We start from the raw sequence: 288,358 nt of genomic DNA, 5'->3' as shown, positions 1-288,358 counted from the left end.
CAATAATTCATTCGTTCATTCATTCATTCATTCATTCATTCATTCATTCATTCATTCACTTGCTTCCTCCTTTTGATTTCCCCTGATTATTTAGGGAAAAAACTCTGTCGTTTTAGATACTCTAGCCTGATGTTACTCAGCTGTTCTGGCTTCTAAAATTTGGCCATTATAATTTGGTTTGCATGAAGCTGTAAGCATGGGACTACAAAGGGTTTGCATAATGACTGTTGACTAACATGAATAATCATAGCTAAAGTTAACAGAACTACACCACCTTGCACTAGCTGAAGAACTGGCCTCTGAAGTCTGAAATATGAAAAAGCGCTTTACCTGGTCTTGTACTAACATTGTATAAAAACCTATCAAAAACTGGAAAATGTTGCAGGTTTCTACTCCCATTCATTTCTGTTTGTCTCTCATAGCCTTTGAGTATTAAATTGCAGAATGAATGTCACAGTAGCCCAATTTAACTTCAGAACAAGGAAATATTTTGAATTCTGGAGCTTCTCTTGGTCATGTGAGACAGTTGCAACAAGCAGCATCTCTTTAATATTTCAGTCAATACCCTCTTCACAGCTGTTGCAAAGTACAAAATACATTGCATCTAGGCTCTGCCACCTGTTGTAGACAATTTGGAATAGAGTAAGTCAATGGAAGTTCAAGAACACATTTTGCCTTCTTTCAGTGATACTACCTGCATTTCATTTAGCAGCCACTTAAGCCACTGAAGTCTTTCCTTCATGCCCCTGTTTTGTGAGCTAGACCTGTGTTTTTGTAGTCTTGGGACTAGGTTAGTAAACTGAAAAGCTGTAGGTGTTTTTTCCGCAGTCCTTTTTCCCTTTATGTTTCTCAGTTGCATTAGGCCCAGCCCCAGATGAGCCTCTTTGTTTCTAAAGTAAAACTGAGTTTTGGCAGCATTCAAGAGCCATCCCTAGTTTCACCTCTGCAAGCACTCTCTTCTGGGAAATGGAGGGAAAAGGCCACTGATGATGACTGCTTTCTGTTCAGCTCTGCTTAGATAGGTGCAAGACAAATCTGTGTCACACAGAGAGAACACAAGAGAATTGCTTACATATGAGTACTAATACTCACCTGGAAAAAAAAAGTATATTCTTTCCTTTCTTGAAGGTCTTCTAACTTCTGGACAGTGTTTTCAGAGTCCAGAATATCACAGAATCACAGAATATTCTGAGTTGGAAGAGACCCACAAGGATTATCAAGTCCAACTCTTAAGAGAATGGCCCATATAGGGATTGAAACCACAGTCTTGGCATCTTTAGCACTGGGCTCTAACCAGCAGAGCTTCTGCCTTCACTTCTCTTTGTGGAGTCTGTTGTACCTGTAAGTGTCAAACCCTTTGTAGTACACACTTTCATTTAAATCAATTTACATATTTTTCTTACTTTTTCTGAGATGCTGTGAATTCTGACTCTTCAGAGTACTGCCAGGTGTTACCAGAAGTCAGTAACTAAAGCTGTGGCCTACTAGAGTAAGCCGTTTCAGCTGATGGCCCAGCTTTGTCCTCTCCACCATGGTCAAGTTTTCCCCACAAGTAGTTTTAATCCATATTGGTTTGCTGAGTATCAAAGTGAAAAAGATAATCAGAGCATTAAATAGAAGCTGTACATTGATGAGCAGATTAGTAAACTGTCCCAGTATTCCTAACGTTTTGTCACTGGAGCTTTTGTAGCCTGCAAATTGCCTCCAGCTCTTCCTTTTTTCTGTCCTTGCCATCTAGATTGGTTCTGAATTTTAATGTGTCTCCAGACTACTACCATGAGAATCAAGCTTTTTTCATGTTGTTCAGAGAACTGCAACTTTTGTTCAAGTCCTCCTCTTTACTCACCTTGATTAATGAAATACTGTCTTCTCTGACCTCCTTGACCTCTTCATTATATTTATTGGTTCTACAGGAAACACAACTACTAAAATCATCCTTCCCTCATAGCTGGATGTGATGGCAGTTAGAAAAAGTTGCTGTTCTCTTACCTATCTGATAGAAATCTACCTTGTATGCATTTTTTATCACCTCATCCCTTAAGTATTGCAGGAGATGCAGCAGGAAGATCAACGACACTAAAGTGCTCCCCCTCCTCATCCTCTCCAGCTCCCCTTTCATTCTCATTGTATGTTACTCACCTCTGAGTCTGAGGTACAGCTGTGACACTAAGTTCCAGCCTGTGAAAGTGAGTTTGAACTTATGAATTGCTTGTAACTTGTGTCAGCAGGTTACTGTTGGGGTTGGTTTTTCCTTTGCTCTCTGGCTGTGGAATTTTACCAACTGACATGCTAAGGAACACTAATGGCTAGGTCCTTGAGACCTTGAGATGGGGGGAGGGAGAGCCTCCCTGCTTTTTTTGGGAGTTTCTCTCGGAGGGCAGGGGGAAGAGGGGGTTAGAAGATTAGAAGCAGGTAAAGAAGGCTGGGAGGTTGTTGCTCACTCTCTCTCTTTTGGCTTCGGAGGAGAAAGGTTGTTGCTACACCCTCCGCCATTCCAATGCTGGGCAGCTCCCTCTTCTGTTGTTGGACCCCGCACTGCTGCCTTGCTTGGACACCTTCTCGCTTCAGAGTGCTATCTCCAAGCATCCTGTTGGACCGATGCTGTGAGCAAAGTCTCTCCTCCATCCCTTTTCCATCTGGGACACTGACGCCATACCACCCAGCACTCCTGCAGCTGCTCGGGACCTGCCCTTGTCCACCACCGGTAACAGCAGCACAGGGAAGGGTGCGTACGGCCGAGAAGGACTGGAACTGGGTTACTATTCTGTTTGTTGTTAATTTCATAGTTGTTGTTGTTGTTTTGCTTGTCTTGTTAGATATACTAGTAAAGAACTGCTATTCCTATCCCCATAACTTGCCTGAGAGCCCCTTAATTTCAAAATTATGCTAATTCAGAGGGAGGGATTTATTAGTTCCATTTCACGTGAAGGCTCTTCCCTATCACACCTGTCTTTTTGTGGATTACAGGTGATCGAGCAAGAGCCTGGATTAACTGTGTAGTGGAGGAAGGCTTACTATCTCCCAAAAAGGAGCAGTCCTTTCTTACTAACAGAAGGTTAGTAAGTAGTGTGGACTTTCAGGATCCATGCGGGTTTTTTGTTGCCCATACATCCTATAATTTACTGCAAAGGATTGCAGTGAGTTTGAGGTGAGATTTACTGAACTAATTTAGGGAGACACCAGGTATCCATGAGATGACAACAATTTTAGTATCTACCCAGGTACTCTGGGTTTGAGTTTGAAACCAACAAAAGAAAAGCTCACCTGGTTGTATTTTCTCTTTTAAGAGCTAATACTAAGTTCAGGAGTGAGAGGCTTTTTTTAAATTTGAAAGACAAGTTTACTAATTTAAGGTTTTGCCTTTCTGTAGTTTGTACCATCAAAATCTTTTACATGAAGAGCTTAAACAAATTCTAGTTATTTGGTTTGGTGACCTTTTTCCTCAAAGTTATCATCAATGTCCTAGCTGATTCTTAAGAGAACAACCTGAAGCAAAATGCTACAACTCTACACGCTAAAAAGACTAAAAATCAATCATTAATGCCAAATCTAAATCAAAGAATAAATAGCTCTACTTTATAAGAATGCTTCAATAATCATTCATTATTTTCACACTACTTTGTGCTCCAGCTGAATTTGGCTGCACTCAAATTTTTAATCAGAAAAAATTGATACAGAAAATATGATACAGACTGAAAAAACCATCTCGCTGTATTGGATTGTGCACCCTTTGTCCCCTACAAAGAGAACAATCTGTCTGTGCTCATGTTTTTATATCTGCTATACAATAACATTACTCTTGACATGTTCATAGCCTTGTAATTTATGGGGTGTATGTGTGGGAAGTTTTCTGGTAGGATCTGATTTATAAAGGTGGCTTGATATTACTTCCTGTACCTTGGACATCTCTGGCATAACAGGGAGTTTATTTGAGCACACTGCACTTAATGTGCATATGTGTAGGTGAGTAGGAATGCAGGATCAGCAGGCAGCATCTGGGCAACTGAACCCTTCCTATCTTGTTCTGGCAGACAAACATACCATAGATACTAGTTCAGAAACATGCATAAGTCATCCTGTAACACCAGATATCATAATTCTCAACCCTTAAGAGAAATTTAGAATTTTAGTGAAAATCTAGAACCTGCACCTGTACCACGTCACATGCAGAAATCAGGAGTGGAGGATATTTCTAGTCTTCCAGGTCTGTGCATTAACAAAATATTTATAAAATTAACTTCTGTGTGATCCCAAGAAGCTGATCATACTCTAAATTACTGTTCGGACAAATAAAATCCCTCTGATCCCTGCTAATCTGACTTGGAGAACAGATGTCCTCCTGATCCTAAATTGGATGAATAGCTTAATCCTTTGTGTATGAGCAGGACACCATTCATCTGAGAATTTTGCATCACTAGAAACACAGCTGTAGTCTGTTTACATCCTTTACATGGTTTTTGTGTCACCCAATTTCCAGAAGGAAATTATAGACTAAGGAACGAAAAGAAAATTCCTTTCTGGTCCACACAAGGACCAGAAACCATCCCTAAGTGTGGTGCACAAACACAGAAATCTTGTTTGCTCTCAAAACTCTTTCCATATGCTTGAGGACTGGATGCCATAGAGACCACACTGTGGAATTAATTTTCTGGGTTTAGGAGTTCTCTTAGTTTAATTTACAGACCTTTCTGTAACTTGGTCTTTCTTCCCACATTTCTTGCTGCCATGATCATATTTACAAGACTTTTCCAGAATTTATTCTTGAATAAATAAAACTTCCACTTTCTAGTCTAGATTTGTTTATGACCAGTTTATTGCAACAGATGAATCTGCCAGAACAAATGCTGAGGGCTTTTGAGCTGAGATGCTAGGACACCGAAACGGATCTTTTTCTGTAAGTACTTGCATCCGTGCTGAATGATTAGTTCAAATATGTAAAATTTTACAAATATTAAGGTCACCGTGATATCAAAACACCTGAAATTTTTAATTGGAAGATTTGGAGTGCAAAGCAAAAGAGCGGGCTTGCCAATCCAGCATATCTGTTCTTGCAGCTCTCACCAAGTTTGAGTTTCACTAGTCCCTTTCACCTCATTGTATTTTCCTCATTGTCATGTCGTGACTATTTCATATAATATCCTTAGACAATATCTGCTGGTGAATGCACTTACATTCTCTTCAACTGTTTTTAACAATTTTTAATGTATTTATTAGCATTTTACACTGTTGTAATAGCTCATTTTGACCCTAAATTGTCCACTCATTTTGATTAAACCCATGAGTTTAAAGAATTTGACAATTTAATTATTTTAAATGCAGCCTTATTGCCAAACACGCAGCCCTCATAGGTGTTGTTTTTAGAGGAAACAGTTTTGGGTCTCCTACCATAAACTGCATTCGGGTACTTTTCTTTAATGGGCAAGGCATTTAACAGTAATTGAAATTAACTAATTTAAATGACCCACTAGTGCAAAATAAACATGAACTAAACCAGGTCTAAATAAAAACACATTCTTTGTTGTTATTACTCTTTCAAAAAAACCTAATAATTGACCAAAGCCTGATGTATAAAAGCACATGAACTATACAGATTTTTATAATCTGTAAGTGCCGCACTTGAAAAGATAATATTGTATAATTTGGAATTTTTATTTTCTTTTTTCACAAAGGAGAAATATTGTAACTCAAGATCCAATTCCTTTATGTTTTCTGTCGAATACTTGAAGTGAAACAATGCATCTTTTACCACTAAAAACAGAATAAATATATCCCTGAAGGATTTATTTTAAGTCAGATGTATTTGTCATCCTATATTGATAATCTTTGCACTTCATTGTAGGAGTCAGTAAGTCAGGAGTCTTTCTGATTTCTTCAGAGAGAAATCAGAGTGCAGGGATTGAATTAAAACCTTTAGATGGAATGAGTAAGGGAATAGATGGAGTGAATAAGTAAGTAAGTAAATGGAATAAGTTTTAAGTGCTTTTAGTAAGTAAAAGGTCTTAGATGCCTGAGAAGTAGTACATGTTCTAGTGAAGGCTGAAAAACATACTAGTGTTTCTTTAGAGGCTCCAAGAACCTAGCTTCAGACATAATAGAGTTAAGAATATTGCTTCCATTTTTCAGTTAGAACAAGATAGGCCATGAATGTAGTCCATATGTAGCCTGGCATGCTAAGAAACCAGAATTCTAATAGGTTAAGGAGTAGTGGTCCGACTTCGTGTCTTAGCTAGTTGGAAAGTTTCTATAAATTAGGGAGAGCTGGTGCTCTATGCCATGGCTTTATGCCATGTGCATTTTGCCATTGCATTTTGCCACTGCAGTTTTGCCATTGCTTTATGCCATTGCTTTCATTTGTTTTTGCCTTTGAGACTGATGTGATTCTGTAATAAATAACTTTACAGCAACTATTAACTTGCTTGGCTTTTTAAAGAAGTATATAACCCGACAGTGTGGGTGCCCCAGAGGCACCTGGAGGTTTTTCTAAACCTCACAAGATTACCAGAAATTCAGGTCTAAAGAGAGAATTTATTCAGTGATGAGTTGGACAGTGAATGACAAATAGGACAGTCTAAAGTCCAGTTCATTATCTTATATGGTCTGTGCAGGAGCTGCTGAAATTACAGATGAAAGAGAAGAGGAGAGGGGAGAGTTTATCTTCCCTGCTGCAGACATTTGAGAAAAGTTGCTGGAATCTCTGTCAGACAATTGCAGGGAGGAGATTTCTGATTTCTTGATATATCTAAAGATATTTTCTAATTCAAAATTAGTATGTCACGTGATTCAAGTACAGATATCTTCCATAAAAGGTAATCGGGTAGACCTCTCTCAAAACAACCAGTAAATTGTTTTTAGAATTAGCCTTACAATGAATTTTTAAAACTAATTAATCAGGTTTATTATTTGAATTTCTTGATTATTCAACACCATTTTCCTAGTCCATCTAGGTGTCTCTTGGCAAGACACTTGAATCAATTTTCTTGTCCCCTTGTACTGCCAACTTTCTTAGAAAGAACGGGAGAATCTGAGGAAGGAGTTATGCTCTGAAAGTCAGTAAAAATCTTGTTCCACAATGTAATCACATCAGGAGAAGGTTCTTTTAAGCTTGTGCATTTTACCTAGTGATAATATAGGGTTCCTAGTGAATACAGACATTCTTCGGTGTGATTAATATTTCCATTATCACCTTTCTCAGTAGGTATGAACTAGGCCCATACTGCAGTCATAGGAGCTTGGGTGTGCTGCTGCAGGTTTGTTAATAAATGAGCTCTGACATTTATTGCTTGGTATTTGTCTTCACCATTGCTGCCAGATGGGTATGGGTTCTTTCCACTGGAGAGTGATGGCACTGCATTGCAACCCTGGCCTTTTTCTGCATTCCTAGAGATGCTTTTTCCTTCAGCATGTGAAGCAAAGCCCCTTTTGTGGGCAGGTTTTCTGTCTTGCCCCTCTCTGAGGACAGAAGAACATCTATTTTTTTTACTGAGGAGACTCTTTGCCTCCTGAGTCTGTTTTTAAAGACATGTTCCCTCCACCTCCCAGTGAAATTGAGGTCACTTTCAAACTACTTTTTTCTTTTGTCTGAGAAACCTTCCTCCATTATACCTTGCTCCAGTTAGAAGTTCATTGGTCTATTAGCCAGTCAGCTGTGCTGTCTTATGCCACTTTTACTCCAGTTTCACCTGTATAGGCCTTTCCATTATCTGAACTTCCCTACATCCATGTATTTTTATCTGTATTTCAAACTTTCCTACTTTTAATTTTATATATATATATATATATATATATATATCTATTTTACTTAACCCCTTTCATAATTCTTCCCCAAATGTTGCATTTGATTTCCTCACAGGAAGTACTAGGTCCAAGGCTTCCTAAAGCATCTACTTGCTATTTGCCTTCAGGGCTATTGCCCTAACCAGTCCGTGGACCAGAAAAGAGCACCCCACCCTGCATAGCCCAGCTCCTCACAGAGAAGTTGCACATCCTTCTTGCTTGTGTAACTGGGAAACCTCAGCTTTATCAGAAGGGGCAGCCTATGTCTGACCAGAGAGAGGACAAAACCAGCAGTCTGCACCTTGGAACTCAGCCTGGCTCACCACTGTGTATGAGAAGATGACCCCTCCACTGCCAGTCTCTTAACCTTTCTGTTCTGGGCTTTTAGAGTCAATATTGAATGAATATTGAATATTGAATATGAATCTGAAAATCAAAGGAACTCTTGAGGGAGAGGGGATGATAGAGAGTGAGTGGGCATCTGAATAGAGTTTTACTGGGCCTCACTAGTCTACTCGAGCCATACATTTTGACAGTGCCCTAATGCTGCTTTCAGTCCTTTCTTATGGAGCAAATGGAAACTTTTTTAGACTGAGATGCTTAAAATAGGCTCCTAAGTCTATGCTTAGGCGTATAAATAGAAACAGTTTGATATTCAGCAATGCCGAGTGCTCTGATGATGCCAGAAAGGAAAAAAATGCTTTGTGTATAGAAGTGCTTTATTAGAAAATGTGGATGTTCAAGAATTTCTATTTAGACAACAAGTTACAATTGGAGTAATCTTTTTCTTGGGTCAGTTGGACTTGACTCATCTCTGGCCTCCATCTTTCCTGGTTTTTTATTCATGATATGATTTTAAAGTAGTGTCTAATGCTATTGGATATTTATGTCCACTAATTGAATCTAATTTTATCATGGAATTGGAATGAGAAAGTGAATGTCTTTGCAAATTTCTTAGTATCACAGTCTCTATTGTGTGCTTTGTAGAGATTAAGTATCTGCTGCCATACCACATGTGCTTGTCTCCAGCTCTCACAGAAGCTGGGATGCACAGAGTTCCTAGTTTTTACAATAGAAGAACCTGCAATCCTTTCTAAGGGAATGCAAGAATGCAAGAGAAATGTAGGTGACATTGTTGCAACCTTAGCCTGCACAGAAGGCATCCAGAAGGACCTTTTGTGTGTTTGGTTTTGGTTTTCTTACATGGATTCTGAGCAAACTTCACAGTACAGCAGTTGTCTTCCCTCATTTTCTTCTATCTCCTCCCTGTCATCTATATGAACACTTTCTGTAGAAATTTTATGAAGTGTGCAAGCTGCTGGGAGGAACGCTGTATTTTTACAGGTACACTCCATGCAATAACATGGATGGTGAATTAATCAGGATGCCAGATCTAAGCACTGATGAATACAGTGAATGCACTCAGGCATACCTAGTGTTATTGACATATATACTTAAGTATAGGTTTTGGCCCCAAAGCTTAGTCACTGAAATGGATTTCTGAGGTGTCTGGGTGACGCTGCCCACCATAGGCCACTCGTGCGTTGCCCACCTGACTAGCTGGTGAGGCGGGAGAAGCGCCAAGAGTGGCCCTCTCCCAGAGTCTCTCGGAACCCAGGATGAAGGTAAGGCATCGAGCCTTAGTAGCAATTGATTGTCGGTGTCAGGATGAAGTAAAGAGTCGAGAGGGTCCTTTCAGAGTTCCAAGGGTTTATTGGAGGAATGGGTAGGGGGACAATTGGAGTCAAGAGGTGGATACTGAGAAAGGCAAAAAGAATAGCTCTGCACAATCTTAAATACAGTACCTTCCCTGGGGGAGAATACCATACATAGACCAATAGGGAGTACTTAGGGGTGTAACAATGGGAGGGACTTCAGATACTATAAACCAATGGGGGAAAAGACAGGCAGGGTTCAACATACAGCGTTCAATCATATAACAGAGAACTTGTAACTGACTTAGAACTTTCCAGAACAAAAATTCCCTGGTGTGGCCAGGGGGAATTGACAACCGAGTGGGCTTGGGCTAGGGTGATCGACAGGGAAGGTCTGGAAGAAGAGGCGGGGTTTAGGGGTAATTGACACAACTGACTCGGGAAGGGGCAACCTGGAACAGACCAACAAAAGGGGTGCAACACAGGGAGAAACCATTCTAACGAAAGGGGAGAGCAAGGCTATAACAAGGGAAAATAGCAAACCACAACATCTGGGAATGCTATAAAATGACTATTTATTCTTTCTTAAGTCAACACCACTAGAATTGTATCTATGAAATGCAGGAGAAAAATCAAACCACTCAGCAGAGTACTTTTTATCCTGTCTGTGTGAAAGACAACATAGTAAAATGAATATATTCCATAACAGCAATTAAAAATATGGTGGGGTTTTTCATTTCGTTTGGAAAATTAAGCAACCTGAGGTTGGTATTGGCAAGGATAAATCCTAAGCTGTTTCCCTCTGAAATTTGTGTTTGGCTCTTACTAATTTATCTTTTAGGATCATGAAGACTGTTTCCACTTGGTTTTCATTTCTTCTGGGAACAGATAATTTCATACTAAAGCCTTGACACTCATATGCAGTTGAATTCATGAGGTTATTTGCATTACTATGGCCTGCAGATAAGGGTCTTAAACCAGAATAGAATCAAATTAATCATAGTTTAAAAATTATGATTTTCATATGCTTAGCATATTCTTTGATAGAAAAATATTTCCTATTAAATTCTTAAAACATTTAAAAATATTTCCTATTTTCTATTTTCTAACAGAAAAATTTTCCTATTAATCCAAAACTTCAGTTAAATCAGCTGGCTCATACTCAGCATCTGAGGTTATTCTCTAGGAAAACATTCACATCAAATACAATGTCACAAGAACCTCATTTCTTGATCACATATTGTAAGCCGTAAGTATGTTCAAGTCCAGGTAACATTAGAAATAACAGATAACAGTTCTCTCGTTCTTCCTTCACGGGTTTAAAAAGGTTCTAACATGGTAGAATTCTGGCAGTATTTTGTGTTTCGAAGGGTATGGGTTGTTTGTTTCTTAAATGTTTAATGGTAGGTTAAAAATAACTTTTCAGTGTTTTAAAATTTGAAAAAATGACAAGAAAATAAACTTGAAAGTTCATAGGAGGCTGTAAAAAAGATAGAATGTGAAATGTTTTAATATGATTTACAGTTATGTGCTGAAAGCATTTAAATATATTGACTCTTATGTTAGTGTAGGCCTTTTATTATTAAGTTAATATATTCTTAATTTTAAATGCTTCTTGCCTGTAAGAGGGATTTTATAAACTTGAGCTAATAATTATTAATTTTCAAATCTAACATATCATGGGCAATTGTGATTAACTTAAATTTAGGTGAAAGAAAGGTAAAGCATCTGTGGTTCAAACAGAGACATAAAACAGATTATACTGATAATACCAATGGATATAGGACTAAGCTGTGTTTTTGTGAATGACACCACACAGATTGCAAGGCAGGATCGCTGGGAACTCAAACCAAATATTTACATCACTGAGTTCAAGAGGAATTGGCCAGCAGACCAATGGCCTCTCTTAATAGATTATTTGAAAAACATAAAGGGGACCATTGTGGAAGTGGTTAGATAGAGAAGTCCATCTCCCTGAATTCTGCACTTGGCTCCTTGCATATTATTGAATGTCTCAGTGCTTCTTATTTCCATTTATGAAATTAGATTAATATTTATTTATTTTTCAAACACTTTGAGATCCAAAAATTGCTCAATATTAATAAATTGTTTGCAAGCTACACTCTGGCAAATCCCTTTTGTGCTTCTGGCATAGGAGTTTCTCTGGCAAGGACATGAGTTTGGGGTGACCTGAGGTACTGTGGTAGTACTGAGGGAGCTCAGGGCTGCTGTACAGCTGAAACGTGTCTACCAGCACAGAGCCTTCAGTGCAGAGCAGCCCAGAGACAGATGTGGGCAACAGCGAGAGCCTTTAACACCCCAGGGGCAGAGTCTGTGTGCCCTCACCACAGCTGCAGGCACCCTACCCACCTGCTCTACTTGGGAAAAGGCACCTCCCCACACTAAGGGCTTGGAGAAGATGAAAGGTGAGAAATCTAGCCATTAAATGAAGGTGAAATGCCAGCAACTGCCCTGGCAGACTCTTTTGGAAAAGGCCATGCTGCATGCAGTTTGTTTGGAACAGACTGGGCTGCAGCTGAAGTAAAGCAAAAGTAAATGTCTGTCCCCCCACTAGAGCTGTCTGCTCCTTTTGAGAAGCTTTACATAACACCAGTGGCCAGAGATGCTGAATTGTGATTACTGTGCTAGACAGAGAGACAGAGAGAGAGAGAGAGAAAGCAAAGACAGCAACACACACGGGCCTCCTTAGGGAAAAGAAGACCATCTTTATTGAGCAGACGATCCATATTTAAAGCATGTTCCACAGAGCTAAGACAAGACAGTAGCTCATTGGATAATTGGGAAAACGCCCATGGGACAGTATTTCAGAATGGGTCCCATGGTCCACACCAGGTGCTAATCTCTATTATGAATTCCATTCTGTTTTGACCAGATTATCATTCTGGGAGAAATTCTCCCTACTGGAGCTGAACACATTATCAGCTTGGGAACACACCTGTGAGAGAACAGGAGAAATTCTAGCCTGAGAATGATTTTCCAGGCTGTAATTTTCCTAGATCTCTAACAGTGTGTCCACACTGAATGGCTCTCTGATGTTGGGATTTGCATTTTAAATCTCATGGCTCCTAGGTGATACGTTAAGCTATTTCTTGGCTGATGGTTTCCTAACCTCTTTCATGCCCTGTTTAGGCTTCTTCATGCATATCACCACTTAAAATCCAGTGAGACTCTCAGGGGCCTTACATTCCCTCGCACCTTGAGAAAAAGTGTGCAGACATCACGACAGCAGGTAGTATTTCTCTTCATGTGGTCCTCTCCCATCTCCTACTATTTCATGCTTCTGTACTGCTTGGACTATGGCTGCTGTTGAGTTTGAGCTCTCCATTCCATTTCAGTGTTTCTCAGTGGAGGCAGAGCAACTCAAGGAGCCACGATTGTAGAACCTCTGATATACAGCATTATAGAAATGCAAAATCTGGTACTGTTAACGTACTTAATATTAGTACTGCTCAAAGTCTCACATTGATAAATTAGTTGATTTGAATTTTTCTTTTCCACTAAAATAAGACTACTCTGTGTAGTAGAAATATTGGTTAAATTGCATCTATTGCTTAGCCCCGTTTTCTAATTCAAAACCTTAAATGGTGACATTAGGATCATTCTAAAGTAACAGGCCAATATGATGTCAAAGGGCATGTTACTTTTTCTGACTGTTGTTTAGTAGTGAAGAAAAACAGCAAGAACTTGTTTACATGCAAATGTCATCGATATGAAAAGCAGAGAAATGCTCTAAAGAGCAGATATTATTACAAATGCATAATTTTCTGGAGGCAGAAAAAGCAGAGGAAGCATTTCATAGTCATCAGAAGTTTCTCGATAAATCTGTACCATCAGGCATGCTGTGTGGTTGGCATGTGTATTGGCCTAAAAAAAGCCTGAAACCCTCAGCCTGGAGACTAAGAAGGAGAAATGCAAGAAATATGTCAAAGAATTTGCCATCTGCTGAGCAGAAACCAGATGTTTTTGTTTGTAATTATTATTATGATAATTCATTTAAGCAGGAATAAATAGGGCATGATTGTTTACTGCAGCATGTTTTCCCCGGACAGTCTAGGAAATGAGAAAAAAAATCTCAGAGGTTTTACTCCTGGTTAAATGAAAAATTTTTTCATATAACCAGGAATAAATATGACAACAAAAGTAGTTTTCATACGTATTGACCAGTAGCTGTGAATAGACATCAGACACTTTTTTATTTGAAGTCACTAGCGGTTGTTGAGGAATGTTAGGGAAGGTCACTTTCACTTTGAAATTTCCTGGTTTGATTTTTTTTTTTTTTAACATTTTACCTCCTGCTGAAATGGCAGATGAACAGTGGAATAACTGAAATATTGGCAAAAGACTAGGTGAATCTAGGTGGTTATAACAGATGAAAATCAGCTATTTCGAAGGGATAGTGAAGTGTGAGCCAAGCTTCTGTAGGTTTCTGCAGGATATCCATTGGAATTTGCCCTAGCATCTCTTACAAAAGTTGATTTCATATGTGTACAAAAGTTTAAATTATTAATCCTTCTCAGCTCCTGGTGTTTGATTAGAAACTCTTAGTAAGCAGAAAACTATTTTTTTCCTACTGCTAGCTCCCACAGCATATGAGTAGGTGTCAGTGGCTTTTTTAATATAGTTAGAGAATAGTGTCAAGGAAGTGCTCAGCAAGTATAAATCGTGTTGATCTATTTAGTCTGAGAAGAGAGAGAGAATGGTTTTTAGCTGCTATCCTTTCTGCAAGCATTAAGTTGGAAGTTTTGAGTGAGTTAAGTAAGTCCTATAGGAACTTAAAATCTAAACAGAATCTGGAAGAGTTTAATTGAGCAAGTGCATTATTGAGAGTCTCTCTGATCGTGAGGGTTAATTTATCACACCAAATCAAATCACTTTATAAAAAAACAGCATGGGTTTCATTTACTTTGATGAGGCTTATTGCAAGATTCCAGAAAATCAATTTTACTGTGAGCAGTATTAAACCCAGGGGAATAGAAACACTGTATGTACTATACATAACTTCTTGTTATTGCTTACTGGATCACTGGGGAAATTATGTGTCTACCATGAAGAAGGGCTATGGCTACATTCATTATCTTGGGTGACTCTCAGCCTGCCCATCACAGTGAAATAAAACAAAATGGTAGAATTTGGAATCAGCAAGATTTAACTTGTCTTCGTATTGCCTGAGGTATGGAAACACTCAGCAATGGTGATGTGATTTTCTAAAGGACTTTAAATAACTATTATGTTATGTGCTGTTGTTCATTGCCTGTGCAAATGGGTACTAAATGCAGGCAGTGTGGAGGCTGCTACTTCTGGACTGACCCCAACTAATTCTTGGTCCCAGAGCTTCTTGAGGTACAAAGGCAGCACTGACAAGCAGTTCCTTGGAAATGGTCAAGTTTGATCTGCTGTTTGGGGACTATGAAGAAAATGTTAAAGAATTTCTATTGTGTGTTTACTCTTTCTGTCTTCCCTTCCTATCTGATTTATATACTTGTTGAATTTTACATGAATTAAAAATGGTAGCAAAGTAATTTTGCATTAAAAGATTATGTTCCCTCTGGCAATAGCAGGGCAGAAGGTCATTTGGGGTTGTACTTAATAGATTGTTTCCTGTTTCACTGGTTTTTTTACACACCAGTAAAGTCAAAACATATTTCAATTATTGGTATTTTTTTCCTCCCCATCTGGCCTCACAGATTATGACATACTAGTTATGTTGAAACTGGTATAGTGGACAGAAGTAAGGAAATTTAGAATGCAAAAAAATATGTAGAAGTTATTTCCCATACAAAAAGTCATCAAAATTCAACAAACAGTCTTTCAAAATCAGATGCATGTAGCCTTTCTCATGAGGATTTTAATCTTTTCTTTTCCCAGTGTTGGGCTCTGTTGTGCTGTGACAGGGAAGAGCAGCTCCATGTGGCCTCCGTGGCTAATCGGTGCATAAAGTGAAAGAGCAGAGCAATACATTGGTCAGTCTGTATTTCATCTATATTTTTCCATGCGAGTTTCATAACTGAGATAGCTGAGAAGATCTACATGTAGTTAAATGTTCTGTTTGATCTATTTTTTTAGAGAAATGGAGAGCCTAGCTCCCTTATTAGCTTTTGAGACTTTTTGCTTAAGATGTAATTCATGTTACTGTTTGTAGTTTTATTTGCATGTCGTATTTAATAATGACCTGATCCAGAAGCTCTTGATTAGACCAAACTCCCAGTGTTTGGAGTAACAGAGGAAAGAAGAGAAATGTAACTGTTATTTCAAAGTATAAAGTCTGTTATGATTTATAGATAGTTGTAAAAGTATTCTAACAGTGGAAAATCAATCTCCCAAAATATTTATCTTAAAAGTCCCTCTAATAACTTTCTATCTAGATGTGTTTACTTAGGTGTTTCCAAGGGAGTGCATGTATATGTTGAAATAGCAATTAACAGACTGATTCACAGCAATGTTGTCTATAATATTTTTGACTCTGTATGTGGAAATAAATTACACTTTCTAATTAACTATTTAAAAGAATTAATTTTTTGAAAGAAAAACACACAAATTCAGTAAAAGAAAATTTAATATGGACTCTCATCAACTTGTTGCCACTCTTTCCCTTGCCTCCCCTCCCCTTGCTTTGCCTTGCCTTGCCTTGCCTTCCATCTGTTCTTTTTGTATTTTTAAGTGTGAGCGCTGGAAGTGTAGATCAGTTGGTTTTATTACATAACTGAGTAAAAATGTGAAAAAAAACCAAGAGTGGTTAGAGAGGAAGGAGCACCTGCTCCTATACTGTGATGCCCTTTTGAATCTAGTCGCTAGGACTGGGGTGCAGAGTCACTGTCAGAAAGAGGGTGTGGATTTATCATGGGCGCCTATGCATTTGAGCTCGATTTTGCAAATCCAGGGTAAAGTGTGTGGTTTGTGTTCTGAATTGCAGAGTTCATTTTGCATTAGATTTAGCTCAAAGGGAAATCAGGCTGATATACCAATACCTTTGAATATCCTATCCACAACATCACTTGAGTTCTTCACAGCTGTGTTTGTTCTTTGTACACAGAGCATTTGAGCAGGTAGGAAGTAGCCTAGAGCTGGAGAATATAGAAGATCCTTTCTGAATCTGAAGTTTGTCTATGCTCAGCTTAGATGTATTTCTGAGTACAGCATGTGACTGGGGGGAAGTCAGTGTCTTCAGTAAACAAACAAAAGCTTGAGAATCTAACACCAAACACATTAAAGATGGTTTGGTATTGATATCCCTACGCACATGTTTATTTGTAGTATCTGAAGACTAGTTTTGTGTGCATGTGGATGCTTTCATACACCACACAAGAGAATACTAACAGATCTTTAGTTTTGGTCAAATGTTTTGTTCTTTCCTTCATTCTTTTCTTTGTATCTGTGCACCAAAGAACTAAATCATGCTTCGGTAGCTAAACAAATTATGCAAAATTATACACCATGAATATTTTATACTCCAGAACCTTGAAGCAAGGACTTTCAATGGCTTTAAGTCTGCAGCAACCTGTGTCATACCCAGATGAATTCCACAACTTATAAGTCCCCTTATTCCTAAAACTTTACTCACGTCTTTATTTTATTATTTTTCTCTGCATTTGTCAGTGATTATTAATAGGAATATCTCAAGGGTTTTATAGTATGTAAGAAAAAAGAAGTTACTGCCATCAGCCTTCTTTCTACTACTGCATGAGGCTGGGAAGTTACTCCCTTTATAAGTCTTCGTTTATTTAAAATTTCATATGGAGCATGTAATGTGGCAAAAGCAAGACTAAGTTTAAAAAACTACCTAAAACGTACTTCGTCTGATGATGGCCCATACCTACTCTGATATATCTTTTTAAAATTATTTTTGATACATGAAAGTATATTTCCTTAGAAATATATTTCCCTTTTTTAAAAATAAAACTTTAAGTGCGAAACCACGTAGATGTTTTTTAGGGCAAACAGCAGGTATCGTGCACTGGGAAATAGAGCAGTTCATAGAAAATATATTTTAAATTGTTCATTATTTAACCAGTTTTAATTAGCAATTCCATCTACTACTAAAGAGCTGGCATGTTGAGATCACATGTGTCTGCCCCTGAAATGGATGGCAAAACAGAAATCTTGTAATTATAACTTAACAGGGATCCTTTGGCACTTGCTTGTTGGTTCCTTAGATGCACAGCCTGTGAGTTAATGCCATAATTTTGCTACTTCAGTGGCACTGAAACAGGCGAGGTAGGTACATTTCAGTGTGATCATTAATCTTCAGTGTACTCCAATAACTAAATATCACAGGCAGATTGTAAGTTTGTAATTTTGGGGGGTAAACTATGCTATTTACTATTCATTTAATACCACTAACTTTATAGGAGCTGTGACTAGTATAAAGTCTCAACTAACTCATCCGAAGAATCTCCTCTCACTCTTGGAAATAGGTTTACGGATAGTCTGTTTTCTCTCCATGTCATCCATTCCATGCACTTTGTTTATGTCAACATGGTTCAAGATAAAGTGAAAACTTTCACTTAAAAACATTCACTGTCACAGGTAATGGCTAACCACATATTAAAATGCATTTGGGTTTTTCATGCCTACTGCTGAAATATTTTAGTATTGATCTATTTGTCCTCTTTTACAGTTAAAATTGAATGTGCCAATACAGAGAAGACAGCTGATGAGAAAGGTGCCTGTTTTGAAAGATATTTGAGAGTTTATTTGGTTTAGTTATGTACCAGAACAGTTTCTTGAGCTGGAGCTGCTGAGAGCAGCTGTGTGCTGAAATGTCTATGGCTTTTACCTGTTTTTAGGGGTGTCCACTGCAGGGATGGTGCAGGTCAATTGGAGAACACTTCATGGCTCCATTTGCTCTCCTTATTTTGGCAGAATTTGCAAGGATTTTTGCTGAAGTGAAATGTCTGTTATTGTTACCGTCTGCTGGCCATGATGGATAGCACTATTCCAAAATTAGTTAGCCAGTAAACAATAAACACTGTATATAAGTGTATCTTACTGCCTGACAGATAGCGTACCTATATCAGTACAGATTGTGTAGAAAGGAGGAAGAACACACTTTGTTTCATCTTACAAAACTAATCTACGTTTATAACAATGTATGTAGCTCAACAGTAGTCTCTAAAAATTGTCTTATCATGCATCTTTCTTTGTTCATTGTAGAGATGTTTTGGCTTGACTATTCACTGCTTCAGTGAAACATAAAAATTAGAATTTATATTGGTCATTATTTTTACAGTGCGGGGAAAATATTGATGAAAATATTGATGGCCAGATAAAATTGTAAAATATTATTGAAGAATTAACCTGAGATATAGATCAGATGAATGCAATGTTTCCATTTGGCTACAGAATGTGAGTATAGGTTGAGAAAGCACAATGCTAGTATTACAATTTCCTGATGATTTTAGAGTATTTTACCTTTCAAAATGGATTTTACACTGAAATATGGAATGGTCACTAATGTTGTAACTGATCCCCTATACAGGATGCAAGATTGGAGAAATATTACCTCTAGATTCATATAGAATAAAAATCTTGATAAAGAAAAGTACTATTTAAGCAATTTAAGAGATGAGACCCTTTTGAAGACAGGAATGAAACACAATGTTTTTAAGAGAGAATCTCTGGCTTGGCCTGGATTTTAAAATGTGTAAGTATAGTGTGTATTTTTTATTTAAGTGAAAAATATTGAATATTTATTGGCTTCCTCAGAAAGGAAAATTATAATGCTCTGTCCACACATACTTCCAAATGCATTACTTTTTTTTTGTATTAAATAAATATTTCACAGGAGGGGGAAATGCACATAACTTTATTCAGAAGAATTTTACAACAGAAAAGTGTGATCTTAACAGCTTTTAATAAAATAGCACACATATTCTTCACTTTTTTGATGGGCTTTTTTAGTAACATTTAAGTTTGAACCAGTTGGAATAACATACACAGCTGCAGGAAAATAATGCAAATTTTGACATTTGAGGTTCAATAAACTGAAGATTTAACTTTAAAACAAAACTAGTATTTTGTTGTGAGCAAGCAGTGGAATTAAGACCATGCACTGAGTCCTAAAGTGAATCAAGTCAGGAGACGTTTGGTTTTGCTGAAGCTTGAGCCTTTAAGTTAACTGACAGTTATTTTAATCTTCTTCTGAGGAGAACCAGTGCTCCTGCGTTTTTCAAACCTTTTGCTTCCCTCTGTCTTTTCCACACTATGTATTTGGTATGTTAGACCTGAGGTATTCAGAGGCATATAAAACAAATAGAAGTCCAACTCCCATTGGAATTATCTTTCTTCTTTGAAAATTCCAGCCTTACATGACCACCAGTATTTTTTCTTTCTCTTTTCTTTTCCTTTTTTTTTTTTTAAAAATCTTTGGCAGTGTTATTGATTGTAACATAAAAACTTCAAGAAATACACAATCAGGAAGTGTAACTGAGATGAAGAGGAGTTGGATGTTTGAAGGAGGATGATAAAATCATCTGAACTAGGCTGTGAAGTACATTCAGGCTGTGGGAGGACAAAATTTGGCAAAAACATTTGGCAGAACAGAGTAGTCTGAAGCTTGATTCTGAATTCTGTGATTGAACTTCATACCAGTGGGGGGAAAATACTTGAAAAATGCCTGTGAGGATGAGGGAGGGATGAATACCTGCTCAAGGAAGAGGATTTCTGTTTGTCACTGTCACTCATCTTTTTGACCTCACATGAGAACAGGTGGAAGGATAGAATCTAGATGGATTTATTCACAGCTATAATATAGAGGTTCTTAAGAGAGAAACTTGCCAAGATATGCTTGTACTACAATTCTTCTATGTATTTTAAGGGAATTGAACATCTCATAAAGTCCTTCTGGATGTAGAACCGTTGGAACTTCAGTTCACTGATAAGTTAGTAAGTTCAAATCGAAATCAGTGTATTCACTAGTATTTATGTATCTATTATCAAGTACTCAAGTAGTTATTCAAAGACTCTTATTGTTCTTGGGATAGCAAAATGAGTTTATTTTTAGACTATATTCTGCATGTCAATTGAAATTTAAATGGCTTCAGAGCACCCTTCCAGCAAAATAAAAATTTGTATATATGCATATTGTGGTCGTTGTGACGTGCATAGAAAGAGAGAGAACAGACACACACCTGACTCAAAGTTGGATGAGCAGGAAAAGTGACTTTATTTGCATGACATGACTATTTATGGAAATCAAACAATGAGCACGGATTGGACAGTGATGAAAGGACCTCTGACTCCATTGGCTTATCACAATGTCCATCCATCCTCTGTTCCTCCAAAGAGGAATGCAAACATTCCTTATCTAGAAGAAGAGTATGGGAAAGTGTAACAAGAATGTATCAACATCAGAAGGTGAAAAATACCAGGGCAACACATATATGAAATATTAGATATTTTCTTGTCTTTTGAGGTGCTAATGTTTGGTTCTTGGAAATACATTTTCTAGCTCTTGTGTAAGGAATGTGTTTGAGATTTATTACTGGTACCACTTAACACTGATTCAGCGTTTAAAACTGGCCACCTCCAACATCTCAGGTTTAATATTCTTTTTATATGAGGTTTTCATTTTTAGTGAGAAATGAAAAAAAGTATTTACAGATGTGGAATGGTGATAAAGGTTTCCTCTTTTACCTTTTTCTTCAGAAGCTCTAATAAGAGATTGTTGAAGAGAGCAGGAGGAAGCATGGAAGAGCTGGAGGCTTCCCTTCGTCAGGCAGATCTTCTATTAGGAAGTTGCTAAACCATACGGTATACTTGGGATAGCTAAGTTCCAGCACCTAAATGTGTGGAATTGTAGAAATTATCTGATTTTCAGTCTTTAAACTCAAAGAAATCTCGAGAACTGTGACTCCCCGTAGGTCATCTATTCTCTGTATCAGCTTGCTATAGGAGGAAAGGTGTGAGCTAAAATTCCTAGCGAAGAGACCACAGGATAAGGTGCTTTCAGGTCATTTTAGATGGCTTTCTGATTCCAGCATCCACAGAAGTTCAGCTCTGCTACTAGGTTGAATATGTACTGATGTTCAGTGCAGGCAAGTTGGCAGGATTGGGTGTGACTGATAAAGGATGTTTCAGTGGAATGAAGCAGTTGTACTCTGGGAACTCTTTTAAATTTGGAATCCAGTAATAAGCTTACTATAGTGAGACTTTGCTGTCTGACATGTTGAAGGACAAGGTGTGTCTAGAAAGGTAGAAGCACTTAATTTCATTTCCTAATGTGTACTTCTATTTGTAAATGGCAAAAGAATTTTGCCTTTGAGGCACAAAGCTTGTACAGAATGTAAATTAACTTCAAATTGAAAAAATTCACGGTTCTGAGCAAAAATAATATAATAGTTGTTATAACCATGTTTATGAAATGCTAAATTTTAACACACAGTAATCAGCCAAAGCAATAAGGCAGTGTAAAAGACTGCACACTTAATAATTGTAAATGCTACATGAGTGCGAGTTGTTTGATTAAATTTATTGGAAATGTGTTACAAGCATTTTAAGAAATAAAGCATTTATCATAAAATGATGATTTCTTCATTTAAGCTCATTAGAAAATCACACATCAATTCATGCATAATTATAGGGGAATTTCTGCCACTCACTACAAATCATTACCATATTAACTAAAGTTGACTTAATTTATCTGTGATTTGGAAAAGGTAGTATGTAAATAGAAAAATTAGCTTATGCAGGGGATGAAACGATCAACATCACCACAAAGGACTTATCCTTCTCTTACTTGTTAGACAAATACACACCTTTAAAGTCTTTTGTATGTACACCTCATACTTTTGAATGAGCTCTAAAGCTTTTCTTTCCATGTCAGACTCCCATATTATGGATACAGTGCCAGGTACTTAATGAATCGTTGATAGTCAAGACACGTTTTCTTGCGCCAGACGTACTCATTGTTTTTAATGATCATTGCAGATTGAATTGAAAGGGTTTGGGGGAGGCTGGGAGATGGGAAAGAAACAAGTTTTGCAGTGCTGGCAAGCTGGTCCCCCAGCAGCAGAGCTCCATTCTGCCAACACTCACGGCATTTATGCTGCACTGTATTTACATTCCCGCAGTGTTGACAGTGGGCATAGCTCTTCTGTAGGCTGTTGTACCTTCTTTCTTTCCCAGACTTTGCATAATTTTGAGGATGGTTGCAACTGACAGTATCCAAGCTCATAGTGTGGCTGGTCACCTGGTGATCCTTTTACCTAATTTACATGCTTTATATTTGTTGGTTAACAAGAACCCTTGTGAAGGAGTAACTTAGGCTCAGAATAATTACACTGTGTGCTCATCTGTCCAGGAGGCATTTAGAAATATAGTCTTTGAAAGTTAGGACTGTACATTTAGAGAGAAATCACTCTCTAACATTGCAGCCTTTCATTATGCTATGCATGACTTAGTTTGAGCATTTCTCTATTCTGTATTCAAGTTCTGTATCATTCTTACTATTGGAAAGTATTTATGCCACAGTTATTGAATCTAATTAAAAGGGGGTTTTGTCTATTTTAATCTGGGACATTTCAGTCACATTGGCACATTGCAGGGAACAATGGGCTGCATGTGGAGACATGAAGGAAAGCAGATGAAGAACAGATCAGAGAAGTCAGATACTTTTGATATTGACTTTGCTGTCAGAAATAATGTACCTGGAAATACATGCTCAGTTTCATAGTGAACTACTTTTACTTTGTTTTCAGCAACCCTCCTAAGATGTTCTTGTGTGTCGTTTGTTTGGGGTCTTTTGTATAAGCTCAGAACCTGCAAGTTGAAAGTTATGCTCCTCCTTCCACATTAGTACCTCACATTTATAGACTGAAGCATGCTTTCCTGTTTCCCTCTGAATTTATCTCCCTGGCAACATGTAAGCCACTTGGGATTCTTTAGCTACTAACTTTTTACTTCTTCTGAGGGCTCAAAGAGAGTTCTAACGGCTGTTATTTTCTGAGTAAGATACAATGTTGAACAGAACATTGTAAATTCATTATATTTAGTGGTTTAGTGTATTTTCATGTAGTTTTTCACAGCCTTTAGTAAGGTAGGATGTGAGGGTTGCATGAGTTGGCTGTGCCAATGAAATTATTACCAATTGCCAAAAAGGGCAGTCCTGCTCCCTCCTCCGTTCTGGTTCCTGTCTGACCCTATGTTGAGCTGACTTGGCATACTAAACTGACAGAGGCAGGTTCACTTTTTTCAAAAAAGAAAAGGATTTGATACCAATGTTGCAAGTTGAAAAGTCTTGAGAAGGCCACCTATAGTGCCTTTGAATTAATAGATTGGTTCTGGTATCTTAAAACTCCTAATGTATATAGTCACAATGTCTCTTGAGTCTCTTTGGGTTCTTTTTACTATTGTTCCTTTTTCTATTATTATAAATGATATTTTAATGTAAGAATGATGATTGCAATTGAAATGGATGATTATTAGAAAAATAGATTTGACAATCTGAGACAGCTAATGGCATTTTCAGTTTTAAGGATTGTAAGGTATCCATTTATATCCTAAATTTATAGGGAAATAATTATATCTCAGTATCTTGGTAATACACACACTGTCTATCCATTTAAAAACAAAAGTTAGAGAAGGTATTCATTTTTGAAGTTATTACAGTTTTAGAGAATTTTCTTTCTTTAATCTTGGAATAGTAATTTTTAGCCAAATTAGTCATCTGATATATTGAATGAATCAGATTCTTAATCTTACTGTGCACAAAATTTATTCTATATACAGAATTAATATTTAAGCTTTTTTATTTAAATTGATTTTGATTAATCTTGAAGAGCGCATTGCATCCTAGGTAGGAGGCACTATATTCAGTAAAGAATGCCAACTTTGCCAATGGTTGAAGACATTGTAATGATAAAAAAGAAAAGTGGGGAAGAAATCCAAAACGGTCTGAGCAGCCATTCTACTGCAGTGACAGCAGCAGTTTAGAACATGTATCAAAATGAATGGGCTTTGCATAATTGATTTCAAGATACTGGTAGCCTGAGGTCTAAGCTGCTCTAACCCAGAACTTTTTAGCCATGCTACAAAGAAGGGAGAAAACTGCAATCTGCTACAGGGAAGGTAGAGAATAGCATTGCTGTTAGAGTAAAAGCATCAAAAGTAGGACAGAGCTACCCCTTTTGTATATTCATTGAGGTTATTCTGTTCATCTCATTCAAGTGTTGTAAAAAGCTATTTTAGAGTCTTTGTGCAATACCAAACACTGAGATTTAGAATCTTACTACTTAGTAGGTTTTATTACCTAATTTGAATGGCTTGCCTGTGCAAAATGTAATAGCTGTGCTGTGAGATCTCTTGTAACTGGGAAGCATTTTGAATAAACTCAGCAAAACTAGAGGTGCAAAAATATGCAAAATGCCCTTTTGGGATCCGTTTTACCTGCTTCTTGTTGCATATTCACACACAAATACTAGTTTTATAATGTTCTGCTTTGGTGTGAATCAACAAGTGTGTTTCCTGGACCTTCCTAAAAGGAAGAGGATTATGTGCATTACAGAAGAGCATATAACTATATTACAGGATGTGAAAACACTAATAGCTGGATTTAAAATTGCTGTGTTGAACAAATGAGAACATGTAATTTTAATGTCCTGTTTCCTTGCTGCATCGTGCAAATATTGTACTGCATATTGTCTGTTTTGCTTTGCCTCCTCTGGATACAAACTTGTGAATATATGAAGAATCTGTATCCATGCAACAGGCTCCTGAGAGTAGAATTATTATATATAGAGGAAAAAATAGATTAACTTTTTCTGAATAGAATCAAAGATGGGTAGGTGAGGTGAAGGACTGGAAAACAAGATTTGAATGAACAATGACAGGATTCCCAGGCTATTAGTCTGCATCTTTAGAAAACCATGACAAAGTTCTTCATTTGTGTTTGTTACGCTTCATCCAGCAATGTGAAATATTGACCATGACTTCTTTATACATGAGTATTCTGCATAGATCAGCATCAAGCACCTTAGTTATGCCCTAGCTCATATAAAGAGCTAAATTATATTAAGAAGAATATTGCACATTTATCAGTAGCATACTGTTTATTCTGAGAGGATCTAGAGCTGTGATTGACTGAATGAGGTTCAGTACTCTATAATTAGGAGACTTATAACCTATCTTTTAAAAGTTTGACTAAGGAAAGTTTGAGTAAAGCTAATTCTGTGTTACTGGAAATGCCTTATTAATTTATTTTTTTATTTGCTCTACTTTTACAGAATCTTCATAATCTCCACAGAACTGTTGCTGTTGTTGTTCAGAGGCTGCTGAAATATCCTATATTGTTTGAACAGAAACTGCCTCAGAAAGATAATGAGGTAAATCTTTGGTAATTTTTGTTTGGTCTTAGGCTATTTAGTTTCGTAATATTCTTTACAACAGAAAGTTATGAACAGGTTCTTGTGACCCATTCTAATGGATATGTTGATCTATGCAACCCATCTTTTCCGTTCCGGTAAAGTCATCAATTTGTTTCAGTGGTTGAATCATGGTTTTTGAGATTTATGCTGAAATTATTGAAGGAGAAGAATACTGGCCAGGTTGTAACATCTTTTACAATATTCCAGTGCTATTCTTGAGAATGTTTCGCAGAGCCCATAGGCAAAAAGTTGTGTGGTTGTTGGAGTCTGAAAAAACAGTTCAGAGAGACATCAGCAAGTTCTAGTGAAGATCGAAAAACATAGTCCTAGATACTAGAGTTTCTGTAGAGGCTCCAGGAACATGGTTTTAGACATAATAAAGCTATAGTAAGAATATTGCTTCCATTTTTCAGATAGAGCAAGATAGACCATATGCGTAGTTTATAGGTAAGCTGGAGTGCTAAGAAACTAGAATTCTAATAGGTTAAGAAGTGTTTCGAGTTCGTGTCTTTAGCTTGTTGGGAAATTTGTATATAAGAATCTATGTATAGGGGAGAGATTTGCTTCGCTTTGCCTTTTACTTTTGTTCCTGCTTTCTTGCTTCTCTCTTCACCGCCATCATCATCACCCAAGAAGATAGGAGCTGTGGCAGCAACATCAGCTTCCCAGGACCTTGACAGGAGCAGCTTCTACTGTTGGGAAGGATAAATAAAACAGTTTTTAGGATGTTTTTTGTGCATCAAGAAGGTGGGGATATTGGGAAGGATAAGGATTTGACAGGAAGATCCCACAGATATGTATGTGTAACACAAAGATCTTTGAATGTAGAATCTGAAGAAGGAATAGAAATGATAGCAAGTTTTGATATAGAAGAAAATAATTACTGAGCCAGTCTTGCTGGGTAACTAGAAGGCAAAGAACAAAGTGAGTTGGAAGGGGCTTTTATGGCTTAGAGCAAAGGATAAACCCACCTCAAACAAAAGATGTTTTTACCAAACAAAAGAATTTTCACAGGCAAACAAGAAAGCCAATGTTGCAAGAAGAGAAAAGATCTCAGAAATTTCCACAGCAAAACAAGTCCCAAAATTTAATATGTAACTACTAACTCGGATTATTGGCTAGTCACTAACATAATATAGTAATTTTAGCAGTTTGGATAGGTTGTATGTAAATGTAAAAGGTATTGTGTATGATGCTGATTGCTAGCCATGTATTAAGATGCTCTGTAATGAAAAGTATATAATGTATTTTAACCAGAACTAGAATGGGACATCAGGACACAGAGCTTGCCTACAGCCAGCAGCTATAAACTCACCCACGACCCACAACTGCTGTAACCTCGTCTATGCAATAAACAATATTTTTGAGAGTCGTCTGAAGCCTCCGTCTCTCTGTCAGACTCTTACATTCTACTTCTAATTGGAACTTTACTTCTATTTAGGGCTCTATAACAAACTTTATTTTTTTTAATATCTCAGAAGAGGAGACGGGCAAAATAATCAGGTTCTGCTTTGAAATGGAGAAGTCATTTGTGCAGTTTTGACCATCAAATCATACTAACATTAGTGGTGAGCCAAGAATCCTCAGAATGAATTGTCATGGAAACATTGAACAAGAAGGAAACACCCTTGTTTAATTCCTTACTCTTTCAAGTTGTTTGCTAAATTTGACCACACATAGCTATCTTTACATGCTTTATCTTCTAAATAACCCTTTTCAATATTTTGAAGAAACCTGGGAGAAGAAATGCAGAGGATCTTTGACAGGAATCACAGTCTGTGCCTTCTTGAAGAGCTGGTCACTGAATCTGTTTAAATACGTAGTGGGCTGGTCTGTTCCGCCAGTAGGACAAAAGAATGTTGACATAAACTGATGGCTGAATATTCAAGGGTGAGGTTTACAGTAGATATAATAGAAAGAAAGTGGGGAAAAGCAATTTAAAAGATGAGTATGTATGTTCTAATTATGAGTGAAGAGAGTGTAATCTGGTGCTTTCTGTTGTAGAGACCTGTCATGAATGGATTAATCCCAGCCATCAACTAAGCTCCACACAGCTTCTTGGAGAAAATCGGGAGGGTAAAAGCTAGAAAACTCATAGGTTGAGATAAAGAGAGTTTAATAGTGAAAGCAAATGCCACTGTGCTGCTTTTCAGCTAGGGTAGAGTTAATTTTCTTCTAATGGCTAGTACAGGGTTGTGTTGTGGATTTGTACTAAAAACAGATTTGATAATATAATATTTTAGTTATTGCTGAGCAGAACTTGGACAGAGTCAAGGTCTTTTCTGCTTTCTGTACAGACATGTTGATGTGAAAGATGGGAGTACATAGGAGGCTGGGAGGGTACACAGCCAGGAAAGGTGATCCAAACTGACCAAAGGGATATTCAAGGCCATGTGACATCATGCTCACTATATAAAGTGGGGGGAAGAAGGAGGAAGAGGGGTACACATTTGGAGTGATGGCATTTTTCTGACCAAGTCACCATTATGTGTGATGGGGCCCTGCTCTCCTGGAAGTGGCTGAACACCTGCCTGCCCATCGGAAGAAGTTAATTAATTCCTTCTTTTGATTTGCTTGTGTGTACGACCTCATTTAAAACTGTATACAAATTTTCAAATTATAAGCATTTGGGATTAATTTCTTCAAGCCAAGCATCTGTCTCATTTAGATGGCTTTGTGGGAGACTTTCAAGTAAGTTTGTAAGTTCTCATTTCTGAGAACAAGGTTAAGGAGTAAAGATGTTTTGCCTACCTTGAAATTAATGCATACCTGTTATGTTTTTGAAGCTCTAGACAGTTTTCAAGCAGAGACTTGAAATTTGTCAGGGCATCCATCCAAATCTACATAGAGCTATATTAAGCTCTCCATTTTTGGTCAGTTTGCAAGTCTTTGAAAATCTAAGCTAGCCTGCACAGCAAGGCTGACTTGTCAGAACCTAATGGCTGAGTACAAGATTCAGAAAAGTGTTCAATTTTCTGATCAGCTTTGGTTTGGGGGGCAGGGAAGAACATATTTAAGTAGGAGCTGTAAGCCTCAGTACGTTTGTGCACATTGCTCTGGGGTTGTAAAGGTTTTGTGTCCACTAAGTGAGCTCTATCCCGTCAGATGTTTTTGGTGCCTACTCAGCTGAATACACTTAGAACTTGGAGTCCGAGTTGTTTGCTCTGTTTGTAATCTCTTCCAATTCTGTCACTGTGCAATGCCCGGACTGATTTTCCCTTTGTCTTCTCAGAAGTCGTGCCATTGCAGCCTGAAAGAAAGTTGGCATGACTACATGCAGAGCTGGGGGGCTTGGGTGCAGAAACCCCAGGAGATGCCTGGGGAACTGGGTAGAACAAGGACAGAGGAGTAGGAACTGGAATGTGGAGGCAAAGTAGGTGGAAGAGAAAGTAGGGGAGGGTCTTTGCAGGAGGAAGGGGGACCAATGACCAGTGCATAGAAGAAGAGTTAGCAGGCAGAATGGGGGCAAGAAGAGCTGAGATTGAAACAAGGGTATTAGAGAGCAGGAACAAGCAAGATGGATGGAATTAAAAAGGGGGCAGAAACTGACATGGGTGGGCATGAATGGAAATAGAAGGAAACAACAGGAATTGTGTCCTGGGATACATTTTTTTCTCAGCAAGTAGAAATTCCAGAAAGAAAGAAAACCAAAGCTTACTTTGGTGACATCTCTCAAGTGCAGGTTAAATATTTGGTTTAATGATGCAGAATCTAGAATGTAGGATCTTTGGAGGTCTGGTTCTGCTTGATTGTGATTGCTGTAATATTGCGTATCCTTTTTGCAGACTAATGTTTTACTCCATGAGAATAAATACACTATCATTACCATTTCCTAGTTGTACCACAGTATCCACTGCAACAGTGGATTTTGATAGATGTTTTTGTTTCTACTAACAAAGACATATATATATATATATCCAGATTAAGTCTCTTTCTATTCCATGGTCAGCAACAAACTGTTCTATTTGCAATAAAACATGCCTCTGCCATGGGGCAGAGCTGAACTCAGAGGCAGGCTCATCCTCCACACCAGTGCCAGCATTGTTAATTAGATAATCTACCATGTCTGGGGAGGGGAGTTTGTGTGAGTAGGAGGAAAAATCTTCTTGCTAGCTGAATACAAAAGTAGATTGGGTATTCCCATCAGCTTGATCTTCAGCATTTTATATGTTTTTTTCAGTTATCAGAATTTTTCCTCTTATCCATAGCTGCCTCCCAGTAAATTCACCTTACCTCCAGCTAGTAAAGCAAGAGAGAACAAGTGTTGTGCTCTGAGAGCGATCTGGTAACGATTTGTTTAAAAGCCGTGCAACTGGTATTCCTGTCTCCCCTACTTAATTTTCTTGTGGTCTCTCTTAACAATATTTTCTTAGTCAGCAAGTGGCCTGGGACCTGGAATACTGAATTTACATCTGAAGAAGCAAAAGGTAATGGTGCAAATGCAGCTTATAGTCTACAATCCCCACTTGGACAAATCCTTGGGAAATCCTTGGCTTTCTAATTAGTTTCTTATTGACTCATCTCATTTCAGAAAGGAAAGAACCAGTCTACTTGAGGAATACCTGTGGCCTTCCATTGTCTTTGGCATGCTACAAATGGAATTATTTTCCCAGAAAATAGAACTACTTGTAACAGGCATAAATTAATTTTCCTTAGAATATTGGGGCTAATGTTTCCCCTGGATATTGGATTACTTTGTTCTTCAGGATTGTCATGAATTAAAGAGAAAGATTCCTCATCATGGCTGCTCCCAGCATAACAATGAGTTTGTTGATGCCATAGATGCTTTTTTTACTAGAAATTTTGGTCTGTTAGTGTCCTTTTATATATTCATGTAAAATACAAAAATTAATGCTTTCAGTTTGTTTCCTTTGAGCTGTCTTGCTGTGAGCCACATCTCAAGGCATCTCAGATGTGAAAGCAAAGTTATTATTCTCTGCTATGAGGATGAAGGGCAGGACAGGAATGCCATTGCTGCTGTAGGGAGAGGAGAAGCACTATATAAGAAATCCTTCCTTTCCCCTCCAGGTAACTGCTGCCTATATACTCCATCTCTTTTCTTGCTCAGTGGGGGAGGAGTAGTTGCCAGCACAGCTGTCTTTGCCAGAGGTGAGGTGAAGTAGGAGGTGGCCCCATATTGCGACTCCCAACAATATGGTAACCTATATAGTACAGCTTGCTTTCCCATGGATTCAAACAGCCATCCACGAGCAAAAGTGCAGTTATTAGGAAAAAAAGGATTTTTTTGTAAAGCAATAGCAAATCAGAGTAAGTGACCTGTAATTTTTAGTGCTGTATTTTGGCTTAGTTTTGCCTAAAAACTCTAAAAATTCAATCTAATGGAGTCCTTTAAAGCTCTTGTAGTAAAAGTTCAGAACAGCTAGTAATTGGTGAGTGACGAATTGCTTTTTTCCACCCAAATCTCCCTACTAAATGTTTGTTTCTGCCTGTTGTCTCTATGCTGTTCCAACAAGTAGTAATTGTGGGCTGACTAAACAATCATAGTCTGCTAGGGAAGGTAGTTTCCTTAGAAGATGAGAAAACTCCAGATGGCTCAACTGATACTTTTATTTTAAAATGTGCTGATCCAAGAGAAAACATTCTCATGGGCAACATTGAACATGTCTGATCAGTCAGAAATATTTCAGACATATTCACAGTCAGTGTACCTGTATTGGTTGGATGGTCTTGTGAGCACTGGTCATTCCTGAGTTCTGTGTTTGGCACCCAGTTTGTCCCTTGAGAAGCAGGAGAAGTTTTGGCTTAGTACAAGCAACCCACAAATCCCATCATACAACAGGAATGCCAGGGAGTTCTTAAGAGAACCCCCCTGAAGACTCTAAGTACCTATCTGATAGTGTATACAGAATAAGTGGAGCAGTGCAGAGTGACAGTGCCATTTGCGCATGTGGATGCACTTATGACCCAGTCAAAGGACAGAATGCACGTGACACTGTTGGGGATCCCAAAAGTGCTGTCCCACATTTACCCACCACCACCCCCCGCCAGCTGCTCACACTGGCAAGTAATATATAGCTAGGCAACTGTTCTGACTGAAAGGAAGCTCTCCAGGCTTTTCTACAAACCCTGCCTCCTTTTCTACAAACCCTGCATCTGACTCAGCTGAATAAATTTTTTTTTTAACCTATGTGCTAACATTGGCTACTGCTAAAGTGGTCATAAAGTTGTTGAGCAGAGAGTCTTGACACCAGCAGTACATTGGGAAAGGAATGGATATGCCTTTTGGTCAAACACGCTTTTTTGAAATTTTAGCAAAGAGTATTAGTAATAAAGACCTGAAAAAAAATTCCAGATTAGTGAAGTATGTCCTATGTCAATAACATACAGAGAACTTTTTTCTGTCCAGAATGGGACAATGAGGTATCTCCAAGGTTTTTTCTGTATCAGTTTGCTTCTGCACTGACAAGAATGTAACAGATGAACTTCATGCTAAGGCAAAATTTGCCTGTAATTGCAAGTTTGATTTTCCTTATCAATTAACAGTTTTTTTGTGTACTGTGAACATTTTTGGATTAATTCCTATGGGAGATTTCTGTTGATAAATGTTGGGAAGGACTTACCAACTATGCATTGCAGTTGTTTCAGGATTGGTTTTGATAAAACATAGGCTTGCTTATTGCCAGCATCATGTCTTATTTGGAAAGCTGTGTATAACAAGGAAGCCCGTGGGTAGTCTAGTAGATATTGTGTTAAAAGTAATATTGCTAATGCAAAAATTGAAGATGTTTTTATGTAGTTGCTATGGACCTACTGAGTCACTATGTACAGACATTGAACTTTTGCTGTCTTTAATGTTTTTTATATCCTGTAAAGATGGCATTCTAAGTGCTACCAAATCAAAGTGAAAGCATTTCACATTTGGGTTTGTTCGGGTGTGAAGCAATGCTGAAGGGAAGAGATCCTGGAGGATATAGCCATCAAATTCGGTCATTACCTCTGAGAAGAACAGACGCCGTAGTCCAGAGGCAGGCAGGAGTGTGAACTGATTAGGTTCACGTTCATCACAGTACGATGCTGATACTATTCAAATCCTGATTTACAGACACGCTACTCCTCAATGCTCCTAAACAGTGCAGTGCTGCTCAAACTGCGTGGTGGGGAAATGGCTTCAGGTGTAGACAAGCATACTCATACACTCAGGTCTCAAACCTGCAGGTTTTTTTTAGTGTAGTCTCTTACAGAAAAAAAAATTAGCCTTTTCACTAGTTACAGCACAAAGTAACAAACATTTCATGGCTATTAAAATCTTTGTAAAGTGTAGCTTTCTGGCTGTGTTCCAGTCTTTACTGGCAAACACTTCCTTCAAAACAGCTGTCTTTTAATGCACTTTCACAAGAACCTGGTGATGCAAAATTTCAGTTCAAAGGAATATATGTTGTTGGGTTTTACTTTTCTTTGCTGTGTATATCGAAAACATGAGCAACAGCCTTTTTAACTGGAAAGAGTTGGGGAAGTAATCAAACAAAATAAAATGTTTATTCTGATTGCTAAGTACTTTAGGCCAAAAAGAACTGAATACTCGTACATATTTTGTACAAAATTAGATGCTCATGCTGTGTTACTTTGTAGGCAACCATTGGGTTGTGGTACCCACCACAGTAGCTCCCACAAACAGCCTCAGGGATTGCCACCATCTTTATTTAGAAGAGGAGAGTTACATTGAGTTTCATTATTTTGTCTTTGCTCACAAGACATTCAAACCCTTCCAGAGTATCTCTGCGAGATTCAGAGTGGCACTTCTGATAGCAATCAGAGCTTATCTATTACACTGCTTATTTGAAGTAATTAAGCTGAAGTTGTGGTGAAGGCTGCCTACAACTAACTGCATCTTGATGCTGTCTTTCTCACAGAGACCATTGAGACATATGACAAATTCAAAATTATTAGAGCTGTACAAAATCATAGAACCATACAATGTCCTGACTTGGAACAAACTCACAAGCATCATCGAAGTCCAACTCCTGACCCTGCACAGGACAACTCCAATAATCACACCATTTTCCTGAGGATGTTGTCCAAATTTTTCTTGAACATGTGCTGTGACCACTTCCCTAGGTAGCCTGTTCCAGTGCCCAAACACTCTGTGGGTGAAAAAACCTTTTCCTAATATCCAGCCTAAACTTCCCTTGACACCACTTCTGGCCTTTCCCTTGGGTTCTGTCTCCCCTCAAGCTTCCTCTTCTCCAGGGATTGATACAGAATATGAGCAAAATAATTATCATAGCAGAATGGGAACATGGGTTCACCTTCCTATTTTGCTGTGTATTTCAGGAGCTTTGTTAAATACAGGCTTACACTTTCAGATGATGCATGTCATCCTTTCTGAAAAATCAAGGCCGCATAAATTTACCTCAGGTTAGACACCCAAATGAACACTTTCAGTCACCTATGTTCCTCTTATTTTTCAAGGCTGGGAGAGAGGGCATATGGTCTTCCTTTACTTACAACACTATCACATCAGACTCTTGGGCCTTTGCATTGATCAGAGATTTCTTGTATATCAGTCTGCCCTGGATATGTCACTTGCTTTCCTTAGTCTAGTCTTATGACTTTTTTTTATCAGCCTCTCACAAGACCCCTGCCTACCCAGAGACTTCGTTGCAGAGTATAATTCTCAATCCTTTTGATTTTAGGTAAGCATATTGGGGGACAAAATATCCTAAAGTAATACCGAATTATATTATTATTTTGATTATGCTCGTCTGTTTTCCTGCTTGGCAGAAATATGTTCTTGAAGTTAAGTGATTCTCACAACATGGAGTGGTTTGGGGATTGTTATTTGTACTTGGTATAACTAGACACATGTAAAATTGTCCAACTCTTAGAACTGTTCTCTAGTTAGCCAAGACTAATGTTATTAAAAGAAATGGTGGCTAAAATAGGAAATGAACATCCTGTTGCCAGGTCAACCACATTCCTTATTTGTAAGTATTAATATGCAAATGACACAGATAAGATGCAGTGAGGACAGACAAGAGCTGAAAGCTCTTCATAGCACCATAGGAGGGAAGGGTTATAAAAAATAATGCCTCTAGCAACAATGACCTAAACCCTTCATTCTCTTATTGCTCTGCGTACATGTCAGTGAGAAAGAGGGAGAATTATTAGAAGGATCAAAAGGCAAAAATCTGTTTCTTAATTAACTGTATTTCAGTTTCCTGAGGGGACATACAACATGTTTCTGTGTGTTTTCTCGGATTTCAATGGTGATGAGAGACAGTGGATCAAAGATGTTGCCTCTCTTAAATGGCCCTCAACTTCTTTGTGTTTACAGTAGATGATTTGGTACCTTTCCAGGTTTTGACTTTATTCCTGGAAATGTTATTTTTAGCGTTTCATTACTAACTTTCTTGTGAAATCTAATTGCTATGCAAGAAAAAAAGAGAAAGAGAGATAAAAAAGGTTCAGGGGTTTTTTTTCTATTTGTATCATCAAGCAAAATATTTGTTGTTATGAAAAAAATGTAGTGGTCAGAATCTTTCTACTTGCTAGGCTGATTGTATGGAAGTCTAAAGAACAGTGGTTCACTTGTGTGCGAAACAGATATTTTGAACAGAAGGTTTAATGTAAGTCTGTTGTGCCACTAAATCTTTAAAGTGCTTATTTGGGGGGATGTGCCCTGCATCTTACTGCCACTGATTTCGAGCAAAATTACTTATGATTCTAACTCTGGTCTTTTGTTCTCCATGTCCACAAGGGCTAGGAATTCTGTGGTGGGAAAAATGTGCTTACACTTGAAACAGGCAGTGCTTGCCTCTATTCAGCAGGTGTTTTTGCATCCTCTTGAGAGTTGTACAGATGGACTCCAAACAGTGCAATAATACAACCAAAAAGATAAGTGCTCTTGTGCTCTTTTTTTTCTTTTTTAATTATCTCTCTGGTTACCCAGGAGTTCCTATTTTAATCTGTAGAGAACTACTAGGTGCTCAGCATTGAAGAAAATCAGAGCATATAAGTACCTACATGCAGATGTAAGTCTGACAGACACCCAATTTTGAAAGTCTTGCTTAGTGGGTGCAGTGTGGGTGATCAAGAAATTTTAATTGGGTTCCTTGGAGATGAGAGATGGAACCATGGATATAAACCACTTTTTTCCTAGATGGAAATAATTTTATAAGAAGTGGCTAATGATTTCCTACTCCAGCGTGTTTCATTTTCCTTCCCTTGTTTTATAAGACATTCTTCATTTGACTGTGGAGAAATCAAACCTAAAGTATTGCTCTATCATGTGTTACAGCTGCTTCCAAATAATTTTCTCTTCTATTTGCTTAAGTCAGAACAGAACTGAAGTACTCTTCTTTCCAGAGAAGATTTCTGTTTTGGTCAGGAGGAAAAAAACCCAACAACTTGTGTTATAGCCTTAGACACCTGTAGTTTCATCTTTACAAAAACATGTTACTAAATAGAGGAAAACAGTGTCTTTTTCAGAGATTGTACGAGAGAGGGAAACAGTAGGAACCCAGGGTATTTTATTTAATTTTGAAATGCAAATTGCAGAGAAGAAGGAACTTTTTTTTGCATGAAACCTCTGTCATTTTTCCATTCAGCCAGCTCTGAATGTAACAATGCAGTATTTGTCTTCAGTTTAGAATAAGCATGTGATTGGCATTAGGTGTTTGAGCGTGTCTTTCTTTTATCCCATGCAAGTACTGTTTTCCATCTTTCTGTTCAGCTAAGTCATGTTGAGTATTTTATGCAACTAAGAAGAGTCTCTGTGTTCTTAATCTTGTTATCTGCTCTCTCAGCATTTATTCATTTTTCAGTTACCTATGGAAATGGAAAGGTTAAGATACAGTAGCTGGGCTCCCTGATGGCATAATCTTTCCTTGTAAAACTCCTGCTTGCATTTTGCCCTCCATTTGCCTTTTTGTTTTGTACAAAAAAACTTCAGCTCTAGGATAATCACATATTATGTTGCATACAAGTCTTCTGTTCTTCCATAGGTGCACACAGCATGTTCATGGAAACAAAATACTGATGTATATAGGCAAACTACAGCAGATATGCTAACTGATAAAATACATGGCATAATGTTATTAGTTGGAAAGCTGCTGTAAGTTATTCAACACAGAAAGTTTCCTGAAATTATCCGTATTCTCTTTACTGAGTTTGTTATGGCTGTGTATACAACAGCATGTTACTGACACATCAAATTCTTTGTTTTGATACCCAGAAGTGTTGTTTGGGCTTTGATTTTCTTCCCTGTGTTCTGTCACACCCTATTATAAAGCTTTGGGTAAAGAATGTTCCTTGTAAGGAAAGTTAGGTCTGCAGACTGCATGCTTTTACTAATTATTTTCTGTATTCTCTGTCAGATGGATACTCTTCAGGTTGGTCTTACTCTTATGCAAAATCGTCTTGATAGATGAGTAGCTCAAAGCAACATCTGTAATTTACAGATACAGAAAATACATACAGTCTCTCACTGTCATTACAGATGTGCTTTAGAGCAAGTGAAATGTTCAGATAATGGAAAGGCGGAGTGTTAATAAATCTCAGTCAGGAAGACAATACTTACTTCTTTTCTTTAAAATAAATTCAAAGCTGAATTCCAAATTACTTTTTAAAACATCATTAGTGCTTTTTTCTTCATACTATTGCTATTGTTGAATTCAATGCAAGATAATGTGCTTGATGTGTAATTCAAAAATACAAGTAATTAGATTGGGATATTTGTTTTCCAAAACAGAATTGGTAAATCACTCAGACTCTATAAAAATGTAGACTAGTGCTTTTGACTAGTTGTTGGAGTCATTTAAGTATCTATCAGTGTTTGTTTCAGAGAGTCTATTACCACATATTGGAAAATTACTGCTTCAGCATTAATAATATGATTGCAGTCTGTACAGACTGCGAAGAAAACAAACTACATAGAAATTGCTGCTTTGAAAAAGACCAGTACAGTCTTGTATCTTATCTCTGACAGTAACCAATATGTGATGATTCAGAGGAGGAAATACACACAGCCAATTGTGTCACAGTGTACTACAGAGGGAAATTTCTGGCCCCAGATGGTGTTCAGTTTATGCCTTAAAGCATGAAGATTGATAGCTACTGTAAATTTTAGCTTAGCTAGTGTAACCAAATTGGATTGCTGCTTGTTATCCATAACCTGCCCTTCACCTGGCCTTCAGAGAATTACAGTGCTCTTCCTTACTGCTGGATTCATAGCTTTTACCTTTACTGTTTTAAGCAGATGCAGTAATGCAACTCAAAGTCTTGTGCTGCCATTTTACATGTTACATACATTGTATTTTTTAACAATAACAGACCAGTTCAATGCTTTTAGTTAAACTGAAAGTACTATTTTTCAATAGGGCAGAGCAGATACTAGACTCACCACTAACTCACCACTGTGTCAATTCTCTGCTATTCTGAACACAGGAACCTTAGTCATGGAAATAGTTGAAGATTATGCCTAGAACTGACGCTGTAACACTTCTGTGTCATTGCAGTTGCCTTGAAAGGATCAAATCTGGGTTTGGAGCATTACCACATCCTGCAAATCTTGACCTCAGCAGCCTCTGAATACTCTTTGTAGTGTTCTTTCACTTCCTGCATTCCTACGCTGGAATGCAAGGTGTTGTTAGAGAAATGAATATTGTTCTATTACTGTGTATATGTGACATTTAGACCAAAACTTATGAAAGTACCCTGGGTTCAGCTGTAACAGAAGCAGAGACCAAATTTTTCGTAGTAAGCTTTGCTACATTTCATTTGTTGTGCACCCATCTAATAAAACCCTGTAGTCTTATAGGAGCTATCTGAGAGTCTGGTAAAATAGTTGTTGCAGACAAAAGCTGACCTCATTTTAGGCTGTCAATCATAATGCAAAAGAGCAGAGGCCTTTGAAACTGCTTGCATTGGTGCTGCTACCCTTCAAGACCTAAGGTACAAGCTAGTTGGATGGAGAACAGCCCTGCGTGCCTTACTGGTTTGTGCATTGACTTTTAGCAAGTCCCTCTCTGCATCCAGAGTAAGAAGAATCTGCAACGTTATGCAATTGCTGTCCTTGTCTTTGCCTCTGTGAGTGCAGATCAGTCTCTGACATCACAGATAATATTAAAAAAGCAGCAAGCAGTTATCACAGGAAGATTTTCCTCAGCAACTTGCAAACTTGTCATTAGGTCCTGCCTTTCTGCCTTCCAAATGCATGTTCCCCTTGCTCATTTTGCTTCTTCTTGAGAAATACTTAAACAACTCAGGTCTCCTTGCCAAATGACCAGTCAAAGCCAGGGAATCTGGGTATCCTGAATGACGGTGGAGCATCAAAACAATCTTGGGAGAACAAAATTTGCTTTCTTACGGAAGGAGAGTCAGATTTGTTTTATACTCCTTCAGTATTACTTATGATGAATCTTCTGGAGGGATCATTTAGGTTTTAAATCTGCATGAAAAAATAACGGTTTTGTTGGTTGGTGTCAGTTGTCATGTGGCCTATCTCTGAACCTCATTAGATCAAATCCAGCAAGAATTGCCCTTGAGTTGTCAGGCTTTATGAGCTAGAACATTGCCTCCTCCTTTACAGCAGATTCTAATTCTACCAGCACTGCAGCAGTTGAATACTCACCCAAAGTGATGACATTTTGCATGTTAGTGAGGAAGCTCTTCTTTTGTCCTATGAAGGAAGGTGCTTTTGTTGGTGGTAACCTGCTGCCTAAACTTTGGAAAAGGTTTCTGTCATCCTGGACTTCCAACAGCAGGGTTGGTCCTCATGGGCTTGCATGGTCATGTCCTCTCACCCCAACTTCCCATTCTGAGCTGAGAAACAGGATTGTAGCCCCTCAAGTGAAATGCCTTCTGAAGAAACCTTCAAGTTTTCTTCTCTAATACTCCTTTCTTCCAGCCCATATTGGTTGCACAATGGGGTATCTCACTTGGAGCCTTCTGGCAATGCAGCTGCAAATCTGGATACAGCAGTCTCTGCACTCAACAACTGCAGAGGTAGAGTGTTCATTTGCAGCCATGCTATGCAATAATTGGAAATCAGTGGATTTTTTCAGAATATAAATGAAGTGTTTTATGCTAGCAGATGAAATGAAAAATTCTGCTGGCTAAATCTCAAATCCCAGATTTCCTAACTCTTGATCTTCCATATAGGTTCACAAAACATTTTTAAATACTTCTTAGGTGTGATTCCAAGGCTTTGCAGACAGTGGACTGCATACTTTGGGGTAAAAAAACCAAAACAAAACAGTTTGGTGTGGTTCAAAGATAAGATACAGCATCATACAAACCACAAAAACCCTTTTAGGCCTTCAGTGTGCAAATTGTTTACTGAGTAAATCCAACATTTCTGCAAAGCTCTTGCTCTTCCACTTGTTCTCTGATACACTTTACCATACTTTTAACTGCTTCATATTTCTCCTCATTTAATTACTTTTTGTATGTTTGTATACAATTTGCAAAAATCATAGATCTCAAGGCCATAGTTTTAAGAATAAAGCATGTTTTTATATTGACTAACATAGATAAGTGTGAGAATGTTAATGTGAATCCAGGACCTTCTTCAAATCTCCCACTTCAAGTTTGTAGTAAGCCTGGGTACACTCTGGCTGGGCTTTTGTAAAATAGCCGAATGACAAAAAAATGTGTGTGGGGTAGTTGAACTCTCAGGGGGGCATGCCCTGCAGTGACACACAGCTACAAGAAGATATGCCTGCCCCTGCACCTGGTCATGCCATATTTCTTTCACTTTGATGGAGTACTACTCTGGGCTGTGGGAGCTTCCAGCACTGCATTCAAGGGACTAGAGAAAGTCTCTCAAACTGAGATCTCCTCAGTAAATCCTGGCCAACTTAAGGCAAATGAAGATGAATAAAAATCTTCCTTGCTTGGTCCCATGCAGTATTTTAGACCCTGTTGGCCTCAGCATGGTTGCTTTGACTCAATAGCCCCTCCTCAGCACAGAGGCTAATTCTTGTCTCTGGTGTTGGGAAGTCTCCTTGTTCCTGTTGATCTCAGGGTTCAGCTCTGCTGTGGAACTGAGATGCTGCAAATCAGCTGTGTGTTTGCATCTTTCAGCTGCCTGAAACAGTGGCCTTTTGGCCCACCTGTTCAGCAGAGCTGCAGGAATCCCAGGGCAACAGCAGCTCCCAGTACCTTTCAGAAAGCTGCGACCAATACCTCACATGGCTCTGCTTGCTTCAGAACAAATGGAATCATGGCATAATTTAGGCAGGACATAGAAAGGGGGCCTAGTGCAAGGGTGCTGAATGAGTTAACAAATACTCATAGAATGTTTTTTCAGAACGAGGTGGGGAAATTCTCAAGGCAGGATCAGAAAGTTGTTGTTTTGCATCATGTCCCAGCCAAAGCTGTGAGAAAGAAAAGAATATTCTTTCTCTCACTGATGTGTATTAACCTCCCTTTGCAGGGATGGGACTCATGCAGTGGTAATGTTGGGTTGCTGTAGGTTGCTCAGGAGAGGGTTTATTGTGCAAGCATCAAGTTTCAGCAGTGCTGGATTTTGTTTGGGTTTAGTTTTTTTAAAGCTGTGTAACAACCGTGTTAAATTGATTTGTGTGAGCTATGGAAGCTGTTCAATGAGAAGAAGGCCAATTGCTCATCAGTCTGTTTTTCTCTTGTCCCTCTGTGCATCCAGGGAATCTCAGACCTTCCAATAATCCCAGAAACACATTCACACAGTGTGGTATGATTTGTGTTTGATGAGCTGTCTTGGGTTGAAAGACAGTTGTCTCCTAGGGAAGGCAAAAGCCTCCCTTGGAGTGGAGAATGTAAACCCCCTCCCACTGAATTAGTATAAATTTGGAATTAAGGGGCTCTCAGGCAAAGATATGAGGATAGGAATTAACAGTTCTTTACTAGTATGTACAAAAAGGCAAACAAAACAACAACAACAACTATGGAATTAATAACAAACAGAACAGGAACCCAGTTCCAGTCCTCTCAGCCGCAGGCACTTTCCCCTCTGGTGCAGTTCCCGTCAGAGCCGGCAGGGAGCGCTGGTGGCTCCCGGTGGGCAGGGCAGGTGCGATGCTCCCCCCGTGGCTGCAGGGGGCGCTGTGGCGCGAGCTCGGGCAGCACGCGGCAATGGCGGCTGTGTCCGAGACGGGAAGGGATGGAAAAGAGAGACTTTGCTTCATGAACCCTGGGGCAGTGTCAGTCCTGGTGCTCCAGCAGGACACTCAGAAACAACAAGCTGAAATGGCAGCTGTTCTGTATAGTTGCAATCATGATGTCAGGCTCAAAGGAGCTGTACTAAACACACCTTGGGATTTGCTATCAATGTTGAGTGTCCTTCCTGGAAAATAGCTGACTTGTTTTCTTTTCCATCAAAGTTTCTTCACCTTTTTTCAGTCCCATATGGCAAATCTACATCTATGTGATAAATTTACTCACCACTATCAGGTAGGTCAATCAATAAGGCAATTTATTAATTCATTGATAAGGAACGGGCAAGCAGTACTGGGGACACAGGGAGTCCATGCTCTGCCAACATGTCTGTCCTACCCCTGGTCACTGAAATGAATAATGGCAAGGAGACCAGCTCCTGTTTTAATGCCTTTATGCTCCCAATGGATGATCCAGAGGAGGAGGAATTCAGCTTTGCTGAACTCAGCTTTGCTGAGCTGGGCCTTCTGTCCTCACAGGAGTCCCGCAGAAGACCCTGGTGGGCTCGTAGTCCAGTGGTGTCATGTCAATCGGGTGCTGTTCAAGTCATGGTGACAAGGCAGGTGGGTCCTGGTTGGTGATTTCATCTTCTTCACTGCTTTTCGGTGTACCGAAAAAGTGGACTACCATTTTTGGTTTTTGATGTTACATTGGCTCGTTGTTTTTAGGGTTTTTTTATTACTGAGTTGTGTCCCATAAGCACTTGTGGTCTTCTCATTTGCTAGGCATAATTTTTGGGAGCAACGAAGGCGTTACCAACAGGGAGGGAAAGGGCAAGATGGCAAGACAATTCCAGGAAGTGGGAATCAGAACAGAACAACAGCAACAATTAACATAAAAACAGTGTGTTTTCCACAGTTAACAGAACATTAACAGAACAAACAGGAGCTTGTTTGTAACAATTTCCCCCCTCTATCTCTTTGATGAGGCCTTAGCCTGGATCAACCTATGATTTTAGTTTCTTGGACAGATAATTTCTTTAGTTTTTGATATTGCTCATATATTTCTTTGGCACCTTTCGTTTTTGTTTTTGACTTCCTTGTTCTTGGCTCTCTATTAACATAATTTTGATTTGTTTTTTGTTAGTCAGTTCTGGGAGTTGTATACTGGCTTGGATAGTGGAGGTTACTACCCGGATTAGGCAGGGAAGTAGGCATGGCAAAAATAATAGTCCCGTGATTGTGCATATTATTATAAACGCAGCCTTCTTCCACCATGTTCCTTTGAAGGACCAAAAGTTGTCCCACCAGCTAGTATCCATTAGAGGTGTCCACTCTTGGGCACCCACATATGCTAATTTTTTAATTTCTTTGGAGATGTTTTTAATTACTGAACTTTTATCATCAATTTCCAGGCAGCACTCAGAGGAATTAAATTTCCCACATATCCATCCTTCATCTGCTAGTAGGTAGTCTACAGCTAATCTACTTTGGTCTATCACTGCTCTTGTTTGAGTTAATTTGTCACTGGTATGGTCAAGTGCAAGGGCTGTCTGGTTGGAGATTACCTCGAATACTGCTTGGAGCCTGATAATTCGGTTCAGCATATAAATTGAGGTACGCTATCCCCATGATCCATCTTGGGCCCAAGTAGCAGGCCCATAAATTTTAATAATTTCTTCTGGGGTCCATACTTTTCCATTCCACTTTTGGTTACCCCCTATCTCGATTATACTCCTTTTTTTTCTGCTTGTTTTCTTTAAATCGTGTCCTGGGGTACAATGCAAAAATGTGTATTCTATCACCATCTGTTAAAATGTAGGAGGGGTGGTGATCCTTATCTCTGTGGGAGATATCCTCTGCTGATGTGCCATCTGATAAGATCAGGGGGATGATCATCGTTATCTATTCACAACCCATCCTTCCTCCAGAAGATATATTCTGTTAATGGGCCATTAAGTCCTATTGTGTGACTGATAAGATTACATCATCCCATTGAGAGATGCCCCAACCAGGGGCAGGAGCCAAGCCTTTCCTACCTAGATAAAAAACTGGGGTTTGGGACCCGAAGACAGACCTTTCTACTGGATCCCAGAGGAAAGTCGGACCTTTTCCACATCATCGCTGGATCTTCGGAGGAAAACTGCACCTTCTACAGGAGCACTGCTTCAACAGAACCACATCCGTCATCCAGGAGGACTGCAGCCACCATTTATACAGACTGCTACCAACACCCTGACTGACAGGGTGTCAGGTTGTATTTCTGACTGTGTTGGTGGTTGTTTCTTTTATATTATTGCATGTATTTTATTTTTTCTCTTTTCTCCTATTAAATTGTATTACTGACTTGGAGTCTCGCACTGGTTTTACTTTCAAACCAACACAAATCGTCATACACTGGGACTCCTAAGTGTGCTCCTGACTCTTTTGGCAATAGGAAGAAGGCTGGTTTAATAATCCCTATAGTGCAACTACCTGCCCAATCTCCGGGAAGTTTGGTGTATGCTGTATTACCACAGATCCAAAATAAAGGTTGTGGAGCTTCCCAAAATGCATTCCCTATTTCGGCTGGGGATTCCCAAAACTTTCACAATTCCCTTATGCCCCAAAATGGGTTAACTCCTTTCTCTGTACATTCATGTAACTCATAGTTCTCATGATAAATGCACCCTCTTTCCTCTCTTTCAACAGACCAGTATCTATTTGGCTCTCTGGGGATCCACTTTGTGCCTAGATCTTTTATTATTAGGTATCTTTTACATGCCATTTTCCCTATGGGAGTATTATATCTCTTCCCTGTTCTCATGATGCATCCTTCCCCAATTACCCTGGACTTTAAATCCCATTGTTCTCGTCCCCTTGTTCCTACAACTTGTGGTTCTTGTGTAATTTGGGTCCATCTCAGTATTTCTAATGGGCTTAAACTTATTCCTTCCCATGGCCAGATTTCAGTCATTTGGGTACTTCCACAAATCCAGCAGTCTGTCAAGTTTAATTCTTTTCTGATTCTTTCTACTAGGTCTATAAATAAATTTTTCCCCACAGGAATATCTAAATCATTTTTTCTTGTGTTGTTAGTTGTTTTTCTTTTACCAGGTCTACCAATCCGTCTCGGTTTGTTTCATACTTGAAGCAAAGCCAGGTATCTCCTACAGGGCATTCCCCAAGTAGGCGTTGCTTATAAGAAGCAGTATTTTTTACAAGCCAATAGACTTTCCTGTCTTCTTGACAGGTGTTTAATGGGAGTTATTGAAGCATTTGCGATTTAGGTTGGTATGAACCCTTAAGAGAGACTTCAGATTTTCTCCATCTAGAGAAGGTGGTAGCATTTGGTACAAGCATCCTCTTCACTCCCTCTGGTGTTACCTATGAATAGGATTAACACTATTCTTCCCAAGAGTCTAGTATGAGCCATTTCTCTCTTGACCTCACCTGGTCTTGCCTCTTGGGGAACAAGGAGACTTCCTGGATGTGTATTAGAGTCTTTCTTAGCAGCCGGCTCCTTCTACTCCCCCTTTCCTACTAATTTAATCACCTTTGGAGAGTGCTCTGTAGGAGATTTATTGTGTTAATGTTGAAACCTTCCTGGGGGTGGAATTGTGGTTTGCAGGAAGTGCTCATTTGGAAGTTGAAGAAGAACCATGTGTAGTATGTAAGCTATACCTTAAAAGCTCAGAAGAGCATATGAAGCCTTCAACATTCTAGTCAATTATCAGGGGAAGCATACAAACAGTAACTTTTAACTTTGCCGACTCTTACTACTTTGACCTTCCAATTATCCAAGCAACAGCAACAGTATTGGAACAGGTAGAACATGAGTACAAACATGACTTCAGGTAACTTCTGAAAAATGTTACAGAACCCTTATTAGGACATAATATTAACTTGTACAAAAAAAGATGTATTGAGTTAATTTTTTTTTAGGAGTTCCTCAACTGTTTTTTGGGGTTTTTTTTAATGTCAATTTGAGGTTTTTTGGATCTCGGATAGCAGTCCACTCAGGGGCATCTGTCGATGGTGTGACTGGTCCTTTACCTCGAGAGATTTGTGTCCAGTGATGTTCCTATGTCCGCACTGCGATGTGTGTAGTGAGTAACACTTGGAATGGGCCTTCAGACCTAGGGGTTAATGGTATGTTATTCCAGGATTTTATTAGCACCCAATCTCCAGGACGGATCTGGTGTACATCCGCATCAAGGGGAGAAGTCTGGGGGAGGTACCCCTTTTTTCTAAGATTTCCCAGTGTCCTCCCAATTGCCTCTAGGTATTTTTGGGTTGCTGTTTCCCCTTCCAAGTAGTTCCCTGTACTGAAAGGAGTGATAAGGAAAGGAAGCCCAAACATCATTTCATAGGGGGAAACCCCTATGTCTGACCGGGGTCTGGTTCTTATCCGCAAAAGGGCAAGAGGTAGGCACTTAAGCCAATTCATTTGTGTTTCAGAAATTAATTTTGTTAACACGGTTTTGAGAGTTTTATTCATTCTCTCTACTCTCCCTGAACTCTGGGGACACCATGGGGTATGTAACCTCCATTTCATTCCCAGAGCCTTAATTACTTCATGTAAAGCTTGGGTGATGAAATGTGGACCTCGATCTGAATCAATATTATTTACTAGTCCATACCATAGAACTATTTCTTCTAAAATTATCCTTGCAACTACCTCTGCCATTTCCTTCCTGGTGGGGAATGCTCCCACCCAGTGGGTGAGATGGTCTACCATTACTAATAGATGTTATCCTTGTATGGGGGGCATTTCAGTGAAGTCCACTTGTATATTTTGAAATGATCTTAAAGTTAACTCTCTTCCTCCAGGTGTTATTTTTCTCATAACCTTTTGGTCTACTTTTTGGCAGATGACACACCCTTTTGTAACTGCTTTTGCTAGATTATATACCCCGATACATATGTTCTCTCTTAAGAAGTGGTCACATAACCCTTGGATTCCCCAATGGGTTAATTCATGCATTTCTGATAATATTTTTCGTGCTAAAGCCCTGTTTAGGAACTTACGCCCATCAGATGTCAACCATTCCCCTTGTTCCCCCTGATGTAATCCTAGTTCTTTTATTTCCTTTAACTCATTCTCACTAAATGTTGGTTCCTTTTCTTCTTCCCCTTTACTTGGTGTTTCCTCTAGTCTCAAGATTTTTATTGGCTCTTTCAGGTCTAAAGCTACTTCTTTAGCCATCTGGTCTGCTAATTGATTCCCTTTTATTTCTAAAGTTTCTCCCTTCTGATGTCCTTTAACATGCACTACTGCTATTTCTGCTGGTTTATATAGGGATTTGAGTATTAATTTTATCAACTCCTTATGTACCAAGTCCTTTCCTTTTGAATTTAAGTATCCCCATTCCCAAATTTTACCAACTGTATGAACAATCCCAAATGCATATTGTGAATCTGTGTAGATAGTTCCTTTATCTTTCTCTAACAAATCTAACCCTCTTTTCAGTGCGTAGATTTCACAACACTGAGCTGACCAGTTTGATGGCAACTTCCCCCTTTCTGCAACCTTCATGTCTGTCCCTTCTATAATTGCATATCCTGACACCCTTTTTCCCTCTATTACTCTTGAGGACCCATCAGTGAACAAAATCTTTCCATATGGCAAAGGTGTATCTTCTAGATCTTCTCTTATTTTAGTTTGTAGGTTTATTAATTCAATACAATTATGTTCCAAATCAGTTAGGGGTTCCCCAGATAGGAATTGTGTGGGGTTTAGACTTTTGGAGGTATTCAATTCTAAATTGTCATTGTTCATTAGGATAATTTCATATTTTAATATTCGGGAATCCATTAGCTACTGTTGGGCTCCGTGACTTAAGACTGTTTTAAGGTCATGTGGTGTGTGTATTCTGATTTTTCCTTGCAAGGTTAACTTTTGAGCTTCTTCTAATAGGATAGCTGTAGCAGCAATTGCTTGTAGGCAAGTTGGCCAACCTCTAGCTACTGGGTCTAGCAGTTTTGATAAAAATGCAACAGGCTTTTTACTTCCTCCCCATTCTTGGGTCAACACCCCATACACTATTCCTTTCTCTGTGTTTACAAATAGCTCAAAGCCCTTCTTAAGTTCAGGCAGGCTTAGCACGGGTGCTGAGGATAATTTGTTTTTTAAATCTTGTAATTGTTCTTCATCTTCTGCTGTCCACTTTACTGGCTCAGGGTTGACTAACTTGTCATAGAGAAATTTAACACTTTGGGTGTATTGATCTAACCACAATTTACAATACCCAAACAAGCCTAAGAGCTTCCTTATGTCCTTTTTAGTTTTAGGGGCAAGGATGGATAAAAGGCCTGCAATTCTCTCAGGACTTAATTTCTTACATCCTTTTCCAATAATGTGCCCAAGATATTTAACTTCAGTTTCTACAAACTGTAATTTGTCCTGGGACACCTTTAACCCCTTCTCCCCTAAGAAATTTAAAAGCTGGATACCGGCCACTTTAATTTTGCTCTGTTCTTCTCCAGGTATTAACAGATCATTTACGTACTGTAAAACCTGTACATTTTCTCCAGGGGGAAATTGTTCGAGTAGGCCTTCTAAAGCTTGTCCAAAAAGGTTTGGAGACTCCGTAAACCCCTGGGGTAAAGCTAGTTTTGTATTACTACCTTGGGGAACAGACTCATTTATTCCTCTGACTATGACGGACCGATAGTCTTTTATGTTCCTCCTCCCTTCCTCATGGTTTGGGTCCCACCCAGGATCTACTGGGGGCCCTAATCTATTTTCTCTCTCCCAAATTCTCATACCAGCTGCCCAAATCATCCTGACCTCTTCTGGGCAGAATAGGATATTAAGAATAGAATTTAACTCTGCCCAAGTATAGATATTAGGCCCTAAAAACTAGTCTACTTGATTTGATATTCTTACTGGATCTTCTACTAAATTCCCCAGATCTTTTTTAAATCCCTGAACCTCAGAGGCTGTCAAAGGAGTGTTTACAAATCCAACTCCTCCAGCCATACCACCCATAGGGACCTCTCTGAGGCGAAAGAGTCTTTCTGCCCTCGATGTTTTAGACCTGGTGTGGCACTAAGGTCCTTCTGCCAGGTCATCACCTTGGGAAGCGGATATATTGGATGTTGTAGTGATATTTGAAGATAACAAGTTTAATTCCCAATCTGGAGGAGGAGTAGGAAGGGTATTGGGCAGTGGAGAGGAGATTGGATCTACTACGGGGGACACTGAGGATGGGGTTAAGGAAATAGGTGAAGGGACAGAGGGGGCTGGAGGCACGGGCAGATTACAGGAAAGTGTTAGGGCGGTGGACTGGATAGGTAAAGGAGTCAGGTTTTGGGTAGGAACACTAAGACCAGGTGATGACTGAATCACTGGTGACTGAGGAATGGAGATTATGGGTTCTGAGGGAATCAAAGGTTTTGCAGTAGAGGTCAAAGGGGGGACTGAAGTTTTTGCAGAGTAAGTTCAGGGAGGAACTTGGGGCATAACTGGGGGGGCTAGAGGAGGGGCTTCAGGTACCGCTGGGTAGATAGGAGGGGGAGACGGTAGATATTCGAGGGGGTCCCATCCCTTGCTTGTTTCTTTTCCTTCCTCATTCCCCTTATCTTTTTCATTTATTTGTAATTTATGTATCTTTTCACTATCACAGCCTGTGGCAATTTCTTGCCAACAGGCGGCATAAGCTAGCTGTTCAAGGTCGGGACAACTTTGAACTCTCAGGTATTGGCTTAGTTGTGAGCATATCCATTGGTCTTGGGTCCCATACCAAGGCCAATCCCCTTGCAGTTGTAGTTTAGGCCAAATCTCTGTACAATAATGAACTAATTTAATTCTATCTAGACCTTTTGTGACTTCCAGAGTATCCCATTTGTCAAGCAGTTGCACAAGAGGGCTATTAGGTGGAATGTTCTTTATCTTTTTCTTGGAGGAGCTTGTTCTTTTACTACAGCACCCTCCCATCTCTTTAAACCTAAACTTTCACTAGCCTTTCTAGGCTCAAGGTCCAAACCTTCCTGTTGGGCCCTTGGGGCTTGTCCTAGTGACCAAACCCCCTACATACCCCTGCACCTCGCCCCAGAGGGACTCTGAGCATTCCTGTTGGACGCTGCCGGGGTCCCTAGCACTAGATCTACCTAAGGACCTCCCCTGCTTAGCCTCCCGCCGGGCTGGATATACTCACACCCTAGACTAAAAGCAGTCCTACATCTAGTGCTGTCTCCTTCCTGAGTTTTTTGTAGAGTCGGGAAAGATCAAAAAGACTCTCAGGGGTTACCTGGGGGTAACCTCTCTGTTACCAGGAGGCCACCCAAGCAGGGCCCGACCCCTTTGCCTTCCACCAGCCCGGCTTGGCCACTCTTCCCCAGAAGAATGACCTCGGCTAAAGGGATGTGTGGGTGTGGGGGGGTGTGTGTGTGTGTGTGTGTGTGTGATGCCTGCCTCACCTGTCCTCACGTGATTCCCAGACTCCCCACCCCTGTGCTCCGGGAAGAGGGTTTACAGCCTCCCTTCCCTGGAGCTGCAACAGCACACCACCTACAGCGCGTCTGGTCCTACCCTGGGGACTGGGGCCTTCCTGGACACTCAGTGCTGGCAGTCCCTGGGGGTACCCTGTAAAGATGCGCACCACTCACTCAACACCTAGGCTTCCCACCTAGGCTTCCGTGCGCCCAGAGTCACCTAGGTCGCCCTCCTTAAGCGGGGGGCCCACCCTAAATGCGTGTGACTCACACTATGGGTTTTCCTCCGCATGCCCGGAGGGGGAAACTTTCTCTATCCCCTAGGAGACGCCTCAAGCATTCACTAGGCCTTGATAGACCTCTCTCACTTCCCCCTGTTTCTGGCCAGCCCTCTCACGAGAGTCCAGAACAGCTCACCTCCTACTCCCGCCACCAGCTATACTTACCGGCCCTCCTCTGGTTCGTCTGTCCCAGGCTGGTCCTCTGGTCCAAGTTGCTGGCTGTCCTGGAGGTCCGAAGATGGGTGGAGGTCCCATCTCTGGTCCTTCCTCTTCAGGTGTGGCAATCCCGGACGAGCTCCCAAATTGAAATGAATAATGGCAAGGAGACCAGCTCCTGTTTTAATGCCTTTATTGAGAAATCAGCTCTGGGTGGGAGCCCAATGGATCATGTGCACCACCGCTGCTCCCGATGGACGATCCAGAGGAGGAGGAATTCAGCTTTGCTGAACTCAGCTTTGCTGAGCTGGGCCTTCTGTCCTCACAGGAGTCCCGCAGAAGACCCTGGTGGGCTCGTAGTCCAGGGGTGTCATGTCAATCGGGTGCTGTTCAAGTCATGGTGACAAGGCAGGTGGGTCCTAGTTGGTGATTTCATCTTCTTCACTGTTTTTCTTACTTGGGAGTACCATTTTTGGTTTTTGATGTTATATTGGCTCGTTATTTTTAGGGGTTTTTTTATTACTGAGTTGTGTCCCATAAGTACTTGCGATCTTCTCATTTGCTAGGCATAATTTTTGGGAGCAGCGAAGGTGTTACCGACAGGGAGGGAAAGGGCACAATGGCAAGACAATTCCAGGGAGTGGGGATCAGAACAGAACAACAGCAACAATTAACATAAAAACAGTGTGTTTTCCACAGTTAACAGAACATTAACAGAACAAACAGGAGCTTGTTAGTAACAGTCACTGCCTCTTTTATAGGCAGTTTTTGATGGGGCTATGTCATGCCTACTGTGCTGGGGTTCAACTCCGAGCAAGCCTGAACATGTTAGCACTTAAGCATCAGTGGCTACAAGCCCCCAACAGGTCTGGGCAAGGCTTGAACTTGTAGGTTACACTCCTAGCAAGCACGTAACAGCAGTAACAAGTCTGTTCATGTTCACACAAGCCCATGTTTTCTTTATACATAAAAAGTGGATACAGTTCATAGTTATAGTGGCAAAATAATAAAAAATACATAAAAACAAAAGCTAACAACTACAGCAAAGTGATTTAAACAAATATAATGAAATTATTATACTTTCCTTTGTCTCATGTTCATGTTTTACTTTGGATTCAGTATTTTATTTTATTTTATATTGATCCCATAGTGTATTTCCATGACACGAATCACTATGTAACATCTCACAACTAGAACCTGTACTAGCCAGTAATTCCCCTCCAGGAGAAACAAAGCAAACCCACCCATTCCCAGCACAGTCACTGTGTGCTATTAGAGTCAGCCCTAGATTTGATGCTAAAGAGGTGCTATATGACTCCTAAGTATTTCTTGATAACACTGAGGAGGGACAGACATGTTACTGCTAATATTTAGTATTGAAATATGGACAGCATGAAGCTACTTTCCTTAACAAAGTTAACTCATAAAAATATTTAATGTTAATAGACAAATATATGTTAAGAATCTGATAATTTAGGAATTTGTCTGCTGTAAGGTTTATAAGCCAGACATCCTAGCTAGACAGTGTTGTGGGTGCTGTGCTTAGTTAGCTGTACTCGTAGGGTACATCTGTTACATCTGTTCTCATTGGTGCCTTGGATTTTTTTCAGAATAAGCACACTATGAAAAAAAAACACTTCAGACATTGTACACAGAAGTAATTTGCTTCAGTACCCTGGAATTCTTCTAGAGAAGATCTGCATATCTTTTGATTCACTACTCTGTCTTTATTTATCAGTGTCATTTCCCAAGACACTCTGTCAGTATTACTGTGAAAACGTCCTCTTAGGCAGTAAGAAGCATTAGCACCCACTAATCTCTTCTAAATTGCTCCTTTCTGCTTTTGATTGCTGAAATGTGATAAAGTAAATAAAATTGCAGGCTATTCTTGCTTCTCTCATATGTGAGTTTTAGGAAAAACCTCTGGGTGCCTCTTGGGCACCCACACTGCTGGGTTATGTTCTTCTTTAAAAAGCCAAGCAAGTTAATAGTTGCTATAAAGTTATTTATTGCAGAAACACATCAGTCTCAAAGGCAAAACTAAGCAAAGCAATGGCATAAAAGCAATGCCCAAAACAATGGCCAAAGCAATGGTAAAACTGCAGTGGCAAAATGTAATGGCAAAATGCACATGGCATAAAGCCATGGCATAGAGCACCAGCTCTCCCTGATGCATGTTCTTTTATAGAAACTTTCCAACTAGCTAAGACACAAAGTCGGACCACTACTCCTTAACCTATTAGAATTCTGGTTTCTTAGCATGCCAGGCTACATATGGACTACATTCATGGCCTATCTTGTTCTAACTGAAAAATGGAAGCAATATTCTTAACTCTATTATGTCTGAAGCTAGGTTCTTGGAGCCTCTAAAGAAACACTAGTATGTTTTTCAACCTTCACTAGAACATGTACTACTTCTCAAGCATCTAAGACCTTTTACTCACTAAAAGCACTTAAAACTTATTCCATTTACTTACTTACTTATTCACTCCATCTATTCACTTACTCATTCCATTCAAAGACTTTTATTCAATCCCTGCACTCTGATTTCTCCCTGAAGAAATCAGAGACTCCTGACTTACTAACTCCAACAGTCATTGTTATTCTTTACAGGACATTGTTATTATTTACTTCATTTATAAATAAATTAAGGCCAGCACATTCACACACATACAATTGGAAGTGTCAGCTTGAGTCCCTTGCAAGCTATAACATATCAAGCACCACCACTATTGAGTCTGTTTTCTAATGGATAAGACATGAACAGTTTCTTCATTTGCTTTGTCACTTGCAGCAGAGATTGGCCCTTCTGCAACCAAATTGTCCTAATCTGACACTGCTGATGTTCAGCCCAATGGCCAGTTCATAATGTGTTTTACTCTTCTGTCACCTTGTCTTTTTCCTTTAGACAATATCCCAGTTTTTTATCAGTCTAAACATTTCATCTTCTCTGTCCTTCTCTTTTAAGATGTGCACTTCTGAATGGTTGTGGTAGCACTTCTCTGCCCTATTCTGCTTTGTGAATCTGTGTCTTAAATGTTGAAGACATTATTGCATGCAGTTTTTGAAGGAAAGCGCTTGTAGAATAGCATACATACTTTTCTATCTACAGAAAATACATTAATTGATGCTTCCTAGCATTACATTTGTCTCTTTCATAGCTGAATCTTACAGACCATTCATTCTACCCACCTTAGTAATTTCTTATTGATGAGCTCTCAGCTTCTTGCAGCAGTTTTTGCAGTTAGCTCCCACTTGCAGAATCACAATATTTTTTTGTTCATGTGGGACTCATGTAAAATGTCTATTGTTCTTTTCACCAAAGAAACCCACTTCTTTTGAGGTAGGTATTGCAATCCTCTTGTATTGGTACTGACACCCCACATCACTGACTCTCATTAGCCCAGTTGTTCATGCCAAGATTATTAAAGAAAATACTAAATTAGATTTATACTTGAAAAACTCCAGTAGCCAAGCTCCCTGTTGTCTGAAATTCTTCCCCTTAGTACTTCTTGTTGCTGTTTTTCCTTTGCATAGCTGCCTACCCACTAGCTTTCTAAATTGACATATGATTTCCTCTGGAAATGCTTTACTCAAACCTCCCTATATAAGACTGACTGAATTTCTTTGTCTAAAATATAGAGTATATTTCCATGTCAATGTGAAGAACTCTTTCAATGTTAGCCCATTTTGTGTTTAGGTCCATGTCACTCATTAACCATCCTTTCAAAATTTGTTCTAAATTCTCCCATACTCCTGAGGTCAATCTTACAGGACTGAATTAATTAATATAATTTTTCTATTCTTAATGCAGGCATTACATATACTGTTCTCCAGTCAAATGACATGGCTTCTAACTGGATAGAATATTATAAAAATACTTGCCACAAGGCTATAGCAGACAATTATTTCTATGATGTATCATTATAATGGAGCAGTGAAAATGAAAGGTGTATTTCTGTCTAGCTTTATTTTCTGAAAGAAACTTCTAATCATAGTAAGGTGAGAGAGCTTGGTCATGTGCAATATGGGTGAGAAATTCTTGTCCATTTATTTTTACTTAGCCTTTGGTCTTTTTAGTGTATACATGGGTTTTCATTTCAGTGGCTGTTTACAAAAATCTTACTGGAATAAGAATGGAAACAAAATGAATAATAGAGTGATTTCTGTTAAATAATAAAGAAGTCAATCTTTGTCATTTCATACAGAAAGGAAAATTACTTTGGTATCTCATTTCTCACCAACTGAGCTGGTAATAGCAATTGAGAATCGCTGAAATAATGTTCTTAAAGGGCTGTCCTCATTCTGATAAGGCTGTCTTTTCCTTGCATTTTACCAGTTTTTGAGCATTCATCAAGTATCTTAAATGTGACCTGACATGGCAGTATATGTTATAATCATTTTATGGTATTTTATTAACACAGGGAGTATGATGATAAATTATGCCAGTTGTGTGGCAAAATTCACAAATTGTAGTCAGCAGAAGGTAGTCCCCATATCAATCTAATTTAATGACTTTGATGGGAATTTTTTTTAACTCTCTTCTTCTTTGGTGATGATGGACTTAACCTTAGAAAAACAGAATATCATCTTTTGAATTGAGATTATGGACTGCATTTAGACAAGACCTGTTCTCTTTTTAAGAAAAAGCTGTGAATTCTCTTATAAACCTAGGCAGTGTTGGGGAGCACTGCATTACATTAATTTTTTCATAGTTGTCTTGGTTTGAAAGACAGGTATTTGCTAAGGAAAGGCAAGAACCCCTTTTCTGAGATGCAGAGTGCAACCCCCTCCCTTCTAATTACTATAGTTTCAAATCAGAGGCTTTCAGGCAGAAGATATAACAGCTCTTTACTGATATCTAACAAGGCTAAACATCAGAAACAACAACAGCTATAAAAATTGACAACAAAACAGAACAGTATAGCTCACTTCCAGTCCCTTTTGGCCACAGGTTCCCTCTCCCTGCGCTCAGTTACCGGTGCTGTGGGCAGGGCAGGTCCCGTGCAGTCGAAGAGGGCTGGGTGATGGCGGCAGCGGCCCAGGGGTGAGAGGGATGGGGAAGCGACTCCCCCCTCACGGTGTCGGTCGTGGTGCTTGGCAGAGTGCCCGGAGGTAGTAGGATGAAGTGGGAAAGCAGCACTGCGATGTCTGACAGCAGGGAACGTGGCTCTTGGTGCTGGGATGGCGAGGAGGATGCTAAATCGGAGCCCCGGCTGTCTTCCTTCCACTCCACCTTTCCTTTTCCGGTCTCCCCTATCCCCCACTGCCCTGTGAGAGAAAACTATTGTTACTAAGGTGTAGCCACAAATACTTAGCATAACAATGGGGGAAATTCCACAGAAAGAAAAGGGAACAATTCAACCCCCAACAATAGTGCTGCTATGTTGATTTCCCATGGTGTTACGTAGGGAATTGCTGTTCAGGAATAGACAAGTAACAGAGGAAGTGTAGTTCTGAGTCCCTGGGAGTCCATCCATGAAGGTGTTTAGTAATATGCTGACATTACAGAAGTTACTGCCAGATGGTCCAGCTATGGACCAAAGAATATTCTTTGATTTCACTTCATCTTCAATTTTAGTTTTCAGTTTGCTGCATATGGATTTCTCAGATGATGGGGTCTGTTTAAGGAGAAGTCAGACTTATTTCAGCTGAACTGTGCACACGGATATAGTAAGCAAAATTTGGCCCATTTTTTTTCACCTTATTGTGTCTTGTAGAAATGTCCTTGAGCCAGAAAATTTCCATATTTAAAAATGTTCAAATCAGCATTTGCATTTTTTTTCCTTTTTCAGAGCTTTGAAAAAGGGTAGGAAAAGAAAATCTAAGTATGGTTATCATCTAAATTGCATTGTGTGGTTGACTCTGTAATAATAAAAATTTCTAACAAAAATGCATAAACTTGTATAGGAGTTCAGTGAAAATATATGATTTATAATAACTTCTCAGACCCCAGTTTTGCATTGACGGCAAATAAAAAATAGTAGAAAAACGTTTCTTGGCTTTGTTGCTAGCTAATAATGCAGAATTCATGCCCATATTTAATACATTTTTAAACAGAAGGGACAGTTTGGTAAATGTGTGGCCCAGTAATCACACACAGAATGGACAGCTGTATTATCATTTCCCCATCTGTAATGCAGGGTTTACATTCATATCAGACACTAATGTAAATGTCTTTATGTTTTCCCTTTGCTTAGATACAAAATTATTTAGGTAACGTATTCTTTATTGCATTATGCCTTGTGGCTGTGCAGCTCGTTTAATTTGATACCTTACCTACCATTTTCTATAGTAGGTGAGAAGATCATATAGCCTAGAAAGCTGTAATTTAATAAAATTTTTGAAGCCTTGACAAGGTGTTTTGTCTTTCAGGGATCTCCATCTCAGGTTAAACATTTGCATGGCTTTGCAGCTATGTTTTCACATGGACATGTGGTTTCTCATCTGTTGGGGTCTCATATCTGAGGAAGATGATAATTTAAAAACTATGTAAAACATTTTAAAAATTACTTTTGAAACATTTCTAATTCTCTTAAGAGAGCCCCCAGATATTCATGATTTTATTGCCCCTCAGAGGTGACCAGCCATTACCTGTTTCTTGGCTGGATCTCATGCTTCATTTATGAATAGTCACAATATTATTATCTAATAGTAAGCAAAATGGAGATGACTTGCAGCCTTTGTGTAAACCTTTGAAAAGATTTTAATGTACAAAGAAGTGTTAGCACTAGGAACCCCAAAAATGTACTGTAATCTTGCAGTCTGGCAAGTACCTAGCAGTTCAGATAAGCTTCATAATGTGATGTTGAATTTTCCTTGCTTGCCTTGGGACCAAAAAGCTGACAATGGATTGCAATTCCTTTTGGTACTGTAATATATTGTTATAGAAATCTGCTAAGTATAATTGAGCTTTGTTGAATGCAGACGTGAACTTACCCTCCTATATTAATATTTCTCTGCAGGCCTTTTTTTATATTAGTTACAGGACAGTCAGATTTTCTAAATGACCTAAGTGACATAAGATCATAGATTTCATTCAGAATCAATTTTCAAGTCTCAATTTTTCTTAAAAGCAAACAAACAAACAACCCCCAACCAACAAAAAACCTCCAAACAAATTCCAGGTGTGCTTTAGAAAAACTCAGGAGAGTTGATTTCATGTCTGCTTAGCCTTTTAAAGGCAGTGTGGCAAGTTGCCATTTTCTCCAAATCCCAGCTTCTTTGGTTCTGCACCTTCTGATTGGCAGTTGAAACTTATGCTTTTCTGACTTGTGACACTTCATGAGCCTGAATTCCCAACTTCTCAGTGCTGCAGTTCCCACACTTCTCAACTATGAAGTAGTCTAGCAGCACTGATTTACTTGAAAGAAAATCCTGAAAATCCTGTTTGGTAGGAAACACAGATAATTTGAATTTTTATTCCTTTAGGGAACAAATGTTCCCTAGGTATGTTCTGAAGGTTGGTATTGTTTGTGTAGTAGAAACAGGAGAATTACTGCCCAGCTATGCTCTGAAGTCCTTTAGATGACTTTTAGAAATTCCATGCTGAAATCTCAGTTTTGTATAGGTAGATTTCTCTGGCTGTATTCAAGAAGGATCAAAAGCAGGAAGCAGTTATTGCCAAGTTTTCTGTGGCAAGGAGAAGATCATGTATTGATGAGCTAAATTTGAACTTTCACTTCGTTTTAACATTTGTGATCATTATTATTGCCTACACTAGAATAATTCTCAGTTTGGTCAATGCTGCAGCTATTAAGTTCCATCATTTGGAGAGATGTAAATATAAACAGGCAGAAAAATAGCATCTCAACTTAATCCATGTATTCTGACATCAAGGCAAAAATTGCCACTTTTCAGTATAAGAAACTTTACTTGGAAGAAATGTTCTCTCTCTCTCTGCTTATCTTAGGTGATTTCATGTCTACTCATAGTACGTCCATTCAGTGCTTCAGAAAAAGCAAGAGTGGTGGGTGGTGCAGTGCAGAGAAGGCCCTTGTGTCTACTGATGCATGAGGTGTATCAAACAAGCCTCCACTGATTTTACTAATGCAGTGGTGCAAACAGTAGAAACTGCCTAGGGCCTTCTCTGTTCCTTTGGAGTAATGTTGACATTTGGTGGAGTACGGGCAACAGTGGTGCTATTGATGGAATAGCAAAATACAGGAGGGAAATGACAGCCAGATAAGGTAGTGGCTGCTGCTTACGAGGTAAAATAGGGAAAGGCAGCAAGTGCCTTCTGTTCTGTTTTTCCAGTTTGGTAACTGCAGTACAAGTGTTGTGGCCATGTGAATAAAATGGTAGCACCAATCTGAAGGATGTTTTAGACCATACACTTTCAATGTTCAATATAAACACTGAAGGGACAAGTTCCACATCCCTTCACATCTATATGTCCCTCCTTCTTTCACTGTCCTTGCTAACAGTATCTCTAATTCCCCTGCTCTCCCTCTTTGAGCAAGGTATTCACTTGCATTGTGCCTTTCTGCAGAGAACATTGTGTTCTCTTTGGAGGATGTTGAGTTCACTTCCTGCGGCTGTTAGTGATGCGCCTTAAATCTTCTTTACAATGTTCCCCTGCCTGTTGGAAAGTCAAGCAAAGCATTGACTGTGGATACAATGCAGCCTTGTTTGCAGTGGTAATTGAATAAGGAGCAGTATATTGGAAGGCTGAGTTGCCAAGTGCCTAAGAAGGGAGTGGAAATTTTAATACTTTCATGGTCTTCTCCCATCTTTCTCTTAGGAAAATAGAAGGCATGGGAAATCTACTGTTTGGAAAGAAGTTCTAAATATTGGTTTACAGTGAAGCTCCTGTTTGCAGGCTCTTGCAAAAAGTAAACCCTCAAATGCTGCTGTCAGGTCAGTTTCCAGTGAAGCTCATATTGGATTATTTCTGGTTTCCAGTTTCTTTGACAGCTCATCATCAGTCCCACCTCCACCTCACACAATTTTAAGATCCTGTTCAATAAGTAGAAAAAGTATAAACATGGTTCTGTACTCCAGTTTTCCTGGCCCAGGGTGGGGGAGGAGGGGAGGAGAGGAGTGGATAAAAAAACATGGAAAGACAAAACTGCGTGTTCAGTGAGGAGTTTTAACAGGACAGATCTCTTTTTCCTTTAAATTTGGAGTGTTGCCCTAACTTTGAAATTCTTTACTCTCTGTCTCTTCTGGCTAGCTCTAGTCCTTTTCATTTGTCTCTTCCCAGCCTCTGTTCCCCTTCCTTCACAAGCACTGCTGACTCTGCTCCTTCCTGTTTCTCCCTTGCCTATGGTCTCAGAGTATCATTGCCTCACTCAGCCAGGATAGTGTCATGAATACTGCATACTGTTCAAATGTGCATGTCTGATATGCAAAGTTCTAAATTAAATGCTTCTGTAGATAGAAACTGTGGGGGGAATATCATGAATCAGAGTCAAGAAATTTGCTGTATTTTCTAGAGAGAGAAAACACATTGAAAATAGTAATTTGTAAATGACACATATGCCTAGTGAGTGAATGATATGTGATGTTCTAAAAACTAGGATTTATCATAAAAATAATTTTAAAATAGTGACCTCAAGTTTGTGTTTAATCTCTATCTACAGGGCAGTTCGACTGTACCTCAAGCTTTGCTACTTATGTTTACCTAACCTTTTCAGAGGGATTTCTGTTATGAAAATTAAGCAAGCATATTAAGTTTGCTGGTGGTTTGTTTTATACCTGAACAGAGAGGATATTTTACTTCTTCCTCTTTGCATCAGCACTTCATATACTTGTTATATATATATATATCAGCTGATTTCTCAGTATCTCTCTTCCTCAGATGGAACATCTCTCATACTTTCAGCATTTGCTCAAAGAGTTTTTTATCCGGACATAGTTCATCCTTGTTTTCTTACCTCTAAATTCTTAGTGGTGTACAGTAGGTGGATTTTTTTGGAATGTAAAATACTAAACTGACCAAACTACTTTAGAGAGGGTTTGTTAGCTCTGAATGCTGTAATGTTTAGGAGGTTTATTTTCTTGTCTTGACAGTGCAGCAGTGTTGACTGATATTTGATTTCTGAGCCATTCTAACCCCCCAGGTTGTCTTCTGTCTCCTCGCTGGCCATCCAGTATTTGTGCAGTTGATTGTGACCTTCATCTCACTGACAAGTAAAGTATAGCACTTAGTGTTTGTCTTTATTGAGGCACTCATATTTATTTCAGACCACTTTTCCATTTTCTTAGATTTGTTTGGGATTCTATACCTGATCTCCATTGGTTTTTGCCCTTTTCAACTTTCCTTGTCTGTACTCACAGCAAGTGTATTACATCACTCAAGACATTAATGAAATGACTGCTCACTGTGAGTTTTAGTAAGACAATGAGCTAGTGATTACCCTTCAAATGCAGTTTTTGAATTAGGAATGTGCATGCTTTATGTTACTCACATTCTCTTTGGCTCACTATGGAAGGACTGCATGACGTAGATCAGGGCAGCATTGATAGGTTCTAATAATGCCACAGGAGTTTGGATTGTCGTCATTTGTGTTGTCTGCTACTGATCACCTTGCTATCTTCTCCATGCCAGTAGAATAAAAAATCTTCATTATTCTCTATCCTTGCCAGAAATTACAGTTAGGTGCACTGAAATATGAATCTCTGTGTTCTCTTTTTCCTACTCTGTGTATCTGCCTTTTCCTTCTCTTTAAGTATCTCTTTGTCTTCCAAAGGTTCTTGAAGACTCTTCTTGGAAAACTGTCTCATCTACAAGGTTGTTGTCATTGCTTATATCAGGCTGACACTTTTTACTTATGCTTTCTTGAAATTATTTGTTTGTAGGTGTCAGATACTGTACAAGAAAATTTCAGCTTTTCAATTAATAGATTATTTTTAATTACTGTTACTGCCCCCTCACATTTAGCAAAGACACTCTTTAATAGCTTTTTGAGAAGAGACTGTTGTTATTTTTAGATGTTTGTGGTGTTTTCTATTTTTTTCTGGAGACTTGGGGCTAGGTTCAGACCTACCCTCAATGTCTCAGTTTCTTTGGATGTCAGGAGGTAAGATCCTCAGTTAGAATGAGGCAAGGGCATTTAAACTATTTTGAAGTAAATCATCCTAACTGTGCCCCAGGCCACATTCAGGAGGTTAAGCCATCTTTGCTTTTTGCCCTTCAAGTCAAGCTGAGCAGATATCTTGCTCATCTGGGAAATGAGCTTACTGATTTTACATGAAACACTTCATTAACTTAACTTTTCTCCCCTTTGAATGTAGTACTTCTTTAAAGTGCTTTTACAAAATTATCTTTCTTCCCTTTTACCACACATTTCTGGTGAAAAGCTTGTCTGACTGAAATAGGTATAATCTTCAGTTAGGTCAGAAATTTCACCCTAGAATTTAAAGCATAATTATACTGTGTAAGTCTTAAGTAATGTTCCCATTTTACTAAGCTCACTTCTTCTCTCTAATGACTCTTCAGTCAAAACTAAGTAGAGAATAAGGAAAGCAGCATTTATAATCTTGATTTTGTATAGACAAAACCAATGTTACAAGTTAATTTTTATGTTTTCAGAACTAGACCAAATTCTCTGCAACTATTTCATTGCATATTAAATAAATCTGGCTGAAGAATGGATCTGTGTCTCGGCAAACAGTCTCAGGAAATCTGAGCTGAATTGATGATCTTGACATTGGCATTACCTTCTCATGCTTTATGTTTTCCATCTGTAAAATGAGGATAACAATACTGGTATTTCTTTAAAGCCTTTAGACATCTTTGGCTGAGAACATTTTTGGGTATAGAAGTGACACTTCTTTACTTTCCAGAAATCCTTTCAAGCTTTAAAATAAATAAATAAATAAATAAATAAATAAATCAGCTTTTTGTGCTGGCAATTGCAGACTTCAGTGTTACTAGACTTGGGACATTTTTCCAAAAATGAGTCATGAGAAATGAGCTCTTTCTTTTGCAGCCTTTGGTCTTGCAGCTGAGCTACAGAAGGTTGGTATTTTTGCTTTGCAGCAGAAACAGCCACCAGTTTAGATGCTCTCAGGGAATAAGCATGACAGTTCTCTTGCAGTTGGAAAAGGAAGCCTGTGTAGGGGTCTCCTCTTAGAGCAGTTTTTTTTTGGTATCCCAGTAAAGAACTAAGTGTCTTTTAGAATATATTTAAATAATGAAGGGATTAAAGGACATTGATGCTTAAAAATAGAACAGAGCTGTTCTTAATGACATAGAATAATGGTTCAGAATGAAACAGTTCTGACTACACCCTTACATAAGAGGGAGAAAAGAAATCAACTTTGCTTGAGGACCAAAAGTCCTGAATTTGTGGGAGAGGAAAATAAAGAAACTGAGAGATCTTGTTACATTGTGACAGTTTCTGGTAGACAATGAAAGTGAAGATTTTCTAATTATCAGGAGGTTAGGGGGGGAAGGTTGTGTGGGTTTTTTTGTATTGTTAAACAATTGAGGACTTCAAATGAGAGAAGTAGCTGTTACATAATATTTAGCACAGAAAGATCTCAAGGTTTCTGTGCAATTCCTTTGATATGGAGTCAAGCAGGGGTAAAGCACTTATGTTTTTGTGTTTCTTAAAATTACTTTTTCAAGTCACTGAGTGGTTCTGGTATCTCAGGGAGCAGTCTAGGCCAGACTTGACGATGGAGTTGCATCATATGCTGCTGTCCCAATGGAGGTGGGAATAAGCAGACAGCTTCCATTAGAGACCACTGTTGAGATTACAGCAGCTTGTTGGAAGTACTGTTTGCATTCCAAAGAGTAATTGCACATCACTAGAAGACGTCCCTCTCTGTCGCATGGCAGAAAAAGTCGACATTGACTTGGCAGGGAAAGGAAAGAGAATTGCTTACTGCAAGTGGGGAAAGCTTTAGGCCCATATTTCTATCCCATGACATATTCTCTCTCCTTCCATACGGAAGCCTTTAAGAGCTTGTATGCTTCTATTCTCAATGATTTACAGCCTTATATGTTTTCCAAGTTTTGAATCTAAATGGCTATTCTGGTTTGTTGTGGGGTTTTTTTATGTTTTAATGTACTTTCAAAGCCAAGGTTCTCCAAACTTCAGCTGCTAGCTTGGGGAAAACCATTCCACTGCCCATTAAATTTTACTGTGAAGCAACTTTTCCCCAATGATCTGATTTTTTCTAAATTTCTTCCTGTAAATGTTTAGATTCTTCTCTTCATTTTAACCCACAGATTTCCTGGTTTCACATCTTCAAATATTTGTAGATTTTTTTTGTAAGCTATTCTTTTGTCCTTCTCATTTTAGGTCTGTTGGACTCTTTGGATGTCTGCCCTGTGAATCCTTCTATTTATTTTCCCACATTAAGGTGATTGTAAGTGAATGCATAGTCATAAAATGATCCTTTCCTATGTACATCTTCTGCTTACATCTCTGTGCAGCCTAATCTTTCAGTTGATAATTTGTTGCCAAAGCACTCGGCAAATTTGTCTTTCACATTTACCTTTTGCAGGTCTTTGCTAAAAGTTTCCTGCCTTGCTCTGGTGCCAAAATGCAAGTTGGCTAATTTAAACTCTTGAAATACATTAGCACAGTGAAATGATTGAAAAGTTTATTGGGTAGTGGAAAGCTTTCAGGTTAACAGTTTTGCATTCATAGGTGATTTCAAGGAAAGGAAGGTGGGAAGAGAAGAATATCTGGGTAGTATCTGTACCTAAGGAAAACCTATGGTAGCCTGTGACTGCTGTAATGAGCCTTGAGGCCACTGGCAGTTAGCATCTTTCAGGTCCTCTGCCTTACCCTGGAAGGCTGGACCACCATGAAGTAGCTACAAGATGAGAAGTAGAGTGCAAAAGCTAATTTAAAACTCCAGCTGCCTCGTCCTCCCCGTTTTTGCCAAATATTTTGTGATCAGCATTGTTGCCTCCCTGAGTGGTCACCTTTTGGAGGGCACAGGCCTCAGCTCAATGACAGCTCACACATCCTTTGTAACTGCACAGGCACTGCTTGCCTTTATTGCAGCTGGTGTTCACTTGGCCAGTTCTGTACAAGGGTGAACGATCCTGCACGATACAATATGTCCCTTTTCTCAATAGCTATCTCGTACATTTGCTTATGGTTTTCAAGATGGATCTTCTTCATATCTGTAGCTGAGACTGCTGCCTTCCCTACATCCTGGTGTGGGATTTTCTTTACTCTAAGGCATTTGGGGTGTTTTATGAGTCTGTTATTGTTGATGAGTCTATTATAATTAGCCTATTTCTCAAGGCATTTTCATTACTGTAAGAACAGTAGTGAGACAAAATATAAGAAAGTTTGAGAGAAGGTTTTTTACCAAGAGCTTCTAGTAACAAGACAAGGAGTAATGGTTTTAAACTAAAAAAGAGTAGAATTAGATTTGACATAAATAAGCAAATTTTTTTTATGATGAGAGTGATTAGACACTGAAACAGGTTGTTGTGGATGTAGTTTTGTTGGAAATGTTCAAAGTCAGGTTGAATGGAGCTTTGAAAAACCTGATCAGAGAGGCCCCTGCCTATCACAGATGGGTTGGACTAGGTGAAATTTAAAGGTCCTTTCCAACCCAAACCATATTATGATTCAGTTCTGAAAACGATTTGGCCTATTTGACAGGTATCTGGGTGTTGAAAGTCACGTCTGTTCATTGTTCAGAGGTGTAATGTTTAATATCTTGCTCAAGTCATCTTAATTCAGTTCTCTTTTTTTCTCAGTCCAGCAAGACTTGGGATAAAACTGTTTTCTTTCTGGGTACTAATGCTTGATTCAGCTGTGCAGGTTCTTACTGCCTCTTTTGTCAGCTTAGGAGGATTGTATATGGAAAGTGCTTGTTGCATCTTGGCTATTTTGTCATATGCTTCTGTTCAAATGAATGCTTTGTGCTGTTTGCTTAGCTAGAAAAAGCAAACATTTGAGTTTCAAGCCATTGGACAGACTGTGCTGCAATCCAAACCTCCTTTTACCACACTGCATTTCTCTCCTTGATTACTCAGTCGAGTTGGGCCAGGCCCAGCTTTCTGCCCAATTATGTGTCTCAATGTTTTTCAATTTCACAGCTTAAGCAGAGCTCAGACTTGTTCCTCCATGCTGGGATCAAGTTCTACCACTGCAGCTTCTTTCTGTGCATTTCATTTGGGTTTATAATGGGCAGACACGGTGCAGTTACCTCTGGAGGTGAAACAAGTCATGTCTCTCACAGATGTTGAACATCTTCTGAGCCAGGGTTTCTGCTCCTCCAGCAGACTCTTGCTTTTCCATGCAGCACCATGAAAATGAGCAGGGCTGAACACAGAGATGGATTTAAAAGCTTAGTTTGTAGGTTTTGTCTCTGCAGAAGATGGTGTTGAGGCGGCACAGTCCATGGTCTCTTAAGCATAGGTCTTTCTATTTCCTCCAGAAGTGTTCTTTCTTTCCCTACCAGCAGCACGTAGGTCAGTGTTCAGAGTGTTCTAATTGCCTAGACAACTAAGCTGGGGCAAAGATCTGATCACTTCTCAAAGGAAAGCAGTCCAGTCTGGTCCAGTGTTACATCCCAGATGTTTGCTGGGATGGTTAAACTGGTCATAGGATGTGGCTCATAAGCTGACCTGACTGATTACTGTTACTAGAGGGATTTAACCACCTGAATGGGGTCTGGGTGTCAGGTGAGCATGGGAATAAGTGAGACAGGAGATGTGGGAATGGCATGAGTTGAGATGAGTGCAGCACCTCTGCTTTCCCTGGAACCTTTTGAGATATCAGCCTAACTCAGTGTGTCCTGAGGTTTTAGCATCTCATCAAGATGCTGAGAGAGGCAGACTTCCTTGCTCCTGGCCACTTGCTTCCCCTGTGCTGGCAGCCGACTCCCTTGAGCCAGCTGAACTCCCTAAACCACCAGAAAATAAACTGTTTCTAAAAATGTGAGTTCTCCAGCTGTCTCAGCAGATCAACTCACCACTAGAGCCAGTTCCACAGGGCAGCAGGGAGTCTCTCGTAGGAGCAAGGCTCGGACTGACAACTATCCTGTGAAACAACCACCTTCCCTAGCTCCTTCCACCAGGCTGAGGTTTGGCGCTTGATCAATGCCTTTACTGATTTAGCTGCACCTGGTGAAGAAAACCTCCAGTGGAGTGTTACAAAAACTGCTTTGACATTCCTTCTATGTTTTTGACATAAAATAGTTACTGTATTTTTTAAGAAGCATCTTAGCATACACGTGGCTGTATAAATTGAGAATTGCATATATATAGCCCAGAACACCAAACCTTTTATTCAGACACCGTGATGCATTTTTGTACTACTTTGTTAGAGTATGAATTTTCAGTCCGAAAAATAATGTTATTATCCCAATTTCTGTTGCTGAAGGTTGGTTATACAGGACTGTCCTCAGCAGAAGACAATGCTGCAGTTCATACCAACAATTCAGCTTTTATGCAGTAATAATTAAAAGGGGAAAAATGCATTTATTTACTGGCCAATTATCAAATTTTAAAATTTTTTAAGATTGGTCTTCACTGAAAGATAAAATGAAGAGAATTGCAAAAGGAAAATTAGGTCATTAATGTACTTTTTGCTTCTAGCTTTCGCTTCATTTGATTGTAAATTGTTTGCAGTAAAATTGCAAATTAATAGCTTGCATAAAGCACTATGAATTCCTTCAACATCAGATAACTGTATAACTGTAGCTGGATGCATTCTTTGGGACTTATTGTCCATTCCTCTATATTATGTGCTTGAACTCTCAATTGCTCACTGTTCGATGCACATTGGGATGCTGGAAAATGCTAAGAAGATGTGAAATGGAAACCTAGGTGGTGGCATGCTCTTGCTACCAAACACAGACATCAGAAGATGCACCACATCCCACAGCAGGCTTCCAAACAGGAATGGCTCTCAGAAAACCATGTTGCCTTCCAAGAGTAGTGCAAAATTTACATCCTGAGCTGGCAGAGAGACAAGGGTTACACTGAAAATAGGTTTTTCACATTTTGTCAGAAGAGCAGTTTGAAATACCAAGGTTTCCAGCCCTCCTGGAAAAGAAAAAATACTGCATGAACTTCACAGTTAGTTGTCTTCAGTGTCTTACCAAGGAGAAATATCCTAAAATGTAGGCAACGTAAATTTTAGTTTAGCATAAAAGATACTTACTACTTCATTTATTTTCTGACTAGGTAATTTCTTTCTGTTTATCACATAGTTACTTATTGCCTGTGAAGAAGTGTCTTTTGTTTCACTTTTATTGCTTTTACCAAAAGCCAAAGTGATACCAAGAAGAATCTTTTTGGGCAACATCCTGATTTTTTAGAGAACATCCATGGAGAGAGAGAGATCAAGATCCTTTTATAGAGGGTCTATTGGGTGTGTGGTGGCTGTGGCCAGCCTGGCGGGAAAGGTTAGTGGCCGAAGGGATGACTGTGTGTGCCCCTGCTGGCCAAGTGTTTGGGAACTGGGTGTTTCTGTGCTGCAGATAAAGTAAGTTCTTGTTTGTGTGCATCAATAACTTGAATCAGGTACTAATCAAAGATAATTTGTCTGGAAAGTCAAAGATTAAAGGAACTCTTGTCTTCCTGTCATAACAATTTTGTCTGCATTGTGCTGTATGATAAATCAGATTGCATAATGGGGGTGTCACGTGGAATTTTGGATTTTCCAAGAGAAAATCAGAATATGCTGATATTTTTTCAAGTTACTTTTTTTCTGTGATGCACTCATTATGTCTATGGGAGAGCTTCTGCACCCTTTCCTGTTGGGTTTAGCTGCCTTTTTCTGCTATGTGGTGGCTCTTGTTAGGTATGCAAAGTATTCATCTGGTTGTTAGTAGGAAAGGCTTCTGCACCTCAGGCATTTCAGATACAGTGCTTGTCACATGTCCTGCTTTTTGAACTTTGAACCTCTGTCTAATTCTAACTTATTTTTTCTGATCCAGTGATCCTTCAGCCTGGAAAGGATAAGCAGGAAAACTCATCTATTGTCAGCCTGTTTCAAGCCATAGGAGAAGTACAGTGGCTGCTGTTCTGCTCTGTTTGTAAAACAATAAGCAAGAGCAAAATGCTTGGATAAAACAAACAAAGATTAAAAAAAAGAAAACAAACAACTCTGTAGCAAATAGTATTTAACTGTCTCACTGAGTAAATGCAACCATACAGTCTGTGAGTATGGTATGGACAATTTGGGCTGTGTATTGAGTGGGAATACATTTACAGGGTGAGGAGGTTACCTGCAATTGTTAACAGTATCATTAAGATGAAATGAAACAAGTAGATAAAAGATTCAGGGACTTGGGTTTGAGTTTTGTTGGTTTGGCCTGTTGTGTGGGTTTTGCTGCTTCTTGCTCTGCAAAGACAGGGATGTCTTATCCATTACTTTGTTGTTCTGGACACTGTGTCCTTCTTAATGGTTGCTTTTCCTTTTGAATGATGTTGTTTTAGGACAATGCAGAAGCCAAGTCTCAGATAAGTGCTGGATGTCTGGGGATTTTTTCAATGGGATATATGGTGTCACTGGAACAGTAAAATAGCAGCAGCGCCAGGATAGTGTACCTGGTCCACAGTCACATCCTACACTGGCTCCAGAGCTTTTATTGCTTACGCTGTCAGTGCATAATAAGACTTAGTGAGCAATGTGCACTAGATCGTTTTAGACATGGTTTCAGTATCATTCCTAACATACCCTGACAGACCATGCTATCCCAGCTGTGCTGTGTTGGTAGTAGCGGAAGGAATATCAGCCACTGTTGTGGAGTTTGGAATACAGGTTCATTTATTTATTATTATTAATTTATTTATTATTTATCCATTCTTATTTATTATACAGAGCTTTTAAAAATGGGTATCTGTCAGGATGATCAGTTTCTGTCAGAGGTGAATATTCTAGAAGTTTGTTAACCAAAGTAACTTCCAAATACTGCACCGATTTAGAAAATCATGTATTACCTATGTTTCATAATAAGGAGCATTTTCAAAATTACCTTTACACACTAGATTTCCTTAGATGCAAGAAAACATGATTTTAAAATAAAATATTATATTTTATCAGAAAGCAGAAGAAGGAATGCTTGACGAGTGTTGAATTAGACAATGCTCGTTGATCAGCTGTTTGTGAAATTGGCAGTAGACCAGTCTGTGCTAAAGATGGCCTGATCCTACTGCTGTTGGACCATTTGAGTTGTTTGTGGACCATGGATAGACAAACATTAGATGCAGAAAAATAAATTAATTTTTCTGAGTCCTCTATATTTGCTTATCATCTGGCTTATGTATCTCCTGTATAACTTGTACGTACAGAGGGGTGTGAAAAAAAACTCCAGCTTGCCCACTCAGATCTTGGAATGAGGGAAGAGAGGAGATCTGGCTCTGACAGTTCAAAGAAGAGATGTTCACAAAAGGAGAAAGATGAGGAAGATAAAAAATCTGTAAAACAGAGACATGAATGGTACAACATAAGGAACAGGACAAAGGAAGAAAGGAAACACAAGGAAATTGAAGTGTGAATGTCAAAGAAGATAGAAAATAAGAAGCATAAATAGAGGAACACGGAAAAATTATGTAGTTGTCAAGTTTTTTTTTAAATTATGTAAAGCTCTACATATTCCAAGATGAGAATGTGTATATATAGAAATGAATATGTAGTTTGAGCCTTTTTAAATTCAGGCTGAATACTTGAATTTTTCAAATCAAATTAAAGACTTATGAGCTTTGTGGAGCCACATCTCATTTACAAGATGAACACATTAGTGGTATCTCACACAAAGCATTCCTCCTCCTAATTGCTCCTCTGCCCTGGGTTGTCCTTATTATGCCATGTGGCAACAGCGACAAACAGTGAGGCCTCAAGAGCTGATTCTGCTCAGAAATGACTGTCCATGAGCAGATAAATCCACACATACCAAAATCTAAAACCGTGTGTGAGACTGAAGGACGGACACAAGGAACATCATGTTACTGTGTTGTTTTGCATGAAATTGGAGTATTTGAATTTATGCAGTAGTTAGCAGAATGGTCAAGAGCATCCAGTGCATGTGTAAGGTATGTGTTAAGTGGGCAATAGAAACACCAACAAAAAAGGTTTCTATAAAACTTGTTTATTTGGGAAAATGTGGATGTTAGTTAATTGAAAAGTTCACTTCTGTTTACTGAGAACTAACAAGAGGAACACCAAAGCAGACAAAAAGCACCAAATATCTGAAGGAATGTATTTTGAGCCCTATCTAGTCTGCAGGGTTTGAGTTCTTCCCTATTCCAAACTATAAACTATGTGAACATTTAAAATCACCTCTGAAACATATCAGGAAACTTAAAAGAAAATGGCAGCTGGAAAAGAGAGGGGAATGTAATACTCAGATTTTCTGTATATCAGGGTAAAGGAAACGAGTTCTATAATCTTTTTATATTTGTAAAGCTGTGGTACTGCTAGAAATTAATTTCAAACTGAGGAGCTCAAAAAAACCTCTAGTTTAGGAAGAGCAGTACTGCAGTGTTTACCACTGATATTTACAGCCACAGTCTGAATCCTTCTGTCCCTTAGAAATCATCAATCCTCTTGAAGGTGTGAGCATCTTCTCACACTGTCAGATTTGAATATTTAATCTAGAGAATGAGCTCGAATTTAAATGTGACTCCTTTGGCAATGGAAACTGCCTTTGAAGTTTTTGGGGTTTTTCTACATTCCATGTTTCCTGATTTAAATTAAAAGAACAAAGCTGTCTCAAATAATGCATTACAAGCGGCCTGCAAAACTTGCATCTCAGACATGAGGAACCAGAAACAAGGAGGAGGTCTGGGGGCATTTCATTTATCTTCCCATCAATCTGCCCCAGGTAAGAGCAGTTCAGGTAAGCCAGAGCTAACAGGGTTGATCATATCCTCAATTACAGGGCAGCCTGTAACTAACGGCTTCATTAAAGATCTTACTCCCGTGCTTTGTTGATGACGAAGAAATACTGCACAGTAGTAGGACGTAAAATTATGATCTTTGAAAAGCCTCCCCACCCCATCCTGCCCCCCAAAAGCCCCAAATTGTTGTCATCTGCCCATCTCTGAATTCCATAGGTCACTTCTGACACAGCTTACATAGACTTTCCATGTTTTTTCACGGTCCTTAGACCATGACCTCTCACAGCTTCCAGGAGACAACACTAACGATCCTGCTTTAACTGTGAAGCTTCTTAGTATGTGCCTATTTTTCAGGCATGACTGGAAGACTAAGGAGTTTAGAGACCAACTTGAAATTTACCTAATTGAACTAGGTCTAGAACACTTTTTTCAGTCTAGACTCAGGCTGGGGATCATTTTAGCAACACTGATGATGAATCTCTCACTCTGGGATGAATGATGTCTTCTCATCTCCATGCGCTGCACTTTGGAGCATTCAGTGTTAGACTCAAGGTTGTGCTGTCCCTGTGCATTAAGTGGCAAAATGTACAGAATAGATTCCAGAAGCACAGAGGACTAAAAGCTTACCTTATCTTTCACCAAAAGTATTGCTACTATGTAAGTTTGGACAAGATCAGCTTGTCAGCAGGGATCAGGGAGTTGAAGCTGTATCAAGGCGAGGCAGAGGTGAGGACAAAGGAGAGGAGAAGAATGCCTTTAGCCAAGTCTCAGTCTGTAATTTAGAACCACCGTTGAATGGGCAACTGCTCTGATTAATGATTTCTGCCATCTCTAGTTCTTGGGGAGATTCTGTCCTAGCTCAGTTATGATTTTATAGGACTCTCCTGTCCCATCTGGGCTAAGCAATGCAGTGTACATGGGCATAAAGATATTGGTTCTTAGTTCATAGGAACTGCAGTCTCACAGAGTGCTGCACCATTTGCTCTCGGCAGCTCTTGCTTCTTGTAGCACAGTGCACCATTTCTTCACCCTGAAGTAGCGCTGCAGCTGCTGGGCCAGTGGACAACTTGAACAGGGAGCAAGAACCTGGACTGGCTGCTTTTTGGTGACAACCGGTTTGTCAGGTTCTCTGTCTCAGAAGGAATCTGGAACAGATTCTTATGTAAAAGCATCTGTTGTATTTATAAACTTGCACTAATGCTTGAAGAGGTGTATGAAAAATTGTATATGCCATTTTTAGATGAAGTTTGAAAATCCTGGTATGTATCAAATAGATCCTATACTTCGTGTATAATCATAAACATAATACATCATTATAAAATGGCAAATGTCATTCCATGTGCATCTTTGCGCATTGACAGGGATCAAGGTATAGATAGAATGGCAGGAGATGGAAAGAAAATAATATTCCCACTTTTATTAAAGATTCAGTGGTCAGTATGGCTTGGACATTACCCTTTAAGTAATAAACAGTTTGTCAGAGTGACCAAAGCAATTACTGACAAGTTTTTCTTTATTATGATTACTGTTATTTTTATTTGGATCTTCTGTACAATTGTACAACTTCACTGTTTCTTTTCTGAATGATCAGGTGTTGTTTTACTGGTAGAAGATTTTGACCAGACTGATTGTAAGAGATTTGCATTTCTTTTTACTGGATTCCATAAGCTGATCAGAAGAACCTCTCCATAGGAATGCTGAAAGAGTTGAAGGCATCTGAGCTTTTTGCTTTTGCAAAATCTTGTAAGTGGTATCAGGTGGATTCTGTTGGCATGGGAGCTTGTTCTGATTACAAGTGAGGAGCCAGGGGTGCTGTGGGAGAGGAGCTGTTGATGGTTATGTCCATACCAGGAATTAGTGCCGGGCAGAAGGAGCAGAACTGTAATGCCAATTACAAAATGCTAGTCCTGAAGACCTATTGTCCACATAAATGTATTTTTGACGTTGGACTAGTTCTGGTTTGGTCCCACATACTCCTCCAGTGGCTTGAGTGCCTGGTGTGTGCTCCTGGAAAGCTGCTCCAGATTTAGGATTCCTGAAGGAATCCTGTTAGTGGTTTCCAAGGCAGCTCTGTGTTCTATTGGGAAAGCTGCTGATCTGAACTACAAATTGGCATAGACACAGCTGTTAAATGTCTGGTACTATCTCTTGAGTAAGTAAATTGAGACCAAAGGAATAGGCTCTTGGAGGAAGTGGCAATACTAATTCTGACTTACAGATGGATAAAATCAAGGTCCATTAAAAATTATTACATAAAAAACCCCTTAATGTTGTTGACTTGTTTTCACATACAGGAGAAAGTAAGGAAGCTCTTTCTAGGGCTAAAACTAAAAGAAAAAGGGGAATCAGCGTGTAAAGAAGAGAGCCGAAATGCCAGAAACACCACTGCAGTTGTCTCTTTAGGATAGCTGCAGTATTTTGACACAGCCTATGATGACTAAGCCACTGGATTCAAGAAGTGCTTGTGTATTGAGGACATAAAGATGTTATAGTCTTATACAAATATTCTTAAATGTTTTCATTTTAAAAAATCCCGAACACTCTACCCACCTTAAAATCAAAATCTAATTACACTAAATGAAGATGTTTCCTAAGCAGTCCTGCTTGAAGCACATTCTGCCAGAGTTCATATTACGAGCTATATTATGGCGAATACATCAAAAAAAGGGTGTAAAGGGTGCAAAGAGAAAATGCTCAAACAGTTTTTTACATGTAATGTGTTTACTACAGGCCTGTCTTTGAAATCCTGTCACTTAAATCACAAAATTTCTGCTTATTGACCTGTGTTGTTCAGATAGCTCATAAGCAACTCCTACAAACCTAAACAGACTTCACAGAATTAGAAGTCTTTAAAGCACTAATACAATTAACTTTGTAAAGTTGTTTTATTGAATGGGAAAAGATTTTCTAAAAATATTTTTAAGTACTCTGTTGGTTTTTGCATTTAATATGACAGTCAATCACATCTTGACTTTGCAGCCAATAGCTTATTTGAACCTAAATCTGTGATGAAGGAATCTAAAAATACAGTTTGCTTCAAGTTCAAGTTCTTCTGCATTAATTTGAACATTTAGATACTGCTGGAACCACACCGTCAACAGGAAAACTTCTCAATACTGGTTAAGCACATTTTCCTTCTGCTCATATAGGCTGCCTAAAATACCTTGATTTGTTAGTTTCCTTCCTCTGTCAGTACACTCTTCTGCCCATATTTCTATTCCTGCCCTCCAGCACAATATTACTCAGAAACCTCTCATCCTCCTGCACCATCAGGCCAGTGCCTTCAATCTTTGAAAACATGTTTCTACAAATCATGGAAGAAAATGATATAATCTTAAAAGCTATTGTTCTGCTCACTGTATTAAATATTCTTATTTCTACCCTTCTATTTCCATCCCCCCATCCCCTCTCACAAGTACTTCAGCCCACACTGGCAAACCTGCCATCAAGGGGCCCAGAGTCCTGGTCTGCACGCTCAGCAGAACCATGACACGTCCTGGCAGTCTTTCACTGCCATTTTAGAAAGGATTAATTCTTTAATTGTTTTTACATAAATAAGAGACAAACACAGCTTTTATATTGTCAGTGCTTGCTGCAAGCTTTTTTCCTTAAGCAACACCCCAAGGAACAGATTTTTACAATTTAGCTGCTCAGTCAGTTCGGATGGCTTTTTAATCTCTAGAGGCCAGATGGAAGCATGATCCTTCACCATTGCATGTTTTGCGTAATGTAAGAATTAGAATTAAATTTTGTTTGCATATAGTCTTACATGCGTAAGTATATAAATATTTTTCCTTTCTATCCATGCATTTTCTCTTCTACTGTTTCGTTTCAGTTTTTTTAATGACAGCTTTCTACAGGGGAAAACTGTCACAAGCAAATGCTATGCCCTGAAAGAAAAGCTTACACAGAAGAAAACAATTATTTTGGTCAAGGAGATTTGAGACAGAACTTAGAGAGTTCTAAGTTTCTCATGACTGATGACTACTTACCTTGGTTTCAGGACTCTGATAAAACTGATGTGGAATGATGTTATTTTATTATTTGTTCTGAAGCTTTATTTCAGGCTCTCCTACAATCCTAACTTTGATTTTAATTGTATTTATGGATTTATTATTTGCTGTCAACTGCAATCAACTGATTGCAATCCATAAATAATAAATATCAGGTTTCAATTTAAGATGCAGTAATGAGATGCTATCAGAAGAAGTTTTAGGTATTTTAGCTGCATTTTATAGCTGCCTCCCCCCCAGAGCAACTCCCCGCTCCTGACATGCTCCTCGTGAGAAGGAGCAAATGTCCTTCCTGCCTGTTTGTCCAGACCCACGTGACAAATCCTACATGGTAACTGAAGGAGAAGACACTCACACACCTGTAGAAGGATTATATAAGAAGACTCAAGACATATTTTAGCAGGTACCAGTAAGAAGAGCAACTTGACCTGCTTTACCCCTCACAGGATACATAATATTGAATTAACAACTAGAAAATAAAAATTTTTAAAAAAGACATACTAACATGAAAAAAACCACATTTTATTGCACTTAAGTTATAAGAAAATAAAATTTCTAAGTGAATCAAACCATAGACACAATCCCTTTAAAGGTTGTTTTCCTCCATCACGTCAGGTTGTTACATAACTAAAATTAACCAACTGGAATCTGATTGTTTTAAATCAGACTATAAATAAAACAAAAACAAAAAAGGAGGATAAAAGATCGCCTAGGATACAGTGTTAAACCACTTTCACAGTTCAGCTTGAGTTGTGGAGAGGCTCTTGGAGAATGAGGCAAACCATTTGACTCTTTCTTTTCTCATTTTGCTTGTGTGTGACATCTTTACAAAAACATAAGTTTTTGCTCTGTCAGCTCCTCCCAGAAATAACTGTAACAGTTGTTTTTTTCTCAAATACTGTAAAACACTAAGACTGACCAGCAACTTTAATTTTTGCATTTTATAATTTTTTTTTAAATTTTGTCAGGTTTTTTTTTAATATATGTTCATTCCATTCACCACAGCCCTCACAAAGAAAAATTTCCCCACAGAACAGGCTGCAACAGCGTTGTTCCAAGGAATGTGTTTTAATTTTTGCCCAGAAAATGAAAATAAGCTTTGCACACACACTCAATTCTTTATTTGCAGGCAAACTTCACTCTTAATCGTCTGAAACTCTTCCACTCTCAGCCTCTTAGAGGCACAGTTGGCTCAAGTTTCAGTGGCAAAAAGTATTTTTCTGTAACCAAACTAGAGCAAATTTGGAATTCAGTCTGGGACTAAAACGTCACAGCAGAAAAAAAAATAAAAAAAAAATAATTTGCTTTTCTTTCTTTCTTTCATTTAGCAGCATAAATAAGTTTGGCCACTGGGAATACAGTACAGGGGTGGGACAACAATCCCGTAATTGAAGACCTACTTCTAGCACCAGCATTATTAATTAAATCCATCAGAGGACTCTCAAAACCCAGGACAACTTGCCACCTCAGAGCAACTTATGCGTTGAAGACTGTAGATGGAAGCAACAGTAAATAGATTAAACAGAGGCTAATACTGTGACTGACATTGGCAATGGTTGGCAAAAAAAAAAAAAAAAAAAGAGGAATAAAGAAAAAAGAAGAAAAAGCTCTGATAAAACTGTACAAAACAATTCACAGTAATATTTTAGTTTTTCCACACCAGGAATGGATTCTTTGTTTTTGTTTGTTTTTCTCATTGTAGATGCTCTCTAGTTTTTGAAAGTCAGCCAGTGACTGCTGGTGGAGGTTGGAAGGGACCTTAGAGGGAGCCCCATCCAACCCCCTGCTCAGAGCAGGGCTAAGGGACAGCTCGTTGCTCAGAGGGGCTGCTGGGACTCAGGGTGACCCAGGGGTGCACAAGCAGGCTTGCCTGTGCAGCTTATTTCAAGATCTTTGTCGTAAAATAACTTGTTAACAACTGTAACATTTTTTTCACTCCAAATTGCTCAAGGAGCTTTTGGAGGAAAGTAAAGAAATTAATTGCACCTGGTTTCATTTCTAAAGTTGGATTTTTGCAAAGCTGCCCTGGTCAAAAGTGTAGCCTTTTTATGTGACGAGACAGCAAAAGCCTCTCATGTCAGTAATAATTTGTCATCTTTGTCTTTTCCTTTGTAGTCTGTAGGTCTTTAGGATCTGTTGCCCCAAGGCAACATCCTGCACCACCAAGGACAAGGGATTTTTTTCCTTTTACTATTTTTCTTTTTTTTTCACGGGGGAGGGAAAGGAGAACATTGTCTACACATTTGGAAAAATTCATCTTTCTGCCCTTCACTTCATATCGACGTCAAAGTCCAACACCAGCAGCTTTGTTTCCTCAGTCCCATTGCGACTCCCAACTGCACACACCAGCTTTGTGTTAGAAGCTCTGATTCGCCACACGACGCCTCCACTTCCTCCGCTCTCCAATGTAACTAGATTTCGGATAAATTCACCTGTTTTCAAGTCCCAAAGTTTTACAGTCCCATCATCTGAGCTGGTAATTACAAAGTTCTTGTTGAACTGTAAACAGGTCACAGCACTCTGGTGCTTGTTGGGACCTGTAAGAGTAAACAAAAACATTTCTACTTGTAATTAATTAGAAAGCAATGTCAGACAGTGCTGCATCTAGAATAAACACCTTGCCATTTGCACACAGCTCTTTCCATCTCTTAGAACTATTAGAGAACCATCTGTTGTAACTCCTGGGTTTGTGCATTAAAAGGTGCAGAAGCCTTGCCATGCTTTCAAAAAGTGAAGGCAGGTATAGAAAAATTCCCCAGTATTTTCTTCTTTGTTTCAGTGATCTCATTGTGCTTTATACCGGCAGTTGGGCAAACGTGCACTTGGACATCCATGAAAACGAACTTAACATCCACAATGAGGTGACTGCTGTAAGAGTTCGGCTCCAAGTCCTTTTGAAGTATTATTATGAGTTTACTCCATCAGTACATACTGACAGTTATATGCTGACATATAGCTTAAAGACTAAATGTCTGTTAAACTGTTAAAACAGCAGTTTGCTTTAGAGGGAAATTAAATTTTCTGCTCCAGCCAGCACTGCTGCATATATTATATGAGAATGATATAAGACCTTTTTCTGTGGGGAGAAACACAACCATGGGTTTGTGTACATGATGCCTGAGTGGCTACTGTCAACATAGAGTGAAAAAAAACCCCAAACCAACAACTTTCTCCTTACTGAAATAAAGAAAACATCTTCCACTTGCATCTCTTGATTTATTGCAACAGACAATGTACTTTGCCTCCTGATCAAATTAAACTGGAGGCTTTGAAACATTCAAGTGACCCCTACATAAATACATTGACTGTCTATTTTGAGATGTAATTTCCTACATATTTCTGTGGCTTATTAGGCTAATATACCCATAGCAAATTGCTATCAGTCCAGACCATCTGCTTTTCATAATAGGCAAATTATATGAATAGATTAGATTAAATACATTTTGTTCTTCTAGTTCAGAAAAAGATCACACAGCTGTCATCAGAAAAATATTCAAGTTTTAAGTGGTCAGTGCTTGTTTCTTTGTACATAATCATTTTAAAGCTTTTTTATGTAGAATCTGCAGCACAGAACACTGTAGGCTGCTTGATTTACATGAAGCTAGTTTAAACTTACCTTGCAATGTCTGTAAACATTGTCCTGTTTTAATGTCCCAGATTTTGACTGTAGAATCAGCATTCCCAGACACAAGTATATTGTCCTTGAGTTCCATTCCACTTGTGAGTGACTGGTGGCCTGTTAGAGTGTGAATGCAGTTGCCTGTCTCCACATCCCAAACTCGGATGGAAGTGTCAAGAGATCCGCTCACCACATGGATACCATCAAACTACAAGAAAGGTAAATCTATTACAAGCAATTATGTTAGGACCTTACAAAGAAGGCTATTAAGCATTTAAATCACTAAATGAAATATACAGAAACTATATATATTCAGTACAGTACAAAGTAAGAACTCAGTAGAGATGGCCATGTTTGATACTACAGCAGATGCTTCATGGTCAGTGCAATTTTCTGTTGAAGACGTGGGCTCTTGAGGGACATGGTTTGAAAAGAGACTCAGCTACTAGTCTTTGAAATGCAATACACCTCCGTTTAACACAGCAGATCCTGACTACCTTGCAGTGTGCAAAGGTAAGAGAGAGTACTTTTCCTAAAGGAGATGTTAAAAAGCCAACCTTGCTTTTTACAAGTCAGAGGGACTTTAGGCAGGAGAACTACAACAACATTAATCCAGAATCATCTACACAAAACTCACAACATAAGAAAATGGAAGGAAATGTAATTGAAAAATGTGAAATTTAGCTATTTTGTAACCCTAAATGTGTACAGTAAGGAAGTGCAACTTTCCAGTCATTGCAGGGAAGGCATACAGGCCTTCAGGCATGTAGGCATACAGATATGAGATTCTTTTGACCAAGAGGCCGTGTAGGGAACAGAAAGGTGGAAAATACCTTGAGCTATAGTTGATAGCATAGGGTTAAAATGTTTCTAAAATCATGGGAATTGCATACAATAGATTCAGGGGGTGGAAAGAAAGGTTGGGTCTGGTAGGCCTGGGAAAGGGAACTAGGCCCTGGGAACAAATATATAGCTTTGTCTTTTCTAGATCATGTGAAGCCACACCTGTGTAATCATCATATGATAAATGATATGATTGTTAAATGTAATTATTGTTTGGTAATTGAATATAATTATAATAAGAATCATGAGAAATGATGTAATTGTAACAAGAATCGTGAGAAAGGATATTTGGGGCGCCTAATGAAAATTACAAAAATTCATGCTTGGATAAGATCAATGTATACAATAGAACAATATGGGTTTAATAATATAGTTATATAACAAAAAGGGTATAAAAACATGTCCATCTCGAATCCATGTCAGAGTCAGATTTGGGTCTGCACCCCTGATTCCCAGAGCTCTTCAATAAAAGCACCTGCATATAATCATTCTGTGATTATGTGTTTCAATGCTAACATAGTGACAATGATCTAAGAGTCTAGAATTCTCAAAAAAGGGAAAAAGCAGTAGAATAAAAACAGTGGGCTTCAAGCAGGCATGCTTGAAAAAACAGAGACTTCCTTCCCATGAGACTTTTGTGTATCTATTCTCTGAGGGGAAGAAGAGTTCAGGACAGTTGTCAGTTTCTTAAAGACACAAACTATCCTGTGTAAAAGATAGTAAGTATTGTAAATTACTGTGACCCACTTATGGCTAAACCACAAGGAATTGTACAAAACGTAAGAAACTAGATCAATAGATGCGTACAAAAGAGCACACTGAGACAAAACTAGAAAGGCAGGGCACAACACAAGATAAAACTAGCAAGAGCCATTTCACTATTGTATAAAAAAGTCCCAACCAGAACCATAACAAAATAAACAAACAAATAAAAATAAAAACAAACAAAACCCAAACCAAACAAAAAACAAACAAAAAAAACCAAAAAAACCACACCAAGAGGAAGGCCAAAAGCCCCTCATTCATCCTCAGTGGGAAGGAAACACTTATTGAGGCCAGCTATTTAGCTTCTTTCTGTCTCAGTCGTCAGCCATGTGAGTATAGGCCATGTGGCATTACAGCAGTAATGCCAATGACAAATGAGTATAAGGTTTTCCTAGCATGGGGGATCAAAATCACATAAGGCAAGTTGTTTTAAGACAGTCTCAGAGACATCTGCTGCTATCTCTGAGAACCTATGGAAGATAGAAAAGTTTCAGATGGCAAATACAATTCCTTCCTTTATTGAAGGAGATGATGGGGTAGGGGAATTATGGATCAATCAGCCTAACTTCAATTTCCACAAGGAACTTTTAAGCCCTTTGTAATGTGGTAAGTAGCAGCAAACAGATTTGTGGGAAAATTATCTTAACCAATATGATTTTTTTTTGTGATGGAGTAAAAAGTCATGTGAAACAGAGAATGTCTTGGTTGTATTTTTACAAAGAGGGAGACAATTCGAGGCAGAGATACTATTACTTTGTTCAGAGTACTATTAGAGATACCAGAAAGAGTTTCAGAGAGGTCTGGCATTTACTAGTTTCATTAGGATTTGAGTGACATTTGAAACAGTAGAACTGACCAAAAGCAAGGAGTGTAGAAGTCAAGTAAAAAGTGTGAAGATCTGAACTTGGCAGGGAATGAATGAAGGTACAGCTACAGCCTGGGAGAAGAAAGGCTGGACAGGAATCTTGGTTATATTTAAAGCAATGTGAGATTACTTGTCCATGTGGACTGACTGGTACCTGACAATGGAAGAACAAACCCAGTTAAGGGAACTCAACTATCTGGGGCTGCCGCTTCTTATAAGACCGGCAGAAAATTAGTACCTTAGGTCTCTGCAGTCAGACATGGTTGGGCATGGCACCTAGATTCAAAAGAATGGAGAGTGACTGGCACATAGACTGATTATCTGCTGTATGTACTGCATTTCTGGTGAAAATACTCTAGAAAAGACCCTCTGGTATCTGAATAGAAGGAGTAACAAAAAATTTCACTTCTAGCAAGCATTGATAAGACTTTGACTGGACCCTGGTTTGTGTCTCCTGCTTTCAAAAGACGATGGGAAATAATCTGATTTCAGATAAAAAGACAAGGAGTGCCAAGTAGCCCAACAGACTTGAGAACACTAGAGAATATTTTTCTATCCTAAAAAGAACTAAACCTGACAGATGCAACAAATTTTAAATTCTTTTCCCTCTTTCCGCAAACTAATTGTATTCCCTGTTCATGAGGTATTCAGAGGTGTTCATGAGGTTTCAGGCTGGGCATCAAGAGAAACTGACGATGCTGCAATGAAACAAACAATGGTTTGGATCGGTGAGTTATCCATGAACCTTGAGAATCTGTGGGTTACTGCAAAGGCAGGTAAGAAAGATTAAGAAAACTCAGCATGGTTAGTGGTCTGCAGCTGCTGCATAAGGACCTCTGGAAAATATTAGGTCTACTCATGGGAAAATATCGAGATATAATAGAACCTGCCATAGGGGACTGGCTTATTCCATCTGGTTATCCTATTTATGGGAGTTCTGCTGTTTGGGGCTACTTCAGGCTGAAGGGCAGGAGCCACCAGGCAATTTTAAGTAATCTTTCTGTTCCAAATCTGTAAGCATCTCTAGCCTCCAGCTTGCCCTGCCCAACACACTTCGCATTTATTTCAGAACATATCAATGTGTAACACAACCCGGTTATTTGATCTGTTATTACTACAGTATCCGAGCAAGGCATAAATATTCATAAGCCAAAACAAGTGCCAGTGGTGAAGATAAGGTAGAATAACATCTGTTCCCAAACTGCCCCACATGAAATAAATCCTCAGAACATTTTTGAGAGGTAGGTAGTACAGCATTTTTAACTTGCTTGATGCTTCTCTAGAGAATACTCCTCAGCGTATGAATATAAGATAAGAGCTGGAGTTTTTGATAAATTTTGCTACATATTTTTGAGAAAGGAAACTAATTAGGAACTTTGTTCCTATTTAATATATTATGGGGAGATATGAAATACTTTATGAAAAATGTCTCTAGCACTGAGCTTCACCTTCTGGGTCACAAACCAGAGCAGTTACATGCTGAATGCCATTACCCAATTTCAAACTGTCTTTGTTGATTTCTTTTTCAAGTCCTGACAGATTGTGGTGTGAACAGGCACAAGTATGAAATTAATTTCTCATGCCTTTCAATGCCTGGAAGTGATGCTTTGACTCTATGAATGAACAAGATGATGTTTTGGGTTAGGAAAGGTAAGTAGACCCAAGACATGAGGTCTGTGTATCTTCACCAGCTTTGTGGGTAACTGGTGGGCAACAGAGAGATGCCACAAAGCAGTACCATAATAACCTGCACCTACATTAACATGTTGCTGTTGAAAAAGCCTCACACTTATATATCTGGCCTGCACTCAGAGAAGAGGAAGTAGAAGGCTAGAGATTTACATAGGATCATTAAAATTTTAGGTTAAGTCTTACTGTGAATTACAGTTTAGAATTAGAAGATGAGACTAAAAAATGAGAATAAACAGATCTCCATGAATCAGAACATTAATCAAAGAGGGTTTTTGGCACATTGTCAATTGCTATATTCTCTGATTTATTTAAAACAGTAAGTTTAGAATTTCTTGAAGAAAGCAAAAACATAGCTCCAAAATACATGCAAGATTTGAAAAAAAATCTCAACTAAACAGCACATCAATCCACAAAACAATGCAACTTGCTGGTATAGAGATTTGGGCTTTATTGTACTGGGTCCTTTAAAAAATGCTACTCTAAAAAAAATTTCAGTTTCTAAATTAAGACAACATATAAGGAGTGTAACAAAATGAAAGAGGGGTTTATCATAGATGCCTCTGTATTCTTGTGGTCTGTGTAATTCTGTACTAGGTACCCACAACTTAATAAACAAGATGAAAGAAACTGACTTTAAATGTTATTTAAGGAAACTAAAGCAGCAGATAAAAATCACATACCTGTAATGAGTAGACTCTGTTAGTATGCCCTTGCAGTGTGTGCAGACAGGTCTCTGTCTCTGGATCCCACACTTTGACCATAAAATCATATGCACCACTTACAACCCTTCTGCCATCATACTGAACGCACCGAACTGCAGCAACGTGGCCCATCAGAACGTGTAAACACTGGCCCGTCTCTATGTCCCAGACTCGCAGCGTAGCATCTCGAGACCCACTGACCACCCTGCAGCAATGAGAAAACCCCTCCTGTACTTAGCATTGGACATAAAAGTACTACAACAATCACACTTGGCTACAAATGGGTTCTGAATTTTAGTTTTTGACTTTTGACAGAGTTGGTGCACCAGCCATCAAAGTTCTGGCTTGGTATGACATTTTAACAGAGTCTCAAATGACTGGAGTATTCTTCTTCCTTGCTCTACACTCTACTAAGGATCTGTCTATTTGATATAATTAGCAATCAGTATCTTAAATGGCACTTCATTCCTGAACAGCAAAACAATGCCATGAGATGTTCAGTTGTTACCTATGAAAACTTATGAACATGGTGAGCTCAAGCTGGTGCTACGGGCATTCTGTTTTAATAACTGAGTTGACTAATTATAACGAATAAACAAAGATCTTTTGAAATTTCACTTTTAGTAGAGTAACAGTTATTCTGCTTGATTTTTTTTTTCAGTTTATACTTCTGAGGTTTTCTAGGCAATAACAGAAATGAGATGAAATGAGCATTAATGGAATTTATGTAGAAAAACCTCATTCTTCAAAAAAGAAGATACGCAACCAACAATCTCTCTGTCAACAGCTCCATACCACAGCCAAGTAACTGAGCTATGCCAATGTTTGTTGAATCAAGACATGGTTTACTGTTGTAAAAATTATGTTATAATCAGTTAAAATTTAAATAAAATATTGCAGTGACAATACTTAGAAAGTTATTTGGTAAAATGGGTACAAATTTGTAGCATTGACAAAAGAAGGTATTATTCAGTGTGGGAGACTGGATCATGGGAGAACAATTAGCTCTGAAATAATGCAGACTGTGACTTTTTGAAGTACATGACTCAATTTTCAGTTCTTCATTTAGTATTCTTATGCCTCTGCTCCTATTAATCATCTCCTCCCTTGTGTTGATTTATTTTTGCCTGGTTTGTGTTTCATTTGGTGCTGGATGAGGCCCCAAGCCCCAGGAGAACTTTCTGTGAGCACAATTGTATTAATGCCAGGCCGCGTGGTGGCTGTAGCTCTGCACAGAACTCTCACCTTTTCTCATGGAGATGCATGCAGCGCACAGTGGAGGTGTGTCCATACAAGGTGTGGATGCATTCCCCGGTCTCAGCATTCCAGACTTTCAACGTTCTGTCTGTAGAGCCACTGATGATGATATTGTCCCTCATCTGTGATGACCACACTCCGCCTGTGTGCCCAACCAGTGTTCTCAAACACTGAAAAGAAATGTTTTCATTAGGTACCCTTTTAACACAGGGGAATGGAAACTTTAAGAAAAAGTAGTCTTGGAGGTAAGAGTCGGCTTTCATAGCAAGAGTCAGAAGATCCCTGGAGACATTTTCCTGCTTGAACAAAAAATTTCCCCTTTTAAAAAATACTCACCAAATTTCCCTCTCAGTTGTTGATAGTTCAACTATAAGGAATTTTTCTTGCAATCTTTTCCTTTCCAAATTTCTCAATACAAGGGCATGTTTTGCAGCCTTGAGTCATTTTCCTGGCATTTTTCCGAGTCACTGCAGGATTTCCAATTGCTTTTTGGAGTGTGTTAGAAGTGGAGACCACACACTTGGTAGTTTTACCACCAATCTATAAACCATATATTTTTGTTGTATTTTTCTGTTTGTTTATCCAAGAAACACTGCACACAGCTACAGCATCACTCCTGCAAAATCATGTTTCAGACCTTTTTCAGACTTTACTGTTGCCCAGGAGAGAATCCCACACTAGATAAACACAGCCTCCCTTCTCTGATCCCAAATGTATAACATGATTTCTCACTATGTACAGACAGTGTTTGCTCTCACCTTCTTCTACAATACCCCTGTTGGCCTGGAACAATGGCTTGCCTCTGTCTCCCAGCCTGTTTTCCCTACAAGTAATGACTATATATGCTTTCCCACCAGGCAGCAATAAATGGTAATTAGCACAGACAAGGAAAGATCCTTGCAAGACTCCTCTAGAAAGATACTCCGTTAAGATTCTGCATTTACTTTAACAATATGATCTCTATAATTACCCATTTTCTAACCCATTTAAATATGTACCATGTTGACTTTTGCATTATTCTATTTTCTTCAGTTCTGTCATGGGGATAGAGTCTTTCAGTGCACACAGACATCTGCTTCTGCACTATTATTTATATCAGTCAAACCTGTAACTGCGTGAGAAAGAGGTCAAGGTAGTGTAAGGATCTCTTTTTCTGTAATCTAATGCTAAGTGGCATTAATTGCTGTGGTCTTCCTTTAACTGTCAGTTGACTCCTCTTGACACGGTCCAATATTCTTTATCTGAGATAGTGTATCTGAAATACCCAGCCTTTCGGTTTACTCTATTTAAACATTGATGCATTTTGGCTTTCTAACCGTCCTGTCCTGGATCTTCTCTTCATGATCATACTTCTTGAAAATGCAGTAATTTTAAGCCAAAGATTACTTTAGGAAAAAAATAAATCAAATACAGATTATCTGGATCAACTCTAATAAGACAAAAGATAACTTTGGTAGCTAGCATGAGTTTCTGCTGAAATGTTCTATTATCACTGCAGGCTGTATTTGCATCCACATGAATTTTCTTCCAAAGTATTTTTTCTGCATTAGTGACAGTATAGTAATTTCTGTTGTTAATAGCTTGTTCTTTCTAGCATCCTTGAAAATGGTTTGCTTTTTTGTTGAACATAGGTTTCCTGTTCTTTAAAAATTTTTAACTAGTCTTCTGCAATTACTGGCTCCTGGCTTAATTCACTGCTATCAAATCCATTTTTTTCAATTCATAACTGATGATCATTTCTACAGTTCTCTTTTTTTCTTATTTCATCCAACTTGCTCATATTTTAAGAAATCATCCCGTTAAAGCAGTAAGAACACAGAATCCTTATTTTGGGCTTTACATCTGTCAAGGGAATTATTTAGTCATGTTCATTTGCACAAACCAACCTTTAGGGCTTCTTCATTTTATTAATTCTTCAGCATCAGTAAGCATGAGGGCTGATACAGCAGACTTCCGTCTTTCAGACACAATTTCTGGCTCTCTTAAAGGTTTGGGGCAAATGGCAACACTAGGTTTTGCAATTACTTTTGAGAAATTACTGAACAGTAATTAAGTTATGCCACTGTGCCTAATTTGATATATTTAAGGCAATGTTTTGCTTTTGGGAGTGTGGTATGTACAAGGAAAGTATTTTTCATTTGTGTTTAGGTTGCCCTTTTCAATTAAAATAGATGCAAATTTCATTATGGAATCCTTCATTAGACAGTTTGTTGTAGAGAAGCCAATAGCAGCAGGGTAAGGCTGCCTATGGCTCTCAATTTTATTCTTACCCACAGTAGGATTAACAATCCCTTCAAGGATCTTCCGGGCATGAAATGACAAATGCTGAATACATTCAGCTTCCACATCATGAAGCAGATACCTTTTACATCCTAAACGTGTTATCTTCAGCAGCTGTTCCGTTTCTGTCTATACCATTAAAACCAAGCTAAGTGCACACGAGACCAGTCTAAAAGGAAAAGTATTGTTTCACCAAGGCCTTTTCTACATCCTTGGTTGATCAGTCACCTCAAAAATAAAACAACCTGTGATCTTCTAATATGACTGAAATGCTCAGTACTGTCTTTTTGATTGCACATATTGTTTTGCTCCTCTAAGCCAGAATTAAATTATTGAAGCTTATTAAATTCCTGCCTGAGTTGGATCTAATTTAATAGGAAATATTTAAATCTAAAGCAAGTTAATTTGGGGTTTTTTGTGGCTCAGCAATATAGTATGTTGGGAAAAAAACCCAAACTTTCTATTTGAAATCTGAGCCAATAAAATGAACACTCCATTGCAAAAACTTGAAAACAATTGAAAGAATGCTAGAAGATAAGTGAGAAAATGAGACCTGGAGGAGTAAATGTGGCCTAAGTTAAGCTTTAAGGAAGATAAAGTAATGTTTCTGTCCAAATTCTTTAAAATCCATGTCACAAACGACTCCATAAGAATAGCAGAATTGCCAAGAGAACAAAGATATATGCCAGTGGTAACATGAGTAGCATTGCAATTTCACATCAAGGTGACCTTTTTGAACTGGAGCAGTTTCTGTGTGGGAAAAGGCAACCCGGGACATTGTTTATCTGGTTTATCCAGTACATTGTCTGATTCTTGCCCCAGAGGCACCTAAGGCCACCCTGCAGCGTGGTCTGATGGCACAGCAGCATTTTTGCTGTGCCACTGCTATATATGTGGCTCATTTCCCAAGGAATCCAGCAGAGTAGCCACCTTACCTTGCCTGTCACTGCTGACCACACTTTGAGCGTGTTGTCATCAGAGCCGCTCACGATCCGGTTCCCACAGAATTGCAGGCACGTGATCACATGGTCATCATGGCCCTTGAGCACCTGGCAACCAAGAACACAAAAGCAACAGTCACAATTTAATTCAGGAGATTAAAGAGAAGTAGGAGAAACAAAGTGCTCTTCTGATTCATAAATTACAAAATGCTAGAGTTGCTTCAGTAATAATATCAATCCTGTGTGTCAAGTCTAATTTATGGCCAGCTGGGACCAAAGAAGGTGTTTCCCTCCTTCCATGGAGTGATGCTGCATTGTTTAGCAGGCACACTGCAGTTACTGCAAGCTTCCTAAAAGTACCAGGAAAAATCACTAACAAAAGTGGGCTGAATTAGTAACTGGACACTGCTCTATTCCTCTGCAGTTATTCCATCTCTTTATTTTTCAGTTGAGTCACTGTTACCTTTTGTTTCAATCTTGAATAAAAAGGATGGGCTGATTATTTGCTGAGTATTTTGTATGTCACTGGTCAAGGCTGACTACATCTATTTTTTCCCCTTACCAGCCAAGCATTGAAGTACCAGGCAGCACTGAAGTAAAAAACTAGAAAACCATCAACTCAAGTAAATACAAACAAAAGCAACAATTTCATGTGTTGGGAATGTGGACTGGAATGTTGCTTTATAGAGGTTGGATTTTCAATGCTTGATTTCGGAAAAACTGTAATTCTGTATATCTTACTGCAATGCAGCAAAACATCCCAAACTCCTTAGCAGAGTACATAGGATGAATATTTTTTTATTTTAGATATCCAAACAATTTTCAAGATGTTCATTGAAATGAAATGGAATCTGGATAATGCCAGAGCCTGTAATTTTAACAATAATTCCAAGATAACTTGATGTGGCATATCAAGGCAAGAAATACAGAACTGTTGCCAGAGATGTACATAAGTCATGGCCAAATAAACAGCAGGATATAGCCAAAGGTTTTCCATGGGAATTCTTTTGTTCCTATTTTATTTTGTTATTTTTAATTAAGAAAATAGGTAAATTGCCTTAAAACCTTAAAAAGACACAAATTTGGGTTTTCTTCACATTTCTGGCTGCTTGTTCATTACCAAGTTTGATTAGAGAGTTGTTATTTTATTTATAAAAGGTTTGAAATATTGAAGATATTCCATGTCTTCATATTGGAAAGGATGTAATGACAAATGTCAATGTCGTTAAAAAAATTTTAACACTTAGAAAACCCCACAAAAATCTTAACACAGAATGAAGTTACTGTCTTGTGCTGCTCAATTTAGAAGAATGTATTTAAAAATAAAGCATGAATTGATCACAGAACAGTTGTGGAGTATTTTTATGTTGCAACATGACCCAGCTCTACCAATACATACATATATATATAAAGATATATATATATACATGTCTGTATGTTTAAATATAAGTATTTCCAATCAAGTTTCCATGATTACCTGTCTCAAAAAGACTGGTATATTTATAAGAATTCACAAAATTGTACAGAACTTCTTAGAAGTACAGTGAAAGGATTCTGCAGTATGAAGCATAACACATTGCCAAAATATGGTCAGAATATAATTTAAAGCCAAGGTAAGCTAAAACACAAATTATTCTTTTCTATAGCAATTCACTGCTTTTTCTGCATGGATAGTCTTGTTTGTTGAAAGGAAAGAACCTGAGCCATGAGCTGATCCTGCTTCATTCACGGGCCCATGCACAGAGCTCAGAACCTCACCTTGGGCGATTTCAGTTCTCCTCGCCGCCAGTTGGTATCAATCCTGTGCTGTCTGATGTAGGCGCTTTTCCATGGACTGTGTATAAAGCCTGGTTTTATTACTTTCCTCCTCTTGATATGTAACGGTTCATCAATCCCTAAAATGGAATTTAAAAAAAGGAGGGGAGGAGAAGAGATGAGGCCACCCCACAGAAAACACCTTCCCCTCCCAAACCTTTACTGTGACTCCTGACATTAAAATATGGCAGAAACATAACAATCTCCTGCAGGCCAACATTTGTGTGTCAGTGACACTACCCAGCTCTTCAGAGATTTATACTCTGTCTGTCCTTGTCAGTTCAGCATAATCATTATCATAATCATGACTGAAAATGCTATAGTTAATCATTCCCTGTTGGCAACTTCCTAGTTTGGGTTTGGATCCCCCTTTCCAATGCAGCTTTTTTCAAGTGAGTATTGTTCAAAAATCTCCTTAAAAACTTATACACTTATTCTGCAACAGTTCAAGAAGCCAACCTTTCTGTCTCCACTCTGGTCACGCATCTTCATTACTTTTAAGTTCACTGTGACTCCTGGTATTAGTGAACTTTTAATTACTTTCTTGATCAGAAAGACTGAGTGTTTTTGGCATTGTCCTCTCTTGGCTGGAATTTATGTATAGTTACGCCCTTTCTAACTTGACACTCAAGCAGTAGCACTTTGTTTCAGCCTGCCACTACAAATACAGCTTTTTTTACAATTCTCTCACCCTGCTCTCTTTTCTATGCAGCTCTTTATCCACTGCATTTCATTACTGGCAGGAGTCTTGTCTCTCGCTAGTATGTGGATTTCACTCTTATGCCTTTAGCCCCGTCTCTGCCGGCAATCTTGAATTAAGGGCTCCTTCATGTTACTGAGCAGCTCACCGAGGCTGAGAAGGCTGCAATACTGGCCTGCTTACCTGTGCTCTCCTGCCTGGATGTATTTATTCTTACTTTAAGCTCACAAATGTAAGCTCACTCCCCTTTCAACCTTCTCCTTTTTTCTCACTCTGTCTTTTTAATGCATTTGCATTGAAATTTTTAAGAGGAGAATCTTTAGAGAAGATTTAGGAGGTCAGACACCTGCTTTCCATCACAAAAGAAAACAAATTAGTTTAGGTGCCCTCACAAATAGCCAGCTACAACTGACATTGTTATGTTTTTTGAAGCCTTTGCATCAACCCCTCACAAGTCCTTGCCTCCATACTTGAAGGCAGCCTGGACAGCGTCCTGTGTTGAAGATGAGACTGCTCTGGATCACATGTATGTGCTCTTCTACCCCCATCCTCCTCAGCCCAAACAGACTCCTTGTTCCTTAAAATTCTCCTTAAAAATAAAAGCTTACATTATCCATGTACACAAACACATGGCTACTTTCATGGGAGCCTTTTTTTGCCCATTCATATCCGTGCTGGAGCACCATATCTTCTTGAATTGGCATGAGCAGAATAATATGCATGTGGCTGATGGACTGTGTGTCCCTCTCCAAGCAAACCTTTTAGCACCTTCTCCCACTACCATGTGCCATCTCTGCTTTAATTACCATACATGTGATGTGAAATTACAGCAGCCTTTCTACCAACCACTGAAACAGTTTTTCTTCCACACTACAAATTGCCAGGCTATACTCTTATCATTTTTACACCTTAGCTGTTATTTCTTTTGATTGCATTTTGAATAAACATAATCCTCAAAAAGCAAACCCAACTGTATTCTAAAAACATGCATCTAGTATACTTTATAAATAAGATATTCAAGCCTAAACTCTAGCACTCCATGGATTATTTCTATTTCCTGCTTTCAAGAGAGATACATACATGTAGGTCAAAGCATAACTAGCACTAAATCTAAAGTCACACGAATTGACTTCATAAAACTTTAAGCTTATTATGTAAATGAACTGCACTTTTTATGATGGCAACACTTTGACCATTACATCCATCATTTTGCTCAGTCTTACCCTCCTCCTTGCATTTCTCTCTCCAGAGAAGATTATCTTCAGCCAGAATTCTCCAGTAACGACATGTCTGGGCTGCCTGCAGAAGGTCTCTGGGTTCCAGGAATGACAACACATACAGTGCCAGCTGTAAAAAGTTAGAAGAAAGTGTATTTTCTGCACTGCTTTTGAAGAGAAAAGTGAAAAAACTCTATTTACTATCACACATCAGGAGCTGAAATACAGAAAATTGGAACGATAAATTATTAAACAATCTCTGAAACTTAACAGACTCCAGTTTATTCCTGTGGGCATGTGGAAATATAACAATCATCACAAGTAACTAAATTCTTACAGATCATATCACAAAATGATTCTTGCATTTGCAATAAAATAAATGTCAGCTGAAATAATGATTATATTTTTGAAAAACTATAAGCCACATTACTTTGAATCATTAGAAGAATTATTACCAAAGTAATTATGTCTACGTTATTTTAGCTAACAATTGCACAAGAAGTTATTTTGAGAGTTGAACTGAAAAGTACAGTGCTCACCACGTGAATAAATAGGTGTACATTGTGATGAGTAACATCATTCAGTAAGCCCAAATACGGAACAAGTAAATGCTACGTTCCCCAGAGCTCAAAACGACTCTGCAGCCACAGAAAAGGCAATGTAGGTATTGCTCATTTTCTGATGAGAATTCAAACACACTCTTAGGTGGAGTTACAAGGAGCTTTATGGATTGGGATGCAGTAGGATCAAGAAATGTAACTTTAGCGCAGCTTGTTACCAAAACCACAGGGCAAATCCGAATGAGCACCAGAAAATAAATAGAAAATTATCTTTTCCACGTGACAAAACTAAAGTTTATTGGGAAAAATTCAGACCTTGTCTGACTGAGCTAAGTCATATAGTGACCACAATAAAGCCCCCAATATCTCCACATCTCCATGAAGCCTTAAACAGAGGTATATAAATCACAGTCCAAAACACAAGGACAGCTATCATTAAGGGTGTGATGACGAAGTACAGCTTTTCTACTTGACAGCAACAATGCAACTCCCTAATCATGGAAAATAAGTGTAAGATGCAGGAAAGTCACAGGAAATGCACAGTCCCTAAAAACTCTGCAGAAAGAACAATATTGATAAACATTGGTGCAGAGATCTACTAACATGTTCACACGATGGGGTTTTTGTCAATAATTAACTGGATGCAGAAGCTGTCAAGGAAATCAGATCACCCATTTTTACTCCTGCTTGCCATGTATTTTGTTTAGGACTTTCAATTAAAGTTTACCTGAAGTAGATAGATAGATAGATAGATAGATAGATAGATAGATAGATAGATACAGAATCTGCCCTTCAAAGCAGCAAAGACTGAAATTTACTGAGGAAGTCATAACTGTAGGCTGCTGACCTCAGCAGATTTTTGATTTCACTTTGTGAGAAATATTTACTTTTAGTAATCTAGACAAGCCAGTGACTGAGCAGGAAATAAAAATTCAGCATGTCACAACTCTTTGCATTTTAGTTGTACACACACCTTTTTTGCAAGTCATCACCTGCAGCTCATGGGGAGCACACAGGACTCCACATTAGAGGGAGGTACCTGTGCCTTGAATGATGTGTTAGATCCTGAAGGCATCCCAGGCCACAAACCGGAAGAACCTTCTTCTCTCCTTACTCAGCATTTGGGATCTGGTGTAAGGCTCTCTATTACAGGAGCAACAAGTGTACTTGTCCTTTTAGACTTTCTGTCTTCATTCTTTGGCATGTGAAATTATTGAAGAAATGTTTTTTCCTAACATACATTACATAGAACTGCACATGACAAAACTCAAACATGACACAGACCCTTTCCATTTTTTGCTGAATGTTCCTCAATTGACAGCAGTTTGTTTAAATATTACTTGTCCTGTGTATACAGACACATACATTTGCTAAGCTGGTGTTAATTAAACCTATGAGACAACTGATTCTAAACCAGGTTAAATACGGGTAACATTTATTTTAGACTACATTTATCTAAATAGTCATCAATGGTCAACACAGCCCACAGATGACTTTAGGATTAGCAGAGGATAAGAAAATTTCAGGTAGCAAAGATCTGACCTTTGACTGAACTGGATTTAGAACTACTCTCTGTTGAAGTGCTAATAATACCCAATACTAAGCAGTCCCTTGGCTTCTTCCTCACTTACACACACAGAACCAACAACATTTCTATGGCTGATTTCAGCAAAATTCTATCTATGACCTGACTGTCATAAATAAGTCATTTGAATAATTATTTCTGAAGTCTCAGCAAGAAAACAAGATATTTATTTCATATTAACTATTTGACTGCTGTTTTCTCAGGAGGAAAACAAACATTTCCATGGTTATTTGGCTTTAAGTTGCTGTCTTTGCATTGCAGACAATAGTTTTGAAGCAAAGCCCTCCTGTCCACATCATCTGCCTGTTCTGGTTTGGTAATAAAATCAGTGCATTGCATCCAACAGCACTGGAAATAACCACAGATGTTAATGCGGAGCGACAACCCAAGGCAGCGTGTTTTCAGAGGATGATGGCTTCACTAAGGAAGCCTCTTCATGGAACTACTGATTCCAACAACTCACTCATGCCCTCACAGCTCAGAGCATCACCTCCCCACTGCAGCCGGCACTCAGCAGCTGAGGACAGTCCTGCTGAGGAGATCTGGATGAGGGAACAGCAGAGGAGATGGTGGAGTCAGCTCAATGGCTTTTCTAAACTCAGTTAATTTTGGTGATAGTTGCTCGGGGTTAGGAAGCAAAAATTATTCAAGCTAACTTCAATGGTGAAGTCAGCCTGTCGTGAAGCTACACATTACAATATTCTGGTTTCAAGAGGCAGGAAATCCACTAGAAGTAAACAAATTAAACATTAGTAGTTTACAGGAGAGTGAATAAACTCAAGTGAGGAAGTTTCACTGCTAAGCACTGTATTTTTTCTGTGAAGAAATTGTGAAAACTGAAATTATAACATGATCTTTACTTACAGTGAAACTCGATCACTGGTTGTACTTCAATGAGTATTGCCACAAAATCATGCAAAGAAAACCAATATCTGAGTTACTGTAATCAATTCTCTGTTAGATTTCCAGACTGAATAGATACAGAAGTGGTCAAGTATCTTCTGTCTCTTCAAAGTCTTGTTGCCTTCCTCTGCCTCTGATGCTTTGGGCAGCCTCTCTGGAAACATGGCAACCATGCAGAGGTGCTGCTAAACTCTTCTACTCCCCCAGTGTCCTTTCTACTCCCTGAGAAGGCTGCTGCAGGAATTATTTCTCTAAATACTAATCTCATGTCCTGTGTACTAAGTTAATACTTGCTGCATAAATTATTCCAAACCTTACAAATGCCAGCCAGCAAGGGAAGGCTGTGACACTCCCAGACTTGTGAAGATATGACAGTGTAGTAAAGGAAAGAAGCGTTTTGTACATGCAAGTATTCAAAAATATGCCAGAAAAGAATGTCAAAGAACAGAGACATGAAAGTTTTCAGGTAATAAAACCACGTCAAACATAGTTACCAAATACAAACACCAGAACATTTTGCTTTGCAGAGTGTTAGGAACTGAGACTTAACTTGCTAAAATCAATCAAAATGAGAAGTACTATTTATAAGCCAATTAAAATACATTTATTCAGTAACTGCAGCAAACTGGGTTTATAACCTTGCATATCTACCCTCGTGTTCTAGTACTGATGACATCACAAATTACTTTTGTGTGTACAGCACTTAGTTACACACACTGAAATCTAAATCTCAGTTTCTCTTTAACTGGATACAACATTATCTGATTTTCAGTGAAGGATTTACTATAAAGGATCTGCTTAATTACTGTTTGGCTTGATCCTTAGTAAGAAGTGCTTTTCTGGGTTTATTTTTGGTTTATTTGGTAGAGATTTTAGGTTTCCGTTTGTCTAAAATAAATTCAAAAATAACATGAATAAACACTCACCACTTACAGCATTAAAAATAATGCTTACACTCAGAATAATGTGCAGAGAGGTCTTACATCCAGAGGAAATCGCTCTGTGTGTGTGCCCTAACAGAACTGGTTCCCCAAAAAAGCATAACTGGCCCAATTAAGATAAAGAGATATTTTTTAAGCTATTGGGATTTTGTTTAAAGGGGTCATCTGTATTTCCAAGTACTTAAATGCTACCAATAGATAGAGATATGTCAACCTGAAATTACAGTAGCCACGTTATGGCAGTGTTCCAAACTGTGAACCTCTAACATGAGTTTATATCACTATGTTGACAAAATTAGCACAGAACTTTTCTAAAGATGGCAGCTAATGCACTTCATAATCCAATATGATCTGTAATTCTCACCTCTTTTGGGAGTAAGGAAATGAAGTCTCTTTGAAACTGGGGCTCTATCACTTGCATCATGTGTTTTACTTGTGTTGGTTCACAACTATCAATGAGTTCATCTAAAGCAAGTAACTTCTCTGGTCCGCTCCAGCTCTGGAAGGGAAGAAGAAGAAAGAAACAGTGAGCTTAGTTTAAAAAACTGGTTTGGTTTATATTAGTAAGTGCCACTGCTGCGCCAATAAGGCAAATTAAGTTTCCTCACTGAACTACATACAAGCTTATAAAAAGCCAGGAGATAAATGCTCATGCTAATGATACAAAAATGAGGAGTTAATCAACACAATATATTCAAAATTACTACACTAATTCATACACTAAGAAAGGATTTGTTATATGCACACTTACAGATTGGCAATTAAATAGATAACAATATTTAGTAATAATAATTGAATTAATTAAGCTTCTTTTGAAGTTGATGAAATCTACACACATGCTACAGACAACAGAGGAGTTGCAACAGAATGAACTCCTTTTCTCTATTGTGCATTCAAGTGAGATGATAGCTTTTAGCCTTCATGTTTCATCTGGTAGACCAAAATCTTGAAATAAGAGGAAAGGAAAGGAAAAAACTTTCTTGAAAAGTACATTAGCTTACTGTCTGCTTATTACTACAGTGTGTCCCTAAGTGACAATGTTGTAATTTCAGAATCCTAGCTATAAACCAATGCATATTTTTTAAGTATCAATTCACACTTGAATAAACAGGGAATTTTGATTGGTAATTTTCTTACTCCACATTTTTACTAATGGGTGCTATAAAATTGGAAGATTTTAATAAGGCATTCAACTGGGAGTATAGCAGATTAGGAGCATAATTTGTAGGGAAAAAAAACTAGTAAGTTAATATACTCAGGAAGTAAAAATCCTGTCTTAAAACTCATCTATGTTCATGAAAACCTTTGAGCCATTATGTGAAAACAATTTGAAGGAAAAAATTTACAGGAAAAACCAAGAGCTACTGCTAGCTGATTTAGCAACAGAATTAGAACACAAAGTCTTAGACAGAAAATGAGACATCACAATTTTTGAGAGCAGATTCACCTTCCTACTCTTGAATATCTTCTAGAGTGACATTTACAAGTAAATTAGCACATACAAATCATATTATAGTTACCATACGAGGCTAAGTGAAACTTTAAAAAAAGGCAAGATACCTTACAATTTAGATTTCTGTATTAATCTGCCATGTATTTCAGGACCTTTACTGCTCAGGTTCTAAATTGCTGTTCCCTGGATTTGACTCTGACAATTCACTCTGGTCTCAACGATACTACAATGCTTGTGTACTGTGCAGTTTCTGCAGAACAATGAGGCAAGGGGAGAAGGTGGAATTTCTGAAAGTGAAAGCAAAGCAGATAAATATCCAGCTTTACTCGATGTAGAGAGGTAACTGTGTTGTATCACTTCTCCCTAATTACAACATCAAAATACTTGAAATGTCAGTAGAATTATCATTTACCCAAATGACGGCCTTGGGGACTTTCAGGTGACCCAAGTTCCTCAGAGTGGAGGTGGCTCTGTTATGGAGCAAGCACTCTCTGGGACTGCTATGGAGCAGCAGTTGCACAGCAGCTGCCTCACTGCACTGCAGCAAATATGTGCCAGGTACTAGACAGCCTACCCTAATGGAGGAGGAAGTTCCTGACCTGAGCTTTTCCACACACTGTGGGTAATTGGTAAAATGGTTTAAGTTGGTGAGAAAACATTCCCCATCCACCTGTGTGTATGCAGTGTCACCACAGGAAATGAGGGTTTCCATGTCTCATACCCAATACCTCAGAATATTAAAAAGAAACAAGACTGTCTTAGCCAAAGTTGAAGCAATGCTATTGTAAACACCTTTTATTATAAATCTCTTTCAACAGAAACATTTGTATCACAGAGCATTTCTCCATAAATCATGCACTGAAGAATTGTTTATTTCACCAACTTTCCAATTGCTGTTTGTTTCATTAACCGATTGCTTAGCTGCTGTTAGGCACAAATGTTTGCAGTCTTTAATCTCATCTGCCAGTTGTGTTTGAATTTAGAAGAATTAAAAAGAGGAAAAGTAATACTTGTGCTACTTCCTTATAATATAAATTTCTAAGTCATTCTACTCTTAATTTATAAGCAGCTACATTTACTAAATTGGAACAACTCTACCTGAAGAGCACTGGCTGCTGGGGCAAATGTTGCTAGCAGTTACCAACATGTTCTTGATTAATAATGTCACTGCATGCCATCTTAATCTGTAACTCTCTTATACTTAGTTGGGTTTTAAAACTTAATATAAATCTGGATGGAAAACGGGGAAGATTCAAGAATGGGAGAGATGCTAATGACTGAAAGCAGAACCCTCTTTTTATCTATCTGTCATCATTAGGGGGCGGGTACAGGCAGCTTCCTACAGATCTTCTTAAGCTATCAACTGCTACAAAATGTTGTCTCTAGGACATTGTCCGCTCAGTCTTTCACTTAAGCAAACAAACCTCCAGCTACAGTTGGTAAGAGGTCTCTGAGGGAAATGTCTGATATAGAAAACTGGGAGGAAGCCTTGCCAGATGAACAACTGTTTGCATTAATGAAGACAACACTAGTAAATTCTGTTTCTGGGCCCTGTAGCTTGATCCATTTGCTAGAAAACTGCATGTAGGTCATTAGACAGAAAGCAGTAACTTTGTAGCTTTGATGAGAAACAACAGTGAACAAACTTGCAGAAGAGAAAGAAAAAGTAACTGTGTGCCAAACAGTTTGCAAAGTTTCATACCTTGTAGATGACTAGAGACTTTTGAGACACGTGACATCCTGACCAGACACCTTGGATTTCTACCAGGCAATTCCCTTTCAAATTGAAGATCCTTGTAAAGAATATACTTTATCTTTAAAATACTTTTGCTTAATTGTCTTCCTTTGCCTTCCTTGTCTTCCAAACTGAAGTTTAATTTTAATGTAAAATTAAACTAAAGCTTTTATTATGGACAGGGTTTCCCTTAGAAAAGGTAACTCCAGGATTCATTCACATAGCCCTTGGGAAGCCAGCAGAATCCACCGATATTGCTCTTTGAATGACTTCAGAATCCTAAAGAAACATACCCCTTCTTTCCTCCCATTTCCTCGGGAAAGTGTTGATTTGTCAGCCAAAGCCTTTTGGCTGTTCATACCATTTCCACATCCAGTAAGGATCTGCTGCAACGATGGTACCACCTAACTGAAAATTATCCCTTCTTTTCCTCCTTAGCTACTCTGGGTAAATGTCTTCCCTTTCTTACAGTCAATATAAACAACGTCTTTGCTGCTTCTACAACTTCCACCTCATACCTTCTGTGCGACCTGTTTTTTTATCATCTCTTTCTGCATCTCTCTTCTCCCGTGACCTGCACTCTTCTACTGCTGTACCTCTCCCTTCCATGACCTGCACTCTTCTATTGCGCAGCTCTCATCTGCTACCTTCAATTTGTACAATTACAGCTTGGAACAATTACATCCTTTTGCTAAAATAGATATATTGACAATCTATTTTAAAGAGTTTAACTTCAGGGTGCTGTTCTCCATTACTAAGTTCTGTTAATGGAGATCTGTCATTACTGAGACCTGCAGAAGGGCACTTCTTGCTTCTGTCCAGCTCTTGGATCAATTATTGAAAAATCTCCCATCCCTCACCTTGAGGGCATCTCATCCTGGATAAAAATAGCACATAAGCACTGAAAGGAACACCATCTACAGCTATAGAGCTGTACAGCAAATAGTTTGTCACACCAGGAGGGATTCAGGAGCAGCTGGTGCTGAAGTCCCCTCATTAACCCATATCAGAGTCCCAGTCCCCAGTCTGGTCCCCTGGGCTGAACATTTGCAGCACATGTGATGGACCTTGTCTAGAGCAGCTGTGACCTGACATCCCTGCTAGAGGTTTGGTAACACAGAACTTCTCAGAAATTCAGTTTCTCTGAATTTCAATTCAGTTGAATCTGTATGTAACAAAACTTCCATGAGAGCCAAAACAAAGGGAAATAAGCAGGAACGGGTAGGAGACCTGCTGCAAGTCTGCAGGACTCCTCTGAAACAAACCAGTGATACAGCTAAGAGGGACATGAAGCTGTAGTGCAGATGCTCCAGAACTGCTTGTATGGGTTGCACAGAAATTCCAACCCTTGACCTAGTCCCACCACAAGACACAGAGCAGAAAATGTTGCAATGCTGGTTATGGTACAATCTTTACTGTCTGCTTCACATAAGAGGTGGACTATTCAGTTATACATGTATTCATTCCTGAGCATTTTTGGAATGGAGAATGAATAGCAATTTGAATTTAGGTGACTAAGCCAACTTTTATCTAAAAAAAAGGAATGGTGCTCTTGCCAGCAAGACATGGCAAAAACATTTTTGACACTATCTAAAATGCTGTGAAAAAAATGCTTCCAGTTGTAGGTAAAACGATAGCATTCACTAGTTATTCAAAGTGATATTAGTGTGTATGGAACAACTTTTCAAGATCATTTTTCCACGAAAATGCCATTTTAAAATAAATTACTTAAATTTTAAAAACCAACACCCTAAATACATGAAGTAGGAAGAAGGGAGAGCTTAGTAATTTTTAAAGTAAATACCAACTCTGACTGAACTTAGCATCCAGCTGACTTGTTCTTCCTTATGGCAAGCAATTTGGAGACTTAAAACTTCTTATAAAGAAATAAATTTTGTAAAGATACACTTGGGCACTGGGTTTTAAAAGCTCTTAGACTGAATTTTAAAAAGACCTGAAGTCAAGAGCCACTGCATACCAGAAAAATAAATAGGCCTTTAAGAAATTAACTGGCTTGAATCTAATAAAATGCCTGTCTATTCTTTGAAATCCATATACAACTTTATTTTTCAAGGGAAAGTACAACTACACAATCGTTTCTCCCTTCTGCATTATTTTTTTTACTTTCAAAATAAAAGGCTTAGATCAACTATAAAACATAACAGAAAGTACATACAAAAACCTCTTATAGATCATCTTAAGTTTTCTTAATATTTGCAGAGTCATCTTGATTTTATCTGAAAAGATAACACAGGAGAAGGACTGAAGGCCAGCATACAGATCAGAATTCTCAAAATAGCTAAGTATCACTGGTCACTGCCATCTTCTGTGCCAAAGAATAGGTCTACCTGAAACAGTGCATATGTCCCCCTAACATGCCCCTAGAAACTGAGCTTTAAAATTGATTGGAAATATATTTTCAGATAAAATAAGAGAGCTATTAAGCTTGACTAGCAAGTACACAGTACACAAAGCAAGTTCTCTCATTCCCGCTTCTTTACAGGCAAAACTTTGTATTGCAAGAATGATGCTGCATGTTCCATTTAATCCTGCTTTTTGGGCAGAGCTATCTCTCCTATGAATGTGCTTTTATCATTTGGCCGTTTAAGACCTTCCCCTTTCATGAAATTCACGGGGAAAAAAAAGCACATAGAAAATGAGGAGGCAAGCAGATGTAACATGAGATAGAGCTATGTGACTCTGAAAGCTTTTCATTCAAAAGTAAGGGACTCCCTTTTGTGAATACAATAAAAACTACCAGTGACAGACGTGATCAATAAGTCCTGCTCAATGATCTCCATTTAGGAGAGAGAGGCCTCCCTCTCTCTTTCAATAGTATGGATCAACATTTAGGCATTTAGCACTCCAACTAAGTATTTTGACAAGTTGAAAGTATCTAAATATATATGTATTAAAACATGTTTTCTACATTACACACTGTACACATTTCTCTACAAAATTTTCATGGGCTTATAGACTACTTATCCTAACAAAACAGCCAATAGCCTTGGTCTTACTGGCATGGGTGTTGGCACCACTCTCTAAAACACTTCAGCCTTTCATAATCTTTTTCAAAAATATGTAACTATCACTATCAATCTTAGATAAAAATATGTTACATATTGTCAGTAACAAAATAGCTTTTGCTAGTACAAATGTTTTAACATTACAAAAATATTAAAATACAATGTAGTATTACACTACCATATATTTATATATGTTGTGCCATCCAAATATGATTCTTAGGGGTTAAAAAGACATATTTCTGTGAACAGTCTCACAAAAGATACACCACAGTAATTAAACGTGAATATTTTTTTAAAACTGGATGATGTGTACAAAAATCTTAATTTCAAGCTTCCACTGGTTTAAGTAGATCATAAATGTGCAAAAATAAAGAGAAATGCGGTTCTACATTATTATTTTAATGTTCAGAACTGACAGTGACTGAGATCAATGGTATTATGTGGCAGCATGAATCAAGCCAATGCACACTTCTGCCTGCAAAATTGTATGATAGATACCTATATCTACAATATTGTTCTTTTATCTTTTCCTGTTACAGTAATTGAAACAAAGCCTGTATTTGTTAGTTGCTCCTTTTGAAAACACTTTTAGAAGGAATGGTTTATTAATCACGACAGGAAGACATAATATTTCCATTTTTCAAATAAATTACAAAGTTTCGTCTCTGCTTCTTAAAAATACAGAGCAAAATGTTAAGACCTCCATGGTACAGGTTCTGGATCAGAAGTAGAACCAGCCCCAAACTTTGCTTGTATTAACATACACAAAATTGGCTCAGGTGCTCCCTGACTGGTGTCCAGACAGATTTCAGTTTCAACCTCTGTAAATAGTCCATAGCATTGTCCTTCACATCTTTTCTTTTCTCCAGATAAGTAATTTTTAGGTGTTGCTGAAGGTATTTTAAAAGATACGAAAAAACCCTTTCCTTCCCTTCCTCCCTTCAGCTGTGTACACATGTGCTAGCTGACATGTTCAGCACACAGAGATCAGTAAAAATACACACGGAGTTTCCTTTTCATCTATTTTTGATAAACTTTTGTTTCTAATCTTAAAAGACACCAACTTGTGACAAAACTAGTGCTATAACTGCACTGAAGCAAACCATACACCAAAGCTTACTAGTCGCAAGTGAAAATACCTTGAGGCCATGCAGGTAGCCCTTACACGTTGGACAGACTTTGCAGAAAATATGAAAGCATTAAACAGAAAGGATTATATTATTAAGAAACAAGTTAAAGCTGTTATTTTTTGCTGAAACAGGGAACAAGTATTCCTTAAACTTGATGCCCATTTGTTATTGCAAGAGAATACTAAATCAATGGCAGACACATTCTGGGATGTATAAGAAGGACCAGCTCTACTGAAGCACTCCCTTACATAAACTATGGAGGCAGAGCTGCTTCAGATGCTTATTTCTGCAAGCATGGTTACCTGAAACATTTTCAGCCATTCCTGGAGGCCCGATGGTGGCTGCACAGATGTAATGCGGCGCCGCTGCTGTCCCTGGCCATTGGCTGCCCGCAGGTCCCCAAACGTCGTCGGTGTGGCAGAACATGGCACCAGCCCCGTGGTACTGCCATACAAATGAAGAGTGATAGCCATATATAAAACATCAAGGAAAATTCACAAGAGAACAAAAAATCTCGTATATAATTTGCAACTGTTACTTAAACTCTTAAGCTTAATGCAAAAGCATTAATGTGAAGAATTGTTCTGCTAGTCACTCAAGAGGTCAGTCCTTCACTCGGATAAATCTGCTTGCTTCTACAATGCAGTGCTAGCCCTTCAACTAGGGGAGAAACAGGGATCACATTTCAAGGCTGAAAAATTATCACTCTGTTACCTGGCCAGCAAGTTGTGTGTAAAGATACAGGTTTATACGTTCCTTTCCCTGTGAGAGTATTTCCTTTCCATTTGGGCTACACTGGTGCCTTCTGACGGGGAATGTAGGAAGCCAGAACTCAGAGTTCCACCTGTACGTGAAATGTGCTAGTGCTGCTTCATCTCCAAACAGAAAGGGAAAAAAAAAAAAGTATCTATTTTTAGGTTTTAATATATTTTGTTGACAAAGAGCTAGTAATATCAAACTGTTCTACTGGCTTCATGGTCTGGAATAGGGCTTTGAAATACTCTATATGTTGTTTTAAAGTTTCTGTGTTGATAGAATGACACAGGAATTAAGGGAGGGTGTGAAGTGAAAAGGGAAAAGGTGCCAAAGGTGGTCTCTGAATCACAGTTTGATTTTTTCACTCTGATATGTTAAAAACCAGCTCATTCATATGGAACTGAGCTTTTAAAAGAGCTGAGATTAAGCTACTATTGTGGGAGTCTAAAGAAATACAGCTGACAGTGTTTTCTGGTTTGGGTTTGTTTGGTTTGGTTGTTTTTTCTTTTTGTTGTTGTTGTTGTTTAGTTTTGTTTTACATAACGAAAAGTACTTTGTTCACAGAATATCAAAGCTGTATTCCCTAGAAGGATATGGAACCTCAGTAGTATTTGTACAAGCATGAACACTTTGAATATAGTGTGAGACTCCAAAAAGCCCGCTGCTTTTTTGCAGGATAAACCCAGCTTTTTAGTAGGAACGAGCTTAGAGGGTTTACTGATTTTTCAGCAGCTACAGGAATGGCTTTAAATGATGCAGGCCAAGTTCATTTTAATATTTCCCTCATTATGCTCTACAAATATTTCACTCTACTCTTCCTTATTCTGAAGGACAATCACAGCATGTCCTAACATTTACCTAAACAGGTTAAGAAAAGTAAAGATTGGTTTGAGCAGGCCTATTTTTAACTGTTCGTTTTGCTGAGTAATAACAGAAACAGAAGCTGGTATGTTCCAGAGATGAAATATCCTCTTAATGGCATTTGTTTACTGACTTTATCTGTTATATGCAGAAAAAATTCATCAGCTGTTCAATTTTTGAGTGCCTGATCCTAGGGAAAATGGAAACAAGCAGGCACAAGAACTGCATAATTTGCCTACATATTATTTAGATTAAACCAAATCAAAGAGTTTAAGACAGGAGGATCAAATGTTATTTAAGGATTCTCTTATGCCAGTAACTACTCAAAATCCAAGTAATGTCAGTTAAAAATATTTTTAAAATAAAAATGTGATTTTACAGCTTAGCCATTCTAATCATCTGCATAGAGATCCAGCACAAGGCCTATCATTCAAGGTCCAAAATAAGGCACTTGAAATTAGCTTTTATTGGTTTTGAGCACTATGTAGCCTTGAACCTGCCCCAGTAGAACAGTTACACTTTACTTTCTTCTGCTGTAAATTGGCTCTCAGTCAAAAATAGTTATTCAAAACAGGATCTAAAAGCTTCTTTCCTTTGACCTGAGGTTAAACCACAAGATACTTGTTCGTGCTTCATTTTTCCCGTTTTCATTCCCCTGAAACAAGTCAAGTCTCTGTTGAGGTTTGACAAGTCCAGCAGCTCCTCTGAATCTGACAGACACACTCGACAAAAAAGTGTGCTGAACTGTTTACTCTTCGGTGCTGAACTGTTTACTCTTCTGGGAGTGCAAAGAGCTCCCAGTGTGTCACCCGAATAAATGGTGGCCAACAAGAGAGTCCTTCCATTAGACTGACTCAGAAATCAGAAGATACCATCTGCAGGCTTGGGGGGATGTGGAAGCTGCAACAAGTGCCTCTCAACAACACATCACCTCCTTTGCTCTGCTGCAGTATTCACACATCTGAAAAGCAACCCTATGACCTGCAGCCTAACTTTTCATCCACCACCTGATAAACCTCTTAAAGGAAGAGAAATAAAATATAAACTACTTTGAAAGAGCCATCAGTGACTGAACACTACTGCAGGGTGTTCAAAAGAAGTGCCATTTCCAGAGAGCCTTGGTAGGCAAATGCAACACTCATGGGAGGGACGATCCTTATAGTGGGGAAAAGCGTTAAATAGTGTAAATTCAAACAGAACGGGAAGTAGTGTCACATCCAAGCATAATTGTTATGGCAACTACATAGTAAGAATGCAGTTGTAAGGCATACATCCACAGCCCTGCTCCACTACTGCTGCTCATGGTTAGGAGTGCTTTACCCCACGAAACATCTGATGGGAACAACAGCAGATATTTGTGCTTCCTGGTACCACACAGAAGTAGCAAGGAAGCGGACAAGAACCTGCAATACTTTCACATTGGATAGCAAGTATGCATATGTTCCTGCAGGTAGTCTGCTCTGCCTACATGAATCTCCGCTCTCTCATTCCTGTTACCATAGCAAAGTGATACATCTGATCACAATTTTAATACTCTCAGGGTTTATCGTTATGTCCCTTTTTGAAATCTGACTGACTTTCCCAAGAATGCTCCAGCCCTCAAAATGTCTCTTAAGTAAATGGGCATACTATATTTAGAATGAAACACAAACCTCAACTGAAGAAATGCAAGTCTGGCTACTTCATTAAAACTCATCTTCAGTTCACGTAATTTAAATTAGCAAAGCAATATAAAAATGCTGATACCACCTCTTCTTTGCTTTACAGTGTTTTAACATTAAGAGGAGCTTAATTAATCAGGCTCAGCAATTGGAAAGACAGGATATATGCAGGAATCAGGATCCAGTGATCTGTCATCACATTTAATTACCTTGTGTATTCTGAGACTTTGCAGGGTTTCTTTCCCAGAGAGAAAGAACGGACCTCGGAGCCATGGTCCAACTTTCTTTTCATCTGCAAGGTGAGAGAAAAAGAGTAACAACACAGATTTAGTTACACAGTCAACCTTACTTATGTGTACTTCTGTAAAATTAACACATTTTTACCTTCTACTTTTATATCAAATTTCAAAAAGTTGACACTCATAAAATGACTTAAAGTAGTATTCTATTTTCTAAATTCAACAATATTTGATACATGTTTTAGAGGGTGCATGTATATATTATGACTCTTTTAGGGTCCAAAATCCATTGGAATTACATTCTTTTAATTCCCAAATTGTGAAAAAGTATGCAGAACTGTGTTATTTTATTTTGTGTTGGTTTATTCACTAAACTGTTCTCTCTCTGTCCTCCAGGAAAGGAGGGAAGGAACTAAATCAAAGCCCTGGATTTTTTGTGTTCAGGTACATTGCTTAGTCTCTCATTGAAATGATTAAATTTTAGGTAGCCTGTCTGCATTATAAATATAATTATATTTATTTCAAGGCCTAAAAAAATTAAAATTACTGTATCTTTTCTTTTGTATATACTTTTATTTTAAAGCTGTACGTTTAAAACATTTATAAAACTGCAATAAAAGTGACTGACAGATTAACCAGCATTTTTCCAAGAAGGGTAAGAATGAAAAACACTACACTCCAGTCTCGAATGTCACCCACAATTAGATATGATCAAAACCAAATAATGAGCAGGGCAGCTGCTAAAAGGGGAAGCCAGACTGCAAAAATTACCAAAGAGATGGAAACCAATGAAAGCCATATTTATCCAGGCAGACAAATAGAGATTACTTTCTACATATTTGGGTAATCTTTAACCACAGACTTTTGGACTAAATGAGACATACGTGTGCCAAATGCAACTTCTGAGCTTTCTTCAGTTTTCCTTTATTTTTGAGATGTGATACACCACAACAGTTTAGTCAGCTGAAGAATATTTACTGCTGTTTACAACTGTGAGCAGCAAAATACATAAACCAGTATTACATTTCAGTCTCTAGTATAACAATTTTCTTCCTTTTTTCCAAATTTCATGCTTAAGAAACAGTTTAAAAGTTGGCATCTTTCTTACACAGTTGTGATTTGATCTTTTTAAATGTTGTATTATAACACTGTTATTTAACCATTTATTGTATCAGTCTACCTACCTAAAACAAAACACCCCAAACCTAACAGGATTCTCTAACATTTATGGTCCATATACTTTTGTTGTGATTTTGGTTATTTATACTTTTAAAATACCCTTATGGCTTTACCTAAAAACAGCCACTGAAGATTTTGTGTTCTGCTTTATTAGTGCTTACACAGGAAAGCTAATGGGAACAGCTAGAACACAACCAGAAGAGCTTGCCTTGTAGCTGTGTTTTCTTGCCCATGCCTCACATGGGACACTCCACGGCATTTCACCAGACAAGCACTGAGCCAGAGCCACCCTGCATGCTGCCGAATCACCAGCCTCACCCTCGCTGCTTCCCCACGCCCCAGGAGGAGCAGCTCCCCCTGCTCCCCCCAAGAAAACCAGTTGCAAAGATCACTGAAAAATAACGGATACCATCTTCTCTTGCTATGCTAGGTGGGTGAGCCATCAAAATTACCGGCAGCATAAGTAAGATGTTTGAGAACGAATTTCAGTATTTGATGATAGTCTTTTCAGAAAGGATTTTTCCTGTGTAAGGAAAATTTTTATTTCCAGCTTGCCTTTCTGAGAGGTTATCATCATCATACTCCTCCTCTGCTTCTCGTAAGAGGGAGATGCAGTTTTTCAAAAGCACACCTTAAAAATAAAAAACAGAAAGCTAACAGCAGAATAATTAGCTCTGGTGATTTATTATTTCACGTTAGCGAAGAAAACAATATGCATTATGTTGCCTAATAATGACTTCACGTGTTTCTTTTGGCTGGGTTTTTTTCAGACATTTTAGGCAACTTTCACATGGGGTCCACCACGCAGACTGACTTTCAGTATCTCAGAAGGTGCTAAACGCCGTTTATTATATAAAGAAGATAAAACTTTCTCTATAACAGAGAGGTCTCGTGACAAGATTCAGACATCAGTGTAACCAAAACACAGAAACCGTCGAGCAAACATGCTCTAAACATATAATTTGTCGTTAGGAAAACACAACTCCTTCAGACAACGTAAATTTATTAAACTAACCGAGACTGCAGTATATCAAAAAAATAAAACAAAAAATATTTTGAAAAATGAAAAGAAGGGGCCGCAAACTGCATACTGCATCACCGCCCGCTACCAAGCGCTGGCAGCGCTCCCCGGCAGCGCACTGACTGCAGCTACGGCCCGGCGGCAGCCCTCCGCTACCGGCACGTCTCCGCCCGCGGACCGCCGGCGCGGAGGACGCGCGGCCACCGCCCGCCCCTCCCTGTCCTCTGCGGCCGCGCACCTGCGGGAAGAGGATGAGGCGGCCACTCACTTTGTAGAAGATCATCTTAAGGGTGCCGTAGAAGCCCATGGTGTCGGCGCGCTTCCCCTTGCGCGGCGGCGGCGGCACCCCGCGGGCCCGGCGGCCGGGCAGGCGCTGGCAGTACAGCCCCTTCTCCGGCAGGTAGGTCACCGCCTCCCGCGCCGACATGCTCGGGCACGGCAGTCGGCGGCGGCGCTGCTGGCCCGGCTGGCCTGGCCTGGCCTGGCCTGGCCTGGCCCGGCCCGGCCCTACCCTGCCTGCGCTGAGCTCGACTCCCCCAGCCCGCCCGTCCCCCGCACCCGCCCCGTCCCTCCCTGTCCCTCCCTGTCCCTCCCTCTCCGCCCGCCTCCGCAGCGGCGGCGCGGCACTGCGGGAAGTACGTCCGGGAGGGACCTGCGGGCCCCGCCGGCGGGAAACCGCCCTCACTCCGCGCAGAGGCGAGGAAAAATTTTAAAAATAATTAAAAAAACAGTGCTGCCTGGGTTTGGGGCTATTTTCCCCTCTCACCTTTCTCCCTCCCTCCCCTCCCACTTCTCCCGCACCGCCTCCGAGGCAGGGGCTGCCACCAAGCCCTCGCTCTGTTCTCTCAGTGCCACCCTCTCCACGGTTTTCCAAGCGGGTGCAAAACAAGCTCATTTCTACTAACTATAATTATACCATCGCCCTCGGCGGGCCTGGCTGGACTCGTCCATGACTGCATTCCGTGGATAGACCCAAATTGGTCCTTTAAAAGTCCGGGTAATTTTAGAATCATTTGAAATACACTACAATTTTGCCAGGGAAAAAGATGCTGAAATACCCTCTATTGGCTAGACAATAGAATAATCGGTTTTTTAAGATTTAGGAACTGAAAGACCCGAATCCAGCAATTATTTAATATGCATTAAAATACTAATCCAGAGCAGAGCCGCGGCGGAGCTGACAGAGGCAGGAGCGGGATTTCCCCAGCAGGGAGGCAGGCAGCCTTCCCCGCGCACCTGGAACAGTCTGGACGCACATACACTCCCCTCTTCCGTACAAGGCAGCTCTTGGGCGGCACCAAGCCATCTTAGCTCGGGCTTCAAATCCTACGCAGGATTCTCACTTGTATTTCAGAGAAAGCACAAGAAAATCCCTTGGTAATTACTTGCTAAGAACGCTCCTTTTTTGGTCATTGTTCACATCAAAAAATCTGTCCAGTTCACCCTTACTGCTCGATTCAAGGGCACTGAAGTTCCTGACATATGTCTGGGCTCTCAGACAGATACCTGGAACCCGCACAGCAGCTGAGTAGCTTGTTGGTTTTTTTTCGTTTCTGTACAGACGACTCAAGGGACCTCCGCTTCCACATTTTTTTAATTGGTTGGTGGGTTTTTTTGTTTTTGTGGGTTTGTTTTTTTTTTTTGGGGGGGGGGGGGTGGTTTTTTGGTTGTTTTTTGTGGTTTTTTTCCCCTCCTGCAAAGTTTTCTGCTCTGTTCAGGACAGAGCATACCCTGAACATCATCGGAAGCTGCAGCATTCCCCTATTATTTTCCCCAAGTCCAGTGGAAACTGGAGATGCTCAGCAGCCCTCCAAACCGATGCACTCAAACAGAAGGAAGCATGCAGTCCGTTCCTACTGACCTGAGGGGAAACCATCTTCTTTATCATCCAAAGCAGTACAAAAAAGGTTTTACCTTTATAGAACACACATCCAAAGGAGTGGAACTGTGAAACCCATTAGCTTCCTCATTGGTACTTTGAAAAATCTCCTATGTATTATTACTTAGCAGTAGATAAGTGTGGCAGGTGTTAGCACACCCAGATAATGTGAAATCACTACCCCCACAGCACAGAGATTCTGCCTTTCTATGGTTTTATGTATCTCCCATCCAGCACTGACTCCTCACAGGGTTTTACATTTCCCAGTGAAAATGGTTCTGCCCATCAAATCTTGGCATTTATGCCATTATCCACTAAACTGCAGTGCTGTATATTTTATGAGAACAAAATGGTCTGGAGTTGACTTCATACCTCAGATATTAACAGAGCTGTACATATCCCAGGAGACTGTTATTGCTTTCCTTTGCTAGCACATCACATACAAAGGGGAAAGGAAAAAAACCACAGGCTGCACATATACATTAAATAATCACAGGAAGCAAATTAATACTCAGATCATCAGAGTAGGAAAGAATTTGAACATTATCACTCTGAGAACTTAGAAGTACTTTATATATGTGCCTGCCTAATGCCTTGTGATGCTTTCAGCTATCTCTGCCCCTTCTCCCATCAGTGAATGTACTTGATGCAGAGGGGGAATGATGGCTACTCTTGCTCCAGCATAGAAGCAGGAGCAGGAAGGAAATCCCCAGGAATTAGCCTCTCCCCCAGACCAAAGGCAAGTGTAATCTGACAGCATGGCTAGATTTATCTTTTGAACAAAGTGTGCTTCAGAATTAAGCAGTCAATGAGTTGAATAATAATTAGAAATTACAAATTTCCTCTCTTTTGAAGTACTACTATTGCAGATTACTTCTCTTTTGATCATGACTGGCAGATATTCTCTCATGGTAAAAAAACCCACTGACTTAACTACTAATCACTTTGCCACAGTCAGGACCCATGTAATAACCCCAACAATCATTTGCTAATGGTAGAAAACTTGGTATGTCAGGTATTTGTTCTGCACAAAAGATTAGGGTTTTTTCCTAATTTTAGATACAGATATCACAGATAGATGTGACATTTGAACAATGACCATCTGTCATCTAGCAATCTGCCTTTCTCAGAGAAAAAAGTTGCATATGGTTATGGCTCTGGATTTCACATTTTTAGCATTTTTCTCTGCAGTGGTTCCACTTTTGATTCTCCACAAATAAAGAAACATTCCCTCTATCTCAAACTAAGTTTGATAGTCTCTAGGTAATTGCAAAATTGCTCTAGTTGGATGTCTGTTCTTCCCCAAAATGCCTAACCACAGCCTAGGCCCTCCCTAGTTATTGGAGAAGAACATGCTCCACCAAAGGCTGAGGGCACCTACTGTTAGAATCCCACTTCTAAATTCTTGTCTAGAAAGGACTTTATATTTTCCCAGAAGATGCAGAGTGAAGTTGTGTGAACTCAGTCTTCCCAGGTTAGGAAGTTCCACATTACTTCTGCAAAACCTTAATTAATTTCCTACAAGGGAGAGTGTGGTGCATTCATTACACGATTTTTTTCTGAGGAGAGGGTGATTCTGAAAGTCAAGGGAGAGAGACAAAGGTGGAGGAATAAGACCTCAACCCTGCAGGTGCTTTTGAGAGCCTGACAGCAAGTAGCAAAAATGGTGCATTCACTTACATCTCTATCAACAATTTGAAATAATATTTACTACAGTAACTTAATGCCTGAAGAATACTTAATGGTATAAAGTAAACATTCATCACAAATCAAAGTACAATGAGGAAGACTACAGTTTAAAGCAATGTTAAGAGAAAAATCAAAAGTTACCATGTTTCTTTCCCTGTTTGGTATATATTTAATTTCAAAGGCTTGTCTTACCTTGTTTAAGCTGACAATAATTTTTCAAGTTCTTAAAACCACAAACAACTTACAATTCATGACATTTAGAAAAATGTCTACATCAAAATTACATAGTTTTCAGTGGACACAACTCCAATCTTATTTCCCATCAGTACTGCCAACTCTTAATTAAAAAAAGTTCACAACATCCAGTTCTTTTCCTGTTGGCAACACTTCTAGCACATTTACCAGTTTGTCATGTGGCATGCTGTAATTAAGACCATCTATTACTTCTAATGAAAGACTAGAATGAATTATAGAAATCACCTGCAGAGCTATATAATCCCCAGAAGAACAGAGATTACAGTGCAATAGACCAAAGAATCAACTTTTTTGGCTTTTTTTTTTTTTTTTTTTTTTTTTTTTTTTTTTTTTTTTTTAGTTGAAGAAACATTTTTACATTTTTGAGTGGAGAGACCAAAGGATGGTCTGGCTGTGTTAATGGCCAGTCAGCATTTTGAAAAAACACTGGCGCTTAAACCAGGGAATGCAAAAACCATAACTGGCATTTCACATACACACACATGTGTGAGGGGAGCATAATGTGTGCAGGAGGAACGTGGAACAACGTGGTTTGGTATCTCCATTAATATTGGTAAATGCATCATTCAAGACAGTGCCAGAAGGGATTCTGTGTACTCTGCACATTTAGCAGATGCTAAGCAGACTGACTCCTTTAGAAACATTTCAGAGGGATTTTTGTGTATTGTCTAATAGGATTGCAGGGCTTTTTCTATCCAGGAAATCAAACATCCTAATCGGGAGGAGCCAAATACTTAGCTGTGCAACATTTACCCAGGACATGGTCAAGATGACCTGAGAAGGACAGTAATGCTTAGTTGCTTTTCCCTTTCTCAAATTTGGACCCACTTAGGCTTTAAACACTCCCCTTTTGCTTGGTAATCTAGTTTGGGCAACTGCAGCAGCCAGCACTTTGTCTTCTATATTTGACCTATTCATCCAACTACATACTTCATTTAATTTGCCAAATGCTCCCATTCAGACAAGAATCTGGCCCCACGGAGGGATATTTCCACCATCTGCTTTAGACATTTAACTACAGCTTAGCAAGAGACACCTACATTTAAAAGCTGAAGTTCCCACTCACCCAGTGAGAAAGGCACATGCTAGAGCACAGCATGTATAAGATCTCAGAAAAGGAGAAAAATATTCCACATGATAGCAAGTGTTTAACATGTTTCAAAGTAATTCAGGGTGGGCCTTTCCACAAAAAGGCACTACTTTTATGGTCAGATCTTTTTCTTTTTGAACTATTATGAAATTACACAAGTGATCCACTGGGATCATAGAAATCCCATGTTCTCACAGTTTTTCCCAGTTCAGTTTGGGCTAGGCAGCAGCCTTACAGGCTACAGATTTGACATTTATTAGTGCGTATAGTAGTTGCTGAGCTGGAAGTATTTTATGGGTAAATTCCAGATCTGTGAGCAGGGTGAGATGAAGGTTTAGCACACTCGCCAGTTAAGGAAAATGGGTATTTGGCTAAGGAAGTTCAAGGGTACAGTGTAGGATACACCTGTCACGCAGGTGTAACTGTGTAGAATATACCATTAGTATTGATGGCACAAAACAGATCTGGAGAAATTATTTTAGGTGCACCAGTTTGTGACCAACAGCTGCTACATTATAGCTATGAGGAAAGAACAAAAGCAACTTAGCTCCCTGGAAGCTGTTCAGATAGAAGAATTTCTGCTCAATTTGTTTATAATGTGCGCAGCAAGCTTAGAAAGGTTCACTCCTGCATGTTTGCCTGAACACAGTTACAGGAAGAAATTTACACTTATGATCATGTGTAGTTCAAGTGTAATACAAGCAATTCGGGACACTGCAACGTGCACTAATCAACAGCTTAATGATAAATGATGTATTTTTATAATACTGATGAACTTAAGGTTCAGGAGGATGTAGTGAAAAAACAGTAACTCTATTGTGGGAGGAAGGAAACAGAGAGGCATTACACTACGTTGCATGAAGCCTTCCAAAGGCTTAAGTGGAGTGGAGAACATGTATTATGAAGTATGATGGGTAATACCAAACGTGTTTCACTAACCGTATAATGTTTCTTGGCAAAGCATTTTGAAGACTGCTTTCAAAATGAAATGCCCCACGCATGATTATCTGTGATTTCCATGCAAAGTAAGGTACTGTAGTCAAACAAAATCGTAACAAGACTTTCAGCTTTTTTTATGCAAGGGAGGAAATGGTATTGGTAGCAACTGAAAAAAATCAATTAATACTTATTTATAAATCCTGATCCTATTAGAATAGTGTGAACTTTGATTACAAATACCATTTTAAAGGTATATATAGCAGAGATTTCCTATAAACCCTTTTCTTAAAATATTTGCCTTTAAAAAAATAGAGTTCTAAATACATTGTGATAAAATTCAAAAGGTGTGCTAGTTAATGGCTGTAAAAAATAGCTTTGAAAAAGATTTAAACATGAAGTGTATATAACAGATTTCAGCATTGGATGTTTATAATAAACTTCAAATGATGCTTTAAGAGCAGGGAGATTTCACAGACAGGCTTGATGTAATATGGCATCACTGTGTCTCCAGCAGAGCAGAACTCCTCTCTGAAGGTCATATATCCTGTCATCTTTGCTGGTTCTCTGTAGCTGGGCACAGAATTTGCAACATATGCTTCGATGCTTAGGTTATTTTAAAGGAGTACCGCCAAAGCTGTCATACGCCCATCAAGGAAAGGAACAGATCCAGGCACTCTTCCTTGGTGATAACACCAGCTTAAAGATGTCCCAGTCTCACCTGCTCATTCCTGTACCCAAATGGCTCTTGCCCTTATTTCTGCAGGAACCAACATCTGTAGAAACACCCTGTGAACCAATTCATTAACTGATGCAAGGTGAAGAGAGATGGGTCTAAATTTTCTCTTGGGGTTTTCTTTTTTCTTTCTTTCAGAACTAGTTGCTAGTTTCAATTTCCACATGCTTTCACAAACAATTGAGCCAGCAGAAGCAAATGAGCAATTCACAGGCAGGGCACAAACTCCTTGAGCCAGCCACACCACTGAGAAAAAGGTATGAGAAACTATGATGCGAGTGTCCCATGCAGAGAGGATAAGCCTATTATTTACACCTAGAGGCATCACTCTCTCAGCTATAGCTTCATGTGCATTTAACCCAGCACAGCCACTGGGAAGAATGAAAGAAACAAACAGTTCCTGCACTTGTGGCTACCCTTGGCCATTCATTTCTATCCTTGAATCACTTTTCAGATGCCACCACAGCCTTCACTGTATGGCTCTGTGGTCAACTACAGTGGCAACTGACCTTGGGTCACCTTTTTGCTAGGCTATTTCCCAGCCAGGTCAGATTCCTCATTTTCCTCACTGCACAGGCACACACAAATCTGTGCCTGTATAGTGAGAGGTACAGCCCGTTCTCTCCTTTTTAAACTCCCCAAGCCCCCAGAAGAGCTACCTTACCTTGAACACTTGCAAAACTACAGCCCTAGGTGAAAAGGCAAGGAACTGTGGGGTTTGGGCTTTGTCCTCCCAACCCAGAGGAACTGTATTATCACTAGAACAACTTATTTGCTTGAAAAATATACTTCAGTCTGTGATAAATGGACATTCAAAGATTTACCACAAAACAACAACAAGGTGAACCACAGGCAGGGGGTACAATGCCAACCTTCTTTAAAAATGTCATGTTGTAACTCCAGGAAGCTTGTCTCATTAGAACTCTATATATTTCACTGAATAAAACCAACAAAAACAGAACATTTTTCTTCTGAAAGCATTTTTCTTCTTGTTAAAGAAAAAGATAAATTAAAATAAAATATCAGTGCAGCTAAGCTTCCTGTTGCTTTTAATTCCCTGTGACTGTAACCACATGCAAGTTTACTACACAGAAATATATGGTTTGTTTTAAAACTAGCAATATTAGCATATAATAAACATTTCTTTAATAGTGCATATTCATAAGGAGCACAATTAAGGTTGATAATGCAACCTGCACTTTCACATTCTTCTCTGCTTTCTGTGCAACAAGAACATTATGCGTTGCTTTTTTGAGTTTTGTACAAAATTGTAAGATTATTCATTTTTCAAAGGAAGAAGGTATTACATATAATACATCTTGCAAAACATTCTCTAATGGCAGCAGATCTTCATAAGAACTGCGTCTTCATTCATTGCACTCCTATTAAAGTTAACTGTAATCTATTTATTATATCATTAAACTTAACATATTGTAAGATTAATTCTATTTATAGATGCAGTAATAGCTGTGATAATCACTCAAGTTCTCCTGGAACCAGGCTGTGCTTCTGGGTCACAGTCAACAGCAGCAGCTGCTTCAGAGACCAAAGGACATTTCTAAATTTCTGGAAGTGATGGCCTTGCCTGTTACACACTGGACAAGCCTGAGTGGCCCTGCAGAGCAGCCCCTGCAAGCTGCTGGCTCCCACACTTGCAATGTGGAGGAAGCTGGCACCACACATCCAGTCCACTTTTCTCCCTTGGCCCACTCTTCTCCCAGATGTCCATACACACCACTGAAGTCAAGGGCAGTGGCTGCCACACCACACCAGCAACCAGAGGCCGCCTTGGCACAGGGTAGTCTGTTGGCACAATATGAAGATAGCAGTCACTGCCTGGGGTCTTTTTAAAATAATTTTACCTTAGATTCCTATCATAGTAATTTTACAGATTCTGCATTTGACAGTAGTCTATAAAGTTAGAAAACCATGCACTAGAGACTGTTCTCAGACACTGAAAGCACAAGCCCTTCTTGCTGATTAACAGATGACAAACACAATACAGAAAAAATTAATAGGGATCGGTTCCTTTTTCCAGTATTTCAAATAGAGAGCTGAGTTGTTTTGTTTATATTGACAAGAATGTTTCTAAATTGGAGAAGTGTGCATTTCTGCCTTTGAACACCAATGTTCAAACTGTTTTCACTGAATATAAACAGGTTGGTAAATCACCTTTGTACAGAAAAAGAAATGTGTGTTTGGACTTGGAAGGCTTACCAAAAATGTTTGTCCTTTGCACTGAATACAAATGCAGGACTGGTATCTACTGCTGTTTTCTGTTAAGTTTTCCTTTTTTTTTTTTAGAGATAGCTTAATTTTAATTACCAAGAGAAGTGCTTGTTTATCTGGCATAATCTATACAAATTTACTTACAAAATAGTTTCTGTTGTCATTTGTGGTACATGAGAATGAGAACGGGTTAGTTGTGAGTCTTTAGGCTACAGACAAGTATTCTGCAATTACACATTAAACAAGAAGGATTTAGGAAGAATGTAAAGAAAAATCTATAAAAAATGTCAAATCACTTTTCCTACCTGTTTTACCTAAAGGGGGTATAAAGGTTACAAAACCAAGCATTCAAAAGAATTTGAAATGACAGGAATAAGATGCTTTTACTACAAAAAAGCTGCTTAACAAGACAGCTGGTGCATGGTACTTACTAAATAAGAGAGATTCTGTGGAAACACACAAACAGTGTCTGAGCAGTGATTTATTATACATTGCATCTGTGTACGTGCATCAAGTTTACAAAGGCAAACATTCCAATGGTTTAGGCATGCCATCCTAGCATCCATCTTATGGCATCAAGGGAATTCACCCCATCATGTGGCAACACACTGACTCCCTGTACAGTGTGCCAAAGACATGGAACACAGCCTGAGCCTCCATGTGACAACCCACCACTGTGGGTAACCAGCAGTGAGGAAACACAGCAGGATGCCACCTTTGGTGCAAAAACTTTAGAGGAAGATGAAATGTGATGTGCCAGGGCAGTTTGCTGGTAACAGAAGTGTAGGATCCTTGAGTCTCAGCTTTGGAGAGGCAATTGTGCTGTTGAATGTGTATGAATTTCCCAGGCTCTCTCCATCTTTTTCTCCGTGTTTCTCTGCAAACACCATCCTCAAGGTCCTCCATTCTCTTGCCCTGTGCTTCCTGTAGCAATCTTCTGGCCTAGTATTTCCCCAGTAGCCTCCTCCCTTCTGCCTTCTCCACAGCATCACAGTCTAACAAGACTTATTGTCACCTTGTAACTTCCTTCCTTTCCTATCCTCAACCATGTTTTCTCCCTCTCTGGAATTCAGAGGAAGCATTTTTCAATACAATGTTCAAGCATCTACAAGGCAGGGGACATCTGGACTGCAGGACACAATCATATAAAGGCCTGGGTTAGAAGGGACCTTCAAGATCATTTAGTTCCAACCTCCCCCCCACCGTGGTCTTTGATGCCACCCACTAGATCAGGTTGCTCAGGGCCTCATCCAATCTGGCCTTGAACAATTTCAGGGATGGGGCATCCATAACTTCTCTGAGCAACCTACTCCAGTGCCTCTCTAGCTCCTGGGTAAAGAATTTCTTCCAAACATCTAACCTAAATCTCTCCTCTTTCAGTTTAAAACTGTACCCCCTTGTCCTGTCACTACCTACCTGCATAAAAAGTGACTTTCTCTCGTTTTTATAAGTCTTTTTGAGGAACTGAAAGACAACAGTGAAGTCTCCACGAAGCCTTCTCATCTCCAGGTTGAACAACCCCAGCTCTCTCAGCCTGTTTTCACAGAAGTGCTTTGGCCCCCTGATCATCTTCATGGCCTCCTCTGCACTTGCTCCAGCAGGCCCATGTCTTTCTTGTGCTGAAGACCCCAGAGGTGAACAAAGCACTGCAGGTGGAGTCTCAACAGAGTAGAGCAGAGAGGCAGAATCCCCTCCCTCGCCCTGCTGCCCACAATGCTTTAGATGAAGTTCAGGACACAACTGGCCTTCTGGGCTGCAAGCACGTTGCTGGCTCATATCCAGCCTTCTGTCCACCAGAATACCCATGTCCTCCTCTGTAGGGCTGCTCTCAATGAGATCTCCCAGTCTGTACTCACGTCTGGATTGCCTTTACTCAGGTGCAACACCTTGCACTTGGACTCCTGGCCTCCAGAGTTTTTCATGGGCCCACTTCCTAACCTTGTCCAGGTCCTGCTGGATGGTATCCCATCGTTCTGTTGCGTTGAGTTGCCAGATCTGGTCAGCTCCTCTGTACCTACAGTCAGTTTTCCTGGGGATCTAATCCACTAATTCTTTAAAGTACTCCAAGTTCACTTTTCTGGAGCTCACAGTCCTGACTTTGCTCTTTGTCAGGCCCATCTTCCTCAAGATCATAAACTCAACCAGAGCATGGTCGCTGTGGCCTAGGCTGCCTCCAGTCTTAACCTGTCTAATGAGCTCCTCTGCATTGGTAAGCACCAGGTCCAGTAATGCTTCTCCTTTGCTTTGTGTAATACCTGCACCAGCAAGTTATCTAGAGGATATTTGGTGTTTTCTCTGCCATTCTTGCCCGCATCTGCAGAGCAGTTGGAAGCAGCCACTACAGGGAAGATGCAGTTCAGCCTACATTGCCTTTGGCTACAGAATTGTCGGTGCATCCCAGATCAGTCAGGTCAGATCAGTCTGATCAGTACTATGACCTGGTAGGACACAGACTCCTTGCAGCCCAGAATGTGTCTGGTACATGGAAATGGTCATTTTTCTCATGCCCTAGCATTAAGTGGCAGTGGTGGTTATAAAATTGCACATTCTACCTGCTTGATCCAGCTTCCTTTTCTCACTGAACCCATGCCTATGCTCCATGGAAGAGCAGAGAGAAAGGAATTTACTTTTTTTTCCATGAACCCTCATGATTTATTGCCATGACAACTCTCCCCTCTCCAGAGGCGTGGGGGAGCCCTGTAAGCTTGTTTCTCCTGAGTACATTCTTCCTGCAGTAGAGGATGGATGCCAAACCTTTGCAGAGCAGAAAGGAATGCCAGGCATCCCAGGATCACACCAGATGCTTTGAAGGCTTGCTAACCCACTGTCATTCACTTTGTGCTGTGCAATTGCATGTCAAAATGGGCTACAGTCAGAGCACACAGGCCAGCAAACCTGCCCCATTTAAAATCACTCTTCCCCAAACAGGTGCTGCCAGTCTAGAAACCACACAGCATGTTTGCCTGCCTCTACAAGAGACACAGCACTGCACAACTTTGGGTAACGAGTCCCTCATCCATATGAGAGAGATGACAATTGGTAATAATTTTTTTTTTTTACACTGAATTTAGCTTTATCAGCACGACTCTTTGTAACAGATGTTTCATAGAATTCAAGAAGTACAAAATAGGTGACACATTTCACAGTGTTTCAGAGATATTTTCAAACAGTGCTACCTGTATAAAACCTAAGAACTATAGTATAAAAGAAGAAAATGACCATACCTGTCTACTGTTACGTCTAAGCTTCTTTTGGGAAAGCATTTTGTTCAATAAAAACTTACATATATATATCCGTTATAAAGCTATAACATTTCTACTTGAATTAAAAAAAGCTACAAGCCAAAATGCCGTTTCTACCCTCAAGGAAAACTGCATGTTGCAACCTTCACATAACCTCAGACATCACATATTTAATAATTTCTCTAAAAACTTCTATCAACTTGCCAGATCAGTGTAATGGAACTGATGTGCTCCCTAAACCAATCCATTCACTGTGGGTTAAACAGCAAGATAGTTAACTAAACTCCTGGGTTTTGAAGCTTACAATTTCTTTATTTATGGACAGGACGGAGTAAATGAAAGATTTCAAATTTTTTTGTTTGCTGTTCCATTCATTTGTAACCACAAAATTAGATGGCACCCACGGTTTTAAATCTGTGCATTTATGGAGACTCAGTATTCCACAAATCCAATTATTTAAGGAAATACAGTCCATTTAATGTTCCTGATTTACCAATGCTACAAAGTAAAATGCCAAGGAATAGTCTATGTCACCAATGTGGTTGGTTGTACAGGGAAGTATCTTAAAACTATTTTAAAATTAAGAGGGAAAAAATCAGACTATTGCAAACTATTATTTGAAATTAGTGCACTAGAAGAGAGATTTAAGATTCTGTAATAAAGCCTGTGCAAATATATGTCCTAGTTCCTATTCCTTTTATTTTGCTGAAAGCAACTACTAAAGCTTGTTATCAGCTATAACGTTGTTTAAGCAATGCCAGCAATGTTCTGAAAAATCTCTAGGGATTTTTTTACTCACTTTCCTTTTATTATCATACTCCATCTCTAATATTCAATCAGTGACAAACTGGTTTACGTATGCCAATCTTTCTTACAGAAATGGAAGAATATCCTGCTGTATGTCATAGGCCTGCTGATGTGACAGGGAGAGACTGAATGGAAGTGGGAAAGGGAAGCAGGAGGGAGGAGGATGAGAGCACCAGCCTGCAGTCTGGTATTTAACAGAATTCACATTTTTTTGATCAAAACGTTGGCAAAAAAATCGAAGTGCAGAGCGTCATTAGTTAGGTCCCTTTTAATTTAACCTTCGACACAAGCTTCACTTTAGTCTAGTTTCAGACACAAGAAACTTGTGGGTTGAAAACTGGCCAGACCTGAATAATCCCCATTTTACTACTACCTTCAACAAAATATGCTGCAAGCCATTGACCAGATAATTTGCTGATGAACCTAAATTTCAATTTCTATGCAGTTATTTAAACACAGCCCAGTTGTTAACTGAATTTCCCCATTAGGACAAGATTGTATAATGTACACTTTTGTCCCATGTAAAATCATAGACAGTGTTTAGGAATATTTGATTAAAACGAAAATTCTGGGAAGAACTCATTTGCTGCTTGTGTAAATATAGTTCCTCATTAAAATCTGGTAACACCAGTCTTAGTGGAATACTACAACCTCATTCATGCTTTTGAGTAAAGTGATTTAAATTGGCATGAACACATTTTAAAAGGCTTCTTCCCAGCTAACTGTTGGCAGCTTTTTAACGGCCTGCAGGGACAGGTATGACTCATGCCTGCTCTTCAAAAACTTTTTTAAAATGCAGATTTTTTTTTTCCAGTGGTCTATTGTGCTTTACAAGTAAACTGAAAGAGACTAAAATTAGAAAGCAGACCACTATCACCAGAGGGATTAGGAGCTCCTAGCTATGCTGATTCCAAAAACTGAATTGGTTGACCTGTACTAGGGACTCTTTTATTTTGGTTCCTACTAGATTTCTGGCAAACTTCATCCAAAGTCTCTCCTGGTTACAAATTATTTTAATTCCCTATGTTTAGGAACAGCAGGTAGCCTCCGGATTTGCATGCAACATTGCACTGAGCAACCCTCATTCTCTGCTATGCAAGACTGAAAAAAATTAAGGTGTTCCCCCTAAGTAAGTCAGCATGAGCATGCTACCTGGTCACAAGTCATATGGCAAAGCTCTGGGGTTTTTAAAACAACCACAGCAACAAGTCTTTTCATGTGCATTATGCACAGTACGCTAATATTTACTGATTCTGATTAATACAAAGAAAGTTTGGTGGACAGCTAGTTTAAGAAGGGAATCCAACAGCCTCAAGTTTAGACTGAGCAATCAATCTGTCAAGGAAAAGACAGCAGGAGATACTAACCTTCCCTGAAATTCTGGCATTTTAGATAATGCAGACAACTGGGTTAAAAGCTAAAACAATAAGGTACCTTTCAATTTAAGATAGGGATGTCAGCCTCCTTATCAGCACAGTCCTTCAAAGAGCCCTCTGAAATTCTCTTCCTTTAGGACAGATAAGCCTCACATCTGGGGCAAGATGTGTGGGCTACTCAGTCCTGAAGAGCACAATAGGTGCTCTCAAGGTAGCATCCTGTTAACCGGAAAACCCGAACAAGCTTTGTGCTTCTTTATGCAAAATACCTAGGGAAAAAAATGTTAAGTACTTAATTTGCCATATCACAGAGGAAAGTTATATGTGACTCAGCAGGTGTACATACTGAGAAGCAAGAACATTAACACTAACTGAGCTTTGTTCACTTTCCTGTTCATGATAGCTGGTTACATTACCATATTACATGCAACTACTTTAGGAATGGTGGGCTTTTGCTTTTACAGCAGTTAGACAGATGGCAGTTTTGTGTGGCTCTCTGAAAGGAGCTATAGAAATGTGACTAGTAAGCTGGGTTAGCTGTTCAATACTACAGGCTAAATGGGGAAAAGAAAAAAGAGGAAGATTCAGCCAGAGCCTGCATTGATCAAATGCATGGGTCAAAGTCCCAAGAGACAGAAAATCCAATTCATTTTGCATGTCCAATTTCCAGGGGACATTTATTACAATCTAAAAGGTATCTGTTTTGAAGAGTTGTGATACTAATACTGTTTTCTAAGCAGAGGTAGTGCACACTGAGGTTAAAGAGATGGCTGTACCAAAAGAAATCTCATCTCAGAATTTTAAAAAAGTTGTGGAGAAACAAAAACACCCCCTTCACCTCCACAAAACCTATACTTTTTTGTTGCAATAGAAAGTGGAACTCTTACGTTAAAAATTTAGCAGATGCCCAAGTATGGGGGTGGATATCAGACTAAGGAGCTGTCATGAAGGCTGTGAAAACAGCCAGCATATCATATCCAACCTTCTCGATATTTTGGAAGGGTATTTTCTATATCTGAAACTTGCAGTTAACATTTTTCTGGTTTTATATCTACCTAAATATATAAATAAGCAAAGTGTCTTCAGTCCTGAGAAGAATTTGTACTCAAGGATACGTGACACTTAGAGAGATCCCAAGGAGCAGTTCATATACCCTTCATCTTTTCTCAATACTGAGGTACTGACTTAACCCTCAATGAAACGGAATGTGTCTTGTAAACAAGACTCCACCATGCAACCAGCCAGCTGATGGTATCAACAAGAGAGTCAAAGGCTGCTGCAGTTTTGTCTAGCCGGGCCACTGTCACATATCCAGCTTACATTCTCCAACAAAAGTTTGAGCAATAACACCTAGAACTGGTCCTGTCCAACCACAACCTCAGTCTAAAAGAAATTATCAACTCATTTCTTCCAGATAACACAAGAATTTCAGGAAGGCAAATGAACCATTTTATGCCCCTGACAGGTTTTTCTAAACCTTCTACTAGTTCTTCCAACTTTTCATTTCCCTGAAACAAAACCAGAACAGTTCTCAGAAATATTCTGGAAGAATAGACAAGTAAAAAAAAATTTCCCAGTGCTCAGATATTAAGCCTCCCTCCCCGCAGCATTAGTATCTTCAAAATATTTTTAAACGAATGGGAAAAGAGGAGTAGCTTGCAGTAGTTTCCAAATAATGCAGTTATACTACATTTTATCTGTATGGATGCCATCATGGAATTGCACTATTCCTTTAGGAGCCTTTGGGAATGAGGTGAGAATATTATCTTGATCTAAATTAAACCAGTAACTGAATTGAACATATTTGCTTCTTCATGTTAAGCTAATTTCAATAAGCTCCTAATTTGTTAGCACTTTTCAGAGTGATCTTGAAGTTGGAAAGGAAGGGAACAGGCAGGTCAATGTGTACAACAAAGGTTTGTCAAATAACATCAATCTTCCTCATAAGAATATTGCCTTTTCAAAGTAAGAACTATTTAGAAATATGGTAAAGATCCTCAAAGGGACTAAATGGAGCAAGGGGCTTACAAGCTGAGGGCTTAACCTAGAGGTGAAACAGACCAAAAACTTGGCTAGGAATCAAGACTGCTTCTTCATGTTGCCATTCCCACCTTTTGGTTGCGAGCAAACTCTGAGGCCATGGCTGTGAACACCAAGACAGCAAGCACACACTCTCCACATCAATGCCTCTAAACAAAGCAGAGAGGATGACTGTAGACAGCATCATCAGAATACCGTAGTTGACAAGGAAATAAATCTTTAGGAACAGGAGGATACTATCCTTTTACTAGTTCAAATTCCATTTTCAAATAAATGTGAAGACTACCACTGACAACCAAACATGCTTTACACCAAGAACAGTTCTAGATCAGAGGCCTGTCTGCTCCAGAAGCATTCCTCATGCCTACTGCTATCTCCTCCTAAGAAAATGCCCACACCTTTCTACAGATGTTCTTCACTGTAAGACAACATACCTTTCATTAGCTTTTCTGAAACTTGTCAAAACCAGCTCTCAAAGTGGCAAGTCATGGGCATATTCTCTGCTGGATATAGCTGTACCAGAAGAGATTACTCTCCCCTCCTTAACAGATTTCAGTCAGTGAGGTAAATCAGCTTATACAACTATATACAGTAGAAGATCTTTGGCAATAAATGCACATTTTTCCCCTTAAACAGGCTAAGAATTGATGACATGAGCAGCTTAAATGGCAGATCTGAAACAGCAGAAGTCTGGTGGCTAACATGCATGACAAATACCTGCAAGTAACCCAAAGGGTGGCAGTTTATCCAACCAACTTCGCTGAACTGGAAGACAACATGTTCACAGTACCAACTGGTCACAATCACAGAAGCCAAAATACGTTGGATTCCCTATTGGTAGGATAAGTACACTGAATTCACTGGTGCCTCATGGTACTGCCAGGATTTGATCCAACATCTTATAATCCTATATTACTGCTGCTTTAATCATTAAAACCTCCCAAATGCAATTCCTGCAAAGAGTGGCACATCTGACTTCAAGAGTGCCTTTCTTTGAGAAATTCTAGAGGCAAGTGACTTAATCCAACATCAAGATATCTGTCGTGAAATTCAGTTGTGTTTGCTATCCACTGCTCCAGTTATAGGAGCTTCTCCTGTACTGGCAGTTCCAGCTCATTCACACATATACACACTAAAATCCCCTATTGTCAGATGGGACGTGCCAAGTCATCTGTTCCATATGTGTTTTCAATAAATAGATACACACACAGCATTGCTAAAACACATTTCACTTATTCAGTTCAAAAGACAAGTTAGTTGAAGAAACCAGCCTTTGGTCTAATTTATCTTTTTCTTTTTTAAAAGGAGTCCTGCATTCTGTTTTTACTGCTGCTAAATGTGACTTTGTGAAGGGAAAACTAGTAATCTACACAGAGGATAGATATGACAGAGGCCTAAGTTCTGCTGTGAATTACACGTTAGCAAATAGAGATGGGGTCAGCTTGCAGACAGCTAACAGCAGCTGTTTAAAGTGAAGGCTTGGATTCATGGCCCCTTGCTTTCTCAGTGTATGAGACAGGTTGGAGAAGCAGTGAGAAACAGCAGCAAGAGGTCTAATACTACTAGCAGATAAAACATAAACTTTTCAGAAACCCTTGATTACATGTGGTTACTGTGCTGCTAAGAGAGAGAAAGGACAGCAACACACACGGACCTCTTTAGGGAAAAAGGCCAACTTTATTGTACGGACAGCCCATATTTAAAGTGTGTTACGTGCAGCTAGGACAGGACAGTAGTTCATTGGACAATTGGGAAAAACATCCTTGGGACAGTACCTCAGGATGTATCCCATGGGAAAGACACCAGGTGTTAATCTTTATTATGAATTTCACTTTGTTTTTCACCATATTATCACCCTGGGAGACTTCCTCCCTAACTGAAGCTGTAGTCAGCTTGTCAGCCTGGGAATTGTCCTGAGAGTCAGGAGAAATCCAGGCCTGAGAAGGAATTTCCAAGCTGTAGTTCCCTAGCTCTCTAAATGTGTGTGTCCACAATTACATACTCTGAAGCTCACTCCACAATGATTCCCTTACTATCAGTCAGGACAACTAAATGAAACCACACTCTCATTCTGCAGGCATAAAATGATACATCAGCAAAATAAGTCTAATAACTTCTTACTGATGTATTTTGGAGGTGATTTTGGTTGCACCAGACAGAAAGGCCTTTCAGTGAAATCATTCTGCTTAGATATTATTCATAACGTGCATTTGCACTCAAAAGTTTTCATTTCAAAACCAAGTGATTTTATTAATGAGGGTGTGTTCTCCAAACCCACTGATGAAATACCTAAAATATCTTCAATTCACACATTTCTTTCACTTTCCACAGACTTCATACTGCCACACCAATTCACAAAACAATTTTATTACAGAGCCCTTGCTCCTGCTGTATTGATAACAACAGGACCTCCCTAGGACTGTGACTACCCTCCAGGCTGACATTTAGTTCTGGTGCACTAGTGGAAGCAGTGTCCACTGCCCCTCAGTGGGTAACAGGCTTTGCCTGTCATCTGTCATTCATCCTTTCCTCTGCAGCCCCCTGTACCCATCTGCAAATGTCCTCTTGTACAAACAGCCCAACCTAATACACTCCAACCAAACAAGTCGCGTTGGCAGAGCCTTACTATTTAAAATATTTTATTTTGACAAGCAACATTGCCAGCAGATTTGAGAGGGAATTTCCCTTAAACAGGAGGGTTGTTTACCTGAGCTTACCTGGGCAAACGATCTATAAGGATTCAACACATGTTTATCAGTGACTGCAGTAGTGTAAACTAAACTCCTGAATTTTGCAGACACGTGGCTGTGAATCACTAGCATATTCCTTCTACTGATTGTGCCATGGGAGCAGAGTACCCAGAAATAGCTGGATAAAAGAGTATCTTAAGTTGCCACAGCTTCTTGCTAAGACTGAGCTCTTTGCCAACAAAAGCGCTCTTTGCCCACCTTAGCTATGACCAAGTGAAAGGTTTGCTTAGCAGAGAAATAGCAGGTAAAATGAGAACTTTCCAAGTCATAAGACTTTAGGACATCATCACTTCTGTGAAAAGTACTCTGGCACACACAACAATGCTCACTTTTTTGTTGAACTAGAAAATCTCAGTGTTATCATTAAGGTATAGTCATCATCCATGTGATTTGCTCGTAAGAGTGTAAGCCATCAGAGATACAATAACCCCCTTACAAAAACACCCAAAACACTTTGACAAAGCCTAATCTGTTTATAGAAGTTGAGATAATCTACTAACCAACCTGAAGGACACCTTTAAAGGCTGTATCTACAAGCTCTTTGAGAAATCCATTCATGCACAGAAATCTGCAATATGAAAAAATCTTGTGACGGGAAAGTTCAAATATGAAAAAAGTACAAATACAGCACAAAGAGGTTACAATCTTCTCTCTCTCTGTGGCTTTTAAAAAAACCCTTCTGTTTGAATACCTGATTTTTTTTCATTTTTTTTCTGCTCACAGGTAAATAAACAGAACAGGCAATTCCTTTCCCACCTGTTTCAGCAAAGTCATGATAGTAAAATATTTTTTTGTTTGTTGCAGCAGTTGGCTGAGGTGAAAAAAGAGGTGAAAAGTTATTACTTAGTAAACCTAGTGGATTTATTTAATAATACTTTTATCAGTAAAACCATGTTTTTCTTTAAACACAATAGACTTCTCTTGAGATTAGAAAATTTCTCTCTCACCATAAACAATTTTCTTTCCATTTTAGCTTAGTTTCTTGTGCCAAGATGTTTGAAAAAGGCAACTCACACAAATATTTATATGCTAAATCTTCATGATAGAAATTACAAAAGTAACTTTATAAATGAAAGTGACTTTCTTTATAATCAAGAGTCCAGAATTTAATGCTAGTACTTAAAACATATATAAGAACTTTGCCACAGAGAAATATAACACAACATCTACCTCAACTGTCAGAGTTAACTTTTCTAGTATGTTTGGAAAAGAAATCAAAAGAAAACAGTAGGAAAATATATTAGCTTTGCTTTTGAGCATTGAGAGTAAAGAACTTCTATATTTTTGTTAACCCATGTCATATCAGAATTCAGCCATTATAATTTATGTCCTTTTAAAGTTCCAAAAATGAATGGGAACCTTACTCTCAGAACACCAGAAGTCATAAAGACAACACAACAAAGAACGGAGAATGTGATGGAGCACGTAATGAGAGCATAAATCTTAAGTCCAGTGCTTCTCTCCATTAGCAGTGCATGGTAATTTTATGCTATTTTCTGCTGAGGCTCCTTTGAACAGAACATTGAAGAGTGATTACATGTCCAAACTTTAATAAAATGTCAACATCCACTGCTTCATTGTATCTGCAATTGTGATGGATTCCTCCTACACGTGGGATAAAGAAAGCATAGAATTTTGTATTCATGGTGCTCCAAGCACTATGTTTTAAGTTCCTACATAGATTTGGGTGATTCTAACTTGTACCATAAATTTAATCATTTTGTATTTAATATGAAAAACTTATCTATGACTCTGACTTTTGCAGTAAAAGCTTAATTATTTACCATCCAAAACTGCCACTGAATTAGTTTTACACATGAACTTAATTCAAATTAACATTGAAGTTACATGATACTTAAAAACATTGACTTAGATGATAAAGTTCTGCATTACCACCTATCCACACATAAAAGTACCTAGTGCTTTCTGCTATGGAAGAACAAACTGCTCATTAATTTACAGTTGTCCTTCCTAATTTAGCTACAAGGACTTCTGAAATATACTCACACAGCCTTTTGTTCATCTCTACTAATCAAATAACCTCACAGGAAACCTAAACTGAACGCACAAAGTTGGGCACAGAGCTGGGTGGGGTCCTTACTCAAGGAGCTGCCCATTTGTCACACCTGGACACCACACAGCATTTGTACCATGGCTCCCCCACGTTTAGCTGTGCCACTAGAAGATGCTGCTGTCCCCACTGCAGAAGCAAAGGAACAATAAATCCACTTCGTGTGAAATTAGCTGGGTTAGTGCAAATCACCCATTTAAATTGGCTAAGCTTTTCTGGCTGATTGCTTCACAGCTAGTGTGGGAGCTATACTGGCTCCAGCGAGACCATAATTACCACCAAAGGGGCAATAGGAACCTGCCTGGGGGAGATGAAGGTTTCCAGTGGCATGGATTTTAGCCAAGTGAATGTCTGTCTACAACCTCCAGCATGTGATTTTTAATCAAAGTAGTGCTACTAGTACAGGCAGTTCCAGGAGGGCCTTTACAGTGACAGCAGCTCTTTCACCTGCTCTTCGTGCACCACAGATACAGGTTCATTTGGCCAGTTAAAGACATTTAACCCCGGGGTATTCTGCCATCTTTCTACAAGAGGTTACTGACCTTAGAGCTCTGCTGCTCTTTCATCTCCTTCATGCAAAACATTTTCCAGGTAGATTAAATCACTTTTGATAGCCTTTTAAACTTAACTAACTTTGCCTAAAGCAAGTTAGATCATTTACAGGATCCATTTGCCAGTACAGCTAAAGAAAGGAAATAACTTCTGGCAGACAACTAGACAGTACTGGAAAAAGAAGGAGAAAGCAGGAAGGTGGGCTGGAGGCAGAGGTGTGCAAATAAAGCCTCCAGAAGGCACCGCTGGATTTAGAAGATGGCAGTTGTTCATAACCTCTTCATGTACTTTCGTATAACTGCATTTGAAGACAGATGTGTGAAAGCAAAGTGCTAGAGTTTATAAATTCAGGGAGTGGAGGGGAACTATCCCTGCTGCAGCAGCTATCACTACAGGGTCTTACTTTCGCCATTACTTTTTTTCCCTGTACTTCAATACATATCAAAAACTCTAAAAAATTCTTCTTGATTTAAAAAGCTTGAACAAGTTGCAGTTAATGAATTTCCCCACTTCACTCTTGACAAACACAGATTGAATGTGCTTCAGATGTGGAAGCTAACCAGTGAACAGCATTTCACTTGAAACTCAAAACTCATACAAAGCTATGCTTAAATCTTCAATGTCCTCAATGTAATTTTGAATGCTATCACTGACATAGTCAAAGCAGAACTCTTCATATCACATTTTCCAAGCGTTAGCTCACATTATAGAGAAGCAAAGGAATTTTGCAGCTGAACAGTGCTGTTCTTTAGAATCTCTTTATGTTTTGTAACTATTCTTGAAATAAAACTCTGATCGATAGTTAAGTAGATAAGAAGCATCTTGATTTCTTCTCTCAAGAACATAAAAACATCACCTCAATTGTACATATATCTGTTATCTGGTTTGGAATGAGATCTCATCTTCTCACTGCCAGGCACTGGCTTTACACACTACAGTTGTTTGCTATGCTGCAGGAGCAGTATCTACAAACACATCACATCTCATTATTATCAGTAAAGGAAGGTTTATGGGTAGTAGCAGAATCTTTGACTATCCCAAATAATACAGCTGGGATGGCGGAAGGGGAGGAGATCGAAATGCTGAGCTGATAAGGTTCCAGGTATACCTGGTGTCGTATACATTTTAGGTATACATCTGAGACTTGCTACTTCCCACCAAACAGAAAGGGCAATGCTACTAATGAAGGAGGAGTTTGTCTTCAATGGGAAAGAAAGAGGTAACACAAGGGGAAAGAACCCCAAGATTACAGCATCCCATGAAACCAATAGCTCTGTTGACTCTATGGTTTTATTGTCCCAACTGGTTTTATATTTCCAAAGGCTCAACGCTTTGGAAAGTCCTTCTCCTCGAGGATTAGGACTGAGATGGTCAGAGACTGTGTGAGTACTCTGAGAAATGTTAACCCACCAGTATTTCCGTCCTTCATCAGCTGTCAGAGCACTCCATCTGTGCGAGGCTACTGCTTAGTCACCCCTAGGTATCCCAAGGGGCTCAGAGCAATGCCAAAATGCACCAAATTCCAGAAGGAAGCCAGGAATTTGATGATCCTGTTACAAGGGCCATGCACTAGACTACACAGAGCTATGTTAGCACATACCAATTACCTTGTATTTCAGACAGTAAATTATTAACTTACATGTCTAAATGCAGAACACCTGTTCCCAGCTTGCACTTAGCCTCATAATTTCTGGCTTCCATTGCATGTCTTGAAGAGCAGTCCCAGGCCCTAAAGCTTGCTCTCCCTTCTCAGCTACAACAATAGAGCCAGTAGAAGATGTACTGGTTCTAGACACAAACTTTCTTCAATTATCTCTTCAGATCACCTCGGCCAGTGCAGTGCTATCCATTCTGCTAGCAAGAGAATCAATTTCCATGTATATGTAAAGAGCTGGCTTCTGGCAAAGGTTTATATAATTGTACATAATGCAAAGTTCAGTCACAACATCAAAAGGAAAATTATTTTTCCTTTCATGAGTCTGGGATTTTACTGTTTGTTCTCTCATTTGTTTTGGCAACAGCCCTGATCATGAACACAGTATATATGATCATATGATTTTTTAAAAAAATCCACAAACAAATCAGGAGATGCTGAAGGAAATGAACTGTAAAGTGGGGGCAGCAGGATAGCATTTAACATTTTTGCAAACAAACCGTTTGTCACTTTCATGGACCTGGGTCAATTAATATTCTATAAAGGTCTTCCAAAATCTGAATGCCTCTCAAGTTCTGAATTCATGGGGCTGACCTTAGACTTTCTCAGAATGATTTTTAATGCTGTCTGGTACCAGCAAAACCCGTTTAAGCACATGCCCCATCTGCCAGTACCCCATTTGCAAAAGAGCTTCTTATACTTCCACATAGTAAAGCTTCTGCCTGCTTCCCTCTCTCCTCTAAATACCAGCTGTATGGTAATGAGCACAAACAGCTGAAAAATACTTCACAGTAACAAAGCTGGTACGAAGCAGGCAGAACAACGCATCCACTCAACAAGGCAGTTGTAGCACGAATTTAGCAGATTAACTATTGAACAAGGGTGGGGGAAGGCTTGGAAAAAAATGTAAACGGTCTACACAGATAGCAAGAAAATGAAAAGAGACCAAAGGGGCACAGGCTACCAAAGAAAAGCCCAAATTCTAAAGTACTTTTGTTTAAACTGCATGAACCAATTCTTCAAATTTTCTAAGGCTTACTCATCCTGTACTAATGATATGCCAAATGCTAGTCTGATCATTTGCGAGTTCAGTTAGTTTTTAAAGGAGGCAACTTGTTAATGAATGTCTTCCATTCATTAACAAATCTTTTCATTGGATGGGGGTGGGGGAAGTCCTTAAGAACAAGCTCCCTTACTTCAGTCTCTGGTACTTTCAGCATGTGTGAACAACAAGAACCATCTATCTATTAACTTTAGTTACTATCTATTTACTTTTTGCATAATAGCCCTCTCAGTCTATCCATTTTTAAAGACTTTTTAAAAATGCTGACAACATTCATGCTTACCCTCCAGACACTGACAGTGAACATAAAAGACACAAGCAGTGAACATAAAAGACACTTGCTTTTAAGAAAATTTGTGTGTAACTGCATTCAGCTGACGTGCATACAAGACATGCAGTTGAGTATTTGTTTATAAAAGTAGCTAATTTGATATACACTATTTGCATAAAGGCTTAAAAATGCACTTTTGCACTTGAAAATACACACATCTGTCTACCGGCAGATGTGACAGATGCAAGCAGTTTTGTTACATAAAGCTGATGTGAAAATACGGGACTTTTTTTTCTTGTTCACAATTTCCCAACAGCATCTAGCGTGTTACTGCTGCTTTTGAAGAACTGGAGCCTAACACTTTTGAAGAAAAACATGGGAAAAGATGGTGTATTGACACTGCCCAAGCAAGTGCTCTGTCAGAAGTTTGATATACATACGGTTAGGTGGTTTTAAATTCCTAATTAGAAAGCCTTACTGTTACAATCCCTCAGCATCCTAACATTTGTCTTTAGCGACAAGTAAGATGTTTTTCAAAGATTCATTCACTAAGACATACTGCAATAAAAATACTACATTGTTTCTAAAAGTAATGAAGAATGAAACCTATGTGGGAAAAAAGTATACTTACTTCTAAGATCATCACAATGAAGTTCCTAAGAAAGCAAACAATCTTTTAACCTTTATACATTGCAGAGAGAGTTATACATTACAGTGTTAAACAGAACAAATCATCTATGTTACTGGCTTCTTTTCACTGGTACCACAGAATAAACAAAAACAAAAAGAGAAAGCAATTTTCTCAGGGCATAAAAGAGCTTGTCATTTAGCTATACAATGATATTCACAGATGATATTTTTATTGCTCATGTCTATCATAACTCTGTAATAAATAGAAGAAAAACCCCCAGTATTGACATTTATGGGAAGTCCCTAACTAATTTAAAATTTTAATTTAAGTCAAATCTATTGAATTTAGGTTAAAGAACATGTACTTGACCTTTCCTGGAGAATTCTAGCACACATTAAAAATACTTTTCATCTTTTAAGCACCCTAAAGAACTCATAACAACTTTATCTAAAGAAAAAACAGGTAAATGACACATTCAACATACAGAGATGCATAAAATGTTAGCTAATGATGAATTAACGGTAAAAACGGTACAAAAGTGTTGATATTCAGTTTATATATTTATTATTAGTCATTATAATTATCAGTGATTCCCATAATTTTCTGTACTTAAAACTTAGCACAAATATAATTCAGTTCTTATTTTAATTCTGCTCTCTGAATTGTTTAATATGCACCAAGAAAAAAGCTCTTAGTTTAAAAGCACTAAGCAAATTAAAGTGGATTATTTTGAGAGAAGGTATAATATCTGAACCGATGGAAAACTAACTGCCAGAATTACTTTTGTTCTTTCCAGAAGCATGTATTTCTTCAGCTCATCAGCACTCCAAGAGGAAAGAAACTGATACTACAGAAGGGCTATTTGCTATGTCACCAATCTAGGTATGCCTTGGTATCTTCAAAGTTGCCTGAGCTGCTCAGTATCATTATTTGGCTTTTCAGATGATGGTCCTGGGGTACTAAAGCAGCAACAATGAACAAGGAAAGCCCCACTTATTCTAGAAGATTTAAACTGGAATGGTGAAAGATCTTTTCTTTCCATGAAATTTTCTGAAACGCTGTGTTTTATGACTTAGAAACAAAATTAAACATTCACAGAAACAAACACGAAGTTGTCTATGAAAAAAACCCAACAACCTTACATAAAATATTCAAAAGTATGCAAGAAAAAGTTTGTCACTGAGACTGGCAGAGCTACCCTTAGTTATTTTTAAAATTTAACCTCAAAATCTTCATTATTATAGCATTTGAACAGAACACCAGCTACAACAACAAAAAACCATAAGAGAAGACCGGAGTGAACGTTGGCTCTCTTGAGAAAACAGAGACATGAGAAATAATCACAGAATCACAGAAGGTTTGAGGTGGAAAGGACTTCCAAAATCATCTAGTTCCAATACCCTTGCCACAGACAGGGTGTGACCCACTAGATCAGGTTGTTCATAGCCCCATCCAGACCAGCCTGGAACACCTCTCAAAACTTCTTTGGAAAACCTACTTCAGTGTCCCACCACACTCAAGGTGAAGAATTTCTTCTTTTAATATTTTCTTCCTTACATCTGAGAGTTATACCTATACTCTTTGTTTTGGAGAATACATGCCAAGATTAGGAGCCTTCTCTTTGCAATGGTGGTATCAAGAGACACTGGCAGAATGCCTCCTTTGGATACCAGCTTATTCTACTGGGCAAAAAAGTATCAGGCATCCTCAATATTTCAGTTCTGCAGGATGTCAATTAATTCATATAGAATGTGCCATTCACAACGAATAAGTACTTCAAATGTACTTTAATACTCAAAGCGAAAAAAAACAACCAAGCAAAAATTGCATCAAAGTTGCTTTGTTGATACCCTTTTATATTTGAAGTCTAGCTGTGCTTTGCCAGCACTTGTCCATAATCTTCATGTGCTTTTACCATGTGGAAGCCTTTAAACACTAGCAGTCTTAAAAAATATTGAATAATATCTATATTCGTGACTACAAACAGTGTCAAGGAGAAAACAGTGACTCATTTCAAACAACGTTCTAAACTGTACTGATATTTCTAGAATATTTCTTTAACTTAAAAGAATTATCATACTTTTTACAAGTAATGCACATATATACAACCAATAAAGCAATCACATTTTAAACATGATATTCCACAAAAGATTGAAAAGATGAACACAGAGGAAGATTTATCGACAGCACTACACTGCCCCTTCACGTCCACTACAGAAACAACACCACAAGCTGCATGATGTAAGGAGAGAGGAAAAAAAATTGTGAATATTAACATAGCAATTATGTTAAACTACAGATTTCCTAAATATTTCTATAGGATAGCCCCTTGCTCTCCCAATAAAACATACATGCAATGGAGGAAAAGCAGAATAAAATCAAACTCTTACTTTAGTGGGAAAATCGCCTGTTTTTCCCTTGATATGCATACTTAGATCTTCCCATTTTAAAAAGGTATACATTTTTCACCTTGAATACACAGTGGATGAGAATTGATGAACAAGACCAATTCAGATAACATTCCTCTGGAATGAAAAAAAAATACTAAAATGGATATACTTAGCTATGACACAAAGTTTTATAAGAATGGGACAATAAAGCTTCGATCAGAATCAACTCTTAATGGCATGAGAAATTATTTATGAGCATCTAAGCTACTTCATACATCTTATAAATTCCCTCAACTTTTAAAATAATAAGTTTTCCCCCCAAGCATCCCGTTTCTTCTAATTTGAAATTCAATTGCTATTTTGCTTGTCATTTAATGCTAAATGTGTTGTTCTGGTGGATGTATAGGTTATTATTTTTGGTACCATTAACTAGAATGTGAGTCAGGAACTTCTAGCTGAACAAAAAAAAAAGGTATCCCATATCTCCATGAGGCAAATCTCTCAGTGTATCATTAGCACATGCATTCTGAAGCCTCTCTCAAGCCAAGAATTTGTTGTTCTTCCTACCCCTTCCTACAGTATGACAAATTAGCATAAATGAAATACAAGATAACAAGGACCTTACTCAACACCGCTGTGATCCAAAATTATACTTTTCTCTATTAAAGAAAAAGGGTACACAATGAGACCACAAAACAAACCATTACATTTCAGAGGCCAAATACTTTTTTTTAACAGAAGCAGAGTGGTAGAATTGGCAATTTAAAAAAAATATGCTCAAATTACTTTGTGTACTACAAATGTTCATATAGTACATATGATCAGCATTAAGTAGAAAAAGTGTCTTACAAAACTCTTTTGATTATAAAATATCCTAAATGTATTCTGTCCATTACATTGGTATGGTAACTTTAAATAAATGATATATCAGAGTTCTTGCTTCTAGGTTCTCTTTATTAAATCCATGGGACATTTTAGACATGCTATAGTTCACAAGAACGTCACAAATGTTTCTCTGGTTAAGGCTAAAAAACCCACCTACCTTAACAGAATCTGATTATAGTTTAATTTTCTCATGGACTAAGCCCATATCAACCAGACTATTCAAGTCACCTACATACAAGCACAATCTTTTCAAAGAGGAAGAGAAAAATTAAGTTGGCCTATCAACAGTTATGAAAAAGGGTGCAAAGCATTTCTCTGAATTATGTGTTTTGGAAAATTATGCAGAGAAACTTCAAACCTCAGTGCAATTTGCATGCTTCAAAAAATGTTAAAAAGGATGCTTCAAGACAGTTTCCTGTTTTTTGAACTTATAGCATCCCCCATCAGATTTTACTACGTTATTCTTGCTGTGTCTTTGTGACACAGAATGCTGTTTTACAAGGACTTCTTACACAGCTTCTTGACCAAGGTCAGGGTAGGGCATCCCCTTGCTAACAAACTGCTACAGGAAATAGTTCCTAATTTAATAAATAAATAAATAGTGGCATGCTAGGTATAGCAGAAAACCATTTTCCCACAGCCATAAAGATAATATCAAAATAATTCTCTAGTAACAATGGGAAAACGAAATTCAAGCTTTGTCTTCTGACTACATACAAGTAGAAATAAGGGCACTTAAAATACAGGCTTGAAGCTGTTTCATAATAAATCTTGAAAAGTAGTTATTACAGTTAGTGACAGTATGTGGGCCATTATGTATTTTATTTTCTCCTATGGCTACGATTTTTCTACACAAGTGTCTCTCACCAGAGTACCTTTCCCTTAAAACACACTCTGAGCTATGAAATTAAGCTGGATCTCAAGGGAACCACCATGACCTCTTCAACGTTTCTCCTCTATGAAAGAGGCTGTGACGAACTATTTCAGTATTGGGTTAATGGAAAGGTTTTTGATTAAGAATAAGAGTTGTATTGCTATCTAACAAATGGCACCTAGAGGTCAGATCCCTATAAGTGCAAATAATCCAGCTTTGACTCTACAAGCAAGGCATAAAACAAGATTTAAAAAAGGCGCTATGGCATAGTTTGCCTATCCAACACTTGGCGACAGGTCTTCTTTATACGAAATGAAGGTATTCTCAAATCATGATATATTCTTTCTCAAGAATATATTCCTGTTCAAGAAACTTCACTGTATAATGCACAGTGTCACTTTTAAAACTGATGTAAAGTTATTGTCAACTGGGACTATCACCCTGGGACTACTAAAAAAATACTTTGAAGAATACTTCAAAAATACTATGAAGATGTTCTCTTCTGCTGACATGCATATACAGAAACAGCCACATTTTTAGCCATACAGCTCTGGCTGCTTAGTACTATAGCAACTCATTTTTCTGTTCCACCTTTCGTCAGTCTCACTTTCTGTATATCTCACGTCATTTGTAGCCAATCAAGCAATGCTGCATCTATGACACAAGCCTGGGACCAGAGTGGCACTGCATGGCTTCCTCCAGCCTGTGATAACTACAATATTGCTAAACAGCCTCTGAAATTTGAAGCATCTACCAGAGAAGCAGAAAGTGACATTGCCTTGAAGCAACCACCGTAAAAAACTAAATCACTGCATTAAGACCACAGAAGTGCAGCTCAGGTTGCATCTATAGAAGACAAATCTCTCCAATTATTTAGGGTAATCTTATCAAATGCTCCTGACCACTTTCAGTTTTATTTTCAGGTAAGAGTCAGATTTAGAGATTTTTGTATTTTTATGAAAATAAACATGGCTGTAAATTTAAGCACAAACATTCATATTCATAAATGAAGAAAGAAAGCATGTTTACACTTTAAATGTAGTGGCAGTCTCTCATCTGCTTTTATCTTGATGCTAGATGCATTCTGGACCAGGAATGAGTCTGAACATCCCACGTGTCCAGTTCTTGAAATAGTTTGTATTACCTCAGAGACCTCCAACTTCTAACTTGCTGCAACCAGACACGTGGCCAGCATTCAACACAAGTATTTTTTCCATTTCAGTTTAACAGAAAAAAATCCACTCCTGTTTTCCAAGTCAAACAATGAAAGACAGGGTTTCTTAGCAGCAGCTGTTTCCAAGTTTGGAGACCATGACAGCAGCCACAAGGTGAAAGAAACAGGGAAAAGAAGGACATAAGGCAAATTACCTTAGTTTCCAGATTTGTTTATGAAGCTACTGCTTACAGCTATATCTTGGTTCTTGTCTCCCCTCTTGTGTATACAGAACAGAAAATGCACACAGAAGGTAAGTTGGGAGAATTTTTTATTTCATTATTTTCAAGACACGAGGGGCAAAGGACTGAAGAAGGAAAATTAAGCTTCCTTATTTATAATACATTATAATACACCCTTCAAAGTTTATTCCATTTAATATTTTTCCTATTAAAATGAGCTCTTGTCTATACAAAAAAATACCTGTTTACTTTAAAGTCAGAATATAAGAATATAAAAGGAAAGAAAAAAAATTTTAAAGACCAACTTAAGGTTTTTTCTGCTGGATAATAGTAGCAAATTTACCAATTTGTCTATTTGTGAAAACCATTAATGAAGGCACATCTAAAAGAGGCCAGATAAAACCTTTGTGTTTGATACGGTTTTTGATATGTCTGTGACAGATACACCTAGTCTAGGACAGAGTCTTATGAAGCAGCACTGATGCTACTTACTGGCAAGAAGCTAGAAGGAAATCTTGAAACTCTCCCTGAAAGAAGAGCATCTGTATCTGTGTATGCATTCTGAGGACTATTATTAAGTAGTATTAGATAACATGATGCTATGATTCCCCAGTTCTGAATGGAAGAAGAAAGGAAACAATTGCCTACCAGCTATAACATTGTGTGCTACAGAATAAAAACTATATATTGTTTTTTCTATTTTAAAAATAGACTTTGAAGTTTACAAGCACTGTCAAAGCAATTCAGAAGTTCAGAAAGGTTTTTAGTATATTTCCTAGTAGCAACTGACATCCTTTTAGAAATACAAAGATGGTTGCATATATTAGATTTTTAATAGGGCAACATCTTTGTGATCCATGTCATTACACGCTTTGGAATGCCATATCCAATATCTGGCACATTCATTCTTCAAAGACAACATATGTTTTATATCCTCTCTACTGGAATGCTCTCCTAGTAAGCTTAAAAAGGAAAAAAAAAAAGGCAATTCTTTAAGTTTTCAACAGTTTAGTCTCAAGACTCCAAATTCATTCCCTATATGTTCACATACCATTAAAATATGAACTATTTCTCAAAACCCTGTGCAGAAGTTAAAACTCCTAGTAAAGAGAGATAAAAGACGGACAAAAAAAGCGCATGTGTTCCATGTTGCCTCACAGCAAGGAACTGCTTATATGAAAAGGCACAAATAGGTGTCCTGACTTCATGGTTCTGGAGGAAAAGCAAAAAAAGAAGAAAAACTCAAAGATACAGGCAATCTGAAATTAAAATTGAAGTGGAAAATAGTTTAAACTACATTCAAAACTACTACATAATGTACTTATTTATTTTTCAATAATTGTCATACATTTCACCCCACTGAGGTTTAATTTTTGTCAGTATAAGTACCTTTGAAAAAAGGATTCTATTTACTTCTTCCAAATACATTAATATACAAAGACTACATTATGCACACAGTTGTTACACTAGCCTAAAAAAAAGGACATTTTTGTGTTGATAACACAAAGATTAGTTACTTCAGAGAGACAACAGTTAAATTTAAAGGTTTATTGCTCACTAACATTGTTCATGCTTAAGTAGTGCAAATTTGAATTACAAATCTTAGAATCACTGAGAAAATATGAGGCCTTAGGGCCAATTACTTAATAACATGTTTCAATTTTTCTATCAGCATACATACACAAAAGACAGAATATGCTGAGAGCAAAGAAACACATATGTCTCTTGAAAGATTAGTTTTATTAGACTTGCAGCACCTATTATGACTAGGTATGTATAACCTCGGGGGGGGGGCATTAATTGTCTACTGAAGCGCAAAGAAGAAGCTGAGAAGTTTCAGCAATTATGTATTCATATGATCTGTGTGTCCACTGCAAGGGGCTGCCAATGCTACCTGTTTCTATACATTAGGTCCCACAAGTCAGTAAGACACTCCAGAGGTGCAAATTATGGGTTTTAATATTTTTACACTTCAATGACTACTGAGAATTTTTACTGCAGGTTTGCCTCTGTGTCAGAAAGAGAGAAAGAGAAAAACTGAGGCAGCAGGCATGAAGGTTTACACACCTACCTCTCCTCATCGCCATGTCTTCAGGAATTAATTAATTCCCTGAGGATGTCTTGGACGACTTGAAGCATTTACTTTCTCCACACACCAGAAAGAACAGGTCACTTTTGATACAACCTCTTCCTAAATCAAGAAATGTAAGGCTGGACCTGCTAAACATGGCCACAAACACACAAATAGGCAGTATTTATGGATATTTAAAGCATTCCTTTTGTGCTCAAATTAAAATGGGCCAGTACTTCAGAACAGGAAACTATTTCCTCTTCACCCACTCAGAAGTTTGGATACCTTCCCAGAAATCTCAAGACTGGCGCAGGGCTTAGTGCTGCGCCTGCAAGACAGCTGCATCTGGATACAACCCTTCATGGGAATGCACAAAGCAAACCAAGGAAGACAGGTTGAGCAAATGTAATTAATGGAGGTGGTGCCAGAAAGTGATCCCTGTTAACCAGATGCTCCAAATAAATTCCTCTCAGTAAGGCAGCACAGGCCTTTTAGAAGGCTACTTGAGCTGTACCAACAGATCTCACAGGCACCCACAATTACTCACACAGCTTAGAACCAAGCAGCTCAAGCTGCCTCCTCTTTTTCTGGGAGGGAATGGCTGCAACTCATTGAAGTTTTCTCCCATGATGACCAGCTCTTTATGCATCAAGAAAAGGGAAGTGGACAAGAAGCTAAAGGAAATTTACATACAGCAAATTAAATTGAATAATCCTAACAAAATCCTTACATTCTCTAAACCATATAGGAGAAGCATGGTTAAACCATCTAGGAAAAGCATGGTGTGTCTTGAAAAATATCAAGAAATAGACTCCCAAAATGAATCTACTTTTGCAATTTTAATCCATGTAATATTCATACTAATAAGGCACCAACCAAATTAGCTGCTGCTATTCTAACTAATTTTCTTTCTAAAGTGAAGAAGCACTCCTATGTATGTGCCCTTAATATGTCTGGATATTAATTGCAATTGGTGTCAAATTTTCACAGTGCAAAGTGACCTCAACGCAGAATGACATTTCAAACATGATAAGAAAACTAACCATTTCTATGAGAAGCAATTTTGTACCATCAGCTGAATCTCAGAAATAGCACAGACACCAAAGATCCTGCCATAGGTTAAAGGGATGATGTAGTCTTGTTTCTGTAATTTGAATTATTAGGTTTTTTTGTCTGTTACCTATTTCTTGCATCACTGTGAATGGAAACTGCAAATAAGTGGCAAATAGTCTAATAAATTAAATGAACATAAGGTTATTATTGTTTAAAACAAAAACATTCCTCCCGAAGGAGAAAGCATTCAGAATAGATGCTTGTGCACCTATTTAAGAGAAGAGAATTAGTACCAACTATGAGAGTTTATCAACTGCCTGCAGATAATAGAGCAAGGGTAGATGGTAAAAATTGATTGACATGCAATATTTTAATTCTGAATTTATTTTAAAAAGCTAAACACGTGTATTTTGAAAATCAAGTGACAGATGTTGTAGATGTTGTAGATGTGATTTTTTTTTTAGCATGATGACTTATCTGGTTCTCTTAGGAAACACAGCTAATTACAGGTAATTTTTTGTTTTCTTAAAGATGGTGCATGGGCAGAAAGGACTTCCCAGAACTGTTTGCAGGATAAGCAGAGAGGTAAAGGACAGGACCATTTTGGGTGTAAAGAGAGCAGAAAGAAAAGAGAGATGATCTATAAAAACTATGTGGGCAGAATAGGCACCAGACAGTAGAGAACCTGTTCGACAGCTTGGTATGTAGACAGAATTTGGAGAAGGGAAGGCAAAGGAAGGGAAGACTGTGAGGCCATGAAGAAATTCATGGTAAGAATTTGGTCTGAAATTTCACTAACAACGTACCATAGGAGAAATGCAAGATGGAATGTAGCAATGCTGTAAATATGTTAAAATTGCAAACATTCTTGCCAGCTGCTGCTGTTATCATGAGAAGTAATCTTGTGTTAGGGTTTATTAATAGCAGCATGCTTTGGAAGAGACTGCCTTTTGTACTTATAAAACACTGCACCATTTAGATTGTCTTAGAGCAACAAAATCTTAACTGTTTAAATATAGTACTGAGTACCTAAATACAAGTACTCCAAATATACCTCTGTGTCACTTTCTATGCTGTTCTTTTCCAATTTTCAAAAAGTAAAATGCTGTTGGGAGAGTATCCTTACAAAGACACCAGAATGGTATCACCTACAGGTTCCCGGTCTATGAACCATGAACAGTTTTCTGCTGGTAGCAGCTAACAACATATCATGTCTCTTTTCCTATTTCATCTTCTTTCATCTCTACAAGCAGTAAACTCTCTATGCAGGGACAATTTTGCATATAGTATATCAGACTTATTATTATTACATATAACATAGTATGAATAATAATGTTTGCAAATAAAACTATGCTTTTTAAACCCATGTCTCTATACATAAATGGGGGCATCTAAATCATGAGGAAAAATTCCCACATGATACCATCTAGGATCAATATGCTACAACTGCTTACCAGCATTGTACACTACCTACATTATAAATTTAAAAATGCAATTTTAGAAATTCTACAGGAAGTTATGTATATTAAAGCATCTGGTCTCTAATTTCCTTGTGTTTACATATTACAGATAAATTTTAAAAGTTTTTTACCTACCTGCATCTTCTAAAGTTGCCTCTTTTTCACAATATATAAATAAAATTCTATTTACTACCTTGCATATGCAAAGCCATGCACCACATACAAACTTAATAAACTATCAGAAATAATGAGCCATCTGAAACAGGCATGAAAGAAGCATGTTTCACCAAATAAAACACCAAATTTTACCACCTTTGCTACATTATTACATTATTTCCTGAAAAAAAAAAAGTTTCCCTAGCTAACAAAGCTGAATACATTAGCACTTACCAAGTCTTATGAATGCCTTTGATACAACATAAACTACGCTGGGTTAAGGAAGTACTCCTAAACATAGAGAATTCATAAGGGAAGATTTATAGAAGAATGTATTTAGACTTCTAGCATCATTTATATATTTTAACTTATTCTCCTTCTTGCTTCGTCAATTAGTTTAGGGTCAGCAGAATTTTGGCTGTCCTTCAATTTATTAGAATATGATCTACAAAACAAATGAAAAACACCACACACGAATCTTACTTGCCTATTACTTCCAAGTGTTACAGCAGCAGCAGAATTTTTAAAAACAGGTTTACTGTATTGTTTTCTTGCACAGCATCACTGTTTTCATGTGGCATATATAACAAACACTTCTCTTTCACAAGCATAAATATTTGTAGTGTATCTAAAATGCACTACAGGTTGTAACTATTATCTGATCTTTACAGAAAAATCATTATCCTACTTCATAGACTGTATCTTTCAGTATTAAAATCACGTCCAAGTGAGGAGCAAGTAACTAGAGATATTTTTCTGAAATGTGATCAAACTACACATGACCACACAAATGATATGCAACGATCTCAAACCTCTTACCAAGAAACTTTGCAATCAAACAAGTTACTCAAAATATACTTTAAGGAACAGAACAAATTAAAAGTACAGGGTTCCTTGAATAAAAATAAATAAAAAAAGGGAAAAGTCATGTCAATTCCAGTGCTTTTTTTTCCTTGTCTTTTCAAAAAATTGAGTAACATTATAAAATACCCAAGCAGCATTTAGAAAGACACTGTTGTTCCTATGAAAAACTGTATTTTCAAACATGGCAAATAAAGAAGCCCATTTTTAGCAGAATATGAATATCAACGAGAAGCTATAGAGAGAAAGCAGAATTATCAGCCCAAAACTAGGTGAAGGGAGAGTGAGATAGAGTCGACCAGAGCCACAGACTGAGTTCGAAAGAAAAACATAGGCCGAGCAGTGAGTCTATGAATGAGATGGGATTGTTGCTCTGAGGAGTGGAGCTATTCAAACTGACAAAATCATCATTCACTGCCAGAAAGGGTTCATCACATAAGGAACGTCAGCCAATCGGTTGTGGTAAGTAGCAGAGATCCAAGAGCAAGATGCTAAGGCTACAACCCTGCCTACAGCCCTGTCTGAGTGTCATTTTAGTGCAGTTTGACTTCCACTCAAAATCTGGGGAACAAAAATCACCAGTTAAAAATAATTTGCCCTCTTTGTGTTTGTGTTTTGTGACTACGGATAGTCATGACACAGCAGAGCAATATTTTCATCACAAAGGATTCTTCCCCCATACCTGATACAGATCTGTTCAGGAAATTAAAGTGCCTTCATTTGCTACAGAAGGACAAAAAGCGTTTACCTAGTGATAGAAGGGACTGCAAAAAGAGAAAAGGGAGAATCACAAAGCAATTAGGTTTCAAAGCGATACATTAACTGTTTAATTATACATTTCATGAGTTCCCCCCTGGCATGATCAATCAGTAAAGAGGCAGCTGGGTCAGTTTATGGCATCATTGCTGTCTTCCATTCACTCTTCTGCTGGATGCTCTAGCCTCCACAGTTTGAGACAACAAAACAGATGGACTTTAAGCCAGTAAAGACCTTTTACAAAGTCAACCCTTTGCATGCTTGAATAGCTCAAAGAGCCTGACAATAAAAGCTTCTAAAGACATCTAAACAATTGAGCACACGGGAATAAAATCCCAGAGGAAACCTTTCTTCTACCACCTCCTGAAGGGAAGGGAATGGCTGCAGAACCATCATAGCATGCTCTTAACATCTGCACTCCTGCAGTCTGTAACAGACAGCACTGCTCATTGCAAGAGGAAAGGGAAGTTTCAAATGCATCAAAACCACAAAAAAATACTATTTCAGCTAGTGTTAAATATAAATGAGTTTCCGATTTGCTGCTTTTATCTTGGCCAGATAGGTAGAACAATTTAAATAACAGTGTTTCTCAAAGAGCCAGTATGGTGACAGAGGATCTCTGAATATTCTGAAAAAGCGGTCTTTGGGAGTGCTATGACGTGTTCCACTGCAAACTAACAGCCCCACCCCCAACCAAACAACAAAAACTCAAGCAAGCTGTCCAGCTGTTTTTTGACCCACTACACCAGGCTGGATTCGATGTGCACAGGTTAGCTACCAATTTTATTTTTCCCAGGGGATAGAGGGAACAGCTGTTTGAACTGCAAACAGCAAACTGAATGCTTTCTCATACAAATGGCTATCTTAAGCTCAGAGATTCTCTAACACCAGAGAAGGGCAGGGCTAGAGAGAAGCCTATTTCTGCCTGTGTCTCGTTCTACAAGGCCATAAAACCCGGCTACATCTGACTGTAGGCACAATTTAAAAGACAGATTTCATTAAGGCTTGGTTGAATTCTTGTGAGAATTGCCTGGGAGATCACGGGACACTTCAGCTATGCCAGGTTGAATCACCCCACCTTGAGCTGACCAGAGAATTGAGGATCTGTACACTTCTTACCACTTCTGTAAAACCTGTATTATTCCCTCTCAAGTGCAGTACAGGGTAAGTTTGTTTGCAAACAAAGTGCAAGAGAGAATTGCAGAAAGAAGCATAAAAAGGGTGTAGAAGATAGTTTTTAGACTCTCATATTGATAAAATATGTAACATATTGCTTTTTCTTCAAGACCACCATTTCACACACGAGAAACAGTTATTTCCCTCGTGAGAGTAGATGAAGGCATAGGAAAAGCAGATTCAGAGTGGAGATACTGCAGGTATGCAAAAAAGAAAAAAAAAAAAAGAAGACAAAGTTAATTATCCAAAACTTTTTATCTTCTAAAGGCCCTCTAGGCAGAATGTTACAGAAGATGTAGCCTTCCTCATTTCTGTAACTATTCAGTATTGTTTCCTTTCCACTCAAAACCATCTTCCTTTTCAGTTAACTTCCTTCTACTGAACTTTTGAAGTATTTCTGGTTTATTCCAAAGATTTTCCAAAACTGAAACACCAAAAATAATAAAAACAAGAAAAAAAGCCAATACGAATTAGGAATTTAACAATGAAACGCAAAATATCTAGTTGTATTTGGAAATCCAGAGCAATAGACACACCCCTTTATGAAAAATAAACATAGGTCAAGAACAAGCTTCCTTTCCTGTTAATTATCAAATGACCAGTCCATGATCTGTACTTCTCTGACAAATTTTCTAACAAAAATCAAGAGAAATTGAAGCAAAGGCTAAACTAGCTTTGAAAGAAAGCTATTTCTGACAGCCATTCAAAGACATATCTTAATACCAGAGGTAATAATGCAAGTTCCCGTCACAAAGTCCAGAAACAAAAATTCTCTTGTAGAAGACACAAGCATTTGGGACTGCTCTGATTTGTCCAGTGACAGACTCTGAAGATTACCTTTAGCTTTACATCAGAAAACTGTACACATATACATTATATATACACACACATGCACACTTTCAGGTATTTTTTTCTTTATGCTCTTCTGTCAGTCTCTTCTTACCAAATGGTGAGAAATTCCAAGGGAAATAACTTATTTTTTGTTTAAGGGGCAAATAGATTAGTGCTTTTCTACATTATCCAGAACTTTATCCAAAGTCATCTGCAGTACAGGGAAGTATAAAAGGGAGGAGATATAATTTCAGAGAAAGCTAAACAGTCTTTTGTTCATTAAGTAACTTCTTACTGTCATCCATTAAATCAAGTGCTATATTCAAGCAAGAAATATGATTTGTTGTGGAAAAATTCAGGACTACATTTCCTTGAAAAACTGAATGGATGGACAATGAATGGTTGAACGGCTGGCACAAACATACATAGATTTGACGGACAGTGAAAAGACTGCTTTAGTTGTTTTAACACAGAAATTAAGGGATAAAGAAACAAATCCAAATATGTAAAGCTCTTCATGCATAAGTCACATCAATGTTTTAAATACACTACTAGCATACCTGTCAACCAGAAGAAGGAAAAGGAACTGGAGTCTCCTTTCAAGTGCTCTACTCCACAAATGTGTAAGACCAGTGGATACTCTTTTATACGAAGAACCCAGGCTGGTAAAAAGTAATGCTTCAAATGCTTTACCGTGTGTTCACTTAATATAAAAACACATCCTACAGACAAAAGTACTTCATTGATGAACTAAGCTGATGAATTGCCAAAATTTGGTTGGATGTATTTTAAGGGTGAAATACACACACATACAGGAAAACTATTCTCATAAAATCATAGAGTACAAGAGAATCTTTGGTGTTTCTGAGATTAGAGGCACTGAAAATGAATACATTTATTACCTTGATTTTTCTAGCTTGGGTATACCAGGGTGCACACTGAAACACCTGTTTTATAACAATTCAGTGCTACCTTAATCCACTTCAAATGAAGGAACACTGCAAGTGAAAAAGTCACTCTCACAAATTATCCAGCTTATTAGCACTTCTTAAAAAGATCCATTCAATGTGATGAAATTCTTATACAGCAAACTTCAAGAGGATATTTCAAGACAATTCAAGAGAAATCTCAGGGGGAAAAAAACTTGGAAAAATAAAGAGGGAAGAAGCCTATTTAGTAAACATAGCTTTTCAAAGAGTTGAGAATTACAAGACTTCAGAAGGAAAAAATACTTCTGTTAGTGGCTTAAGAGCATTACAAAGGAAAAATTGCATACTTAATAAAGAGACCAATTTTTTGGTCTGGACCTATTTCTGGAAGTATTTACCACGGCAAACAAAATGTGGCACTTGATTTTGGAACATGCGTGACATATGTGACTATGCTGTATGTTCAATTATCAGCTACAGTTACATTGCACCAAAGAGCTAAATTATATCTAATGCTTGAAGTGTGTATCAGCTAAAAGGTATTCATTGCTTCTTTACTTTATACTGCAAAATCTACTCCAGTACCTACGAAAGATGTGTCAAAGGCAAAAGAGGACCACAGCTATGTCTGCGTTTGGTGATAGTGCATTTGTGTTTTCCTTGACAGTTTTGTAGGAATACATAGGTTTACCGTGTAAGTACAGTACTTTTGCACTAAAGTTATCCTCAAGTGCTACACAAAGAATGCTAAGTAATACTATTTTTAACTGGATTCAGATTAGTGGTAATGCAGACAGGTGTTTTAACTACTTGAGCAAACAGACAAAATGCAAAAGGGCAAACTGCTAAGTCCTGTGACCATTTATAGTGCACTTGAGAGAAGCCCAGCATAACCAATGCAGGAGATGCAGAAGCTATGAACTGTCAGCACTCATAACGGAAGTATTTTTACTCTCAAGGATCACACAACTCACAAGGATCACATTTTAAAGATGCTTTGTTAGGTCTGATACACAATTAAGGAGGGGAATAAATTAGTTCAAATAAGGATAGGGTCAATATTAAAGTCAGGTCAATGTCTAAATGGCCCAATCATACACTTGCCCAAAAACAGGTGACATTGATATATTACCAAATCAATAACCTGGAAGAAAATGGTAGCTCATGTTCTAAAGCACATCAAACTTAGCTCTGAAAATTAAGTACTAAGTAATTCAATGTATTACTTATTAAATGAAAAGTCGATTTTTAAAAAAAATAAAACTAGAGGTTGCATGAAGTAGACTTTGTGTCAAAACTCCTATTTTGTATGAAAATACTTTTCTGGTTGTTGTTATGTTTACTTAAAAAATAAATCTAGAAAACAGAAGTACTGACTCTCTCATCTGTTGATACGAAGAATTAGATTGGGTTTTACTAATGGATTTTTTCAACATACAGATCTTGTATGCAACCTCTGTGCGTTAGCATGGAAGGAACCCAATATGGTAATCAGTGGGAGTTACGTGCAGGCTTTGAGTGTCGAAAGGCAGAAAGGCATGAGACTAAAGGTGGAGGTCTCATATTTTTCACTATCAGCAGCCATCATAATGAGAATTATTAGTTTCAGAATACAAGATAAATAGATTGATGAAAGCTTAACTGGAAAAAAATACATTTACAGCATTTCTAAAATTTCTCCTTAGTCCTAATGCTAAAAGAAAAGTAGATGCTGAACAGCTTTCTCCTCCTAGAACTAAAACATTAAACTGTCTAATTGAGCAGGGTGTAGGACAGGACAAATGAGATAATTCTGGTCATTTTGGAACAGTACAAAATCTTGATAAAACTGCCTTAGATTTTGATAAGGTTGTTTTGGGGTTTTTTTAGACCGGTGATAAGTTAATGTATGATCATATTTCTCATTACAGAAAATACACATATCAGCATTCAAGTTCCAAAAGTACACCATACTTACATAGCCATGAAAATATTTCTGAAGTATATCTATTAAACTCATCTTCTACAGTATATACTATATTTTTTCCAAGACAAAGGAACTAAAACTATCCAAACATATTCCAAATGCTTATTTTCAAACAAATAGTTCCTAAATCATATTAAAAAAAAATCAAAACACTCTATTAAAATACAGAAACTTACTTTATCACTGTAAATATTATGAAATGTTCCTATTCTATGTTCAGCAAACACATATGCATAATATCTAATTTCAGAAAAAATACTTTTATGAAATGCATGTGATCCAATATTAAACAGTTGTCTGTGTATATATATATGTGTGTTCTGAATTTTTGCATTGTTGCAGACTGACATTAAGTCACTGCCTTCAATGCATGCCATGTACCTTTTACATATAAGAAACATTCTGAGATATTCCAAACACATTGTATGAAAAATCAAATCTTCCAGGGTGATCTTGTCAAATTTAACTTTTGTCTGTGATTTAACTAAGTTTGCTAAAATGTAGTAAGTTGACATTCAAAGAAAGTCAGCATATTTACAAAAGGTGAGCTAGATTTTAAAACTTGCATCAATAAACTGAAACAGTATTTATTCAGCAGCAAGAGAAAACTCACATAATGTATTTTAAGAGCCACTTAATTAATACAGTTCCTGAAGCTGTAGTATAAGACCCGTGATAATATGTCAGGCTAGGATTGTCTATATATAAACTATATCACAACCTCCACATAGTAACATGCTATTTTTATTTTATGTAACAGCAAAAAATATTATCTCCTTTACTGAGTTACAAAAGTATTAAAATCATATATGCATAATTCTTACTAAAAATGTTTAAATATTGATTAGTTTAACATTTCTAAATTCCCTAATTTAATATTCAACAAGTCACATACACTACTACAATTCAGAGCTGAGTTCAATCAATTATACCCCAAACTATCTTCATGACCTAAAAGACTGACTAACAGCAAAATACACATTTATGAGTGCACCCATTTTGTACAGCATGCTTCCACCTATACAGTTTGCAACTATAAGAGAATCACTGACATGTTCCTTTAAATGAGTAATAGCTTAGACAATATGTACGGATTTTAACTAAATTAAAGCACAAAACTGATTAAATAAATTACCAAAGAGCTCCTCTATGGCACTCTGAGTGCATAGATAATAACACACGTAAGTAATTCCTCATGGAATGAATGCACCATGACAAAGCATTGAGCTCCAAGCCAAGTGTTGAAAATCCAGGTTTTAAAAAGCCTTTTACACTTACCCGCCTATGGCAGAAGGGCAAGCCCTGTGCAATGATGCTGATGCTAAATATCTTCATCACAGTTTGGTGTGGCAGAGGCTCTTTGGCACTTTTAAGATCAACAGGAATCAAGCCATGGTTGATGGCAGATTTCCCAGGTTTGGACATTTTATCGTTCCTACTTTGTCAGGCCTACTAACACTGCAAGAACATTGCAAAAAACTTTGCTTTAAAGTTGCATGATCTTTTTTTTTTTTTTTTTTAAGTTTCAGACTGGTGAATCAGCTCCCCACAGCCTGCTGCCTTTGTCTCTCAACCTTCTCCTGCCAAGTGTCCTGACCTGTCTGCTGCTCAGTGAAGTGCAAGCTATCCTAGTATAGACAGGAATTAAACCACTAAGGGGCAGGCAGACTGCTCCTGTCAGTCAAACAGCTGGTGGACCTCCCCTGCAATGTCAGTAGAGCCCTTCTCCAAAAAGGGATCTGCAGATTGAAAAAGAAGAAAATCATGACTGCCTGGAGTTTTAGTAAGCACAGTCGCTTACACCTGCACTTTAAAGGAAGAATTTTCTTTTAATTTTTTTTGTTTTTAACAGTTGGTATTACTCTCACAGAAGGGGAATCCAAGGAGATTGCAGCCTTCAGAGGGTAACAGTGTTGCTGCAGGATCAATTCTATCACTCCTGGAGCAGATTTCTTCTGGACTGTCAATACAATTAAATAAAAAACTGATCTGGACTTAGCTGTTCCTCAACCATGGCCTCTAAAAACATAATATATTGTCCAAAAGTTTAAAAAGGAAATAAAAATTGATTTTAAAAATCTGAAAAAAATTAGTGTCTCCTAAAAATTAGTACAAAACTAGCTCATTTAATAAAAGTAGATGCTATATTGTGATTTTTAATTCCTTCCTCCTGGCCTTCCTTACTTCCTAATGTACAGGTACTCCAGTCTGCACCTCTTCCTCTCTCCCTGCAACTGTAGGGGAAGCGACATCTGAGTGGCTTTTGCTCTGAGGATGCAATGATATAGCAGTTTTCCCTCTTCTTTCCCATGAGTTTGGGTACCAGTTTGCTCAGGCCTAGCCATCACACCAGTGGAAAGTAGGAAGGCTCTTCCTCCAAAAACATAGCATCTCTTAAAGGATGTGGGGAGAGGTCTGCCTGCCCTTAGCAACAAATCCAAGGTCCATTTTTTCAGGAAAAAAGTTCTTACTCCACTGAACAAAGCTACAAAGCAATGTCTATTACTCAGATTTTCCACAATTAGTTTACTTCCATTTTAAATAATTTCTTGATCAGATTAGCTTTCCTAAAATGTCTCCATATGTTCTCACAATCCCCTTCTGGACATGTTTCTTAAAAACATATTCATATTTTTAAAATGTTTTTGAGCAAAACTAAGCAGCAAGGAACAAAAGTCTGTGAAAATATCTTAGGAAGCTGCTGACAAGAGCTGCAGAAAACCATCAAAGCTCTTGCACAGTCAGTACAGTCCAAAACACAGTGAATAAATGACCATTAAGAAATCTTACAAGTCTCTTTATGTACAAACCAGCAAAGATAATTAACTGTATAATTATGTGAGGGTAAAAGAGGGAGTGCAAAAATGCTTTAATGCTTGGAGCACAACAATGTAACTTGACAATACATAGCATAAGATATGACTGTATCAGCATTTCCACTTAACCCTTTGTTTCACCTTTAAAAAAAACCAAGCTGTAAGCGTGTCTCATTTGCGTATTGAGGGCCTCCCTGACCAAGCATTTGCACATGGAAAGTTTTTTATGAAAAGAAAAAAAAAGAATAAAGAAAAAAGCCTAAAATCCCTAACATTTCATTGAGAGTATAAATACATTACAGTAAGCACCTACTTAGAGTATTTTTCTCAGACAAACAAGACAATCCTTATTTCTTTACAGATGTTGCATACAGAAAAGCTGTGACAGAATGCCGGGTAGTATGGCATTTTCTTGCACAAATGACTGGATTGTTTTTTTACTTGCATCCCATTCAGATGTCATTTGAAAGCACATTTAGGCATCCATTTTCTTTTAAAAGACTCTTTACATTTCCTAGTTTACACTTCCTGCCAAAACTCCAAGGAACAGTTTACTGTTAGCCTGTACACAACAGTAATGGCATTACTTCATAACTTCATTCTGAATTACTTCATATTTTATACAAGTACTAGGCATTCACTTGACTGGAATGCTTCAGACTAAGTGTCTCAGAATCTCGGGTTTATTCAAATAAGGAAATTTCACTGAAGTACTCCAAAGAGGGTGAAGTGCAACCTTTTCTTTTTAATATGAATAACTGAAGTGAAGAACAGAATCAAAAGCTCAAAAGAGATCAACTCACCCTATTGATGTATCATTCAAAAAGAAGCAACAGATCAGTTTTTCATTTTTGATGAACTAGTCATCATCTCAGTTGTTCCAACAAAGTGTGAAGTTTACCAAAATGTAATAAATAATGGAATTATATAAACATAATTTAAGTTCAGATCAGGATCAGATAGAACATTCTGTATAAAGCAAGCCTTACTTTCTCCTTTAATAAATACTCAATATTTCGTTTAGTTGCAAACAGAATTATCTATGTTCACTAAGAGACACTGCTGAACTAAACTCAGTTTTAAGGGTATTTCATTGCACAACTGCTGAAAAAATTTAACAGTGTGCCAGACCACCAGCAATTATTAGTTGATACAAGAGTCTAGTGTCTTATTATTTTACAGGCTTACTCCCCACCTTTTAAAAAAAAGTACTAGCTGCTCTTAACATGAGTGCAAAATAGGAACATAACTTGGCCCATTTACAGATTTGCATACAACTGGGGAGTAAACAAGACTCTAGTATTGCATTCTCCAAAGACTGCTCACCACGCCAGTTCCAGTCACAGGTTATTCTCACACTGAAAATACAAAACTCGGGATTGTCAGCCCTTCTTCTTTTGTGGTTTGAGATAAAGTCCCAGTGGTACATTGTTTTTTCCCCAAGAACTCCAAACTATTCTAGAGTAATTCCAAAGGGACACAGTTCTAGCTGGAAAAAAAGGATCATGTTCAGAATTAGTGTAGTCCTCTTTTAGTGGATAAAGCCATGGCAAAATAAGGCTTTTTTTGTCCAATGTGAAATCACAGAGCTAGATTTCATACTTTACCATAGCAATAAGAAAAAACTTTAGTTTTTACTTGTGTCTTTTTCCCCGCTTTTTAATCACTGTTTCCCAGAAAAAAAAAAAAAAAAAAGACTTGCATTAGCAGATGAGAGCTTGTCCCAGTTTTACTTCCACTAATCATCACTCCAGTTTTTAGTCTTGTATTTGCTACACATTGCTGACTGTAAGTATCATTGTCTTACCGTAATGTTTAAAGGTCACAGGCTAATGCTGGAAAGCTATAAACTTTTAATAAGTGAAACCAGAAAATAAAATGTAGTCTAATTTAAGCAGTAAGAGAGAAGACAAAAACATGAAGGCTGACTATCCCAGAAGTGTCAGAAATACACTGCATATAGTAGATATCACTTATTTTTGTATCTGTACTATACATACATATTATAAACATAATTCTAATTTAAGCTTCAAATGTAAAGCTTAAACAGCCACTCTGTTGCTTTTATCTGTAAAAGTGTGTACTTTTCCATTATATGAGATGAGAACATGTATAAACGTGACAAATGTGATATTATGAAAATATGAGCTTTAATGCCTTGTAATACGTTTTTCTAACATTCTGTTTTTAAATATAGTTGGGGGGATTTCCAATGGTGCTGTTTTTAAGTGCCTGTCGGTCCTTTTATTCAGAAGATCATATTTGAAATGAAATAACATGAAAGTCCCTGCAAAACTAGTATTTTTAAATTCAAGTTAAGGTTGTCATGGATTTTAAACTGCAAACATAAGAATCTGAAGACTCCTGTTTCTTTTTGGTCAGTCCAGTGAAGAGATGGCTGTAAAGTGAAAGCATGTACAAAGCAGCAATAATCTTTATACCTTCCAGTTAGAGTAATTCAGAGTCAGCTTTTTCGGAGGTGTTTACCAGGAAGCAAATGTTATGAAATTAACTAGTTCATTCGGCATACTGAACTCAGGAAGGCCATAATTTTAAGATGTGTATCTATGAAATTATTCCAACACAAAAAAACAGTTCATACAAACTTTCCAGAGTTTTCTTCTAGAGTTGCTTTTCATACTAAAATTATTGGAAAAAAAAAAATCACAACATTTTAATACGGTGATGGAACAGTACAAGACCTAGAGAGACCTAAATGAAGAATTTGCAAGTATAGAAAAACTGAAATGCAGATAGCAGAACCCCAGACAGGTTCTCCACAATTCTTAACATCAGTGAACAGCTGCCCTCAAATGGATAAAGCAGAGAATTGCAACATTTCAAAAGTCACCTTCTCAAATTAATTGTAGTAACATAATCATCTTTTGAATATATTTGATAATTTATTTCCTAAAAAAATCTGTAGCAAGATCTGCATAGCTGTAGCACAGAGAATGCAGTATCATTTACATTGTACACACGACTTATTATTAATTTGATATCCATGCTGGTCGCTGCCCAGGTCTAGAAAGACCGAGAACCACTTTGTCAGAAAGCAGGGCAGCCTATATGACACTATTAACAACTTATCCAGTAACTGTGGTCCCAAGTTTATTTATGTGAGGGATTTCTAATACCAATATACAAGTAGTTCTCAAATAATAGATTGTATATTAGCCTGCTTTGTGCAGGTTAACAAATAAATTGTATAGATAAAAGGCACTGCTGAACAGATGTTAACTGCAACTGTATTACTGGTGCTAGATAGAAAAAAAACCCTACTGCTCTAAAATGACTGTTGTATCCAAGTTTACCCAATACATAAATCTGCACATGTAAGAAAACATAATTAAGACCTCTGAAGAGGTTATGAAGTAGACCAATGGGGAGGACAACTTTGATCTTTTGAGATCAAAATGTTCTAAAAAGTGTACACTTGAATAGTATGCAAAAGGGACAAAACAATTACTAAAACATGCAAAGTGATGGCTTTCTCCATAGTCCATGAAAAAACCTCAAGTTTAAACCTGTTGTAACACAAGCAACAGATAGAACAAAATCTGGCTCCAGGTTAGATTATCACACAAATTCAAATTGCACTTGAATTACACTTTAGCTTCTCTAGGGCCTTACAGTCCCACAGTGTAAGGGGACCTACATGAAAGCATCACTCTGAACAGTCCAGCCATAGCAAACCTTTATTTCAGGCTTATGTCTTACTATGAGTGTTGACTGATAAATGGCTTCTATAGTGTAAAGGAAGGAATAAATGTTGACTGAACCTGTATACGTGATCACAGCAAAACCCAATTCCACGAGGATTCAAAGATGCCTAAACAGGTGATGGTCACCTTGCAGACTTCCTCCTCAGTCTTTCCCTTTCCTACCTGCCTACCCTCTATTTATCTTGCAAACTTGTTTAATGTTAATCTCTTTTTGACAAATCATGTAAAAATTAGCCAAGAGATGCATAAGCTCTGGAAAAGATGACAACTGCACATAAAAGTCTCAACTGCACAAGCCTTGTTTTCTTTGACAACAAAATTTAAGAATACAGCGAAGAAAAATCCAGATTTTCTTAACTTAACTCAAATGATAATTCCTTGTTATAATTCTGGCTCTGATATATCAAGGCATGGTCATTATAAACTACAGTGTCTAATACAAAAGACCTACCTTACAATTTTTGCTGTGAAAGAGCAAGAAGGAGCTATGCCAGTAACTGCTGGTGGAAGATGGTACAACTTGTATAACATTCCTATATTGAAAAAAAATTATAAAGTTTTGAAAAAAATATAGATAAGGATGATGGTAAAGCTGCAGTCTGGCAAAAGACTTCAGACTACACTAGACAGCACTCCCCGAAGTCCACTAGTAGAGGTCAGGAAGATGAAATATCAAGTACATCAGCAAAGGGGAGATCATCAGATAAACATACCTACTACATATTTTTCATGCCTATGTGCATGCTAATAACTGTTTAAGCATCCTGGCATTTAAGTGTGAGTGCACAGAAAAAAAAAAAAGAGACTCAAATTTGACCTACTGGATTTAAATATGTGCGTATGGGGAGCCCCGCAGCAAATCAGACTAACCAATGGCAAGGATTCACTACTCTCAGTTTCTAATTGCAGCCACCAGTTCAAGCGAGTTTGAACGTCACTCTGTAACAAAATGAGATCTCTACTAGATCTGTTCAATCCCACAGCTGATCCTCTTTAAAGCTGAAAGGAAACAAAAACGTACAATGAAGATTCTGGAAGCAAAAAGGAGAAGACTAGCACTTCCCCCCTTCTATCTTTCGCCAGTTTTTCCTAACTCTTCAATAAACTGGCAGTAAAATTTCTCAGGCTTGTGAGCTCTGAAATAATTCCAGTAAGTAGGAAACCTGAAAATACTCAACTTCTGTTGTTGTTAAGTCATCTTTCCACTAGATTAGCAACTGTAAACAGCTTACAAAGCAGTCAGATGCATAAAGAGACTAACAGTGTTTAGAAGTGCAGAGCAGTCAAGGCCTCCACCTTTGGGTAAGAATGAGCTATTACATCACCTCTCTTTGTCCATGGGTCCATTAGCATCTGATACCGATCCCAAAAAGATGACAGCTTCCCAGGCATCTCAACAAGTGTAAAATTGCATCTCAAAAGAAAGGGAGAGGAACTTGCAGGTACGCGCGCGCGTTATAGGCATGGGATGTGCCCTCAATCATGACAGTACTACCACAACAGAGCACATTTGCATTCACAGAAGGTAATTTTTTGTAAGGTCTCATGAAGTGTTTATGAAAACAACATAGACTGTCTAGTAAAAGGCATATTGACGAGACTGTATAGTATCAATACTAATGATGCTACCATAACATTAAAAAATACTTAACTGTGAGCATCTAAAAAAAAAAATAATGCCTACCTTACATAACCATTTGAAACTGGAGGCCTCTATTATCTAGCTTTACTCTACAAGCAACTACAACTTTATCACTGTATTTACAATACTATGGTGTCATGTTGTCATTGTCCCTTTTTTTAAAACTATCTTTAAAGCATGCATCTTCATTTCTCCAGTAAATATTTCAGAAAACATTCCAGGTATGCAACAGAAATCCAGCTGCATCATCTTGCACTTAATAAATATTCCAGAAATGTCTGCCCAGTTCTCATTGACTACAACATGACTTGTTGGATAAGCAAGTTTAACTCTTTAGTCTAGTCAGCATTGCAACAGCTGTTAAAAAGAATTTCTACAGCTGCCTTGCAGGAATTTATTTGCTGACCACTTATTTATGCTGGTTTTGCACCTTTAAATAAAGTTGAGACAAGAATTAAGAACTACAATGGTAGAGAAGTCATGCAATATTTAACACTGGATTAAAATGCAAGTCAAATTCTCAGCTGAGGATAAGCTGGGAGAAGGGAAAGCAGGTGGTTTTTTAGTAATGAGGCTGCTTTTATGAAAAGGGAAGATAAGAAACTGAACAATTATATTCCATACTGCAAAATTAAGCTTTCTTATCACTATATCCCCCTTCCATGTAAAATGCAACACTTTAAATGAGAAATTCTCTACTTATATACCTACACACATAGAAATGCACAAAGCAGTACCAAAACACTTAAAATATGTTTATCAGTTTCTGAATAATTTACAAAAAGCACTGACAAAAATGAGGTTTGGACTTAGACCTTTCTTTCTACATATTAAATGGGAACAAGAAAAATCCCCAAAATATCAAAAAGGCATTAAAAATATTTCCACCACCTTACACTCTTAAACAATTTTTTTCTTCTGTAGTGGAATTCTGTCCTGACACTGTTTATTCAACATTTTTTTAAAAAATCCCAACAACATTCTATGGATTAGCTATGTTGACGACCGCCAAAATAAATGGCTGAACAGCGCGAAGTATTACAGTTTGTACGTTTGAAACAAAATGGTTTTCAAGGCCTCTATTGATACAAGACTATTTTTCTTACCAGCACTGTAAAATACACATAAAAACACATAAATCTAACAAATGCAACAACTGATTGCTACAATGGCATTCATTTGATAGCATCAAACTAAGCTACACAATACTTTTCAGCAGGTAACAGAATATTGCAAAGGGGTGTGAGGCTATTTATAAAGCTCATGATATGTGAAGTAAAGAATGCTTAGAGCACAGAAAAAAAGCAGGTAATATGTGGAAGGACTGGCATTCTTGATTGGTATGGTTGACTAAATCCAGCTTTGAACTTACTGGCATTCTGGTATTAAACCCCACCAAGAAAGACATGAAGTGCACCAGCACCAAATTCTGACTGGTACAGTGTGGGAAGAGTCATAGTCTATCAACAGCCTATCCTCCAAAACAAATATATGGGAATACCTGCACACACACTGTGCAGCATATTTGCTCTAGGGCATGGAATACTAGCAGTTTAAAACCAAAGCCAAAAATTGCGCAGAAGGGTAAGTGCCTCTGAGTACCAACAGAAGGTGACCTTGCTTTGCATGAAGTCCAGCTTAAAAGTCAAGGGACAACATTATTGCATTTGGCAAGAACTGATCCATATCGGTTTTTAGTCCGATTTCTTCCATTTAGCTGTGTCACTTCTACTTTATTTTATTTTTACATATTCATTTTAATTAAATCAATTATTTCCTGCGTGTTTTAGAAAATCTGACCAAGGTATCACAACTGAAGGAATTAGGACATTGGCAAAACGCGTGTTTATTATTTGTTGTCTTTTAATTTTTTTTAGTACTCATTATATTTGGGGCAACAACGATCATAGTAGCTGCCATCCTTAAGGGACATTGGCAAAACGCGTGTTTATTATTTGTTGTCTCTTAATTTTTTTTAGTACTCAATATATTTGGGGCAACAACGATCATAGTAGCTGCCATCCTTAAGGGACACTCCATAATTTAAATGAGAAGAACAAAGGGTCTCCTGCCCACTTTGAAACATCGACTAGGTAAGAATGAGATTTGCACTTAGAGGAAATGTTGCTAATACTTGAAAGTAGTGATGACTTCTGATGATGAATAAGGTGGAATTTATCCCTACTGGCAATCTGTGGTGGCAATAAGTACATTTTCCAGGGGGCCAGGGATTGAACAAATGTATTAAATTTTATAAGCCATAACTGAGTAATACATCATGACACAGCTGAAAAGTATAGCCATTCTCACAAGACTGAGTTACACTGAGTATTACTAAAATTCACAATTCACTCTTTTTATATTCTGAAATATATGGTCAGGTAGTAAAGTCAGTAGAAAACATCACCTTTTAGTAGAAAAAAAAGATTTTAGAAAGCAAGATTTTACAAATAAATAGTTAGTTTGGACCACCTTGATTTGGGATAGAAATCTCTGCACTTCTTTAGCAACTCTGTCCTTCTCAGATCCTCTCCCTCTTCCCAAATTCTTGTTACAAACTAAAGAAACAAAATTTGAAATTAGCAAGAGTAAAAAGGAGAAATAAGACAGAAGAAAAGATGCCCAACAGCAATGCTTTCCGCTTTCACTGATTTTCACTGATTATTAACAAGATACCTATCTATCCACAAGAACTCATGATTTTCTCCTTTAAAATCTCAATACTACTTAACTATATATAATATTACATCAAAAGTTGTACCCTACAGAGTCAAAGCACATGAAGTTTTTTTAACATAAAACATATTCTATAATAATTTGATGAATTCCTGAACTTGTTTGGCCAGGAGAGATGGGCAGAAGCTTCACAAATTTTGCATGAAGTTTAGACAGCATCTTCATTAACCACACTATGGAAAAAAAAGGAGAACATGCTTGTGATAAAAAGAACCATTTATAGAAACATCTGTTCTACAAGGATTTTTATAATCGAGATTTCACCAATAAACCAAACTGTAAAACATTCACATAAACAAAACATAATAGCTCATCAATAAGTCTACAAAATGCACAGTATATCATTACTACAAAAGTACAGCTGCAGATCAAGCACAGATCAGACACCATGCACTAGCAAAGAAGAACAGTTCATGTGTCGAAAATCGTCCTTTGTGAATGGATATTAGATGCTGTCTGCTCAAACATTTGCTGAGACAGCTTGGAAATTTTGTTTTTAAGCATTTTGCCTGTTCAGAAATCATTAAACTAGCACAGAAAGTGACATTGTCTAGTTTCTCTCCTTATACTCAAGAATTTATAAAGGTATGTAAATTCCTTCTCTGTGCACTGTTTGCTGAATAGCCACATGTTCTGCAGATAATGAATAGTCTCCTACAGAAATAAAGGACATACTATAACCTGCAAAAAAGCTCTGAGAAACATCAGGAAAAAATGTTAGTCGTGCAGCAGGTGTTAAACTTAGTTTTGGTCTTCAGATCAATTTCTAGTCCTCCAGCTCCCTCAGCTAATTTCAGAACCCATGATTTTATAAGTATCAACATCAGCAAATGCAAGAAGTTTACTAATCGTAACCTGTATTTTTTAAACATACACTTCAAATTCATAGCCAAAGGAATATAACAATCATTTGAGAAAGGATGTGTCAACAAAACAAAAAACTAACTTATCAGCAGAAGTTTTACTTTCTCCACACTTTGATTCATCATTTGCATTGTTTTATAACTTGTAATACCAACTTCAGTTAAGCTTCAAAAGGAGAACCAGCTTAAAACAGACAGGGGAACGGCATCTACTGATAAATGCTCAAGAAAATACAGCTGTATCACTACACACTGGAAATATTTGGGCTAACTATCACATCAGGCAATAGCATGTGCCACATTGTGAAGAACAGCAAAAGGAACAAATGGCATACTTAAGTGGGGCAGAGCTCTCAAGTGTATTTGTTAGACAAGTCACATATCCCATCAGAGTGAGTATACTGAAAGGATTCTGAAACACATTTGCATGATTTTTATTTCATAATATTGTTGTCATATAATTGGTTAGTTGAAATAGTACTACTGCACATTTTTTTCTTTCTTTCCTTTGGGAAAAAAAAGCTCATTTTCATTTTGACAACAAAGATGCAGAGCAAAAACCACATGGGCACTGAACTGGCATTAATTTCAAAGTCTATGAAAAAGTGTGGGACAACATGTTGCTGCTTCAGGTAGTTATCCTGCAGGCATCAATTTATTCAACATAAAATATATTGATAAGTTTGAGTAACATATGCAAGTACTTCCCCAATATTTACCTTTAGGGAGCAATGCCTAAGCAAGCAACCAAAGGACAATTCAAGTATTTACCCTATTTCTGCACCCTCCTTGCCCAAGGCAGCTGGCAACTTTATTACTTTAGGGAACTGAACAACCAATCAACATAGCTACAAAAGAATTACACGTATCTTCAGAAAATACTAGACATTCTTGTAAGAACCACCAGGAAGTGGAAGGCTTCACTGCAAAAAAAGAGCAATTGTATATTTCAGATGACTCTACAGAGAAAACTGGCACAATCCAAAGCTCTGTACATTTATTTTCCAGTATGGCTAGTTGAGGAAAAACCCTTGCCTGGAGTTTAAAGACTGACGTCAATTACTGGCATAGAAGTAGAAAATTGCTTCTCTCTTGCTCAGCTAGGACTTCAGTCTAGTAAACAATCTATGTAATGAGAAACTAAATCAGCACTACCTCTTTCCACATTGAACAAAAAACAAAAAAATTTTTTAAAAATTTTTAAAAGCCACCAAAAACCCCACAACTATCTGCAGTGAAGGGAGAAATCAGTTTAAATCTACTTATTAAATAGAATTTAGTAGTCCAAATTATGACCCAAATGTTAGAATCAATGATTTATATTAAACTACCTTTCTTTTTTCCCAGGCACAAAGATACTTCATTTTACTCTCTATACAGAATCACCTACTTCACAAATTATATATTAAAATGGTCCTTTAATTGTTGTAACATTTGAAAAAAAGCATACTGAAAAGTGGGAAGACACTCCACATAAAGGAAAAAAAACGTAGAATTTATTATAAATCCTTTTAATTTGACTGCAACACTTTAAAGTAACAGTCAAATTTAATTATTAAGTATTTCAACAACCTTACATGAGAAAGCTCAACTAGATAGCAAAGTTCTTAGATAAGCCACAAACCCTATTAGTGATAACCACTTTACACAAACATAGCCCACATATCTATAAGCAAACTTCAAGATTCACTTAGTGAGTAGGAAAAATTAGCAGACCAGCAATTATGTAACACATTAGTTTTATGTACAAGTGAACGTGTAGGAAAATTTACTTAGAAAATACAAAAGTATAGCTAAACCCCTGTAAGCCTTGAGCAGCAAATGAAACAATAAATTAACACAGCCAAATAAAAGGACAGGAAGTAAAAAGTACTTTTCAAACAAAACACTGGTATTTGGAGAAAAGCATGCTGCAGGTTAGTAAAGCTGGAGAAGTAACTTGCTACCTACAGAGAAACAAAGAATCTTCATTCCTTCCATGGATGCTTTAATATTTAACAAACTACATCTAATGACAGTTGTGTAACCTTTTGAAATGATCCTGCATACTTGGAATGATTAGCACTATGTTGTGGAGTATATAAATGAGAAAGAAATCCAAGGTTAGAAGTGCTGATTTATTTTAATCTCCAAGTATAAATATTTTAAAAGTTATTACCACCCAATACAAACCAAGGCTTTGTATCAGAAAAGTAAAAAAAAAAAAAAAAAAAAAAATTTAAACAACAAGACTTGCTTGAAAATAACTAAACTGTCATGGTAATACAAAAGTAATTCTGACTGGCAGTTATGAATGACAGATTAATTGGAAGGGACCTCTGGAGATCATCCAGTCCAATTCTCTGCTAAAGCAGGCTCACTTGGAGCAGTTTGCACGGGATCATGTCCAGGCAAGTTTTGAGTATTTCCATAGAAGACGACTCCACAGGCTCTCTGGACAGCCTGTTCCAGCGCTGTGACCTCAAAGGAAAGTTTTTCCTCATTTTCAGATGTAACTTCCTATGTTTTTGTCTGTGCTCATTGCCCCTTATCCTGTCACTGGGCACCACTGAAGAATCTGTCCCCAGTATCTAAACAGCTGCCCTTAAAGCTTTTGTATGCTTTGACAAGATCCCCCTCAATTAAAAAATAGAGTCATAGCAAGGAAAAAAAAAAAAAAAAAACAACCTCTCAATGCTTTTTTGCTGCCTTTTTTCAACAATCACAGCAATTTTTATGCGTAGATTTTCTGATACAGCTTTAGGCAAATTATTTCTTAGTTTAAAACCCTTGAACACATTAACTGAAAGGCATGAAGTATCTACACACCTTGCATGTGATCCTTGCAAAAAAATAGGTAATAAAATAATCTCTTTTCATAGTATGAAGTTTTTTTTCTTTCTCCTGTATACTCAGCAGAGAACTATATATTGCATTCTCATCACACAAGCCATCTGAAAATAAGTTTAGTACTTGTTCTTTTAAAGGAAATATTCCTACATCATTTCTTATACTGGAAACATATTTCTTGGCAAGTGAAAAATACGGAGTCCTTTCTGTTACAGTTGCATTTATTCCCTACACCTAAACAATATGCTTTAGGCTTTTAGCTGCAGGAGCAAGGAAAACCTTTGCAAAGGAACACCGCACAAGTCTACATAGGGCTGCAGCAAAGCAATAGCAGCCCCCTCTGCTGCTCAGAGGAGAAAAAATATTAATAAACACCAACCACCCTCCACCTACACACTGCAACTTTTGCTTAATTCCATGTGCTTCCTGAACACACAAAAAATAATCTGCTCCTAAGGATCAGCATTTCTGTAATCATCTTTGAGTCCCCCTTATTCCCCTATCCTGTTTTTAGTCCATCAGTAATTCTGACAATAACTAGACTTTCACACAGGAATCATTTTCACTTCACATTTGCATAAAGTGACCAGTGCAATCTTAGGTTCCCTCAGTTTAAAAAATTAATGCTGTCTTTCCACACAAACCCAAAATCACCTGAAAAAATAAATCCTTATGTCCTGAGGTGACTTTATGATGCTTGTATCCCCAGTCATCCATTCTGTTTGTGCTGGATGTTAGGGTCTTCAACTTTGAGACTGCTTCCAGGAGTGAAGGGAGAGAGAAGAGGTGCAGAGTTTGTTGTCAGAGACTGCACTGGCTCCCCGTATCCTTCACACAGACTGTTGTCTGCAATGGATAGCAGTAGAGAACCCTCCTTTGGTTTTAGTTAGTTTTCGACTAGCTGAGGCAGAGAAGTTCCCTGGACTGGTTTTTTCTCCTTTTTCTTGGAATTGTTTCAACCTGCTCTGGACTAAAAAACCAGAGGAGCACTGGGAGCCCACACCTGTGGTCTACTAGGGCCTGGCCTGGGCCATGGCATTTCCCAACACCGGAGGGACTGCGAACAGACTGAGTGAGCCAGGCTGCAACCCATGAAAGGGACTCTTCTGAATTTGTCATCTCTTTAGAGTGGCAAGAGGTTTTGTTATTTAGTATTGTTCATTTTTGCACTGGGAAGTGCTTTGTCTGTTAAATAAACAGGTTTTTCTCTCCGAGGAAATCTTTTCCTGAACCAGTTGGGGGAGGGGCCACTGGAATCTGTTTCCTAGAGGTTTCCTCCCAAATTTCCCTTAAACTAGGACACCTTATCTCTGTGGCTCTACATACAAGCTTAGACCAGGCACCTTGCAGCAAAAAACTCTGTCACAGCCTGCACTATTTAAGAGCTGAAAGCTCTGCATATGAACAGGGCTTTAGATTTGTTTCAGAATTGAAGAGATCGGTTTTTAAGCTCCAAGGGACAAGTTTTCCTATGGTACATCCTCTTCCAGCTCCACCAAGTCAATCCAGCTTATCTCTTCCATCTTCCCTCCCTCCACTCTCCTATGTGACTAAACAATCAAGAAGAGGCACTCCTGAACAGCATCATTACTTACACACACTCTCTCTTGTGACTTACAGCCAAATGGGTAGTATGGTATAAAGTATGGTAGAGAATGCTGCAATCAAAGAACACTGGTTTTACACAAAAACTGCTTCTCAGGCTTTACCACTGTTGTTTGTAATATACGTCATGTATTAAACGTATCTATTAAAAAAAAATCTTACTACCTTTAGTAACGAAGCAAATGCTAAAATATTACAACTTCTGAAAGAGTATCAAATTGTTTTTTGTGGTTGTAGATGCAACTATACAATAATTTTCATCTTAATTTTAGCTAATCTATTTTCTGTTTCCTTGGAAGCTCTGCTAACCAACAAAACAATCACAACCCACAATTCTGCAACAAGCAAATATGCATCTGAAGAGGAGACTAATTAGAGAAGTTATTGGAGGGTTCTACATGCAAGAATGCCTGACCCGATATGAGAAGTCACCATCACAATCCAAACAGTTAACACAGAAGTGACATTTCACATTCATATAACCTGATTTGCTAAGTTTTATGACAACCTCAATAAAAGAAAAGGAAATAAATGTTTAAGTAAGTGGGGGTTGTTGCAAAGATTCTTGTTGTGAACAACTGTGCCTTTTGTCCAGAAGGATAAAGCATCTTACCTAATGGGCTCAAACACTCCTTCAGAAAATCCTTCAGACAAGCAGAGCAGACAAAAGTGTTTTCTGAAACCCCAAGAAAGAAAAATGGCTACGTATCAGCTAACAGTCTTCTTGCTCCACCTGCTCACTTAGATTTTAAAATCCAGGTCCTTACATAATACATTTCACTCCTGTTAGTCTGATTTCAAGTAGCTATTTTGCCTACACCACAGAAATCTGTGACAACATTTGCTGGAAATAATGCAGCTAATGCCTTTAATGAATTCATGTGTTTCATTTTTTTTAAAAGTGGTTATTTCCTAACTGAGGTGGCTTCAACATAAGAGACATTCAATATTAGAAGTATTATGTATTGTTGAATTTTAGATAAATATAAACTAATTGAATAAAGTTAAATTCATAGGAGCTTGCATACAAGTGACCATGACTTTTTCCCCACAAAATCAATTCCCCATCAAACCCAAACCAGAGATGAATGAACCTGCAAATTACCATAATTGTTTAGAAACAATTTCTAAGATAATCAAGAAGCCAATGCTCCTCTAAATACGAAAAGCTTGCAGCAGTTCAAAAAAAACAACTCATCTTAATGGGAATCAAAAGCACCAATTAAAAACAAAATATTAACGTATATTGAAGTCATTAATATTTTAAAACTATGAAACCAGGAATTGCACAAACAGTTATGCAAACAAAGACAAAAAAACAGGAATAAGATTATATCAAAATATTTTTAAGAATTAGAACAATAAAAATATTTCAGAAATACCAAGAAAACCTAATGATTTACAGGAACAAACTTGGAAAAGTAAACAGAGTACAACCGAGATAACTTTATGTGAAACCCAGGTGTCAGTACAAGAGAAAATAAGGCACTGGTTGACATAAAATAGGATTATAGCATTGATGACATTTTCATCCACAAAAATCATGCTAGTATCACCTATGTCATAAACACCGATTTTGATAAACATAAAATATTGCTGGCATGATATATCTGCTAGCATTACAATTTCAAGAGTATGAGCGCAGGTAGACAAACAATTTAAATCTCCAGTAAGCAAGAATGATAATTTACATGAGCTATTTCACAGTGACAGCAACTGCCAGTAATACATTCTTGTCCTTACATTGCAGCAGAATCCTACATGTAGAGGGATAAAAGCATCCAAGTGCAGTTGAAATACGGGATGTAAGAGTATTTACTTATGTTGTGGTTGTTACCCAACAGAACTCAATTAATACAAAGTCATCACAGAGCACTGGAAATGGATGCCACAAATACAATGCAATCAGTGAAGAATCAGCATCAAGCACATATTTTTGTCAGACTGCTATATATATTTCCTTAGTCCTCTTGTGCTATTTAGTATTTTTAAAACAGATATGACAACATTTGACAAGACTCAGATCAGCTGGAGTAAATATTAACAAGCAGTAAAGGATCTGACATGTGAGAAAACTCTGGTCACTTTAATACAATTGACCATCAGTTCTATAGGTACAAAGGATGCAGGCCAACCTCACAGAACAGAAAGCTCTGAAAGAGGCTTGCATCATATTAGACAAATCAGTCAAAGATGAAATCCCAATGCATGGAGTTATTTGATATATAAATAGGTAAATACATTGCATAAACAAATTTTAACTGTCCTTGGCACAGTTGCTACTGAAGTTCTGATACAATAGAAATAATTTAGGTTGGAAAAGGTTTCTTAAGATCATCAAGTCCAACCATAACACTACTACAAGTCAAACACAAAACCATGTCCCTAAGTGCTACCTCTATATGTCTTTTAAATACACTCCTTGTGGGAAAAGGCTGTCAAACACTGGAACAGGCTCCTCAGGAGGTAGTTACCATTCTTGGAAGTATCTTAATATAAATCTTTCCTAGAGCAACTACAGACCAGTTCCTCTTGTTTTATCCCTTGTTACCTGGGAGAAGAAGCTAACCCCCACCTGGCTACAACCTCCCTTCAGATATTTGTAGGGAGTGATAAGGTCTCCCCTGAGTCTCCTATGGGCTAAACAGTACCAGCTCCCTCAGCTGCTCCTTACAGGACTTATGCTTCATGTCCTTCACCAGCCTCATTGCCCTTCTCTGTACTCTCTAGAGTACCTCAATGTCCTTCCTGTAGTGAGGGGTCCAAAACTGAACACAGGATTTGAGGTATGGCCTCACCAGTGATGAGTACAGGAGGATGATCACTGCCCTGGTCCTGCTGGCCACACTATTTGCTGATACAGACCAGGATACCATTGGCTTTCTTGGCCACCTGAGCACACACTGACTCATGTTCAGTTGCTCTTCAACAGCAGGCCCAGCTCCTTTTCTGCTGGGCAGCTTTTCAGCCACTCTGCCCAAACCTGTAGCACTGTATGTGGTTGATGTGAGCCAAGAGCAGGATCCAGCATTTGGCCTTGTTGAGCCTCATACAATTGGCCTTGGCCCATCAATCCAGCCTCTCTGTGGAGCCTTCCTACTCTCCACCAGATCAACACTCCCAACCAACTCGATGTCACCTGTAAACTGACTGTGGGTGCAGTTGATCCCCTCATCCAGACTGTTAATCAAGTTATAAAGACATCCACAACTCAAGACTAATGTTCCAACACCAGAGTGCTTAAAGAAGTATCATAACAAGAACAAAAAACAGAAATATATGTCCAGTGTCCCCATTGTCCTTATTATTCACATTTAAGAGATCTGTCAGGCAAAAACTTGATTGCGCAAAGTATGGGGAGAAAAAAAAAAACATTTGTTAAACAGCTCTTCAATACAACAAGAAAATAAAATTGTAATAGTCGGAAAAAGACGATAGGATGAAGGCAGAGTAAAGATGAAGTTTAAACACTGATGATAACTAACAAACTATTAAACGACGCTTGAGAGATTTGCCTTGCTGCACAGTTTCCTGTTTTCAGTGATATTTTTCTACATAAGCTTTAGCTCGCACAGAATTCAGTACAGAGCAGCCTAATATTTTATGCTGGAAATCATGAAAGATAACCACAAGGATCCTTCCAGATTCCTGTGTGGTGTTGGTGAATGCAATGAAGTCTCTCCTGAAACATTTGCCTTCCCATTTCAAGTGCCCATGCCTTTACTCAGAACATTTTCACAACATCACGGCAGCAATTATATCAGTTATTTGAACAGAGCAGTAGTATGAGGCAAATATTTTTATAAATTTTACATATTGTTATATCTATTATATAAACATTATATAAAACATGGGTTTCGATAAAAATTATTTTCATACAAATATAATGGGGTTTATGCTTCTGATGATGTTTATCAAGTAGAACATAGCATGCTTGCTGTTACTAAGGTGACAGGCAGCAAACCCAAGCAGGATACACTGTGATGTTATGGGCAAAATATGACATTTCCTACCTTAGCCACACAGGATTGCGCAGGTCAACAAAAAGCATCAGATAAGAGAAAGACTGTATAGTAGTTTATGAGGAAAGGAAGAAAAAGTAAAAGGACAAAGAACAGAGATATTAAAAAACTAAGATGAGCTGCACAACACCTACACTAGTAGCAGTTTCTATTTTGTTCAGTCTCACTATTATCTCTTGGTATTTGGTAGCGTAATGGTTTTGGTTCGCCAATTTGAGATTTCCTAGCCAACGCACCAATTTATGTGGTGGGTTTAGTGTTGGCCAAATGCCTGTGCACCCACCAGAAGATACTTACTTTCTGCTGCGAGATAGGATTAGGAGAAGAGCAAAACAGACTCAAACTTTAAAGAGTATAAAGAAAAACTTCATTAATAGAAACTAAAAGAAAAAATAATAAGAATAATCAATTCATTCATGCTTTCACAGATGTATTTCCACAACACTTCGTAACACAGAATGAGTTCCTCTGGTTAAATACTGGTCTATTAATGAATTGCATGTTGTCAGTTCTAATGTGTAACCATCGTGCTGAGCAGTGCCAGCTCAAGCAGCTTTCTAACCTGCCCTGATACTTCAGGTACACAGTTGAAACTTCCTAAAACAGAGCTGCACCGTGAAAAGATTTCCAGATATGGTTTGCTACCTGGCTGCCCAGCAATTCTTGCAGAAGCACAGCCTGGGAACAGAGCCAGCCCTGCATCGAATACGCAGAACAACTATCAGACCATACAGAAATTTTGCATCTGTACAAAGATCTTTCAGACATCTTCTTTCAGGCTAAATCAGCTTGTTTCAGTTCATATCAAATATGCCTCAAGAAAAGAAAGAAAAAGCTACATTCATTATTGAAGTAAATATAAAAAGTTTCAGAACTGGCCACCACTGAAAATTATGCTCTGCTACGTCTGTACATAATTTGGGTATAGTTACTTACAAAGCACTTCAACACGTTACCACTTCACACACTTAGAAACATATTTTTGAGTATAAGAATTTCCTACATTAAATATTGTCCATACTGGATGCAAGTTATGTGATACTCAGGAAAACATACTAAATCCAGGAAAACCAATGCGTGGAAATAAAACCAAGGATTCCAGTTGTAAAACCCAATTCAGTGACATGAAACATAACAGTATTTCACTCCAAATTAGAAAGCATATACTTCAATACCTTGAAGAGTAGAATTATAAATATAAAATTACAGAAAAAAGTCATGTGAACACATTATAACTTTTCAAAAATCAAAGATGTTATATGAGATACTTTAAAAATGTAAGTGAATTGCATACTATTGTTATTAACAAAAACATCACCGTAGATTCCAGAAGCAAATGGTCACCCTATTTACCTGTTCAGGTACATCTTCAAGACTGATTATCCATCTCTATACATTTATGCCCATACTCAACCTGTTAACTTACATTAACTGACTTTTTTGTGGTTTTGATTTATTTTACATCAGGTTTTAAGTATTTTTTAAAGTAAAATTTTAAAGTTTGAGGAGGTTTTATATTTTGAAAGGCGAGAGAAGGCTAAGTGTTCCATTAACAAATAATGAGCAAGAAAAAGGAATTAATCCATAGACTTAGGAAGAACATTATTCCAGAAGAACACTGGCCTGCTCCTCTTCCTTACTAGTCAATTTCACTACTTTCATTATTTTGCTGCTCCTACAAGTTAATGGAATTCCTCCTTCCCAAAGAACTTGGAAAATAAAGTTAACTACAAATGTACACTGCAGCCAATAATTTCTAAAATATTCGGTGGTATACGTAGAAATAAAAGTATGAAGATTAATTCCCAGATTCTTATTACAAATCTGAAGTTTTCAACAACCAGCACACAGGTTCAAGGTCCTCACAAGCAAGGTACTATGAGACATTATGTAATGACTTCCTAACTGAATGACTGGTTACCACACTTTTTTTAACCTGTATTTTGTCAAGGAACTCAGCAGGCCAGCAGGAGGAACTTAATGTTTCTGTAATATTCCACCCTACATTTTCATTACAATGTTTTCTCCTAAATGAACCAGATCTTGTCTGAGAAAACAACACGTCTTACCTTCCCTTCTAGCCCACTTGGAGACGACAAATATCATAAATAACACCAGGAGGGTCTTATGCAAAAATATTTATAAAGAAACATCTTGGTATTTTGGCCACAGTCATTAGAATGCTATTTTTTAAAATATATAGGAGTATTTGCTCATGTCAAATGCATGCAAATATTTTTATTATTAACAGCTAAAACAACATAGTTTTTGAGTGCTACATAAATTCTTCACTGTAATCTCTTTAGAAAATAAAATGTTTGCTTCATTGTAAAACTTTAGTTTATGCTAAATACGTAATTTTTTTCCAAAATCCAAAGTTAATGAGGATTAAAAGCACAAAAAAATGTAGCTTCTCACCTTTGTCTTCATGTAGAATGGCGATGACTGGTGAATGGGCAAGTCCATGAGGCTGTTGGAATTTGTGACAGTATTACAGTTAGCATGTTCATCTTCTCTACTGCTGTCATCAGACTGATCAAAATCATCACTGTCCTGGTCCATTTCCTCCTCCTCCTCCTCTTGATCACCAGCATGTTCATCATCTTCTTCCTCTTGGTTACAAGTGGAATCTTCATCCACTGCAATAAGTCTATTATTATTTTCTTCTAACTGTTCCTGCTGAGACTCATGTCTGTCATCAAACCCAGGTTCTTCTCCTCCTATCTCCCCATTCCTCCCAATGTGCTGCTCCTCTTGTTGTCTTTGCTGCTGCTCCTCCTCTTCTACGACCCGATTCATCTGCTCCTCATCTACTTGGCTTGAGGAAGCATTACCTCGAAGAGATCCACCAGTCCGTCGCCTCTTGCTGCCCACAGAGAGCAGCTCCTGATTCATTTCCAAAAGCCAGCTTGCTACTTCTTGGACCTTGGCTAGGCTATCTGAAGATGCAAATGCTTTCACATTCTAAGGAGATAAAGAAAAAGTGGAAAATTACAAATTTTACTCCTTTTTTATTAGACAAAGCAGTAAAAATCTATTCATGGTATTATTCCCAGCAAATAAAAACTTACAGGAAACAAGGAAGAATTTCTACTTGACACACAACTAGAAAAACAAAAAAAAAAACTACAGGCAACTTGCTAGCAAGAGAATTACTTGTTCAATCAAACAGTCTGATCATAGTCTCTTTAAGCACCAGATTCTGCAAAATTCAGAAGAACTAGCTGCCCATTTAGAGAATCGTTATGAACCATTAACATTCATGTTAGCAGAAGATACAAGTATGCGCTATTACTTGCAAAAAACAGTACACAGATCATTTCAAATTGCATTTATTTTCCCTCTCATTTGATTACAGACTTTGTATATTATTCAAAAAACAAACTGGTTTTGGTCTTATGCATTAAGAGCAGCATATTTTCAGATATAATTGAAAGCCTCATTTCTTGTTATTCTAATTTCCTTCTGGATTATTAAAGAAGATAACACTCATTAAAGAATACAGCCTTATCATTGCCAAGTCTTCAGCTGACCAGAGATGCCCAGTGGTCAAAAGCAGACATCACTAGGCAACCTGTATGGCCCCAGAAATGGCACATACCTCGCCTGGAAGAAAAAAAGATGGTTAGTAGTAAAGTTCTCCAAAGTCTAAGAAGCTACAATCATTGTTAAATGAGTCTCTGAGATATTAAAAAAGGCCAAAATTAGGTGCATTTTAATAGAAACTGAAAAATACTAATGCAATTTCCAAATTATTCATGCATTCAGTTACCCATGTGCCTCCAAGCAACATGTAAGAACGGAGGGCTATAACATAGACTAATTCATTATTACATTTGGTATCAGATTTCCAGCTATATAGCCTTTGAGGCTAGCACATCCAGATTCTGGTTTTCCTAGATTCAAGCAACGTATTGAGCAGATGAAGCCAGACACAACTCAACAAGTAGTCAGACTTAAAGGCTATGAAAGCAGTATATGAAAACGTGTGCAGAGAGAAATTAGCTTTGTCATTGTGTACAGAGTCACTGTTCTCGGGAGCCCACACTGTGAGAGATTCAGAAAGCACAACAACACAAATACTGGATGAGAGCACAAGTTCTGACTCTCCTTGGAGTAGGACCAGTAAAGGATGTTTCCACGAGTACTTCAGCACAGGATGATAATCTTTGAACCTCTGCCACCATCACTATCACCCTCTCCTTTTTCTTAAATCACCTATCTCATATAGTCGAATTTTCTTTCTTTTTAACAAAAAACCTAGGGCCTTGTATGATGGACAGGGAACAGATAAACCCCAACTTTGCTCCATGATATTTGCAAAAACATTCACCTTATTGGTTAGTAGGGAACAAAGCATCAGAAACCATAGCTTTACTGTCATTTTCAGTGTGTTGTACTGTAACAGGCACAGATACATACAGGTGTTTTTCCACTCCTTCTCTGAGGAGGATTCATAGCTGGGATTCTGCACTTCTCTGCACCTTTCTTCCTCTGGGAAACACTACTTACATCCCAAAGACAGGGTTCTCAAGTTTCCATGTATCTACCCAGGTGACAATTCCTCCAAATAAAACCTTCTAAGGTCAGTCACAGAAATAGATGTTCAAAGAAAGTATCCATTAAGTTCCAATCAGTGAATGATAAGGTAACACTAAAAGACAATTAAGTGCCACACATTCAATGGAAGGAAGCAGACACGGTGCTAACTCTTGATTTTTCCATGGAAAAAAAGCTTTAGGACACTCGGGTGCATGTGACCCAAACCAGAAGCTAATGTCCATGTTTTTATATTCAAGTGGTAGCAAGAGCAAATGTGTTTATTCTTCTGTGTACAGTAACTAGCACTTAAGAAAGATGCCATGAAGAGTGCACTCTAAGAGAAATGTTGTCATTTAACATCTTTCCCCAAAGCTCAGAATCCTTAGCATGTGGGAGTGATGTTTAATAACGATATATCATCAAAAGTCAAATTTAGTTGCATATATCATCTGATGGTAATACAACTTACGTATCAGGCTTGCTACATAGTTTGGGCAAACGAACGAACGAAACAATACTACACCTTATTTTCTCAACTTGGACATCTGAAGCACTAAATAATGTAAAAATCAGTAGTTAAAAATTTTTAAAAAGGCTGAACAAGAGGTTTACATCTTCTTAATCTAGAAATTCCAGTTTACACCACAAATGTTTCTCTAAGTAGCCATGGGTGTAGCTAAAAAGTTAAAATGCATTTTTTTCAGTATTAGCGGCACTACATATGCAATTTCTGGTTTTATATGTACTTGATAAAACTGCAAATATTGCATTTGTTTCAATAATTTAATGCATACTTCCAATTTGTATCTGTAAGCAACCAACATAAAAGGTCAGCTTTGAAAAATTAAAGTAATCAAATGCAAGAATAGGCTAAATGTTTAAGTGACAAAAATATCACTATTGTTACTGTTATTATACCCAAATGAAATTCCAGCCAATTAAAAATGTACATTAGTACTAATATATGTTTTTAATTATTCCTACGTTTTTGAGTGATCATCAGTTCATGAAATTAGCTTTAGTCATTAGTGGTTTCCATGTTACTCTGCATTTGCATGAATAAACTCGTTTTTTCAAGAAGCCTGTAAAATACATTATCCAAATTTAAGTACAAGCAGGGCTACATCAGAAATCATCAGTATGCAGAGAGGTGATGCATTTGCTAAAGAACAGATAGATGTACATTATCTGAGAGATTTGAAACATTACAGCTACTTTCTGTCATGTAAGTGCTTTCAGAATTAACTAGTCAGCTAATACACACGATACAAAAATTTCCATATATAAGGTAGATAAGGAATAAGAAAGGATTGTTATTTTGCTGGAAGAAGTGTATTTACGAATCAACTTCCAGAGAACTGAAATTATGTGTTTTCAGCTAATACAGTGTCTCTTTGACTTATACAGTCAGAGACCAAAATTACTCAAATCAACTAAAAACCAGAAGAAACACTGAGGAAAGATATTGTTTTTCCTACCTGTCTCAGACCACAAAGATTTTTTTTCAGACAGACATCAAAACATAGCAACACAAGTGGCAAGACTTTGCATAAACATACAAAATTCATTATACTTGGTCAACTTGGCCATTCCCAGGTAAGTTTCTTAACACTTGAATTGTATGGGAAAACAAAATGCAATAAACCCCTAAAAAAAATGGAAGTCTCCAGACTGATCCAACAGTAAACTCAGGGCTGATGAAGGCATCCCACATCTCTATTGGAAGACTGCATGCAACCCTCATATTGAATATGTGACTATGAAATGCTGTTTAAGCATAATTCTTCAGCTTTATCCATTACATAGTCACAGAAGATAGGTTATAAAAATTAATATGAACAACAGTCGCTCAAAACAAGAAATGCCAAGCAATACTAGAAGATTAAAGGGGAAACTACTCATTGTTATCTGTGACAACAGGTTGCATTCTGTACTGCAAGGATGACCACTTCACTTCCTGCTTTATTGCTGAAATATCTGTCCTGCAAATACAGATTTTAAAAGTTACTAAATATTTTTAACTTATAAACCCACATAACTATGGGAAAATGAAATTTCTGTCAGTGCTGTCTGTTTTCATTTTTCCATTTTTATCACTTAAAACTGTAAAGAAAAAAGGAAATCAGGTGGATGTAGAGAGGTGAAGGTTGGGGAGTGGTGGGGTTTGTTTTTCAACAAAATATAACAGACTGTGAAAAGGTTTTAAAAATAATTACCTTGGAAATTAATGCATTAGACTGACTTGGGTACTAACCTAAGTATTACGATAGCATTTAGTGATAGGACAGTATAGCTACAGACACAACGTGGTTTATGGCTAGTGGATGCTCCTAGAACAAATCTTTTGAGATTACAGATTTAGTGGACAAAGACAATTGAACTAACGCAAGAACTTCTGTAGATATTTGACGAAATCTTCACACTGTAATATATCTGAGCTTTTGATTGTGTTCTTTAACTGTGCAATTGAGGTAAATAGAAAGCAAAATCCAAACCTACCTTCTGAAAAAAAAAGTGTAAGACCCTTATAAACACACTGCCTAAGAACAACACTGGTGCATTGGTACTCACAAGCAAGCAATGTAGTGCTGCAGGGCAGAGGTGCAAAGCTGAGACACAGCACCCACAGGATACCAGCTCTGGGGAGAGGAAGTGATTTATTCCCATACCTGCCCAGACCTCCCCCACCCCCCTCAAGCTTAAAATGACCCTCACGGTTGGAGCACATCTTCTGCTTTAGTTTCACCTAGAAAGTGCTCTGGGACAGCTGTGCTCCAACTCATTCTACTGGGGAGCAGGTGTGGATAATCAGGAGTTAGGCTTTTAAAGATGCACTTGATCCAAGCCCAACTACCACACAAAGTGCAATACATCTAACAAGCGAGGCCATCTAAGGCCTGCTGAGGCCATTTGAAAAAATATGCATGAGAAGGGGATTTACATGCAGCATCAAGCAAGTATAAATAAATAACAGAGTTAACAGTGAGATTGTGAACCATGTTTTACCAAAGAAAAATATATATTTGAGTCATGGCCATAATACCTAACATTGCAAAACACTGCAAGCAAGACACATATGTGATGTGTTTAAAAAAACAGTAATATATTTGTCTGATTACTAGCTACACAGTTTGTATATGGGAAAGATTTTGAACAATAGCTAAGTAACAAACCAAAGCAGCCAACACGCAATAACTGAAATACAAAAATCAAATTAAGAATCTACCACCTTTTTTTACAGGTTATCGTAGCAGACAATTATTTTCATGCAAGGGCTTAACAAAGTTAAGACACGTCATGAGCTTTAAATGAAAGTTACAGAATAATTTTGCTGCACTATAAAGGACAGCGAACATGATCATAGTAATGGAGTCACAAAACAGTGTTGAATACATTGCACAGATGAAGAAAATAAAAAGCCTGAATTTCATCAGCACATATGTTGATTAGAGCAAGACTGAAATAGAGATTTAAAAAACTTTCAGTAGCTTTTCTTCAAAATAAAATACATTATTAACAACGTAACTCGTTCTACAAGACCACATACTTTTTATAAGAATGACAAACTACTTTTTCCAAACATATACACACCTCAAATCTCTCAAGTCATTATGTACAGCTTCAAGCTATAGAACAAAATAGCAACCAGAAAGATTCTCTGCTCCTGCTTTACTATTAACCTCCCAGCAAAGCCCTGTCAACACTTATTACAGCAGCACGTGCAATGTTTCTCTTGTATTAGAAATTATCCTGCTCTTTTTTCACAATCTCGTATATGTTAACAATCAATTAATGTAGTTTATTCGGTGCAAAGGGATCAAAGCAACAAACATTAAATAAAAGTGCACCTCTAATTACTTACTTATGTCAAACATAAATCTGACAGCAAACAAAAAAATAGATTTAGTATTCATTAAATTTTTTAAATACCACAATTAAAGTTTCCTGTTTAAATTTAGTTATGTCCAGCTGTATTTAATCTTCTTTTGCAGCCAGCTCCCTTTCTACTGAAATTCAGGCCCAACTTTCCATCTACCTACTGAAGCTTTTCACTGAGTCCTGGTGTCCTGACCTCTCCTCCTGAAAGTTTCTGAGCAAAGACACTTCCAGGTTTCCCACTATGCACGGTCTACTATAAGATGTCTTTGCTTCCTGTTCACCTCCTTCTATTTAACCCCACAATCCTATTTCAACAGACTTTACTCTCCCTATTTCACCATCCAACTTCCTTTTTTCTCCAGGACTGCCAGTGAATATGGCTTCCTCTCTAATTCCAGGCCTCAATTTCCCAATTCCCTTTAGCTTCTAGTGCTACTTGACAGTCTCAGACACTTTGCTTTATTCGGATCCATTCCCCACAGAAAAGAGATTTATTTAAAAGAGAGACACTATCTGACAATACATAGGTAGTGAGAGCATGACAGAGTCATGTCCATTGCTATCGGTTATGGGGACAAACACACAGAAACTATTAAAAGAAAACTTTGCTTTAACTGGGAATTAAAGGCCTTTCACATAATCCTACGCAAATTCTGACACAAATACATAAAGTATTTAACATGGGATAAAATATGAAATAGCCCACAAAACTTATCAGTGATGGAGAGATGGGGACATCTGAGTTCGGATCAGAAGCCAATTTTATGGAGTATACAAAGTGTTTATATAGGCACTTATATATAGGGTTCTATTGTTGGTAACAATTTCCTATTGGTTACACACTCTCCATGACATCACACCACCTAGTAACATTATCACAAAGTTTCACAACATGTTTCTTGGTCACTTCTTGCCCAGGGAGCACTTATATGTGTCTGTCTGTCCCATGGTTTCTGTTCGATCAGGCCTAAGATATCAGGCTCCTTTATCAGTTCCATTGTACTCTCTGTTTTATTCCCTATAAAAACATACTAGAGAATGAGAATACAACAAGCAGTTCAGAAAATGAGTAAATGCTACAAGAATTTATGTATATTTAGCAGTATTTAGGCTAAGTGGTTGATAAAGAAATAGCAGCGGTAGAAGAGAGACTAATAGACCTTTCATAAGGAAGAGTTTAGAAGAAACAGTCTGAACAAAAAGCAGTCCCATTCTTTAGATTATGATAATGTATGTATGATCATATAACCACCAACAAGGTTCAGACACACACAAACACAGAACCTGGATGTATTATAGCTCATACGGATTCCACAGATTCTCTTTCCAATAGCAAGAGCAGAGAAACAAGCATGCAGACGTGAGCCCAACAGAGAGACTACAGGTCATGCCTGACATTCTTTGTTCACCTGTGGAACCTGCAAATCTTGATTTTTATGCCAATGAAACAAGTGTAGAAATTGTTGGTTTCGTAGAGCTCTTTTGGTAAAAGCTTGGTATCCTTTGTGTTACTTTAGAGAGTTAAGAACACCCCCATAAAATTGGTAAAGGTAAAATTACCCCCTTTTTGCTACAACTGGCTAACTCCTGAATAAATCTGGGAGTTGATATTTATGGAGAAGTCTTTTGCCAGAAAAAAAAACCTTCACAAAAGATATGGAGCAAAATCTACTGCTCCATTGGTGCTTGATAGTTTTGCTTCCTTCATGCAGTATGGATTTGCCTGTAGGACAACCAAAGACCAATGTTTGGGTTACCTTAGCCAAGGCTGCAGGTTCAGATACCATATGCCTATCCAATTTGAACCCAGGGAAGCCTTTTTCAACCTGTCTAATAGGTGTGCCAGTAAAAGATTGGCCAATACCTACATACTACGATCCTTAGACTAAAAAGCAACTGAATAGTAAGCCAGGCAATGTTGCCAACAGGAGCAATCCTGTGAGTGATTGGGACATTTGGACTAAAGAACTTCCCAAGGCATTATCCGAACCCCAATAATTAGAGATCCTTGGCTCTTTAACAAAGGATTTCTGCCTTGTTTTCAGCTAGTGATTGACAAGAAAGTGATCCTTCAAAGTACAATGTTACTCCCCATTACTTTGCATACATAAATTCGAGTTTTTGGTGCAATTATTCAGACAGTTGGGATGAACTTTCCAGGGTTGACCAATATCCATGACAATTACCAAAAGGATAGAGATAGGGCTTAGCAAGGCATTCCATCACACCTTGTAGGAATGCTGGAATGCTCACTGTGACAGCACCTAGTCCTAAAGCAGTCATTAAGAAGAAACACAGGAGAAAAAGATTTGCCTATCAATATAATGAAAACTGTAGAAGTAATGTTAGGCCCTGGAAGGCTGCAGAAAGGGTTTTGGCATGTTTGTTTTTACCCCAACTTGCTTTAGCTATAGCCTTGAAACTATTATATCAAGCCAGTTGTTGGCTGAGTAAATAAACCAATGCTACATCCATTGCAATCAGTAATATGCTGACAGAAGTTAGCAGTGTTAGACATGACACCCTACAAAATAGAGCAGCAATTGATTTTCTCTTACTGGCACAAAGACATGGTTGTGAGGAATTTGAAGGATTGTGTTGTATGAACTTGTCTGACCATCCAGATCTATCCACAGAAGTATACAAAAATGGAAAAATTTAACATCTCAAATCAAAAGAGATGATAGATCATGGTTAGATGATTTGTTAGAGGGATGGAGCTTTGGACCTTGGTTAAGGGAGCTTTGAAAGAATTATATGTATTTATTGTTGTGGTGGTAATATTAGTAGTAGTGCCGTGTATACTTCAGTGTGTGCGACAAACGATGGACAGAAACATCAAGGGAGCTTTTGTCATCCAAAAAAGAGATGTAGGAAAGGATATTACACAGAATTCTCAAAATCTTACAGAAAAATCACCGGGTTTATACAGTTGTCTGCTGATCCCAAGTTAATGTATGAAAATGTAAAGGCTGACAAAGGCTTTGATTCAAGGCCTTAGAACAGATGAAAATTAAGAAATCAAGAGACAGCACTTACTACCAGATTTGACTTACTTCCTTAAAATCAACCAAACCTTTTGAAACCTTAGAACTGCTATAGTTTAAAATAAAAATACTTAAAACAAGCTTAAAAGTGCCTTAGACAAGCAAAAAGCAATATATTAAGTAAAGCTTATTAATATAGTCTTGTTTAAAAAGCTGGTAATGCTGTTTTGCTAAATAAGGAAAAATGCACTGTAGTAGAACTATGTAATGCAAGGTAGTTAATATTCAACAAAGTCATTAAAAGGATTTCTTTAGGGTTGAACCGAGAGGGGGAATTGTGGGAAATAAAAAAGGCATAAAACTCTCAGAAAGCTGTGTGAATGCAAATCTTAGAATGGAAAAATGCAATAAGGTTAAAGATGCAAGGTCAAGAAATCATAATGCTATGTGCTATATAGGGATAGGCCTTAGAAAATACGTTAAGCAAGATAGTAGAAATATGTAAGCTTAATAATGAAGCTTGATCCATTACTTCAAGCTATTACAAGCAAGCATTGTCCAAAGCAAGATGTACACGCAGCTTTATCAGTTGGCTTAAGCAAACGCTTGTCAGCTTTTAACATTATGCTATTGGCTAGAAAGGTGTTAAAAGACTTTTTAACAAGGAAAATTTAGTCTGCTGTTGTAAGCAGCTGCGGCTGTTTCCATCTCCCTTGCTTGGCTTTGTAAAATGAGACTGATGATTATAACAGAATAAAAGTTTCGAGACAGCTGCTCCAGCAGTCTCATCCCATTGTTTGTGTGGATATTTGTATATACAAGAAAAAAACTACAGATATTCTAACACCGTTCTTTAGTTTATGATAAAGTATGTATGATCATACAACCACGTACAAGGTTCAGACACACAGAAACACAGAACCTGGATGTATTATAGCTTATATGGATTCCACAATTCTCTTTCCCATATCAAGAGCAACATCAAATTTTAATGCTTTAAACTAAAGGCCTTTTGTTCCCTCTTTGTGTATTCTCAAGACAAGGACTGCTCTAGCTAAAAGAGGGGATAATTTGAGTTGAAGTCATAGCAGTTTTTAATGCTCTAGCACCAAGATTCATGCTGTAAAATGTATTAATAGAGACCTGATGTCCAAATTAACGACCACAAAAGAGGAAGAGAGAAACTTGGGGATTTTTCTTCATAAGTAATTCATAAGCTTAATTCTTGTATTTGAAGTGTTTCAAAACATGCCTGCATTTTCTTTGTTTCAAAAAGAATATCATAGCAAATAATCAGTGAATAATGTCCTACAGAGTTCTGCTTTTACCTCTCAATTTGACACATGGGAAAATGAGAATTACTGTGTAATGCTGTGGCAAGGATGGGGTGAAGATAAGAGGGAAACGTGGAAGTGACCCATGAGGAAATTGCTGAAAGCCTCCATCACATAGTAATAAGAAAACTGCAATTAAAAAACAAAACAAAACAAAACCAAAAAAACCCAAACAACTTAAGTCCTTTTTCTCAAAGCTGTATTCCAGCTGACAAGTTATTAACACACCAGTACAGCGTTATTGTAGAAGTGGGGAGCTCAGGACGCTGCATCAGGAACACTGTTTGCACTTCTTACTGTTTGTACTTCAGCTCCCTGAAAGGGAAGACTAACAGCAAAAGTACAAAAGTTACTCTTCAATTTTAATTTTACATTCTTATGTTTTCATCAAGAACAGTGAATGGATATAATGTAGAATAACCTCACTTGCATTCCTTGGAAGATATCAGGGGAGGCAACAATCCACAGTAAGAAGAGATCTGTATTATCACTAATCTTACCGTGTTCATAGAAATATTTATGTTACTTTTAGTATTTATATTAGTAATGACTGCTATGCAGAAGATGGCTGGTTTGTCCTTTCACTAAAAACTTTTTAAAGAAGGATTAAGCTGCAAAATGTGACAAGTTAACTACAATGTGGAACTAATGAAAGGCTTCTCTCCCCTTTTACTCAGAAAAGAAAAGCAGAAAAAAAAGCCTTGAGTTATTTAAAGGGTGCCAAGACTTCTAGCAAGTATTAAAAACAAAACAGGTAAATCCTCCATATAATCCTGCATGCTGCCACTCAGTATCACGCAGTGACTATTTTTCCATTGAAAGGACCTCTGAGGTATAAAAGCTAAGCACATAATTTTCAATTGCATTGTCTTAACCTTCCCACTTTAACAACTGTACCATTACTTGGGTTCTTATATCAAAATTTTTATCTCCAGATTTAAAATTTATTACCTTGAATAACGAATTAATACGTGCTTACTGTTTTCCCCATGAATTAGATTACTACAAGAAGCCTACACTACTACTGCTAGAGATACAGCATAAGTATCCTTGTTTGCTCAATTTAGAGCAGCAAGTTAATATTTCAGCCTCATTTAAACTACGCTTTCTGTGCATACTTACAAGGAAGAGTTTCTTGCCAAAAGCAAGCATTAAATCATACTTAAAACAACATAAACAGAGTATTTTTGGCTACATTACTTGAGAAGCATGTGGGCTGAAGAATTCTCAATTTAGAAAACTAGGCAGGCAATTTTTTATATGCCTTTCAAATTTAAAGGTGCTGTTGTACACCTACTTAGGTGAAGGCTAGAGCTGTACCAACAGAATTATCCGAACTCTCTCATGATAGACACACATGTAATAAAGAATTTCTTTATAATAAAAGAATTTCTTTTGCTCTTACTGTGCAAAAGGAGACTAAGCACTCCTTAAAACTTAACTGGTTTGGATAATTTTGGTTTGAATTCAACTTTCTTTTCAAAAAGTAAGTAAGCAAAGCGTGTGGGTAGTTGTGAGGGCTTTCCAAGATGGCCCGACATCTCCACAGTACTACTATGCATTCTGTTCTATTTTCACATTCATTTCTATCCCCAGACTAGACCATCTACATTCCCTATAAGAAGAGTCCTTGAGGTCAGTTTTACAGCATCATCAACACCACTGCATACAAGGACCAACCCAGCTGCCCAGACCAAAAACTGCTTAGGATAGTTTTATACTGCTTAAGGCCCTTTATCCATAGGAAAAGAATCTGAAGAGCAATGAGGATGACCTTCTTGCCTTCTAGTAGAGAACTTCGGTTATGCTGTGCTGGAGTGTTACAGTGTTACGGAAAAGCTCTTTTGCGTTAGCACACATTAAGCCATAAGTACCATGGAACCAGAAATCTCAACTATGAAGTCTAGGACTACCATTCAGTAACATATATTTTATGTAAACAGGCAATGTAATTTCTATGCAGAAACAACTCCATTCTTCCCAACTGTCTATGTGAACATAGATTTTATCTAGTAGACAAGAAGCAAGATCCAATCACTAAATGCTGAATTGAGAAAAATACAAATTGAATTAACTATGAGGATAATTACTCACTGTGATAGCTCACTAGGAAGATAGTAAATTCATCACCACTTTAAGTCTTAAATTCGAAATATACTCCATTTTAGTTTAACACATACATTCCACGACTGCAGAACACGTAGCACAAGTGCAGCTACCAGGGCATAGTGAGCTGCAAGCCTCTCCCTGAGAATATACACAAATGAGAGCTGTTGTCACCTCCTCTCTGCTCCCACAGTGACACAGAGCCAGAACATATGAACAAACTCCTGATTAAACCCTGCCTAGTTTTAGTGCAGACTTATTTCACAATTACTAGGCTTAACACAAAGGCTAGTGTTGTATGGCCAAAAAAGTCTAAGCATAAATTTTTCTTCAGCACCATAACATTGATGGGCCCTGGGGCCGGGATGCAATACCAGCGGGAAAACCTTAGCAGTACAGTATGCTGAACCACTTTACATATCCATTCACGCAGACTGTTACCTCACCTGGTACTGCTTCGTGAAATTGCATTGTAAGAGCAACACATGAATAACTTCCAAGCAGAGCTGCCCATTATTAATGCAAAAGCATTAACAGGCAAAAGCAAAACAGCATTTGGCAGCAAGACCACTGCCATTACGATGTTTGCCTGCAAACCTCAAAATGATTTCTGAAGTACCCAACTGATTTCTCTGTCTCAGTCTCTTTCCTGTCCACTAATCATAAAAGTAATTTTGGGTACATTTCCTGAAATTATAGGTTTTGCTAATAGTGAGTTGCAATTTTACCAGATGACTGGCGTCAGCTTCTGGCAAAATGGTAACATGAATTCTTGGACTAAAACTGCAACTCAAATGTTGCTGAAATTCAGCACCAACAAGCAGACATACGGAAGACCAGAGACATCAAAAAACCAAAAAAAAAAAGAGATTTAGAACACAGGGCAGAAAAGATAGACCAAAAAGGGTAATCTTTAACTGAAGTGGGCTACCAGACCTTGAGAATAAATAGCAGCTAAATTTAGTTGCATTTAAAATTAATTAAGTTATATGAAAACTGGAGTAAGGGTAGGAAATTAACACCAAGTACCAAATTGTGCCCTACCTCTGTTTGAGAAAAGAGTCCTCTAACATGGATCAGCAACACGCAATGGGAACATATGCACCCTTTACACTAAAAAGCATTCTAGTAGTTAAAAAGACGATTACAGCAGAATTAAAGCCGAGAAAAGTGAGAATGAAGAGCTGTGACTACTGTTAAAGAACATTTTTCTATGAGTGATTAAAAACAGTTGAAATAAGTATCCCTTTTTCAAGCAGCTCTTATACCACCTCTAACAAGCAGGAATAATCAACCCCCTTTACTCCTAGGAAGCCATAATGTGCAGAACAGTATTTTTGGGCCTCTTAATAATGACTAATAATGTAAAGGAGGAGCAATGCCTGTTATGCCATGAGAAGTCCAATCTCACTATTCTGTTCAGTTGCAGGCTTCTGCATCAGACTAACCTCCTGGGAATTACAATAAGGTTATGGTAAAAATTAAGAATACTCTACTAAGCGAGATAAGGAGAGAATTAAATATCCAAGTCTTTCCAAGTTATCAACAACAAATGTTACCTCAAGATCCACAAGCTTATTGCAGGCTACTGCTCAAAATTTTTATTTCAATTTCCTGTTTCAATTGCCAATTCTTTAAAAGAAGTCTGAAGGACAAGGCCAAGAGTATCCTGGGTGCATTAGGAAGAGCATTGCCAGCAGGGCAAGGGAGGTGGTCCCACCCCTCTGCTCAGGCCTGATGTGGCACCTCTGTAGCACTGTGTCCAGTTCTGGACTCCACAGTCAGTGCAGCAGAGATAGGGAGCTCCTGGAGCATGTCCAGCAAAGAGCTACAAAGTTGTTTAATGGTCTGGAACATCTCTTACAAGGAAAGGCTGAGGGAGTTGGGCCTGTTCAGCCTCGAGAAGACTGAGAGGGGACCTCATCAATGTCTGTCAGTATCTGCAGGGAGGGTGTCAAGGGGATGGAGCCAGGCTCTGCTCAGTGGTGCCAAACAATAGGACAAGAGGCTGTGGGCAGAAACTGATGCATAGGAAGTTCCACCTGAATATGAGGAAGAACTTCTTTACTGTGCAGGTGACTGCACACCAGAATGAATGGTCCAGAGAGGTTGTGGAGACTCCCTCACTGAAGATATTCAAGAACCCTCTGAACACAATCCTGCACCATGTGTTTCTGGGATGGTCCTGCTTGAGCAGGCAGGTTGGACCAGATGACCCACTGTGGTCTGTTCCAATCTGACCCAGTCTCTGATTCAGCTATCATGTAGTCCTATATATGCCAGGGGAAAAAAAAAAGTAATTCTACCAGTACTGTTAAAGCAGGTTGGACTAAAAGGCTGTAACATAAGATAGACAAAGACATTTCCTATTTGTGTTTAATTCACCAGTTATAAACCGAATTTCTTAGCTAAGAAAAGGTAGCTAGGATCAGATTGGGGTAGAAAACATGCCTCATGAAAGCAACACAAGATATAAACATTGGTGTATTTTACCATTTTGGTGGGAAAAACTACAGCTCAGTCTTATTCCTGTGAGATTGCCCTAAAAAAAGAAGGAGCAATATATATTTTACAAATAAAGCCTATCTGTCTAATTCATATCTTATAAAATGTTCAGCTGTGAACGTTATATCAGATTTTTGCAGTATCCACGGAAGAATACTGTCTCCATTCTGAATGCTATGCTTTCAAAGATGAACTCCAAATTATGTACTTTCTTCCAGAGCTAGTCAGTGAACATGTTAAATGCCTTTGCATCAACATCTGATAAGGAAGATCCTTTGATCTGTACTTCTCTACTTTCAATAAAAGCAAGAAATATGAAGAGAAATATAGAGGCAACATTTACCAGATTTACTGAAATCTGCTAATAGACTGGTTTGTCTGCATTTTCAGCATCTTCATCGGTAGAAAGATGTAAGTAAAATAAGGTTACATACTACCAGAACACAGCAGAACACATTCCCTTTTCTAGTGTCCAATTTAAAAGGAAAAAAAATCCAAACCAATTACAGTCTCCACATGGTATAAAAACCTCACATCTCCAGAACACTGTCTAGAACACATTGGTTCCTAAGTTTATATTCTGTGTGTCACAGAGAAGCTTCATGGCACTAGATTTAAAATCTGACCTTGCAGAGCAACAAGATACTTGCTGACAAACAGCATGAGTGAGTGCCAGGTTTGAAGGAAGATGATATCCCAGCCTGTCTAAAAGAATCTGGCCTTGGCCCAAACAGACTCTTAGCAGGCTCCATTGGAGAAATGCAAATGGCTGCAATTATTGTTATTGATTTAATGCCCTTAAAATGGCTATCTGGGAATCTTATTTCAGTAACTGATTAAGCAGTATGATTCAGCAGCAGGGCATCTGCTAATAACCTACAGAAACATAGATTTCTTTACTCAAACTGTCTCTGGGACCAGGAAAGTAATTTTTTGTATTTGCCTGACTAGAGGTAGATAAGAATGTAAGGTGGCTTACAATATTTAAGTCAGGCAGGCATTCAGACTTTCTTTCCAATTCTACAGAGCCATCAACTCTAATAACCCCTGTTTCTGCTCTACAAAAATTTCCTAGAAGGAAAGGTGATGTGACTACAAGCAGTAAAGATAGCTGTGTTCAATGCAGTAAAGCACTGATCATGTATACAGTAAACCAATAAATTATGTACCTGAACTACCAAATAAAAGATATGCTGATGCAGACAAATATAAACAATCTTAAAATTCGAAATTGGGATCATAATTTGAGTGGATGAAAAACAGATTATAGAGTTCAGTAACCAATGTAATTTAAGATGCTGTTACTGCTTTGCCACAGGATATTTTCAGTAGAATTTCACCAAAATCAACTGTCCCCCTTACTCATTCCAGAAAAAAAAACAGTCAAATCAATTTTATCTCACCAGTTTCCTCTAACGTGTCTGGTATTGTTGGCACTGGGTTAAGAATGACAAATATGAACGCTTTGAAGGGCAGCAGATCTTACACCTTTCCAGTAGAGATGGGTAATTAGGGACCAATAAACATCTTACACCACTGCAAAATAACACCTACCCATAAACTTGAAGCTGTACCGTTCAGTGAAAGCAAGGCATGCTCTACTGCTAGCATTATGGATCTAAACTTGACTACTGCCAGGACTCTCACCAACCCACCAGTTCACCACTGTTGGCATCATCTCTCATGCCTATGTGGAAAGAGGCATGCAGAGTAAGACAGTTTCTTTCCAACAATGAGCCCACCACACAACAACAGCTGCAAAGAATAGCCCTACACATCACTGCCTTGAACCACCTTTACTGCAGGCTAATCTATGTTCCTGATTTTCAAAGACTCCTGGTAGGTAAAGAGCCGTCTCTGTCTTTCCCAGACAGTGCTAAACAGCATCAGCTGTACTGATCAAACACAGACTGCACCACTCCCCATCCAAACCTGGTGCTTGCCCTCCCTGCTACAGCAAGTGTATTGTGTTTCACAAAGGTCATTTGCCATGCCACATAGCTGCCTTGTGGATATTGGAGACCAGCATGTTTTGGAAGCAAGTATATAGCTGCTCAGGTCCTAGTGAAGTACTGATATTCAGAAGGAGAAATTTGCTGGATTGCTGGTAATAGGTGGAAATCCAAAGCAGCTGAGATGGTACAATCTGTGAGACAAAATGGTTTGTCTCCTAAGTGCCACAAAAACCTACAATTGACAACAAAGAACAGAGCTCTGGATGCACTAACACACACAAAGCACATTGTTGGGTTGATTGTTTACTTTCTAACCTAGAAAAGCTGTTAAAAACCAAAATTCATAAAATAACTGATTTAATACACATTTTGAGGCCATTATCCAGATAATTCAGAATGTTGTTTTATCACTACTATGTAAGAGTGACGTGTGGAACAGTCCAGCTGCAAACAGTTGCATTTCAGTCTAACTGTTTCTACAGATGGAATACTAAATTGGATGACTTTCTGAATAACACACTGGCTGTTGATAGCAACAGCACCATCAAAACCAGGGCATTTATATTTATTCATTCTTACTGGAAAACCTGGCTGATTAGGTTATGTCCTATGACATAGCTTGAAGGCTGCAAAATGGACCTTACAGTAACTTTCTCACTGAAGCAGCCCAAAAAGGCTCTTAGTAAATGTAAGGCTCTCTCACTAAATAGCTCAATTTTTCAAAAGATCTAGTCCTCCACTGAGGAAAACAGAATATAGTACAGGCAATGTGAAGTTCAAGTCATCCCTCACAGCCTTCATGTCAGTATGTAGTTTAATTTTTCTTATAATCTACACATGGGCTTCCATGTTCTCAGATGCATGGATGGTTAAGAAATGGTACCACACTGTCCAAAGTTCAGAAGCCACATTTTTGTCAGCAAGATAATAGGAGTCAGCTACTTGCCAAGTTGAAGCAGGTATGAAGTATAAAATGTTACCAAAAATACAGCTGAAATTTTTAAGGTATCTACATTTCCATTCCAATCATCTCAGCACCTCAGAAATATCTAGCACACCAATTTTCTTTCTTTCTTCAGTAAGGATCCAGGAAAGAAATTAGGCTCTAAGAAATGTTTTAATTTCCTGGTGGATTCTTCATAGATTTTTATCAAAGCCTAGCAAGAATGTATTTTCTGCCTGCAATACTGCAAGTTTTAGGTACTGAAATCCATTCCGACAGAGCTCATAGCTATTCTCAAAGGTATTGTAGTCAACATGGAGTAATAGCACCAATGAGTACAGATCTGTACTTACTCCTCAGACATTACTGAGATCAAGTATATGCTTCCAAGATATTTCATCATCATAGGTGGGCACTGACATGAAACCCTCAAGCTCTTTTAGGCATTTCTGGTATATTTTTTCAATATGCTAAACAACTACTTCAACATTGAAAGTACCAACTGTTTCAGGAACATGGCTGTTAGCAGCAGCAGCTCCTGAACTGTGTTCACTTCTCTGTTGAAGAACCAACCATTTTAAAAATACTAATCAGCGCAAATTTATTGTGGTTCTTCTTCAAACTTCTGGCCTAAAGCCACTTTTCACAGACTGCCCAATTAGTCTTGCATTCCTTGATTTTTGAGTCTCAGGGGTGGGTGAGAGAGTGAAGAAAGCCTGCTGCACATCTGGCTTGGAGTTGAAACTGTCACAGAGAGCAACATCTGCCACTCCCAGCTCTAGGACTCACCAGAAAAAAAATCTGAAATCAACAGATTTGGACCTGTTTTAAAGGACTTGTTGCAAGTGGACAGGAGGTGGTAACCTAAAATTCTGATCCCAAGTCCATTCAGTCCCAGGTGACAAATTTACAAGACAGAAAACATTCCAGAGACTTTTTCTGATGAGTCCTGGAACATCTGGACATCTGGAAAATATTCAGGTGATAGTTACAGGACAGCAGGCTGGGCATTACTAGGCCTTTCTGTCACTGGTGAAGGAATAGAGATTGGATGATGAGTGCTCCATCATCTATACCCCAGCATGGAAACACTAAGCAGCTCGGATGCAGGCACCATCCATCAATGACAAATGGTTGACTTAATTGACATTACACTGCCAACCTCAAAAAACCATGAGATTTCTATGAGTTTACATAGAAATTCTCTTAGTTATGCAACAGAGAAAAATGGAAGAAAGATTCAGCAGACTTTCAAGTAGGACTTCTTTAAAATATAAAAAATCAATTTCAGAAGTCTGACAGCAGTTTTTTGACAGATATTTTTAAAAACATCATTTAGTTAGTCTTTCTCCTTTGTAGTTGTATGCATGTATGAATTAAACTGCAACAAAGCAGTCAGATAGCAAGTTTAAAATAGGTAAGGACTAGCAGTTAATAGAAAACAAGCACTCAGCAAGCACCCCAGCATGCTTATATGCACAAGATTTATTTTGCTTTCAAAGCACACTTCCCGACACATTAAAATAAGCTATTTAAAGGAACTTCTGGAAAGAATAGGAGGGTAGAGATACATGCATACTCTCTTCTTGAGGCACAGGTTCAGCCTCCCACACCCAAACTGCTTATCCCTGCATCCAACCAGATCTCCTGGTACACCTGCACACATAAGCATCAGTAATCCACTTCAGTCAGAATGAGCCAAGTTAGCTTCCAAGTTTAAAGTCTCAGCTAAGCAGATTCGTTTTGCCTGAAATAGATTAGGAGCACTCACAAGAGCAGTTCCACACACAGATTAGAGGTGAACAATCTACTTCAAGCGCAGGCAGCATGCAGCCAAAACCTGCAATTGGCCCAGCTGAACCTGAACTTAATGCCCACTGCGATCCAGTCATATTCACCTGGGAAAGTAGCAAGAGCTCCTTTCAGATTCATGCTCTGTCCTGTTCCAAAGTTTCCCCATGTTGATAAGACCCACCAAAAGTCAGCCAAGGATCTCAATCATAGTCTTAAAAAGTAGCTGGCATCTACAGCCTAGAAAGTTTTAGACATAACATACATCTCAGAAATTCAATGTACCTTACAAGTGATATGTAGAAATGAACTGCTAGCACTTTCCTTATTTAATCAGACAACAAGTAGTAAATGCAATTTAAATGTTTAATATTTTCCATGCAACAAAATCATTTTTTTGTTATTTTCTTCATGATAAACATAAGAGGAAAAGAGTACTGGTCAATTGGAATTACAATTCACGGGCTTCCTGCTTCTTTTGCAGTCACTTTCATAAGTGAACATCCTGAGAAAGCTCACGAGGACAGATAATTTCAAGGGAGAAGGAAAAAAAGTTCATGTCTATATGCAGATGGCAAGTTTACCAGAGAATTTACTACTTGAAAGGACTGCTTTGCTCCCAACTTTACTCTCAATTCTAAAAAGGGGTTTTGTGGGAATTCAACTAGTTGGGATGGATGGTAAGCCAGGCTTCATCAACAATAAAGGCATCAATTTAAGGCATTGGGAAGCAGGATTCTAAGTAGGAAGACACTAGATTAAGCTGGGGCAAGAAGTGTAGAATTATGGGTACAGTTATGTTAATAAGGTAGTTCCATATAAGGTATTGTTCTTAGTTACGAGTTTTGATTGGTTAGCAGCCTATTCCATATATGGTAATGTTTTATATTCTCATTCATTAGTTCCCTACACTCAGATAAGAATATATAAAGTTCTGTTCACCCCATTGTCGGGGTCTTTCGAGGTTGTCCCATACTGTGATTGGTTTATGTACGTTTGTTGTTTTGCTCCTTTTATTAAAGTTCTTCTCCGTGCTCACTCGATCACACCTGTACCAATTATTTCATTTGCCACTCCCAGCTGGCCCGGTTCTGAGTCATGGAGCTGAACTGTGACAAGATTATTTTGTTGTTGTTTATTTTAAATTTCTTTAAGTTGTTCCAATAAGCTCAGAAATGTAACAAAATATAAGACAAGTCTGCAAATACATTGAAAGCATACGAAAAGGTATCAGTGGGTTCAAGAAGATGTGCCGTGCAAGGGCAAACACATTCCACAACTGGAACTATAAAAAAGGACCTTTCCAAAGGTAAATGTTTTAATGTTTTTTCTTGTGCCTGCTTCTGCTCTGCTACCACTTCTTGTTACTCATGTCTCCAAGAAGGTTTGAGTGAAAAATTTTTGCTCTAGCATTTTTTATCTACAAGAAGAAAGCAAACCAATCACGGAGCGCTTGAGATGCAGACATGTAGACAGGACAGCTCCACTATTCAGGTTGCCAACAGAACTTAGAGCATGTTTCAAAGAATGGAGCATCATCAAGAATGTTCCTACCTTTTTCATTTGTTTGGGTTTTTTGGTGTTTATCTTTTCATTTGTTTTCTTGGACTCGGTTTGTTTTTTTTCTATTTTAGCAGATCATAGATGCATGGAAGAGATAAGGTAGAAGAATTAGGAATTTTTATCTATAAAATACAATACTATTGTTCAGGAGTACATGCTGCTCTTACAAAATCTTTATCAATAAGCAGCAAAATATCACAGCTGAAACAGAAGAACAGCTGCACATAGAAACAGCTAAGACTTTTAATATTTGCAAATGTGGTAATAAAGTAGAAGAAATAAAATACCAACTGAATCCCTTCTGTTCTGGTAGCAGCAGTGCCATACACTATTTCAAGAGTGACTTGGAATCATCCAGCCATCCAATCCTCAAAAATCAACACTTGCAGATATTGCGTTCATTTGTATTTTATAAAATACTTATAAAAGTTTACAAGATGCAATGAGAGTCCAAAATACCTGGAGAGAAGTTTCTTTGTTTTGAAAAGCACCTGCAGCTGGATTTGAGCATTCTGCAGCGACCATATGCTCAGTGACTGTATGCTTCAGTAGTAATGAACAACAGCAGGAAAGCAGGAATAGTGAAAGATGGTAACAAAGTAGAAAGTTCCACCTTATCTCTTAAAAAAAACCGAAGAAAGAACGACATATCTTTCCAAGTGCTAGCATATCCAAAAAAAGGCTGTAGGAAATTATTATATTCATGTTTGTTCACATATTACCTCTATCCTTTTCACTATACTTTCCCCATGGCTGAAATGTTCAGTGCTGCTCTACCTCAGTGCATTTCTGAAAGTCTAATCAAGTCTTTTGGATCTGCAGAAATAAAATAACCCCAGATTTTGTTTTTTAATATGCACATTTTCACCTCCAAATTAGTTACCAGTAACCTTCATACCCAGTACATAAACATGAAATCCAAAAGCAGGTGTTTTTGTTTGTCCTTCACAGGGAAAGTCCTTTCTCCAAGTACATATTTGTATACATATAGCAAATATCAGCCAGGATCTCTCATTATCTATACATGCATTCCTTTCCAGAAGGAATGAGCCAAGTGTCTCTGGTACAGTGGAGTCCGTAGTTTATACTGTCTAAAGATGAATATTTGCTAAACAGAAGTCAGAAATCTCAGACCAAGGACAGAAGATATACATTTAGCTGCTTGCAATGGGATTGATATGCTGCTTATTAGTTCACCCTTTACTGTTTTAGAAAATTAGAAGCACCAACACAGGAAAGTGGGAGTAGATTAGATCACAGAAAAATTGTGTTCTGAAAAGAAATTGCAAGGTGAAGTTAGAAGCTGAGTATCACAACAGAGAATATTCCAAGTACACGTGGCAGTGTAAAACTAGAAGTTAACTAATCATAAAGGGATAGGGAGAGGAAAAAAACATGAAGCATAAAATAAATTATACAGTGTAAGTCTTAGAGGAATTATAGATAATTCATTGCTAGATACAGAGTAAACAGGATCAGATCTGTTCAGCACCTGTAACAATAAAGTGCATTACTGATTTACTGTATTATGCAAGGCTTGGAGAAAGACCATGACAATGAGGAGTAAGTGTTGCAGCATATCAATTTTTATATTGAGTAACAGCTGAAACAAGTAGAAATGGACACTTCATAATATTAGTACTTGGTTGTTTATTTTATGCTTCAAGACAAATTGGCTTTGTTCACCAAGAAGAGGAAAACTGTCATAAAGGCCATGAACTTGATTCCTTAATTTAATAATATTTAAAGTTTCTCTAACAATAGAGATGGAGTCTAACCAGCATTGTCCTTGCAGCATACCATCAATAATGTTAGGACGAGAAATACATAAAGGAAACTAAGAAGTAAGATGTTAAACCAGTCAGCCACTGAAGTTCACTAACCAGACTAACTAATGTCTAAAGCAGCTGAAGCGTTTATAAGGAAGTATTTTTAAAAAGTGTTCATCTCTCTAAACCCCTTTGGTTTGACATACCAAACACAGGCTAGGGTAAATCTGTATATGATCCTGAAATGTACAGGTTGCTAAAGGCCAACTCAAGTTTTACATCATGTGAAAGTTGCAGAAGTCTATTTACTTTTGCATAGGACCCTTTGAGCTGATATGACAGAACAGCAAAAGGATCCGAGGAGAGTTATTGATGAAATAAATGAGTAAAAGCAAATTGAAATATAGAAGATTACAAAGAACAGGCACTCTCATTGTGACTAACAGAGGCAGAAAACATTACCTTGGGATAGCAGTTAATTTCATAGAATTTAAAAAACAGGAAATACCAAAATAATGTCTTTTTTCTAACTGAGAAAAATGCAAAGACAATCCTTGCATAAAAATTAAACAAAATATTCTATTAGTGAATGATTTTGTCTGATACCAGAAGCTGTTTGTCAGTCAATACAATAAGTAATATAAATCAAATAAAGAGACAAATGTCTTCACATACTAACAGTACTTGCCTACATTTCTAGTCATAGAAAGTGGAAAACAGTGGACTCATGGTTGTCAGAATGTCAATCCTGCCATTGTGATAGATGGTCTGTCAAGATACATTAATAACTGTATACTTACACATTTAAAAAGACATCGAAATTTATACAGCAGTAGTATCTGCCTTCCTCAGCATCAAGGATATCTTAACTGACCATCTGAGAACTTGCTTGTTAAAACCAAAAGTGTAATTGCATTCAAACAGCATGAGTAAATGTAAAATCTGGAGGTTTGTGAATAGAAGTGGCTAAATAAATTGCAAAAACACCACTGTGTCCTTAATGCTCCCTCCTCAAAAAACTACGGCAACTACAAGTGCAAGTCAAGTTTGGCACCATCTGTCACCTAAATACACCTTATATAATATATGTAATCAGGACATTTATCATACACATCCCTCTGCAAGTGATGGCACAAGATTTTTTCAGTTGTCAGCTACTTTCCATTTTCCTGCTCATGGAACCAGTCACAGTCACCCATAAAGTTACATGCATTACTACTAGACCTTTTCAGACTACAACTAAAATAAATTGGTAACAGTTAGACAGCCAAGGAATTACCATCACATCTTTATTTCACAGCTCTTCCCACAAGCAGGTACTGGTAGTATGCCCTATTTTCCATAATTCTTACACTTAGAAATTCCACTCTGAGAATCGAAAGTCAGCTACACACATTGGAATAGCATCCATTTCACTAAGTATGTGGAAATCTAGCACACACAGGAAATTTTGGAAGTGATTCCTACATGAGAAGATAAGAGGACGATTAAGAATTTTTTCCTTAAGTTAAAAGAATCCCATGCCACTGGATTTTAGCACTTCTGCAACTCACGATTCCACAGTCTCTCTGTGTGTTAGTTGTGATGCAACAACTAAGGTCCAAGATTTGTCTTCCTATGCTTACAGCAATCAAACCTCCTGCTATAAACTTAGATAGTATCTCTAATATATTAATATACATTTTACATCTTTGCTCTCTCAGAACAAGGTTCATGAGTGGTTTTCCCTTGGTGGTAGTGGGGGCATTGTTTTGTTTGGGGATTTTTTTAGATGCCATGGGATCAAAAAGGATCTGAAATATTCCATAATCCAAGTGAAAGCTGCTATTTTACTTAGTCACAAAATTAAAGGTCCACAAGAAACTTGAAAGTGAAGTACTACTGGGGGTGGAAAAATAATGAATGCAACCATACTAACAATACAGAATAGTGATAAGATTCATGTCATGTGTTGCATGAAACAGGTTTGAGGAAGACTCACACTGAAACACATAAAAATTCATTATGTTCTTCCTACAGAAAGATGCCTCTTCCATAAGTTTGTCCCCAGTTGAATGTATGGTCACCAAACGGCCAGAAACATCTCAGTCTGGAAAAGATCAACTCCACATTTCTAGCAAGAATCAACCCTATTTTTCGTCTCCACAGGGTAATAATGCTCCTTACATGCAGTTTTATTATTTTCTCTTGGAACTCAATGCACTTAGAAACTCCACAAAGATAAAGTACAGAAAATACATGGTAACCTCTCATTCTTGTAATGGGAAAAAGTGCCAAATGTGCAAAATGTTAACCAAGATTTACAAAGAATTTGAAAATCAACCTATGTATAGGCTTCAACGCACCCATCTGATCCTAAGAATTTTTTTATGAGAAATTTAAAAAGTAATGTGTACATACACCTAAGCAAGATAAAAAAATCTTGGTTACAACAACAAAACAAAGAACTTCTCAGACCAATAAAACTTGCAAAACTATAATCAGTTTATACCTGTCAGTTGTTGCTGCTTTCTTGAGCTCCCAAACAAAAACTGCCACAAAATCAACATGAAGCAAATACATAGACACATATAGATAATTAAAATAAATAGATACATAAATAAAACTGAGCATCAAACAGGCATAAGCAGCAGGTAGAACCTATCCATATTATTCACTTGAATTAGGCTAAGTGGTTTGCCAGTTCATGTTTGTTTCAAATTCAGCTGGCTCGTCACACTTATTGTGATGCTCTGCACTAACTTAGCAATGTGCATGATCTGCAGATTTTAACATTTGAATTGCTCATGATATGTAAGGGATCTTTTTAAGTAGAAAAAATAATTAATGACCAACCTTCCATCAGTAAATTACCACTCCAAATTGGGGGTTGTTATACCTTTAAGATAAATAAATTACAGAACTCCTTTCCCAGCTCCTGCCCTTATCCTTCAGTCCACATTGTCTAGCTGTTTCCTTTCTTTCTCAATTTATGCTACTTAACCAAAACCTGCTCAAGAAAAAATTTTTTTGTCACTGCAGATACTGTTAGAAATAGCTGTAGCTCTGGGTGGAAAGCAGATGGAAAATGCTTTGGTATACACTAGTTAGGACATGTTCAGGAAGTCTCTTCTACTCTCCATCCTAAATTGTGAGTATGGGCATAGCCATCTAAAGGAAGTAAAGGTGTAATCTGCATCCTCTGGAGAGACTGGGGTCAGGGAGAGGCACAAACTGACTATTACTGTCAACGATGCATCTGGGAGGCAGCACAGTAGGAAATGGAAAGCAAACAATGGAAGTGACCAGGCAAGCAGATAGAGCCAAAAAGCTTGGGGGAAAAAAATAATCAAGTGACAGCTGAATTAGTTGGCACACGGTATCCAATGGTTGGCAAAGACACTGCACACATACTTGTGAAGATGTGGCACAAAAGAAAGTGAAGCAATAAGGTCCAAGAGGCTACAGAAACCATTTTGTTAAATGTGTTAAAAAGGTAGAAAACAGTTGTGATTTTTATCCTATGTCCAGATGAAAGAATTTCAGCAAGCCACTCTCTTCCTTTTGCCTTATTTCTCCAGTTACATGAAATGGGGATCACCTTTCTAAGGTACTTGGAATATCCCTACAAATGTTTTGCCATCTTGCAGTCACTTGAGACTTTTCTCTGTGCTTTCCTCACAAAGAAAACACTACGTGGAGAAAATGTGACCTAGTAGGAAAACTGGTGAATACATTCTGAGGAGATTTGGTTTCCATGGTCAGATTTGCCAGGGGTCTGAATAAAACTCTTTATCCTTTTCACTTTCAGAGTCTGTTTCCCCATTTATAAAGTGATGTTTATTACATATGCTTCCCTGAAAAAGGGTTTTGAATAGTGAAAGGTAAATAAAGGATAAAAAAATCTCATTACTTTGTCAGCCCAAATTCTTCCTGCACATTCATTACAACAGTCTCACGCTCCAATTCTTGTGCTCATGGCCCATATCAACATGCCCACAGAATGTAAATGAAGTGTATTTATACATTCTGCAGGTTGCTCGATGCAATGGTACGTATGTACATTTCATAGCGAACTGTTTTATCTTAGCAACAAACAGGTGAAAGAGTGATTTTGTCAGAAGCCTGCCCAGCAAGGTCAGCTACACTGAACTTAACTGTGATAGCAAGTTCCTGTGAAATCCAGACTTGTATCTACAGCAATATAGCACAGCTGTACTTTGAACTCTGACAACTCTGACTCTTTAAATTTCGGTTTTTGGAGCATTACATATCTTCCTTCTTCTTTTCACTTTTTGCACTCAGCAACAGTTTAATGTGCTGATTATATGTTTGTTTTTCCTCTAGCATTTTCTCATCCCAGGAAGGCCTGACCAGTCTGACACCTATCAATGAACCACAAACGAAGCCAAAAAAAATCAAAACGTCGTAAGGTCTGTATGTTGGGCTCAGTTAGATGAGAAATGGAGAAAGACACACGTGCATTATCAGAGCAAAATCTGATGAGGGAGATTTAAACCAGCCTTTCTTGCTTCTCACTACAGCATTCCAAGATAACAGGACAGAGTAACAGAAGGGATGATTACTCTAGGATATCAGCTCCTAGTGAAAGCAGTATTTTAGTCCTGCTTTTTTCCATATAGTTGTGTCTTGGTTTAGTTTGATTTTCCTGGCCAATCAATAAATGTTATAGTTTAGGTTTGCTAATTTCAATATACTAATTTTCTGTTGTGAGAGAGAATTAGGAGTAAAAGCGAGGCAGGCCTAAAACTTAAAAGAGTATGAAAGAAAAACTTTCTTAACAACACAAAGAAAAGAGGAAAAAAAAAACCAAATTCAGAATAAGATCTTGCAGACCACTTCTTCCTCCCCTCTCCCAACCTTCTTAACAACAATAAACAAAACAAAACAAAACAAAACAAAACAAAAAAAAAAAAAAAAAAAAAAAACAAACAAAAAAAACAACCCACACTTCAGTCAGTTCCCAACTTAAATAGTCTTTTCCAGTTCACTCCAGAGAGAGAAGCTTCCTCTTGTCAGGCCATAGGGACTTCTCCACAAGAAAAAAAACAGTTATTTTGTGGCTTCACTTTTCACGAACTCCTCCCACCTTCACAGCTTTCCCAAGGCTGTGCTTATGGGCCATGTTAAACTCATGGGATATTTCCCTTTAAGAACGAACTGTTCCAAACCAAAAGTTCTCTTCATCTCTCTTTCTTTCTGTTCATGCTTCATCTCCAGAAACAGAGACTCCCTTTTCTCCTCGGGGCAAAGGATTCTCAACACAGGTGGTTTTGGTCAATGACCTATCAAATGGAACACTCCAACCCCCCCATGTCTTTCTCCACAGTTTATAGGAATTTCTTAATGTAGCACAGTCCATCCCTATAGCTTACAGAAGGATTTTCAGCCTAAATTCAGTGTCTCCTCATTCTCCTTCTATCTGGAACCTGAGTCCTGCTTCACTGACCTTGGTGTCTTCTCTCTGTTCTTTTCCCTCTCACTCAGAGGAGGATTGAAGGTCTGCAAGTCTTATCTGAGCATTGAAAGAGTTCAGATCTCACATGGGGAATGCAGAGGCTCCGGCCAGGATCTCAGGAGCCTCAGCTGCAGCACCCACTGCCTATGGCCACCCCTCCTCCCTGCTGGGACATGCCAGCTTTCAAAACAGGGGGCTGGCTGCCTCCCCCCAGGCCGCGTGGATGGCTGGGCAGGCTCAGCTACCCCACAGCTGCTCAGAGCCAGCGGCAGGGCCCTGCCGAGCTGCAGCTCTGGGAGAAGTGAGGGCCAAAATCTTAGGAATGGGCCTCTCCTCTTCCTGCCCATCGGGGCCCCCGGATGCAAAAGGGGCCCAGTGGCCTCTTGAGCCCACCACCCGCCCAGCCCGGGCTTCATGGGGAGGGGAAGGTGGGGCCAGGTCAATGTTACCTTGAGAAAGGCAGGAAAAGAAAGAGAGCTTTTTTCCTTCAAAATGTGTTTTCACGGAGAGAACTATCTTCTCTAATTCGTTTCTTAGGCTGTCAATAATTCAACCACCCTCCAATAAGTCCCATCAACTCATGGAGGAATTTCTCACAGAGCAAAACCTCTGTGAGTCTGCCCTCCCCCAGGTGTAAGGAGCACAAGTTGTTAATTTTTTGAGAGAGAAAATTTGGAAATCATGCAGAGACCAGACTCTGGTGCTCAGGCATCTCTTCCCCGAACTCAGGGCGAAGTATACTAAGCCTGCAGAATCATATTCCTTCTACCTTTCTCTGCTCCTTATTCTTAATCACACAGTGGACTACACACCACAACAAAGATGGAAGATGCCCCTACCCAAACAATTTCTCAGCACTCTTCTAGAAAAGGGAGAGATGAGCACTTCCACCCTTGTAGGAACAAATAGGAACTGAACCTGGCCCTGAGTGCTCGAGCCATTCCCTTTTGGCAAAGGGTGGGCACTGCAGGTAATCCTACTACCACCATAAGGGAAAAACCAAATCAATCCTGTTCTTTTGGGCTCTCATCATTAAGGAATAGCTCTGTGCTCTGGACTGTGAGCCTGCATACAACAGCATCAATCTGTAGTATGAGATACATTCTTTTACAGTAGCTGCTTTATGTTTCTAAAATAAGAAGAAAAAAAAAACCCTCTTCACACATTCCTTTCTCATGCGGGATCAAACATTTGGTACGTATAACAGAACACCAGTGAGACGGCCATCCTTCATTCTTGCTAGGTCCTTTGGTCAGAGCAACTGCAGGCTTGGGAGAAGGGGAAGAGGAGGCAGGGGAGAACCAAGACAAAGAGGCAGGCAGGTTCAAGAACTGCTGTAAGATCCCTTAGAGAAGCACAGAGGAAGAGAGCATTTAATTCTGCTGCTTTTTAGATGCTGAATGGAAGTACCTCAAGTAATGAAGAGTCTTAAAAAATAATTTTAAAACAGTAGTTGCAAGCACACATAGTCAGTCTGTGTAAAAGAGAAGGTTGTAACTTTCATTAACTCAGATTCATCTGAATAGTTTTTAATACAGTGAGCCCTTACTGAGTCATCCTGAAGGCTAAAATCTTACTGTGCTTTTCCTCAAAGCAATTTTTTATTGTCAGCACTAAGTCACTGATAAAAATGAAAGGTTTCATATGTAAGTGCTGACACAACCCTAACTACAGAGTTCTGTACAGTATCCTGACATAGCTATAATAAAAAGACAGCCTACATAAAGTAAAAAGCTTTACCACAAACATTTTTAGCAGATCAGTACAATATAATCAGTGACATCTCAATAGGGATGATAAAGAGAAAAAAGACTTCTTATGGAATTAAGAAAATTATATGTATTTATTTTAAAAATAAATATTTTTAACTCTGCAGGCAAGAAGTTAAACTGACAGTCTAGTTCTACTATTAAATACACAGAGCATAACAAACCAATGTGTGAGATGTTTGTTTCTCTGTCTTGCAATACAGTGTAATTGCAAAAGTATTCAAGGTAACAGATACAACAACACTAAAATTTGAATTAAAAAACAGTACTGAGTAAGCAATTGTTTAAAAGCTTCAGAATATAAGCTTTAACAAAATTTACAAGAAAAAGTTTTTGCAATTAGTTTACCAAAACAATGAGCAGCATTCAACTTATAATGATACAAGATATTTTCAGGCAACTGAAAGTGTTCCAAGAATGACTAAAACAGTTCATATTACATGAGTTTTATTCTTGATGTGTCCCTGAACACCATCTCCCAAGACTGAATGTCAACAAGTTTTAAGTTACAGCACAGTCACAAAACTTAAAGTCTGCTACTTAGAACACACAAGGTAAGAAGTTCCTTGGAGGGCCTTTGAAAGCAGGCAAGCCAAGCACACAAAATTAAGTTTTGCTCCAGTGATATTACTGCTCAAGGACCTGAAGGTCTCCACTGCTGTGATGACATATCCCTCTCCATGGCTCATTGCTGTCTTGTGGAAGTTAATGAGTAAAATGCAACTATGGAGGATGGAACTGGGGGGAGAGTTACTAAGATTTTACATGAAAAGTTGGTTTGATTAAAATTGACAATACTTAATTTTAACCCCAGTATCTCATAGTCTTTAATACTATTAACAGGATTCTGTGTGCTGTAGAACTTGTATAGCATTTCTAAGAAAGCGATTGTACTCAAATCAAAACTTGTAATGTCAGCCTGTTGGCATAAAGAAAAATTCTACCATTCTGGTAAATCATCCCAATTACAACTTTTGGGAAATCTCATTTATTTCTGAAATGGATCTTTTTTTTTCTAAATTCTGCTTTGAGCAAGAGGACATTGCAATGGTTTTGCAGTCTCTTACATTGCTCTTCTTCTGATAATGACAATATTGATGCCAGTAATAGCATTTTACCACAGAATGTTACTTCTTGCTAGGTTGTCATAATTTTTCCTGTTTTGCCAACAACAGGAAAAAATTATGTGCTGCTCTTAAGACAAAAAAAAAAAAGAAAAAAAAAAGACAAAAAAAGGAAATAAAGAAATTACTTTAGCTTGATATAAAGACCCAGGAAAATCGAAATACTATTATAGAATCTTTAAACAGTGAATAGATGACAATGCAACAAATGCTGGATTAGGGCTTTATGGACAGAACAGTCTGAATCAAAAGAATGAGCAGCATGATCTAGCTCTGAATGATGAATACCGTTACTGAACCTCAATGTTGGGGTTACCGCATGGGTACAATCCTGTGCTGTGCTATGCAGATGGTTGGACTAGATTACCATAGCTAACACAGAAAATCACTTAAAAATCTATATGTCCATTTATTCCAGCTCAGTTCCTCAGTGTAGTCTGTCATCTCCCACACACAGAAGGCTTTCTAACTCTTGGTTCTATGTTCTTACTGCCATTTCCACATTCAAATACCACCAAGAAAGGTTCTTTGCCCATTTATTCAGAAGTCTGTTGCTATTTAAACTTATTCTTCAGAGTATTCACAGGCCATTATACCATCTCCACCCTTCTGATTATAGCAGGGCTTCTTTTCTGAACATTTAACACAACACACCTTCAGTCTCTCTCCTTTAGGCCTGCAAGACTCCTTCACTGTTAAGCTGCTGGCAGAGAGAACTGCCCACCTGTGCTGAGAAGGACCAGTTTAAAACAAACAAAAAACCACTCCATAAGTCATCATTCACTCATAAAAATCATGGGCCATCATAATTTGAAATTCAGTAAAGTGTTCTCTCTCCAGTTATAATTACACCAACCTCATAACACATAAAGCAGCCATAAGATGGCACAACCAAATAAGCTGCAAAAATGACATATATACTTTTCTGGTTGAAATACTCCATGACTTGTTCCTTGCTTTTGCTGTGCCATACACAAAATAGGGCAAGTAGGTATCTCCACAAGAAATAGGAACTTTCAGTCTTCAGCATCTCTACAATATATTTAAAGATGAAAATCTATTTATAAGAAGAATTTGCTTTAAATTTACTAAAGGTTTTGACCTAAAAAGACCTAACTGTTCTTTTTTTAATTGGACATCTAGATTGGTGATTTTATTCTACTAAAAGTATACTTTGATTTTTATTTTTGGTGTTTTTTTAAACATTATTTTTAGCCGAGCTAAATTTAGTCATGTGGGAGTTAGCAGGTTCCCTTTAGACACATTAGAACTAAAATGAAGAATTATGATTACAAACTCTATTTCTTAGAGAATGAAGCCTGACATTCAGATCCCATAATAAATTTCTAATCATAAATTTCTATTTGGAGAGCAGCATGAAACAAACAAGAAAACACAAATCTCAACTATAACCCTTGTTCATGTGTATAAATGCACACACACTGCATGTTATCTGCAGAAGTAAAACAAAATCTGTGATTAGCAGCTGTGCAAGATTCATACACATAGATAATAAAAAAGTGGCTTACAGCAAGGTTTTCCACCTTCCAATAAAACACTTGCCTGTTTCTAGTTCCTTTTAACTTACGGCTTCTACCCTTAGTATCCAATCTTTGGCATTCTTAAGTCTTCATTCAACTTCATGAAGTACTCCTTTTTCTTAATATTCCTTCTCCACTATTGGTACTTCTCCAGTGTATAATGAGGGCTCTACACGCAAGAATACAGACATCTACACTCTTCTAAAATAGGCATGTACTCTTAATAAAATAATCATGTGTGACAAATTTTGAAGTGCAAGGTATGTCATGCATCCATTTTCAGGGTCTCATTATTTTATTCTGGATTTAATTCAAGTTAGGTTTAGGTGAGACCCTAAAACAATCTGCCATTGCTAGCAGTTCCACTAGTATTTTGCCATTGCTACTACTATTTGTTCCTACTGAAATCACCTGCAGTGGAAGAGGGGAAGCTATTAATCAATCTGGTCAACTCCTAATTAAGTAATCAGATGCAGAAGCCCTCAACTGATCTGGAGTGTCAAGCAGAGTGAAAAAACCAGTTTAGAAGATCATTATCTTTTGTTTGTAGCTATACAGGCATTCAAAAAATAGAAACACTTTTTCACTATATTTTGGAAGGGGATCAGTAAATAAAAGTGGGGGTTTTCTTCTATTGTGAATGCTGTTACCAATCAGTAACAGTTCTGGATCCCACAGAAGCTGGTATGGTTATGCAGAACAACACATGCATTAAAAAATCTAGTACTGTGTATTTCAGGAAAATCAAATTAAACTAGACTGCTGAGAAATCTTCCAGGAGACATCATTTTGTCAAGTATTTCTATGGGAAACACCTTCAAGAGTTCTGTTAAAACAGGGAAAAAGTAAGAAGCATAAATTTTTATGAAATTGATATAATTCTCTCAATCCCCCCCCCTTTTTTTTTTGTTGATTTTGAGTTTTTTTCAATAAAGGCATCTAATTTGTTGGAAGATTCTTTTTACTTACACTTTGAGAGGCACTTTAAACATACAATATGTAATATTTTTGTTGACAACAAGGATGAGGGTATTGAGTCTTTCATTAGTAAATTTGCAGATGACATTAAGCTGAGAGCATGTGTTGATCTTCTGGAAGGTAGGAAGGCTCTGCAGAGAGACTTGGAAAGGCTGAATGGATGGGTGGAATCCAATAAGATGAAGTTTAATAAGTCCAAGTGCTGAGTTCTGCATTTTGGCCACTATAACCCCTTGCAACGTTATAGGCTGGTGTGGCAATTGAATTAGCTGGGATAACCCAAAACTTAGTCTGTTTCCTACACAGAGAGCCTAAAATCTGAGTCCCTGGGAGGCGAGCTGTTGAAAAGCAAAGCCTTAATGTCGGGGCCGTACCCTGCAGATGCAGGAGGCTAAAACCATGGGACTTGTGGGGACACGTAAGGGCATGCCCAGACGTGTTCCTAGTTCTCGTTCGTGACTGGACCTTTGCCCTCAGGTACCTCGATGTATTGTTAAGTCTGACATCTCCCCCTGGTATTGGATGCTGCGTCTCAGACTGCGCAGTCACAGATAAATTAAGATTTCTCAGGCACACCATCGTACCCATCCCATTTATTTAGCCATGCTTGAACTCGGTCAACCTAGAGGAGAGGTCACAGAGGAAACACCTGCCTGTGACACACTGGGTATGGTATAGCTGGACAGTGTCCAGGCAAAAAGGGACCTGGGGGTACTGGTCAACAGCCAACTGAACGTGAGCCAGCAGTGTGCCCTGGTGCCAAGAAGGTCAATGACATCCTGGCCTGGATCAGGAATAGTGTGACCAGCAGGAGCAGGGAGGTCATTCTTCCCCTGTACTAGGTGAGGCTGCACCTTGAGTGCTGTGTCCAGTTCTGGGCCCCTCAGTTTAGGAAGGATGTTAAGATGCTTTGAGTGCATCTAGAGGAGGGCAACAAGGCTGGTGAGGGGCTTGGAACACAAGCCCAATGAGAAACGACTGAGGGAGCTGGGGTTGTTTAGCCCGGAGAAAAAGAGACTCAGGCTGGCCTTATCACTGTCTACAACTTCCTGAAAGGTGGTTGTAGTCAGGTGGGGGTTGGTCTCTTTCTCCAAGCAGCAACTGACAGAAGCAGAGGACACAGTCTTAAGCTGCATCAAGGGAAATATAGGTTGGATATCAGGAAAAGTTTTTTATAGAAAGGGTGGTAAAGTACTGGAATTGTTTGCCCAGGGAGATGGTGGAGTCACCATCTCTAGACGTGTTTAAAAAAAGACTGGATGTGGCACTCACTGCCATGGTCTAGTTGAGATGTTGGGCTGGGTTGGACTCTATGATCTTGGAGGTCCCTTCCAACCTTGTGAGTCTCTGTGTGTAATATTTTAAGTCTGCAAAATCATCTCACTAAAGTGCGTCCACAATTACACCAATACACAAATGTTGACACTTAGTTACCAAGGTTAATTTTCAACATTGAATGTACCATTTAAGATAAAGGCAGTTTCTTTATAATTTTAATATAACATTTTACTGTAATGTTTACCTTGATGTTTCACATGCTCAAAGTCTCGTTCTCATGGCAATTTCTTTAGAAAATAAATCCTGCTCAAGGCTAGTGTAGTGGCTACCACTACAAACATATTCTGGCTGAATAATAAGACAGAAACACTCATTTTAAATCTGGCAAAGTGCTGGCTTTTGTTATTTAAGCACCAGAGCACCAGGAGGTGCCAGGACCTAAAATAGCACTACTGCTGCACATAAGGACCAGCTGCTCCATCCTCCCTGGATGCAGCTGTGGTGTAGGAGCTGGGAGGTAACACCTGGGACACAGTGGGTGGCCATGGGCAAGTGACACCTTGGATTGTGTTACCCAAGTGTCAACAACATATGCCAAAGGCATTTTAGTGAGTCTACAGCTGAATTCTTAAATTGCTATTTGCTGTAATAAATCAGCTGAGACTCCATTTTCTGCATGCCCATTCTTTGTTCACATAATGCATTTTTATACAGTTTTTACAGACCTCATATGCAACTTTAATTGGTTAATAGCTTTCTTGCCAATTCCTTCATTGGTAAGTATAAGGTATTTTACTTGTCCATCAAATCTCTATTCTTCAATTGCTTACATATTTTCTTCACTGATTCTCATGGAACAGATCCATTTTTTACCCAGGTGAAGACCTGTTTTTCTCACCATGAATAGGTTGTTGCATTAACGAAATCTCATTTCCAAGATTACTTTTGGCTGGGAACTTGCAAGTGTAGAAGTGACAGGCTAGCTTTAATTTAGCAGACCAGGCCCTGATTTTATGAGGCCTTTCTTTTATAGTTTCTCTACCTGTCTACAACAACTATTCAATTAGCTCTATTACTCCTTCTGCTTCACTAGCACAACAGTACTTGCAGCACATATTTATTCACTGACATTTCAGAAACATATCACTCTCCACAGAAATGCCCTTTTTCCTGCCCTAGTTACAGTTTCACACAGTTGTGTTTTCAAGTGCAAGTTTGCACATAAAACACTATTTTACAAAAAGAGCTTATTTGCTGCCTTCTCGGAAAAATTAATTCTTTTCAACTACTCTTGTCACTGACTCACTAATCTTCAGAACTCATTCCACTAGCTATTTATCATCATGTTTAGAGTTCAAAACACAGCAGATCACATCAACTTTCTTGCAAATACTTTTATGACATATAACATTATGGTCACAAAATTTCCATGTAGTATAAACTAACCTTGAAAAAGACATATAAAAATAAAAGCAAAGTAACAGCAATCTATTTAAGCTTATTTTTCTCATCAAGTTAACTTCTTTAAATTGAAGTGATTTTTAATTATTCTCTCTCTTAAACTAATAGCTGTGTTTCCCAGTGCCTGTTAAAGCAATTTAAAACAAATAGCTGAAATACTGTGAGAATGTTAAAAGTCAAATCATTGCACTCAAGAATGACTAAGTAGATCCTGCAACCCGAGCTCACTGAAGTGCTATCCCTAACGCCATCAACACCTTTGAACACTTCTCCTCTTCAGGTTCAAAAAGCACGCTAGGGCTCATTCTGCTATTTCAACAAAATGTTAGTTCTTTCAGACTGAAAAAACATCATCTGCTCTGGAGAAACAGGATTCTGATGTGTAAGGATAGGAATTACATGTGTTAGCTGGTGAGACAGAAACCTATTTCTGCAAAACGACTCATGCTTATTTCACAATCTTTAAAAAATCAAACCAACACAAGCATTAAAAAACACAGATCAAAAGGCCAAGAAGAATGTGAATGTCAAACCTACCCAACAGGAGCAAGCATGGAAATAGTAGTATATTCTTCTTATAAATAAACTGATGAAATAAATGAGTGAGAATCAATTTTCTTTTCGTTACCTTCATTGAGATATAAATGGGAAACAAAATTAAAATCAATTGGTATAAATCCTATGTTTCTTGCTCACTGTTTTTTATCAAATGAGAATTGGCTGAAGGAGCTCTCCAGTTTAATTATAATCAGGTTCAAAAATTTCTAATCCAGCCACCTTGATTTTCTTCAGGCCACTGAAATCACTATATAGAAAATCAGGTGATAAATTGTTACATGTTTCATCCTAGTTATTCAACCTCCTATTGTACACTGCATACTGATGTCCTCCAGCCAAAGCAAGTGTCATCCTCTATACTTCAGCCTACTGAAGTTATGTTTTGACTGTTTCTTACTTCGAGATCCTGTGACACTTTTCTACTTCCTGATGTAATATTTTCCCTCTCAGTTTTCACTCCAAAATGGGCACATCAACAATGAAAAGCCATTTAATACCTCAATGGGGGCTTTTTGTATTTAAGTTTTCGTTATTATATGATATGGCAAATAACAGTGAACTCAAAAGGGCATGCTTATTCTTTCACAATAATGGATAAACTGCTTTTTAGAAAGTGAAAAGAACTAGATACAAACTATCAATAATCACTGTAGCACACTTTGTACTAATACTACATTCCAATTAATCCAATTAAGGGGAATGATTTACTATGTATCTTAAAAGCTCTTAGAGTTTAACAACATTTCATCAGCCTAAAACAGATTGATTCAAAAAGTAGATCAAATTAAGCTCCCCAATTTAATTCACTGGATCACAGCTCCTAATGGCTTTTTCCGCAGTAAAATCCATATTCTGATATGGAATGGGTTTTGTTCAGTTCAGCTTGGTTTGTTTTCTAATTGTAGCCAGTTTTAAGCATAACATATTAACAGAAAAAAACCTCCAACATTTAATAGCAAATCATAAAGAGCTGTTCTACACTCTCCTCTAGGCACAAACTTCGATTATATTTAGCATGGATGAAACTATCAGGGAATGCATAAAGCATATGTGTTCATGTATTCTAAGTGGCCATCAAGAAAGGGGATAGGCTGACAAATAAGATGTTACATTTCGAGCATCTAGCAGTTTCAGAGCAACTCGAGGCCGCAATCAAAACATCCATTAGAGTGCTCCACGTTTCAGAACAAGTAAGCAAGTGGTTGTCAGTGCATCCAGTAAATCACCTGATCCTATTACAAAATCAATTACTGCAGTACATTTCTATTGCTACACAATCTGATAATGGCAAAATGATATTGGATAGCTACTCAAGGTCAAGAAAACTGTCAAAAAGATCTAAAATTTGTCTTTTCATCATGTAAACCCAAATTATACAATATCTTTTTAATGGTATAGTTAAAATATAATTACCTTCTTTGGCTGATTGAGACATTCAATGGATACTCTCTGCAACTGCTCTGATGTATGACTACAGGATAGAAGATTGGAGCAGCAGGTCGAACAGCCCAGCCTCTTCATTAAAGAAGAAATAATGCTGCAGCCACAGCCACACATTGACTTGCTCATCAGACAAGTTTATTCTTAAAGAAATTAGGACCAGTACTGTCCCATAAATACTCAAAATTGGCCAGCTGCCTCATTCTGCAGCTCCCTGACTGCTAAACAGAGAAGGAAGAAAAAAAGAAAAGAGGAAAAAAAAAAAAAAAAAAAGAATGTTTCTCAAAAAAAAGTCAGTCAATCTCATCAGAAAGTAATACCTTGCATTTAAAAAACAGGTGCATTTTTCTCTCTTCTTTGCAAAGTAAGCTGCTTCAAAAAGAAAGAGAGCTGTCTAACAGAGGAGCAAATTCAGGGATTGCAGTCTATCAAAACTGCTTGCTGTCTAGTCCTTCACTGGCTGTTGTTCACTTCCAATCTGTTTTGCCCTCCCCGGCAGCGCAGCCTATCCAGCCTCGGCCATGGCCAGAGGAAGCTGTGCCAGCCCAGAGCTGCGTGCCCCACCCCACGCAGCCCCACGCGCTCAACCATGAACCTGCCACAGCACACAGCAGGTGCCTGCTTGCCTGCACATCTTTGGGGCTGCCAATCTGGTGAAATGCCTCTGCTGGAAAAGGGCCTTCCAATTACACAGGGGAATGATGGCATTTGACTGCTACACTCTCAGACTGACTACCTGAAGTGTCTGGGAAATGGTGAAAAAGTCTTCTTGGAAAGTCAGAATGCATGAGAAAAATGCTATCCAGTTCTACCAGATCCTGAAATAAGAATGGCTACTACAATGCTAGGAGAGTGAGAATAACACCAGGAAAAGCCAACACAAATTTCAATCCAGGAAGAAAGAAGCATGAAAGGATTTGTAGTAGAATGTCCAAAGGTACCACAACTAAATCTCAAAGCAAGTTAGAGGCAGATTGTGTAAGCAGCTTTAACAAAGTCTTCAAGGAGCTCTTTGCTCTAAGAAAAACAAAAAATGCAAAACTAATTCAAATGAGCAGTGAGACATAAACAGGTCTCTTAACCTTTAAAAAGAAGTATACTCTGCTCAAAATACAACACTGGATACCCCCCAATTTAACACACAAAATAACTTACTGCTGGAAACATTCTCTTGTTTACAAGAGATAATGATGCAGTAACTATATACGTTTGCCTTTTCATAGGAAAAAATGCAAATAATATTGTAAAAATCTCATTTTAATTAGTATGGTATGCAATACTATTCCTGAAAGTAGAAGGTGTCACATTAACACAACTGCTTAACCTGATTACGGGATAATCTGACTTGAAAAAATTGTCACTTACATTTATAGAGCTATCAGTGCTTGTTCAATAGTATCCTTTTTAGTAAAAGGTTAAGAAAAATACAAGTAAACGCTTAAGAAAGATGATGTGAAAGCAGCTGAAAAAAAACCGCTTGCACAATGCACTGCAACCGTAATTTCTCTCCTGCTCTCTCCCGTCCCCTTTATTCTCTCTCTCTTCCTCCCTCCCTTTCTTTGGTTTAAAGCTGAACTGAACCTCTCCCTTCACCTTGCTCTGCCCTTTTTATATTTATGTTCCTATTAAATCGATTTCCAGTTTTGCACAACAAACTGAATGGTAAAAAAATCCCCCTCCATAAAGACTACAGATGCAAACAAGCAATATAATGCAGTAGCCTTTTACTCGCCTGCTGGAGGTACTGTCTGCTGCATAGCATTTTAAATCCTCATCTGCAGATGCAATTGAGCTGGCATTGCCAAGGACTTTGCTCTTCCTGTGCTGATTCTACATGGCTATTCATCGAAAGAGCACATTATACAGAACATTTCAAGTAATATCTGGTGAAATTACTTAAATATGTTGAAAGGAACCAACTTCCAAAAAAAGCAGCTCTATCTTTGACCAGCCACATTTCAGAGATATCTCAGACACATTACTGAAGAAAGTCTTATTGCTGATGTATGCTTGTCAGCAATGTGCAGGATGTAGAAGCAGAGAGCTAATGAAAAAATGAATACACAGATTTAAAGTGCAAGGATCATGCTCCAATGCTCAACATTTCACATGTCCTGCATACCACAAAAATCCCTTTACAGAAGCATCTATTGTTTCTAGGACTAAGAAAACGTTGAAAGCAACCCCCATATCCCCTTGCTTCAAATCCTGGTCTCTCAATAGATTACAGGTCAATTCTTACACAAGCTTTTTCCACTGACAGCTTGTAGTTAAGGATTACATAGACATACTTCTTAACAAGACACAGACTAAATGAAAGCATCAATATTTGGGATAATGGTTTAAAGCCTAATAGGGTTAGGAAGTGCAAGGGTACTTCACTAGAATTTGTATTACTCTGTGTAGAGATGAAGCACCAGCAGTGCAGCCTGCTATTTATTATTTATGAATCCTTCTCTTCCTCAAGTCAGCTTCCTTAATGCACTATTGATCCTCTGGTGCATGCAGATAGAGCCAGTGATTGACAGCCATGGCTTCATAGAAAAAGTATTTGCAACATAAATTAATATTTTTAGAATATCAAAGTAATTTTACTTAAATTCTACTGTCTATAGATAGAACCACCACCCCTCATCCCCCCAGGGTGAGGTGGGGATGAGGGGTGGTAGCTTCATCTGTAGACAGCAGAATTTAAGTCCTAGTCATGGTGACATAGTTAATGGAAGAACAAACTTTTTTCCCCTCGCCAAAAACATCCTATAGTGCCACTTAAAACATGCAGACAGACTTGCTTAAATCTTACATTTGTATTGCCACTATATTTTATTTTTCTTGTGCCTGATCAACAAAACTTTCAATAAAAATTTATTCCCTATATTTCACCTGAAATTAAAATTGTTTGCTATGAATCTTTTTCTTACGTCCCTGTTTCTAACTAAAGTAATAAATGTATGATGTTCTCCATAATACTAACTGACAGGACAGAGTCATGAACTCAGCATCCTCAGAACTGTGGTTACCTTTCAGCATACCAGCAATTTTCATCATTATCTTAGCTCTCATGACTTCCACAAAGTTTGGTCAAGTCAAAACTTCAAAACAGAGTGGAGTTGCTTATGGTTTTAAATAAACCATAATAAATTGTTTATTTAATAAATTTTATAAATAAATTATTAAATAAGTTATTAAATAAATTAAATAAATTAAATAAATATTAGCATTTATCATGCTAACAGATCTTTTTTGCAATATTTTCATCACAAGCCACAGACTGTCACTCTTTAAAAAAAAAATGCAAAGGAGACATGATTTTATGCTAAGCTAAGGTTATGCTCTCCTGTATGCAAAATCTCAACAGGCAAGCAGCTAGACACACTCTTAAGCACCAATGAAATATCACTTGGATTCAGAGTGGAAAAGACAGTACACTATGAAAAGTGTTAAGTACCAATTAAAAAAAAAGTGCAGAATAGATACACATATAGAAACGATACATAAATTATGACATATAGTTAGTGAACAAATATCCAAACTAATACAACTCCAAACTGGTGGAATGTGGCCTGTGATTAGTAATAAACAATTAGGATAAAATCACTATACTATATACAAGACATTGTAAAGTTTAAATGTCTAAACTTATTGCAAAGGTCTCAACATACAACACATCTGATACACAGTAAGATGATCAAACTGAAAAAAGCCAACAGGTTTATTTGTACATATTTAGAAAAAAAAAACAAGAGAATGCAAGGGAAGCTGAAACTTCAGTGGGTTTAGTAGGATGGAACACACTTTTCAAACAGCCAAATTAGTTTTAAGGCAACTGTCCAAAAGATAGTTGGAAGCACCAGAGACCCTGGAGCTTGCGACACATGGCCAGCTCCCCTGTTCTGTCTGCTGAAGGTTCTATTGCCTTGGAAAATAAATCCAACATGTACAGCAATCCCCCTTTCAATACCTGGCCAAGAAAAGGGTTGGCTGTATGCTTCCTTCAAATGAATGGATCTCCTCTATGTTATGTTCAAATTGTTGCTTAAAAAAAAATTTTAAAAACTATTTTCAATACATACTCAGCTTTTAATATAGTCAGAATATATTTGTTTGTGCATAGCAAAAAATACCACAAGATCAGAATGCAGACTTCTTGAAAGGGAGATGACAGCAATCTGAATTAAGTTTTACAAATCTAATTAAGATAATAGAAGAACTTGTAGCTCTATAAACTCAACCTACTCTAGATTTTTCTTTATAATCCAAAAGCTGCTTTACTGGTACATATAAAAGAACTAAGACTCCTTTCATACACCAGTACAATAGGTATATAGGTAAAAGATAAAATAGCTTCCAATCGAAGGTTTACTCCTGGTAATAAAAACTTTAAAATCCTACATTGGGAGAAGCAGCAAATTGCTTTTAAAATTGCATCATCTGCTGAGCTTTCAAGACTGCAACTTAAAGATCTGAAAATTATTTTGGGGGTATTTGAGTTCTCATTTCAGATATAATAAAACAAAACAGAAATTTAAAAAACACCATCACCATCACAAATACCAATAGACAAGTACACTGCCCCTGCTACAGACAGGTTTGAAAGCAGTTATAGGAAAGATATAAGAAGGTATGTCCAATTTCACCCAAGTGAAACAGAAGTGGTGGTTTTCAGCTTCATCAGTTTTTCTCAAGGCCCCTTCCTTCTTTTTGGGGTGGGGAGAGATGAGTGAGTAATCAAACTCAGGCTCATACTTTCCCCTCTTGCATAAGAGAAATAAATTTTTAAAAAAATTTTAAAAAAATTTAAAAACACAAACAAACAAACAAAACAAACAAAAAACCAACCAACCAACCAAACAAAACAACAACAAAAAAAAGGCCCAACAATTAAAGCATTAAAAATACAACTCTTTGTTCCAAAACTGCAATTTGTACGAGCTTATGAAGGACAAGCAGTGGCTGCACCTTCTAAGGCCCCCATTTCACACTTGATCTCCTTTGTTGATGACAAGTTTTTTAACAAGGTCTTTCTCACTCTATGTGTTCAGGTGCCTTTATTGCAGACAAGCAAGGAAACAAGCAAGAGAAAAAAACAAAACCAAAACAAAACCCACACCACCAACATTTCTTTGACTGTGTCTGAGTGATTCCTCCAGCCCCTGGTCTTGCCTCTCTAGCTTACTTCCCTAACTTTGCTTTCCAGAGGATTTATATTTACCTTTTCATCTGGTCTGACTACCTAAGTTTAAAAAATGACACCCCTTTAACAATTCCCAGCACCTGATAAAACATGAGAAAGTTCTTTCTACCATCTTCCAGCTATGTGAGACAATAAGAGTTTAGCTCATACAGTGAGTACAGTCTAATGAGGGCAATCACTCTGGGGCTTGTGAGGATGTCTCCTGAGAGAGCAGAAGATGATCCAATGGCAAATTTTTGAATGCCTTTTCTAGTGGGTTTAAGAGCAACAGAATTCATAATTTGGCTTGGGAGCTAAAGTCACTTAGGTTGAGTGGTGCTGTTGATAAACATGTGGCTCTTGGCGTTAGATAAGAAGCCAACACTTGAGTCATGAACACAGGTAGTAGCAGCCTCTCGCACACAATTAGGTATGGAGCTCTTACAGCTAAACACAGGGACATCTGCACAGGAGCCGTTCCTTTCCTCCAGGAACAGACTTACAGTTTTACTGAGTAGTCTCTTCTTTCCCTTCTCTTCTTGCCACTTCCATAAAGTCTACATGTAAAAGACAGTTTTCTACACAGCACCAGAAAAAGCTGGAGATTATAAAGTAATTGAATACAAAAACTCAGCAATGCTTCAGGTTAAGAACAAAGTCACACTACCGTATACTACCTGCACATATTCAGTATACTGAAAAAATTAGCTCATAAGTATTAAAAGTCATTGAACACATCCCCATGTGCCTGTTTTTAACTAATGGTGATTTTCCTCCTTCAGAGTTTTGGGAGTTTGGGATAAGCATTTATCTCACCTCCAGATTACAACCTAGTGTTGAAATAGTTAATATTTTCCTCAGAGGTTACTCTCAGGGCAAGCACTGAATGTTTCTTTCCTTCAGAGCTCTTTTTTAAGGATAGCTGCTTATTCAAGAAGGAAATACTATCAATTTATGCTTGGTACTTCTTTTTTAAGGTGACTTACTTATAAGAGTTACCCCTTTTTAAGCAATGGCAGAGAAACAAAATCCCACAATACTATAAAAGAAAACTGTCATCTTATGGGAAGAGGGATGCTGCTACAACACCTTAGCCTGCAATAAATATCAAGAGGGAGCAAGTAGCTTGCCATCTGACTGCAAATTTCAGAGCCACCCATTTCCATTACTACTGATGGAAACAAAGATGAGGACAACCAGCTTCTCAATACAGACACTGACACCTCTGTCGGGATGGTTACGTTTTCCTCAAACAGCACAGAATAACAACCAGGCAACTCCTGCTACACCCTTGGAAAAGAATGCTGCTGGCTTGGTGAGGCTGAAATATGAATCTTAAATGTCTGTTTCCAAACCCTTCATGTAGCATTGCCAGAAGTAACATTGCCCAGACTTTGCATCTGACCCCTGGTTCTCTTGTTTCTCTGCGGCAAATGGGGAAGGATGACAAGTAACAGGGATATAATTTTATGTGTCACAAAAGCCTGATGTTTATAGAATATCAGCAGACTGACTCCACTGCCTCTTCACAGGTAGGTCATGCTAAGTGACAACGAAGGTGTAACCACAATCATTCCCTGTTACTGGAAAAAATATCACATCATCCAGCAAGGTGTATTTCTAGGAAGAATAGGCAAAACACAAGAAGTGATCTGTGGCAAAACAGTCAACCATTTGATACATAAATTATCCTGTCAAATCACACAATAAAGCAAGACCTGCAGTTCTTTTTGTTCACTGTAATTTCAAGAAATATTCAAAATGAACATACTATTGTAAAAATGCAACTTACTCTCATTCATAATCTAAGTATTCATAGAGCTGCAGATAGAGGCATAAAGTCAGCTTTATGACGCTCAGTTTTCCAGCAATGCTTTTTGAAAATGCCAAAACAAGCAAAAAATAACACATCAAAGTAAGAGAGATGGAAATTATCCATGTTGGGGTGTGAAAGACAGCAGACCTTCACTTTTTGGTTAACCAGTAGGAATACTTCAAATAGAAAATCTTACAAGTCAGTTTCAAAGCTCAAGAGAGAAGGAGGAGAGCCTTACAAAGATGAGTGCTTCCACTATATCTCACATTTAATCAAGAACTACAACAATGCAGTTATTCTAATCCTCTATCCTCTTCAGACTGCATGAAACTAGTGGATTGGCCTTTATTATGCTTGAGACACTAGAAACTCAGAGAAAACTGGCTACTTCAAATAAAAGCTAACAACATTAACAGATATTTTTTCCCCATTTCTCAATTCTAGCCCCACCTGCAGGCTTACAGTAAGGCAAAATATATACTATAAACACTGCCTTTTGCAATACTCTGTCTGAAGTCCTTATTCACTGCTAAGTGCATTTTCATTAACCCTTTATGAGTCACGGTCCAGATCTTTCTCTACAGCTTTACCCATAGCTACAGTAAATACAATCTGTATGAGTGAATCGCATGGGAAAATACTAGCTTATCACCAGGAGGTTATGAAAGTTTAAAAAACTATTTTTACTTTAGATTTAAGTTCATCACAATACAATTATGTTCTATGCCCTTGTCAGCTTTCTCAGTAGGAGAAGCAGGTTGCATGTAACAGCAGAAAACATTAACTGACATTGATGCAAGAGAGAAAAAAGCACTTTGCCTGTTTGCTTTTTTCATATGAGATCATACATCTGGTAATTCTAGAAGGGGAACTGTGTCCTCCAGCTAAAAATAAATTTAAGGTAATCCAAAGTTATCACTCACAGAAGGTGGGCATTTTGCAAACTGTACTTCCTAGAGGATACTCCACATTTTAACAAAATGAACTAAATGAACTTCATCTCTAAAAGTGAAACAGATAAAAATACAAAGTACAATCTAACTCAAGATAAGCAGAAATTATACTCTTTCATTAGCCTCCTCCGAACAAACAAATCTGCATACATTTAGATGCAGTGCAGAATTTTCTCACAAAAATATACAGTATACCCATTCTTAAACTGGGGTTGAGTAGCAAGGAACAACCTATGAGAACATTCCATATTTATTACTGTGTTGGAGATTAGGTTTTCTTTTTCTTGTTACCTGTGGAACTTTTCCCATTTACTTGCTAAGAAGCACTTATGGCTGAATACTTGAGAGGGGGGAAGGGGAACGCCTCTGGTTTTGGGAGCTTTCTCTCAGAGGAACAGAGAGACACCACGAGATTAGAAGCAGGTAAAAGGAGAGCGGGGGGCAGTTGCTCTCTCGCTCGTTCGCGGCTTCAGATGAGCACAGTCGCTTGCTACCACCACCATAGCCTAGACGGGAGCTGCCTCTTCTTCTGCTGCTGGACCCTGCACCCATGCTCTGCTAGGATGCCCTGCCATTTCAGCTTGCTCTTTCCGAGTATCCTGCTGGAGCACCAGGACTGACACTGCCCCAGGGTTCAGGAAGCAAAGTCTCTCTTTTCCATCCCTTCCCGTCTCGGACACAGCCGCCATTACCGCGTGCTGCCCGAGCTCGCGCCACACCGCCCCCTGCAGCCACGGGGGGAGCATCGCCACCAGCGCTCCCTGCCGGCGGTGACGGGAACTGCACCAAAGGGGAAAGTGCCTGCGGCTGAGAGGACCGGAACTGGGTTCCTGTTCTGTTCGTTATTAAATCCATAGCTGTTGTTGTTTTATTTGTCCTGTTGTACATACTAGTAAAAAACTGTTATTCCTATCCTCATATCTTTGCCCGAGACCACCTTAATTTCAAAATCATAAGAATCAGAGGGAGAGGGTTTACATTCTCCAGTCCAGGGGAAGTTTCTGCTTTCCCTAGAGGACACCCGTACTTCAAAGTGAGACAGACTGCTATACACTGAATTTCTTAATATACCTTCTACTACTTTCATCTATGCCAAAAGCAGAGAGTGATTCAAAAAAGCTCTGAGGAAATAGTTAATCTTTCCTAAACTATCAAATGTATTTATCAATTTATTTGCAAGACTCAAGAAAAAGGACAATTAGCTTCTCCCTACCTCTGTATGCCATGCCATCTATTTGCTACAAAGAAAAATCAGAGTATTATCATGTATGAGCTTAATCTAGACAACACAAGCAACAACAGCTATATAGATGCTTTAGTACAAGCCTTAAGTGTGTGCCAGAACACAAAACTGAAGAAATCTCCATCCCTATTGACAGTAGTTAAACACAGCACAGGGGCATTAACTTCCACTAGTCACATCTTGAATTTTATTGAACTAGAGCAGCCCAGTGTCAGTGCTCATGGCAGGGAAGTTCACCTGAGGCTGCTACAGGCTGACAGGCAGTGGCAGCAGAAGCACTTACACTAGCTTCAAAAACATACTTCATTCCCCTCTCAAGTGTTTCCATCCCCTTGTCACCCTTGGTCTTGTGCTGGCAGAAGAATCTGTGTAGATTGCACAAGCATTTTGGATGTTATTGAAATAATTAATTTCATCCTGTAACAATTCTGAAATCTAGATCACTGCACAGACACTCCTAGAAATCAAAAGGAAGCTGATCAGCAGAATTTATTTTAGTATCACTGCCTACTTTAAAGTGCTTGAAAACTGTAACCCAACACTAGTTTTAATCTTAGAAGTTTTGTTGCTTATGCCAGGTTACAGAGTCATTGAATCCTTGTTTCAAACTCCTCTTCATCCCTTACATAGGGGAATACAGAGGTATAATTGTTCATTTAGTTAGACAGGGAAAAATAAGAAAATTTTGATTTGGATAAAAAACACATGGAAAAAAAATAAGGCCACACTTCGTAAAATGGTCAATCTAGATCAGTGTGCTATGCTGCGTATGACTTCATGACACAATACAGTGGGGGATGGTGACATGGAGGGGAGAATACAGCTGGGGAGGATGTTGGGGACATTGTTGCTTGAGACAGCAGGTTTACCACAGGAAATAAAGCATGACCAAATCCATGGATGTCATATACCCCACTGATGAAATAACTTGTTGCTCTGTTCCTCACTTCCTTGTCAATAAAACTGCTTACGGCACTTGGATAAAGTAAGGAAGTTATTTACCCACTATATTATTAAAGAGCAGATAGAAAAGGAAGGATACGATTCTTGAAAGCAGGACAAGATAAAGACAGCTAATACTGGCTGTAGTTTTTCTTCCTTTTCCTGTGACCAAAATATAGGAGAAATAGTTGTTAAGGGGTTTGACATGCTGCAGACAGCTTTCCAAGGAGAAGGAAACTCAAAAACTGTGAAGTCGCAGCAATAAACATTCCAAACCCTGCTCAGAGGACGCTTGAGCTGGATCTGATGTGCTACTTAAAGCACTACAGGCATTTAATTGTCCACAGTTGCCATCGCACTAGAGCAGCAACTGGACCCACCATCACAGGGGAAGAACTGACTAAGAGCAAGCACCCTAGTGATACAGAATGATCAGCCATCAATGTAACATCCTAAACAGACTTCATTCCATATTCATAATCCAAATTCAGATTTTATTTCTAAATTACAACCGGTTCTTTGGTTTTAAGGCTCTTTGTTTTCTTGTATGTTAACAAGATTTAATTAATATCAAGATGTGAAAAAACAATTAAGTAGTGAGGTCCCCTGTGCACATATTGGGAGCCTGGTTTTACATATAGGCATTCCTGCAACCACTTTGCAGTAAGCAGCTAGAGCAGATGAAGCAAGCCATACAAAGTCATGAAAGGTTTAATTACTTACAATTACTACCTGAAAGCAGAAATTCAAGAATCTTGCAAAATTCACATCTGATTACATGCCTTTTAACAGTTTGTATTCTTATAATTAAGCTAAAGTATTCATTTTCTTTAAAGTTCTGAAAATCTTTGGTCCCAGAATATCCAACTTACAAGTCATCTTTAGAATTTGTGAGTAATTAGTTTTCAAACTTCAGGAACAACTTTCTCCCTAAAGCAAGATCAAGACACAGTGCTGGGATATACTTTGTACAATACATCCCAGGCAATCCATTCCCAGCTCAGTTTCTTAAATGTGATATTGAAGAACAAAAAACCTACAGAATAGCACTGGATCTTGTTAGACCAGATAATGTTTTATTGCTGGAGGCTTCACTTTTTCCTCTTTTATTTAGTTGGCAGTGGGTGAGAACGTGACAATGACACCAAGACCTTCTAGGACATAAAGAGAGTCACTTGTCATTCATTTGTGTAGTCTCAAACCAAACCCCATTTCATTTGTTGTAGCACTGTAAATAGAGTTGTCTCGGTTTGAAAAATAGGTATTTGCTAAGGAAAGGCAAGAACCCCTTCCCTGAGATGGAGAGTGCAACCCCCTCCCTTCCAATTATTATAGTTTGAAATCAGGGGCTTTCAGGCAGAAGATATGGGAGGTAGGAATAACAGTTCTTTACTAATATATCTAACAAGGCAAACAAAAGAAACAACAACAGCTATAAAAATTGACAACAAAACAGAACAGTATAGCTCAGTTCCAGTCCTTTTTTGGCCACAGGCTCCCTCTCCCTGTGCTCAGTTACCAGTGGTGTGGGCAGGGCAGGTCCCACTTAGCTCAAGACGGCTGGGGTGATGGCAGCAGCCCAGGTGTGAGAGTGATGAAGGAGGGACTCCCCCCGCTCACGCTGTTGGTCCTGGTGCTCGGCAGAGCGCCCGGAGGTAGTAGGATGAAGCGGGAAGGCAGCAGTGCGATGTCTGACAGCAGGGAACGTGGCTCCCAGCGTTGGGATGTCGGGGAGAATGCCAGGTAGGTGCACCGGCCGTCTTCCTCCGACTCCACGAGCGAGCAAGAGAGAGCGAGAGCCCAAGCCCCTGTCCCACCTCCTTTACCGGTGTTCCCCCTGTCCTCACCTCCCTGCGAGAGAAACTATTACTAGCTAAGGTGCAGCCACAAATACTTAGCGTAACAATAGAGAAAATTCCACAGAAAGAAAAGGGAACAATTCACAATTCAACCCCCAACAAGAGTGCTTAAGGATGCAGTCAAGGTGAAGTCAGTTTGCTCATGCCTTTGTCTGCCATAATCTAACTAAATCAACTTCAAGTAAATTAAATGCTTTAGTTAATTAATCAGTGTAACCAATTTACCGTTCTCCATTTACACCTAAGCATTCATACACTAGAAAAATCCACTCCCTCCTTTTTTGTTAGCTAGTCTAATCAGGGATATTATTCTTCTTTCCTCTCCTGCTCCTCACTGTACAACAAGCCTGGGTTTACTGTCATTCTTCTATCCTGTCACAGCTGCAATGCTGTTATGATCTGCTGCATCCACTCCTTAGGATGGCTAGTACACCCTGTGTCTCATGCATTCCACAACAGAAAAAAATCAAGTAATCCCAAAACTCTTAGGCACTAAGCTTCCAAACTGGCTTAGTTTAGATTAGATACAAAATTAGATACAATCGGGGCACAAATATTGCATTTCTCAGTGTCTAAAACAGAAATAAACAAGACACCAGGAGAAGTTCTCTCACATGTTTTCTTGGAGCTTTTTAACTGATGTGTCTTCGAGCCTTCTAATTGATGCATCTTCAATGTTTCAGTTTTACAAAAACATTAAACTTCTATATTTCATTAGCAAGGAATGACTTTGTCAAAACACACAAATACTATTGTCTGCTGATGTTGTTTCACATGGACACCAGTGATACAACCGGAAGGGAGGAGCATGAAGGATTATAGAGCCCTGAGAGTGACAGTAAGGAACTCTGGAGCACAGGTAGATTTTTATAATCAATCCTCCCAGTCAAATGGATTTGAAAGGGCCAGTTGAATCTGGAAAACCACAAAATGGTTTCAGGACTGGTACCACCACCAGGGGCTTAGCTACCTGGACTGTGAGACTTACTTTGAGAAACCCGGTTCTAACAGGGGCTTATGTGGTCCATCTGTCAGAGAAGGGAAGTGTGTCTTCAGTCATAGCCTCACCAAGCCAGGGAAGAGGGCTTTAAACCAATAGTGCTGGGGTGAGGAACTTCAATTTATCCCACTTATACTAATTTGATGTCAGCACCAGCAAAAGAAGCCCAGAGCCAGGAGCAGGATCACAGGTCAGTCAGGGAGCACCTGAAGGACGCCACAAGGCATTTCCAGCGATTTCAGCCAGAAAAATGGCTTTATCATGGGCCCAACTGAATGCCTCTATGCAAACGCAGGCAGCATGGGGAATTGTAGGCTCATATTTACAGGAAAATGGACATATATTAAATGAACCAGCCTAAACCTTCTGAAATAGGTTATCTCTGTGGGTAAAAAAGCTGATGTTGCAAGAAGAAGCAGGAAGTTGCTGACTGAATATAGGGGTGTCAAACTGAGTAAAATGACGCTTATAGTATCAACCAATTAGATGAAGAAAAAAGGCACGTGCTTACCTTGTGGACAATATAAAGCTACCAATTAAAAGATATGTAGACAAAGCAGAGCAACCAATAAAAAAAAACATGACTGTATAATCAAAGATAAGTAAATATAAACAATGTTTAGAGGCACAATAAACGGTTTTTTCTTGATTCACATTGAATCGTGCAGAGTCTTTTGTCTTTTCTCTACAGGGAATAAACAAAAAAGTTAGCTGTGATTTTATTGGCACCATGCAGATGTGGTGGGATGGCTCCTATGACTGGAGTGTTGGAATGGAAGGACATAGGCTCTTTAGCAAGGACAAGCAGGGGAGACAAGGAGGGGTGTTATTCTCTATGTTAGTGGCCAGCTGGAGTGCATGGAGATCTGCCTGTGGATGGGTGAGGAGTTGATTAAGAGCTTATGTCAGTCAGGATTAAAGGGATGACAGGGACAGGTGCAAAGCACAACATCCTTGTCTCAAAACTGGAGAAACATTGATTTGACAGGTGGACTGCTCAGTAGGCAAGGAATTGTCTGGATGGTCTCACTCAAAGAGTTGTGGTCAACAACTAAGAGTAGACCAGTGATGAGTGGTGTACTTCAGGAGCTGGAATTGGGACCAGCGCTATTTAACAACTTTGTTGGTGACCTGGACAGTGGGACTGAGTGCTCCCTCAGCAAGCTCACTGATAACACCAACCTGTGTGGTCAACACATTGCCACTCCAGAGCAGTCTGGACAGGCTTGAGAGGTGGGGCCATCTGTACCTCATGAAGTTCAACAATGCCAAGCACAAGGTCCTGCACCTGGGTGAATGCAACCCCAAGAACCAATACAGGCTAGGTAGCGAATGGATCGAGAGCAGCCCTGAGAAGAAAGATTTGGGAGTGTTGGTTGAGGAGAATCTCAACATGACTCGTCAATGTGCACCTGGCAGTCCAGAAAACAAACTGTATTCTAGGGCGCATCAGAAGCAGTGTGGACTGCAGGGCAAGGGAGGGGATTCTGCACCTCTGTTCTTGTGAGAATCATCTAGAGTGCTGCATGCAGCTCTGGGGTCTCCAACTTAACAGAATTGAGGACCTATTAGCACAGGGTCAGCAGAGATCCAGAAAGGTAATCAGAGGGCTGAAGTATCTCTCCTATCAGGACAGGCTGAGAGAGCTGAGGTTGTTCAGCCTAGAAAAAATGAGGGCTCTAAGGAGGCCTCATTGCATCCTTCTAGCACCTAAAAGGGGTCTACAAGAAAGCTAGACAGGGATTTTTTATGAGGGCATAAAGAGATAAGATAAGGAAGACTGGTTCTAAACTGAAAAAGAATGCATTAAGATTAGATATTAGGAAAAATTCTTTACTGTAATTATTGTGAGGCACTGGCACAGTGCCCAGAGAAGCTGCAGATGACCCATCCCTGGAAGTGGTGAAGGTGAGGTGGACGAGGCTTTGAGCAACCTGATCTAGTGGAAGGCGGATCTAGCCTATAGCGGGTAGAGTCAAAACTAGATAATTTTAAAGCCCCTTCCAACGCAAACCATTCCAGGATTCTGCAATGAAAGACACTGAATATTAGCCTCCCTAGCTAAGTAAGGGAATCTTTGGAGCATGTCAGGTAACCTGAAAATTTTTAGGAACTTTCCATGGAATCTGAAAGGTATATTTTCTCAGCTTCCCACTCAGTTTATATTCTTAGCCACTAGTTTTTTTACTCACATTTTTAACGCAAAGTTGCAATTTGTGTGCAATGTAAATCAGTCACATACTGAACCATTATTGTATCACTGAGGAGCAGAAAACATTGTATAATCACCTCTAGGTACAAACGATGCCTGTAACTATGTCAAACCACCCTCCTCACAGTTTTTAATTGCAAGTTTTTATTTTTATTTTAGCATTTCCTAAGGTTCAAAAGTTCACACAAACTTAAGGAAGCATTTCCCTTAATTTTTTTCCCTAAGACTCATTTTCTATTGAATTTTATATTCAGCTAAATATTTCATCATTCTCCAGTAGCAGGCAAATCAGCATACACTTTACAACTTAAGTTAAAGAGTCAACTGCAAGTATGTTATTAAATATTCATATATTTTGTGCAACTGAAACTGAATTATAAAAGTGGCTTTCTGGCCCAAACTAAATTGGTGCTTGTTTACCTAGAAAGCGCCTGGCTGTAAGCTGCAGCCATTGAGGAGCTGCTTCGTAAGCAGCTCGGTCAGCAACACAGACAGAGGTGCTCTGTTGTATCATTAGCTCTCTCACTCAATTAAGACCATTCCAGCAGGCAGTCTCAGGACAAGCTTAGTCCTTGAACTATCCTGGATAAGTTCTCCTTTTGCCATTCCTGCAAACAGTGGCCACCATCAAAAGAGTCAGGCTGTTTTGTGTTGGGGCAATGACATATGCTCTTCAGCTTTATCTTGCTATAGGCAAGTCACCCTCCCAAAGGCCATTTAAACAAAAAAGACTACAAGCAGCAGCACTTTCTTCGGAACCATTAAAAATGAAAGGCTGACTATCATTTTAAATCACTAGCTGCATTGTTCTTTTGCAAAAAGACTTTGATAGCTGAAGAACATCTTGCATTATGTTCAGCTCTGGAATAAAGTGGAGTAATACGCATAATATGCATTCCTCCCTGGAAATGTACTTGTGCATTCCCAAAGGAAAAAAGTAAATGAAGTTACTAATTTGTGTTGCTTGAAGTGTTAAGTTAAAGAACAGAATTCTAAATTCAATTCAAAATTGGTATCTAATTAATTTGCTAAAAAACACTCAAATCTTTCTGTGCATAATAATTTAGTGAAAGTACAGTTTCATTTAATTATTGAAAATGCATCTGTCTCAATATTTGAACAATAGAAAACACTACACAAAAAGATAAAAATATTTTTAACTGGAGTTCCAAAAAGGATAAGAAAACCCCAAAACCCATAACACTGATTAATCAGCACTTACTACAACTACTTAATCATCAATAAAAAACTGATTGTCCCAGAAGATTCTACTTTAAAAAAAAAAAAGAAACAAAAAAACCCCATTACTTTTTCACAGAGAATACTGAGTGAAGAAAAAAATAAGGTATTTTAGGGTATTAAATTATTAAGTTTGTAGAAGAAAGCTACTTGTCAAGTTAAAGCAGAGACAAGTAGCAACTTGCTAGGCAACTTCACCTTTGCACCTTTTTAATTAAATATGTCAAATCATCAAACATTTATTTTTATGAAAACTCTTTTGGAAATAACTAAAGCATTCATTTAAGTTACCTTCCTTTCACTGCCAAATATTATTGCTGACAAAGTTAACAATAAACACAATTCAGAAACCAAATAACATAAGCACACAAAAGGTCCAAACAAGGATCAGTCTTGATGGACAGTTGAAAGCATGGAGGCTGCAAGAAGGGGATGGTATTCCCAAAGTGAGTGTGACCCTTGGCCAAACCCATCAAGAGCAGCTCCCTTTAAAAAGCTCATTCATTAACTTCCAAGGGACAATGATTCTGGTGTCTTTCAGGAAGGCAGCTAAGAGCTTTGCCAGTCTAGTCTCTGCTGGCTGGCAGTTGAAGGAAAGGATAGGAGGTGTCTGTTCCCTTCCTCAGCTTAGATCTCCTATGGGACCAAAAATCAAAGTTTTGGAGTTCAATTTGCTTCATATTAGGTAGCACATACCAAGTAAGAACTTGAATAGATTCTAAATTATGAAAGACTAGTTTTAACAGTGGAGAGAACAAAGAGTATTTACTCATAATTATATCCTACTCCACCCTTGGCTTCACTGAAGACAAACTTCATTCCAGATACCAAAAATTCCAAGTAAGTTTCCTTCTGACAGCTACAACTCCTGTGAAGAAGGCATCTTTCTACACTAATTTATACCAGACAGAGCTGCTTATACTGTACCAGTGCTCACATAAATAAAGTTCTAGGTTCAACATACTAATTTTCATGTCTTAAAATGAACAGACTAGAAATATTTTTCAGATACCTGTTGCCCCTGGATTCTATTGCCTTCTGATGTTCTGATGTTTACACATTTCTCCAACAGTTCTCGCACTCTTTTCTGATAAACAGAGGGTTGTTTGGCATTCCTCTTTGGAGGAATCGAGCATTGAAAGACAGGTGGTAAGGCCAGTGGACTCAGAAGGTCTTATCATCACTGTCCAATCCGTGCTCATTGTTACATGTCTATAAATAGTCATGTCATGTAAATAAAGTTGTCTTTTCCTGTTCACCTAACCTGGTGTGAGGTGCATGCTTGCCCTCTCTCTTTTGTGTGTGCGTCACAACGCAACATTTGGTAACCCGCGAGTGAGAACAAGGGGGTGAGATCTTTCTTCTCTCTCCCTTTTCTCTGGTTCGGTTTTTTATAGTTATGAGGGGTTTTTCGATTTCTTCAGAGGACGAGCTAGTTCTTGATCTCCGGGGGGACCTTCTCGACGGATACCATTCTTCCATTTCCCTGGCTGAGTTTCAGCAACTCTTTTTATGGGCATGGGGCCAGGGATTTTTTCAGGAATCTGAGAAAGCACTCTCCAGGGAGGAGTGGTTTCTCGTGGGCGGCTTTCTCTGGGATGCTCTGCCTGCCTGTGAGGCCGTGGGACGGCAGCGCCTGCTGCTGTGGAGTCGGACTTCTGGCCATTTGAAGGATGTTCTTACTCCCCGAAGGTTGTTGGAGGATCTTCGTGGGGAGATGCTCCTACTCTGGAGATCGGCAGTGAATCCGATGGGAGCTTGGATTTTCTGCCCGGCCGGAGCGCCCCAGCTCTTCCCGGGCCGGGGATCTGACGGCCGCCTTTGGCCAGCAATCCCCCGGCGTTCGGGAGTTGGGCGGAGCCCGGCAGTGCTCTGAAGCCGCTGCAGCCGGCGCTCCCGGCCGCGCCCCCCTCCGAGCTGCTGGAGCGGGCGGGGGGAGGAGAGCCGCCCTGGCTGTGTGCTCTCTGGGCGCTGCCCGAGCTGCCGCCAGGCGGCAGCGTCACGTCGGTTGCCGCTGCCGCGCCACGCGCAGGATCACTGAAGCCGCCGCTCCGCTCCCCGCGTCTCTTGCCACCGCCGCGCCGGGCGCGGGGTCCCTGGCTCAGCAGCCGCCCTTGTTGGGGTCGGACTCGGTGACGACACTTTGTCCCAGCTGTAGCGCGTCCACACGCTACCCCTTGGGGGTGGCAGGGCCGGGTCCATCCAGCCCGCCGCCTCTGGCTCCGAGCGACCTCAGAGTGGTTGCCCTGGCGACAGCGCAGCCCGCCGAGTGCGCGCGGGCGCCCGCAATGCTACGCTCCGCCTGTGCTGTGAAGGCGGAAGTGGCTGGAGCAGGGCTGTGTCAGCCCGCGCCGGGCATTCATGCTGTGCTGGAAAGCACGGCCAGCGCGCATGGGGCCGGGATGGTCCCAGATGCAGCGGGGCCCGCTGAGAGCGGCGAGGCAGAGGCTCGAGCCGCCGCAGGACCTGCACGGTTTCCCCCGCTGCCCGGACGGTCCACCCCGCTGGTGCCGGGCGGGGACTCAGCTACCCGGGAGTCGGACATCTCTGGGCTCCGCCCCGACCCCTTCGAGGCGGGGTGTGGAGCCTGTGCCAGCTGGCCTCGCCCCACCAGGAGCAGGTGGTGCCCTCAGTGACCCAGCTGGCCGCGGGCAGCGCTCTCCTCGGGATTGTCCCGGGCTCCCCGCTGCGTCGGCCGCTGGCTGCAGGGGGCCGGTGCCGGCCCCGACTGGGCTGGCGCCTCCCCCACTGCTGTCCGGGGTGCCGCTGCCTGTGCCACCCCCGCCTGGAGCGGTGGGGACTGCCACGAGCGGGGACGGAGCCGTGCAGGCGCCGGTCTCTACAGAGCTCGGTCCCGCCATTGCTGAACAGGGGGATGGCTCTGAGGTGGCTCCGCGCAAACTCGGGCCAGGCTCGCGAGCCGCCCCGCCGGCCGCGGGCCCGTGCGGGCCCGCACAGGATTCGCGATCTATCCTGGCGAACGCCGGTGCTGCCGGGGCCAACCTGGCCCCCGTGGCAGCGGCACGGCAGGGAGGTATGGCGACCCACGAGCCCGCTTTCTCGCTGCCGGCCCCGGTGGAGGGGTTGGATCTGCCCTGCCCGGAAGGGGTCCTCGGCGTGGGCCGATTGGCCGCGAGGACCACCCTCTTCAGCGCGACCCCGCCTGCCAGCATGGCTGTATTGCCTTTGCTCCCCCATAAGGCAGCGCGAGTTGCAAAAATCTTTTCTTCTAAGTCTTCTCTTTGCAGAGAGACTGCTCAGTTGCGAGAGGACAGAAACTTAGGGTCCCCTGGGCTGCCTGCATCTCTCGGGCCAGCAGTCATGAGGGAAGGGCGTCCCAAGATGCTATGCTCCGTGGCCCTTCCTGGAGCGGCACCTGCAGAAATCCACCTCCATGGGCTTCTGGACATGGGTGCGAACATCACGATCCTCCCTTTGGCGGCCTGGCCCCCAGAATGCCCCCTGAATCCAGTGAATGAGCCTAGTGCAGGGCTGGGCGGAGCAACACAAGAGTTATAGAAGCCTGAGGTCGGTGGTGATCTCAAATGAAGGAGGTCAGTCAGCTGCGATCCGACCTCTCGTTGCCTCGATTCCTGTTGCCCTCTGGGGAATGGACGTCCTCTGCCTGTGGGATTTACAGGGCGAGGCGGATTTTTAATGGGGTCCACTGCGATGATGGGCAGATGGGATGCTGCAGCTGACAGCGCCCATCATGCTCCTGGCAGAATGCCCATTTTTCATAATTGATGTCCAACATTGTTCCCTTTGTAAATTATTTGCATTCTCATGATAAACCAAGTCTGCATTCATGGTGTGTCAGTTCCTCATTGTTTGGGAAACTGTGGTTTTTCTTTCTTTCAATTCCTTTGTATCTTGGTCATAGATCAAGGTGTGCATTCATGGAGGCAAAAAAAAAATAAGTTGAAAAACTGGATTTTTTTTTTTCTCTCTCTTTCGGTTTCTTTGTATCTTGATGTTAATCCAGAGTTTGTTTTTACAGTGCCAGTTTTTAACACTGATGGACCTGCATGGTGACAGATGGTGTCAATGAAGGATTTTGCCTTGAGGTGTGCAAGACTCGCCAGCCATTTGCCAGCGATTGGTGGCTATGGCCTTGTTAAAAAAAAAAAAAATTACAAGGCTCAAGAGCACCCTCTTTGCAAATGTTTAGGAGTCACAATGATGAAAAAAATTGATTCAGCACCAAGGGGTGCGGTTCCAGTGTTCGATCAGGACACTGATGTGTGCCAGGGACTCTAATTTGAGGTTACCCTGCATGTTGACTCCGGGTTGCGCTATCAGCCCTGAATAAACTTCTGCATGCAGTTTTTGCTTGCCAAATTTATTGCACTGATCCTTCCTTTGATGTCACTGTTTTTGTTCTTGTTCCAGATCTACAACCTACAGGTAGCATTGGCGAATGAGATGATGAATGGTCTGATCCCTTGCATGTTTTGGAATGGGTCTTTCTGCATCATGTCATGGATGACGGCATCCCTGTCTTTTGAATTGCTTCTTCTCCTCCTGCTCCCAGGCTGGTACTGGTGACTGCGGTTGAGGAGAACAGAACTTGCAGAATTCATGCCCCGGTTTTACAAGGGCACTTTGGAGTGGCCTTTGCAAGACAGATTGCTCTGCAAAGTGCTCTCAGTTTTTTGGGGGTTTTTTTTAGGGCAGATCATTTTTCGTCTGCTCAGCCACAGAATGTTGTATGTGGCAGAATCAATTCATTTTTACTTACGGCCCAGACATGATCAGAGGCCGTTGCAGGGACCTGCTGTCTTTCTTGATGGCTTGAGAAAACCAGGAAAGGTCATTGTTACCCGGCAGGTTCTGGGAAGTCATGACATTGGCTCAGCCCAGTTGGTTGAATTGAGGGCTGCTGTCATGTGTCATGGTGTTCCGCTCAAAAAAAAAAAAAAAAAAAAAAAAAAAACACCCCAATACACCACTGTTCATTTTCCTTTTCCACATTGTTCATTTTCTTTTTCCTTTATCTTTTTTTAATGGTAAAGGGTTGAGATGTTGCCCCTGGATTCTATTGCCTTCTGATGTTCTGATGTTTACACATTTCTCCAACAGTTCTCACATTCTTTTCTGATAAACAGAGGGTTGTTTGGCATTCCTCTTTGGAGGAATCGAGCATTGAAGGACAGGTGGTAAGGCCAGTGGACTCAGAAGGTCTTATCATCACTGTCCAATCCGTGCTCATTGTTACATGTCTATAGTCATGTCATGTAAATAAAGTTGTCTTTTCCTGTTCACCTAACCTGGTGTGCGTCTTTTGTGTGTGCGTCACAACGCAATAGATACCTTCATGTGTTATGGGCCTTTTACTATCATAGAAAAGTAACAAAGGTATTTTTACTCTGCATAACTAACAATCTACCCTGCAGAGACCCTCTCTAGCAGACTCTTCTTGGAGACAGATAGTGATAGGACAAAGGCTACAAATGCAGGTTTCAAGAACAGAAATTCGGACTATGTATTCTGAAAAAGTGTTATATCACATCCAAATATTGAAGCAGGCTTTCTAGAGAAGCTGTGGAATACCTATCTGTCCTAGGGTGATGTTATGGTGTTTCTATCTCCAATCGTGTGTCCTGATTATGTTTGGTATTATGTCCTGTGCTTCCAGGACTGAGTCTGAGAGTGAAGCTTTGTTTTGTCTTGTTATCAGCCGGCTCACCTCCCCCATGGTCTATGTTTAGGAGAGGTTTTAGCTCGGCTTGCCTGCTTGCTTGCTTGCCTGCTTGCTTGCCTGCTTGCTTGCCTGCTTGCTCGCTTCTGCCTTTTTCTTTCCTTCGCTTTGCCCTTGCTTTCTGCTTATTAGTTAGTTCAGCTAGGCAGTCCAACTTTTTTCCCTGGACTGTTTTCTCTTCCGCCCCGTCCCCTCCCTCTCCTGGATACCATCTGAACGGACGGGGACCTGGGAACCCCAAGAAACACCGGGAGGCTACACTTTGTCACCTGCAGCAGTCATCCCCAGCGCCAGAGACTGATAACTGAGCGACCACTCGCCAGAGAGACTGAGTTTGTCATCCCTTCAGAACGGTGAAAGAGTTTTTTTGTCAGCTGGTGTTGTCTTTTTTCCCTGTGCTGGGGAGTGTCTTGCTTGTTAAATAAACAGGTTTTTTCTCCCACTCTTCTCCAAGGAAATTCTTCCCGAACCCGGTGGGGTGGGGGGGGGAGGAGTCGTGGGGTTTGCTGTCTGGGGGCTCCTTCTGGAGGTTTTCCCCCAAATTTGCCCAAAACCAGGACAAATAAATTGGCGCCCAACGTGGGGCTCGAGAAAGTGGGAAAAAAAACCCTGTTCTAATAATAATAATTTGGTTCAAATTCTTTTGCGTTGGTATAGAGCAGTTATTGGCTATGTTGTTGGAATTCATGTCTTTTGGGGTGGAGGCCTGCATGGGATTTTGGTCCCTAGGGTTTTTTGAAGTCTTAATACCTTTGTGGTCCCTGGGTTTATTTGCTTATCCAGAAATAGCTCTGGTATTGTCCCTAATGCGTAGTTTCTGTAGCAGAGGGGCATTGACCAAAATATCCATCGGGCTGGGCTTGGTTTTAATGGCCTGCAGGAGATTTATAAAGGTGCTGGAATCTGTTCCAGGAATGTATGGTTCTTGGTTGTGGTTGTGCACTCAGTTTGTTAGAGGAGAAGCAGGGGATGAGGCTTTTCAGCCTTTGTTCTCCTTCTTCTCCTCTGAATTTGTTACGTCCTTATTAGAGAATGTTCAGTTCCCCCTGAGTGTTAAAGAGACCATCTTTCTGGTGTTTAATATAGTAAGCTTTCTCTATACAGTCTGCAGTTTCTCTAGAATGAGAGCTGAGATTTCTAGAGGGGCTGAGACCCTTGACCCCAGAGTAGAGCCAGGCGTGAGGAATCCTGAATGGTGTGGGAAATGGGAGGATATGGGCCAAATCTTAAAGGAATTTTCTGACCCTACATCCTGGGATTTTCCATGTGAACAAATTCAGAACCCAGCTGAGGTAGCAAAGTACCTGAAAGAGAAGTGCCATGGTAATTCTAAGGAGAAGAAGATCATTGCAGTGAGCTGGGCCCTGGCATATGCTTACCGTACCCTGTTAGATACTGTAGGGCAGCAGACAGAGGAAGGGGGACAGGCAGATAAATCAGCCACTATCCCAGTCACTCAGGCTGCAGCCAACACCCCAGGCTCGAGGCCAACAACTACACCAGACAGTGAGCCTAAGCCAGCAGCTAAACCTGTCAGTAAGCCTCAACCAATGGCTGTTGCTACCAGCACGAGAAGTGGAAAGTGCACAGACAAGACTGATCGACCAGTGGATGATGATGATGATGATGCAGGAGAAGGACCCTCGACGCCTCCTGACATAAAACCAGGAGTCAAAGCAACTGGTAAAAGATCAGAGGCCAATATTGAGTCTTTTTCCCTAAAGGACCTCCGTGGCCTAAGAAAGGATTACACCCGACGACCTGATGAGTCTATAATTAGTTGGTTGGTCCGTCTTTGGGATGCTGCAGGCGAGGCTACAATTCTGGATGGCACTGAAGCCAGGCATTTGGGATCCCTGTCACATGATCCTGTCATCGACCAAGGAATGATGAGAGGGCCTAACCCTCACAGCCTCTGGGCACGGGTCCTGGACAGTGTAGCACAAAGATACCTGTGTGCAGATGATCTTTATATGCAGCAGACCCACTGGAAGACGATAGAACAAGGGATCCAACGCCTGAGAGAAATGGCAGTGGCAGAGATTATCTTCTCAGATGACATAACAACTAGGAATCCGGACTTGGTACCATGTACATCTGTGATGTGGCGAAAACTTGTACGACTTGGGCCCCATGAATATGCTTCTGCTTTAGCAATAATGAAGCGGGACGAGAGGGATGAGACCGTGCTTGATATGGCAAAGAAGCTCCGAGCATATGCAGATGCTGTGCATGGCCCAACACATGCCAGAATTGCAGCTGTGGAAACACGTCTGCAGAAATTAGAAGACAAGATAGAGGAGAATCATAAAAGACTCAGGGAGGAGATTAAAGAGGACCTTCTCCAAATCTCAGCAGTACAAATTAGAGGCCCTGGTATCCAACGCAGACGTTCCCCTGATGGGGAGACGAGGTACACCCCACGAGCTGAGCTGTGGTTCTTCCTACGTGATTGCGGAGAAAACATGAGGAGATGGGATGGAAAATCTACTGCTGCTCTGGCACAACGGGTGCGTGAATTGAAGGAAGGCAAGACCCAAAGAGGAAGTTCCACCAAAAGGAGAGCAGCTCCAGTTGCCCGTAGCCAAGCTGCCAAGTATGATGATGATGATATATCTGATCCCCTTGAAGGAACCTCTAAGACATATGCCCAAGGAAAGAAGGATAAACAGGCTTAGAGGGGCCCTGCCTCTAGCCAGGGAGAGGCGAGGGAAAATCGTGTCTTCTGGACTGTGTGGATTCGTTGGCCTGGCACATCGGAACCACAAAAGTATAAAGCTTTGGTTGATACTGGTGCCCAATGCACATTAGTCCCATCAAGATATGTGGGGGCAGAATCTGTTTCTATTGCTGGTGTGACAGGTGGATCACAGGACTTTACCTTGGTGGAAGCTGATGTGAGCTTGACTGGACATGAATGGAAAAAACATCCTATTGTGACTGGCCCAGAGGCCCCATGCATTTTGGGCATAGATTACCTCCGAAGGGGGTATTTTAAAGATCCAAAAGGATTCAGGTGGGCATTTGGGATAGCAACTGTGGTGACAGAGGGCATCCAGCAATTGAACACCTTGTCTGGACTGTCTGAGAATCCAAGTACTGTAGGACTTCTGAAAGGAGAAGAGCAAAAGGTACCAATTGCCACTTCCATAGTGCATCGCCGACAATACAGAACAACTCGAGATGCCGTGGTTCCCATCCATAAAATGATCCGTGAGCTGGAGAGCCAAGGGGTGGTCAGCAAAACCCACTCACCCTTCAACAGCCCCATCTGGCCTGTACGTAAATCTGAAGGAGAATGGAGACTGACCGTAGACTATCGTGCATTGAATGAGGTGACCCCACCACTGAGCGCTGCCGTGCCGGACATGCTGGAACTGCAGTACGAGCTGGAGTCCAAGGCAGCAAAGTGGTATGCCACTATCGATATCGCCAATGCATTTTTCTCCATTCCTCTAGCAGCAGAGTGCAGGCCTCAGTTCGCTTTCACATGGAGGGGAGTGCAGTACACCTGGAATCGACTGCCCCAGGGGTGGAAGCACAGTCCTACTATCTGCCATGGACTGATCCAGACTACACTAGAAAAAGGTGAGGCTCCAGAACATTTACAATATATTGATGATATCATTGTGTGGGGGAACACAGCAGCAGAAGTGTTCAAGAAAGGAGAGAGAATCATCCAAATCCTCCTGGAAGCCGGCTTCGCCATCAAGAAGAGTAAAGTTAAGGGACCTGCTCGAGAGATCCAGTTCCTGGGAGTGAAGTGGCAAGATGGACGGCGTCAGATTCCTACTGATGTCATCAACAAAATCACAGCTATGTCCCCACCAACCAACAAGAAGGAGACACAAGCTTTCTTAGGCGCCATAGGTTTTTGGAGGATGCACATTCCTGAGTACAGTCAGATTGTGAGCCCTCTTTACCTGGTCACCCGCAAGAAGAACGATTTCCATTGGGGCCCTGAGCAGCAACAAGCTTTTGCCCAGATAAAGCAGGAAATTGCTCATGCAGTAGCCCTTGGCCCAGTCAGGACGGGACCAGATGTGAAGAACGTGCTCTACTCTGCAGCCGGGAACCATGGTCTGTCCTGGAGCCTGTGGCAGAAGGTGCCTGGTGAGACTCGAGGCCGACCATTAGGATTTTGGAGTCGGAGCTACAGAGGGTCTGAAGCTAACTACACCCCAACAGAGAAGGAGATCTTGGCTGCCTACGAAGGGGTCCAAGCAGCCTCAGAGGTGGTTGGCACAGAAGCACAACTCCTCCTGGCACCCCGACTGCCAGTGCTGGGGTGGATGTTCAGAGGAAAGGTTCCCTCAACCCACCATGCCACCAGTGCTACATGGAGCAAGTGGATTGCCCTCATTACACAGCGCACCCGGATTGGAAAACTGAATCGCCCTGGGATTTTGGAAGTAATTACAAATTGGCCTGAAGGTGAAAGTTTTGGTGTCACAGATGAGGAACAAGAACCAGTGACACGGGCTGAAGAAGCTCCACCATATAACCAACTGCCAGCAGAGGAAACACGCTATGCTCTATTCACCGACGGTTCCTGTCGCATTGTGGGGATGAATCGGAGGTGGAAAGCAGCCGTATGGAGCCCCACGCGACGGGTAGCAGAGGCCACTGAAGGAGAGGGTGGATCCAGTCAACTTGCTGAACTCAAAGCGGTTCAACTGGCCTTAGACATTGCTGAAAGAGAGAAGTGGCCAAAGCTTTACCTTTATACCGATTCATGGATGGTAGCCAATGCTCTGTGGGGATGGTTGGAGAGATGGAAAGAGGCTAACTGGCAGCGTAGAGGAAAACCAATTTGGGCTGCCGAAGAGTGGAAAGATATCGCTACCCGGTTAGAGAAATTACCTGTGAAGGTTCGCCATGTAGATGCCCATGTTCCCAGAAGTAGGGCTAATGAAGAGCAGAAAAACAATCAGCAGGTAGATCAGGCTGCAAAGATAGGGGTGTCGAAGATAGACCTTGATTGGGAACACAAGGGAGAGTTGTTCCTGGCTCGATGGGCCCATGATGCCTCAGGTCATCAGGGCAGAGATGCCACATATAAGTGGGCACGAGACCGAGGGGTGGATCTAACCATGGACAGTATTTCTCAAGTTATCCATGACTGTGAGACGTGCGCTGCCATCAAGCAAGCCAAGCGGGTGAAGCCCCTCTGGTATGGGGGGCGATGGTCCAAGTACAAGTATGGAGAGGCCTGGCAGATTGATTACATCACACTGCCTCAAACCCGCCAGGGCAAGCGCTATGTACTGACCATGGTGGAAGCCACCACTGGATGGTTGGAGACCTACCCTGTGTCTCACGCTACAGCCCGTAACACCATCCTGGGCCTGGAAAAGCAGGTCCTTTGGAGGCATGGCACCCCTGAGAGGATTGAGTCAGACAATGGGACTCATTTCAAGAATAGCCTTATCAACACTTGGGCTAGGGAACATGGCATTGAGTGGGTGTACCATATCCCCTACCATGCACCAGCTGCAGGGAAGGTGGAAAGGTACAATGGACTGTTAAAAACCACCTTGAGAGCATTGGGTGGGGGATCATTCAAAAACTGGGAGCAGCATTTAGCAAAGGCCACTTGGTTAGTTAACACCCGGGGTTCCACCAACCGAGCGGGCCCTGCCCAGTCTAAGTCCCTGAATATAGTAGATGGAGACAAAGTCCCAGTGGCACATATCAGAGGTTTGTTGGGGAAGGCAGTTTGGATCAATTCTGCCCCGAGTACAGACAAACCCATTCGTGGGATTGTCTTTGCTCAAGGACCAGGTTGTACATGGTGGGTAATGCAGAGAGATGGAACAACACGATGTGTGCCTCAGGGAGATCTGATTGTGGGGTGAGGCAGCATGAGACAGAAGGAAATGTGTCCGAATAAGTGAAAGATGGAAATTTCTACTTGCTGAAGTTTTTACATGCTGTTTAGTATGTTCACGATATGGAGATAAGGGGTGGAATGTCCTAGGGTGATGTTATGGTGTTTCTATCTCCAATCGTGTGTCCTGATTATGTTTGGTATTATGTCCTGTGCTTCCAGGACTGAGTCTGAGAGTGAAGCTTTGTTTTGTCTTGTTATCAGCCGGCTCACCTCCCCCATGGTCTATGTTTAGGAGAGGTTTTAGCTCGGCTTGCCTGCTTGCTTGCTTGCCTGCTTGCTTGCCTGCTTGCTTGCCTGCTTGCTCGCTTCTGCCTTTTTCTTTCCTTCGCTTTGCCCTTGCTTTCTGCTTATTAGTTAGTTCAGCTAGGCAGTCCAACTTTTTTCCCTGGACTGTTTTCTCTTCCGCCCCGTCCCCTCCCTCTCCTGGATACCATCTGAACGGACGGGGACCTGGGAACCCCAAGAAACACCGGGAGGCTACACTTTGTCACCTGCAGCAGTCATCCCCAGCGCCAGAGACTGATAACTGAGCGACCACTCGCCAGAGAGACTGAGTTTGTCATCCCTTCAGAACGGTGAAAGAGTTTTTTTGTCAGCTGGTGTTGTCTTTTTTCCCTGTGCTGGGGAGTGTCTTGCTTGTTAAATAAACAGGTTTTTTCTCCCACTCTTCTCCAAGGAAATTCTTCCCGAACCCGGTGGGGTGGGGGGGGGAGGAGTCGTGGGGTTTGCTGTCTGGGGGCTCCTTCTGGAGGTTTTCCCCCAAATTTGCCCAAAACCAGGACACTATCCTTTGAGATATTAAAAACCCATCCTGGATAGCAACGTTAAGCAACTTTATCTAATCTAGTCCTGCTCTGAGTGAGGGTCTGGACTAGATCTCTGATGTCCCTTCTAATCTAAATCATCTTATGGCACCATGAAAAAATCGCCTTATGACTCCATGAAACTGAAAGGAGGACTGGGGTGGAGAGATGATGGTGGTGGCGTATCAACTGTACCACACTGTAGAGCTATATATTAACATACATACACCATACACATACCATACAGAAAGATGATTGATTTTTGCCTGAAAAAAGAAAAGGGTTGCAGAAATCCTTAGTAATTTTTTTTTATTTACAATCTACTCTGTCTCCCCAATGCCCTCCTGTTCCATCTCTTAATAATCAAATTTGAGCTTTTCCAATGACAATAGTCAACATATATAAAAGGACGCTGCAGCAATAATGATGCCAGATGATAAAAGTTTAATTATGTGTATTCATATGATTCATATGTAGAATATGAATCTCATGTTTTCTGCAGGAAAAATGAAGGTGATTTCATGTGTAAAACAACAGCAGCAATTCCGTCCTTTGTGGAGACACAGAGTTTCTAAAACCTCTATTGAGACAGCGTGAAGAGCATGCTGCACGGAGACCACACCTATGTTTCTGGCAGTTTTTCTTTCCAGCAGGCTGCTATAAATATTCAGCCCATTCCTTATTATAGATCCTACCAGTCAGACACAAAGAGACCCCTTCCCACCTCTGAACAAAGGCTGTGGCATGGTGTTTCTCAGGACTGCCACACCAGCAAGCAGAAGCAGAGAAGGACCTGCCACTGGAAGGAGTTGTAGCCATACACGATTTTAAATCCTTGCATTCCACTCAGGAGTGGGAACCTGGCAGAAGTTACCATTCCTGCAAGCCAGGTTCTGCCAGCAGTTCAGAGGCTACCTGCTGCAATACGCCAAACTGACTGAACAAGCACAGAGAAGTAATTCTGGGTTCTACAAAACAGAGGTCAGACTTCTGCACATTAGAATAGTCCATCATTTGTAATCTTCTCTAGGTTAGTCCACTGTTTTCTCTGAAGCTACACTGTCTGTACACTGAAGTATAGAGAAAAAAAGTAATCCAAGTACTAAAAAGGTACCAGCTTCCCTGAATCCACAAGTGTGAAAATCAGTTTCTCCATAGTGCTGCTTTCAACAACAGATGAAGTATTGCGAACTAAAAAAAAAATTTAAAATCATATTGATATTTCTCCCTTTGATGACACCTTCAGAAATCAGCCAACAGAAACACTTCATAGTCACTATTTGGCAAGATGCAAGTTACCCTCAGAGCATTGCATAACCCAGCAGAGTCATTAACTGCCACTGGTAATGGCTTTAGATGCAGCTGTCTCACCACTGGATGCTCACATTCATCACCACTGGCAACGCCACAGAGCCACTCTGGCTTCAATGACCAGAGTGAGGAAAGGAAAACACCACTCTTAAAAGCAAAAAGCATGCGTGTATGGAGGAAAAAACTAATTACTATTTGTCCTTCCTACAGCAAATAGAGCTAAAAATAGAACAGAGTTTAAAGAAAGATGTCACTAAGAAAGGGGCAAAAAAGTAGGGCAAGATCACAAAGTAACAAAAGAAACTGAGTACGAAAAACATGGACTTTCCTTCACTAGCAGCTTAAGAAGAAGTCAAAACATTCCCTTGGGTCACAATAGTCCCAAGCAGCACTACAGGCTGGGGTAAGAGCGGCTGAAAAGCTGCCCAGCAGAAAAGGACCTGGAGATGCTGGTCAACAGTAGATGAACATAAGCCAGTGTGTGTCCAGGTGGCCAAGAAGGCCAGTGGCATTCTGGCCTGTATTAGCAATAGTGTGGCCAACAAGAACAGGGCAGTGACTGGCCCCTCTATTTGGCACAGATGAGGCCTCACCTTGAGTCCTGTGTTCAGTTCTGGGCCTCACACTACAAGAAGGAGATTGAGGTGCTGGAGCATGTCCAGAGAAGGGCAACAGAGCCAAGGAAGAGCCTGGAACACAAGTCCTCTGAGAAGCAGCTGAGGGAACTGTTTAACCAGAAGTTCAGTAGAGAACTCATTGTTTTCTACAAATACCTGAAAGGAGGTTGTAGCAAAGTGAGAGTCAGTCTCTTCTGCCAAGTAACAAGCAATAGGACAAGAGAAGTTGGCTTCAAGTTACAACAGGAGAGATCTAGATTGGATATTAGGATACATTTCTTCTCTGAAAGGGGGATCAGGCATTGGAATAGGCTACCCAGGGAAGTGGTGGAATCGCCATCTGTGGAAATGTTCAAAAGGTGTGTGGATGTGGCACTTGGAGACATGGTTTAGTGGTGAATCAGGCAGTGCTGGATTAACAGTTGGACTCAATCTTGAAGGTCTTTTCCAACCTTAGTGATTCCACGAGTCTGAGAGATGCTGGGCTAGATTTTTGTCAAGTCCAAGGTCCCTTCTGCCCCTAATTTCTCTCAATGAGCACACATGATAAGATGACGGGAAATTAATACAATTTCTAGTGACATTTTATCCAGGACAGTCACATCCTAATCAGCATTTCACTAAATACAGGAGAGGCCTTAGCAGCACAACTAGTAGTGCTCCCTAGTGGAGATAAAGGAGGAAATGCTGCAGGCTTCATAGCCATTGTGGCTTCCTGAAACAGAAAATAAACTCATTTTAACTGTATTTTAATCACAACTCTCTGTAAACATAAATAATGCTATTCCAGGCTGAAGAGGCAAAACAGAGTGAGTCCCTTCAGAACACCGATTTCCTAAATATCTTTAAAAGAAAAAGGTGGGGTATTTTCCCTCATCAGTTCAGCACACTGCTTCTTATCAACTTACTTCACTATGGGCATATGACAGAAGAAAACATCTTATGGAGTATTTAAAGTGTGCTTTATTTTCCATATCTGAAAGCAATATATGCTATAGGTAACTGCTGCAAAGCTTAAGGTAGATGGATGATAAGCCAGAACACGGATGAAGTGGAGCCCCTCTAGTGTACTCCTCTATTAATAACATCACAGTTGACATAGAAAATTTGGCAATTATAAGTTTGCCTATCACGAGTCAAGGAAGTTAAAAATCTTGCTAAGAACTCTGACCAACACCTACATTTTTGAGTGCAACATTTTGTGGACAAAACAAAAGAATATCCTTACCACACTGCCACAGGCATAGAATCTCAGCTGCCTATTTCTGAGATCGTCTGTCTCCATACACAATGCAAAATCATGGTATGCCAAAATTGTTTTCTCAACAGTACAGTTACACATCCAAAGAGGAAGTGAACAAACTGCTTTAGGTTGTCTGTCAAGATGATCTTGGATTTAGAGCTAGATCTTTGAGTTACTGGTACTACATCTTCCTTTTCATAGTGAAGGAGGAAATGAGACTGGTGTATAGCTCCTGTGTGATGAGTGAAATTTTGGATTAAAGCAGATGCTAATTATCAGACCTAGTAACAGAGAGTAGAGTACGAATGTTGATATGCTCTTTTCTGATTTTTATATACAGCAATAGAAATTCTAAATCCCAATTTGGTCCTCATTTCTATCTGTGCAGTCTTTAAACTTTCAAATCAAACTTAGAAGACATTTTCAGTGCAATCTGAATTTATTCTTCATGGTTATATAAGTTCAGTTCTACAAAACAAAATTGAAAAAAGTCAGCAACTGCTGGACAAGGAGAAAATTATTTCAGCAATTTAGCAGTAACATGAAGAAACCAAATGGATGCCATAGCCTGCATACAAAGCTACAGTGAGAAAAATTTCAAGTTTACAAAGGTACAAAAATTCAACCTATGGTCACTGTGAAAGATTAAAAGTTATTTGTGCATTTTCATCTGTCTACACAGACAATCATAAAGTAGTAAGGCAATGAATTAGACTTGTCCTGTTTGAAAGATGGAGATGATTTAACAGATCTGTGAATGCCTGTGTAGGCTTACAATGTGGATGTAATTAGGATGGCTTCGGTGGAAACATTAACCAACCAAACAGCCTAAATATTAATTCATGTGTTCTCCCAGTTTTCTTTAAGAAAGCTTCAACAGAACCCCTGAGGGACCTCTCTAATCTGAGAGAGAAGGAGGAAGAAATTTTATACAACCTCACACCAAGAAATAGAAAACATTACTAGGCCATAAATGCAGTATTTAATGTTGGTCTTTTGGTCCCAACAAGGGCTCATTCTCCTAGAATCTGTCTGAAACTAGCCCAATTATATCTTGTTTGTAGAAGATTTTAATTTTTCTTTTAGTTTTTTTATAAACATTGGAATACCCAGCTTTTCAGGATGCAACAGTTCCCAGGAGTAATTAATTATAATCCTGAATGGTTCTAACACAACGAATCAAGCTACTCACACAATAATTCTGTTTTGCAACTTGAAGAGAGAGTAAACACAAACGGCAAGGCATTTTTTCAATGATGTTTTCGGAGACAAAAGCTCTCCTCTCCTGGTAGGGGTAATCAACATTATCTTCACACAGACTAAAGAAAAACTACTGCATAAGGAAATGTTTATTACTGACCTTGTACATCAGTCCTTTAATGGCTTACAAGCTATTAAATTAACGTTAGACAAACTGATCTTCTGTTATTGTTCTAAGGCAGTACTCTCCATGCCTCTTTTCAGACCAGGAAAACTCAGACAAAGAAAACTCAGAGCAATACAGATGTAGATTTATGCAGAAAGGCTGCTAAATTTACAGCAATGGGAATCTGCAATGCCAAAAGAGGTAAAGTGCCAAGTGTTCTACTGAAACAGCTGAAGAACGTAGCAATCAGTCCCTGATACTAAGAAGGGTTTGCAATTTTATTTTCTGCTTGGTTTAATTTGCAAAAGATTAAAGAGCAGTGTGTCAAAGCAACTCCTAACAGTCCCTAAGGTCTTTCAAATTCTTTGAATAATCTAATTTTAGGAACAGGTATGGAAAATTAGAGATCCTGTTTATTTGCCTTGTACCAGCAGCCAGAATATATTTTGCCAGAATGACTTTCACTTGCTAGCAACTATAACATCACTGAAATAGATAAACATCAAGAAATTCCTCAGCATGGTTTTGGATGAGAGTTTCTACCACAGGTGTCTAACATTTTTTTCTACATTCATACAGATGTGTGAGATGAAAAAATTGTGAGACACACAAATAGAATAAACCCTCTGGTCTACAGCAGCATATCTGTCATTCTACTGTACACCCAGAATCCAATGGACTTCTTGGAAGCAGTTGGTCCATTCATACAAACATATGAAAAAATATATATACATACAAATTTTCTCACATATATAAACTCAGCTGATTCAGACCTTCATTATTTTAAGAATTTAAGAATTTTAAGAATTGCCACAAGGTACAGGATAAACAGGCATTTCTTGAAACTACTCTCAGTAAAAACATGTCCCAGGTTCTCGGTGATTTGCATACAGACACCCAGCATTTTGTATCATACTCTAGTAAATGGAGATATTCAGATTAACACATAAATCTATGTCTGCATCCAGATTCATATGCAGTATTGTTAAGCCATTCCCCAAGATTTTTCAGTTCTCTGGCCATCTAAATATTTTCATTACATTAGTATTTAAACAGGAAAATAAACATTGTATTTATTACATGTATCATCCTACCTTAATTGGTTAAAACTCAATTCTTTATAGTCCATGCCAACAATTAACAATATTTCAAGTTATTATCAGTATAATAGTAAACTCCAATCTCACCAAAAACAACTAAAAAAAGAAGAAAAGAAAAGAAAAGAAAAGAAAAGAAAAGAAAAGAAAAGAAAAGAAAAGAAAAGAAAAGAAAAGAAAAGAAAAGAAAAGAAAAGAAAAGAAAAGAAAAGAAAAGAAAAGAAAAGAAAAGAAAAGATTACTCTAAGTGTTAGCAAAGCCAGTAAGTTTAAACTAAAAAAAGGTAACTATGAAGAAGACACCAGGCACCTTTTAAAATAAGAATTTTATCAGTAACTTTATCCATTTCCCACAAGCAAGACTTTATTATCATTTCTAGCTTAGTTATCAACTCAAGTTTGGCCCATGACATAATATTTTAACTACTAAGAAAGAATAATGGAAGCATTTCTTAGAAAAGGAAGGGCTGCTTGCTTTATACTTCCCATTTATTTGTTAACAAAACATTCTGCCTGACTTAATAAAATAGAAGCAGTCAGAATAAACAAACAAAAAATAATTGAAATTGTAAAGATACAGTACTCTCCCCCAGTAAGTACCACCTCAACAACAAAGCATAAAAAGGGTAAAAAATGAAACTGACTTTAAATTGACCAATCTTGTTTAAAAAAAAGAAGACTGTCTTTGCTAGAAGAATTCTGTTTTTACAATCTGATTAATATTTCCTTCCAAAATCTGGACACACTTTATACCAATTCCCAAAAATGAAATAAAGGAAAAAAGCCAATCCTGTCTAATTGCATACTGCCATTGGACCCTCCTGCTGCCTGCTATAAAAATTATCATGACAGTTTTCAAAGAGCTGCAAACTCTGAAGCTGACGAGTACCAGAAGCAGGTTCAGGTGCTCCAGACACCAGCACCCACCAAGGCCAGGTTCCTGCAGCTCTGCTTCTGCTCATGTTCGGGGACTGTAATTCCACCCACACAAAGCAGAAGGATCCTGTTCCTTCATGCAGTGGATAACAGGAGCATCTGTAGCATGTACTATTTTTAGAACTAGTCCACCGCCAGCTGAGAGGAATGAGGAGCTCGACCAGGGCACCAATCAGCCCACTGGCTGCTGCTGCATCTGACCCAGGGGATGTGCCAAGCTCTCCCCACCCTTCACTACTACTTACAACATAGACTCAACTGACGAAAACTTGCTAGAGCCATTTTTTCAAATCTCAACTTGCTTCAAGATCTCCTGGACACTTCTGACGGTTTTTGCACATTTCCAGTCCCAGCCAAAGCTTTGTGAGTTACACTCTGGTGATGTCAGCAGGCTTCTCCTTGCAGCCCACAGGCCCAAGTATTTTGTATACAGCTCAAAGCTTTGGTTGCACATGATGGCTGGTGCCAAACCCAAAATTTAGCCCTCTAATTCATACACACACTCTTAATCCTGTTCAAAACTTCAAAACTTTCTTCCAGTTATTTGGGCCCACACGAAGAGATATGTATCTGAGCACCAAAATGATTTCCAGAGAGAATTGACTTCCAGAGCTCAATATCATTATTCTTATCTAAATTATACACTGGGAATTGGAGTAAAGCACTAGTTCGTTAAATGATAATTATGGCACAAGAAATTTTCAAGCATTAAAAAATTATAATGTCTTCTTGGCTGTTCCGTGAAATTCATTTTAGACTCAGGAACTGAGCAACATTTTAAAATAAAGCATGAATGAGCCATCTTACAGATACAGATAAGGCACATCTCATATTCAAAAGAAAAAAGGAAAGTCCTAAATCTCCTCTCAGAAAATCAAGCATTTTGGTAAAGTTTTTACAGAGTACCATGAAACTTTAATGTGTATGTCTCAAACATTGAGAAAGGCAAACACAGAGCCATTCAAGAGCACCATCTTATTTTTAGCTTAACTGTTGCCCATAGGGTACTATGGAGACATTTTTTTTCTTCTCTCTGCCTTCAACCCTTCAAATAAATCCCCTTTATTGGATTATGGATTAATGCAGCAACTATAGCAGTAAGCTGTTTCCATGAGATTGAGAAAACAGAAGATGTGAACCGTTAAGGAGAGTAACATCTCACTTGGAACTTGTGGTTCTGTCTCGGATATTGCACTCATTACGTGAGAACAATATTTATGTTTTATTAAGCATATTTTGAACAACACCAATAACACACAAATGTAGCACGTGGTAAAACTGTCCTGCAAACACTTTATTAATATAACTACTTATTTCCTTAAAGCATCTAATGTCCAGTGAATCTACTAGCAATTCATTTTAAGTCACTGCTCCCATTAAACAATTAATAGTTATATGTATATTGAAGAACATGTGAAGATAATTACATAAATTACAGGCTGTCCTTTCAACTCAGAATGGTGAGCTACTGACACTGCTTCTTTTTCACAAAGAAATAAAACTGTACTATTATATTGGCATCACAAATTGTGATCCCCTGAAACAAACACTCAGAACAGCTTTTACCCAAAGGCCTCAAAATATGTGACAGATGCGTACTCTCATTTTATAGTATGATGCATAAAATGGATAAAATAGTATGCTCTTGAATAAGAGCATTTCAGACAAAGTCAGTGGCAGTGAGGAAGCTGGAAAGCTAGGAAAAGAAACCCCAGTTCTTCCAACTATCACGCCACTGCTCTGTCTGTATTTCCAATTCCAAAAGACTAATGAAAAAGGCAGCTACATGAGTTAAAAGTAACTTCCAATTATCAAGACAGAAGACCTATGAAAACTAATGAGCCAGAGTCTTGCTCAAGGCTGAACTTGAACCTAAACTGGAAAAACTGAACACTGCAAGGCCAGGTTAATGTTTTGCTCAAATTAAGTGAAATTGAGTTTTCTAAGACAAAAATTTTGGTCCAGTAAAGTGCTAAAAGCTATAACCTATAAAGATTCTTCTATTACTCTAACTGAACAGAATAGGCATGGAAAACTACCAGATTTCAAAAGAACATAGAACAGCCTTTAGAACAACTTTAAATTGAGAATATGAGTTTTGATTTCACCTGGGCTAAATTAATTAATGCGAGGAAGTTAAAAACTTTTGAAATGGAGACTTTTCTAGGAAAATGGCCAAAGTTAAAAAGCATTTGTCATGTAAGAAGGGCAGAATAGACAATTACTATTTACATGTAATATACTGAAAATTTAAAGGAGTGAGAAAATTAATACAATTTCACAAAACTCCTTTCTTGAGGCCAGGATAATCTATATAAACCCATACTTAAAAACACAGATTTGTCTTCTGAATGTTCCTTTAGGCACATCTTGGTTAAACTCCTACTACCCATTTTTTCTTGGTACCTTGCTTGCCTGAAAGAATAGAGTGGTTAAGTCTTCTCTCATTTCTAGATATGTGTTCACTTGGGTGCTTATCAGTTATATGCTTTCCCTCCGTTTACTCCTATAACAACATTTGGTAACCTATATTGAATATATTTCATTCTGGTGTGTGAATATGTAAGACCCACGTATTTTGCTGATTTTAACGAGGAGGAGAATAATATTTGCCATAGGAAGGTAAAGATTCATTGGCAAGCTTTGCATTTGTTGCTCTGCAAGGCCTGATAATATTTCATGCAAATTCAGCTAAAAAAAGTTTGGCTCTGATCATGATAGGGGATTATTTAGGAAGCTAGGGAAAAGTGTTGCAATTTTTTCCACGTACCATTTCCCACTATAGCTAGTAATGTTCAGTCATTCTCTGTATAGATTCCAAGCCACACTGCTACGTCACTATAGGGATTTTTCTTGATTTTTCCTGCAACTCATGCTTGATAGTCAAAAATTTTACTATTTCTCTTGAGGAATCATGTTTTGAGGTATATGCTTTGAAAGATTAATATCAAATGCACTCTCTTTACTACAGATGCAGTGATATCTAAGGGCTACACAGTATGCATTTAATTGTATGTCGCAGATGGCTGCTGGTTTTACAACAAACAGATATTTGTTGTATCTTGTTTTTTCAATATATGCAGTTTGTGGGCTGCTAGTCAATATTGGATGTTTAGGAAGCTGATATTGACGAAGAAATGTAAAATGAAAAAGCTAACTGCAGCACAGTTCTAGACAGCTAAAAGTCTTAAATTTGTTTTATTGTTTTACCTTTACTTAAGCTATCTTTCCAATGAAAACTGCACTAGAATTGCCAGTTTTCTTTTTCACATATAGCTGGCATCAATTGCTATCACATACTCCAGTTACAGATTGGTGCAGTCATAACATCAACACAGCTTCAAAACCAGTTCCCAACAGTGGGCTGTTAAAATACAAGTTTCCAGAGAGTAGTACGAAGGCTAAAACATTATTTGAAGCTACACAACATCTTCAATTCCATCACTCCTAAGGATACTTTGGACATAAGGAATTTGCAAATATGAATTGTGTTTAGTCAACTGCTGCCATGCTGACTATTCTTAAAGTATTTTTATAGTAACTGCTGCACTGTCAAAATCCTTGGACACCTTAACTGATTCTAAACAACACTGAAGACATAAGTCACCTTTAAAACTTGCACATTGGGAAACTGAGATACATATACATCAGTAAGTACAGAATTGCTGAGGAACATATTTGAGTAACTGTCAGAATGGGGTGCTAACATGACCTCTGGAAAGGGCAGCTCCTTTAAATATCAGGGCTGACTCAACTAATTTTTATGCCCACAAAGAAAACAAAATATTTTGAAGATGTATGAAACTACTTTAACAGCATTAAAATGTAAAACAAGGGGGGGAAGGCAGAACTGGACAAGCAAAGGGGTAGAGGAAAAAAAACTGCAGCCAAAAGGAGATAGGAAGATAGCAAGACTGCACTAGAGAGCAAAACAAACCTCAAGCACATGCCAAAAGGCCAGAGAGAAAGAGGAAAAGCAGGGAAGGCAGTAACCAGAAGAGACAGGCAAGAGGAAACTGCGTACAATGCCAATCAAATAGCCTACCCAGCTCCTCACAGGGAGGGGAAACAAAAAAATGTGCTCTTTTTTCTGCTCTAAGTTTCCTGCATGCAAATTTTACAATAATGACATTTTGATGCTATAGGATTCATAAGAAAACTAAAGAAAGTCCAGAGGTACTTCCTGTAAATAGCACTGTTGAGCTGTAGCTGTTAACCATGAGAGCATGACAGCAACCCAGGTCCCCTCTGACCAGGATCAGCAATGCACAGTCTGAACACATACCCGGTGTGGCTGCTTCTCCTCAACATGTTCTTATGCAAGCTCACCCAATCTCGTTCTTAATCTCAGAAACAAGTTTATAGCGACAACCGTCTCAAAAATGAAATCTAGATAAATTTATGCATGGGCAGTTTCACTGTTTGTCATAGTTTTCCTCAAATTGTTGCAGGGAAAACTTGTTTTTCCTGAGGAATTCGGAGCATATTAGGGTACAAAACTGCTCCATGAGAAAAAAAAGTAATTTGAAGACTTTATTTGTATTATAAATAGAGTTACCACTATAAACTAGACCCAACAACTATAACCACCGAGCATACAACACAATACCTACAACAAAACTCAAGAGTGTAACTAAAGTGCAAAGTATATTCCAGCAGCTGTTCCCACCAAATGACAAGGGCAAATCTGCAAACTAGAAACCAGCCAGCTAGAGAACATCCATGCTGCACTGTACTGCCCCATCCCTAATAAAAAAGTATTTACAGAGAATGATAAATTGGTTTCATACAGTGTTTTCATTAGAAAGTCCCTAATCCTTTTAATCATGATTATAACTTCACGTGTTATATAATGTAAATACATTTCACAAATCTATCTGAATCCCCCACTTCTACTGCACAACTATTATTCTAGTTACAGGAAGATGCTCATCTTTAATTAGGAATATGATAAGTTTCTAAAGCAAGCTGATAACCATAAAAATGACTGCAGTGTCATCCCATCTAATATAGCAATCTTTCATTACACAGACATCAACTTTGAGAGCTGATTATTATCATTAACAAAAGTCTACAGCATCTAACAAATTTCTTCTGTGTCTTAAGCACACAACCAGGAGAAAAAAAAAAAGCTATTTGCTCATTTAAATAAATTCTTAGGAAGTAATTCAAGAAATAAAATAAGGTCACTTAATTCAGGCACAGGCTATGGTTACATCATGTGTGTTAATCACTTAATAAAACATAAACAAGTCAGACAATCAATAGTAAAAACAGACATTTTTTGAAGACTAATACACTTTCCATTCAGAAGTGAATGAGTACCTGCTTAATATGTTTCCTTACAGTTGTGACATAAATACCTTCTTTCTTTACACACAGGTTCCATGAAAAACAGCCTTCACATAGTCAGTCCTGCCTTTTCTTGTTTCAGGTGGTTCACTACACTGAGCCACCTAGTAAGAACAGGAACAGAGGTATATGGTCTCTTGATTTTTATGTTGCTGAACTCAAGACACAGCACTGCATTGCTCTTTTCCCTGCACACTTTCCTTCTTCACAAAAAACTTTTTATTGTGCTTTAGCAGAAGGTCAGTGGCTATCACTTCTCTACTCCAGCACAATAGTGAATTGAAACAAGAACCCATAACTGTTTAGACTGACAAAGCAACCAGTATGTCTAAGCCAATAAAGCAATTTGTTCATTAAAGCTACTAATAAAGCAACCTTTTGTTAGTCTATGAAACATCAGAAACCTCACAAAATGCATTTAACTATGCTTTATGCTTTATCACCAACTCAAAAGTTCTAAAATCCGTTAACTTCTCCACTTCCTTAAACTGATAGTAAAATGCCTTTGTGTTAACTTTTCAAAACACAGCAAGTGCGATACAAACTTTCCTGCCTATTCATCATCAGAAACGGTTTAAGGCTTTTGGTGAAGAGATCCCCCAACAAGAGCTCAAATTCGTCATATTAATGCATTATGTGAAGTTTCCTGTGCAACACTACAACCTAGTGACCATCACAGCTATACACAATGAGAACAAAATCTTTAACAGGCACACTCAGTTTGGACCCAAAGAATCATTCGGATTTGACAAACAAAAATGAGAAGAGCTGTAGCGAGCAAAGATCAAAAATGCTGTGAGCACTTGTGTCCATTGCTTTCAATTAAATTGACACAAAGTCTGAACCTGAGTCCCAGGACTCAGTGTTGCTATCTGGAGGGGGTTTGTTACTATTCCCAATAACCAGCACTAACATGACAAGGGCCACAAACTTCCTCTGAACAACATCAGTATTTTTGCCTTAACTTTAGCAGCGCGATACCAGCAATCCTTAAAAGCATTAAAAAGAAGTCTCCCTTCTTACTCAAAATTTCTAGACTTGCTTCGTTAACAGGTAGCTCTATTATTATGTGATTAGAGACTGGGCCACTAAAACAGGAAGAAAAGAAAAAAAAAGTCACATTCCATCCAATTACCATCAGCTAGACAAAAAAGGCCGGGCAGGTACTTCCTCTAAAGTTTTATGTTTAGTACCTGTGAAAGACAATTTTACTAGCAGCAATATACAAGTATCGAAGCTTCATAAGGTGTTAGGACAGAAAATAAAGCAAAACAGTATGTGAGAGGAAAACGTATTGTACTCTTACTCATATTTAACAGTGAAACACCCCTTTTCTAGAAGCAATCTGAAGTTATTCTTTTGCCGCCATTTCTCATCTGCATCTTTTCATCAAGCATACTGCAACTACTGGAATTTTTATATGTACAACAACTCAAAACAAGCAAGCTTCATCTTTATTACTGCAACTTCTCCAGAACAAGGTTCCCATTTGTTACATGAGATATAACCTTTGAATTATCAGTGTAAGTTCTTGTAACAGAATTACAGTAAAATATTTGTCCCTAGTCAGAGATAGGTACAATCAACCAAAGTTTTATCCTTTTCTATTCAGAAAAAAATAATCTTTATTTATAAAATAAACAAGTCTGCTATCTAGGCCAGAGATAGCATCCCTCCCCCTACACTCTGACTCTCACTATCAGGCCATGAGATTATATCGTCCTTCTGGAATTAAGTGCTTATTTTAACAATAATACTTCAATAGCATGTGAAATTTTTCAATTAAACAGTTGTCAAGCAGCCAGATAAGGCACAGAAAAACAACTGATAGCTGAAACGAGTCATACAACAAGTTTTGCAGACTTCCTAGCTCCTGCCAAACAAATAGTTAATCAGTGAGTAGTTAAGAAGCAAACAAATGGCCACTAAAATTCATAGCAAAAAGAGACAGATCATTTTATTTAACTGTAAAATTTCAACCATTTTCTAAGGTTTTCACTTAAAGCTTTTTTGGGCTTTGGAGCCTTTTGCCTACTATTGCACCACTGACATGTGCTAGCAAAGAAAACAGCAGGACAATAACTATTGCAAAGACACTAATTCTAAAGAGTTACACAATGCTTTTCTTACATTCTCTTTTAGAGAGGATACACGTGACTTTCAAACAGCAATTAAAAATCATATAGACATTGTATTTTCCTATTTAAGTCCTGAAGTCCCATTTTGCTAATTCTCCCTGCCCATACCTGATCAGGTCTTCCAACAATTCTACAGTCTAATATTCATTTAGGCTGAGGAGATTCATACAAGAATCAATCAAGAACACAATACACTGCCTGATATTTGTGATCAACTGCACTTTTCAGTTTGCTTAATTTCCAAAATTAATCCTCTCCTTCAGTTCAATTCTACTCCTCTCACAGTACAAAGGCAGAGGAATTTGTTTCTGAATGACTTAAGCATACTTGAAAAGTCCCATTCTTCAGAGATTTACTCCTTGCTCTTACAAGTAAATAAACAGAAGCTTAGACTAATGATTTTTTTATCGATTGAAAACTAACAATTAGTTCTTTTCTGAGGCAAAAAAAGTACACGACTAAGAAGTTTGACAAATTTATATTTGTAGCTACTGATGCAGCAAACATTATGCAAGTGCATAGCTTTCTACAGGTATTCTTATGGCCAAATCTAAGTGTATACTCCAGTGACTGCAGGATCAGATCTAGATTTCATTTATCTTCACCTGTATTCCAAAAGAGCTAATATGACAGTGGCAACAGAAAATTAACATTACTGAGTTAAAATGCTTCACAAGTATCTTTAGATTTTTCCTCCATGATAGCAATCAATTTAACACTAAAAAAGATCTTCAAAAAATTTTAAAAGCCTGTGATGATTATATAAATAGCTTAGATAACTTAAATAACAACTAGTATTTTAAACAAACACTGTTACATGCCTTTAACACCTTAAAACCTCAAGATGTAGCTTGCAGAACCCTTCTATATATTTCTATAAATAATTAATTCTTTAAATGTATACATTTATAGGAGTGTTTAAGAAACAGACTCTGTAACCTATTCTTAGAGATTCTGATTCCTAAATACAACCTATTTGTATAGATCTACAAATCACCCAGTTAAATAAAGTCTTTAAAGGCACATAGAAAACCTACAAGGATTAAACTTCTTTTTCTTCACAAAAGTGCTCCCATGGGATGATAATAAAATTGAAGTCCACAATGCACTCCTAGCACCACAGACCAAAGAGAATTTCAATTACAAGAGTTGAATTTTTGTTTGTTCTCCCTGGTTGCAACAGTTGTAATGCTAACATGGGAAACTCGCTATTTATCATTTCAGATAGATGCCAGTGTTTCTTTATTTTTTTCATGATACATAACATCAATAGAGTGAAACTTCAGAGTTGCTAAGCTGATGTTATAACCACATTAAAAGATGACCACAGGAACAACTACACAGGAATTGCCATTTCCTGGAGACACAAATGAGAATTCCTCATCCTTACTTGACTACTCATCATTTTCACAGGGTCAAGCAATTCTTCAGCAAACATGCCCCCAGCATAGCCTGAACTTCAGATGCAGTTGCCATTTGTACAGTTGACTTTGATGACGAAACACCAGTAAACACTGGTACCCAAACAGTACTTCTACATTTTTACAAGAAAAATCACATAGTAAAGGAGCATCTGTCATCTTACAGAGGTGAACTGTTACAGCAAAACCTGCTTACAAACTGAGACCTGAAAAAATGATCGCTTTAGGAACAGAGATCTCCATTCCAAGGGACTATGCCAGAGATAAGTGACATGAAAGGCAATGAATAGTAGTTCTTCATTGCCTCTTACAACACAAACATGAGGCAGTAGCTAAGGAAGCAAGGAGATGCCACCTTCAAAACATGAGTGACTCTTCAAGCACCAGCCAGCAGATCTGTGAGATTTATTGCAAAAGGATGCAATGGAGATGAAAAGTTTACAAGAGTTCAAGAAGAAACTGTAAAAGTTCTCAGAAGAGAAATCATTCAAGAATTTCTGAATAAACAGGAACAACCTCTGGCTCAGAGATTCCCTTACTGAAAGTAGCTGGAGAACAAGCATGAAATGAAAAGCATCTAAAATTTATATTGTTCTCAATGTTCCCCATGCATCCACTTACACATTTTTTTTAGATGGGTCATGTGAAGAATTAGGGAACTTCTGGGTTCCTGGACAAGATTTTCTCTTTTATGGCTATGAGACACAGAATACTAGGCTAGAAAGAACAAAGAAGGCCAGTGTAATCCAGTTGGCCAATTCTTCTAGAATACACTTAAAACTATTCATTAAATACAATTTAAAACAACATTTCAATTAAAATATAGAAGAAGTATTTTAACTTTTAGACACTCTCCCAAAACTGCCATCTTGATAAAAGATATTACATTCAAATGTTTTAATGAGCTCGACCTTTCATTCAAAATATTAGTTACAAAATTATATCTCCACTGGAATAACATTACTGATTATTCTTCACTAAAACAGCTACAGCAGTTTCATGGCTTTGACGCCTAGACACTGTATCTGTGCAAGCGCTTACTGGGCAACAGAATAGTTCCACTACTGAACAATGCCAGCTGCCGTTTTTCTCCAGGGAAAAGCCAAACAACTCGCTTTGGGTTTATTTGCAGGTTGTTCCTCTTCTTGAAAACAGAAACAAAAACAAAAAACCCCAAACAAGTAAAAAACAAAACAAAAAATCAACAAACAAAGAAACACCAACAAATAGATGGAAGAATATGTCACAGGAATCAGCCTGTTCACTAATTAGGGAAACCTCTATAGCCTGTTTGTTCCCTTTCCACTGCACATCTCACAGTGTTTCTGCCACACGAATTCAAGATCTCCTAGATACTGCACTCAAAGTGTAAGAAAGGCTACTTGAGCACACAAGCTTCTCAGCTGCCCACCACTCCACTCCACAATTTGGGAGAGTAGAGAAGCACTAACAAACCTACCAAAACCACCAACACCTCAGTTGGAGAAAACATGGTACTTTTGCATTTTCTCATTTTATTAGCGGAAATCAGAACTGAGTGATTCCACAAGATAAAGAGAAAAAATATTTATAAATAATAAAAAATTACATTCATCTCCTACTAAAAACACCGAGTATTAGAATGTGAGAAAACACAGTACTTATCTACATTTGAAAGAGCCAATAAATATGATTTAATGTGTTACAAACAAATAAACCATTCATGCATAGCAAGCTAGCTGAAACAATTGTTTGGAAAATACGATTGTAAAACATATACAGGTTGATATCAGAGAATTTACATAGCATGGTTTCTGGAAACTATGCTTTTTAAGCTAGTAGAATTTTATAATAACAACAGTGAAATAGGGAGAAATTGCTGAAAGAAAGACTTTCAAAGAGCCTCCCTCAAAGCCTCAAGAGGCCATTAAGTAAAATTAATACTGGTGTTAGGGGAAAACATTTGTGTTTAGATGCCAGCAGTAAGGCATCAAAAGAAAAAGCAGTAAGTGGTCAGTTAATTTGCAGAAAAGGATTAACAGCAGAAGGCCATTGTTCTGCACTAGAACCGCAACACATATTCCATGATGGTCCAGAAAGCAAAAAGTGGCAAAACTCACTCACATAAAAGCTATTAAGGTTAAGATAAGGAACCTTAAGAATTTCATGTAGTCTAACCAAGCTAGATAAAATGGGAAATACATGACACACAAAGAACATAATGAACAAGGTATTATGTGTCCAGATGAATATTTTACTCATTAACTTCCTGGATCTTAACAACAAATTCAGAAAGAAACATGTTGACTCTTAATAGTCCATAGAAGAATAATACTCAATAAAATAAAAAAATTAGGCTTTGTATTAAATATTTTGGAGAATATTGTAATCGGTACATTACAAACTCAATACAGCATTTTAAATAGGCACTTTGTAAATATACAGCACTCCTAGGCAGGCATAAAAATGGTTTGAAATGTCTTTAAACTAAAAGCTAAAAAATATGACATTTAGTAACAGGCATCTTAAAGGGAAAGTCAAAACCTATCAGAAAGTTTAGGTATGTTGATTGTAACTGAGAGATGCAGAAGAACATAAGGAAATAAAATACTAAGAACCTTGAGTTTAACTGGATTTTTATTACAAAAATAATATATTCAACTAAACTGGGGTTAAAGCATCACAAATAACATAAAGAAGAACTAAACTACTTGAAGTTTTATACATGAAACTTTGCAGTGCCACAATACATCTTTGTGAAAATTAATTCTGAAAAGAAAGATATACACACCTTATAATGAAATCCTACTGCTTTTCTGGATATGACAACTGATAGGCAGAGAGAATAGAACAAAAGTTAAACTCTCAGCTTCACAATCAGTAGAATTCTTGAAAACAAATTTTTTCCTCCTTTGGCAGCCGCCACCAAACATAGCTCTGCAACCATCCCAGCACATGCTGCCTCTACCCAGCTAGCAGGTAGGTTATATGGGGAGTGGTAATAGTCAAGCTGCAGGATCTGACATATAGTGATAAGGGACATAACAGGAGATAAAAAGACAGTAATCAGAACTGCTACTGCAGTGACAGGATACAGCAACAGGACAGAAATCCACAGGAAACTAGGTTTTGTTAGCTCTGTTGCTCACAGAACAATTTGTTTTCTTTGTGTTTCACAGATTTGAATACTAATATTTCTGTACATTGTAGCTTTGATCGTGGTGTTAAATGTAGCTCTACTGAGTAAAAGGATTAGTTTTCCCAGATTGGCATACTTATGACTGTGATATGAAGATAACTCGAGGGAAAAACCTCTGAAGATCAAGCACATGCTCTATTTTAAAGGCTGAATTGGCAGTAGTAGCTGAAGGTGGTTTATATCATGCATATAGTTTATAGCATGATACATATGACAATACTTCTGCGGTTTAGTATAAGCATTGTAAACGCTTTCAGATTACTTAAATTTGTCTTGCTATTAAAAGGGTAAATACCACTCTCTCCTTACTGAAAAGGCTAAGAAGTCAGGCAAGAGTAGCACTCATGTTGGTTCACAAGCAGCTGGATTTCAGAAGTGGACAACACAACCACAAAAGCAAAGAAGGGACAGGGGAACAAGATCAGCCCTTTTGGTTATAGCACATACTCCACACTGGTTTCAGCAGATCATCAAACCATAACCATGAAGTTTCAGGGCACAGTTAAGCTGATCTAATGGCCAGACAGTGCCCAAAGGATTCACTGCCAGCTGTGTGTCCGCCATGCCAGCTCTAATGCACACTCCGTGTCACACTGAGCCAACCCCATTTGCTCTTTAGTTCCCTACGCACTTAAAGTCACAGAACTAAAATGATAGAAAACCAATAGCACAAAATTAATTTGAATAATCTTGACAAAAAAATAGATTAAACCAATAGCTACTGTAGGAAGAGGTACGGGTAGGAGAAGCTGTTGGGAGCCATTTCTTCCAGTAACCACTAAGCAGGTCTAATACCATATGAAATTACAACCCCATAAAGGCCAAGTGAATATAACATTTCAACCCTTGTGACATTTGAAATTATTTTATGAAAGGAAAGGTAAAATGTTTAATGATAAGTTTCTCCTTTTTAATCTAGGTCTTGCCTAACCTATGCGATCAATTTTGTTCCCACCACACTGCAGTGTAAACAAACAATAGGAATGAGAAGGATCAAAACGTTAGCATTTCTTTTGTGCCACTCAACAAGCTTTTGTTTTTCCAGTCATTCCCAGCACCTTTTGAAAGGTTCCCACAGCCCGTGTAAACAACCACAAGCTGAGCGGGATGACTGTACATACCTCTTACATAGGCAGGCAGCAACCACAGCATGCAGGTCCCCTCACTAGACGGCCACACACCCACTCCATGACAAGGGACACCACCCACCTCTACTCTTCAAACAAAACTTCCTGTGCTCCTGAGTCACACTGTTATCTACTGCTCCCACCAGGCCAAATGTCAGTAATGCCGGAGCTGAAGTTTAACCCTCAGTTATTTGACTATCAGCACACTTCTTTTCTGTAGCATATCAGGAATTACTTGATCTCAAAATAGTCAAGCCTAACAGTGTTCAAAGCACAAATAACAGTAGATTCACCGTGGCAATAAGCTATAAAGCTGGGAATACAGTACACAACTTGAAATCATAGAATCAGAGAATGGTTTGGGTTGGCAGAGACCTTAAAGGTCATGTAACTCCAATCCTTTTGCTATGGGCAGGAACACCTTCCCCTATACCAGGTTTTTCAAAGCCTCATTCAGCCTGACCTTGAAGATGAGATGAAAATACAGAATGTCCTGGAAACAACCTAAGTGCAACTGTGCATGCCAAAATTGTTTTGCTACAGCAAGTCATGTCTAAGAACTGCCCTAGCTGTAGTGCACTCATGTATGTAAAACTTTGAAATTTAGGTTAAACATTTGGACAACCTAAGGAAGTAGCCATTATGGAGATAATCAGGGTCATTAACAGAAACACTTCTGTATTATAATATTGCAAAGCGTAAAGTTCAGCCACCTGTGTATTAGAGCCCACCTAAGGTATTATTAGTTCGATCTCTTTCACACATACAGTCACACCCCTGAAGACATGTAATGTCAAAACATAGTTAACATTAGTATCATGTTACTAAGGGGCTACCAAAGCCTGCATGCTACTCTTGACACGTTTCATGAACATCAAGTGGCTGTTCAGGGTCACACAGTATCACACAGCTGGTGGAGTGGAGCAAGTGCAGGGCAGCACAAAGTCCGGCAAGCTGAGAGTCAAGCAGTGGACAACTCTAGTTCTTACCCAGACCACCAACAGCACAGTCAGAATCCACCTGCTGCCACAGATAAGTCAACTAAGGCATCATGAAAGCAGAGGGATATAACTGTCCCCTTCCACCACAGGCTTGTCATAAGGGCTGTGTCTGCCCCATCTTGGCTACCTAGACAAGTTTAAATATGGGCCAGGTGGGGGAAGCATAGCAATTTTGATCATTGTCTCCCTCCCCACTCTTGCAACAAATAGCAAGTTAGGAGAAAAGCAATCCCCAAATACAGTGCCCCAACAAATTGATTATTTCAAACTCATTCTTGCTGAAAGAGCAAATAGGGGGTGCTATTTAGGCATATGAAGAAAGAAACAGTGTCAAAAGTTTCCTGGCCAAAAAAATAAAATAAAATAAAATAAAATAAAATAAAATAAAATAAAATAAAATAAAATAAAATAAAATAAAATAAAATAAAACCACTGAAAACCACAGCAACCTTGCCTTAGCATGCTTTAAAGGATGCTGAAGATTAGCCCTCAAGATCCGTAAAAACTGTCACTATTGTACTCTGTAGTAAAGTAAATGACACAGTAAATGACAGTTACCTGTCATTGCAGTGATCCACCCACTCAGACAAATGTCACAGATCTGCAGACATACTCATCAGTTCTGGCAACAGCAGATGAAACTGCCATAGCAGAACTCAGACAAGGGTATCTCCAGGATCATAGATCAGGGCTCTCTTCTGTGGTGCTACATCTCTTGCTTTGAGTATCATTGCATGAATTAAACAAAATGATAAGATATAAACAGGAAGAGAAGTAAACACTCCTGGCAAACTGCAGGTTTACTGGCCCAAGCTCAGGGCCACAAGTAACACAGCTTAGCAAAGACATAGACAATGGTGAAGCAAAGGTGAAGACATCCTGTTTGCAACAGAGATTGAGTACTATGGCAAGCTGTGTGGGGTCATACTTGCCACAAAAGATGAGTAACATTTCCTCAGAGAGGTCTGAATCCATAGCTGTAGTTTCGGTTATCATTATTTAATAGTTACAGCCTTGAACACTAAAGAAAATACTCTCTAGTATATTCTAAAGTCTTATTAGGCAATTAAGAAGTCAACAAAAGCAATGTACCCACTACTGTCAGGTCTAGCAAATAAATGCTAGATTTTGCAGCTACTGCAATAGCTAGTGAGCAACTTCTCAAGCATGAAATACAATGCTGAAAAGGCTTGCACTTGCCAGGGAACACACTGAGCAGTTTACCCTCTTAAAAAGGTAACTTGAGGAAAAGCTTGAAACATTTTCTTCCCCATTGGCTTATGATGCTTTGGGCTTGTTATTCATTTAGTAAGACAAGTAGCTTGTTCTGAAGTTCTGAATTCCCTGTGACTATTATCATTCCTGCAGATATATATGGACACACATTCTATAAAGCACATCACATATTTTACATAAAGACAGTAATAACCTTTCACATGCAATTTTGCAATATAGCAAACTAACTCCCTATAAGCATAGGCAGGTCCTGCATGTTACAGCAGATCTAAATGTAAAGTTTCACCATTAAGAAAACATGGTAGACTGTATCCTGAAAAGCACATGCTCCAAAAGTATACATCAGCATCTGTGAGAACACAGAACTAATGTGTACAGTAAGGACATTACAACGGTCAAAGAGGGCAGAGTTTAAGTAGACACTGTCAACAACACACACCTAGGGTTTGCAGCTCCTGTCCTTCTGAAATTCACAGCAGTTGCCACAACCAACAAGAACACAAAGCTGCAGCTGAATAACTGACTCTGCATGACTGAATTAAGGAATACTTTAATCTATCAAAAGGACCAACCAAAACTCACGTGCAATCAAGTCTCCACCACCACCCTTTAGTTCTTTGATAAACCCACTAAAGAAACACACTGGGGAAGTATCTGGTGAACCGTATCATCTAAAGGTCACCTCCCACATTCCAAACCATCCAGAGCAACATTTCTTAAGGATGAAGTGCTGACGAAGCTCTGACACTGGACCAAGAAATTGAGGAACAGGAGAAGGGTACATAGGAACAAGTACAATGATGATTCCAGAATCGGTTCAGATGTTTTATTTTCAAAGGGAGACCCATGTGTAAAGAGGGAGAACTGGAAGGGTACAGATTTAATTTATTATTACAACCTAGGATACTGGAGTGGTGAGACTCATTGATTGAGGGTTACAAAAAGTGTAAGGGGAAACTATTGCAACTCTATTGCATCCTCCTCTAACCTCCCATTCACCACAGCTCCAGCTCCACAGGGCCAGGTCTCACCATAGCATGTGCATGCCTCTCAGCTTCACGCTAGGGCAGCCCTCCTGCATCAGTAAGAAGGCAGATCTTGTGCTTAGAAAGTGTTCAGCAATATGCCCTTCCCTCTTGAGTGCACTTCATCTCAGCCTGTCCGTGCTGAAGAGTCCATAGACTTCATAGTGCAGCTTCTCCAGAGAAGTATCAGGCAGGTCACACCATCCACACCACTGAAAGTTTTCAAGCAAAAAAGCATTTCAAAACGTTCACATTTTGGACAACTTTGAATAGTCAGCCCTTGAACAGGAAGCATTACTTAACTACCTCAGAGCTGGGCCTCTGCTATAAGCAGCCACCCAGTCCCAGGTCATAAGACAAACTAGACTCAGGCCAGCTTAGCTTGGCACTACTTGGAACAGGCTTCTCCTATACTGGAGCTGCTTAGAAAGCACACAGACCAAGCAATTTCAAGAAACCCATTTCTCTCCCCTGCACATCCCAATGATCCCTGCCCACAAAATATCTAAGGTACATCAGTATGTTAATCAGTTTCATAACAATGTATTTGTGTTACAAAAGTCCAAACATCACTCAACGTTTTATGAGAGTATTAAAGGGAAACTGTTTTTCTTTTTTTTTCAATATAAGCTGAGGCAAATAGCATCGCAAAATGCTTTTTGGAAGCAAATCTTGCTGTTGCAGCTACCTGCAAGCACACAGCTGCTGAAACCATCACATCAGAAGTGTGCCATCAAAACAGCACACACCAACACTTCATCCTGCAGCACAAAGCAAAGTCAACTGTCTCAGCTCAAGACTCAGACAAAGCTATCTGAGTTAAGTGAGCTAGTTCAGACAATATTTCACACACCTCCTCTTACCAACCAGCTGTGGGTGTTGTATCCTCTAGCTGAGGATCTCCAATTGCCCCAGCAAATGGGAAAAGATATCTGCTGGTAGGTTAGGCTTGACATTATAGAAAAAAAATGTATTGTTTCACCCTTGTAAAAATAACTGCAATTGTTTCAGAGAACCCTGAGAAAACAAAATAGAGCTTTTTCTGAATTACACAGACCTGTCTATTTAGCAAAAATGAGCAGTCTTGAGGAGATGAACATGTATTTTTTGCCATAGTGAGCATGAACAAAATTGAATACAGTAGTTCTTTTTACTCTGACATTCCTTACTTTTGAAGTATTTGACGTTACAGACATAAATCATGTCCACATTACTGACAAAAAAAACATAGCAAGGATCTATTAGAAAATACACGACTGCAGTGTTTGCACTGATGCAGGACAAATGCTGGAGTAGCTAACCAGAACCACTGGTGCAAAGACCCAGGCAGGATTCACAACATTGCAACCATTTCCTCCCATTCCCTCTTCCTGCCCAAGAAATGCCCCCTTACAAGTGAGCCACAATGCCTCTCACATGCATTACACCCCAAAAAAATCTTGCGCATGCAAAGTTCTCAAAGAAGAAAAGAAAATGTGTAGTTTAATATTTAAGTAAGAGCCTAATCAAGCTGTTATATTTATTTAGTGATTTAATTGAACAGAGAACAGAGACAAAAATTATTACTTTATTATTTCACCAATAATCTTTACAAAGTGAAAGACAGACAACCGCCTTTCATTTTCTACTAAATACAAAACTATGACAGGTGAGGAATGGACAGGTATTTAGTATTCTTCCTCTCTCCTAATATAGGAATAAGAAATACACCTGACAACATGTTTATTCAAAACCAGTCACTTCAAAAGAAGGACTTGTCCATTCCTCCCTCAAAGCCACAAACACATTCACCCAAGAGGAAGCCACTAAGGGTTGCCAAACGCACGGAAATGACACAGTCCTAAAGTACACACTGATAGGAACCAGAAGGGTGTTCTGGGACAGAACATGTAAGCATCTAGTGCTGCCTACAGTCTTTTGCAGGCATCCTGCTAACCACTGAAAGATAGAGGAGACTGGGCTAAACTGCGCTTGCTTGATTTAGCCAGAAGAGCCTGTGTAATAACCAGCAGCTGTACCACCACAAAGCAAGATCAAGAAGTTTGTTGACAAAAAGTCCATTTCCATGCTTACGTGGGTCTGGATCTTCATCAGAAAAATAACTAAAGTCTTTGTAGCCTTTGCTGTCGCAAGAAACTATCTTAATGTCCATAGCAGTGATCCCAGTAAACAGATTTTGTCTATCCAGTGAATACATAGAGCATTTCAGTACTGAACCATCCATCAGTTTCCACAAATTCACTAAAGCACAATACTTTGTTGCGGAAGAGCATTTTCATGAGCAGTTACACGCAATGTTTATTGTGTCTTTCTAGAATTACCTGACATACACAGTCCACATACAACAAGGCTGAAGCAGCTCTGCAGATAAGGTCTTTATGCTACTTTTATTTCAAGTGTAATGTACATATAATCATTGTATGTGCTCTTCACAAAAAAGATTCAGAAGATTAAACATGTTCATTAAATACCGTCCAAATTATAAAAACTCTGTTTACTTCAAAGTAGTATTCCTCTCTGTTTAATAACATTGCCTGGCCTAAATCATTCCTTTCTTTTACTGATTCAGAGACAAAAAATTCCATTGAAGTAACGAACAAAACTTTTGCAAAATACCGCATGCGTACTTAACAAGGGGAAGTAAGGTTAATTTGTCAGGCTAAGTTTAAAGATAAAAAGTATTTCTTTCCCTAAACTAAAAAGTTATTTCTTGTAAAAGCTTTTCTAACAGTTAATGTAAATGAAAAACACATACTTTCTGATAAAGATTTATGTTTCCAAACAGACACTGTTGTATTAGTAAATTATTCAACTTGATCAAAGGACCTACACCGATTAGATATAAGCTGCAGTAGGAGGAAAAACCTAAACCTTGACAAAAATACTTTTTAAAACATGAAGTGATATAACTTCTTAAGATATTTATGGACCTGCAACACCAACAAGAATGCATAATTGCCATCAAGAGACAAAACCAGGCTGCCGTTAACAACTGGATGATCATGGAGAAAGGGCAGATTTAAGTTTGGGACTAGGAGGTGCCTTAAAACAAGTGTAATCACCACATGAAAAAGGATATAGTGTCATTTCACTCCTGTAGATATTAAATACAACATAGAATTGACCATCTCCTTAACACTATGGCCTGAAGAGAATGCACCTTCCTTTCCTAACTACTGAGGTCTATGACTGAGAAAAGCTAGAAATGAAGAGTAAAGAATTCAACTTCTTTACACCCCTTTTTAAAACAGCAGTGATAACAGAAAGCCTAAGATAGGGAGATACCTCAAACTAAAGAAAATGAGTCTTTTTACCTTCAGCAAACTGGGTCTCAAAATGAAACTGTATAAAATCAGATACCCTGCCTACCTTACTCCTCAGTGGAATGAACAAGTATACAGCTGGGAGACAGGTAGTAAGTGCTCTCAAAAGTGTTGCACAAACTGAAGCACAGAGCAAGCATCCATAACTGGAATGCTGGAGTATATACACCCATATATTTCAGAGCTTCAGCAACTGTATACATTTCTGCTATGTTTTGTTTTCTTCTGCTTTCAATTGCATCTAGTAAAGAAAGTGCAGGAGAGCAGGCACCTAGGCAACTGGCCCACAGTATGTTCACAAGCTGTACACTCTTCTTTTAATGAAAAACACGACAAACCCTACAACTTTCCCCTTCAAAGTCTTTCTAGACTCTTTCCAGGAAGATGTGGAAAGGACTCATGCAGACGACAGTTTCCACACAAGAGTTGTAATTCCTGGATCTCTGTCTCAACAAATAAATGACATTCAACCTACTCTCTTCATTTTTTTAGTACATCCTCCTCATATGTAACAAATTGCTGTGTAAATTTTAACACCCGAATAGTACAATATAACACCGGCAGACACAATTGTTTCTTCCCCAACAAACTACTGAGGTGTTGTTTGTTTTTCTTCAGTTAAGAGAAAGATACTTTATTAAAACACTTCAAATTTAGATACAGTTTTTCTCAGTGGTAAATTACGCACGGGGCGGAAATGCTAAAAAGCAAAGCAAAACAGAACCAACGCAAACACAACACCATTCCCAAAGGAGACCCTTCTTTCCCCAGTCCCAGAGTAAGGTCTGGAATAAGAGCAAGACCACTCTCGTGCTTCGTCCAGTAGCAACTACTCCGATAAACAGGAAGAGCCAACACTTCTCCTGGCTTTTAAAATACATTCAAAATACTTTACATAAGCAACTCCTCAATAACGTTTTTCCGCGACAAGAGCTGTATCGTCCACCCAAGTGTTATGTAAATGAGCGGGCAGAAGGCAGCCGCGGGATTTGTTAGGAGCCACTAAACCCATAGAGAAAAGAAGGAAAACGGGGAAACGGGGTAGAGATGTTTGAAACCCTCGGGGCTCACAGCACTGTGGCCGTGCGCTCCGCTCTCAGCTTTGCACAACTTTCCGCCGCGGCAGTTCCGCTCGGCTCCCCGGGCGGGGACGGGACGGAGGGGTCCGAGTCCTCCGCCCGCCCGCCCGCCGCCTTTGTTCGCGGGGTCGCCGCTCCGGGCACAAAGAGGGCAGCAGAACTTGCGGAGGAGACCTCGGGACTCCCCGGGGGCCGTGGCAGAGAGCCCCCCTTCCTCCCCCGCAGCGGGCGGGAGCGGCGCGTGGACCGCAGGGCAGCAGACCGTGCGCGGCCAACAACGTGAGCCGCATGGGAAACGGTGGCGGCCGGCGCCGCGCCCCCCACCCCAGCCCCCCGCCCGCTCCGCCGGCAGCCCCGGGGCACCCAGCCCCTTCCCAAGGCGGCTCCTCCCGCTCGCACTCACTTTTCGGGACGGGCTCCTCTGGGTTCTCCCTCCGCTCGCGGCGCGCGCGCCTTCCCGCCGGCAGGGCGATACGGGCGGCGAGGCGGAGCCCCCCTCCCTTGGCGGGACGGGGTCCGCTGCTCCCCACCGCCCCGGGGCTGCCGCCGGGGACCGGGTGACTTCAAAGGGGCAGGTGGGTCCAGCGCTCCCCCCGCCCCGGGCGGGCTGCGGACTGGTGGCCCTCGAGGAATCCCCTCGGCTGCGGTTGTCCCGGCGGCGGATCAGGTGCGCCACCGCGTCCTCTCACATGGAGCCACCGCCTCGGCGTCCCCCCAGGGACGGTCCCCGCACCGCCACTGGCCAGGAGGCGAGTGGCTCGGGCCGCAGCCCCCGCCCCGCTCTCTCTCTCATGCACTGCGGGCACCGCCGGGCCCCGGCTCCAGCGGCAGAGGGGCCGTCAGGGCCCCAACTGGGCGGCGCGGCGGGCCAGCCGGGCGGCAGGGCTCGGCGCCGCGGCCGCTCCGCTCTGCAGCATGTGGGGGGAGCGGCGGTGCGGGGTGCTGGGAGGCGGGTCAGGGCCGGGCTGGGGACGCCGGGCGCGGTGGGGGGAGCGACAGCAGCAGCGCCCCGAGATCCGCTCGCTTCCTGCGGCGCCGGGAGGGGGCGGGGAGGGCGGGCGGGAGACGGAGCGAGCGCGGCGGTGGCGCGGGCGGATGACAGCGGTAACCCGGCAACAGGGCCCGGCCCGCCCCGCCCCGGTGCTGGCGCGGAGCGATGATGCCGAGGGCGGGCGAGGCGGAGCTGCGCAGGTCCCGCCGCGGCCGTATGGTTCAGCCTAGGACAAGGGGGCAGCCCCTCACCCGCCCCGCCTTTTCCCGCGATGGGAACGGCCGGTGCTGGGGCGATGCCAGCGCTCGCCGCTTCATGTCCGGCCGCCGCTCGCTTTGTCAGGGAGCCGGTAGTGGGAAGTGCTCGTCACCCTCGGTGCTTCCAGAGACTGGGGCTCACCTGTCCCTAGCAGCACTTTGTCAAGTCGGACTCCGGGCGCCGCGAACCCAGTAACAGGAATGATGGTTACCCCGTCCCTGCTCTCCTAAGGCTAAACCAAGCGTTATTTCCTGGAGCCTCTAACAGAATCACAGAATCAATTCGGTTGGAAAAAGACCCCTGAGTTCACCGAGTCCATCCTATGACCGAACACCACCATGGTCAACTAGACCATAGCACTGAGTGCCACATTCAGTCATTATTTAAACACCTCAAGGGACCCCATCAACTCCCTGGGCAGCCCCTTCCAAACTACTCCTTCTGTGAAGAAATTCCTCCTGATGTCCAACCTAAATGTCCCCTGGTGCAGCTTAAGACTGTCCTCTTGTCCTGTTGCTGGTTGCTTGGGAGAAGAGACTGACCCTCACCTGGCTATACCCTCCTTTCAAGCAGTTTTAGAGTGATATGGACACTCCAAGTCTTGTCCAAGCTAAACAACCCCAGCTCCCTCAGCTACTCGTCACAGGACTTGTGCTCCAGTTTATTGCAGAGTTGTGGCTGTCACAGGAGAGCTCCGGCAGGCCTGCTTTGATTTGCTGTGCTGAATATGCGGCTCTGTTCAACAAATAACAAGGTAAAAACTGAATACTTAATTGTCGATCATTAAGTGTGTGGGCTCGCTGAGCACTCAGCCTGGCCGCTGAGAAAAGCTTAGGCCTCAGGAAAAAGGAGAAAAAAGTGATATTTGTCTGTGTTGCCATCATAAAACATAGAATAAGAGCAAAATTAAAGGTTACTCGTGTACCTTAGGTCTGGCATTTCCTTCCTTTTCCAAAGATCATGGCTGATCTTTGCCATGTCTGGGTATGCTCAGGTAGACATTGGCTGCTCTGCTCAGACCTCATGCCAGCACTGGGCTATGGGATGTCTGACTGTGCTAGAAGCCTTCAAATTGCCCACTAGCTTTTTCCTGTCTGCTATTCAGTTTTAATTCTGCCTCTTATTCTCCATCATCTTCTGCTTGGTGTTTGTTTACCCTTTCCTTTTACCTTGTTTACCTGATTTTTCTTTTCCCATGTATCAAAAACAGATGTTTGAGCTCACCTGAGTCTCCAAAACTCTCCTGTGTCCCCAGTGGGACAATATAGCAGAGAAGCACTCTCACTCTTGAGTGCTGCAGGCACGTCCCTTCCTCACCAGCTGAACTTCTACACATCTATTCCCGCCTAGTTTATGCTTATTATAACAAACTGGCCAGGGGTGCTTTTGCAGACAGAAGCCTCCTTCACGAGTGAGCTCTGGTTCCCCACAGAAAATCACTCACCTTTTCCACAGAACGGCAAAGTAGCCCCTGCAATAAGTATATAGGTAAATATATAATCTGGTAATTGAACTTTTTATTCCTGGAAAAAAAAGGAATTAAATCTGCATTAATAATAATTTCATTTTGGCAAGTTTTTTTCCCCACAAGTTTACAAAAAAGTGCATTTTTTTTCCCTCTACAAAGAAAAGAGCAATGCTAAAACTTTTGTGTCTGCATTATGGATCTCTGCCCCTTGAACAAAGAGAACACAGGTCTCTCTCCTCAGACCCTATCCATGTCAAGGGGTTACTGGTTCCTATTTCTTGGATCTATTGCATATTCCACTGGCTTTCTATTAATTATGGTGTTCTCTCTCTGCCAGTTGAGTAATAAATTCACGCATAGGTCAGACATAACTGGGACACTAACACTGAATACACATTACTTGGGAGTAAAGGAAAAAGCTGACTGTCTAGTCATTGTAGATCACTGACAATGGCAGATGCATTGCTCAAGAAACAGAAAATCACTACTCTGCCAGCACTGATCATAGTGCTCAGACTGGCTGAGGATTTAATGAAAGTGTTACAATTATTTTATTAGTCACAGATTAAAATGGTTCAGCATGTAGTCTTTAATGGAAATGTGATCATGATTGACTGTACTTTAAACAGTAGGGATGAAAATAGGAATTGTACTGCAGATTAATGCATTGGCAGGACTATTCACACTGTCATATGCCATACTTGAATGCCACCACACAGACAGTTTCAATAAAACTGATTTTAAAAATAACACACAGAACAATTTTAAGTGGAACTCTATTGTTTTCAACATATGTCTTGAGGTGACTGTATGTTGCCTGTATCCCCAAACCATCTGTTCGGTTGGTGATGAATATTGAATTCTGCAGCTTTTAGACTGATTCCAGAAGCGAAGGAGGGGAAAGGAGAAGTGCAGAGTTTGTTATCAGAGACTGCACTGGCTCCCCCACGTTCCTGCTCACAGACTGTGTTGTCTGCAGTGGACAGCGGGAGAGAGCTCTCTTTTTGCTTTTGGTTAGTTTTTCTGGCTATCTGAGGCAGAGAAGCTCCCTGGACAGTGTTTTTTTCCCTTTTTCCTAGAACTGTTTGAACCTGCTCTGGACTGAAAACGCAGAAGAGCACCGGGAGCTCACATCTGTGGCCCACCAGGCCTGGCCTGGGCTGCAGCATTTGTCAGCGCTGGAGGGACTGAGAACAGACTGAGTGAGCCGGGCAGCCCACGGAAAGAACTCTTCTAAATCTGTCATCTCTTTGGAGCAGCGAGAGGTTTTGCTGTTTAGTATTGTTCATTTTTGTGCTGGGAAATGTTTTGCCTGTTAAATAAACAGTCCTTCTATTTCCACTTTTCTCCGAAGAAGTATTTTTCTGTTTCATAGAGGGACCCCATTCAGAGGCTTCCTCCCAAATACAAATACAATCCAGTGAGAATGCAAAAACCTTATCAGAGGTTATTACTGTGCAGGAAATCGTGACAGAGGAAGAGAAACACTGGGACTTTTAAGCACTCTGCCTAGAGGATGAAAGGATACTTGCTGTTAGCTGGATGTATTTTTCTTCCTGTGATGTTTATAATCTTGATGGACTACCACCTGTACCAGAGGTTGGTAGTAAGCTTAATGGCAAGACCGCAATGCATCAACAACCTTGGTAACCAAAAAGATTTTATGCTAAAAGGCATAGAAAATTAGATGGTGATTTGAAAATGAGAGTTAGCCAGGAGCGAGAAGGCACATGTATGAGTAACAAACCTTCCATAGAATTGTTATTATAGAGGAAGGCTGCTCCTGTATCATATTATGTCATCTTTAAAATGCCATAAATAATAAGGGGAAATAACCAAATGAAAGAAGCGCATTCAAATACTAAACCACCATTTTAAAAATCTGCTTAATTTGTCCATATTTCTGGTTTTATAAGGCATCTATGATAAATTTTGTAAGCTGTCTGCAGATAAAGGGAAGAATAAAGGATTTCTTTGTATGGGAAAACATGGATCCAAGTAATGATAATGCTGAAGAAGGCCTTCTGTACAAGGTTTAGCCCATTTTGACTAATGTAATTTAAATTTAAATCCTTACTTTTAAAAATTATTTTCCCCAATTTTTTGTGGTTACTAAGCTAAAGAGAGAGAGCAATGACAGCAACACACACAGACCTCCTTAGGGAAAGAAGGCCTTTTATTGAGAACACGATTCATACTTATAGGGTGTTCAGCAGAGCTAAGACAAGACAGTAGCTCATTGGATAATTGAGAAAACGCCTCTGGGACAGTACTTCAGAATGAGTCCCACAGTCGGCACCAGGTGTTAATCTAAAGTTATTAATTCCATTCTATTTTGACCAAATTATCATCCTGGGAGAAAGTCTCCCTACCAGAGCTGAACAAGCTATCAGCTTGGGAGCAGAGCTGAGAGAATCAGGAGAAGCTCCAGCTTGGGAATGATTTTCCTGGCTGTAATTTTCCTAGATCTTTAACAGTGTGTCCACGATTTTTTACTGGTAGATATATCCTAATATCTGGCAGTGCTGTGCATCCCACTCCCTACAGGAATGAGAATGAAAACTGAGCTCTGCCTAGGCAGATGCTTAAGCTTCTCTAACCTGCCCATTCCTGAGGCTGCATATGCTAGGGTTTGGGATGGGAGAGGCAGGCATCCCGTGTAATGAGGTCATCAGCGGTGCACACATGTCAGAGTCCTAGACTGGGGAAGGTCTCTGAGGCAGAGTTGGTGCCTGAGAAACAGACCCTTTAGCAGGACTCCTGTGAGGAGGGAGTTACACCAGACACAAAGTCCTGGCTCGCAGCATAGTCCTTATCCATGTTTTGATTTCCCCCAGCCAAACACAGACCAGAGGTGTGAGGAAGCTGTGCTGTTGCGCTGCTGGTGTAGGAGGACACAGGCAATGGAGCAGGGACACCCGATCAGCAGCTGTCATAATCACAGCTTGTTCTGCTGGATGAGAAAAAATCTCAGGAGTAAATAAAAGGTAGCAAAAGGGGTAAGATAAGCAAACAACAAGGGAGTAGAGCCACAGTTTTTGTTGTTAGTGGAATACAGATTGATTCATCCAGCTCATACCTTACTTAAAACTAAATCTACCAATTTAGACTGCCTGCTGCCACTTCCTAAATGGTATAAAACATCCTCTCTCTCTGCTTCATGTAAGGATATGACAGACCGGAGGTAAAGAAGCAAAGAGCTCCTCTTTTTGATAAGGAGACTTCTAAGCAAAGACACGGTTAATTCTACCTTTAATTCCCTACAAATCAAACTGCTCTCCTGGCTGACCTTGGAAAGGTAATTTTTAATATTTTGCATGATGGAACTGAAATCATCTCCTTCTCAGATGGCAGACAGACATTTGATTTGTTTCTCTTGTCTTGCTGCTCTTTTCAAGAATGTTTTTAGAGTCACTGGTAAGGCATAATTCATATTTCTCCCATGGCATTACTGAATATTGTAAAGTTGTGTGCTGTCACTGGCTGGGTTTTTAGGGTTCCTTTGGGATCCCTGAGACTGCTTCTGCAGCTCTCAGTGACGGAGCAAGTTCCCGAGCCTTGCCCAGACAAAATTTTGGCTCACGGTGAGCTCTCAGACCAGCAGGGTGAAGAAACCGGGATATGTAGAAAGACACAAATCCATAGTTTATTCTGTAAAGGCATCCGATCTAGCGTATACCAACGGCTATTGTTTTACAGGGGGTTTTATATATTTTGAGGGTTTTACAGTTTGCACCAAATACCAAGGGAATTCTACATTCTAACCAATCCCTGAGGGATTTTACATTCAAAGCTGGCCTATAGATACTAAAAGAAAATGAGCCACTAATTTTAAAGATAGATAAGAGGGTCTACCAAGGGGGGGAAACTGGATTCCTTTTTGTATTCATCATTTCACAAGCCATTTCTTATCTTTAAGCTATGGTTTTCCAAGGGGCTTGTTCTGAGGATGCAGGGAGACTTTCTTCTTTATGAATGTTTTCTGCTCCCTCCACAGTGTGCAAGCACATTGCACCAGACTTAGACAATAAAATAATGGTTGTAGATAGAACCTATTGTATTCAAACAAAATAGAGAGGATACAACAGAAGTAATAACAAGAAAACAAGAAAGAAAATAATCTTTTATCTTAATTCCTGTAGGGAACAGGTCATCATGGACATACTGAGCTGAAGTGGAGGTATAATGTAAATATTCTCTTCAATAAAATGAACAGATAAAGAAAAAAAGAGCTATACAAGATCTCATTTTCAAAAGGTGTAAAGGTCTAACACTTCCCAGTTGCAGATAAAAAGCCCGGAAAACAGACAAAATTTCCAAGCTAGATTAGGCACATTTTCATGGATGCAGTCAAAGAACTGGACCCTATTTCCCAAGCCTGATTCCCACCTGGGAGACAAAGGGAGTAAATTTACTGCAACAAACATGGATGAAAGTTTAGCCAGACATAACTACAGCAGTCCCAGGATCTGACTGCAAGTGAAGATAAAAGACAATGCTGTGGCAGCACCAGCTCAGAGAATTGATAGCACAGATGACCTCATCAACAGGAAATTTCAGTCTCAAACCCTAGGTCTTGGTAACACCACCATCCTTTGCTATGGACATTTACATATAAGTTTCATAGCAATAATAACATACCAGAGGGGATCTGTGAATTCTTACCCTGACTCAGAAAAATGGCGTCATTTTTGATACTTACAAGGATGATACAATGCAAGACCCTCCCTTATTCTATTGCTCCATTTCTGCCACCATTATAGGCAGTGTAATGGTTTTAGTGGAAGTAACATATAAAGGAAGAGAAACAGTACAGTTAGTGAGAAGACTGGCAAAAGACCATCTGTATAAACATACTAGTTTCAATGATAGAGACACCTTTGTGTGTCTGGCTGTAGCTTAAAGCAAATATAACTAGAGTTAAAACAGCTCTGCCCTAAGTGTGCCACATACTGATAGATTAATTTGCTTTTAATGCAAGAGTGCTGCTGATGTTTTTTCTTTTTTCACTGAATGAAAATTGTGCTTTTAAAGGACATGGCTTTAAGCAAAAACATGAGGTTTGGTGAAATATTTGACCAAACTGAGCCCCAGTTTGATCTGACCTGTGCAACACTGCAGGCTCAGATCTCCAATCTTAGAAACCTTGCAGGCAGGTGTTTCAGTCTCTTACTAACATCCTGATAATGCACACAAGGGAACCAAATTCTGAATGTTCTCCAAATCCACACCAAAACACAAAGTTTGTCAGATCCACCAAGACTGTGATTAAACCAGGACTAACCCAGTGCAAGAACTAGAATTAATTCTGGCGTAATCTGGGTAGACATAGCAAGGGTAGTGCAGATCTGTATATTGGCAAAACTATATTGGGCAGCTTGCCTGAAAGCTTGCTGCTCACGAGCTTTGTCAGTCTTTTGCTGCTATTTGCTTATAATTCGTTGCCATAGAAAGAGAGCTCAGATATCTAAGACTAGCTAATTGTCTTGTAAAGGCAACAGGGAAAAAATTCACCCAGGAAAGCATGTAGTCTGTGTCTCTGGCAAGTACTAGTTTACAAAACATCAGCCTATTTATAGTATTTGTCTAAGTGTGTGCTTGAAGCTGAAAGTGTTAGCAACTTTCTTCTATCATCTATGTTTAACCGTGGTAGCCTGACTGTCACGGTAAGCAAAGAGGTTTTGGTGGGCGCAAATCTTAATAAGGTATTCCCCAGTATTGAAAATAACTGAGTCACAGCTGCAATATTTAAACTATTTATAATTCCGTTAAACAGCAGTTCATAGAAAACCACTGTGGAAAGCTGGTGTTTTCCACTATTTCACTGTTTTTCACTATGGGTTGATCTTAGTGCTGAATACTCCCACACCGTAGCAGAGCCCTTTTTTCCCCCCAGAAGTTTCATTAAATTCTTGTTCATATCTTCAGAGGTAGTTCTACAAAATTTAAGGATAATTTCTTGACATAAATCTGAATACCTATATTTCACATTTATTTAAAGTACTCTCTGGCACTGTCCTGCTCTCCAGTATAATTTATTGTTCAGCATCTTCCTTTGGCCATCAACAATTCCCCCCTCCCCACCAATGGCTGCAGTATATAAAACAATTATTCAGGAAAACAGTTTCTGTAAAAACGTTTGCACAAATATAAAAGACAGTCTTAGTGGTAAGTAGACATTGGACTTATGTATTCAGCTAAATCAGAGATTACTTACTAACTGTAACAGGTGACACAAAAATCTCATCAATTAAAGTTTTTGGGGCCACTTGTACTTTTGATTGTAATTATATGTCTCTAAAATTGGACACTGATGTTTTAGCCCACTGCCACCTGGTCCTCCAAACTAACAATGTAATGGGGTTAAAGGAACTTTCCCAAAGTCTACCTGAGACAGACAGCTCTCAATTTATCTGAATTAGTCTGTTAGTACTGCCTGGGAGTGGCAAGACTATCTCATCCAATTCTAGGCTTTGAGTCTTTTCTGTCTGTCTTCTGTCTTTTTTTCTGTCACAACCAAAAGTACTGGCAAATTAATATAGGCCTAGAACTTTATTTCCAGTACTTTACACACTTTCCAAATAGTAACTTGTTTCCTGTATTGTTTTCTTTTCCTTTGGAGTTCATTTTTATTTCTCCCATATCTAAGCAAACCAAACTTTCCACCACTGCAGAAAATACAGTCAGTTTCTTTAGTTGTGTTGCTTCTGAATAAAGCAACTTTAACTACTTATATTTCGATAATGATATTTAAATTGCACCTATACATGCAGAAAGGGAAGGAAAGCATGAGATCAACTTTCAAAATACTAGGCTGTGTACTAGAAAAAATCAAGGTATAGCTGTTACACCAAACTGTATAATAGAATCTTGAAACTATGCAAGCCATATGAAAAAGAAAAAATCTTCCTCTCTTCATGATGTATTCCAAAATAATAGTTTTGGTTAGCCAGTCACTCTTCTACCCTTTTTTATTTTGCTTCATGTGGGGCCCTAAGGGAAATAGAAAGACAGAAAGGTTTAACATTTTATACTAGCTTAGTGCTCCTTGGTATATTTTTTCAGCAAATTTGCAACAATTTAACAGAAAGTGATTAAATTTCGTCATGAAGAGTGGCTTCTGAAAGGCAGAGTTAAAGGCCAGTGCTGCACTCTCTGGCTTCCTCTTTTACCTGAAAAGTGCTTTTTCTCATCAGGTAAAATGGTATCACATTAAATCAAACAGCAAACAAATACATCAAGAAATAGAAACATTAAGCATGTAGGGAATGCTAAGCTTTGAAAGTATCTGCATCTTCTTCACAGAGAGAATTTCCAAACTTTCTTTTCGAAGGCGCAACCAACAGACATTACCCAGGGAACCAAGTAGACAGCTGTGGGTTTGTTCTCCACAGCATACCTTTGCGGTGGGCAGGTGATGCAAAATTTTCCAGAAGAGAGTAATGTGGATAGCTAAATAGGCTCCTAGGGATGACCCTGGTCCAAGGGAGAGGAAAAAATACCATGAATTTGTGTTGAATACTGTCTTTGTCCCCTGAAAAAGGAAACCCTGAAGAGAGAAGGTGTTGCTGCTCTGACAATTGCTGTGATGAGTGATCCCTTCAGATTATTATGTTCCTTCTATCTCACATATACAATTTAGCACTGTAGTATAAAGCCTCTTTCCAAAAGAGAAAATCTGGAGATCTCCAAATATAGCTGGGAAAGAGAGCTTTGAAATACTTGGGGGGAGGGGGGGGAAGAGAGAGAGACAGAAAACACAAAACTACATTTTTGATTTCCTAGTGCTTTGCAAGAGTTATTCTGAAGGTCATCAGCACTTTCAGAGGTTATGGTTCCGTGAAGGCTACATTATACAATGTAAAATGCTTTAGAAGTTTTAATTAAAGCAACCAGACTGTAAGCAAAATCTCATCAGAAGTAAAAAGTAGCCTCAGGTGCCTGAGAGGGAAAGCCAAAGGCAATTCCAGGATGCTCAGAGGCAGTCCAAATAAGTCTCCAAAAATGTAAAAGATTCTTATACAGTTGGAGCCTTTTACTGACCCTGTTATTATTAATGCCAATTATTTTGTTTTTTAAATGTCTTCATGGCAATCAAACTATTAGTCTGAATATCCTGAAATATGGATCTCATTAGCAAGGTGTTACCACGGCTCTCTTGACTAGTAGCTGGTATTCCTTTGGGTAGTGTTAACAACTGCAATCAGAGATTGTTAACTATTACATAGATCATATAGCTTGTCATTCAGATTTATGTAATCCGAGGAGAGGAAATAAGAATGAATTCCCTTCTAGTATTCACAAGTCAAATATTTATTGTCGCTTGGCTAGTATAATGGGCTTAAACCACGTCATAAGCTTGAACAAAGGCAAGATAACATAATACCTCTAATGTAGCTCTGTTAGGTTCAGGTCCTTCACTGTTTCTATTAAGCAAAGCAATGAGCCTACAAATGCTATTTTGCAGAATTACCCTTTAGCAGAAGCACTACTAGAAAACAGCAAAAATTCCTCAGCCAGAACATCTTCTCAATTGTCATTTTCACTGATGCTTAGAAGGCTACTGCCATACAATAAAACTTCTTAAACAGCAAGAAACTTCAAGACCCTTGTTATTTGTTGGAAAAAAAGGCCTGGAGTACTTGATCCGTTGCATGAATATTATTAGCACTAAGTGCCTTAATCTAGACAGTGCTCTAACTTTGCAGGAGCTGTTTGGTGTTGTGCTCATCAGACCTCTTGGGAGAGTGCCTCAGTGACACAGAAGACACTTGCTACAGCTCAGAAAAAGTTCCTGCTGGTTCCTGACACTGCTTGCAGTGCCTCTGTGCACACTTTCACAGTAGAATTTGCAGTGGACAGGAGTAAGAATAAACACAAATTCACACATACAAGGCAGTGGAGGAAAAGCAGGATGCTAAGGCTCAGCAGACAGCATCGCTGCTTTCCTGTGGGAGCCCAGGCTGCATCATGAGCCTTTTCTTCAGCCTCTCATTTGGTGTGTTAATGATGCTGTACACAAAGCATGATGACCCTTATGACTGCTGCCAGACAGACATAGCTTTCTGGATTCTTGTTCACGCTGATAAAAAAAAAAAAAAAAAAAAAAAAAAAAAAAAAAAAAAAAAAAAAAAAATCATTTCACTGTCTGATCAGTAGGCTAGCCAATCTGAAAAGGCAAAATCAGTTTCAGGGGTTTGGCTTTTCACTAAAGGATAGAGGAGTAGTAAAAAATGCTTTTTTTTAGGGGCATCTTTATAAAAAGTCGTGTTTATATTAGTTTTGGCCCCTGACTTGGCAGCAGAAACACAGGCTGGGTTTTCCCCCATACAATTGCAGAGGACAGAGCACTGAGTGTCATGCTGCAGTTTTGGAGCATGTCAGCCCTGGGGTCTCTCTCACCTCCTGCTGCACAGCCCTGTCCCCACCCTCACTGCCATAGCAGCTTTTTGTACAGCCTTAATAAAAAACAGATCAGAAATAACTCTTTCTTAGGAGGTTCATTTTGGAGCTTGGCCAGCTAATTGTTCATTATTCGTCCCTAATGTGGTTATGCTGGAGACTAATGTGCTGAGCCCACCTGAGAACAAGTGACCAAGGAAGCAGGAACTTGCCAAACCCAACCCACAGTCGAAACTAGCGTGGGGCAGGTTGTGTTTCATTCCCAAAGGCTTCATTTGGTTCTTTAAATGGTTGTTAAAGCAAACATAGCACAGGGTTTCCTCAGCTGTTGGCAGAAGACACATTGATCTTACTAGGGCTAGGACTTTATCCATTTAAATGAATAGGCAATCCAATGTCTCATGCATCATCAACTTACCCATCCCACAGATGTCACAAAGTCTTCCAAACTGGATCCTGATCTTCTAATGAAGAAGCTGCAAGACCATACATTTCTTAACTTTTACTTTCCCACAAGAAGGAAAATGTGAAACTCCTGTTGGTCACTTGGATTTTAAGCACTTTTGGGGCTGAGTCTCTGACTGGAGCAAGGGGAAGCTTGTGCCATGAAATTCAGGTCTGTTCCATGTCCTTTGGATCTGAGATTTAGTTTCGCCTCTGCTTTTCTCTCCGTGCTCACATTCCATGCACTTTTTTGGTTTATACCTCCAGGAAAGTCACTGAATGTCTTTTGATAAATGTGAATTACATACTTAAATCTGTGTTTGTGCTTATTTCAGAGATCTGTAGCTGTAGTTTCTAACTCAACTGCATCAATAGAATTGCAGGTGGAGCTGTGATCCCTGAAGGCATTTACCAAGTCAAAGGGAGAGATTTACAACTCTGACTTCAATGGTGCTACACTGATTTATATCAGCCAAGGAGCCTCTGTGTGCTTTTTAGAGTTATCTGCTTGACAACTTGTCCATCTTCTCATGTGACTCATCTGCTTCCTGTTCTTGGGCTCTAACCTTCTGCATATTAGTGAACGTCATGGTAACTAAGGAGCAACCACACGTAACAGGCTAGCAAAAAAACCCCAGAACTGCTGAAGGTTATCAGGTAAGTGGAAAAAAATATTTCAGTTAGGTAAAAAAAAAGAAAACAAACCTCCCCCCATCCCCAAACATGAAAGACACTTCAAACTGAACTTCTAGGTAGTCTAAAGGTGAGTGGAAGTCAGGGAACAAGCATGGCCTATGACTCCCACATCTTGGACTTTCACCTGTGCTGACATCCTCTGGCCATACCCATGTTTTTGAAAAACAATTTTTCCAAGTGCATAGAAGAGCATGCACGGGAGAGAAGATAGTGCACAGGAGGCATCTTCATAACTGCAGGATCTTGGGGATGTTACCAACTCTTCTAACCGTGTCTCAGCAAACAAATGTCTCTACTTTAGCCAGGAGCTGATGATAATTCAGAGTTCCTAGGTGATGGAGGGAAAGTGAGATTTCTTCAGAAGTCTTTGAATAACAAATGCATCCTGATCCTAGGTTACTTATCCTTTTTTATTCAAAATCTTTCTTATTTCTGTTTGCATTTGTCTAGCTCCAGTTTTCATCCATTGCATATTTCAATATTCACTATAGCTTCAGTATTTAATGCTCTATGGTGAAATTCTTCCCGTGTTGAGACACATAAAATGCTACAATTTCAAGTGGAATATGTCACATGACAAGGCAATATCTGAAAAATAGAATTATTTTGTCATATATGAACATTCTTCACTAAGGCACGTTTGTATTTGGAGAATTGCAGGCTCCTTTTAAGGCATCTATCTGGAAATATCTTCTAATGGCATTTAATGCAAGGCACTCTAGAGTTCTAGGGCCATTCAGTACTGAAAGAACATTTATAGGGGTAAAGAGACTGAAGAGCTTCTCACAGGTGATGTAATCAGAAGCACCTTTCCCTTTCTGTGTTAGTCACTTTCAGACTGAACAATTTGAAATCACTGTGTTATTCTGGGTTTTTTTTCACAATCAAATTAGCAACTGTTCTGCTTACTTTCCATCAGTCACTAGAAACTACATGCCTATATATAAAGGAAGCTATCATGATGTGTAGATGTCATCTAATTTGAGTGCTTTTTTATGGAATAAGAATTTATTGAGACATCAGTTGGATTCTTTGGCTCTTGCTTTTCCCCTCCCTCTTCTTCTGGGCTATTACACCAGGGTCTTTCTTGGACACTGCCTCTTGGATGGGCACTCAGTCTTGTCTTCCTACCTGTCCTCATCCCAGCATTTCTATTGGGTTAACTCCCAACTGCTTTCAACAGTACATGTGAACACATTTGCATCCATTTAAAGTACATTGGTTTAGGCACAATCTTGGGATTGAAAATGTGTAGATATAACTGGAAAAGAGTAACAACCGTGTTGGCTTTATCTTAAAACTAATAATGAATACAGGTCTAAGCCTGCTTGTGGTGCTTATATCTGTATATAAAGATCTTCTCCCCATCTGCTCATAGACATCCTGTCACTCTGTCTTTCAAATGCTGCTGGTGCTGCAAATTTGAAGTGTTCTCTCTGCCCCTCTTAGCTGCTCTGCTCAGGCTTAATCTGTCAGTAACTCCCAGCACTGACAGATCAGTTGCTGAAGCTGTTGGGTTGGGTAAGAGGAGGTATGCAGCCCCACTGTGGAAGCTGTGTGACCACTCACCCTGGCTGTCCAGAGGGGAAGGGATGCAGCTGGAAAATCGCCACACTGCACCTTTGGGAAGTGACTCTGCCTTGGGTAAGGTGGTGGTACAATGCCTCAATTGCCTTTGTCTCAGAAAAAATGACAAATTGAATTCACAGCTGGGTAGTGATTTCAGTATCCTATGTAGGGGTGGAGAGACAGACCTTTAAGATATATTTCTGGTTCTTTCCTGTTCTAATCTAGGAGGAGTAAAACCCAGCCCCAGGATAACCTGGCACAGGCTCCATCCTTCTCTGAATTATCCCCTGCTGCAGCCCTGTGCCACTCCCTGTGGATCATTTGATTGCAGAGTGAGGTGAAAGGGGAAGAAAAAACAGAGCAGCAAATTATGCTAGGAGTAAAGCCTTGTTATATTTATAAGGCAGCTGGCTTAGGAGCCAGGGAGTGAGATGCTCATGTAGTAATGGAATAAATTCTGTAAATGTAATTTAGAATGGATGGGAGGATGCAAGCAATTAATTTGTTTTATTATTTTTAATTTCAGCTTTATATTCAAGTGTAAAATATTTTATATGCACAAATGCAAGAATAAGCAGACTGAAAGTAAAAATAATGTATGTGCTTTTCATATTACTCTGAAAGAGGTTAGAGGTTTATTGCTGGAAAGTCGAAGGGGAAGTGATTTTTTTGAAGTAAAAAGAAGCAGGCCAGGTCTCTTTAGGATCAAGGACTATGTTAAGACAGCAGGCAGAGAAACATCAGAAAAATAAATATGGCACAGAATTGCATGCAAGAAAACAGCAAACAAAACCATAAATTTGTGGTCCAAAGTAAGACAAGGGTACTGAGACTAGCAGCTACTGGGAATAAAATGCTTATGTGTGTGGATGCGGTCAAAACCCTAAAAAGGATTTCTAGAAGAGAGGAAGAAATCATTGCGGTTTTGTACATGGCATTTTTAATAGACTGAGAGGAGGAAAAAACACAGATACTAGATAGGGCAAAGATCCAAGACTATAAAATTACAAACTACTTTGAATCAGTTCTCCAATGTAATGTGGGAAAGACCCTAATAATAAAACTGGAGATGTCTGACTAGTGTGTCTCCTGTGGGGAAAAACTCCTCACTGCTCCATGCCTTTGCGAAGTTTAATGAATAGGGGCAGGCAGAGATGGAATGCAGTGAGCCAGGCAGGGACTGTGCCAAGGCTTGCTTGTCAAGTCGTATTTGCAGCAGTGCTGTAAGGTTGGAGCTTGAGGGGGTCTAGGACTGACTGGGTGTGGAGGCACTTGCCAAAGATTCCTGGGCTGGTAAGCCCCTGGATCAGCCTGCCTGGGCATGAGGAGGGGGCAAAGTGGCTGCTGCTGGGGCACCCGGCAGCCTTGCTTGGGGCACAGGGGTTGCATCAGGGAGCAAATTGGCTCCAGAGCTGGCATAATTGAATTGTCAAGTGTCATAGTTTTAAACAAGTTTTGCTTGATTTAGTTATTTTTGATTGGGTTTTTTGGTTTGGTTTTTTGTTGGTTTTTTTTTTGCATATGTTTCCCAGAGCTCTACTAGTGTAGTTGACTTTCCCAGTTGATAGTTAATAACATGGGGATGGGAGGAAAATGAATCCCTGAGGCTGCAGGAAAATGTATTTTCAGAACAATAACAATGCCACATACCAACAAAATGTTTTGTTCTGTCACTTGGTAGCTCACTGGCCATGAGGCACCATCTTGGGATCTTCGTAGATTGAGCAATGACTTGTTTATATCTGAGTTAGTCAAAGATAAAAAAGGGCTTCATGATTCTTGTATGATAGTTATAGAAAGAGTCCTATAGAGATGAATGGTAGCTGGATTGAGGCCAAAGCCATCACATGCCTCTTTGTAGTAGTTGCATAAACAGAGGATGAGTAGATAATTTCCCATTCTCTTTTGCTCCTGTCTAGGATCTGTCTTGTCATAGAAAATTATAAATCAAAAATAATGAACTTCCCCTTTAATGCATTTGAAGCTTTGGCATGAAGTGGTGTAAACAAGTTCTGAAGTCTAGTATATGGGAGCATTAAACTTAATTATTAATAGATAAATAACTCTTCATCAAAAACTGAGGGAGGAGTTTGGGGCTGGTAGTATATACATGTTATGCTAACATGTATACCCATAAGTAGTAATAATTTGAGGATCCTGTGACTAATCTTGTGTTCACAGAATAGATGCACTCTGTGCATAAATCAATAGAACAGAGAGGAACTACTTTAGAGTGCTGCCTGTCTGGGCCTATGTTGGGGGTTGAATGCTTCGCTTTTCTTTCAGTGGAATTTCTCCCATTGTTATGCTAAGTAATTGTGGCTACACCTTAAAACGACAGATAATGTTCTCTCGTAGGGGGGTGGCTGGAGGGGGAGGGGAACCGGAAAAGGAAAGGTGGGATAGGGGGGTCTGGAGCTGGGCTGGCTCTCTCGCTTGGCTCCTGGAGTGGGAAGACAACCTGGGCTCTGCTCTGGCATCTTCCCCTGTCATCCCAGCGCTGAGATCCACGCTCCCTGCCTTTGGACATCTCTCTGCTGCTCTCCCACCTCACCCTACTATCTCCGGACACTCTGCTGAGCACCACGACCGACACCGTGAGGGGGGAGTAACTTTCCCCATCCCCTCTCTCCCCTGGGCCGCGGCCGCCATCACCCAGCCCTCTTCAACTGCGCGGGGCCTGCCCTGCCCACAGCACCGGTAACAGCACAGGGAGACGGCCTGCGGCCAGAAGGGACTGGGGCGGAGCTAGACTGTTTCTGTTGCCAATTTGTATAGCTGTTGTTTTTTCTGCTTTGTTAAATACCAGTAAAGAACTGTTATTCTCATCCCCATATCTCCTGCCTGAAGGTGTCTGAATTGGACCTAAAATAATTAAAAGGGAGGGGTGTTGCACTCTGCACCGCAGAAAAGGGGCTCCTGCCTTTCCTTAGACCATACCTGTCTTTCAAACCGAGACAGCCTACGAGTCCTTCCCTAGACCTCAGCTCTTCCCGTGCTCCTGGAATGCACAAGGATAATACTTCGATTCATGCCTCCTTCTGGTTTGTGCTTTCAGTTCAATGATTTGGCTCAAGCGAGGTAACACAAGGATCTGACCTTTTTAGGCTGTGGTCTTTAATGAGTGGACAAGTTCTGCCTTATATTTTCAAGTTTTCCTACAAAGCTGTTCACAACACTGAAAACTGGAAAGAATTATCTATGGTTAAATGAAGTGTTAGCAGTTAACCTTAGTATTTTAATTTCAGCAAAGAGGCCTTTCATTGTTCACGTGTTTTTTAAAAATAAATCTCGTCTGTGAATTTGACTAATGCATGGCTGTACAAATCCTTGTTTTACCTCTAGGGTTATAAACTCCTTATTATGCATCCACTTAATTATTTCTCCTTCATTACCCCTTTTATCTGTATAGTCTAGTGGTCACAGTTCCCCAGGCAGTGAAGCTCATTGCATCTATACCATTGCTATTGTACCCCTGTAGCAATTGTACAATGCTATTGTACCCCTGTAGCATTGTCATCCAAACCCTGGATAAACCACCTTCAGAAAGATTTCCACTTCAGTATTCCATGAGTCCTATTTTTCCTCTGAATAAAGTAAGACGTCTATGATCGGTCTGGCTGTATAGCGACTGAATGAAACAAGGCTTCCTAAATAAACCTGCTCCTGGAAGTTGCTCTATGATTGCTTTTGCTTTAACTTCCTATACAAACACCGTACAGCCGAGTGGATAAGAAGTATTTATTTTCCCCAAAGAAAATGCTTGTACTTATTCCAGGCAGTAAAAGTTTGTATCTTTTTGTTCTTTCTTAAACCGCCCATGTTTTGGTAGAAAATCTTATTAGGAATTATTTAATATGTTGGGAAAGTAAATACTGCAGTTAAAGAATCAGGCCCAGCCTTGCAGTCTGTGCCGGAGAGAAGTCCTGCTTGAAGAAAATGGTCAAATTACAATCTGTATGTATAATTTTCAATGGTTTCACAAGAATATTCTTGTGTAATTTGGACTGGTCTGCATGATCAGTCAGGTAACCCAGTGTGTCCGGGGGAAAGAACACTCCCCCTCTCCTGTCCTCTCCTATTGCTTCAAACACTGCAGCCAGGGCAAACTGCCCCAGCCCCAGGCTCCTTCTCTGGGTAATACGAGTCATGGCTCCATATAGGAGATGCATTTCTGCAGCTGCAGGTCAGGATTTCCTCCTGGGAGTGGCAGTCACAGTAGCATTTCAGACCGGAGCTGGAGGCATTTTTGCAGAGCAAAGTGGGTGCCCTGAGCTGAGGTACGGCTGGGAGAGACCCCAACAAACCAAAAATACTCCTTTGCTGAGAGCTGGACACCCAAAAATGCTCCCTTACTGAGAGGTGGACACCAAAAATAGCTCCTTTTCTGAGAGCTGGGTGAGATTCCAGCCACTGTCTGGAAAGACACTGCTTTGGTGAATGATTGACCTGTTTATAATAGTTAATTGGACTTGTAAGATCCTACTCAAAATGAGGCCAGAGAACTGATCCATTACAGAATCAGACCTGGAGCAACCTCACTGGAAGGGGATGGGAGTCTGCAGCCGGTGCTGCCCTTTGCTGTGTGTCAGACCATGCTGCTACTATTTTCTTGTCACTGATATTCACGGAAAGAACAACTTCAACCATTCTTAAAGCCAAAA

At 39.1% G+C, this 288,358-nt stretch overlaps 1 protein-coding gene and 4 long non-coding RNA genes across 10 annotated transcripts; 4 read left to right on the top strand and 1 right to left on the bottom strand.

Annotated features, from left to right (window-relative positions):
• The first annotated feature begins 23,176 nt into the window (after window positions 1–23,176).
• On the top strand, window positions 23,177–27,149 carry LOC148223984 (uncharacterized). The gene is made up of 3 exons (XR_015803562.1): window positions 23,177–23,307; window positions 25,667–25,765; window positions 26,441–27,149. It is a non-coding gene; the product is annotated as an uncharacterized LOC148223984 (long non-coding RNA).
• A 48,897-nt stretch (window positions 27,150–76,046) lies between these two features.
• Window positions 76,047–269,416, bottom strand: FBXW7 (F-box and WD repeat domain containing 7). Of its 5 annotated transcripts, none has more exons than XM_014890687.2 (12): window positions 269,270–269,416; window positions 174,021–174,566; window positions 107,061–107,143; window positions 103,876–104,017; window positions 96,594–96,728; window positions 92,247–92,370; window positions 90,267–90,403; window positions 88,503–88,616; window positions 85,276–85,457; window positions 84,010–84,235; window positions 79,162–79,372; window positions 76,047–78,082 (listed from the first exon to the last, which is right to left on the bottom strand). In XM_014890687.2, exons 2-12 carry the CDS (start codon window positions 174,495–174,497, stop codon window positions 77,814–77,816), a joined length of 2,100 nt encoding a protein of 699 aa, XP_014746173.1. In that variant the 5' UTR covers window positions 174,498–174,566; window positions 269,270–269,416; the 3' UTR covers window positions 76,047–77,813. The 5 variants fall into 5 exon arrangements, with proteins under 5 accessions (XP_014746173.1, XP_088019868.1, XP_088019870.1 ...); XM_088163742.1 differs by lacking the exon at window positions 269,270–269,416 and adding an exon at window positions 230,033–230,212; XM_088163744.1 differs by lacking the exons at window positions 174,021–174,566; window positions 269,270–269,416 and adding an exon at window positions 152,643–152,804.
• LOC148223983 (uncharacterized) lies at window positions 110,616–153,524 on the top strand. Of its 2 annotated transcripts, XR_015803223.1 has the most exons (5): window positions 110,616–121,143; window positions 122,224–122,340; window positions 135,358–135,443; window positions 139,345–140,176; window positions 152,888–153,524. It is a non-coding gene; the product is annotated as an uncharacterized LOC148223983 (long non-coding RNA). The 2 variants fall into 2 exon arrangements; XR_015803222.1 differs by lacking the exons at window positions 110,616–121,143; window positions 122,224–122,340 and having other exon boundaries at window positions 124,545–135,443.
• Window positions 232,030–234,289, top strand: LOC148223982 (uncharacterized). The gene is made up of 2 exons (XR_015803221.1): window positions 232,030–233,087; window positions 233,413–234,289. It is a non-coding gene; the product is annotated as an uncharacterized LOC148223982 (long non-coding RNA).
• Window positions 269,417–270,040: 624 nt separating the features above from the next.
• Window positions 270,041–272,930, top strand: LOC148223981 (uncharacterized). The gene is made up of 2 exons (XR_015803220.1): window positions 270,041–270,869; window positions 272,663–272,930. It is a non-coding gene; the product is annotated as an uncharacterized LOC148223981 (long non-coding RNA).
• The last annotated feature ends 15,428 nt before the right edge of the window (window positions 272,931–288,358 follow it).

The sequence above is a fragment of the Sturnus vulgaris genome, chromosome 4 (assembly GCF_052056855.1).
Source record: "Sturnus vulgaris isolate bStuVul1 chromosome 4, bStuVul1.hap1, whole genome shotgun sequence".
NCBI classification, from domain to species: Eukaryota; Metazoa; Chordata; class Aves; order Passeriformes; family Sturnidae; genus Sturnus; species Sturnus vulgaris.
The sequence above is the reverse complement of the archived record's forward strand: the minus strand, read 5'-3'. Positions and strand labels throughout refer to the sequence as shown.

What these genes read in the sequence shown, in the direction of transcription:
- FBXW7 (XM_014890687.2), bottom strand. Translation starts at nt 174,497, where the DNA reads ATGAATCAGGAGCTGCTCTCTGTGGGCAGCAAGAGGCGACGGACTGGT. An exon ending in CATTCTACATGAAGACAAAG is followed by an intron (nt 107,144 to 174,020) that starts GTGAGAAGCTAC and finishes CTCACCTTGCAG; the next exon opens with ATGAAAAGAAAGTTGGACCA. An exon ending in TTTCCTTACTCCCAAAAGAG is followed by an intron (nt 92,371 to 96,593) that starts GTGAGAATTACA and finishes AACTTTTTACAG; the next exon opens with CTGGCACTGTATGTGTTGTC.